Here is a 276,865-nt window from a genome sequence, read left to right on the forward strand (position 1 = left end):
CTCGCTCGCCCGCCCACTCACTCACCCACCCACTCGCCCGCCCACTCGCTCACCCACTCGCCCGCCCACTCGCCCGCCCACTCGCCCGCCCACCCACTCACTCACTCACCCACTCGCTCACCCGTCCACTCGCTCGCCCGCCCACTCACTCACCCACTCGCTCACCCACTCGCCCGCCCGCCCACTCACTCACTCACCCACTCGCTCGCCCGCCCACTCGCCCGCCCGCCCACTCACTCACCCACTCGCCCGCCCGCCCGCTCGCTCACTCACCATGCCCACTCACTCACTCACCCACTCGCCCACTCACTCACTCACTCGCCCACTCACCCACTCACTCGCCCACTCGCTCACCCACTCACCATGCCCACGATGCGCTTGACTGCGTGCGCGGTGAGCTCCTCTCCCTTGGGCGCGTCCACGAGGGTGGAGCCCAGCTCCTTGAGGTGGAAGGACATCCCCTCCAGCAGCGTCTCCTTCGTGTCCGTCCAGTTCTCCGGCAGCTCTAACGGAGCGCGCAAAGACAAAGAACCCCCGCGTAGCCTGTAACAGACTGTCGGGGCAAGTGCTGTTAGCGAGCAGCGCCTGTGATGGACGGCACCGTGGCACGCGAGGGGGTGGGTGGCCAGAGCCGCGCCCGGCCGCCTTTGTCTCCCCGGCGGCGATGTTTACTGCACATCCGCACCGGGTACTCGTTTGAGACCGAGTCGACCTAGGGAAGGCCCGGGACCGGTTGGGATATTCATCGCCGGTGTTTGGTGGCCGTGGGCGGGAATCGAACTCGGGCCGCCGGGTCCATAGCGCTAACCGTTGCACCACCGCTCCGCCCTCAGTTCTCACGGAGACAAAAATCCCCTTGTGGAGCCTCAACGGGCCGTCAACGTCTTCCACCTCGTCCACGCTGGCGATGTTGACTCCCTCGCCAGGTACACAGGAGGACGTGGGTTCAATCCCGACCCCAACGCCTGCTGCTGTATGTTTGGAGTTTGCGTGCAGTCGCTAAAGTCGTAGTCGTTATAGTCGCTATAGTCGCTATAGTCGCTATAGTCGCTATAGTCGCTATAGTCGCTATAGTCGCTATAGTAGTAGTCGCTATAGTCGCTATAGTAGTAGTCGCTATAGTCGCTAAAGTCGTAGTCGTCATAGTAGTAGTCGCTATAGTAGTAGTCGCTATAGTCGCTATAGTAGTAGTCGCTATAGTCGCTAAAGTCGTAGTCGTCATAGTAGTAGTCGCTATAGTAGTAGTCGTTATAGTCGCTATAGTCGCAGACGCTAAAGTCGCTAAAGTCGTAGTCGCTATAGTCGCTGTAGTCGCTATAGTCGCTATAGTCACTGTAGTCGTTATAGTCGCTATAGTCGTTATAGTCGCTATAGTCGCTATAGTAGTCGCTATAGTCGCTATAGTCGTTATAGTTATTATAGTCGCTATAGTCGCTATAGTAGTCGCTATAGTCGCTATAGTCGTTATAGTTATTATAGTCGCTATAGTCACTATAGTCGTTATAGTCGCTATAGTCGCTATAGTAGTAGTCGCTATAGTCGCTAAAGTCGCTAAAGTCGTAGTCGTCATAGTAGTAGTCGCTATAGTCGCTAAAGTCGTTATGGTCGTTATAGTCGTCATAGTAGTAGTCGTTATAGTCGATATAGTCGCTATAGTCGCTATAGTCGCAGTCGTTGTAGTCGCTAAAGTCGCAGTCGTTGTAGTCGCTGTAGTCGTTATAGTCGCTGTAGTCGTTATAGTCGTTGTAGTCGCTATAGTCGCTATAGTCGTTATAGTCGTTATAGTCGTTATAGTCGCTAAAGTCGTTATAGTCGCTATAGTCGTTATAGTCGCAGTCGCTATAGTTGTTATAGTCGTTGTAGTCATTATAGTCGCTATAGTCGTTATAGTCATTATAGTCGCAGTCGCTATAGTTGTTATAGTCGTTGTAGTCGTTATAGTTATTATAGTCGTTATAGTTATTATAGTTATTATAGTCGTTATAGTTATTATAGTTATTATAGTCGTTATAGTTATTATAGTTATTATAGTCGTTATAGTTATTATAGTTATTATAGTCGTTATAGTCGCTATATTTATATCCACACGCAGCAGCCGCCCCCCCCACCCCAACTTCGATCCTTGACAAACAAACCGCGCTCAAAAAACCTCAAGCCGACGACCGGCGCTTTATCTTGCAAACAAACACGCGCCGCGCGCGGTAGCCGCAGCAAAGTTACAATTCCGGCTGTAACCACACACACGCACGCAACAGACAAAGATCCCCCGTGTAGCCTGTAACAGACTTGTTTGGGGGGCAAGTGCTGTTGTCGAGTGGCACCGGGAAGGTCGCCCCCCCCCCCCCGTGGCACACGAAGCGGGCGGGTGGGTCGGCACCAGTGGCCAAGTTTGTACGCACCGCACCAGGTAAGCCGCTCGAGGCGGAGTCGACCTAGGGGAGGCCCGGAACCAGATCGGGTAATCGTCGCTGGCATGGGTGGAGGAGGGCCGACCCCGAGACCCGGTCTCGACTCTAGACACCGAGCCTCAACTTAAAGCACTAAAAAGCCAACAAAACCCGTTAACCGTGAGGCCCCATTTTGCACTGCCATTCAAGCGTGGATAACGATCGCACGCCAACAGAGGCTCGAAGTTTTCTTCGTGCTTCGCGAGACTTACTACCCGGCTTCGCCCGAGACTTGGATTCGCGTCTTGGATTAATGCACGGCCCACTCGGAGGGTGGGGGGGGATGCGTGACGTCAGCGGGCACACTGCGTGACGCTGCCGCATGAGCGGTGACATCACAGACGTGACGTCACCGCTCGCTTGCCGTGCAAAATATATCCATTATTGCGCCCCCCCCCGCCCCACCCCCAAAATACAAAAGTCTATTTGTATACTTTTTGCATTGTGTACAGTCTGGAAGCTACCCACGTGCCAAATTTCAACTTTGTTGCATGTTGTGAAGTATGCTAAACATTTCGAACAGACGCACATTCACACATTTCCCTTTTATCGGAAGGATCACGACGAAGATGGCGATGATGGCTGCACAGCGACCCCGCACGTCGACGCTGCGATGTGGACAGAGGCAGGCGACCGGCACGGAACGACGATTTCCTCGCACCCCCCCCCCACAACCCCCCAGCAAAACAAGGGCTCCCTCCGACTGCCCCTCCCCTCCTCATCACCGCGGTGGTAGAACACACCGCCGCAGCTAGCGCCAAGGTCGTGACTTCGACCGCAACTGCAAGCAATGCAACTAAAAGGCGATGCTGACGACGTCGCCGAAAACGGAAGAATTAAACTGGGCCTGAAACGCAAAAAAAAAATTGTTCCTCGTACGACGCGAATGTAAAGAAAATGATCAGATATATAATAATCCGTGATCCGCAAGTTCGACGTCACAGGAAGTGATGTCACAGACACCATCAAGACTCATGAACCCGAACTCGAGACCCAATTTTTTTGCGTATATATATCGCGAATTAAAAATAAGCAATAACATTTCAGTGATCCGAAAGTTTGATGTCACAGGAACGTGACGGGTGTCACAGGAAGCGATGTCAGACACCACCGAGACTCCCGATTTTATGGAAGCATTCAACCGAACCAAGGAGGAACGATTCATATTTTGAAAGATGCAAATATAAAAATTCCACGATTCGAAAGTTAGATGTCACAGACACCATCTAGACTCCTGATTTCTAAGGAATCATAAACCGAGCGCGAGACCCAACATTTTTTGTTCAGATATTGCGAATTAAAAAAGTAATAACATTCCGCGATCCGGTCACGGGAAGTCACGGATGTCACAGGAAGTGATGTCACAGACACTACCGAGACTCTTGATTTAACGGAATCATTCAACCGAACCCGCGATGCAATTAATATTTTGAACGGTTGCAAATAACAAAATATAAAAATTCCGCGATCCGAAAGTTTGATGTCACAGGAAGTGATGTCACAGACGCGACACGAAAGGCTCACGTGCGGCTCTGCTGTGGAGAATGACAAAATATATAACCAGATAATCCATCTCCTTCGCGTACAACACAATGCGTCTCAACATGTAAAAAAAAAGAACCCCATGAAAGTTATTACACAACCCTTACGGTACAGAGGGCATTTTGCGTCTCATTATCTTGTTTACATTCTACGCAGCCCCGCGCATTTATTATCGAGTTATGCATCGCCGTATCATTTTGCGTCCAACTAGGACCCGCGTAGCGTAAAGTGCGGGAGGTGACATGAAACCAGTCCCTGCCGATAAGCATCTGCCAGCTCACCAGCATTGCTTCAAGCGACAAGACCCCGACTCTGCTGCTGATGATGACGACGACGAGACACCAAATGTTAAAACCGGTCGCGGAGTTGTGCTCACACGTGGAGCCCATTGCTGCCAACGCTGTTCACTCCCCGGAGAGCGCCGTGTGACCGATGGGAAATTTTATTTTTATTTTCTTCAGGCGGAGGGGTCGAGGCGTGAAGGACACGGCACCTAAGTCCTGCAGATGTATTTCACTACATAGAGACTTCTAGATCTTCCCCCCCCACCCCCCGCACCTCCGAAAGGCACAGTTGGCTACGAATGGTGCGAAAGTTGTTCAACACACACGTACGTACGCGTACAAAGACGGACACTGCATCGCGCGGCGCTATCTGATGCGCTTCTGCGGCCATCAGGAACGCTCTTCCTCACCGATATTAGGAAGTCACTGGGAGCTACGGACTTTTAAATTAATCATCATCTAGATTGACAAACTCATTTCTTTACAACTGTTTGTTGTTGTATTCTTGGTTCTTTCGGTAAAGTCACGTAGAACGGAAACAATAAAATTATGAAACAATAAAAATACTCACGACGTTTCGACTGCAACACAAGCAATCATCATCAAGTGTGAAAACCACACGTAAAAGGGAAACAATAAAATAATAAAATTATAAAACAATAAACGTGAAGAACCAGTGGCATCTACATCTGCAGAACGTGAAGAACCAGTGGCATCTACATATGCAGAACGTGAAGGACCAGCGGCATCTACATCTGCAGAACATGAAGAACCAGCGGCATCTACATCTGCAGAACGTGAAGAACCAGTGGCATCTACATCTGCAAAACGTGAAGAACCAGTGACATCTACATCTGCAGAACGTGAAGAACCAGTGGCATCTACATCTACAGAACGTGAAAAACCAGTGACATCTACATCTGCAGAACGTGAAGAACCAGTGGCATCTACATCTACAGAACGTGAAGAACCAGTGGCATCTACATCTACAGAACGTGAAGAACCAGTGGCATCCACATCTGCAGAACGTGAAGAACCAGTGGCATCTACATCTGCAGAATGTGAAGCACCAGTGGCATCTACATCTACAGAATGTGAAGAACCAGTGGCATCTACATCTGCAGAACGTGAAGAACCAGTGGCATCTACATCTACAGAACGTGAACAACCAGTGGCATTTACATCTGCAGAACGTGAGCAACCAGTGGCATCTACATCTGCAGAACGTGAGTAACCAGTGGCATCTACATCTACAGAACGTGAGTAACCAGTGGCATCTACATCTACAGAACGTGAAGAACCAGTGGCATCTACATCTGCAGAACGTGAAGAACCAGTGGCATTTACATCTGCAGAACGTGAGTAACCAGTGGCATCTACAGAACGTGAAGAACCAGTGGCATCTACATCTGCAGAACGTGAAGAACCAGTGGCATCTACATCTGCAGAACGTGAAGAACCAGTGGCATCTACATCTGCAGAACGTGAAGAACCAGTGGAATCTACATCTGCAAAACGTGAAGAACCAGTGGAATCTACATCTGCAGAACGTGAAGAACCAGTGGGATCTACATCTGCAGAATATGAAGAACCAGTGGCACCTACATCTACAGAATGTGAAGAACCAGTGGCATCTACATCTATAGAACCTGAAGAACCAGTGGCATCTACATCTACAGAACGTGAAGAACCAGTAGCATCTACATCTACAGAACGTGAAGAACCAGTGACATCTACAACTGCAGAACGTGAAGAACCAGTGGCATCTACATCTGCAGAACATGAAGCACCAGTGGCATCTACATCTACAGAACGTGAAGAACCAGTGGCATCTACATCTGCAGAACGTGAAGAACCAGTGGCATCCACATCTGCAGAACGTGAAGAACCAGTGGCATTTACATCTGCAGAACGTGAGTAACCAGTGGCATCTACATCTACAGAACGTGAGTAACCAGTGGCATCTACATCTGCAGAAAGTGAAGAACCAGTGGCATCGACATCTGCAGAACGTGAAGAACCAGTGGCATCGACATCTGCAGAACGTGAAGAACCAGTGGCATTTACATCTACAGAACGTGAGTAACCAGTGGCATCTACATCTACAGAACATGAAGAACCAGTGGCATCTACATCTGCAGAACGTGAAGAACCAGTGGCATCTACATCTGCAGAACGTGAAGAACCAGTGGAATCTACATCTGCAGAACGTGAAGAACCAGTGGCATCTACATCTGCAGCACATGAAAAACCAGTGGCACCTACATCTACAGAATGTGAAGAACCAGTGGCATCTACATCTATAGAACGTGAAGAACCAGTGGCATCTACATCTACAGAACGTGAAGAACCAGTGGCATCTACATCTACAGAACCTGAAGAACCAGTGACATCTACAACTGCAGAACGTGAAGAACCAGTGGAATCTACATCTGCAGAAGGTGAAGAACCAGTGGAATCTACATCTGCAGAACGTGAAGAACCAGTGGGATCTACATCTGCAGAATATGAAGAACCAGTGGCACCTACATCTACAGAATGTGAAGAACCAGTGGCATCTACATCTATAGAACGTGAGTAACCAGTGGCATCTACATCTACAGAACGTGAAGAACCAGTGGCATCTACATCTGCAGAACGTGAAGAACCAGTGGCATTTACATCTGCAGAACGTGAGTAACCAGTGGCATCTACATTTGCAGAACGTGAGTAACCAGTGGCATCTACATCTACAGAACGTGAGTAACCAGTGGCATCTACATCTGCAGAACGTGAAGAACCAGTGGCATCGACATCTGCAGAACGTGAAGAACCAGTGGCATCGACATCTGCAGAACGTGAAGAACCAGTGGCATTTACATCTACAGAACATGAGTAACCAGTGGCATCTACATCTACAGAACATGAAGAACCAGTGGCATCTACATCTGCAGAACGTGAAGAACCAGTGGCATCTACATCTGTAGAACGTGAAGAACCAGTGGAATCTACATCTGCAGAACGTGAAGAAACAGTGGCATCTACATCTGCAGCACATGAAAAACCAGTGGCACCTACATCTACAGAATGTAAAGAACCAGTGGCATCTACATCTATAGAACGTGAAGAACCAGTGGCATCTACATCTACAGAACGTGAAGAACCAGTGGCATCTACATCTACAGAACGTGAAGAACCAGTGACATCTACAACTGCAGAACGTGAAGAACCAGTGGAATCTACATCTGCAGAACGTGAAGAACCAGTGGAATCTACATCTGCAGAACGTGAAGAACCAGTGGGATCTACATCTGCAGAATATGAGAACCAGTGGCACCTACATTTACAGAATGTGAAGAACCAGTGGCATCTACATCTATAGAACATGAAGAACCAGTGGCATCTACATCTACAGAACGTGAAGAACCAGTAGCATCTACATCTACAGAACGTGAAGAACCAGTAACATCTACAACTGCAGAACGTGAAGAACCAGTGGCATCTACATCTGCAGAACATGAAGCACCAGTGGCATCTACATCTACAGAACGTGAAGAACCAGTGGCATCTACATCTGCAGAACGTGAAGCACCAGTGGCATCTACATCTACAGAACGTGAAGAACCAGTGGCATCTACATCTGCAGAACGTGAAGAACCAGTGGCATCCACATCTGCAGAACGTGAAGAACCAGTGGCATTTACATCTGCAGAACGTGAGTAACCAGTGGCATCTACATCTACAGAACGTGAGTAACCAGTGGCATCTAAATCTGCAGAACGTGAAGAACCAGTGGCATCGACATCTGCAGAACGTGAAGAACCAGTGGCATCGACATCTGCAGAACGTGAAGAACCAGTGGCATTTACATCTACAGAACGTGAGTAACCAGTGGCATCTACATCTACAGAACATGAAGAACCAGTGGCATCTACATCTGCAGAACGTGAAGAACCAGTGGCATCTACATCTGCAGAACGTGAAGAACCAGTGGAATCTACATCTGCAGAACGTGAAGAACCAGTGGCATCTACATCTGCAGCACATGAAGAACCAGTGGCACCTACATCTACAGAATGTGAAGAACCAGTGGCATCTACATCTATAGAACGTGAAGAACCAGTGGCATCTACATCTACAGAACGTGAAGAACCAGTGGCATCTACATCTACAGAACCTGAAGAACCAGTGACATCTACAACTGCAGAACGTGAAGAACCAGTGGAATCTACATCTGCAGAAGGTGAAGAACCAGTGGAATCTACATCTGCAGAACGTGAAGAACCAGTGGGATCTACATCTGCAGAATATGAAGAACCAGTGGAATTTACATCTACATCTGCAGAACGTGAAGAACCAGTGGCATCGACATCTGCAGAACGTGAAGAACCAGTGGCATCGACATCTGCAGAACGTGAAGAACCAGTGGCATTTACATCTACAGAACATGAGTAACCAGTGGCATCTACATCTACAGAACATGAAGAACCAGTGGCATCTACATCTGCAGAACGTGAAGAACCAGTGGCATCTACATCTGCAGAACGTGAAGAACCAGTGGAATCTACATCTGCAGAACGTGAAGAACCAGTGGCATCTACATCTGCAGCACATGAAGAACCAGTGGCACCTACATCTACAGAATGTAAAGAACCAGTGGCATCTACATCTATAGAACGTGAAGAACCAGTGGCATCTACATCTACAGAACGTGAAGAACCAGTGGCATCTACATCTACAGAACGTGAAGAACCAGTGACATCTACAACTGCAGAACGTGAAGAACCAGTGGAATCTACATCTGCAGAACGTGAAGAACCAGTGGAATCTACATCTGCAGAACGTGAAGAACCAGTGGGATCTACATCTGCAGAATATGAAGAACCAGTGGCACCTACATCTACAGAATGTGAAGAACCAGTGGCATCTACATCTATAGAACCTGAAGAACCAGTGGCATCTACATCTACAGAACGTGAAGAACCAGTAGCATCTACATCTACAGAACGTGAAGAACCAGTGACATCTACAACTGCAGAACGTGAAGAACCAGTGGCATCTACATCTGCAGAACATGAAGCACCAGTGGCATCTACATCTACAGAACGTGAAGAACCAGTGGCATCTACATCTGCAGAACGTGAAGAACCAGTGGCATCCACATCTGCAGAACGTGAAGAACCAGTGGCATTTACATCTGCAGAACGTGAGTAACCAGTGGCATCTACATCTACAGAACGTGAGTAACCAGTGGCATCTACATCTGCAGAACGTGAAGAACCAGTGGCATCGACATCTGCAGAACGTGAAGAACCAGTGGCATTTACATCTACAGAACGTGAGTAACCAGTGGCATCTACATCTACAGAACATGAAGAACCAGTGGCATCTACATCTGCAGAACGTGAAGAACCAGTGGCATCTACATCTGCAGAACGTGAAGAACCAGTGGAATCTACATCTGCAGAACGTGAAGAACCAGTGGCATCTACATCTGCAGCACATGAAGAACCAGTGGCACCTACATCTACAGAATGTGAAGAACCAGTGGCATCTACATCTATAGAACGTGAAGAACCAGTGGCATCTACATCTACAGAACGTGAAGAACCAGTGGCATCTACATCTACAGAACGTGAGTAACCAGTGGCATCTACATCTGCAGAACGTGAAGAACCAGTGGCATCGACATCTGCAGAACGTGAAGAACCAGTGGCATTTACATCTACAGAACGTGAGTAACCAGTGGCATCTACATCTACAGAACATGAAGAACCAGTGGCATCTACATCTGCAGAACGTGAAGAACCAGTGGCATCTACATCTGCAGAACGTGAAGAACCAGTGGAATCTACATCTGCAGAACGTGAAGAACCAGTGGCATCTACATCTGCAGCACATGAAGAACCAGTGGCACCTACATCTACAGAATGTGAAGAACCAGTGGCATCTACATCTATAGAACGTGAAGAACCAGTGGCATCTACATCTACAGAACGTGAAGAACCAGTGGCATCTACATCTACAGAACCTGAAGAACCAGTGACATCTACAACTGCAGAACGTGAAGAACCAGTGGAATCTACATCTGCAGAAGGTGAAGGACCAGTGGAATCTACATCTGCAGAACGTGAAGAACCAGTGGGATCTACATCTGCAGAATATGAAGAACCAGTGGCACCTACATCTACAGAATGTGAAGAACCAGTGGCATCTACATCTATAGAACGTGAGTAACCAGTGGCATCTACATCTACAGAACGTGAAGAACCAGTGGCATCTACATCTGCAGAACGTGAAGAACCAGTGGCATTTACATCTGCAGAACGTGAGTAACCAGTGGCATCTACATTTGCAGAACGTGAGTAACCAGTGGCATCTACATCTACAGAACGTGAGTAACCAGTGGCATCTACATCTGCAGAACGTGAAGAACCAGTGGCATCGACATCTGCAGAACGTGAAGAACCAGTGGCATCAACATCTGCAGAACGTGAAGAACCAGTGGCATTTACATCTACAGAACATGAGTAACCAGTGGCATCTACATCTACAGAACATGAAGAACCAGTGGCATCTACATCTGCAGAACGTGAAGAACCAGTGGCATCTACATCTGCAGAACGTGAAGAACCAGTGGAATCTACATCTGCAGAACGTGAAGAACCAGTGGCATCTACATCTGCAGCACATGAAGAACCGGTGGCACCTACATCTACAGAATGTAAAGAACCAGTGGCATCTACATCTATAGAACGTGAAGAACCAGTGGCATCTACATCTACAGAACGTGAAGAACCAGTGGCATCTACATCTACAGAACGTGAAGAACCAGTGACATCTACAACTGCAGAACGTGAAGAACCAGTGGAATCTACATCTGCAGAACGTGAAGAACCAGTGGAATCTACATCTGCAGAACGTGAAGAACCAGTGGGATCTACATCTGCAGAATATGAAGAACCAGTGGCACCTACATCTACAGAATGTGAAGAACCAGTGGCATCTACATCTATAGAACGTGAAGAACCAGTGGCATCTACATCTACAGAACGTGAAGAACCAGTAGCATCTACATCTACAGAACGTGAAGAACCAGTAGCATCTACATCTACAGAACGTGAAGAACCAGTAACATCTACAACTGCAGAACGTGAAGAACCAGTGGCATCTACATCTGCAGAACATGAAGCACCAGTGGCATCTACATCTACAGAACGTGAAGAACCAGTGGCATCTACATCTGCAGAACGTGAAGAACCAGTGGCATCCACATCTGCAGAACGTGAAGAACCAGTGGCATTTACATCTGCAGAACGTGAGTAACCAGTGGCATCTACATCTACAGAACGTGAAGAACCAGTGGCATCTACATCTGCAGAACGTGAAGAACCAGTGGCATCCACATCTGCAGAACGTGAAGAACCAGTGGCATTTACATCTACAGAACGTGAGTAACCAGTGGCATCTACATCTACAGAACATGAAGAACCAGTGGCATCTACATCTGCAGAACGTGAAGAACCAGTGGCATCTACATCTGCAGAACGTGAAGAACCAGTGGAATCTACATCTGCAGAACGTGAAGAACCAGTGGCATCTACATCTGCAGAACGTGAAGAACCAGTGGCACCTACATCTACAGAATGTGAAGAACCAGTGGCATCTACATCTATAGAACGTGAAGAACCAGTGGCATCTACATCTACAGAACGTGAAGAACCAGTGGCATCTACATCTACAGAACGTGAAGAACCAGTGACATCTACAACTGCAGAACGTGAAGAACCAGTGGTATCTACATCTGCAGAACGTGAAGAACCAGTGGCATCTAAATCTGCAGAACATGAAGAACCAGTGGCATCTACATCTGCAGAACGTGAAGAACCAGTGGCATCTACATCTGCAGAACGTGAAGAACCAGTGGCATCTACAACTGCAGAACAACTTTAAAGCCATTCCCCGTGTATAGTGTACACGTCGTACAACACATTTGGAATCTACACTCTTTGGTTCTTTCGGTAGTCACGTAGGTAGACAAATAATATATCACGACGTTTCGATCGCAACACAAGCAATCGTCATCAGGTGGGACAACCACAGCAATATAAAAATACTGCTTCAGCAGTTTCTACCTACTACGTGACTTTACCGAAAGAACCAAAGAGTTTGGATTCCTGCAGTCACGAAAGCTTCAAATCAAGATTACGTTTGGAATCGACAGGCGTAAAGTTGGACTCGTGAACAAATCGACTTACGAACACAAAACCTCAGGAACCTCACTCGCTTAAAAGCCGAGGAGGTCCCTGTATTTGGCTGACGCCATGCATATTCCACGCGATGATTATGACGATGGTGGCAAGCCCCCTTTCTTTGGGCTATCATTTGCGATCAAACAAAGACATGTAGCAGCTCAGTGGGGCCTCACCTGGCAAGATATTTTAAAAAAAATACCAACACGTTTTTAGTTCATTGGCGGCGCTATGCTACCCATTACCGCCAGACGACAGCGCTAAAGGATTGGCGGTCGGCATCGGTCAACAGTGGTGGGCTCTTGAGGAGGGGGGGGGGAGGAGTGGAGGCGCAGCGGTTAGCGCGCCCCCGCTACAAACCTCCCCCCCCCCCTCCGATCACGGCTATGTACGGCGCGAAAGAAGTTCCACTTTCAAGAACCCGGCGACCAGAGTTCGAATCCCGCCTCGCGGCCAAACAGCGGTAACGATTGTAATCCAACCCGCTTATCGGATTATTATCCGATAAGCTGTTCGGAGCCTCCCCTAGGTCGACTCGGCCTCAAGCGAGTACCCGGTGCGGTGCGTCGTAAACATCGTCAATGGGGGAGACAAAGGCGGCCGGGCGTGGTGCTGGCCTCCCACCCCCGCGTGTGCCGTGCCGACCTTCATCAGGCGCTGCTCGCGAGCAGCACTTGCCCCGACAGTCTGTTGAAGGCTACACGGGGGATCTTTGTCTCGAGCTAACAATGCAACTCTCTCCGCAACTTCCCCATCTGGACATGGCGTAGTATCTATAAATGGATCGCCAAGAAAACTATTCAAATTCTGTGGGCCACACGGAACCCCCCACCACATCGATTCGACATCTGTGACAAAGCGCTTCACAATTCATCGCATCCCTCCAGACTAAATACATATTCTGATTCTGGCGAGATGTTAACTACCTCGCCTGGTGTACAGGAGGTCGTGGGTTCGATCCGGACCCCGACCCCTGCTGTATATTTGGAGTTTGCGTGTCTCTCTCTCTCTCTAATCATCATCACGGTGGCTAGGAGATGTTAACTACCTCGCCTGGTGTACAGAAGGTCGTGGGTTCGATCCGGACCCCGACCCCTGCTGTATATTTGGTAGTTTGCGTGTCTCTCTCTGCCCGTCGTCGCGATGATGACGACGACGAGCCACTCCGTTGAGCCAGAAAGTCGCTTCTGATCAAAAGGGCTACAACATAGCTCAGCGGGCCTTACCTGGTAAGATAAAAATTGTTCAATAGCTTAAATATTGTACACTTATCTTCTTTGGTTCTTTCGGTAAAGTCACGTAGAATGAGAATAAAATAATAAATTGATAAAATAAAATAACACAATAATATTCTCACGACGTTTCGGCCACAACACAAGCGGCCTTCATCAGGTGAAGGGACGAGACTGTCTGGTAGGACAGCGCTGGAGTGAAAAAAAGCCACGTTCAGATCACGATCTTTAAGCTGTGTGAGAAGAAACAAAGCACCTTGACAAAGGAATTAGCATATAATTTAGCATTGAAATGGCCGAGTGATTAGCTTGTGACTGGTCACAGAAATGGCTATGTTAAAGTTAAAGCATACACATCCGCAGAGGCACCCCTTGATAAAGGAATTAGCACAGAATTTAGCATTGAAATAGCTGAGTGATTAGCTTGTAACTAGTCACAGAAATAGCTATGTTAAAGTCAGAGCATACACATTCACCGAGGCACCTAGTACAAATCAAACAGGAGAATTTAGCATTGAAATAACTAGGCGAATTTAGCATTGAAATAACTGAGTGATTAGCTAGTGACTGGTCACAGAAATGGCTATGTTGAAGTCAAGGCCTACACATCTGAGCTATTCACAGTAACTGGGTATACAATACAATATATAATGAATACTATATAGTGAACCAATAAAAAACTAAAATATAAATTACCATAATGTTATCAATAAACTCTATATTCTCCAATCAGCTAAGCTACCAACAATAAGTCGTTATATATCACAATGCTATATGGCGAAAAAATGGGTGGATTCTTACCCTGAACTTTAGCAACACGGATAGCTACGAGCCCCGTTCAGACGGACGAGTTCATCCATGGTCGGAACAGAGGAGGGGGAGAGAGACAGCTGCGAGGCGCTATTATACTCCATGTTGTAAACCATACCATTAACCGTGGTGTACACTTAATTATAATTATTACTCCATGGGGGGTTGCGACTACCAACAGGGGCTAGCGCACGAGTTAAACCTGCGAGCGAATCCGAACATTGATACCGGAAGAAATCCGATGAGCCGCAAAGCTCTTTCCCCCCCCCCCACAGATTTATGGCGAGCGCAAGAAACGGGCGAGGGCGACCCCCCCCCCCACTTCCCCGGGCCAAGTCAGCCGCAGGAGCCGGAGGAAGGAGCGGAGGAAGGAGCCGGGGGAAGGAGCGGGGGGAAGGAGCCGGAGGAAGGAGCCGGGGGAAGGAGCGGAGGAAGGAGCGGAGGAAGGAGCCGGGGGAAGGAGCCGGGGGAAGGAGCGGAGGAAGGAGCCGGGGGAAGGAGCGGAGGAAGGAGCCGGGGGAAGGAGCGGAGGAAGGAGCCGGGGGAAGGAGCCGGGGGAAGGAACGGAGGAAGGAGCCGGGGGAAGGAGCGGGGAGAAGGAGCGGGGGGAAGGAGCCGGAGGAATGAGTGAAGGAAGGAGCCGGAGGAAGGAGCCAGGGGAAGGAGCGGAGGAAGGAGCGGAGGAATGAGTGAAGGAAGGAGCCGGAGGAAGGAGCCGGGGGAAGGAGCGGAGGAAGGAGCGGAGGAAGGAGCCGGGGGAAGGAGCCGGGGCAGAATGTCCAAGGGACCGAAACGGAGTCGCTTACACCTGCCCACGGCCTATGGACCGGCATCGTGGCGACGGGCCTGGGGGAGAGTCTCCATCCAGCAGTGGATAGACCGCGGCTTACGACGGCGGCAGCGGCATGCCCGCTGCGAGCGGTGGGCACGCGGGTTCAGAGTCGTGAAGGGGGCACAAACGACGTGTGGTGTGGGCAGAGAAGGGGGAGACGCTCCTGGGATGGTCTGCGGGCATCTATAAGTCTACGTGTATCTCTGTCTCTACGGGTCTATGTATCTCTATGGGTCTCTATGGGTCTATGTCTATGGGTCTCTATAAGTCTATGTATGTCTATGGGTCTCTATAAGTCTATGTGTATCTCTGTCTCTACGGGTCTATGTATCTCTATGGGTCTCTATGGGTCTATGTCTATGGGTCTCTATAAGTCTATGGGTCTCTATAAGTCTACGTGTATCTCTGTCTCTACGGGTCTATGTATCTCTCAGAGTCTCTATGGGTCCATGTATCTCTATGTATCTCTGTCTCTATGGGTCTATGTATCTCTCAGAGTCTCTATGGGTCTATGTCTATGGGTCTCTATAAGTCTATGTATGTCCATGGGTTTCTAGAAGTCTATGTATCGCGGAGTCTCGATGGGTCTATGTATCTCTATGGGTGCCTATGGGTCTATGTATCTCTATGGGTCTATGTATCTCTATGGGTACCTATGGGTCTATGTATCTCTCTGGGTCTATGCATCTCTCTGGGTCTATGTATCTCTATGGGTGCCTATGGGTCTATGTATCTCTATGGGTCTATGTATCTCTATGGGTACCTATGGGTCTATGTATCTCTATGGGTCTATATATCAATATGGGTCTATGTATCTCTATGTATCTCTGGGTCTATGTATCTCTATGGGTACCTATGGGTCTATGTATCTCTCTGGGTCTATGTATCTCTCTGGGTACCTATGGGTCTATGTATCTCTATGGGTCTATGTATCTCTATGGGTACCTATGGGTCTATGTATCTCTCTGGGTCTATGTATCTCTCTGGGTCTATGTATCTCTATGGGTACCTATGGATCTATGTATCTCTATGGGTCTATGTATCAATATGGGTGCCTATGGGTCTATGTATCGCTATGGGTGCCTATGGGTCTATGTATCTCTATGTATCTCTCTGGGTCTATGTATCTCTATGGGTCTATGCATCTTTATGGGTGTCTATGTATCTCTATGGGTGCCTATGGGTCTATGCATCTCTATGGGTGTCTATGTATCTCTATGGGTGCCTATGGGTCTATGTATCTCTATGGGTGCCTATGTATATCTATAGGTCTATGTATCTCTATGGGTGCCTATAGGTCTATGTATCTCTCTGGGTCTATGTATCTCTATGGGTGTATGTATCTCTCTGGGTGCCTATGGGTCTACATTATCTCTATGAGATACATAGTGGGAGGGGCCGGGGCAAGCAGGCGTCATGGTAGAGACCAACAATGGAGTGGCAGTCCAAGGAGGGAGTGAGGGATCACTCGCCCCCCGCTAGCGGCTCGCCCCCCGCTAGCGGCTCGCCCCCCGCTAGCGGCTCGCCCCCCGCTAGCGGCTCGCCCCCCGCTAGCGGCTCGCCCCCCGCTAGCGGCTCGCCCCCCGCTAGCGGCTCGCCCCCCGCTAGCGGCTCGCCCCCCGCTAGCGGCTCGCCCCCCGCTAGCGGCTCGCCCCCCGCTAGCGGCTCGCCCCCCGCTAGCGGCTCGCCCCCCGCTAGCGGCTCGCCCCCCGCTAGCGGCTCGCCCCCCGCTAGCGGCTCGCCCCCAGTGGAGACGGAGCGACGAAATGGGATTGTTGCGTGGCAGCCGGGGCGGATCGCTCCGTCGGAGGCTCCACGGAGGGGAGCGGTGGCGCAACGGTTGGCACAGCGCTACCAAACGCGGCCACCCCAGGGGTTCGATCCCCGCCCACGGCCAACACCGACACCACAACGACGATTATCCAAAACCGGTCCCGGGCCCTCCCCTAGGTCGACTCGGCCTCAAATGAGTAACTGCACGCGTGCGTGTGTGCGCGCACGTGTGTATCTGTGTGTGTGTCCGTGTGTGTCCGTGTGTGTGTGTGTGCGCGCGTGTGTATGTGTGTGTGTCCGTGTGCGCGCGTGTGTATCTGTGTGTGTGTGTCCGTGTGTGTGTGCGCGCGCGTGTGTATCTGTGTGTGTGTGTCCGTGTGTGCGTGTGTGCGTGTGAGCACGTGTGTATCTGTGTGTGTGTGTGTCCGTGTGTGTGTCCGTGTGTGTGTGTGCACGTGTGTATCTGTGTATCTGTGTGTGTGTCCGTGTGTGTGGGTGAGCGGTGGTGTGTAGCGGTTAGCGCTACGCCGAGCTGCGAACCTGGCGACCCAAGTTCGATTCCCGTCTCACGGCCAACAAAACCGGTGGCGATTATCTGAACCGGTCTTGGGCCTTCCCCTAGGTCGACTCGGCCTCAAACGAGTAACCCCGGTGCGGTGTGTAGTAAACATCGCCACCGGGGAGACAAAGGCGGCCCCCGGCCGTGGTGCTGGCCACCCAATCCCATCGCAGGTGCCGCGGCTCGCCAACAGCACTTGCCCCAACAGTCTGTTGAGGCTACACGGGGGATCTTTGTCTTTGGTGTGGTAGTGACAGAATCGTGGGGGTGTGGTTGGATCTTCATCCAGCAGTGGATCGCTCATAGCGGCGGGGGTGGTGGGAGCAAGCCGCTTGAGTGGTAACGTCAAAATAAACCTTCCCCTATCGCGGGTGGCCTACGTAGGGTGCGAAAGAATTTCGAGGTAGGGGACACGAAGTCATCAACACTGAAGGTTCCCACTTCTCTCTTTACGGACCAGAGGGCCCACAAAACGCCAGAGGGCCAGCGAGAAACAGCACTGACTGACGGAGTAACCGATAAGCCGAAATTTTTTTTTTTACGTAATAAAATATCCGTTATTTGACTTGAGCAAGGTATGTTATTTTTTATTCTCTATAACTTTATTATATTTTTCATTAAGAGTTTAAGAACTTGCGGTGGTGGGGAGGTGGGACAACATGGGACGATGTTGGGGTGGGAACGGCGTGGATTGAACAGCTTTAGCTGAATTCCTGAAAATATTTTTTTATTTTATTTTAATTATAATGATTTTTTAAATGATGATAATGATGATGATGCGTCATCGCTGATATATCTGAAGTCACAAAATCAAACAGCCGGTAAAAATAGTAAACACACAACAGACAACCGTGAACACAAAGACACAGTGATGAACACAAAGATAGTAGTGAACACAATCGTGAACACACAGTGATGAACACAATCGTAAACACAACATACACAATCGTGAACACAGCAAACAGCGATGAACACAATCGTGAACACTGATGAACACAGCAGCCACAGTGATGAACACAAATACAGTGAACACAATAGTGAACACAGCAGACACAGTGATGAACACAAATACAGTGGTGAACACAATAGTGAACACACAGCAGCCACAGTGACGAACACAAATACAGTGGTGAACACAACAGTGAACACAGCAAACAGCGATGAACACAATCGTGAACAGTGGTGAACACAGCAGCCAGTGACGAACACAAATACACAGCGGTGAACACAATAGTGAACACAGCAGCCACAGTGATGAACACAAATACACAGTGAACACAATAGTGAACACAGCAGCCACAGTGATGAACACAAATACACAGTGAACACAATAGTGAACACAGCAGACAGTGATGAACACAAATACACAGTGATGAACACAAATACACAATCGTGAACACAATCGTGAACACAATAGTGAACACACAGGAGACACAGACACGAGAGAGGGAGAGGAGTTTGAACCCGGTGGGGGGTCGTGGCAGAAGTCAATGAAAGTAAAACCACGAATCCGCCCTCAGGCACTCCCCAGGCTCATGGTGAATACGGGATGATTAGTGATTATTGATCATCGTCATCATCATCCTCGTCTCGATTTACAGAATTACTGTGTAGTCGACACGAGGCGGCCAATGGCACCACCACCATCTCCAAAACCACCATAATATCTACCACACCATCACCAACATCACCACCACCATCTCCAAAACCACCATAACATCTACCACACCATCACCAACATCACCATCTCCAAAACCACCATAATATCTACCACACCATCACCAACATCACCACCATCATCTCCATAATATCTACCACACCATCACCAACATCACCATCACCTTCATCTCCAAAACCACCATAATATCTACCACACCATCACCACCACAGTCACTTAGTCACTTTAAGATGTTTTTCTTGTTCATGTGTTATGTTTGTTGCGGTTGCACCCGATTCAAGAGCCGAATGGCTCACAGGGCTATACCAAATGGAACGATGAAACTATGAACCACCACCATCACCAAAACCCCAATAATCTCTGCCACACCACCATAACCACCAACATCACCACCACAACACTACCACCATACTACGCCACCACCACACACCACATCACAACACCATAACACTACCACCACCATACCACACCACACACACTACAACTCCACCACACAACACACCACCACCACAACACTACCACCACCACACAACACCACCCCACCACAACACCACCACCCCACCACAACACCACCACACCACCACACAACCACACATCACACCACCACACCACAACACCACCACACCACCACCACTTACTCTTATGCCCACAACTTTTGCCCGCGTTGGGGCTTCTGACGATGGCTCGCCCCGCCACCCTGAAGACTTCCATGGCGCAACGGGGAGCCGCTGTTGCTGCTGCTCCGACGTTGGTGGTAGTGGTGGTCGCTGTGGTCGACCTGGTTGTTGTTGTTGTATTACAAGCTGCTGCTGCTGCTGCTGTAGTTGTAGTTGTTGTTATCAATCGGCTGTGCATGAGAAGTCGCCGCCTCCACAGCCGCCTCCAGACTCCAAACTTTTTGTAATGAAACTCTGGGGCCACGCCCACCGACCGCCCGCCCCCTGGGCGTGGCCGGAGAGGCAAACCCGCGATTAACATAAATTAACATAACTATTAAAAAAATCATGAATTCGGGCTGCCGTTTGGAATAACTGCGCGCGGGCGTGGCCTGTTATGTTAATATCTAACAAAGGCGGGGTTTACTAGATTAGTAAGGGGGTGTGGGGCGGGGCTTATTGGATTAGGGCGTGGCGGGCCTCGCCGTGTAGCCCAATGGAAAGCGAGAACATTTTGAGTTATTCGCGAAGGGCGGGACGGCGGAAGACCCCCTCCCCCCGCCCCTCCTATTATGCTAATTAGTCAAACAACCGCTGGCGCGCGCGCCCCTTTGGCCAAAGCCACGCTGGCGTGACGTGGATGACGTCAGCCCACGAACGTCGATGACGCGCGGTGGTGGGGGGGGGCATGTTGGTCAGGGGTGACGAAGCGAGCGCGGGGCTAAATGGGCGGACATGTTTGTAAGGGGGGGGTGGAGCCGCCACGGTCGCGCGTGGAGCGACGTCACAAAGCAGCAACACGTGCGTCGTTATTTACCCATGCCCAAATATGGCAGCCGGCCGGTGACGTCACCAATCAAGTTAACGCCACAGTTTAAATTCAAACTTAATTGATAACAACAAACTTGATTTTATACTCAGGGGACGAATAATCAATAGGTGTGTGTTTACCCTGTATGGCAATAATAACACAGGTGTTAAGATATTCTTAGTTTTTTCGGTAAAGTCACGTTGAAGGGAAACAACAAAATAATAAAATATATATAAAACAATAAAAAATTCTCACGACGTTTCGACCATAACTCAAACGGTCATCTTCAGGTGTGTTGGTTTGCATAAATTTATTTTTAAACGGCGCATTTATTTATTTATAAAAAAACGTTAGCGCCACACGCAACGATTTGGCAGTTTATTTAGGACTAGTCCATCTATATTCTGAAAAGAGGAGGGGGGAGACGATTTTTTTTATATAATGTATGCTGTCTGAAAGCCACTGTAAGCGTGAACAATCAATTAAGACCTGAAATGGTTTATCAAATCTTTCCAATGATTGCTAAGATAGAATCCATCTTCTCGGTTGAAATTGTCTCTGTGCTTGTATATGTGGATAGCCTCATGAACGAATCTCTCATGGAAGCCAGATGGCTTACAAAGAACCTCTGTCTTGGAAAAGTCAATGGCATGTGAGCCTACTGAATTAGAACAATGATCTGCCACGGCCGAGGTGTTGGTCCTACCGTGTTTAAGGTCTGCTTTGTGTTCACGAATGCGGTCCGAGACATGGCGTTTGGTTTCTCCAATGTAACTACTACCACAGAGGCAACTTAGTTTGTAGACACCAGGGTATTGTATGTCCGGAATCACATCTTTTACAGACGGAACCAGATCACGGATTTTATGTAATGTGTTGAAACGGACCTGGATCTTGTGTTTATTCAAGATTTTGGAGATCTTTTTTGTGATCCCCGCAATGTAGGTAAAGTGATGGTTTTAAAAGGCTCCTCAAGAGGGTTCTTCTTCATGGTTTGAGTGATAGCTTTGCGGATTGTATAGTCGGAGTAACCATTAGCCCTAAGAGCTTGGTGTACGTGCTTGAGTTCACTGCTTATGTGTTCCTGGTCGGATATGCATTGGGCTCTATGATACAGAGTCTTGATGAGAGAATTCTTCTGTGATGGATGGTGGTGGGAATCCGGTTTCAGATAAGCATCCGTATGGGTAGCTTTCCTGTAGACAGAGTGGCTCATTGAACCATCAGGTCTCTTTTTAATTAGGACATCCAAAAAAGGTATCTTGCCATCTATTTCGACTTCCATGGTAAATCTGATGGCTGGGTGTATGGAATTGATGTGGTCGAAGAATTGGTCTAGAGTAGGCCGGCCATGTGGCCAGATGACAAAAGTGTCATCCACGTACCTCTTCCATAAGGTTGGGCGCAGAGTGGCAGTCTGGATGGCGTCAGTCTCAAATTTCTCCATGAAAATTTTAGCTATAACTGGAGAAAGGGGGGAGCCCATTGGGGTGCCCTCAGTTTGTTTGTAGAAAGTTCCATTCGATTTTTTTTATATAACGTATGCTGTCTGAAAGCCACTGTAAGCGTGAACAATCAATTAAGACCTGAAATGGTATATCAAATCTTTCCAATGGTTGCTAAGCCAGAATCCATCTTCTCGGTTGAAATTGTCTCTGTGCTTGTATATGTGGAGAGCCTCATGAACGAATTTCTCATGGTAGCCAGATGGCTTATATATTGTATTATTTTATTGTTTCCCTTCAACGTGACTTTACCGAAAGAGCTAAGAATATAACTTTATCTATCTCTCTATGATGAATACGAGGTTGTTGCGGGGGGGGGGGGGGGCGATGCAGGCGTCCCCCCAATAACCTAGTTATTAATAATGAACTCGACACGCGTTCGTCCGCTGCGGTTTCCGTGGCGAGATGTTGACTACCTCGCCTGGTGTACAGAAGGTCGTGGGTTTGATCTTGACCCCGACGCCTGCTGCTGTATAATTGGAGTTTGCGTGTCTCTCTCTCTCTCATAATCACGGTGACGATATGTTAACTACCTCGCCTGGTATACAGGAGGTCGGGGGTTTGATCTTCACCCCGACTCCTGCTGCTGTATAGTTGATGTTTGCGTGTCTCTCTCTCCCCGTGGCCTCGAGGATTTGTCTCTCGGCCCTCCGGGGTTTCCCCTCCACATTCAGAATCATTTCCACGTGATAAGCCACTTCGTTGCTCTATCATTTGTGAGAGCCATGGCGCTTCTGAAAAACAAATAGCTCAATAAAGCCTCCCTTACCTGGTCAAATGAATTAGTTTATTTTCTAAAGTGAAAATACTTTAATATTTTTTGGTTATTTGTTTACCGTTCTTATACCTTGCACTCCCATGGTGTGTGCGTGTTGTGTTTGTGTAACGTTCCGACTCCGTGACCCTGCTGGACATCCGTGAACATGAGATTTATAGCTCATCGGATTCTTCAAGTCTAAATAAAGATTCCAACTTAACGCATTCCAATTGCAATGTAGAGTATATAGCCACGCGATTACAATTGACATCCTTTCATAAACGCATGAAAAAAAGAATATTCTATTGCCAGAAAGGGTAAGACCTATTGTTATATTTGTCATACTTTGATACTGGCAAAAAGGTCCCATTATGTACAGTGCTGGAGTAAACTAGTGCAGGGCCTGGAGCACATGTTATGAAGGGGCCCTAAATAAACAAAAACAAAACAATTAAAACTAGAGGCCGACCGAAATTCGGTTTTGGCGCCGAAAGTTGGCAAATGGCCTCTTTCAGCATAGATTCGGTTTCGGCCGAAAGTAAATTTTTTGTCCCGAAAGTAAATTTTTAACTTTCCGCCTGGTTTCGGTTTCGGCCGAAAGTAAATTTTTAACTTTCGGCCCGGTTTCGGTTTCGTCCGAAAGTAAATTTTTAACTTTCGGCCTGGTTTCGTTTCGGCCGAAAGTAAATTTTTAACTTTCGGCCCGGTTTCGGTTTCGTCCGAAAGTAAATTTTTAACTTTCGGCCTGGTTTCGTTTCGGCCGAAACTGATATTGACTTTTGGTCGTCATTCATCAACCAAAGCTCTATTGTTCGAATATAACGCCAGTGGCTACTTCTATCGCTCTGCCTATCGGCCGGTCAGTCGGCGCTAGGCAATCCTATACGATAGGCTGCGCACACACACACACACGCGTCAGCAGCAGCACTAGCTTGGGAGCGAGGTTACAGCCGCAACGATGGTCTGCTAATGTACACACGGCCGGTCAACAGACGGCAGCCTGCGTCTCCATCCGTGGGTTGAGTCTCTTTGGCGGGACGACAACAAAGTGCCTCTGTTGCTTGTTCCCAGCCGCCTTGCCCGCCTTGGCTTATGTGTTGCGTTCGCTTCAGTCTACACGCGTGTTGATACCGAGCGAAATTAGTGATACAACGAAATTACGAATCTGAGTGAAGTAGAAAATGTACGTTAATAAAAACGGAGCAGTTAATCACCGTGGAGAATGTCGAAACATGCGGTGCGGGATTACTCCACTAAAGTCGATTATGATGCAAGCAAGGCACAGCAACCTGCTGGGCGAGAATGCGGAAAAACTGTTGTTTCTTAACTACAACATTCGTTTGTTTGGATATAATTACCAAGTAAGTAACGCCTAAAGATTTGATATTTAGCGACTCTTACTGCAGGCTCTGAATGATGAGTTCTAGATTTCTTTTTAATTAAACTAGCATTGCATCATAGACATATTTCATAAATCTTGTGTTCGGTAACTTCGGTTATGTACCTTTTCTGTTTCGGTCTCGGTCGAAAGTAAATTTTTTACTTTCGGTTTTTGGTTTCGGTTTTGGCCGAAACCAGAAATTCAGTTTCGTTCGGCCTCTTATTAAAACACTATTTTTTTTTACTTGCATAGTAAAGTAATTGAATGTTTTCATTTGCTATACAGCCAGATAATACGACAAATCGCTAACGTTAAACACCCAGTCGTTCATAAAAGTTGAAGGCGGTATAGTACTATAGTAGTAGAGCCAGTATAGAATAACTGAACCGGAATTGACAGCTCGAAAGCATTTAGCGCGGGGCCCTTGAAAGTGCGGGGCCCGTACCATATGTCGCTACTTTTAGCTACTAGGATAATCCGGCACCGATGTTGTAGCTGTTCACACCGAGCTGTACGAGCTCTGATAGTGGCATTGTCTTTGTACTGTTCGCATTTTGGCATTCTCTGGTCTGACACTGGTGGTGATACTAGGCCCGAAAGAAGCCCGTCTCTGGTGTAGGCCAATCAGTTTCAAAGACGAAGCGTTTATTAATTGATTTGAAGCTTTCGTGACTGCAGGAATCCATACTCTTTGGTTCTTTCGGTAAAGTCATCACGTAGGTAGAAAATAAAATCACGTTTCGGGCACAATACAAGCGCCCATCATCAGGTGGGAAAGCATGGTCTGCTGCTAAGGCAGACTGTTTCGGATGCAGACCATACTTTCCCACCTGATGATGGACGCTTGTGTTGCGCCCGAAACGTCGTGATTTATTTTATACCTACGTGACTTTACCGAAAGAACCAAAGAGCATATATTAATGATCAGGGCATGTTCGTTTGTTTGTATGTTCACCACAAGTAGTGTGTGGTTACTGCAGACGTGATTCCTTGCAAAAGCTTTTTCTATTTGACGTTTGAAGATCTTAACACGACTCCTGTTTATTGTCGGAAAGGGTAACACATTATTATATTTTTTTCATACTTTGATACTGCCCAAAAAAAAGTCCCAATTCACGAACGCATTCTGCGCGTGCACGTCGTGCCGCGCACGATCCGGCGGCGTGACGTACCACGTAAGATCTGCCTCCATTTTGTCCCCGTCACGTGTGTACGCTGCGATTGTGACGTGTGTGCCACGTGGTGTGCACAAGTCGCTCATGCACGTCTCGTGACGGTGGCACGCCGTTGAAAAGTGTCCACTCTGCGCGACCGATTGCACGCGACCGGTTGCACGAGACCGATTGCACGCGACCGATCGCACGCGACGGATAACGGCTCTCGCATCCGACACAAGAGGCCAGAGCAGAACTCAAGGATTGTGTTTTATTACAACAGAACATGATTACAGATAAAAACTTATCACGTAACTGCCTTTCAAGTCCAACACGTTATGTGTTTTTTTTCAATCTTATTTTCAGTGTTTACCCAAGAAGGAAAAAAAATATATATAAAGTTGCAAAATACAAATAAAACTTTTATTTAAATTTTTAGTGTGAAAGATTAAAAGTGTAGAGACACTCTCTAGCGTGATGTGATTAACTCAAAACTGCAAATGTGATGCGTGGCCGCCGCTGTACGAAAAGTGAAGGCCACTCACTCACCGGTAATATGGAATTATACAATAATAATTAAACCACTGCTGATTGGAGGCCTCCTCCAAGCCGTGTCGGTCATGGGGGTTGACCATACTTCACCACGCTGGTCAAAGCGGCTTGGTCGAATTAAGTGTGCGATGAACCCAAAGACCGGTTCAGACATCGACTCGCTGTGGACGGGAATGAAACTTAACTCCACATGATCAACGCTAAGCTCGTTGGCTAGGAGATGTTAACTACCTCGCCTGGTGTGCAGGAGGTCGTGGGTTCAATCCCGACCCTAACAACGCATGCTGTGTATTTGGAGTCTGCGTGTCTCTCTCTCATCATCATCACGGTGGCTAGGAGATGTTAACTACCTCGCCTGGTATACAGGGGGATTGTGGGTTCAATCCAGACCCCAACTGTATATTTGGAGTTTGCCTGTATCTCTCCCCGTGGTCGCGTGGATAAACCTCCGGCGTTTCCCTCCACATTTAGAATCAATGTCTCGGTGTTTAGAGTATATTTGGCTGCTATAAATTTCCACATGATGATGATGATAAGCCACTCTGTTGAGCTATTATTTGTGCAAGGTCGCTTCTAAAAAAAAAGAGTTATATAGCTCAGTGGGCCTTGTAGTTTTAATTTAACTAGATGGGACTTTAGTTTTAAGAATCGATATCAGCGATGGTCGATCCACTGCCGGATGGAGGCCTCTCCAAGCCGTCGGGATCTCATCTCATCGTCGCTCCATCTCCACCGCGGGCAGTTTGGTATCATCACGAGACCGCCAGAGAGAGGGGGGGGGGTGAAGGTCAACCGCGCCACACCACCGATTCGGGAGCCTGTGGAGTGGCTTCCCCAGTGTTCGGGCGGTCGCAGCGGCGGACGCAGCCGCTTGGCTAACCAGGAGGGGCGAGCGGGAAAAATCCACGTCGAAATCCTTTCGCGCCGTTACGTAGCCGACCGTGCTAGAACGACGTTGGGCAGGGCCCCGTGGGAAATTGGACCAGGGCCCGATCCCTACGTCAAAGTCGCCACAATCCACTGGTCCCGCGGCTTGGTAGCATGGAACTCCCCAACAAACTCGAGTGTGGGCAAGGCAACTGCGGGCATCTTGGATAGAGGGTTGTGCCCAAAATAACGAACAAAAAACGAAAAATCGGCGGCTTTGTAGTGTTTTACGGATATGCCGGTCCTCGGGGGCATAGCAACGTGGAATTTACACGGGCGATAGCTAATCGGCGAGAGAAAGCAACAGCAGCAAAAAACCAAGCGGACCGCCGCTGTCCTCCCCCCCCCCCACCCGGGGGATGAACGACGACACAAGCGGGGCGCACTTCCCGCACTCGTTCATATACATATATACAGTACACAGTGCGGTACAGCGAACCGTCACCACCACCACCACCATCACAACAACCACTGAGGTGGAGACGGCGGAGAAGGGGATATGAAACCAGTTCGCGTAGCAGGCGGCTTGGCCGGGGTGGACCGTCGGTGCGCCGCGGGGATCTCGACGTGTTGCCGTTGCGGCCTAGGACATCATCCGGCAGTGGGTCGACAATGGCTTCCTGCCGCTGCCGCCGCCGCCGATGATGATGATGCACGCGCGTAGAACTTCTTTCGCAGCCATCACGCAGCCAACCCGTGTTCATCGGGAGGTGTTGGTGGGGGTTAGGCGGGTAAGGACAACTTAAACGCGGCGATGATGACGATGACACGGTCGGAGCGCCGCATTCACACCAAAACCACGCGCGGCGTCTCCCCTGCACAATCGTTTTTGTGAACGCAGCTTCCGCGGGAATTGCCGCGCACGCACGCACGCACGCACGCGATATGTCTTTTGTGCTATGTACAGCTCCGTCCGCCGACCACAGAGCCGCCCACACAACCCTCTCCAGCGACCCGTACGACGGACGTGATATAGATATACGTGCATACGCGAATGCCGACCGGCAGAGAAAAGCAACGATATTATTCGTCACTTGGCGAGCGTAATAAATTGGGGGGGGGGGGCGATAGATTCCAGAGTGCCCGATATTGTTGACCCGACCAAAATTCCGCGCGTGATGGCTTGTATTGAGAAATACGATTTCAATGTTAAGGCAAGGGGTCATGGGGGGGGCACCCTAGGGGCTGACTGGGCTGAATGCGAACCCCAACAACATTGCAAACTGATCGTGTGGAGGAGGAGGTGTGCGTCGCTCTCGGTGCCACGGACGAAAATATATTGTTTTACTTTTACACTGGGAGGCGGAGGCAGTGGCGGGCGGGGTGGACACGGAGAGGGACAGAGCCGAAGGTCGATTTGTTTTGAAAGCGGTGCCGAGTCGGCGCGTGGCGTCCTGGGTTAAAACGTTGCCGTGGCTCCGTAACGAGTTGTGGAAAGAGCAACTTGGTGGCACGCAGCTCGACGGGTACGCAACAACTTTGTGGAAACGCAACTTGTCGCTTGGCCCCGGGGCATGGGCAGAGCAAACCGGATAAGACGGAGGAACGTGCGAACCGATTTGAGCCCAAACAGTTATTCGACAGCTCCAGTTAAGTGCGACTCAACCGTAACAACCACGATAGTACAATAACAATTAAACGCAAAATAATGCTACAGGCGGCTCTCGCTTATCTGGAGTAATGGGGGGGCGGGGGCGGTGTGTGCGAGGGTGCGGTGAAAATAAAATATAAGACGTGAATGCAAAACATTTGTACGGCGGGGTTCAGCATTTTTTTTTCTGTTACCTGCGTAGCATGCATGTACGTTCAACCTCGTTCGCACCGTGCGTGGCCGAGCCGTGCTAATCGGAGGTGAGCGGGGGGGGGGGCGGGCCGGGGTGGAAATGAACGATCGCCGGCTGGAGAGGGGAGAATGCGTCGCCCGCTTTTTTTTTGTTGTTTAACCCGCGCTCACGAGCAAAATCGGGCTTTCGTTTGCCGACGCGTTTGCAGTCGAGCTCGCGGTCCAAACCTCTTGGACGAGGGGGCGTGCGCGGGCGTTGAGTTAAGACGTGAGTCGCGGCGCGCGAACATCACGTAGCCATGGGTTCTGGCTTGTTTCTTTTTTTTACTTGGAGAAAGAAGTACGGTCGGTTAAATCCCAAACCGGGACAAAGTCGAGAGCCGACCCGTGTAAGGTCGCGGCGATAGGCATCAAAAACCAGCGTCGCCGGAATGGCACGGTTGACCCGCGCCGTTCCCATGAAGGTCACACGTCCCACTTGCATAATAAAGAGTGCCAACAATCTACGCACACACGGCTCGTGTCACAGTGCTCCCTACCCCACCGCCCCCCCCCCCCCCGGGAGTAGGGTCAGCAGGTACTTGCCTCTCTCCCGAGAGCATGGGGGGGGGGGGGGTTCAACTCCCCCTGGGTCTCACGACCCCCTAAGCCCGCGGGGCGGGCTTAGGGGGTCGGGCGGGGCGCTTTGTTAAACTCCCGTGGCTCTCATTGCACGGGCGGCCCCCATGGACGCGGTACCGGCTGTCCACGCGCCGCGTTGTACGCACGTTGCGTTGTCCGCACTTTCGCACGGTACGTAGCCGGCCGTGCTAAATCGGGAGGTGTCTTACCGGGAGTTCAGCCGTGGCGAGTTTTGGCATCGCAGGAGGCCGCGCGCGAGCCGCGGGGGGGGGAGGGGGGGGGGGTGGGAGCTACGCCGTGGGGTGGCAGGTCCTCATCTGGCAGCGGATAGATCGTGGGCAACGGTGAAGTTTGTGAAGTAGAACCCATTGAAAAGTAAAGCTATTTTGGGGTGGCTCTAGTTGTGGTGATAGTGGTTGTGATGAGTGGTGATGGATAGTGGTTATGGTGATAGCGGTTGTGGTGATGGTGAGAGTGGTGGTTGTGATAGTGGTTGTGGTGATGATGAGAGTGGTGGATGTGGTGATAGCAGTTATGGTGATAGCGGTTATGGTGATGATGAGAGTGGTGGTGGTGGTGGTGGTGATGAGAATGGTGTTGATAGTGGTTGTGGTGATAGCAGTTGTGGTGATAGTGGAAACTGCTGGGCCTGTCCCGCGACCTCCTGCCAGCGGAGCTTTCGACACTTCACGCGGCCTAAACGTGCACCTAGCCTGGCGCAAGCGCCGTGGTAACGTCACCGCCACTTAAGTGTTGTTGGTGGTGATGATAGTGACGATGGTGGTGTTGGTGGTGATAGTGGTCTAGGTCAGTGGTTCTCAATCTTGTTTGGCTCCTGTACCCCCTCCTTTGTTGAGTGGTTCTGAGTAAATAAAAGGACGAATAATGAACATCAAATATTGTAACCAATTGTCCATTTCGTGAGGTCATCCAAACTAGCTGCCAGTAACTGTAAAGCGAATTGAAAACAAATCTTAACCGTCGCTCTGCGCGCTTTGCTCTTGGAAACCACGTTGCTTACGATCGCCGAGTCGAGAAGGGTCTTTTTTTCTCATCGTTCTGGGTTACCGCATGGATTCAAATTGTATCGTTAAGTTATTTTTACACTGGCAGATTCATCGCCGCGTGATTATTTTACCGACGACTCTCGTGCTCTCGTGCATGATACCCCCTTCCTCCCCCCCGGGCCGGGGACATTGCCCAACGTAACCCCCAGGGGGCACCCCCCACACACCCTCTCCCCGCGTGTACCACCCGGTTGAGAACCACCGCTCTAGGGCAGGTGGTAGCGGTGAAGCCTGGCCTCGAACCCCGCTAACTCAGCGGCGCTGGCTCGGCCACGAGGACCACGGCCCCACCCCCTCCCCATTGAGTCCCCGTTAAAGATAAAAAAAACCAAAGTAAATAACCGAGAGACGGTAAGAACCGAGTTCACAACACCGGCGGATCCCCTCCACCGGGCCATGACGAAGCTCAACCGTGGTCGGCGTGGCCGCCCCTTGCGGCAAAACCCAACAGCCGAGGGATAACGTTCCATCGCCTAGTGGAGAATTACCATCGTCTTCATCATCATCATCGCCGTCAACATCATCATCATCATCATTGTTACCGCTACTCCACAACCGACACGGGCCGGGAGTTTGAATGTAACCTCCGGCAAGGATAAGATTTCCCCCAAGACTAACAACCAGGAGAGGTGGCAACGGGGCTCGCGCGCGATGACGTTTCCCCCCAAACGCGGACGTCACTTTCACCCTGGGTCGGTTGACACGAGGAGGAAACAAAGCGGCCGGCAAATTTTCCGTTGTCGCCGTCCTTATCCGCGGATGGTCCCCGCGCGTCCCGCAGCCGACGCAAGCACACGCCGGCGGTTTCCCCCCCCGAGTCCACAGAATGTGGCTTTGTCGCCCCGTGGAATCGCCGATAACGAATTGAACAAAACAAACAAACAAAAAAAAGCTCTCTGCAAGACGGAACCCAGCAGAAGGGAACGGCCGTCGCCCTACCGCCCGTCGCCACGGACGCGCACGCAACGTGACGGACGATCGCGACCCGCACAGCAAGGGGGGGGGGGGGGGGTGAGAGGGGGTTCCAGTGGGTTCCCCAGATCTGCGACGTTCTTTCGACATCAGCTTATTGCTCGGGGGTGGGGTGGGGGCCTGGATAAAAAAAAAAAATTCGACGAAAAACAAACACCACAACGGCGACGACAAAAATCGAGAGATTTGGTTTCTTTTTCCACGATCGACCCGACGACGAATCGGAAGTTTGGGGAAAAATCCGTGCGGTGTCGCGGATATGGGGGGGGGGTAGGGTCTCTCAGCGTTGCCAAAGGTTTTGACGTGTTTAAACCCGCGCGGGAATATTACAGAAGTAGCAGGGGACGAATGTCGTCGTCGTCGTCATCATCAGTGCTGGGCTCGCCACCGCCAACAGCAGCAACAGCCGCCACTCGCCACCGAGTGGCGGCGACGTCACCGCGGCGCTTGTGCCAGGCCAGGTGCAACTTTTGAGGCTCAAAAGTGCTGGCTCGACACGCACGCACGCACGCACGCACGCACCTGCGTATCCCGTCAAGGGCGCGTGGAGGTCTTTTCCGGATCGCTGATACGGTTCCGAGCGATGAAAGACAGCCGAGCGACGTGTACGAGACACCCGGCGGAGGGATACCGCGATCATTCGTGCGCTTTGCTGTCACGCCGCCAGCGTGCGGAGAGAGTCGGCCACATGGACAGAGACGAAGACCACTCCCGGTGTATCCTTAACAGCAGGCTGTAGGGGCAAGTGCTGCTAGCGAGCACCTGACGAAGGCCGGCACGGCACACGAAGGGGGGGTGGGTGGGCCAGCAACCACGCCCGACCGACATCGTATCCTCAGTGGCGATGATTTCACGCACCGGGTACTAACTTGAGGCCGAGTCGACCCCAGGGGAGGGCCTAGGCCTGGGCCAGGTTTAATCGTCACCGGTGTTGGCCGCGAGCGGGAATTGTGAACTCGGGCCGCCGGCTTCGTGGCACAGCGCTGCTAACCGCTCCCCACCGGACAGAGGGACGCGCCGACAAGAGACACAGACATCCTGGGACGTGCTCGCTATCGTGCTGCCCGCCAGCGACGGAAGGACAGCCGGAAGACAGGGACACAGAGAGAGATAGAGACGTCCGGATTCGTTGCTACGCCTCGCCCGCCACTGCCGAAAGATGGCGAGACAGATGGGAGGAGGGGGGCGGGCAGGCACAGCGAGGCCACACGTGGATGCGTCTCTCACGGCGGACCAAAAGCAATCGACCCCATCATCAGCATCGTTGTCGTCATCATCAGCATCGTCGTCGTCGGCGGTGGTGTCGCCTCATCGAGGAGGGAGCGTGGAGAGACCCCCCCCCCTCCCCCCACCGGATAAGATCGTTTGTTGCACTTTTCTCCGTCGGCCAGCGGGCCAGACGGACCGAGCGAGAGGCCGAGACGCAGACAGGCAAAGAGAGACACAGAGGGGCCAGCGAGCGGGCACGCGGGCTATCGACTGACCGATCGACCGATTGATTGACCGACCGACTGATTGTTTGACTGACCGATTGATTGACCGACTGACCGACCGATTGATTGACCGACCGACCGAGTGACCGAGCGAGCGGCAGACTGGGCCACGCCGCACCGCCCACTTTATTTATTCCCCAGCTCCTGCTCGAGCTCCATGAGCTTGCGCGACGTCTTGATCTTGTTGGCGACGTCCTGGCCCTGCGAGAAGAGGCGCTGGCGCTCGCGGAACGGCAGCTTCTCGGGCATCGGGCTCGGGCGCTCGCCCGCCTCTCTGCGAAAGAAACGAAGAAAAACAAAACACACGCGCGGCCGAAAGGTTTATTTAACCAACTGGAGGATTCACACGCGCTCCAGACGCCAACGGCGGTTTCAGTCTCACGCGCAGCCTAGGGGCGGCCGGGGAAGGGTGGCGGAAACCCAGAGCGGAAGCCTCTGTTGCACCGCCTACAGGGACCGGTTGCCCCTCTCCCGCCGGCAGCTCTACCCAGGAGTTGCTCTCGACACCGGGGGGTTGGCGAGGCGCCGCGATCGCCATCGCGGCGTTTCTCCGTTGTCGGCCCCCCTCCCCTCCACTCGCAGCGCTCGACTCTTTGGCCTGCCCTTTGAGAGGCCTTCTCGACAAAATTTTTTAAAATCTTTTTTGATGCCTGACTTTTAACCGAGCGGATTACCGAGCTGGGCTCCCCGGCGCCCGTGAAACGCGTGCGCGTTACAAACGAGCATCACCGCCGTTCTTTTTTTATTTTTTAATCACAGTAACACCTTGGATCGCGAGTAACTTGGTCTGCGAGTGGTTTGCAAGACGAGCAAAACTATTAATTCGATAAACGAGCGAGGGTCTTGCAATACGAGCAGCGTACCGTGAGGCACGCGCTTTGTACTGCCGTTGTGCTTTGACGCGCGAGTGCTTTGGATTACAAACACGTTTCCGGAACGAATTATGCTCGCAACCCAAGGTTTTACTGTACATCATCACCTCGGCGGGGTTCCGTGATTATAAGCGGGGCCTCCGACTTCACTGCCGCCGGGTCGGCATGCCGCCACCCCCCACCCCCCCCCCAAGCTTTGCGCCATCAAGCGAGACGGTATTGCAGACGTCGCTAACCAAACATATTTCTCCTCCTCCTCTGCACGTGACCGCTTCCCCCACACAGGCACAGTTCCGGAGCTAAACTATTTTTTTTTATTTTATTTTAACAGCCTAAGGGCACCCCCAACTGAGCTGCTGTTGTGGCGTTTTTTTTTCTTTCAGAAGAGACCCTCGGGGTTATCACGAACAAGAGCTCAATGAAGGGAAATGCATAGCAGCCAAATACTGTGAACGTGTGACGTCGATTCTCAATGTGGGGGGGAAAAACAGGACCACCCGGCAACACGTGGCCACGGGGGGAGCACATGCGCTCTAAATACACAGGTGTCATGGTCGGGATCGAACCCACGGCCTCCTGAATACCAGGCGAGGTAGTTAACATCTCTCCACTATATATTCTTGGTTCTTTTGGTAAAGCCACGTTGAAGGGAAGCAATACAATAATACAAAAATATATAAAGCAATATATTTTATTGCTTTATTGTTCCCCTTCATTATGAATCACTGCAGTCACGAAAGCTTTAAATCAAAATCTCTCCACTAATTATAATTGTCATCATCAAGCTTGTTAATTTTTATAATAATCATCATCCTCAGCCTTGTTGACCCAGGAAAGCCTCACCTATTGTCAAGACTGTTTCAGGAGGTTCTTACGTACGACTGTGTGTGCCAGTTTCGTACCCTGGGTACCCGAAAATATTGTTGTGTACTGTGTGTACTGCTGTGTGTGCTGAATGTACTGCTGTTTGTCTGTGTAATGTGCACGTATTGTGTTGCATGTGCTGCGCATGTGAGCTGCCTGCGTGAGTGCCTGCTGCATGTGAGCTGCCTGCGTGTGTGCGTGTGTGTGTGTGCGTGCGTGCGTACATGCTACGTGTGTGCGTGCGGGCTATGTGTGTGCGTGCTACGTGTGTGCGTGCTACGTGTGTGCGTGCTACGTGTGTGCGTGCGGGCTACGTGTGTGCGTGCTACGTGTGTGCGTGCTACGTGTGTGCGTGCTACGTGTGTGCGTGCTACGTGTGTGCGTGCGGGCTATGTGTGTGTGTGCTACGTGTGTGCGTGCTACGTGTGTGCGTGCTACGCGTGTGTGTGCGTGCTACGCGAGCACTCACGGTTTGCTCTGGCTGGTGCGGCGCTCGCGGGGGTCACGGTAAACCTCCTGGGAGCCGATGACGCCGGGCGTCCCACCGGGCCGGTAAGTGTTCATGCCTGCAGACGCACACCGCCGGTAACAAAGCCGCGCCACTAACCGCTAACCACACACTACCACTGCCCACACACCACCACTGCTAACCACACACACTGCCAGTGACACAACCATGCCACCAACCACTAACCATACACACAACAGGTAAAAGCCCACACCACTTACCGCATACACAAACACTACACACACCTGTTGACACACCCATACTAAACACATCCACACTACAACACTTACCACACAAACACTATGCACACCTGCTAATACACTCACGCCCACACTACACACACACACCACACAAAGACAAAGATACCCCGTATAACCTTAAAACACTGTTGGGGCAAGTGCTGTTAGCTAGTAGCAGCACCTATAATGGCCGGCTTGGCACACGAGGGGGTGGGTGGCCAGCACCACGCCCGGCCGCCTTTGTCTCCCTAGTAGCGGTGTTTACACGCCGCACCAGGTACTGATTAGAGGCTGAGTCGACCTAGGGGAGGGCCCAGGACGGTTCAGATAATCGTCATTGGTGTTGGCCGTGAGCGGGAATCAACCTCGGGTCGCCGGGTTCATAGCGCAGCGCGCTAACCTGCCACAACACAAACACCTGTCAACACCCACACTTCACACAGCCACAACTTCTGATAGCTCACTTAAGCTCTAAATACAATTCAAGGCGTCACCGAGGCCAAATTCGTCGGTGAAACCACCGCCACCACCACTTTTACTCGCTCGCTCGCCCACTCGCCATTCTATTTTTGCATAGGGCAGCAAAATGTTCAGGAGCTAAATGCCAATGTCGAGGGTTTGCTGGCCAAGAGAGAGAGTGAGTGTAGTGTTCAATGAGCAGTCTACAGTGGGTTTTACTCCATATATAGGCCATTGTTTGGGTTGCTCACTCACCCACCCACTTGCTCGCCCAAACCCACCCACTCGCTCATCCATACCCACCCACCCACTCACCTAATCATCCAGACCCACCCACCCACCCACTCACCTAACCACCCAGACCCACCCACTCACTCATACATGCTCACCCACTCACTCACATACTCATCCATCCACCCACTCACTCATCCAGATCCATCCACTCACTCATCCAGACCCACCCACCCACCCACTCACCCAGACTCACCCACCCACTCAACCAGATCCACTCACTCACCCAGACCCACTCACCAACTCACCCACCCAGACCTACCCACCCACTCACTTACCAAGACCCACTCACCTCGCCCACCCTCTCACCTCACCCACCCAGACCCAATAATTCACTCACCCAGACCCACTCACTCACCCACCCAGACACACTCTCTGACCTCACCCACCCAGACCCAATAATTCACTGACCCAGACCCACACTCATTCACCCACCCAGACCCACTCTCTGACCTCACCCACCCAGACCCACTAATTCACTCACCCAGGCCCACACTCACTCACCTACCCAGACCCACTCTCTGACCTCACCCACCCAGACCCACTAATTCACTCATCCAGACCCACACTCACTCACCCACCCAGACCCACTCTCTGACCTCACCCACCCAGACCCAATAACTCACTGACCCAGACCCACACTCACTCACCCAACCCAGACCCACTCTCTGACCTCACCCACCCAGACCCACTAATTCACTCACCCAGACGCACACTCACTCACCCACCCAGACCCACTCTCTGATCTCACCCACCCAGACCCACTCACCAACACTGCAGGTCACCTCACTTCTCTTTCTGCTTCTTCCCTCGCACTGCTCCACTTTGCAATTCCCTCCTCCCATCATCATCATCATCACCACCGTCACCGTCACCATCATCGTCGTCGTCTCCTCCTCCCCCCCACCCCAATCTCTCGCGATAATAACCTCGCTTTAGTTCACGTCACGCGTTACCACACTCCTACCACCTCTCACGCAACTTTGCTAACGGGTGCTGTGGCGTTGCCGCCCGCCTGGGCGACGCGTGCACCTTCGGCGGTCGTGAATTTCAAAGGGAGCAAAACCATTCCGGGGCGCATAGACGGGACAGGGCTCACGGTGACGGACGGTGACGGACGGACACGGACGGACACGGACACTCGCAACCAGGACGGCACAAAGGCAGCAGCCGCCGCAGAGGGCCTACGACACGCGGGTGGCCGCGGTGTCGGAGGTCACGGCACGCGGTGTCGGAGGTCACGGCACGCGGTGTCGGAGGTCACGGCACGCGGTGTCGGGAGGTCACGGCGCGCGACCGTTTCTCGCGATAGCCGTTGAGGTGCGTGAATTGAATTTTGCAATTAAAAAAAAAAAATTCCCCCCTCCTTCTGTGATTCGCTTTTGCTGTGCGTGTAGCAGGAAGACAGACTGGTTTATTTATAAAGTTAATCCAAGTTCCAATTGTTCGGCGGAAGGCAGTCAAAGCGCCTACCGGCCTTTCCAACCTTTGTAGAATGCCTACAATGCTGGTCAATTAATGTGAACAAAATATCGTAGAGGATTCGCCATTGCGTGAATTAACTCGCAAATAAATTTAGCAAATCGCTAATCTCACGAATAGCAGACATTTATTTACAATAATCCACAAGAGGTTTCTTTTTTTTTTACTCAACTTTAACTATTTGAGTTTTAAAACTCAGGAATATTCCATCGCAGGGAGGGAGGGGGGTTAAAAATATTTCCGGAAGAATAAAACGGGGAGGGGGGGGGGGGGCGACCCGCCGTGCATCTCGCATCGTCGGGGGTCGCGGGGGTCGCGGGGGTCGCAGGGGTCGCGGGTCGTCGTGGCGACCAGAAACCTACAGCGAGCAGTGATTGGCTATTTCCTCACGCACGGTGGGGGTGGGGGAGAGGTTGCACCGATGAGTCCCAGAACAACTAGAATCCCTCACCGCAACACCTACGCGTTTGCCCATTTCAGGAAAACAAACACCGCCCTGCCCCCGTACAGCCTCAACAGACCAAGTGCTGTTAGCGAGTATCACCGACCAAGGCCGGCACGGCACACGAAGGGGTGGGTGGGTGGCCCAGCAACCACGCCCGGCCGCCTTTGTCTCCCCAGTAGCGACGTTTACTACACACCGCACCAGGTACTCGTTTGAGGCCGAGTCGACCTGGGGGGGGGGGGGCCCCGGACCGCTTCAGATAATCGTCACCGGTGTTGGTGGTGGCCGTGAGCGGGATTCGAACCCGGGGGTCGCCGGGTTTCGTAGCGCAGCGTAGCGCTAACCGCTACGCTACCAGTTCACCGCCGTTGCAATCAACTTCACCCGCCGCGGTGGCGAGATCAAATCCTGGCCGACAACCCGGCCCCCCATCGTCCCTCCGGGGGTTGGGGGGGGAGGGTCACAGTAAAAATTTAACCCGCCCCCCTTGGAGAGACCAGCGCCCGCACCGTCCTCCCCGACGCAAGCGAAATGTGGAATTTTCAACCGCTGGCTCCGTGCTGGGACGTGCACAGGAGTCATGCCCCGATGAATCAGAATCTTTGTTTAGACTGCAGGAGGAATCCGATGAGCTACGAAGCTCTTTTTTTTTTTGCACGGATGTCCGCTATGGGCATGGCGGGGCGATAAATCTGAGCGACCCCTTTCGATGCGTGGAGTTATTCCCGCATTTTGCCAACGCCACACGCAGGCCTGCCGGTAAACCATCCTATATCGGGCTAATTCTCCGGGGACCCGTCGGTGCACAACTTATTAGGATCGGCTTAGTGACATTTGACAATCTGGAACCGTCGCAGCGAGCGCGCACACGTTCATACACACACACACAGGGCGGAACAAAATCAAGGGCAGATTTAAAAAAAAAAAACTTGAAATCAAACACGGACGCGTAAATAAATTGAGCGAATTCGTCCACGTCGATCTTGCCGGCTCGACCCAACGTCGGTTGACCAGGTCGTAACGTCGGATTGGGGGAAGAGGCGACGGCAGATTTGGCAGGGAGGGAGGAAGCGAGGCAGGGAGGGAGGGAGGGAGGCGAGTCGGGAAAGCCGGGTCCCCCCCGCTCACGAGCCCCTGGTCGGTCGCGCGACCAAAATTTTGCTCTGGAAATCGTCGCGCGAATTAAAAAAAAAAACCGTGTCGCCCCGCTCGCCCCGCTCGACCCGCGACACACTTGTCCACGTCTGGGCGAGCAGCCGCGCGACAAGGAGCTTAGGGATCCCGAAGGGCCAAATCGGAGTCGCGCAAATCTGCCGCGCGGTCGAGCGTCTCGGCTGCAAGTTAACCCGGGTCGCGGCAGCCGCCGCTCCCGACTCGATTGCCGAGACGTTGGGAGTTGCCGTACGCATCCCCGGGTTGCGCAACCGATTGCGAAGAGGCGTGGACTCCGGCTTCAGGGAAACGCCCCCGAGGGACGGGGGGGAGGAGGGGGAGGGGGGACACGCGACGTTTGTGATGGCATGCGGTCACAACGCGCATGCACGAGGCGGCTGGGTGCGTCCATCGGTAATAATAATAACAATTTAGAACATTTGGATCGGTGTCTTTTTGTAGCGCGAGGCACTCTCTTCTCAGCATGCAGCACTTCATTTCAGAGAAGGGGGGCAAGATGCTGTGATGTGGCTTAACCCAATCGACCAGTTTGCGGGTATTTTTCAAACGGAGAAAATGTGAACGTGGCCGGGCACACAATGGCTCCTTCGACTACGCTCTTTCGAATAACGTCACTGGATCTTTGACGTCCGCTAGGAAGCAGAGGTGGCGTAGTAATCCGTGGGTTAACGCGCGCCAAAAAGAATAAACTGTTCATGCTACTAAATTTTTATTTTACCAGGAAAGGTCCCACTGAGCTACATATTGCTCTATTTCAGAAGCGACCTGGCTATCAGAAATGATAACTCATCATCATCGCGTGGAAATTTATAGCAGCCAAATACTCTAAAACGCGTGACGTTGATTCTAAACGTGGAGGGCAAAACCGGAGGACCCGGAGAAAAATCCATGCTAACGCGGGGAGAGTTGACAGGCAAACTCCAAATATACAGCAGGCGTCAGGGTGGAAATACAACCCACGACCTCCTGTATACCAGGCGAGGCAGTTAACATCTCCTAGCCACCGTGATGATGATGAGAGAGAGAGAGACACGCAAATTCCAAATATACAGCAGCAGGCGTCAGTGTCGGGATAGAACCCACGACCTTCTGTGTGCCAGGCGAGGGAGTTAACATCTCCGAGCCACCGAAATATTCACCAGGCCGGGGCCGCTGGTCTCGAAGCATGAACCGCGAACAGCGAGCGGCTTGAACGTCCGAGCGGAGTCGTCCAGAACCGGTTTAAACGCGGGGGGTGGGGGTGGCTCCAATTGTTCCGAGCCACAATCTCATCCGCGAAAAAGCAGGGGTGCTGTTCAGACACGGGAAAGTTGCGAACAACGGCCGAGACACCCAGCTGCCTCACGTAGGGAGAGTGAAAGCAGATGAGTTGAGGAAAGGTGATGAGTTAATCGGTCGCAGACACGGGGGGGGGGGGGGAGCGGGGGGTGCGGATGATCCGACAAAGCAATTTTAATCCATCAAGCAAGCCACAAGCAAGCCGCAAGCAAGCCGCAAGCAAGCCACAAGCAAGCGAGACAGACAGACAGACAGCCAATCACAGACAAGCAAGGCTTGTACTTGCATAGAACACACACAGAAGCGGGGTACAGACACGGACACACAGACTAGAGTCACACGTACAGACAGGCTCGCACACAGACACACGTACAAGCCACTAGCACACACAAGACACTCGCACACAGTGCCTCACTGCTCACACACACACACAAAGAATATCCCCCGTATTGCCTGAAAAGACTGTTGGGGCAAGTGCTGTTAACGAGTACCTATGAAGGCCGGCACGGCACACGAGGGGGTGGGTGGCCAGCACCACGCCCGGCCGCCTTTGTCTCCCTAATGGCGATGTTTATACACCGCACCAGGTACTCATTTGAGGCCGACTCGACCTAGGGAAGGTTCAGGACCAGTTCAAATAATCGTCACTGGTGCTGGCCGTGAGCAGGAATTGAACTCGGGTTGCTGGGTTGGTAGCGCAGCGCGCTGACCTGCTACACCACCGCTCCCCACCCACACGCACGCACACACACCGACTCACACTCACACACACCGACTCACACTCACACACACCGACTCGCACTCTGACGAGCCAGACTCACAAACACAAGCCAAGTCACACCCCACCAACAGACGACAACAACTGCCGTTGACAGACGGCAACCCCCAGGGGGCCACGCACGCACGCTCTCGTTCAAGACGCTCGCACGCACGCAGAGAGGAGCCACGCGCACAGCCAAGGTGCGGCCTTTCACCTTGCGAGTTTCCAGGCGAAGCATAGGTGAGCAGCAGCGAGGACGGCGCGCCGCGGTGCTGCTGGGCCGCCGCGGCGCCGACAGCGCCGCCGCCGCCGCCGCCGCCGCCGCCCACGCGCGCCAGGTCGGCCATGCTGCTGGAAGCCGCCACCGACGGCGCCCGCCTGCCCAGGCCGCCGGCCGCCCCCCCCGCGGCCGACGACAGCGCAAAGCCGTCCGACAGCGGGCGCTGCGGCCGGGCAAGCGGCGGTCGGCGCGCCGTCACGGCGCCGCCGCCGCCGCCGCCGCCGCCTGGCTGCTGCTGCCAGCGCAGGGGGGCGGTCGCCGCCGCCGTCGCCGCGGGGTTAGCGCGAGCGTCTCTCGTCTTCGCAGAGTCCTCCTCCTCCACCTCGTCGCCGTCACCGCACCGCACCAGCATGGCTCTGTGCAAGTCGCCGCCGCCGCCGCCGCCCGACCCGCCTCCGCCGCGAGGCTTACTCTGCTGGGACGGCGCCGGCGGAGATGCGGCGGCCGCCGTGGATGCCCCGTCGTCGCCGTCGCCGTCGCCGTCGTTGTCGTTGTTGTTGTTGTTGCCGCCGGGACCCAGTAGGCGGCGCTCCTCCTCGTCCAGCGCGCGCCGCCGCTCCGACTCCAGGTGAGCGTAGTAGTCGTCTTCGCGGCGCCGCTGGTGAATGTCGCCGCCGTCGCCACCGCCGCACCCCATACCGGCGGAGGGAGAAACGCGACCGCGTCAGGGAGCGTTGCCGTGCCAACGGCCGATAGCGGCCGATAGCGGCGAAACTGGCGTTTTGCTTCCGACGGCGGCCGGAAAGGGCGCGAGGCCGTCGCTGAAGAGAGTGCATACGGGGGGGGGTAAAACGCCGATGAGCGACAATTCTGGGCGAAGCCGGCACCATCCTTCTGATGAATGCCAACGGGGGCACGAGGCCGGGGGTTAGCGGGGCAGGCGCACGCGCTGCACCGACGATCCCGCCGACGATCAACGAACAGGGCAGGGCCGGCGTTAATGAGAGCTCCGCCTTGCTGGCGACGTTGCTCATGATGACGATTGGTGGCGAGCGTTGAGGGTAAAATACGCACACGCTACACGTGCGCCGCCTGCATTTTTACTTGGGGTCATTTCGTCGTCAAACTCTCGGCCGGTTTCAACGTTCGGTCTGGCGGCTTTGCTTAAACCCATGCTGGCGAGCAGCCTCACGTTATTTCTGTATCGGAGACGGATCCCAGTGTCGGTGCCAACAACAAACAGCGCCGTCATCGAGCGCGCCGGGAAAACAATGCCGCCGAAGCTGGGCGCACCTTCCCCAGAAGGCCGTGTGGCCGATGCAGACGCAATGTCGTCACTCGCATATTTATCCTCACCGGCTTTCAACAGTATCGTTGCTGTATGAACGGTGAACTTCTTTCGCGCCGTACGTATTCAACCGTGCGAATCGGAGGATGGGTGAGCGAGCGGGTGAGTGTCTATGCGAGCGGGTGAGTGACTATGTGAGTGGGTGAATGACTGTGCGAGTCTGTGTGTTCATAATAGAGGTTTTTTTTGGGTTACTGATCGCGAAAGCCTACGTGTTAAACTGAGCCTGTGTGTGTGTATGTTGAACTTCTCTCGCAAAGTATGTGGCCGAACGTGCGGTGTGGGGAAGGACAACAAGCTAAGCACAAAAAGCGGTTCCTTTAAGAAATACTTTTTCAAGAAAGATGGTGATTTTAAAGTGCATCGCTCCTTTGTCTTTCTAATATCGGAAGGAAGAGCTTTCCAGACGGCCGCAGAAGCGCACCCGAAAGCGCCGCGCGGTGATGCGTTGACCGTCTTTGTTCGATGGCCATGCCAAAAGCCGAGGATGACCAGATTTCGCGTGACGGTTGTAATGAGGCTTTCGCCTGATGAAACTGGTTGTGATCACGAGAGAACCATCGCACTACAATTTGCAAACGTTGTGGGGTTTTTTTCCCTCCAACACACAACCGGTTTAGTGCTGGAGCAGTCGCTAAATGGGCGTGCTTTGTGCACGTGACAAACCTCACCAAATTGGCCGTTGTCGGGTGGTGGCGGGTCTAACGACACTTATTAGGCGGCCGGCCCGTACCACGCCGGGTTCACCCCGGCAAGGGGAGCCCCTCTCCTCCAGCCTCCTCACCTGCTCATCCACTTTGCGCGTCCGCTCCTCCGCTTCCCGCTGCTGCCGCGCCCGCTCCTCCGCTTCCCGCTGCTGCCGCGCCCGCTCCTCCGCTTCCCGCTGCTGCCTCGCACGCTCCTCCGCTTCCCTCTGTCGAGCTCGCTCCTCCGCTTCCCGCTGCTGCCTCGCCCGCTCCTCCGCTTCCCTCTGTCGAGCTCGCTCCTCCGCTTCCCGCTGCTGCCTCGCCCGCTCCTCCGCTTCCCTCTGTTGCCGGGCTCGCTCCTCCGCTTCCCGCTGAAGGCGTAACCGCTCCTCCGCTTCCCTCTGCTGCCGCGCGCGCTCCTCCGCCTGCTGCTGATGCTTCCGGCGCTCCTCGTCCTGTAGCTAACGTGCAAGCGGGGAGCGCGAGGGCAGGAGAGATCAGCGGCCATTCAACGCGAGCGCACGCACGTAAATACACGCACGCGCACGCACGCACCCGCACGCACGCACGTACGTAAACGTACACACACGTTCACACGCACGTTCACGCGCATACACGCACCCAGGCAGCCGCACCGTCCATATACATATTATTTTTAGTAATCCGCTCACCTTGACTGTACTTTGAACTCCTATCGTGTTCGTGTGTTGTGCGTGACCCCGCCCGCCCGCCCGCCCCCCCCCCGTGCCCCTACTGGACATCTGTGACAAAACCCGAGCCTCACGGGTTCATTGGATTCCCCCCGGGCCTAGATGGACGTTCTGATTCAACAAAAAACAAACAAAAAAGATCCAAACACGAATGAAATTTCGGCGCAGAGCTGCGTTGCTGTTGGGGGGTACTCTGCCGGGTTTCGATTTGCTGCCGGCTACGCCCCAAAGTGCCTTGCGCGTTGCACGTCACGCGGCGATCGCGTACGCAAAAAGCTCTGGGACGTGCGTTGAAAATATTTCCCACCGTACGTAGCCAACCGCGCTAATCGGAGGTGTGCGGGCAGATGGTGGGGGGGGGGGGTGGGAAGGACAACACAACTAAAGCACAACGAGTAGCTCGAAAGAAATCAGCTTGCAATCTAGGTGACGATACCAAAATGCACAGCTCCCACGGTGGCTTCCTAAATATCGGAAGGGCGTTCCAGACGGCCGCAGAAGCGCTAAGGGCTCCCCCTCACAGCCTGTTCCGGACCAGCAGCTCAAGAGCGAAACGTTTGTGTGTGTGTGCACGATGGTGCGTGGTGGTGGTGTCGTCGCACCAGTCGGGTGCATGGATGGAAGATGGCGCGGGGCGGGGGCGGGGGGGGGGCGGCGGTGTGGGGGAAGGGGGGGGGGGTATAAAGGATGCCGCATTCACAAATTAAAACCCGCCGATGGATTCGAACGGCAAACCGGTTGAAAGCAAACGCCAAACAAAACAAAACCAAATGGCAAAACGAGAAGAGCGAGAGCGAGGAGGCGGGGGAGCGGTGGCGGCGGCCAGGACGTGGCTCACGGTGGCTCCGCTCGCGACAGGCGGCACGGGCGGAACAGAAGGCGTGACCAGCCTCCTGAGCCGGGGGGACGCCACCGGACAAAGGTGAACCGCACCGCAAATAAATATGAAGCGCGCACACACGCACGCACTAGGGCATACACACACACGTGAGGGCATACACACACACACACACGCGTGAGGGCATACACAGACAGACACGAGGGCATACACACACACACACACGAGGGGATACACACACGCACGAGGGCATACACACACACGTGAGGGCATACACACACACACGCGTGAGGGCATACACACACACACGCGTGAGGGCATACACAGACAGACACGAGGGCATACACACACACACACACACGAGGGGATACACACACGCACGAGGGCATACACACGCACGAGGGCATACACACACACACACGAGGGGATACACACACAACCAGGAGGGTATACTCACAAGCACGAGGGCATACACACACACACACACACGGGCATACACACGTAAGCACATGCAGGCACTCACACGCATGAGGGCATACACTTACACACACGCACGAGGACACGTAAACACAGACATGCAGGAGGGTATACTCACATGCAAGAGAGCATACACACACACACACACGTGTGTGCGCACACACAACCACGAGCGCATACGCACGCACACGCACGCAGAGCGGCTTCTCCCGGGACTAAGGCAACAAGCGTCCGTCTCACCCCGACACGCACGGGGGGCAGCGTGGAAATCTCCCACGGCTATTCGTTACACTTCTGTTCACTGACCACCACGCCCCCCCCGTTTATCTGTTGTGGAGCGACACGTGTGATTGTGTCCTCCGCCGCCGCTGCCGCCGCCGCCACCTGGTGGCCAAATCAGCAAACTACATTTATTGCGCGAGGGATAACAAAGGGCCCAATTCAGATTTTTACAAAAAAATACATGTTGCGTACCGACCCTCGAATTAATGTGACGACGACGACAATAAGTAGCTGGCTGCAGGCTGATGTGACTTTACCGAAATAACTAAAGAGTATAGGCTGATGCACGTTTGAAATAAATATATAAACCCCAAGAGAAATCGTTACCGATTTCGAGGGCCTTAGGATTACATCCTAGGCAGGGGCAATTCATCATCCCCATTTATCAGCAGCACCACCACCACCACCCGGGGAGATTGGTGGAATGGGTGCCCTGATCTGTGCTGGGGCCACACTTCATGGTAGTGGAGTCCAAGAGGTGGCGGCTGCTGCTCCCGATTGCTGCTTCTGTCAGGTGGAAGCGAGTTGACTGGCGACAGGATGGAGCCAAAGTGTAGAATTGTGGGGAATTTCCATCGCCCAACCACGCGACCACGGCGAGAGAAAAACGCAAAATCCAATGTGTACGGGCGTCGTCAGGGTCCGAATCAAACCCTCAACCCCCTGTATACTGGGCGAGGTAGTTAACATCTCACAACCGTGGCGAGACCACCTAAACGTCGACAGGTCTCCTCCAGACCTGCGGGAGGATGAGGCGACCACCAGAACTCCTGGAGTTTGCGTTCCTACACCTTCCGCAGCCGAGGGTCACTGGGCCTCCTCAAGACGAGGTGGCGGAGGAACATCCAAGATCTCCCCGGTTCAAAAGGCCGGAGTGGAACGCTGCCAACGTCGCAGCGGACCGGAGTGAATTTGAAGGATCGCGACGTGGTCCCACGCTACTGCCGATTGCTGCCGCCGCCGCCGCCGCCGCCGCCCTCGTGAGTGTGAGAGGAGCGTCGGAGAGACAAGCAAATAAAGAGCAAAACGACCGGGGCCGCGACGATGGGTGAACATCGTTGGAGGCGGCCGATGGGGGATGGGGATGGTGGCCGCGTTGGTGACGGTGGCTGGAAACGAAGGATGGGGGGGGGGGGAGAGGCATGCGGAGAGACAGAGACGGAGAGAGGGGTGGGAGAGCGGCGGCGGCGGCGGCGGCGTCGCACATACCAAGTGCAAGACCGAGAGAGTCGGGAAGGCCTGCGCAGGGGGAGGGGTCAAGGATGCTCCCGGCCAGGAGAGAGAAACAGACCCCGACGGTCAAAGCGCTCGGTTAGGTGGAGGAGACACAACAACGACAACAACGACAACAACAACAACGCGATGGCAACACGACGGCCGATCCACGCTCGTGCCGATGGACTACAATACCCCCCCACCCCACCCCCGATTCCACCGGCACAACCGAGCCGAGCCAGCGCGGGGCCGGCACGGGTCAGGGTGGTTTTTCCACTGCCTGTTTGCCGAGCCAAGCCAGAACCAAGCGGCGCAAGGCTGATGGACTCACAAGAAGGCCCCTGGAGCTATGCCACTTTGAAATTCTAGGATCGAAAACTCATCTTCTTTAGAACTGCCTCATGCGTCTAGTTTGTTGTCCATCCCGCGCACCTCCGCTTAGCGCGGTTGGCGACGTGCGGCGCGAAAGAAGTTCAACGTCCACGTACGTACAAAGGGGGGCGGCTGAATCTGGCTCAGGGGGGCCAAGCAAGCGCAAGGAGTTTCGGGGGGGCCGACGACGCCGTGAGGAGGCGGCGGGGGGGGGGAGGGGAGGGGGGGGGAGGGTGTAAAGAAAAGCAGCCTGGGGCCCGTCCTGACTCGCGGCGGCCCCTGGTTTGGCACGGCCCCGGCACGGCTCAGATGTGCCAGTGGAAAAAAAGCAAGAGCTTTGCCGTTACAACCTGCGTCGAGGTTTGGACGTTTGGACGGCGATTCACTTTCCTTTCCCGTTCTGAGGGCTCCGGGGTGGCTAGAAGACGGTAACTACCTCGTCTGATATGCAGAAGGCCGTGGGGGTTCGATCCCGACCCTGACGATGCCTGCTGTATATTTGGAGTCTGCGTGTGTCTCTCTCTCATCATCATCACGGTGGCTAGGAGGTGTTAACTTCCTCACCTGGTATGCAGGGAGTTGTGGGTCCGATCCCAAACCTAACGATGCCTGGAGTGTATTTGGAGTGTGTGCGTGTCTCTCTCTCTCCACGTGGACGTGTGGATATTTCTCCGGCTCCTCCGGTTTTTCCCTCCATTTGTAGAATCAACAACACGCGTTCAGGCTATTTGGCTGCTATAATTTCCATATGATGGCGGTAAGCCACTTTCGTTGAGCTATCACTTGTGGCCAGGTCGCTTCTGAAAAAAGCTACGCACCACAGTGAGCCTTCCCTGGTAAAATAAAAAAATGGCTTCGTCTTTAAACTTTTAAATAGCACGCGCGCCACCGTGCCACGCAACATCACCTCCCGTCCAGTGGCACACTGTGGGGGGAGACTTACCCCCACCGCCCCCCACCCCCCCCGCTCCCAAACTATTTCCACGTTTTCCGACGAGTCGCACGACCCGAGCGAGATTGCCGAATCGGGAGAGCGGAGCGACAGACGGGGCAAGGGAACTACCTGCAGCACACGCGTCTCCTCCTCATGCCTTTGCTGCTGCTGCTGCTGCTGGTGGTGGTGGAAGTCTCCTGTCTGCTGGTGCTGCCACGGCAGAGGCTTTTCCTGCGTTCCCGCGAGAGAGGGCCGGACCCCAATGGCGTTGACACACCCCGGGCGGAGAAAATAATAAAAAGTAAATAAGACGCGCGTTCGTAACGTTGGCGAGCGATCAAGCGCTGCCGCGCAAACCTCCCTCGCTCATACGACGGGCGTCTCCTCTCGCTCGCATTGCACCATGTAACGCGATTTTTGTCCCCGGGAAGTAAGTGTTATTTCTTAATTGCTTATGCCTGAAAAGAATAGAAAATGGCTATTGTTATTCCCCACAAACTTTGCTTGTGTGACCAGGACTTTATGTTGTAGGAATGACACAAATGCGCACCGCGTTTTCTCATTTGACAATAGGTAAATTTCAAAATATCACTGTTCTGGTCACAATCAGGAAATAACACTACCCAGGAACAAAACAAAGTTTTTGTTACACAGTTAATTATTTAAGGGGCGCCACTGTGGTGAGATGTTAACTCCCTCGCCCGGTATGCAGGTCACGTGGATCTTTTCCGACCCTGACGCCTGCTATCTATTTGGAGTTTGCCCGTCTCTCTCTCTCTCTCTCGCAGTGGTCGCGTTGATTTTTCTCCGGGACCTCCGGTTATTCCCCCTCCACGTTTAGAACCCGACGTCACGGGTCTAGAGTGTTTGGCTGCCACAAATTTTCACGCGACGGCAAGCCCCCTTCCTTGAGCAACCATTTGCGATCTGAAAGAAAGCTGCACAGCTCAATGGGGCCTTACACCATGCTAATTTTTTATGCTAATTCCTTTGTCAAGGCACCTTGTTTCCTCGCACAGACAGCTTAAAGGTCCGCGGTCTGAGCGTTGGCTGCGTTTCGCTCCAGCGCCGTCCTCGAGACGGCCCGATCCCTTCACCTGACGAAGGCCGCTTGTGTTGTGGCCGAAACGTCGTGCTTTTTGTCGTTTTATTTTTTTTACCCACGTGGTGACTTTTTACCGAATAGAACCGAAGAGTATGGATCCTTGCAGGAAAACTCTACAAAATGGAAATCGTTTCATTCGCTTAAACAGCATCAGTTTCCGTGCACGGCTCCGTCTCCGCGTCCCCGCGTCCGCGTCCGCGTGCGCGACGTTCACCCGCACCGTCTGCTTCTGCCCGGCCGCCGGCGCCCCGACCCCAGTGCCTCCTCCGTCTCCGTCTCCGTCGTCCCTCTCTTCGTAGTCGTCGTCGTCGTCGTCGTCGTCGTCCCCGCGCCGGCGCAGCGACACCTCCTGCACGCGCCGCTGGAACTCGCGCTCCAGCAGCAGCTTGCGCAGCCGGTCGCTCTCCTCGGGCAGCAGCTGGTGCTGCGGGCGCGACTGCAGCGCCGCTATCTCCCGCTCGAGCATCTCCAGCTGCTGCTGCTGCCGCTGCTTCTCCTGGCGCTCGCGGGCGTCGCGCGCCCACGGCGACGGCGACAGCTGCGGCGAGCCGCTCGCGCCCTCCTCCTCGCCGGTGCCCGCGGGGGGGGGCACGAGGAAGTGCAGGTCGTGGCGCTCGATGGTGCGCGGCTGCGACTGGGGGCGCAGCTCCCTGAAGGAGAGGGAAGAGGAAGGCGGGTGGGGCGGGGCGGGGCGGGGGGGGCGAGTTGGCATTTGACCACGCGTGACGCTGGGCAGCAACGTTGACAGAACCGGCAGCACGGAGCACCAGCACCACCGATAGTTGCGCTAACAGCACGGACGGCGGCGGCAGCAGCAGCAGCAGCAGCAGCGATAGAACCAGCAGGATGGGGCAGCAATGAGCGTGACGCCAGGGGCAGCATTCCGCCACGTGCAAACAAAACATCGAAAAAATCCCCAAGGAGCCGAGCGCTGTGGTGGGGGTGAGACATCACCTGATGATCGTCTCTCCCTGCGGCGGCAGCGCCGGCCTTTCGTGTGGCCTCACCGCCGCCCCCGTGCTTGCGCCGCCGCCGCCGCTCCCGGCGCCGCCGCCGCCGGGAGCGGCGGCCCCCGCCGCTTTCCTGCGCCGCTGGCGCTCGCGCTCCTCCTCCAGCCGAGCCTTCTCCGCCTCGTACCAGCGCAGCTGCTCCTCGCGCTTGCGCTCCGCGTCGGGCCCCGCGTCGCCGCCGTAGCCGGGCGACGGCAGCGACGGCGACGAAAGCGACGACAGCGACGAGGACGTGCCGCCGCCGCCGCCGCCGCCGCCGCCGCCCATCCCGCCCATCCCGTGCAGGGCGGACGCCGGCGGCGGAGGCGGCGGCGGCGGCGGGAGGTCGCGCGACTCGGGGCCGTACCCCGGCGGGTACCGCGTCGGCGGGGGCGGCGGCGGGAGGCCTCCCTGCTGGCCGCCGCCGCCGCCGTGCTTTGCCGGCGGCGCGCCGACGACGACGGGCGTCTTCCAGCGGCCCGGCCCCGTCTTGGCGGAGGCGGCGCCGCCCACGGCGATGCCGTACTGCGGCGCGCGGGCCGGCGGCGCCAGCTGCTCGTGGCTGGACGAGGAGGCGGAGGAGGAGAGGAGCGAGGAGGGCGGCTGCTGGCGCCGCGCTTGCTGCGGCCCGTGGTGGTGCGGCGGCAAAGGCGCCCCCGCACGGTAGGGGCGGTCTCGCCGAAGCTCCTCCTCGGAGTGCGCCGCTCTCTGCATGACGGAGGGCGGGAGGAGGAGAGGTTGCGGTGGACACGTGTGGTGGTTGGGGTGGTGGTGATGATGATGGTGGTGGTGGTGGTTGTGGTGATGATGGTGGTCGTTGTGGTGATGGTGGTGGTGGTGGTGGTTGTTGGAGGTGCTGCTGCTGAACCTGGAGCGTGCCACAAAATACCCAGCACCTGCCTGGGTATTTTGTGCTACCAAACACTCCGCCCCCTCTGCTCCCCATTGGTGATAGAGCAGTTGCTGTCCGGAAGCTACATGGTCTGTCGCTCCGCACGAAGCTTCGAGTCTTTTTGGTCACAGCCATGCCCTCCCTACTCTATGCTTGTGAAACGTGGACCCCCTCTAATGGAATATCTGCGCTGGTTAGAAACATTCAGGCTGGAATGCCTACGAACCACCCTGGATTTAACCAGTCTGGATTGTGTGAGGAGCTCGCAAATCCTTGATCTGGACACATTCCCATCAGTGGGCTCCTCCGGCAGGCAAGGCTGCACTGGCTGGGTAATGGAGCCCACATGCCCAGCCACCGCATGCCCAAGCAGTTTCTGTCTGGCTGGGGGGCTAAACGGGCATGACATGGGCTGAGTGGACTTCCGGAGACTGGTACCAGCGGTGTCAAGATCGGCCTCTGTGGAGGAGGCTCGTGAAGGACGCTGCTGGGCAGTTGGAGGCAGTCGCCCTCCAGCAACAACGGAGGGCAGAGGGGTGACGCTCACAACGAGCGGAGCGCCGGACGGCTAAAATGCAGCAAGTTGGCACAGTAGTGGGTACAGCTGGTGTGCATCTACCGGTCATCTCAGTCAGCCAACCCATGGCACCGGGGTTTGTCCCGACACTTCACGTGGCCTCAAAGTGCACCTGGCCTGGCACAGGCGCTGTGGTCACGTCACTATCACTTAGTGGCGAATGGAGGGTGTTGGTATTGGTGGTGGTTGTGGTAATGATGGCAGGTGGTATTCGTGGTGCTGCTGGTGGTTGTGGTGCTGGTGGTTCCCGCTCACGGCCAACACCAGTGACAATAATCTGAAAAGAGTCCTGGGCCTCTCCAAGGTCGACTCAGCCTCAAATGAGTACCCGGTGTGGTGTGTAGTAAACATCGCCACCGGGGAGGACAAAGGCAGCCAGCAGTGGTGCTGGCCACCCACCCCCTCGTGTGCCATGCCGGCCCTTCAGAGGTGCCACTCGCGAACAGCACTTGCCCCAACAGGCTGAGATCAGTGATCTCAGCCTAACAAGCTCCGTGCCAACCAGGCCTGGCCACACGAGCTGTGGTTACGTCACCGTGGCGGTGTTGGTACGCTGCTGTTGTTGTTGCTGCTGCTGTATTTATGCTTGCTGAACTTCTTTCGCACCATACATAGCCAACTGTGGTAACTGAAGGTGCGTGGGGGGAAGGACAACAAAACTAAACACAAAAAGCAATTATAAAGAAATCCGTTTTCAATTTTAGAGCCGAGTGGCTAACACCAGTGGCAATGTTTACACACCCTACGCACCAGGCACTCATTTGAGGCAGAGTTGACCTAGGGCAGGCCCAGGACCGGTTCAGATAATCGTCACCTGCTGCTGCTGCTGCGGTGGTGTCTCACCTGCATGCTGGAGGCCGCCCAGGCGGGGGAGCTGTCCGCGGGCGGGGGTGGCAGCGTGCTGTACTCGCGGGCGTAAGTGGCTGTGGGCACCGGGTAGGCCTCGAGCGACGGCGGAGATGGACTCTCCTGCACATGGCACGCACGCAACGGCACACACGCACGGCACACGCAATGGCACACAGACACGGAACACACGCACGGAACACGCACGACACAAAAAAAGACAAAGATCCCCCGTATAGCCTTAACAGACTGTAGGGGCAAGTGCTGTTAGCGAGCACCTATGAAGGCCGGAACGGTACACGAGGGGGTGGGTGGCCAGCACCACGCCCGACCGCCTTTGTCTCCCTAGTGGCAATGTTTACACACCGCACCAGGTACTCATTTGAGGCTGAGTCGACCTAGGGGAGGCCCGGGACCGGTTCAGATAATCGTCACTGGTGTTGGCCGTGAGCGGGAATCGAACCCGGGTCGCCAGGTACATAGCGCTGCGCGCTAACCGCTACACTATCGTGTGTGTCGTTGCACGACACGCACGCAACGACACACACGCACGACACACACGCAACAGCACACACGCACGGAACACGCGCACGGAACACGCGCACGGAACACGCGCACGGAACACGCGCACGGAACACGCGCACGGAACACGCGCACGGAACACGCGCACGGCACGGACGTCAGGTAGGCGCGAGGTGCAGTCTCGACAAGGTTACTGTAGCCAGGTGAGAACTCGTGGAACCGGGGTAGGGGTGTCAGAGTCAGTGCATGAGTGGATAGGCGGGTGAGCGGAGCGGTCGGTGGATGGGTGGGTAGGTGGGTAAGCAAAGTGAGCGGGGACGAGTGAGTGCGTGACATCAAGGGTGAGATGACGAGGAGGACTTTGTGGTAAAGAAATGCGAGCAGGTGCTGGACGACGAGGTGATGGGTGACGAGGTGACGGGTGACGAGGTGACGGGTGACGAGGTGATGAGGTGATGGGTGACGAGGTGATGGGTGACGAGGTGATGGGTGACGAGGTGATGGGTGACGAGGTGACGGGTGACGAGGTGCAGGGTGACGAGGTGCAGGGTGACGAGGTGCTGGGTGACGAGGTGATGAGTGACGAGGTGATGGGTGACGTGGTGATGGGTGACGAGGTGCAGGGTGACGAGGTGACGGGTGACGGGTGACGAGGTGCAGGGTGACGAGGTGCAGGGTGACGAGGTGCAGGGTGACGTGGTGATGGGTGACGAGGTGCTGGGTGACGAGGTGATGGGTGACGTGGTGATGGGTGACGTGGTGATGGGTGACGAGGTGCAGGGTGGCGAGGTGCTGGGTGACGTGGTGATGGGTGACGAGGTGCTGGGTGACGAGGTGCAGGGTGACGAGGTGCTGGGTGACGAGGTGCTGGGTGACGAGGTGCTGGGTGACGAGGTGCAGGGTGACGAGGTGCTGGGTGACGAGGTGCTGGGTGACGAGGTGCAGGGTGACGAGGTGATGGGTGACGAGGTGCTGGGTGACGAGGTGCTGGGTGACGAGGTGCTGGGTGACGAGGTGCAGGGTGACGAGGTGCAGGGTGACGAGGTGCTGGGTGACGAGGTGCTGGATGACGAGGTGATGAGTGACGAGGTGCAGGGTGACGAGGTGATGGTTGACGAGGTGATGGGTGACGAGGTGATGGGTCATGTGGTGATGAGTGACGAGGTGCAGGGTGACGAGGTGCAGGGTGACGAGGTGCAGGGTGACGAGGTGCTGGGTGACGAGGTGCTGGGTGACGAGGTGCTGGGTGACGTGGTGATGGGTGACGAGGTGCAGGGTGACGAGGTGCTGGGTGACGTGGTGATGAGTGACGAGGTGCAGGGTGACATGGTGATGAGTGACGAGGTGCTGGATGACGAGGTGCTGGCTGACGAGGTGCAGGGTGACGAGGTGCTCACCTCTGCTTTGAGGTTGCCAGTCGACACCGACTGGACCCTGCAGGCCGGGGCGCCGGGGTACACGGGGCGGAGACTGCCGCTGTCGGGCGAGTCTGTGGGGGAAGACAAACGACGGACGAGTTCGAAGGAGGATGGAACCCCAACGAGGTGGCTCAGCAACACGTGGCAATGGACAGCAGTCGCCAAGCACTCTAAACGCACCACGTTGATTCTAAACGTGGAGATAAAAACCGGAGGACCCGGAGAAAAATCCACGCGACCACCGTGGCAAGATCTCACTGCCGCAGACAGACAGGCAACACGAGACCAACGGTGCAAAAGCACCGTAACCTCTTGAGCGCTACGGCGTGGTCTCTGACGGCGACGGCGTGGTCTCTGACGGCGTGGTCTCTGACGGCGTGGTCTCTGATCGCTACGGCATGGTCTCTGATCGCTACGACGTGGTCTCTGACGGCGTGGTCTCTGATCGCTACAGCGTGGTCTCTGACGGCGTGGTCTCTGATCGCTACAGCGTGGTCTCTGACAGCGTGGTCTCTGATCGCGATGGCGTGGTCTCTGATCGTGACGGCGTGGTCTCTGACGGCGTGGTCTCTGATCACGACGGCGTGGTCTCTGATCGCGACGGCGTGGTCTCTGATCGTGACGGCGTGGTCTCTGACGGCGTGGTCTCTGATCGCGACAGCGTGGTCTCTGATCGCGACGGCGTGGTCTCTGATCGCGACGGCGTGGTCTCTGATCGCGACGGCGTGGTCTCTGATCGCGACGGCGTGGTCTCTGATCGTGACGGCGTGGTCTCTGACGGCGTGGTCTCTGATCACGACGGCGTGGTCTCTGATCGCGACGGCGTGGTCTCTGATCGCGACGGCGTGGTCTCTGATCGTGACGGCGTGGTCTCTGATCGTGACGGCGTGGTCTCTGATCGCGACGGCGTGGTCTCTGATCGTGACGGCGTGGTCTCTGATCGCGACGGCGTGGTCTCTGATCGCGACGGCGTGGTCTCTGATCGCGACGGCGTGGTCTCTGATCGCGACGGCGTGGTCTCTGATCGTGACGGCGTGGTCTCTGATCGTGACGACGTGGTCATTGATCGCGACGGCGTGGTCTCTGATGGCGTGGTCTCTGACCGCGACAGCGTGGACGCGCCCACTCACGCGCGACGTTGGGGGTAGAGCGGTGGTCTGCGCGGTTCTTCACGAGCCGATCGTCGCCGTGAGTGGCTGCGCCCTGCTGTTCCTGCAGCTGCTGGGCGTCGGTGTGGGTCTCCGCCGGCTCTTCTGGACTGTCGGGACGCGCCGAGCCGCGGTACAACTCCAGCCCCTCGCTCTTGGGCCTAGCCTTGCCACCGGTGCGATGGTCAGATCCTGCGACGCATGCACACGCGCGCGCACACACACGCACACAACGATCCCCCCGTGTAGCCTAAACAGACTGTAGGGGCAAGTGCTGTTAAGCGAGCACCTATGAAGGCCATGCACGCACACACACACACACGCACACAGACGCGCATACACGCGCACACGCACACAAAGATCCCCCGTATAGTCTTTAACAGACTGTTGGGGCAAGTCCTGTTAGCGAGCACCTATGAAGGCCGGCACGGCACACGAAGGGGTGGCTGGCCAGCACCACGCCCGGCCTCCATTGTCTCCCTAGTGGCGATGTTTTACACACCGCACCAGGTACTAATTTGAGGCCGAGTCGACCTAGGGGAGGCCCGGCACCGGTTAAAATAACCGTCACCGGTGGTGTTGGCCGTGAGCAGGAATCGAACTCGGGTCGCCGGGTTCGTAGAGCAGCGTGCGTTAACCCGCTACCACTACGTCATCAATTAAAAAAAAATATATTATCCGTACCGAGGATCCCACAAGGCCATGCGGGAGGGGGCGTGGCACAGTTTGGCGCCAGCTATCGTAGAGCGTGGTCGTGTTGCTACGGTTCACTGCGGTTGAGTGAAATGTCTTTAAAAACCAGCGGCGCTACGCCCCTCGAAATAAATTGAACACCGAGCCGCTCGGGGCGTTCCGAGATTCGGGATCTTTGTCCTCTTTGTGAGCTCCCTGCGCGCGCACCCACTGCACTCTCTGTGTGTACCCACCACCTCTGTGTGCTCTCTGTGTGTGTGCTCTGTGTGTGTGTGCTCTCTGTGTGTGTGCTCTATGTGTGTGTGTGTGTGTGCGCGCCCACCTCTGTGCTGTGTGGTGGGCGAGGGCTCGTTGAGCAGGGTGGCCAGGCCGTGGTAGATGGCTCCCTGCTTGGCGATCTCCAGCGTCACCACCGAGCCGGTGCGTGTCATCAGCTCGGCCGCCCTGCGCGCGATGCGTTGATGTTATCGTCACATCATCCGTCGTAGTCATCAACTCGTCATCGACAGAAATAATCACGAGCATCACGAGCATCGCAATCATCATTGCCACATTACCAACGTGACCATCATCTCGTCATAAAAATCGTCATTATCATCATCGTCGTCATTGTTGTCATCAACGAAATAATCACGAGCATCACGATCATCACGATCATCATTGCCACATTATTAACACAATCATCACGTTGTCACGAAGATCGTCGTCGTCAGCGTCCCATACGAACTGTGACCACGTTACGTCCAGTTTTAATTGGCGTTGTGTTGACACAAGACGGTCCATTCGGAAGTCTCGCAGAGCAGTGCAGCCCATCTCGTTAGAGTGTCTGAGCGAGTGTGTGTGGGTGTGTGGGTGCACCTAGCCTGGCACAGGCACCGTGGGTAACGTCGCCGCTACTTAGTGGCGAACGGCAGTTGCTGTTGTCTGGGCAAGTGGGTGAGAGAATCGGTGACAGTGAGCATTTGAGCGAGTGAGTGTGTGAGCGAGTGTGTGCGCGCGCGAGTGAGTGTGTGTGCACGAGTGAGTGTGTGTGCACGAGTGAGTGTGTGCACGAGTGAGTGCGAGTGTGTGCGATTGTGAACGAGTGAGTGAGACGGCACCTCTCTTGAGAAAGGCCGACCAGGCTGTTCCCATCAACGCTGAGCAGCTGATCCCCAGCTGCCAATCGCCCGTCCTACACAAGCACAAAGACAAAGATCACCGGCAAAGCCTCTACTGAACGTTGGGGCAAGTGCCGTTAGCGAGCAGCACCTATGAAGGCCGGCACGGCGCAACGAGTGGGTGGGTGGCCAGCACCACTCCCGACCGCCTTTGTCTCCCCAGTGGTGACGTTCACACACCGCGCACCAGGCACTCATTTGAGTCCGAGTCGACCTAGGGGTGAGGGGCCCGGGACCGGTTCAGATAATCGTCTGGGGATCGAACCTGAACTGACCTGGTCAGCAGCGCCGCCTTTGACCACCGACTTGATGTAGATTCCCAGCTTGTCCAAACCGGCACCCTGCGAGCAGGAGAGAGGGCGACATCGCGAGCGGGTTGAGTGCTGTTAGCGAGCACCCTACTAATAAGGCTGACACTACAGCAGGGTAATTGGAGAATGCAGCACAACGCCGAAGGTCCCCCCCCGTGTAGCCCTCAGAGGCTGTCGGGGGCAAGTGCTCGTTAGCAAACAGCACCGATTAAGGCGGATACTACAGCTGGGAAACTGGGAATTGCAGCGCAAAGACAAAAATGCCCCGTGCAGCCTACAAAGGCTGTCGAATCCACGCCTCCTGTATACCAGGCGGAGTAGTCAACATCTCGCCCGCGACACCGCCGGCAGGAAAAGGGCCATCCACTAGAGCGAACTGTATTTGGCCTTCTCTTCCACGTCGACCGGGTTCTGTTGCCGCAAGGGGGATGGGAGTGCCCACACTTTAGCGCACCGCCGCAACGTGGCCTGCCGATCCGTAGAGCAAAACTGCCCAGGGCGGGACCCTTTAACGCGCTGCCACCGGGAGTGTGATAGAGGTGGCGGCGGCGGTGGGTGGGTGGGTGGTGCGAGGGGATCTTCTTTTACATTCATTTTTATTGGAGGCAGCGTGCGAGGCCCCGTTACATCACCACATTGTGACGCACGTACGCACGCACACACACACGTATGCGCGCACACACACACATGTACACAAAGATCCCCCTTATAGCCTGAACAGACTGTTGGGGCAAGTGCTGTTAGCGAGCACCTATGAAGGCCAGCACGGCACACGAGGTAGTGGGTGGCCAGCACCACGCCCGGCCGCCTTTGTCTCCCCAGTAGCAATGCTTACACTCCCCGCACCAGGTACTCATTTGAGGCCGTGTCGACCTAGGGGAGGCCCAGGACCGGTTCAGATAATCGTCACTGGTGTTGACCGTGAGCGGGAATCGAACCCGTGTCGCCGGGTTCGTAGCGCGGCGCGCTAACAGCTACACCACCGCTTCCCCGCGTAAACGCACACACGTAGAACACACACCGTCAATATAGGCCAAGCCATGAAAATTAAGAATGGGTGTTTATCCTTCCTGCGATGAAATAGGGGGGTGTTAAGATGTTCAAACATCAAATAGATTCCTTTTGCAAGGAATCAAGTCTGCACAGACCACACACAAGGCACTCGCGTTTTTGCATGCACACAAAACATTATCTGATAATGTGTGCGTTGTCTTTTGAGCAGGGGGGAGATGTAGAAAGATGGGGAAACAGGCTCACTGCCCCCCCAAACCATATTGGGTGAGGGGGGGGGGGGTGCCGAGGGGGTCCCCACTGAAAAGAGAAAGGGTGACTTTTGTTTTTAAAGTAAGGAAGAAGGGGTGACAACAAGGGGCAGCGCGAGAGGGGTGTAACCCGAAACACGGCTGGCACAAAGAAAATAAAAAGTAATGTTAATTTTTTTATCAACACGCTTTCATGAAATGTACCGTACTAGTAATGGAAGAACTCCACGACTCCAGGAAGTGGCCCCGAAGTTTGCCACAACGTAAGGGGACCGTGGGCAATTACAGCCAACGTCGGTTGAGCGTGGACAATTAGACCCAAGCCGAAACATAACATAAAAAAGTTTGTTTAAAAATGTTTTTCTTTTATTTTTTGTATGATAGAATATCGTATTGTCATCGGTATGACATAAGTATATCAAGTTTGCAGTCGATACCACATTGGGAAGTGGGTTAAAATTGAGTTACAAGATTTGAGGATACAACAACGACAACAACAACAACAGACAGAGCGAGTTAAATAAAAGCGTGTAAAAAACATAAGAGGTGACATTAAACGGGAATTTTTTGGTATTTCCACCCCTCCGGCTCCAGTCTAATCTGCAGCGGCTGTGCCCTCTTAAGTCCTTGTTTCACGGTGAGGGGATTAAAAAAAAAACACACACACACAGCTGCTCGATAAAATCTTGACTTAAAAGCTTTCGTGACTGCAAGGAATTCATAAATCTTTGGCTCTTTCGGTAAAGTCACGGAGAACAAAAAAAAAATTAACAAAAAAATTTGTCCTACGTTGTTTCAACTGCCAGTGGCCCGGAGATGGGGGTCTAACCGGTAAACCCTCTCGCGGTTGCGAGGTCAGTGCGTTACCAAGAAAAAAAAACCCCCTTACGGCGCCGCCTTCTATAAACAGATCGCCGCCGTGTGAATTTGTCGCTCGTAAAATAATGCTAGCTGATACACGCGCACACACGCACACACACAATGTTACGAACGTAAATTTAAAAAAATGTTTTGGGGCTCCGAATTAAAGACGGCTTCTGCCCTCTATAAAACGGTAAAAGGTCAAAGCTACAAAATGTCAGGATCACGTCGCCGTAAATACGCCACGCTACGCTTGAGCTGGTGACCGGCGGAGGAGGGGTTGGGGCGTGATTTAAGGGCGTTGGTCTCGGGTGTGGGCAAGCGGAGGGGCTGACCATACTTCACCACGCTGGTCAGCGTGGGTTGGTGTCGGAAGCACATGTGATCTCGCCAGTCGCCAATTACTCGACTGGCGATGGGTGCCCCCCGATGCAGCACATCTACTCGGGTCTACAGCATGAAAATAATAATTATTACCGCAATTATCATAATTGTTTATAATTATTCTAATAGTACCGGAGTGGCAGCCCAACAATGGAGTGTTCCAGGGGACATCCACCGAGGCGACGGAGCGATGAAATCAGCTGTGGTGCAGGTGACGGATCGATTGTTGCGTCGCAGGATCGTTGGGGGGTGGCGGTGGCCTGGGAGGCCCTCATCCAGCAGTGGACTGACCAACAATGAACGAATGTACACGCGGTAGATCAACAACAACAACCGCCATTCGCCACTAAGTGGCGGTGACGTCACCACGACGCTTGTGCCAGGCCACGTGCACCTTGAGGCCACGTGAAGTGTCGAACGCCCGCTAGCAGGAGGTCACGGGGCAGACCCAGCAGGTGCCACGGGTCGACTGACTGAGATGACCGAGCGGTAGATCACCCCCCCCCACCAACCCTCCCACCCATCCATCCATTTCTCTACCCATCCACGTCTCCACCACCCATCCATGCCCCCACCACCCACCGTTAAACATGACAAATGTACGTACTGTAGCAATGGTGATCGCACTGTGCTATGAAACCAGTGACCCCACACTTTGCTTCCCGGCCACCTCTAACAGCGGCAGTGAGTGATGTCTCAGCCACCGGTCCCCCCCACTCCCCTACCCTTCACCAACTACACACTGACCAGCGTGGTGAAGTATGCCCCCCCCCCCCCCTGCCCCGTGACCGCCGGGGCATCGTGCGACCTTCACGCAAGCTTGACACAAAGCACTGTAACTGCACTTGCAAGTCCCTCGTTCAACGCGCTAGCAGTAGGCGACATACCTATCAACCCCTATGTGTTGACAAGCATGCTACAACACTACACATTACACTACGACATACCTGTCAACCCCCTATCAGAGCCTCCCTTATTACAGACCAATGCAGACTTTATTGGTCACCCCGTGGCCCTTATACAAAAATCTCAACGTTCATCCAATAAAGTCCCATCACGACGGGGGAAAACACACAAACGAATGAGACAAAAACATTTTGTTGCCCGTATCGCAACGGCTTCCACGCCACATGGACCCGCTGAGGGTAACGCCACCACCGTGTTACCGTTTCACTACGCGTACCGTATCCCCGTACCGTTTCAGCGGCGCAGCTCAAAGAGGTAGGTCGCCGTTATGTGACGGCGCGCGCTCTCCCGCGCGATAACGGCGTCCGTTGCCACGTTATATTAGAGGCGCCGCGTTGCCGAGATGTTAACTACCTCGCCTGGTGTACGGGAGCTCGCGGATTCAATCCCGACCGTGACGCGTGTACAGTTGGCGTTTGCGTGCGTCTCTCTCTCTCTCTCTCCCCGTGGTCGAGCGGATTTTTCTCCGGGTCCTCCGGTCTTTCCCTCCACGTTCAGAATCGACGTCACGCGTTTAAGGGCATTTCGGCTTCCGCCAAGAATTTCCACACGACGGCGATGAGCCACTACTACTACTACGCCGAGCCATCATTAGCGATAGCCGGTTGGTCGCTTCTGCAATAAGAGCTACGCGAGTGAGTGGACCTCTTTACACACCTGGCAAAATTAAAATAATAGTTAAGTTATTTTTGGAGGTTTTTTTTTTTTGACCGCGAGCGCCGAAAGTCAACGTTGGCCACGATGTTTTTGTTCGGGCGGGCGAGGGCGGGGCGGCGGGGTGCAACTCCGGTGGGCGGTGTGAAACGGGGCGAGGGTGGGGCAGTGATGGCGCTCTGCTGCACGGCGCAAAAAGATCTTCCTTCGAGAAGATATATCGGAATCAGAATTTACCGTCTCCGGTAAATTGTGTTAAGATGTTCAAACACCAAATACTGCACTAACCCGCACGTACGTGCGGCCAAAACATGACCCTGTGAAAGGTATCTTATTTGGCGTTTGAACGTCTTAACGCAGCTCCTGTTTGTGTTGCCAGAAGGGGGTAAAAACCCTATTCTTATTTTTAATCATTTTAGATGCTGGGGAAAATGACCCCACAGAATCATCGGAATCTTTGTTTAGACTACAGGAGGAGGAATCTGATGAGCTGCTAAGCTCTTTATCACAGATGTCCGGTATGGGGAGGGGGGCATGGGGATCAACGACTTTACAACACCAAACGACAACAAATAGATAGTTGTGCAAATTTAGATAAGATGGTAAAAGCAAGTCAATAAATGTTAATAAACAATAAATACGTTAAATTGGTTAGTCCGATTTATCAAGATTGGGTAAGCCAGCAGAAACAACAACAACAGTGTCCCAGACCACAGCAAGATAATGCCACAGAGTAGCAGTCCCTCAAAACGACATCACATTAACATTGAAGCATTGATAATACACAGAGTAATGATCAAACTTACACATCACGTGACCTCAAGCAGTGGATTGGTGTCGGACAGCCGCACATTTGCAAACGTAATTTTTAAACCCTGATCATTACCACCCGTGCAAAGTATGGATAGTTAAATTTTAAATGCGCAGTGTAACTGAGGGACTGCTGTGTGCTGTCTTGGTGCGGAGTGCTGCTGCTGTTGTTGTTGTTACTCCGCTGCCTTGCTCCAAGCTTGCATTTGGTGTTGAAAAATGGGCAGAAATTTCTGCACAATTCTGTCTGTCGCCCGATGACCCTGGTTGTGCACCACCAGCGAAACGTCACGGCTACTCGAATTGTAAACGTCGTTGTGGGTTTACTCTCCAGCACGCAACCGGGTTAGCGCTGAAGGACGTTTGGTTTCCTTGACGAACCTTACTGCTAATTGGCTGTGTCTGGGCAGTGGCGAGTTTAACGACACATTTAACGTCGTGAGAATATTATCGCGTTATTTTTAATTCATCAATTTATTATTTTATTCTCATTCTACGTGGTGGTGACTTCACCGAAAGAACCAAATAAGATGAATCCTTGCAGTCACGAAAGCTTTAAATCGAAATTTTAGACGCATTTATATTCACGCCATCCAACCCAGAAAACCTCTATTGTGGATATCGGTCACGAAAGCCTACGTGTTAAACAGGAATGTGCGCGCTGACGCAATTTGAAGTTGTGGCCTTTATTTAATTTCATTCATTTATTTTGAGCTACTTGCTTTCTTACCTTACCCACACTTCGCACTCCTATCATGCGTGTTTTATTGTTTGCTGCTGTAACGTTCTTACCCCGTGCCCCCGACTGGACGTCGGTGGGAAAAAAAAAAATGAGCTTAACAGCTCGGCTTTCCTCCTGCAGTATAAATAACAGATTCTGATTCTGACGTTCGTATTGTGGGTCACAATGGACGCCAAGGGAGGGGGGCTGAGGGAGACGCAGTGGGGCTTGGCCTCCACAGTGTGTGGCTCTCTTTTTTTTTCTCGCCAAACAATAATTTTTTTGTGTCGTCCCCGATGAAAAATGCCACTGGACGAGTCGACCAACACCCCCCACCCCCACCGCCGCAAAGTCGCTGTGACCACACCCCGGCCATGTGAAAATAAAACGAACGCAACAGGAAGAATTCCGCAGCTCCTGTGCACCGATGACACACACACACATCACAAGCGAGCGTTATTCGTCACATTTCACGTTTTGCTTTCATTCGTCAACACGATTAGGCACGCACGTTATCTGGGGCGTTTTGTCACTCTGCTCGTTCAAATGTCCTGGGCGCGAGACTGAGAGCTCAGAGGTGGGCGTTGGTGTGGAGGAGACGTCCACGTATCGAAAAATAAGTTAACATCTCGGTGGGCTTTGGGGCCTGGTTAGGATGGGGATGGTTTTGCTTTATCCGTACCGTCTTTGGGCGATCCTGTTTGCCGTTCCCGCACCTCGCGCTGCCTATCGCGTTTTTGCATTGTTTGGTTGTCGCGAACGTTCTCACCCCGTGCCCCTTACTGGTCATCTGTGAAAAAGAGCTTCACAGCTCATCGGATTCCCACTCCAGTATAAATAAATATTCCGATTCTGACCGCCGAGGAAAGCTAAAGACCGGGGGGGGGGGGGGGTGAATGCGCGCCGGCGAGGGCGGACGTCCACAGCGAAGATGGAGCGATGAAATCTGCCGCGTCGCGGATGCACGCAACGCGAGCCCACGAGGGATCGTGGCGGCTTGGAGGGGGGGGGGGGGAATCTTCCACTCGTCAGCAGCAGCGGATAGATCCTGGCTCACGATGGTAACGCCCAGGGCCTCCCAATGCTTTGCCCGTCGCAAGCGACGCTCCCTTCGCTGCATTGAAATATACTTCAGGAGGGTTACGACACACACATTGGAAAGCATCGCAGAATTACAAGGGGGCGCGCGCCACGGTGGCTAGGAGATGTTAACTGCCTCGCCTGGTGTACAGGAGGTCGCGGGTTCGATCCCGACCCTGACACCTGTTGTATATTTGGAGTTTGCGTGTCTCTCACTCTCATCATTGTCACGGTGGCGAGATGTTAACTACCTCGCCTGGTATACAGGACGTCGTGGTTTCGATCCCGACCGACACCCGCTGTATATTTGGTGTTTGCAGTGTCTCTCACTCTCATCATCGTCACGGTGGCTAGGAGATGTTAACTACCTCGCCTGGGATACAGGAGGTCGTTAATGTATCTCTCTCCCCGTAGTCACGTGGACTGTTCTTGGGGTTCTCCGTTTTCCCCCCACCACATTTAGAATCAACATAACGCAATTAAGAGTATTTGGCTGCTGTTAACGTCTACACAATGATGATGATGATGATAAGCCACTTAGTTGAGCTATCATTTGTGATAGCTCAGTGGGCCCTACCTGGTAAAATTAAATAAATAGTTCGGTATAGTTTAGTTTAGCATTGAGCGTGATCTTTCTTCATCCGAGGAGCAAACATTTAATAGCAATATCACAGCGGAGACAGGCAGACAACGTTCCCACACCTCCGATTAGCACGGTGTTGGCTACATGCGGTGCGACAGAAGTTCAACATACTTCCATGCTCATCGGAGGTGCGGGGGAAGGACAACACACATACAACGTCTAGGTGAGGGGAGGAGGGGTGGCGCCAGTGGTTGGCTCGCTGCTGCGCTACGAACCTCGACAACCTGAACCTGATTCCTGCCCGCATCCAACAACAACGTGAGTGGCAAGCACGACACCTGAACTTCTCCTCCACCCCTCCGCTCCCCCTTTATAGAACAGCCACTGAATTGTGTTTGTTCTCCCTCGGATCCACGTATTCCTCTCTCTCTCTCTCGCTCCATCTCTCTGTCCAGCATGAATGGGTTTTTATTGAGAATTAATGCTTTTTTTTTGCTCATCATTGATGGCAGTTTGTTGTAATGTTGAACTTCTTTCATACCGCATGCAGCCAACCGTTCGTAGCTGTTATTCAACAGCTAATGACGGTGTTACTATTCTACGTGTTTCCTCTCTCTCCGTCTAAGATGAATGAGTGTTTTTTTTTCTTTCGATCATCGATGGGGGGTTTTGCCTGTTGTATGCATGTTGCACTTCTCTTGCGCCCTACGTCATCTTCACCATCATCATCATGGGCAGATAGCCCAAAGGTGCCCACCGCACATCCCGCTGCTTCCACTTTCCCCTCTGCCTTGCCGTGCCGAAACGCTGGCGAAGCGTCCGCATTTTTCCGCCACCAATCTGTTACGTCGTCCTGCCCGTACGCAGCCAACCGTTTAAGTCGCGCTGTTACCCGACAGCTAACCCACCGTGTAACTATTCACATGCCAATTAAAAAAAAACTGGCCATCCGAAAACATTTAATGGGTGCTGTTCTCATCAGGTCCCATGGTTTAAACAAATGCAGCCTCCCAACTCTTAGCATCCACTCATTCCCTCTATACTTGGCCTATTATTTATCCTATGAAGGCCACTCGCACACAAAGAATCCCCCGAATAGTACAGCCTGAGCAGACTTTGGTAGCAAGTGCTGTTATTGAGTAGCACCTAGAGGTAGGTCACCAGCACCACGCCCGACCGCCTTTGTCTCCCCGTTGGCAATGTTTATGACACACCGCAACAGGTACTCATTTTCAGGCAGAGTCGACCTAGGGGAGGCCCAGGATCGGTTCAGATAATCGTCACCGATGTAGATGGCCGTGAGCGGGACTCAAACTCAGGTCTCCGCTGGGTTCGTAGCGCAGCGCGCTAACCGCTACACCATCGCTCCCCACACACACACACACAGAGAGGTATTGATACGGAATGTGTTGAGGGAGTTTTATGTCTCTCCGTGCAAATCCACCTCCGCAGGCCTCCCCCCGCCCGCCACGCTTCTCCGTGCACTTTTCATCTTTTCTTGTTCCGTTGAGTACACGCGCGCACACACACGCACACGGACACACACACGCGCGCACGCACGCACACACGCACACACACGCGCGCACACACACGCGCGCACACACACGCGCACACACACACACGCACACACACACGCGCGCACACACACATGCGCGCACACGCAGGCAAGACGATGGCAGAGGTCTACGACAGCAGAGCGGAAAGAGTGCTTCAGGAATGATGACCTGAGTAACGAAGAGCAACACTGACTGCTGCCCATGTGCCGCTCGACAGGAGACATTTTGCCATCTGCACGCGTTACTAGCTCTGAATGCGAGTTCAAGAGAACTCAGACAGATCCCCCCCCCCTAGGGGTTGATCTTCCACGAAGCTTATGGTCCACCACTAAACGGCATCCACTGCACAAACCGTGGCCGCAGATGCAGATACGCAAACCCCGATGGCACTTTGAGGGCTGAGCGGAGTTCGAAAGAACTCGCCAACAAACACCACCTTGTGAAAGACCCAACGCAGAAGATCCACTGGGTTTAATGTTCCACGGAGGTGCTCATGGATCTACCCCTAAACCACCATCCACCGCACAAACCGTGGCAGCAGCAGATGCGGACACCTGATGCACAAACTTACAGAAACTCTCCCAGCGGTGTGGCGACTGTGGGTCAATCCAGACTAGCACTATCGGCCACGGTACGGTGCGAAAGAAGTTCAACAAACATACGCACAGAACAGATTGTGCAACGTATAACGACGCCGTGCCTCCCAGATTCACAAACACCAAGGAGACACATCACGGCGACACAACTGCTCCACTTACTCCTGACGCGGTTAATCTGGGCTTGACCACCTGAATGTGAAATTGTAGCCGTTGCTCTGAAATCGATATGAGCAGCCGTACGGAAGAAGAGGAAGAAGCAGACTCGCTGAGAGACGTGGATCGTACACGGCCACAGCGGTATGGCACCAACCGTGAGCCGCACGGCATGGGGAGGCTCTCTCATCCAGCAGTGGATCCACGGAGAGACGAGAGTTCAAACTGAAGGGGGAATCCACTAGCGCCGTGGAGGCTAGGAGATGTTAACTACCTTGCTGGGTACACAGGAGGTCGTGGGTTCCATCCCGATCATGACGCCTGCTGTATATTTGAAGTTTGCATGTCTCTCTCTCATCATCATCATCAAGGTGGCTAGGAGATGTTAACTACCTCGCCGGGTATACAGGAGGTCGTGGGTTCCATCCCGATCATGACGCCTGCTGCTGTATATTTGGAGTTTGCGTGTCTCTCTCTCTCATCATCATCACGGTGGCTAGGAGATGTTAACTACCTCGCAGGGTACACAGGAGGTCGTGGGTTCCATCCCGATCATAACACCTGCTGCTGTATATTTGGAGTTTGCGTGTCTCTCTCCCCGTGAGCGCGTGGATTTTCCTCCCGGTCCTCCGGGTTTTCCCTCAACTTTTAGAATCAACGTCACGCGTTTTAGAGTATTTGGCTGCTGCTATAAATTTCCAACACGATGATGATCCCAATTTGTCGAGCTATACGTTCTTTCTAGGGCGCTTCTGACAAAAGAGCTACGTAGCCCAGCGGGCCCTTGGCCAGTAAAAATAAAAAAAAGTTTGATAATGGGGGAAAGTCACCAGCACAGCGGTTGTACTATGGTAAGACCTGCCACCTGCCAAAGGAATGTGGAATGTCCACCCACTTGGGCTCGTGGCTATAAACAGCAGATGAGCACCCTGCAATTAATTGAGAATAAAAACCGCCTACTTTTTTGTCTCGCTACATTACAGAACTAACAATATTTTTATCATATTTCTATTATAAATACCGATCGTACAAAAATACATACTAGGCTGCTGTATTAGTTATACATAACACAGATGAAACACGACAAGATATACCTCGACAAAGATCCCCCCCACCGTGTAGCCTTCACAGACTGTAGGGGCAAGTGCTGTTAGCGAGCACCTATGAAGGCCGGCACGGCACACGATGGGGTGGGTGGCCAGCACCACGCCCGGCCGCCTTTGTCTCCCCAGTGGCGATGTTTTTACACACCGCACCAGGTACTCATTTACGGCTGAGTCGACCTAGGGGGAGGCCGAGGACCGGTTCAGATAACTGCCACTGGTGTTGGCCGTGAGCAGGAATCGAACCCAAGTGCTGTTAGCGAGTAGCGGCACCTATGAAGGCTGGCACAGCACACCCGGCCACCTTTGTCTCCCCAGTGCTGATGCTTTACACACTGCACCAGGTACACAGTATTCATTTAAGTCCACGTCAACCAAGACAAGATCCACTACAACAACAACAACAACCGCCATTCGTCAGTAAGTGGCGGTGACGTCACCGCGGCGCTCGTGCCAGGCTACGTGCACTTTAAGGCCACGTGCGAATTGTCAAACGCCCGCTGGCAGGAGATCACGGGACAGACCCAGGTGCCATGGGTTGACTGACTTGTCAACACACACACACGCTTCGGTAACTACGCAAACACAGTTTGATACATTTAATGCAAACATCTACAGTAAAAACACACGCACATAATTGCACGCGTTACTATAGTAAATTCGAAACAAAAAACAAAGATTCCCCCTATAGCCTTTAACAGACTGGTGAGGCAAGTGCTGTCGGTGAGTAGCACCTATTATAATGCCGGCCATGGAGACACCAGGGGGTGGGTGGCCAGCACCACGCCCAGACAAACTTATCTGAACACAGTGGCAATTTGAGATTGAGTCGGCCTAAAGGAGGCCCAGGACCGATTGAAATAATCATCACTGTGTTGGTGGCCATGAGTGGGAAGTTAACTCAGGAACGTCGGGTTCGTACAGTAGCGTGCTAACCGCTACGCTACCACTACAAATGATAAACACGCACACACACACACAACTGTCGCATTAACTCACTTATGAATCTTAGCCACCTACATCGAACAGACAGAAACGCACACGCCAACCGTACAGACACATAACAAAGACAAAGATCCCCCGTGTAGCCTGTAACACACAGTTGAGGCAAGTGTTAGCGAGCACCGATAAAGGCCGGCACGGCACCACGAGGGGGGTGTGTGGCCAGCACCCAACGCCAGGCCGCCTTTGTCTCCTGGTGCCAATGTTTACACACCGCACCAGGCACTCACTTGAGGCATAATCGACCTAGGGGAGGCCCAGGAGCGGTTTAGACAATCGTCACTGGTGTTGAACCATGAGCGGGAATCAAACTCGGGTCGCCGGGCTTGGAGCGGAGCGCGCTAACCCCTGCACTACCGCTCCCCGCACAGAGACACAACAACCTCAATCGCCATTCGGCACTAGGTGGCGGTGACATCACCAAGGTCCTTGGGCCAGGCCATGCGCACGATAAAGCCACGTCAAGTGTCGAACGCCCGCTGGCAGGTCACGGGACACACGCACACAGTAAGATCAGGTAAAAAAAATACAAGTGTACACAGAACAGACCCGATGATGACATCATCTAAACTGCTAAGAAAAATTCGGTGGGGCAGGGAGCAGCACATGTGACACCATGGCCAGAAGGGACGGGTCTAGTTGATGGTCAAGAATAATACCAGGTAAGAGGCCCACTGAGCTACGTAGCTCTTTTTCATAAGCGACCTGGTTACCACAAATGACAGCTCAACAAAGTGGGCTTAACATCATCAACATGTGGAAATGTATAGCAGGCAAATAACTTTAAACGCGTGACATTGAGGGAAAATTGTGCAGGGGGAATAACCGGAGGATCCGGAGAGAAAAATTCCACGCAACCACGGGGAGAGAGAGAGAGACACGCAAACTCCAAATATACAGCAGGCGGGATCAAACCCGAGAGACCTCCTCTACGTCAGGCGAGGGAGTTAACATCTCGACACCGTGGCGACCCAATAATGGAGCGGCAGCCAAGGAGAATTGAACGCATGCCCACGGCAGGAACGTCCACGCAGGAGGCGGAGGAATGAAATAATCCGTGAGAGCTTTTTGGGTTAGATCACGCAATATATATAAATGTGTCGTTAAACCCGCGAGCATCGCAACGCGGCCAATCGTTAAGGTTCGTCACGTAAACAAAAAACGTGCCAAATCGTGACTGGTTCGGCACACCGATGTGTTGGCGAGCAAACCCACTACGACATTTACAATTCGAGTACCGTGACGTTCCGCCGGTAATTACATCAACAACAACAACAACCAGCCTCATTAGGCGGACAGCCAGATTTGTGGAGAAACCCTGCCTCCCCGCTTGGGTCTCGTGTGCACACGGTGCCGGGTGGATTGTGACATCGCAGGTCTCGTGAGGAACAGATTCTGCCCGGGGTGGCCTTCAACCAGCAGTGGATTGATCACGGCCGACGATAACGAGAGAGATACAAACACGGCTACCTCTCGCAGAAATTGCGCACGCACGCACGCTACGCGCGGTAATCCCACGGGTCCCTACACTTACACAATTACAACAACAAACAACCACAAGGGCACCTACGATTAGCACGGTTGGCCTACGTACGGCGAGAAAGAAGTTCAACGTTCAGGTACATTAGTGGCGATTACGTCACCGGCGGCGCTTGTGCCATGCGAGGTGAACACGAAGCGCGCACACACACCCACAACCGCATTGCTAACCCACACTTAAATCGAGGTTGTTTACAAGGTGCAACAAAGACAAAGACCCCCCCCCCGTATAGCCCTTAACAGGCTGTTTGGGTCTAGATTTGAAGTTTTCGTGAGTGCGGGGATCCATACTCTTTGGTTCTTTCCGTAAAGTCACGGAGGTGGTGACGACTGCTTGTGTTGCAATCGAAACGTCGCGATTTAATTGATTTCATTTTATACCTACGCGACTTTACCGAAAGAACCAAAGAGTATTGTGGGCTAAATTTTGATTTAAAGCTTTCGTGACTGCAGTAATTCATATTCTTAGTTTTTTCGGTAAAGTCACGTTGAAGAGAAACAACAAAATAATAAAATATATATAAAACAATAAAAAATTCTCACGACGTTTCGACCATAACTCAAACGGTCGTCTTCAGGTGTGTTGGTCCGCATACATTTTTTTAAATAAATAAATGCGCCGTTTAAAAATAAATTTATGCGAACCAACACACCTGAAGACGACCGTTTGAGTTATGGTCGAAACGTCGTGAGAATTTTTTATTGTTTTATATATATTTTATTATTTTGTTGTTTCTCTTCAACGTGACTTTACCGAAAAAACTAAGAATATAGTATGTGGGCTGTTTGGGGGCAAGTGCCGTCAGCGAGCAGCACCTATGAAGGCCGGCACTGTGGCGCACCAGGGGGTGGCCAGCGCCTCGCCCGGCCGCCTTTGTCTCCCCAGTGGCGATGTTAACACACCGCATCGCGTACTCGTCTGAGGCCGAGTCGACCTAGGGGAAGGGCCCAGGACCGGTTCGGATAATCGTCACTGGTGTTGGTGGCCACGAGCGGGAATTGAACTGGGGTCGCCGGGTTCGTAGCGCAGTGGCGCTAAACCCGCTACACCACTGCCGCTCCCCGCACACAGAAACAAACAAGCACACACACACAAATGCATTGATAACACACACTAAAGACACTAAAGTGGAGGTTTGTTTTTAGAGTACAGGGAGTTCACAACACATACAGCAGGCATTTAAAAACACGCGCATACCTGCCCCTATCGCTAGAGCAAACACTGACGACACTCAACTGTACTGTTAACACACACACACACCACAGCACCCTTAAGCGCCCAGCTGTTAACACAGTATATTCCCAACAACGCTTACATGCATCATCACGAAGGACGCGAGTCTACATATGTGTACGTTGAACTTCTTTCGCACCGTACGTGCTAATCGGAGGTGCGGGGGAGGAATGAATAACAAACTAAGCACAACAACAAGCAGTTCACGACGAAGTGGTGATGGCCAGAGTAATAACGATAATTAAATGTAACACGCAGGCCTGGTGCTGGTGGAGGTTGGGTGCCGGACAACATTGACATTTTATGCGACGTAACTTTGTCATGGTGGCTAGCCCAGGTCACTCTTGCAAGTGAGACTCCGTTCTCTCGAGTTACACAAAATCATCTTAAAAGCTTTAACTCATCACCCAACTCATATTTACCCACTCACCCACCATGTCACCCGCTCATTCGCTCACCCACAGACTCAGTCACTCACTCTTGCAAATGAGACTCACGCTGGTCTCCGAGTTCTTAACCTGGTTACACAAAATCATCTTCAAAACCTGAACAAATCACCTCACTCATATTTACCCACTCACCCACCTTGTCAACCACTGTATCGCCCACCCACTGACTCGCTCGCCAACCCACTCATTTACTCACTCTTGCAAATGAGACTCATTTGCTGGTCTCTGGACTTCTCACATGGTTAAACAATACACAATTCAAACTTGAAATGCATAAAGTCGAATGGTGTTTGCATTTTTTTTACATAATCCCACAAATACATGATGATTCTCGCACGCACGCATTATGTCACGAGCCTTCACAATAAATATTGATCGATGCCACATCACACAGGCCTACCCGTACACACGACCACAGCTGTAGCCAAAGTAAACACAAACCTGCACACGCGTAGTGGACACACCTATCAATAATGTATTAAATATACACACGCACAGCTCTCGCTAATGTATACACACACACAAACCTGTAAGCATCTGACATAGTAGGCACTCACCTGTCATCGTAAAGGCACAGACAACCACACAGTTGTTGACAACTCACAGGACACACACCCACCCACCTTACAATACCACACACACACACTCCCACAGCTGTTGATACATTACACACATTTGGCAAGCGTTCACACACACACACATCACTTTCAATACTGTAAACACTCACACACATTAACATTATACCTTAACATATCAGTACATACTACCCATAGCTAAGGGCCGATACGACACACGAGGGGGTGGGTGGCCAGCACCACGCCCGGCCGCCTTTGTCTTCCCAGTGGCGATGTTTACACACCGCACCAGGTACTCACTCATTTGAGGCCGAGTCGACCTATGGGAGGCCCAGGACCGGTTCAGACAATAGTTGCTGGTGTTGGCTGGGGTCTGCCGGGTTTGTAGCGCTGCGCATCAACCGCTACGCCACCGCTCCCCCACATACACAGTACACACACACACACCAATACCACAAACACAAAGATCCCCAGTATAGTCTTGACAGACTGTTGGGGCAAAGACGGTCGGCGAGTAGCACCTATTTCAATACCATACACACGCGCGCACACTCCCAACAACTGTTGATACACTGCACACACTTGTGAAAACGTTCACACATACACGCAACTTTAAATCGTCACACAGACACGCACACACACACGCACGCCGCAGCTATTGACATTACCAACACTTTACACACATCGGCACACATTACCCACAGCGCGCAAACACACACCGTTCAGTACTGTAAACAGAGTACACCATCCACTCACACCTGTACCACACCTGTACAACACCTTTAAAAACACAAGCATCTCCCCCGTATGGCCTGAACAGACTGTTGGGGCAATTGCTGTTAGCGAGCACCTACGAAGGCCGGCACGGCACAGAGAGGGGGTGGGTGGCCAGCACCACGCCAGGCCGCCTTTGCATCCCCAGTGGCGATGTTTACACACCGCAACCGGGTACTCGTTTGAGGCCGAGCCAACCCAACGGAGGCCCAGGACCGGTTCAGACAAATCGTCGGACGTGTTGGCCGTGAGCGGGAATCGAACCCGAGTCGCCAGGTTCGTAAGCGCAGGGTGCTAACCGCTACCGCTCCCCCAAAACGCGCGCGCGCGCACACACACACACACTTTCAATACTGTAAACCGAGTACACATTCACTCACTCACACCTGTACACACCTGTACACACCTGTGCACACCCACGTGTCCGTCAGCAGTGACAGTTGGCGACCAAGGTTCACCTGCTACAGCGCGCGCTCTGGGTGGATGGGGGGGGAGGCACGGGGCGACGAGGGTGGGGGGGGGGAATGGTCCCGCTGCTGATGCTGCGGAGCTGAACCAGGTCGGGCTGTACCACCGCAACCCGAAGGTGGTGGTGGTGGGGAAGAACCAAGTGGACTCTACCACTCTGCCTGACAGCTGTAGGGGTTTGGGCAGGGTGTGTGTGTGCGTGTGGAGTGGTTGTGGGGAGCGGTGGTGTAGTGGTTAGCGCTACGCTGCGCTACGACCCTGGCGACCCGGGTTCGATTCCCGCTCACGGCCAACACCAGTGACGATTATCTGAACCGGTTTTTGGGTTAGCTCGCGCAAAATATAAATGTGTCGTTAAACCGGCCAGCACCGTGACGCGGCCGATTATTAGGTCGACTCAGCCTCAAATGAGTACCTGGTGCGATGCGTAAAAAACATCGCCACTGGGGAGACAAAGGCGGCCAGGCGTGGTGCTGGCAACCCACCCCCTCGTGTGCCGTTCTGGCCTTCATAGGTGCTCGCTAACAGCACTTGCCCCGACAGTCTGTTAAGGCTATACGGGGGATCTTTGTCTTTTTTGTATTAAAAGGCTATTTGTGGTAGGTAGATCATCGATTATCAGGCGGATTTCCAAAAACGCCGGATAATGTCATCATGATTTAAAATAGCTTATTCCTGTACAACATTGTTTGTGGGTGTTGTGTATATTATTTATTTTTCCAGTGTTTGAAATTTGCTTATGATACGAAATTGGCATGAACATACAAAATTGTAAAAAAATTCTAAATATCCTACTGTTAAATGTTACCGTATTCACTGTGCCGCGCTTATACCGCGACAATGTTGAAGACTGCATCACGGGGTGATGTGCATGTACTTACGTAGTACGTACTGCAACAACGCACTACGTAACAGTTTAACACGTAGGCTTTGGCGACGAATATCATCCACAATAGAGGTTTTTGGGTTAGATCGCGTAAATATATAAATGTGTCGTTAAAACCCGCCACCACCCGACACAGCCAACTAGTAAGGGTTTGTCACGTAAACAGAACGTGGCCAATTCGTCACGAGTACAGCACTAGTGTGTAGTGTAGTGTATAGTAGTGTTTAGTGTAGTAGTGTATAGTGCAGTGTATAGTAATGTATAGTGTAGTAGTGTATAGTGTAGTGTATAGTGTAGTGTATAGTAGTGTATAGTGGAGTAGTATAAAGTGTAGTATATAGTAGTGTATAGTGTAGTAGTGTTAAGTGCAGTAGTGTAAAGTGTAGTGTATAGTGGAGTGTATAGTAGTGTATAGTGTAGTGTATAGTAGTGTATAGTGTAGTAGTATAAAGTGTAGTATATAGTAGTGTATAGTAGTGTATAGTGTAGTAGTGTTAAGTGCAGTAGTGTAAAGTGTAGTGTATAGTGTAGTGTATAGTAGTGCATAGTGTAGTATACTAGTACAACACACCGGTGTGTTGGAGAGCCAAGCCACAACATTTACAATCTGAGTACGACGTTTCGCCATGTAATTTACAACCAGCTTCATCAGGCAACAGCCACATTTGTGAAGTCCACCTGTTTTGTTCCTTATATATAGGCGGAGATGCGTTGACCACGCAGCAGCAGCTACTACGTAACACTACGTAGTACATTTTAATTTGAAGCTTTCGTGACTGCAGGGATTCATATTCTTGGTTCCTTCGGTAAAGTCACGTAGAAGGGAAACAATAAAATAATATAAAACAATAAAATTCTCACGACGTTTCGACTGCAACACAAGCAATCATCATCAGGTGTGAAAACCACACGTAGAAGGGAAACAATAAAATAATAATAAAATATATATATAAATATAAAACAATACAATTCTCACGACGTTTCGACTGCAACACAAGCAATCATCATCAGGTGTGAAAACCACACGTAGAAGGGAAACAATAAAATAATAATAATAATAATAAAAAAAATATAAATATGAAACAATAAAATTCTCACGACGTTTCGACTGCAACACAAGCAATCATCATCAGGTGTGAAAACCACACGTAGAAGGGAAACAATAAAAGAATAATAATAAAAATATATAAATATAAAACAATAAAATTCTCACGACGTTTCGACTGTAGTACGTTTCCGTTTCAACACAAGCACGTGTTTCACGATCGCCGGACTGATGCGGCCAACCTCTCGTGCGGTGCTCCGGTGAACACCCAAGTAAACGGACGCACTGTTTGGCCGGATCGCACCGTGCATATTTCCTGTTTTTACTCCATGCTGTGTCAACGCGTACGGTTTACTCCGTATATTCTCGTACAGGGGAAAATTGCGTTTTCAAGGTCCATACGGCGTGGGTACCAGCCGTTTCGGGCAACGACAAAAACAAACCCCCAACAGCTTTTGTTTAGTAGCTTCACCTTTTGCCCGTTTGTGTTGTTCTCTTGCGATGGGACTTTGCGGTATGAACGTTGAGATTTCTAAGGGGCACGGGGTGACCCAAGACGGTCTGAATTGGTCTGTAATAAGGTAGGGCACTGACAGGGCGTTGACAGGTATATGCTATTCATTATTCGTCGTGAAAAATGTTGACACGTGCAGCATGTATGCATGTAGTGTATAAGGTACGGTATATGTACTATTTTACGCTGAAATCAAGCGTAGCTGCTTGCATTTGTCACGCCACACGGTGCCGATCGCTGGACTGGGTTACAATCTTTGCAGTCGTTTTTGCCGGATCGGCCTGGGACCACCGGATAATCAATAATCGACTCTCGTTATCCGTTACAGGTTTTTGGATTAGATGGCGGAAATATAAATGTGTCGTTCAACCTGCCACAGCCAATGAGTGAGGTCTGTCACGTAAACAAAACGTGCCAGTGTTAGTTACGAATTCAGCACGCCGGTGTGTCGGGGAGCAAAACCCACAAGAATGTACAATTCGAGTAATTGCAACGAGCATCAACATTGATTTGAAAGCTTTCGTGACTGCAGGAAGCCATACTCTTTGGTCCTTTCGGTAAAGTCACGTGGGTAGAAAAAGAATCGATCACGAAGCTTCGATCGCAACACGAGCAATCGTCATCAGGCGGGACAAGCGATCGAAACGTTACGATCTGTTATTTTTCTACCTACGCGACTTTACCGAAAGAACCAAAGAGGACGACTAGCATCCTCAGGCGACCCCGACACCTGCGGTGTATTTTGAGTTTGCGTGTCTCTCTCTCTCTCTCCCCCTGTGGTCGCGTGGATTTTTCTCCGGGGCCTCCGGTTTTTCTCTCAACATTGAGTATCAACATCACGCGCTTAGAGTATTTGGCTGCTATGAATTTCCACGTGATGATGATAAGCCACTTGGTTGAGCTATCAATTGTGATAGGAAGGTCATTTCTGAAAAAACAACTACATAGCTCAGTGGGCCTTACGTATTAAAATAAGAATAGTTTAGTTTAGAGTTGTGGGTGAGTGAGTAGTGGTGAGGAGAGGGTGAGTGAGGAGAGTAAGGTGATTGACGAGGGTGCAAGTGGAGCTGTGGGCGAGCGAGTGAGTGCATAGCGGTGAGGTGTGGGTGAGCGTAGCAGTGAGCGGGTGAGCGAGGGAGTGCGTAGCGGTGAGCTGTGGGTGAGCATAGTGGTGAGGAGCGGGTGAGCGAGATGTGGGTGAGCGAGTGAGTGCGTAGTGGTGAGCAGTGGGTGAGCGCCCGAGCGTAGTGGTGAGCGGGTGAGCGAGGAGCGGGCGAGCGAGTGAGTGCGTAGCGGTGAGCTGTGGGTGAGCGTAGCATGGAGCGGGTGAGCGAGGTGTAGGTGAGCGAGTGAGTGCGTAGCGGTGAGCGGTGGGCGAGCATAATGGTGAGGAGCGGGTGAGCGAGGTGTGGGAGCGAGTGAGTGCGTAGTGGTGAGCAGTGGGTGAGCGCGTGAGCGAGCGTAGAGGTGAGGAGCGGGCGAGCGTGTCGTGGCGAGCTGTGGGTGAGCGTCGCATTGAGCGGGTGAGCGAGGTGTAGGTGAGCGAGTGAGTGCGTAGCGGTGATGAACGGGCGAGCGAGGAGCGGGTGAGCGCGTAGCGGTGAGCAGTGGGTGAGCGAGCGCAGTGGTGAGGAGCGGGGTGAGCGAGGAGCGGGCGAGTGCGTAGTGGTGAGCTGTGGGTGAGCGTAGTGGCGAGCTGCGGGTGAGCGAGGCGTGGCTCCAACTATAGGGCAGGCTGGGGCGTGTGCTGGCGCGGCATGACCACAAGAATGCCACGTAGATTAGGAGCCGAGCGAGCACTTTGTTCACCTCCCCTGCCACCGTCGCACCGCGCGAACGTTCGGGCGACGTCGGCGCGACGCAACAAGCGCGCCTCTCCGCCGCCACCGGCATTGACAAATATAATTTAACGACGATTCGTCATTGAAATTCCTCCACGCCACCCTCCCCCCACACACACCCGCCTCTCATCTCCGCTCCGCACGTTCTATTGTCTCTGGGATTAAGCCGCGATTCATTCCATTAACGGACGGGCTTGTCAACAATTACATAACATGTGAAACAACTGCGACATAGACGTATTATTATTGTTGTTGTTGGTGGTACGACTACTACCGTCGTTAACGTTTTAATGCATTCGGTGAGACCCAGGGTAGCCTCGCACCGAGTCTCAAGATTCACTTTCAGGAGGGTCCTGCCACGTTTTCGCATTGGGCGGGCGATGATTCCGCTGCCGTGTGTTGATCCTCGCTCACGGTCACCAACACCGGAGGATGTTTGTCTTTGTGGTATTGAAGTGTGCGCTGTGAGTTGTTGTGGGGAGCGGTAGCGCCGCGCTACGAACGCCGCGCTACGAACCCGGCAAAACCGGGTTCGATTCCCGCTCACGGCCAACACCGGTGACGATTATCTGAACCGGCTATGGGCCTCCCCTAGTGTGTGAGAGAGTGTGTGAGGGAGTGTCGACTCAGCCTCAAATGAGTACCTGGTGCGGTGTGTAAACATCGCCACTAGGGAGACAAAGGCGGCCGGGCGTAGTGCTGGCCACCCACCCCCCCACGTGTACCGTTCCGGCGTTCATAGGTGCTCGCTAACAGCACTTACCCCTACAGTCTGTTGAGGCTATACGGGGAATCTTTGTCTTTGCTGTGAGTTGTATGTGGGGGGACGGTGGCTTAGCAACGGCTGGTGCTGCGCTGCGAAACTCGCCAGACCCGAGTTCGATTCCCTGCTCACGGCCACCAACACCGGTGACGATTATCGGAATCGGTCCTGGGGGCCTCCCCCTAGGTCGACTCGGCCTCAAATGAGTTACCTGGTGTGCGGTGTGTGTGTGTAAAACATCGCCACTGGAGAGGCAAAGGCGGCCGGGCGTGATGCTGGCAACCCACCCCATCGTGTGCCGTGCCGGCCTTCATAGGTGCTATGAAGGCCACCTTCATAGGTGCTCGCTGACAGCACTTGCCCCTACAGTGTGTGAAGGCTACACGGTGGGAGATCTCTGTCGAGGTATATCTTGTCGTGTTTCATCTGTGTTACGTATAACTAATACAGCAGCCTAGTATGTCTTCTTTGTATGATCGGTATTTAGAATAGAAAAAAATATGATAAAATATCTCAATTAATTGCAGGGTGCTCATCTGCTGTTTATAGCCACGAGCCCAAGTGGGTGGACATTCCACATTCCTTTGGCAGGTGGCAGGTCTTACCATAGAGTACAGCCGCTGTGCTGGTGACTTTCCCCCAAATGCCATGCCGGCCTTCATAGGTGCTGCTCACTAACAGCAGATGTCCCAACAGTCTGTTAAAGACTATATGGGGAATCTTTGTCTACTCATGCCAACAGAGTGATTTGCAGGGCATCTTTCCACATTCGAGTTATTTTTTTTGGCCAATACCAGTTCCACTGTACGTGTGGTGTTTTTTTTGTCAGTTCTAAGAGCAAAACGGAAAACCCACGCAGAACACGGGGGGGGGGGGGGGTGGGGAGGGTGGGGAGGAGAGCGAGAGAGAGAGATAACATAACAGAGACTCCACAAACAGAGGAGGCCTCCAGGTCGGGAATCGAACCCGCTGCGTGCCACCCTGGGCCGTTCACAATTCAAACTGGTTTCCTCGTGATGCACTTGTCTTAGCGGAGAGGGGAAGTCAGCGTTAGGGTGGCTCGGAGATGTTAACTACCTCGCCTGGTATGCAGGAGGTCGGGGGTTCGATCCCGACCCTGATGCCTGCTGCTGTATATTTGGAGTTTGAGTGTCTCTCTCTCGCTTATCATCATCATCATCATCAATGTGGCTAGGCGATGTTAACTACCTCACCTGATATACAGGAGGTTGGGGGTTCGATACCGACCCTGACGCCTGATGGATATTGCACGATCTCTCTCCCCGTTGTGGCTTGGATTTTTCTCAGGGTCATCCGCTTATTCCCTCCACATTCAGAATCAACGTCACGTGTTTAGAGTATTTGACTGCTCCTATCAATGTCGAGGTGATGATGATGATAAGCCACTTCGTTGAGCTATCAATTGTGATAGCCATGTCGCTTCTGAAAAAGAGCTACATAGCTTCGTGGGGGCAATACCTCGTAAAATAAAATAAAAAAAAGTTAAGTTTAGAGCTGTGGGTGAGCGAGTGAGTGCGTAGTGGTGAGGAGAGGGTGAGTGAGCTATGGGTGAGCGGGTGAAAGCATAGTCGTGAGGAAAGGGCGAGTGACAGCGGAGTGGTGAGGAGCGGGTGAGCAAGGTGCAGGCATTACCTGGCAAAATAAACAATTGTTTGAGTTTAGAATTTGGATCCTGGCAGGTGGCGGAGGAGAAGGGATCCTGCAAGAAGGGCCATTTCCTAAAGTGTCCTTGTTTAAATTATGTTTTTTTTATTTTATCTGTTTAGGGGGCGGTGTTTCTAAAACTTGTTATTGGCCCTGTGGACCACTCTGCCGATGCAAACATTTCCAATGGACCACCCAGCCAGCACCCCGTTCCTCCCTTTATGACAGACCAATTCAGACCTTATTGGTCACCCTGTGCCCCTTATAAATGTCAACGTTAATCCAAAATGTGTGTTTTTTTTACCCGTATTAAAACGGCTGTGCGACGGATGGATCTGAAAACGCAATTACCGCGTACAAGAATACGGGTAAACCGTATGGGTTGACAGGTATTCTACTACGCACGACACTACTATACGCAACATGACACGACAATACTACATACCTGTCAACCCCTCATCAGTGCCTCCCTTATTACAGACCAATTCAGACCTTAATGGTCACCTCGTGTCCCTTATAAATCTCAACGTTCATCCTACAAAGTCCCATCGCAAGGGAGAAACACAAACAAATTCAATTTCCCTGTACAAGAAGACAGATAAACCGTACGGGTTGACACGGTATGTCCCCAGGCCCTCCATGGTGACAACACGCATCCACTACTCTCTCTAGATACCACACATACTAAATTATCCATATGACCGGAACGTGAAGATTATTTTGTTAACGTAGCTAGAAGGTTTTTTTTAGGGGGGGGGGGGCATTTAGATGTTAGGGTCAGCATATAATCACAATAACAAACATTACAACTAATTACTAATCTACAACTCATTACTAATCATAACCATTGACTGATTACCAATCGATTATATAATTACAATAACCCCCCCCCCTCTCCGCCTCAAATCACTGCACCTGATATGAGTTAAATGATGACGTCACCCTGCTGCTCTATTTAAGACCGGGAGCAAGTGAGGGCTTTACCATTCTGGCGAATTGCCCGATGATGCTGGATGTAATTGCCAGCAAAACGTCACTCAAATTTTAAATGACGTTGATTCACTCTTCAACACACCCGTGGGCTAAAGTAGTGAACTATTTGTCCTTTGTAAACGTGACACATTTTTTACTGTTTGGCCGTGTCGGGTGGTGGAGGGTTACGACACATTTATAAATAACGCGATCTAACCCAAAAACCTTTATGAGGGTCAGGGTAGTTTTAACCAGGGTAAAATGGAATATTTTTGCCAGTATCAAAGTATGAAAACTAATAAGAATAGATGTTTTGATTTAAAGCTTTCGTGACTGCAGTAATTCATATTCTTAGCTCTTTCAGTAAAGTCACGTTGAAGGGAAACAATAAAATATATATCAATAAAAAAAGAAAACATTTTTAAATTATTTTATTGTTTCCCTTCAACGTGACTGTACCGAAAGAGCTAAGAATATAATAAGAATAGGTTTTACGCTTTCTGGCAATAAAACAGGAGGTTGTTCAGATGCTCAAACACTGAATAGAAATCTTTTGCTAGGAATCAAGCACTGCATTAACCACTCACAGTACTTGTGGTGGACATGCAAACAAACATGGCTCTGGTAATTATATGCGCATCGTCTTTGAAGCGGATTTGTCTACATCAGAGACATCGGCCTTCTCTTTAGGGCCTCGTCTCACCACCAATGTCAGCCCGAAGAACGCCAAAAAGCGACCAGCACAAAGACAATGCATTTTTAACCAGAGCAAGCTTTGTTTGCATGTTCACCACAAGTACGTGCGGTTAACTGCTGAACGGTTCAGCAGTTCACCACAAGTACGTGTGGTTAACTGCTGAACGGTTCAGCAGTGGAACTGCTGAACCGTTCAACAGTTCCACTGCTGGATTATTATTATTATTTTTCCGCCTGAGGACGCCCGCCTGTGTTGCGATCGAAACGTGTAGTGTATAGCAGTGTAATATAGAGTAGTGTAGTGCATAGTGTAGTGTATAGTAGTGTAATATAGAGTAGTGTAGTGCATAGTGTAGTGTATAGTTGCGTAATATAGAGTAGTGTAGTGCATAGTGTAGTGTATAGTAGTGTAGTATAGAGTAGTGTAGTGTATAGTAGTGTAGTATAGAGTAGTGTAGTGCATAGCGTAGTGTATAGTAGTGTAATATAGAGTAGTGTAGTGCATAGTGTAGTGTATAGTAGTGTAGTATAGAGTAGTGTAGTGCATAGTCTGGTGTATAGTTGTGTAATATAGTGTAGTCTAGTGTAGTGCATAGTGTAGTGTACAGTAGTGTAGTATAGAGTAGTGTAGTGCATAGTGTAGTGTATAGTTGTGTAATATAGAGTAGTGTAGTGCATAGTGTAGTGTATAGTTGTGTAATATAGAGTAGTGTAGTGTATAGTGTAGTGTATAGTAGTGTAGTGCATAGTGTAGTGTATAGTAGTGTAGTATAGAGTAGTGTAGTGCATAGTGTAGTGTATAGTTGTGTAATATAGAGTAATGTAGTGCATAGTGTAGTGTATAGTAGTGTAATATAGAGTAGTGTAGTGCATAGTGTAGTGTATAGTAGTGTAGTGTATAGTTGTGTAATATAGAGTAGTGTAGTGCATAGTGTAGTGTATAGTTGTGTAATATAGAGTAGTGTAGTGCATAGTGTAGTGTATAGTAGTGTAAAATAGAGTAGTGTAGTGCATAGTGTAGTGTATAGTAGTGTAGTATAGTATAGAGTAGTGTAGTATAGTATAGAGTAGTGCATAGTGTAGTGTATAGTAGTGTAATATAGAGTAGAGTAGTGCATAGTGTAGTATAGAGTAGTGTAGTGCATAGTGTAGTGTATAGTAGTGTAATATATAGTGTATAAAAGTGTAGTATAGAGTAATGTAGTGCATAGTATAGTGTATAGGAGTGTAATATAGAGTAGTGTAGTGCATAGTGTAGTGTATAAAAGTGTAGTATAGAGTAATGTAGTGCATAGTGCAGTGTATAGTGTAGTGTATAGTTTACTGTATAGCAGTGTAGCGTTTAGTAAACCAAACACAAAGCGACACCCACGATAACCCGTGCCTCTTTTCAGCGCCTCTTATAAACGCACGCAGTGGCGTTCAAAGGGGCGGGGGCCTCCCTAGCTCCCCTTTACTTGCGCTTGAAAGAGATACGATAGATCGTGGACACTGTCACCGCCCTCACCGTCATCCACAAGCCAACACCGAATGACAACAGTACACAGGAACGCCGTGTTACTGTTAAGACGTTCACACGTAGTCCACGGTGTGAGCACGTGCGGTGGTGAAGGGAAAGTGAACTTTCACAATCAATTTAAGTGTTTGTTATTTACAAATTTTGGCGTAAATCCACCGCCAAAACGCACTGGAAGACGTCTGCCAACCATGACGCCTGCTCTAGATTTGTAATTTGCGTGTCTCTCTCCCCGTGGTCGCGTTGATTTTCCTCTGGGTCCTCCAGAATCAACATCACGGCGCGTGGATTATTTTGCTGCTATAAATTTCCAGACGATAAGCCACTTCGCTGAGCTATCATTTGTGATAGCCGTGTCACTTCTGAAAAAGAGCTACATATTTCAGTGAGCATCACCTTGCAAAAAAAAAACAAAGTTAAGTTTGAATTTAACTAGACGGACTTTAGTTTTAAGAATCGATACTGACCACGGTCTATCCACTGCTAGATGGAGGCCTCTCCAAGCCGCCATCGCTCGGGATCTTGCAATGTGACAAGACCCCATCCTCGCTGGCGACGCGCGATCCGATCTCATCGCCGCTCCATCTCCACCGTTGGGGGGGGGGGTGTTTGTATCGTATCACCACGAGACCGCTAAATAAAAATAGTTGTCAAGTAACTACATTCTATCGAGAGGGGCTCTCTCCTCCCGCAGAGAACATTCCCTGGCAGCAGTGGAACGAGTGAGCGATTGCAGGGGCTGCGCCTTGACCTCTTCTCCCTCCTCTTCCTCCTCCTCTTCCACTTCTCCCTCTTCCACTTCTTCCTCTCCCTCTTCCACTTCTTCCTCTCCCTCTTCCACTTCTTCCTCTTCCACTTCTTCCTCTTCCTCTTCCACTTCTTCCTCTTCCACTTCTTCCTCTTCCACTTCTTCCTCTTCCTCTTCCACTTCTTCCTCTTCCACTTCTTCCTCTTCCTCTTCCACTTCTTCCTCCTCTTCCACTTCTTCCTCCTCTTCCACTTCTTCCTCCTCTTCCACTTCTTCCTCCTCTTCCACTTCTTCCTCCTCTTCCACTTCTTCCTCCTCTTCCACTTCTTCCTCCTCTTCCACTTCTTCCTCCTCTTCCACTTCTTCCTCCTCTTCCACTTCTACTTCCTCTTCCACTTCTTCTTCCTCTTCCACTTCTTCCTCTTCCACTTCTCCCTCTTCCACTTCTCCCTCTTCCACTTCTTCCTCTTCCACTTCTCCCTCTTCCACTTCTCCCTCTTCCACTTCTCCCTCCTCTTCCACCTCTTCTTATTCTTCCTCTTCTTATTCTTCCTCTTCTTAATCTTCCTCTTCTTAATCTTCCTCTTCCACTTCTTCCTCTTCTTATTCTTCCTCTTCTTAATCTTCCTCTTCTTATTCTTCCACTTCTTCCTCTTCTTAATCTTCCTCTTATTAATCTTCCTCTTCTTAATGTTCCTCTTCTTAGTCTTCCTCTTCTTAGTCTTGCTCTTCTTATTCTTACTCTTCTTATTCTTCCTCTTCTTCCTCTCCTCCTTCCTTCTATTCCTCCTCTCCTCCTTCCTCACCTTCTTCTTCCTCTTCCTTCTATTCCTCCTCTCCTCCGACTCTCCTCCTTCCTCTTCTTCTTCCTCTTCTTCCGTACGGCTGGTGATGCAGATTGCAGAGCATAGAATACAATTTCACATTCAGGTGGTCAGCAGAGCAGTTGTATCGCCGTGATGTCTCCTTCGTATTCGTGGATGTGGGGGCGCTGCATCGTTATAAGTCGTCGTACTACGGCCCTGTTCTGGATGACCCACGGTCGCACGCCGCTTCTTGAGAGTTTTTTTTGTTAGTGCCCATTTGTGACACCAGGCAACTGCATCATCTGCTGCTGCCATGGTTTGTGCAGTCGACTATGAGCGGCTTCGTGGAAGATCAAACCCCAGGGGATCTTCTGCGTCGAGCCTTTCACAACCGGTGTTTCCTTGCGAGTTCTTACGAACTCCGTTCAGCTCTCCAAGCGTCATCGGGGGTTTGCGGTTTGGGGTCAGTGGATGGCGGTTTAGGGGTGGATCTGTGAGGCTATCGCCGATGGACTGTGGGGGGGTTGATACTCTGGCACAAAGTGGGGTAAGAGCGAGCGAGCGTGCACGCACTGTGCTATGAAACCGGAGAAGTGAATTTCATTCCAGGCCGTGTGGGCTGGCGTCAATGGCGACCGACACCCGAAACCGGTCACGGGCCGGAGCTTTGTTAAAAAAAGAAAACACAGCACAAAGAAGAATCGCGTCGCTTTTTACGTTTTCATTTGGGCCCTCTTCCATTAGTATAATCATGAAGTGGGTTTTCAATCCCCCTGGGCTTAGTAGGTTAAACCAAATTAGGACTGTAATTCAGAGATAAATCATTCGGAGGTCCGCCTTTCTTGATGATCCGGAGAAGTGCTGATGAAATACCAAGGCGCCTAAACTAAACCATTTAAACTATCTAGATTTGAAGTTTTCGTGACTGCAGGGATCCATACTCTTTGGTTCTTTCGGTAAAGTCACGTGGGTAGAAAAGAAAATAAATTAAATCACGACGTTTGCGATTGCAACGTCGTGATCTGATGATTGCTTGTGTTGCAATCGAAACGTCGTGATTTAATTCATATTATCTTAAAGCTACGTGACTTTTTCCGAAGGAACCAAATAGTATTTAAACTATTTTTCATTTGACGAGGTAAGGCCCTCCTGAGCTGTGTAACTGTTTTCAGAAGCGACCTGGCTATCACAAATGATAGCTCAACGAAGTTGCTTATCATCACGTGGACATTTATAGCAGCCAAAGATTCTAAACACGTGATGTTGATTCTAAATGTGGAGGGAAAAACCGGAGGGATTGGGGAAAAAAAAATATCAACGCAACCACGGAGAGAGAGAGAGAGACACACAAAAACTAAAAAATATACAGCAGGTGTCAGGGTCGGGATCGAACCAATGACCTCCTGTATACCAGGCGAGGTAGTTAACATCTCCTAGCCACCGCAGCACCTAGACACATATCACCGCCAAATACCAACAACCCCGCCACCGCCGCCGCCGCCGCCCCTGCCGTCAACACCACCACACCCAGTCAAACAGCGCTAATCACACTCTCGTAATGCAGCAATTTATAGCAATCGTCCATCGCAGAGTGAAGTGGTGGCTCGTTTTGAAATTGGTCGATGATTACAAAGAGCCGGCGCGTCACTCATTGCGTCACTCATTGCGTCACTCATTGCGTCACCAGTTGAGTCACCAGTTCGGTGTTTTTCGGTGAAATATGGCCACCGGTGGCTTCGGATCGTGACGTTTCCTACGCCGCCCATCCGCAAGTTCAGTCATTTCAGAGGCACACTTTTCATCACCGGGATATTTTGGGCCAATGGCTGTCATGGTTGTATGTTTTTTTTTTGTTGCATATGGAGGGGTGGAGGAGGAAACCGGAGAACCCGGAGGAAACCCGTGCAGAACAGGCGGGAGAGAAACAGAGAGAAGATGCAGTCTCTGCTCTCCCACCACGCGAATTGAATACATAACGCGACGAATGTACGAGGGAAACACACTTTCAATAACGCGGCCGCGATTTGGATCGAGCAAAAACGGAACTACGTCCCGCGGGTAGGAATAAGCGGCCGTACGGCTGCCTCGGCATGGCATCTCACAAGGCGGCATTGCTGCTGGATTCTTCTAGATGGTACACACGCGCCCTCAGCCTTTGTCCGGCCTGCGTGCGCGTCTCACGCGTGTTACCGTGCTTCACCCAACATGACACATTACTTACGACAACGCGATTTTTCCAAAATGCGGTGTTCTTCAGGAACGAGTCGGGAATCGAAACCCAGCAGCTTCTTGCTGTGAGGCGCGAGAGAGTTACCACCGCGCTTCCAACCAATAACTCTCCCAACAATCGCGGCTAACGCAGAGATACCCGGGCAGGTAAGTAGGTACACGTTGAACTTCCTTCGCGCCGTACGTAAGCCGTGGGCTCGCCAGGAAGTGCACTTGCATGGAGTCTACGTCATCCGGTTACCAGGTCGCCGTGGTAACCAGGGCGAGGTGTTTACCTTGGCGGCGACGATGCTGAGGCCCAGGCCGTGCTGCTTCTTGAGCGTGACAGTGAGCACCTTGGGCACCTGGTGGTGCAGCGAGCCCTGCGTCACCACCACCGCACAACCGCACAAACGCGGCAGAAAAAGCGCCGCCAATCACACACCGCCGTCGTCACCGTGTGTCAGCGTATGTCAGCATGTGTGTGGTGGAGCGGTAGTGTAGCGGTTAGTTGCACTGCACTATGGCCAGCACCACGCCCGGCCGCCTTTGTCTCACCTGGCGGCGACGTTTTTATACGTCGCACCAGGTACGCACCGGTGTTGACCGTGAGAGGGAATCGAACCCGGTTCTTATTGTGTGTGTACGTGCCTGTGTGTGTGTGTACGTGCCTGTGCGTGCGTGCCTGTGTGCAATTGTGGGGAGCGGTAGTGTAGCGGTTAGCGCGCTGCGCTATGAACCTGGCGACCCAGGTTCGATTCCCGCTCACGGCCAACACCGGTGACGATTATTTGAACAGGCACTGGGCCTCCTCCAGGTCGACTCAGCCTCAAATGAGTACCTGGTGCGGTGTGCAAACATCGCCGCTGGGGAGACAAAGGCGGTCGGGCGTGGTGCTGGCCACCCACCCCCTAGTGTACCGTTCCGGCCTTCATAGGTGCTTGCTAACAGCACTTGCCCCAACAGTCTGCGTAGGCTATACGGGGGATCTTTGTCTTTGTGTGTGTCAGTGAGTTGGCACAGTGTAGGGGGGGGGGGCATCTGCCAGTCATCTCATACAGCAAACCCACGGCACCTGCGGGGTCTGCCCCGTGACCTCCTTGCGAGCAGCGACGACACTTCACCCACGTGACTTTACCGAATAGAACCATAGAGTATGGATCCTTGCAGTCACGAAAGCTTCAAATCTAGAATCAAATCTAGAACTTCACGTGGCCTCAAAAAACATGCACCTGGCCTGGCACAGGCGCCGTGGTTGACGGCACCGTCACTCAGTGGCGAATGGCGGGTATTGGTGTAACCGGTCCTGGGCCTCCCTTAGGTCGACTCAGCCTCAAATGAGTACCTGGTGCTGTTTGTAAAAACACTGCCACTCGGGGAGACAATGGCGGCCGGGCGTGGTGTTGGCCAACGACTCTTCGTTTACCATGCCGGCCTTCACAGGTGCTACTCGCTAACAGGACTTGCCCCAACAGTCTGTTGAGGCTATACGGGTGATCTTTGTCTTTGTGCTCGTGTAGGACGGGCTGGGGATCAGCTGCTCAGCGCTGATGAGAACAGCCTGGTCCGGCCTTTCTCAAGAGGGGCAGTCTCATTCACACATACATGCACTCACTCACACACTCGTTCACTCCACCGCTCACTCGCAGCACTTGCCCCAATAGTCTGTTAAGGCTACACAGGTTATCACTGCCTCTGCGTATCAGCGTGCGTGCGTCAGCGTGCAAGCACCGTGTCAGCGGGAGGGAGGGGGCCACTGTCGTTGTCGTGACCCTCAAAGAACACGGTCCACACTCCCGGGGAGCGTGGAAGGGGCACCAGACGACACAAACCTGCACACACACACACAAATGTAAAGATCGCCCATGAATGTATGTACGTTGAACGTCTTTCGCACCGTACGTAGCCAACCATGCTAATCGGGAGGTTCCGGGGCCTCCCCTAGGCCGACTCGGCCTTAAACGAGCACCTGGTGCGTGGGTGTAAACATCGACACTGGGGAGACAAACAGTCGTGTGTGTAGCCACACAAGGCTGTTGGGGAAACACTGTCCTCTTTATAGTCTTGGTTCTTTCGGTAAAGTCACCACGTAGAAGGGAAACAATAAAGTAATAAAAATATAAAACAATAAAATTCTCACGACGTCTCGACTGCAACACAAGCAATCATCATCAGGTGTGAAAACCACACGTAGAAGGGAAATAATAAAAATATAAAACAATAAAATTCTCACGACGTTTCGACTGCAACACAAGCAATCATCATCAGGTGTGAAAACCACATCAGGTGTGAAAACCACACCTGATGATGATTGCTTGTGTTGCAGTCGAAACTTCGTGAGAATTTTATTGTTTTATATTTGTATTACTTTATTGTTTCCCTTCTACGTGACTTCTCCGAAAGAACCAAGAATATGAATCCCTGCAGTCACAAAAGCTTTAAATCAAAATTGCCCTCTTCATTGAACTTTTTTTTATTTTACCAGGTATGGGCCCCTCTGAGCTATGTAGCTCTCTTTCATAAGCGACCTGGGTCAACCACAAATGATGGCTCAAAGAAGTGGCTCATCATCGTCGCGTGTAAATGTATCGCAGCAACCAAATACTCTCCGTCTCTCTCATTTGCTGTTTCTCTCATTCACTGTCTCTCCCTCTCTAGCCCGCATAGCTCCCTAACACATGTGTCTCCGTGTCTGTGTGTTGTCTCTCTCTCAAATTTAGCAATCTTTGGAAGAACGTTAATCAACCAGGTAGGGTGTTGACTGTTATTATTAGCCGACTCTCTGCGTTGTATTGCATTGTATTTCTAAGTTTACTAGGTTTGTTTTCTCTTTCATTTGTACCTGATGATGAATGATTGTGTTGCGATCGAAACGTCGTATGCTATTATTGAATTTATTTTCGTTCTACGTGACTTTACCGAAAGAACCAAAGAGTATGTAAGTCGGTGTCGCGCTTCCCTCGATCTCCTCTCCATCTCGCTCTCCCCGGCAGAGCGGAGCGAGAAATGCCCCAATTCCATGTGGAACCGGGGCATTCACTCCGTCTCTTTCTCTCTTATACACACAAACATTATCTCTGTATCTCTCCCCTTACTTTAGCTCTCCCTCGCTCTCCCCCGTACTTCCGGGCCAGAGCGAATCGAGGAAGGCGGCGGAGTCCGTCTGGTACCCCTCTTACTCCCTCACTCCGTCTCTCTCTCTCTCTCACACACTCGCTCTGCATCTCTCCACTGCTCACCCCATCTCTCTCCCTCCCTCCCACTCTCCCCCGTACCTCTCTGGCAGAGCGGAGCGAGGAACTCGGCGAGTCCGTGCGGCACTCCCTTGACGATGTCGCACGAGTAGCCGTCCTCGGGGAGCAGGAAGGGCAGCTGCAGATCCGGGTCCTCCTCCAGACGCACCTCGCGCAAATCGCTGTGCGCCAGCTCGTCAGCAGTGCTGGTGGCCACGGCAACCACGCTGTCGATCAGTTCCTGCAAAGACGAACACCCACCGTGTAGCTTTAACAGACTGTCCGGGGGGCAAGCGCTGTTTGCGAGTAGCGACTATGAACGCTGGCACCGGGGCACACGAGGTTGGTGGATAGCCAGCACCGCTCCCGACTACCGTTGTGTCTCCCCGCGTCACCCGGCCAATCCCAGCGTCACCCGGCCTATCCCCGCCTCACCCGGCCTATCACCTACGACAGCCAGCGTATCCGCCACTGCCACCCCCCCCTCTGCCGTGCATGCCCCCCGTGCGCGTGCCCCCCCGTACGCGTGCCCCCCCCGTACGCGAGGGATGCTGGGCTCCCCCGTGGCGCCCTGGTATCCCTCGAGCAGCGCGCGCAGCTGCAGCGAGTTGAGCTTGAAGCAGGTGCTGCTGATCTCCGGCACGTCCTTGGGCGCGTACTTGTCCATCGTGAGCAGGGTCGTGGCCTGGGGATGCAAACCACACGGCGAGAAGTGCAACAACAACAACAACAGGATTAACGGCGGACGGCCACGAGCCCGGCCGCCTTTGTCTCCCCCGGGTGGCGATGTTTTACACTCCGCCCCCCCCCACAGCTACTCATTTGAGGCCGAGTCGACTGTCACCAGCGCTGGTGGCCGTGAGCGGGAATCGAACTAAGGATCATCGGCTTTCGTAGCGCGGCGCGCTAACCGCCGCTCCCCCACACGTGCACACGCGCACAAACACACACAGACGCGCACACGGACACACGCAAGCACAAAGACAAAGATCCCATGTGTAGCTTTTAGCAAACTGTTGGGGCAAGCGCTGTTAGCGAGAAGCACCTATGAAGGCCGGCACTGTGGCACGCAAAGGGGTGGGGGGTGGCCAGCACGACGCCTTTGTCTCCCCAGTGGCGATGTTTACACACCACACCAGGTACTCATTTGAGGCTGTGTCGACCTAGGGGAGGCCCATGACCGGTTCAGACAATCGTCACTGGTGTTGGCCGTGAGCGGGAATCGAACTCGGGTCGCCAGGTTCATAGCGCAGCGCGCTAACTGCTACACTACCGCTCCCGACACTCCACCACGGCCCACACACAGCCTGCACCACATGCACACAGTCCGCACCGCAATGTATACACCGTAGTACACCACACACTAAGCTATACATTCCGCAGTACACCATACTCTACAGTAAACCACACTCTACAGTACACCACACATGCTGCAGTTTACCCACTTCCATGCAAGGAAAAAGATCCCCCCCCTGAAGGCCTTAATAGGACTGTTGGGGCAAGTGCTGTTAGCAAGCAAGTATACACACCACACCCAACACACATCACAACACACCACATACACAACACACACCACAGACGCAACACACACCACACACGCAACACAGCTACACCACACACACACCACACACACACCATACACACCACACACACACACCACACACACACACCACACACCACACACACACACCACACACACACCACACACACACCACACACACACCACACACACACACCTGCATGATCCTGCTGAGGTGGCAGTCGGCGGCGAGCTCGAGGCCCTGGCGCTCGGCCCAGCCCTCGACGGCGTGCAGGCGCTCGTGCAGCGCCACCCCCCAGTAGTAGGAGCAGAGGGGCTGGCGAGCTGCCGCGCCCCGCGCCAGCTCGTTGAAGAGCCACATGTTGACGAAGTGGAAGAGCTGCGAGAAGAGCTGGATGGTGAGCGCCGCGTTCACGCGGCACCGGCGCAGCAGCGACATGGCGCCGCTCAGCGTCTGCAGCACGTCGTCTGGGAGGGGGAGGATGAGGGCGAGGGCGAGGGAGCATGAGGAGGAATAAGAGAATGAGGAGGATGAGGAGGGAAAGGGGAGGAAGAGGATGAGGGCGAGGGAGCATGAGGAGGAATAAGGGAATGAGGAGGATGAAGAGGGAATGGGGAGGAAGAGGATGAGGGAGGATGAGGAGGAATAAGAGAATGAGGAGGATGAGGAGGGAATGGGGAGGAAGAGGATGAGGGTGAGGGAGGATGAGGAGGAATAAGAGAATGAGGAGGATGAGGAGGGAAGGGGAGGAAGAGGATGAGGGCGAGGGAGCATGAGGAGGAATAAGAGAATGAGGAGGATGAGGAGGGAAGGGGAGGAAGAGGATGAGGGCGAGGGAGGAAGAGGGAGGGAGGGTGATGGAGGGTGAGGGAGGGCGAGGGAGCATGAGGAGGAATAAGGGAATGAGGAGGATGAGGAGGGAATGGGGAGGAAGAGGATGAGGGCGAGGGAGGAAGAGGGAGGGAGGGTGATGGAGGGTGAGGGAGGATGAGGAGGAATAAGAGAATGAGGAGGATGAGGGAAGAGGAGGATGAGGAGGGAAGGGGAGGAAGAGGATGAGGGCGAGGGAGAAAGAGGGAGGGTGATGGAGGGTGAGGGAGGATGAGGAGGAATAGGAGGATGAGGAGGGTGAGGGAGGAAGAGGGGGAAGAGGATGAGGGCGAGGGAGCATGAGGAGAAATAAGAGAATGAGGAGGATGAGGAGGGAAGGGGAGGAAGAGGATGAGGGCGAGGGAGAAAGAGGGAGGGAGGGTGATGGAGGGTGAGGGAGGATGAGGAGGAATAGGAGGATGAGGAGGGTGAGGGAGGAAGAGGGGGAAGAGGATGAGGGCGAGGGAGCATGAGGAGAAATAAGAGAATGAGGAGGATGAGGAGGGAAGGGGAGGAAGAAGGCGAGGGAGGAAGAGGGAGGGAGGATGAGAAGGGCGAGGGAGGAAGAGGAGGAAGAGGAGGAAGAGGATGAGAATGATGACCACGCAGAGCTGACGGACAAGCGGAATTTGCCGCCGGCTTGCTGCCTGGCCACTGCCTTCCCCTCCGTGTCCTTGGGTCCTCCTCACACCTCGAAGTCATTCCCTCTTGCTCTCTCTCTCTCGTGCTCACCGTCTCTCCACGAGGGAGAGGGATCAAGTACGGCGTGCATTACAAGTTGAACTTATTGAGATTATTATTAAGAAGGAAATTCACCGGTTTCACAGCCGGCCGCGTCTATTCTCGGAAAGCAATCATGACCCCACCCCCCCGCGCGGCCTTCTGCGGCCGGTCCAGGTATAAGTTCAGGTCAGGGCAGGTTTTGTTTGCTGGCCAACAAGACAAAGATCCCGCCGTATAACCTTAACCGACTGTTGGGGCAAGTGCTGTTAGCGAGTAACACCTACGAGGGCTGGCACGGCACACGAAGGGGTGGTTGGCCAGCACCACATCCGACCGCCTTTGTCTCCCCTAGTGGCGATGTTTTTGCACACCGCACCAGGTACTCATTTGAGGCTGAGTCGATTTCGGGGAGGGCCGAGGGCCGGTTCAGATAATCGTCACTGGCGGTGGTGCAGCGGTTAGCTGTACCAACACACACACACAGGACATGCTGTCTGCTGCTACTCCCATCTGGTGGCCACAGATGGGAAAAGAAAATATGGCACAGCAGGTCAACCGGAGCCTCGATACCTCCATTTATTTACTCTGACAACTTCTACCGAAAATCAATATTAGGAGGGGTAACAGACAAATTTGAAAACTAAAGGACACGTGGATGTCTAGTGGACATCTGCGAGTAGCAGGGGGAAGGGGGGGAGGGGCAAGAACGCGTCACGTGGGGGGGCAGCAGCAGCAGGGGAAAAAAACGCGGGGAAGCTTAGATCAGAGGGAGGGCAGCGCAATAGGGGAGCACATAGCAGCAGAGTGAAGTTGGAGGGGGGGGGGGGGGATGGGCAGCACTGAGAGCAAGGGAAGCAAAAGGGGCAGCAGCTATACCGATCTTGGGGCCCTGGGCGCTGGGCTCCTCCGGATCCTCCAGGAAGGCCGGCATGCACTTGTTGAGATCCGACTGCAGGCAGTGAACCAGGTGCCTGCAATCACACGCACAATCACACGCACAATCACACACACACAAACACACACAGACAAAGACCCCCATATAGCCTTTAACAGGCTTTCTGGGCAAGTGCTGTTAGCAAGCACCTTTGAAGGCTGGAACGGTACATGAGGGTGTGGGTGGCCAACACCACGCCACCTTCACCTCCCCAGTGGTGATGTATACACATCGCACAAGGTACTATTTTAAGGCTGAGTCGACCTAGGGGAGGCCCAGGCGAGGTTCAGATAATCGTCACTGGTGTTGGCCGTGAGCGGGAATCGAACCCGGGTCACCAGGTTCTTAACCTCCCCAGTGGTGATGTATACACATCGCAAAAGGTACTATTTTAAGGCTGAGTCGACCTAGGGGAGGCCCATGACTGGTTCAGATAATCGTCACTGCTGTTGGCCGTGAGCAGGAATCGAACCCGAGTGGGGGGCGGGTTCATAGCGCGGCGCAATGAACCGCTGCACTACCGCTGCACTACCGCTGCACTACCGCTGCACTACCGCTGCACTACCGCTCCCCACACGCACAACCCGCACACCTCCAATTAGCACGGTTGGCTACGCTCGGTGCGAAAGAAGTTCAAGATACATACGTACACACAAAGATAAACTATAATAGCGCTTTTTTTTTGGGGGGGGGGGGGTTAGATCGTGTAAATATATAAATGTTGTGTCGTTAAAACCCGCCACCACCCGACACAGCCAACTCGTAAGGGTTGTCACGTAAACAGAACGGGGCCGATTCGTCACCGGTACAGTGTTGGCGAGCCACATTTAATATATACTTACGGGATCTAACCCCAAAAAACCCCTCTATTATGGATGATATTGGTCGCGAAAGCCTACGTGCTAAAGACAAACTAAAGTAAGTTCAGTATTTTTGTTTATTTTACGAGGAAAGGCGCCCCCCGCCCACAAATGGATAGTTCAACGAAGTGGCTTATACTCTTTGGTTCTATTCGGTAAAGTCACGGAGGTAAAAATAAAATTTTAAAAATCACGACGTTTCGGCCACAACACAAGTGGCCTTCATCAGGTGAAGGGACCGGACTGTCCAGAGGACAGCGTTGGAGTGAAGACAGCCAAGCCCAAAGGAGAAGTGGCTCATCATCATCACGTGTGGAGATTTCTCGTCAGGGCAGTCCTCGAGTCACGAACGCGTTCGTTCTCGAGAGCCGTTTGCAAGTCGAACGGTTCGTCAATTCGGAACACAACAAACGCAGCACCTTATTTAAATGCCCACACGGACAGTGTTATGAAATGCGTCACGGTTCAAGGGAATCATTGTTACACTCATAATTCCGAAGAAATATTGTACATTTGCTTGGAACACTGTCAAAATTGGTGGATACTAAATAACACATTCACCTCGAGTCCTGATGCTAGCTTGTAGTCGGAAGGGGGGCAGAGTCACCACAATTGCACACAAAGACAAAGATCCCCCGTATAGCCTAAGCAGACTGTAGGGGCAAGTGCTGTTAGCGAGCAGCACCTATGAAGGCCGGAACGGTACACGAGGGGGTGGGTGGCCAGCACCACGCCCGGGCCGCCTTTGTCTCTCTAGTGGCAATGTTTACACACCGCAACAGGTACTCATTTGAGGCTGAGTCGACCTAGGGGAGGCCCAGGACCGGTTCAGATAATCGTCACTGGTGTTGGCCGTGAGCGGGAATCGAATTCGGGTCGCCAGGTTCATAGCGCAGCGTAGCGCTAACCGCTACACTACCGCTCCCCACAATTGCACACACACACAGACACGCACGCACGCACAGGCACGCACGTACACACACAGGCACGTACACACACACTAAGAACCGGGTTCGATTCCCTCTCACGGTCAACACCAGTGCGTACCTGGTGCGACGTATAAAAACGCCGCCACCAGGTGAGACAAAGGCGGCCGGGCGTGGTGCTGGCCACCCAGCGTTGTTTTTACTGCCGCGCCAGTGGGCACCGCTCACCACCACAGCGCGAGGAGAAGCATCCCCCCCCCTCCCCCCCCCCTTTCTCTCCAACCGATAGGACGACAGAACTCCTGCCGAGAACTGTCGGCCCGGTGCGGCGCCGGCTACCACCCCCCACCCACCCCTCCCTCGCCTGCGTGCCAGTGCCGGCCTTCACAGGTGCCGCTGCCCGCCGACAGCACTCGCCCCGACAGTCTGCCGAGGCCTCCCCTAGGTCGACGCAGCCTCAAATGAGTACACCTGCTGCGTACTAAACATCGCCACTTGGGGAGACCAAAGCGGCCGGGGGGCGTGGTGCTGGCCACTCCACCCCCTCCTGTTGAGGCTACACCGGCGGGCGGGGTGGACGGCGACCTTCGTGTTTGTGCCGGCCGGCGTGTGTCTCACCGGAAGGCCGTGTGCACGCCGCTGGCCAGCACGTCCTGGCCCTCGGCGGTGACGCGGCCCAGCTCGACGTCCTGCTTCAGGAAGTTGAGCAGCTCTGAGGCGTTGGCCATCCAGAACGCGAGCGCGCTCGCCATGCCGCTCTGCTCCTGCACCACCACAGCAGCAGCAGCAGCAACCACCCGGCGACGATCAGCACCGCAATCACCACCACCACGGCAACAACCACCATGGCAACCATCAGCACCGCAATCACCACAGCACCACCACCACAGCAACAACCACCACGGCAACGATCAGCACCGTAATCAACACAACACCACCACAGCAACAACCACCATGGCAACAATCAGCACCGCAATCACCACAACAACACCGCCACCACTCTCACAACCAGCATTACCACCATTCCAGAATGAAAGCGCGCTCACCATCCTACTCGGCTCCTGCTCCACCAACACCACCACCACCACCACCCCGGCAACAATCATCAACCACAATCATCACCGCAGATCCTGAGCATTCAACACAATCAGACCAACACGCCACGGCGTGAGTGCGCGTCAGTTAGTCCGCACGGCAGGCGCAGATGAGGCACGGGTGAACGAGCAGACAGAGCACTGACGTGACGGTGTTAGCGGGGAGAGGTGGGCGGTTGAGTGGGGAAGGGAGGGTGGGTAGGAGATGTTATCTCCCTCGCCTGGTACACAGGGGGTCGTGGGTTCGATCCTGTCCCTGACGATCCCGTCCCTGACGCCTGCTGCTGAGGTCGTGGGTTCGATCCCGTCCCTGACGCCTGCTGCTGTATATTTGGAGTTGGCGTGTCTCTCTCTCTCTCATCATCATCACGGTGGCTAGGTGATGTTAACTACCTCACCTGGTACACAGGAGGTCGTGGGTTCGATCCCGTCCCTGACGACTGCTGCTGCTGTATATTTGGAGCCAGCGCGTGTCTCTCTCTCTCATCATCATCACGGTGGCTAGGAGATGTTATCTCCCTCGCCTGGTATACAGGAGGTCGTGGGTTTGATCCTGTCCCTGACGCCTGCTGCTGTATATTTGGAGTCTGCGCGTCTCTCTCTCTCTCTCTCTTTCCCCCCCCGTGGTCGTGCGGATTTTTCTGCGGCTCCTCCGGTTTTTGCCCTCCACATTTAGAATCGACGGCACGCATTTATTTGGCTGTTACAAATTCCCACGCGACGGGGGGGGAAAAAAAAAAAAAGAGCTGGACAGCTCAAGTGGGCCATTACGCGGCACAAAATAAAAAGGAGCTCGTCGTTTTGGCAATTCTAGTCGTTTCACGTTGACGCTCCGGTCTCCGTGCGCACGCGGGCGGGGGGAGGGGGGGAGATGCGTCCGGGTGTCGTTGGTGGATGGGCACAGCGAGATGCATGGAAAGCGGCGGGGGGGGGCGGGGAAAGGAGGTTACAGGGAGGGGGGGGCGGGGGCAGGGTTACACTCAAAGCCAAGGGGGCGGGGCTTTGACGCTCGCTACCCCGGCCGCGACGTCGTCAGAAGATTTTGCGACCGAAAGTGCGCCGTAGTCGCAAACAACGTTAGCGACGTAGGCGAGTTGGTACGCGTCGCCACGCTCGTCCCCCCCCCCCCCCCTCCTCGCTCTGTCAATAAGCTGCTGGACTGAGGGGGGCTGCACCCCCCCCCCCCCCCCACGGCCGTGCGGGTTGACCGGCGCTGAGGGCGGGCGAGTGTCGATGTTGGAACGTACGATCATCGAGATTGTTTTGCTGCTCTAAATTTCCACGCGTCGATGAGCCGCTGAGCCGAGCCCTCATTTGTGCCCCGGGTCGCTTCTGACAAAAGAAGCTAATAAGCTCATTAGGCATTAGCTGTTAAGATAATTTTTATTGTTATTTATATATATAATTTATATATATACCTGCTAAGATAAAAAAAAAGTTTAGTTGTGTATTGTGAATTTTTAGTGATTCGTTCGCCTTTCCTATACTTTGCACTCCTATCGTGTTTGGACATCGGTGAAAGAGCCTTATAGCTCATCGGATTCCTCCTGCAGCATCAATACAGGTTCTGATTCCGATGAGTGTAGTGCACAAACAAACGAACCTTGCTGCACTGGCCTCTGCTGCCAGCAATGTAGCCCCCCCCCTACCCCTAGCGGCTAGTGTGAACCTATAGCACCCTGCTATGCACGACTGGTGGTGGTCCCCCAACGAAAACAACTATCCAGGCTCAACCTCCGCTTGGAGTCCTAGATCTGACGAGATCGGCAGTGCTCCCGTTAAGTGCTCAACCGTTAGGGTCGCTGTCAACGTCATTCACCCAACGGGGAACCACAGGCACACAGCAGCAACAGCAGCCATCGTCATCCGCCCCCCCCTACCCCCCCTTGGGTGGGCGGGGGGGGGGGTTAAACGAGCAGGGAACTAATAGTAATAATAATAATCGTGAATAAACATGCCATAGCAAAGTGAGAGAGATAACGCGGTGTGTTAACGCAGCGTTCTTCACCGATTTCCAGAGCGGAGGCCCACGTTCGCCGATAAGACATCAGCAGCGTGAAGCTCACCGCACCATTTGATACCATTTGGGGGTTTGACAGCAGCACGATGATGATGATGGGTGTTGGGAGGGATTTCACTCTTTGTGTATTGCCGTTGATGAACTAAGAACCAGAGTCACTGCCATCACACATCACTGACCCAGCTCTCACGTTGAAGAACTAAGAACCAGAGTCACTGCCATCTCAAATCACTGACCCAGCTGTCACGTTGAAGAACTAAGAACCAGAGTCACTGCCATCACACATCACTGACCCAGCTCTCACGTTGAAGAACTAAGAACGAGAGTCACTGCCATCTCAAATCACTGACCCAGCTGTCATGTTGAAGAACTAAGAACCAGAGTCACTGCCATCACACATCACTGACCCAGCTGTCACGTTGAAAAACTAAGAACCAGAGTCACTGCCATCACAAATCACTGACCCAGCTCTCACGTTGATGAACTAAGAACCAGTCACTGTCATCACAAATCACTGACCCAGCTGTCACGTTGAAGAACTAAGAACCAGTCACTGCCATCACACATCACTGACCCAGCTCTCACGTTGAAGAACTAAGAACCACAGTCACTGCCATCACACATCACTGACCCAGCTGTCACGTTGAAGAACTAAGAACGAGAGTCACTGCCATCACAAATCACTGACCCAGCTCTCACGTTGAAGAACTAAGAACCAGAGTCACTGCCATCACACATCACTGACCCAGCTGTCACGTTGAAGAACTAAGAACCAGAGTCACTGCCATCACAATTCACTGACCCAGCTGTCACGTTGAAGAACTAAGAACCAGAGTCACTGCCATCACAAATCACTCACCCAGCTCTCACGTTGAAGAACTAAGAACCAGAGTCACTGCCATCACAAATCACTGACCCAGCTCTCACGTTGGAGAACTAAGAACCAGAGTCACTGCGATCACACATCACTGACCCAGCTCTCACGTTGAAGAACTAAGAACCAGAGTCACTGCCATCACACATCACTGACCCAGCTGTCACGTTGAAGAACTAAGAACCAGAGTCACTGCCATCACAAATCACTGACCCAGCTCTCACGTTGAAGAACTAAGAACCAGAGTCACTGCCATCACAAATCACTGACCCAGCTGTCACGTTGAAGAACTAAGAACCAGAGTCACTGCCATCACAAATCACTGACCCAGCTGTCACGTTGAAGAACTAAGAACCAGTCACTGCCATCACACAACACTGACCCAGCTGTCACGTTGAAGAACTAAGAACCAGAGTCACTGCCATCACAAATCACTGACCCAGCTCTCACGTTGAAGAACTAAGAACCAGAGTCACTGCCATCACACATCACTGACCCAGCTGTCACGTTGAAGAACTAAGAACCAGAGTCACTGCCATCACACAACACTGACCGAGCTCTCACGTTGAAGAACTAAGAACCAGAGTCACTGCCATCACAAATCACTGACCCAGCTGTCACGTTGAAGAACTAAGAACCAGAGTCACTGCCATCACACATCACTGACCCAGCTCTCACGTTGAAGAACTAAGAACCAGAGTCACTGCCATCACAAATCACTAACCCAGCTGTCACGTTGAAGAACTAAGAACCAGAGTCACTGCCATCACAAATCACTGACCCAGCTGTCACGTTGAAGAACTAAGAACCAGTCACTGCCATCACACAACACTGACCCAGCTGTCACGTTGAAGAACTAAGAACCAGAGTCATGCCATCACAAATCACTGACCGAGCTCGCACGTTGAAGAACTAAGAACCAGAGTCACTGCCATCACACATCACTGACCCAGCTGTCACGTTGAAGAACTAAGAACCAGAGTCACTGCCATCACACATCACTGACCCAGCTCTCACGTTGAAGAACTAAGAACCAGAGTCACTGCCATCACAAATCACTGACCCAGCTGTCACGTTGAAGAACTAAGAACCAGTCACTGCCATCACACAACACTGACCCAGCTGTCACGTTGAAGAACTAAGAACCAGAGTCACTGCCATCACAAATCACTGACCCAGCTCTCACGTTGAAGAACTAAGAACCAGAGTCACTGCCATCACACATCACTGACCCAGCTGTCACGTTGAAGAACTAAGAACCAGAGTCACTGCCATCACAAATCACTGACCCAGCTCTCACGTTGAAGAACTAAGAACCAGAGTCACTGCCATCACACAACACTGACCCAGCTGTCACGTTGAAGAACTAAGAACCAGAGTCACTGCCATCACAAATCACTGACCCAGCTGTCACGTTGAAGAACTAAGAACCAGTCACTGCCATCACACAACACTGACCCAGCTGTCACGTTGAAGAACTAAGAACCAGAGTCACTGCCATCACAAATCACTGACCCAGCTCTCACGTTGAAGAACTAAGAACCAGAGTCACTGCCATCACACATCACTGACCCAGCTGTCACGTTGAAGAACTAAGAACCAGAGTCACTGCCATCACAAATCACTGACCCAGCTCTCACGTTGAAGAACTAAGAACCAGAGTCACTGCCATCACAAATCACTGACCCAGCTGTCACGTTGAAGAACTAAGAACCAGTCACTGCCATCACACAACACTGACCCAGCTGTCACGTTGAAGAACTAAGAACCAGTCACTGCCATCACACATCACTGACCCAGCTCTCACGTTGATGAACTAAGAACCAGAGTCACTGTCATCACAAATCACTGACCCAGCTGTCACGTTGAAGAACTAAGAACCAGAGTCACTGCCATCACACAACACTGACCCAGCTGTCACGTTGAAGAACTAAGAACCAGAGTCACTGCCATCACACAACACTGACCCAGCTGTCACGTTGAAGAACTAAGAACCAGTCACTGCCATCACACAACACTGACCCAGCTGTCACGTTGAAGAACTAAGAACCAGAGTCACTGCCATCACAATTCACTGACCCAGCTCTCACGTTGAAGAACTAAGAACCAGAGTCACTGCCATCACACATCACTGACCCAGCTCTCACGTTGAAGAACTAAGAACCAGAGTCACTGCCATCACAAATCACTGACCCAGCTCTCACGTTGAAGAACTAAGAACCAGAGTCACTGCCATCACACATCACTGACCCAGCTGTCACGTTGAAGAACTAAGAACCAGAGTCACTGCCATCACAAATCACTGACCCAGCTCTCACGTTGAAGAACTAAGAACCAGAGTCACTGCCATCACACATCACTGACCCAGCTCTCACGTTGAAGAACTAAGAACCAGTCACTGCCATCACACATCACTGACCCAGCTGTCACGTTGAAGAACTAAGAACCAGAGTCACTGCCATCACAAATCACTGACCCAGCTGTCACGTTGAAGAACTAAGAACCAGAGTCACTGCCATCACAAATCACTGACCCAGCTGTCACGTTGAAGAACTAAGAACCAGAGTCACTGCCATTAACAAACACTGACCTAGCTCTCACGTTGAAGAACTAAGAACCAGAGTCACTGCCATTAACGTAAAACACTGATCCGCTCTCACGTTAACGAACTAAGAACCAGAGTCACGCGCCCGCGGTCGCGGCAGCTGGAGTACCAAAACTAAACCAGCAACGGCCACTGCGGAATATTCTGGAGAACCCCCGGTGAAAACCCCACCACAACGCGTGGCACTCAAAAAGGCTGCGCGCAGCAGATGAGCTTCGATAATCCACCGCCGAACTGCCCATATCCCGGCCGCCCCACGGGGCGAGACCCTCCTGGTGGCTCCACGAGGCCACGAGAGACTGGGCGCGCGCCGAGGGCAACGTTTTCGCGCGGGTTAGGGTGGTTACGGTGTTACGGTGGTACGGTGGTTAGGGTGGTTAGGGGCGGCACGCGCGTGCATGCGCGCGTACGGCGGAGGAAAGCACGTGGCCGTGACGGGGGAAGCGGCGAGGGTGGGTGAGCGACACATCGGCGTCAATGGCTACGGCTGCCCCGGGGTGGATGGGCCGAGAGGCGGGTGGGTGGTGGGCCCAAAGTGCGGGGATGCGTCCGACTCGTCCATTAGCGTCGATTGTCAAGCCCACAGACACGGACGCGCCCGAGGATCGACGCGGTTCTAAATGCGAATGCTGTACGCAATGGGTTCACGGGCCGTACGCATTTGCGTACGCATGTTGAACTTCTTTCGCACCGTACGTAGCCAATCGGAGGCGCGGGTGGGGGCGGAAGGACAACGAACCTTCGGTAAACCACTGCAGCCTGCGCTCCTTCCAACGGAGGAGGAAGAGTAAAAGCACAAGCATTAACGACCTCTCTGTCTCTCTGCGGAAGACCCCTCATGGCAGCCAGCAGGCCTCGACGTTGGCAGTCAGGCTCCTGAAGACATGGCTGCTGCCATCATGCGCAAGGCTGGAACTGAATCGAAATACGTTGACGAGAAAAACGCCATCCCGTTTTGCGTGCGAGCGCGTTGGAAAGTACCGCTGGAGGCCTGCCTCTTGAGTGTTTACAATGACGATGGGCGCTGTGGTCGCCTGGTGTACAGGAGGTCGTGGGTTCGGTCCCGACCCTGACGCCTGCTGCTGTATATTTGGAGTGTGCGTGTCTTTCTCTCTCATCATCATCATCACGGTGTCTAGATGTTAACTACCTCGCCTGGTACACAGGAGGTCGTGGGTTCGATCCCGACCCTGACGCCTGCTGCTGTATATTTGGAGTTTGCGTGTCTCTCTCTCTCTCTCCCCATTGGTGCCGTGGATTTTTCTCCGGGTCCTCCGGTTTACCCCTCCACGTTTAGAATCAACCAACGTCATGCGATCACAGTATTTGGCTGCTGCTATAAATTTCCACGTGACGATGATAAGCCACTTCGTTGAGCTATCATTTGTGATGGCCAGGTCGCTTCTGAAAACAGATTATCAGCTCAGTGGGGCATTACTTAGTAAAATAAAAAAAAACAATAGTTTCGTTGAGACTGCCATCCATCAATCACAGTGGAATGCTCTGCACCTGCCCATCGGAACGATCGCCACGACCGACGCTCAACCGGATAACGCTTAAGACCGAAACAGGATTTCTCCACAATTGTGGCTGTCACCTGATGATGCTCGTTGTAATTAATGGCGAAACGTCACGGTACTCGAATTGTAAATGTTGTGGGTTTACTCTCCAACACACAATTGGCGTGTGCTGCACTGGTAACGAATTGGCATATTCTGTGAAATGTGCAAACCTTACGAATTGGTAAGAGGTTTTTTTTTGGGTTAGATCTAACCCAAAAAATAACCTCTATTATGGTTGATATTGGTCGCGAAAGACTACGCGTTAAACTGACTAATTGGCTGTGTCGGGCGCTGGCTGGTTGAACGACACATTTTTACGCGATCAGACCCAGAAACACTCTAATATGGATATTTGCGGCGAAAGCCTTCGTGTTAAACGGATAAAGCTGCCCGTCATGTGATGGTTGTAAATCGATAAGGGATTCGATAATAATAATAATGCCGTTGCGATAACTGGTTTACGACCGCAAGCTCATGGGCATGGTGGCTGTGACTGGCTACGCACGCAAAGACACTTAGACACACACAGACACGGCACAGGAGGGGAGTGGGTGGCCAGCACCACGCTCGACCGCCTTTGTCTCCCCAGTGGCGATGTTCACACACCGCACCAGGTACTCATTTTTAGGCCGAGTCGACTGGCGTTAGCCGTGAGCGGGAATCGAACCCGGGTTACTGGGTTCGTCGCGCAGTGCGCTAACCATGTCGCCACTGCTCCCCACACAAAGACCCCCCCCCCCCCCCCCGTATAGCCTTAACAAACACACAAACGCAAGTGTGTAGATATGTTATGCTCATTGATTAGATTGTACTAAAGGGTAGATGTACGCCCCCTGCACCGTCCCCGTTCGGCCGTAACGTGCACCGACGCCTACTCTATTTGAGGGCGACACTGGCACGCAAAATGAAGGATCGATCGATCGGCATGATTCGCGGCAAGCGTTGCATTGACACTGATGCGAGGCCATGGGCTTTGCGGTGTTACTTGGGCAAGCAACGCATGGAAGGTGAGGAGGGGCGGGTAAGAGGGGGGGGGGAGGGCGGTGGTGGTAGCGCTCACACACCGTACCTGCTCGCGGTGCTTCAGGTCCTGAAAAGAGAGATCGGGGACCGAGAGAGAGGGGCGGGGGACGCGGTTGAAGGGTCGGGCGAGTCAAACCGCGGACACAGCGACGACACCACCACCAACGACAAAGATCCCCCGTGTAGCCCTAACAGAACGTTGGGGCAAGTGCTGTTAGCGAGCAAGCTATGAATGCCGGCACGGTACACGAGGGGGTGGGTGTCCAGCACCACGCCCGACCGCCTTTGTCTCCCCAGTGGCGATGTTTGTTACACACCGCACCAGGTACGCATTTGAGGCCGAGTCGACCTACGGAAGGCCCGGCAACGATTCAGATATTCGTCACTGGTGTTGGTCGTGAGCGGGAATCGAACTCGGGTCACCAGGTTCGTAGCGCAGCACTAGCCGCTGCACTATCGCTCCCTACAGCGACACCACCACCACCACCAGCATCAACAGCACCAACACTGCCTGCGTGGAGGAAGTATGGTGGCCTGGGGAAGAGGCATTCATCCAGCAGTGAATTGATCATGGGTGATGAAAGGTGAGTGACTCAACACTGCCCATCTACTCAGCACTGTCCATATACGCAGCACAGACTTAACACTGCCCATAGACCCAACACTGCCCATAGACCCAACACTGCCCACAGACTCCTTAACCTTCCATTCCTCTACTACATCCTCACTTCTTCTCCATCTCGCATTCTCTTCCTCTTCCCTCGCCCCTCCACTGCATCCCGTCACTCCCCTGTCACCCTTTCATGACCCCCATGTGCCCTCTGTTACGGTCACTCGCTCCTCAGCCCTTGTAGCACTATCCTTGCCATCTAACAAACTCTCCGTGTTGTTTCTGCTTTTAAACTCATTTATTGAGCGCCATTAGCTAAGGCGCTCTGCCCTATGAATATAATAAGATAAGAATCTGCGAGTGCTGGATGGACCAATCGCCCCGACTATGTTAAGATTCTGTCAAGCGCGGCGAGGTTGGAACTGCGCGCTCCACCCCCACATACGACGGCGATCACCGGTGGTCAAAATGGAAATGTGGGAAGTCTCCGTATGGAACCCATTGGTCTCCTGCGGCCCATTTTTTGCGAACACGCTAACGGCTCTCCACACACACGACACAACAGCAGCAGCAGCCAGCGCCATCCACCACTGAAGTGGCGGTGACGTCACCACGGCGCCTGTGCCAGGCGACGTGCACTCCCGAGGCCGCTTGAAGCGTCGAAGGCTCTCCTGCTGCCAGGAGGTCATGGGACAGACCCAGCGTGCCATGGGTTGACCGAGACAACTGGCAGACGCACCACCTGTTTCCCCCCCCCCCCCCCCCCCCGTACTGTGCCAACTTGCTGGACATCTGTGAGAAAGAGCTTCATAGCTCATCGGATACCTCCAGTATGATCACATTCCAATTCAGATTCTGTTGCATTGTAGCCATATGGCGCTCCCGCTCGTTGTTGTGAGCGTCGCTCCTCTGACCTCCGCCCTCTGAAAACCCGTACGCACACTTCCCCCTCTCTCTACACCGGATCACACTCACTGCCGTTTAACCTCTGTGGAATCATCACAGCTTAGGAATCGGGAAGCTGTCTGTTGTTAAGCGTTTGGTATTCTGAGTAGGGCCGTCGTCATATACCGGCACATTCCCACCGCTGGATACAACACAAAGCCGCCTCCTCTCTCGCACAGGTGACGCCAGTGGGTGGAAAATTACACATTTCGATGGCAGAGGGGCTCGGGACTTAAAAATGATCTCATTAACATTTCCACCAGTGACGAGGGAGACGTTTAAAATTTTAGGTCCACGCCGTAAAGAAAAGAAACGGCAAAATAAACGGAAATAAAACCCTTTACCTGTGCTCCTCTCCTCCGTCCAATTGCAAATAGCAACAAGTCCTATTGCAAACAACGTAGTAGGCTTTCGCAACCAATATTATCCATAATAAAGTTTTTTTGGGGGGTTTTAGCGAGTAAATATAAATGTGTCGTGAAACCCGCCACCACCCGACACAGCCAATTGGTAAGAAACGTCACGGCTACTCGAGTTGTAAACGATGTTGTGGGTTTACTCTCCAACACACAACAACCGGTTAGTTCTGAACTAGTTACCTAATTTGGCACGATTTTGATTTAAAGCTTTCGTGACTGCAGGGATTCATATTCTTGGTTCTTTCGGTAAAGTCACGTAGAAGGGAAACAATAAAATAATAAAAATATAAAAAATACAATTATCACGACGTTTCGACTGCACCTGATGATGATTGCTTGTGTTGCAGTCGAAACGTCGTGAGAATTTTATTGTTTTATATTTGTATTATTTCCCTTATACGTGACTTTACCGAAAGAACCAAGAATATAATTTGGCACGTTTTGTTTACGTGACAAAGCTTACCGATTGGCTGCGTCTGGTGGTGGCGGTTTTAACGACCGCACATTTACATTTTACGTGACCTAACCCAAAAACCAAACGTTGTCACGGATATTTATTGGACCTTAATCTCGAGTGGCTTTAGCGCACGCTTGCACGCGCTCAGTCGCGCAGAGACGAACAAAGAAAAGTGAGGAATTGAGGGTCGAGGGGTAGAAATCAAATTGGCAAGGGCCAAGCAACTTAAAAGTGCCAGCCTCCAAGAGCCACCTTCTCCTGCGCACGCTCCGTGACCCTGCGGGAATCCGCTATTCCACTCTCGTACACGATGGTGGTGGCAGCAGCTCTGATTGTGTGTACGTTGAACTTCTTTCACACTGTGCGCAGCCGACCGCGCCAATCGAAGGTGCGGGGGAAAGGACAACAAACTAAAAAACAAAGAGCAGTTCTAAAGAAATGAGTTTTCCCCAATCGAGATAATTAAAAAGTGCAACACAGCTCCCAGAGGCTTCCTAATATCGGCATGAAGAGCGCCTTCCAGACGGCCGCTGGAGCGCATCTGAAAGCGCCGGGCGAAGCGGTCAACCGTCTCTGTTCGATGGGTCGACAAAAGCTGTTGCTGCTGCTGCTGCTGCCGCGAGGATGACCGGAGTTTGAGTGATGATGGTTCCCTGGCTCCAACGTCGAGGCCCTGCTGCTTGCCGCTGCCGCTGCTGCTGCTGCTGCAGCTGCCACGGCCAGGGGGCTTCAGCAGAGAGAGAATGTGGTGCTGCTGTAATTAGGGGTAAATCGTAATCATATATTTTATTTACTTATTTTTAGTGACTTGCTTACCTTTGCTCTGCTATCAGTTTTGGCATGGTTTGTTGTAACTTTCTGACTCGCCACCACTGCACAAGAGCTCGATACATCTTCTTTGGTTCTTTCGGTAAAGTCACGTAGAATGAGAATAAAATAATAAATTGATAAAATAACACAATAATATTCTCACGACGTTTCGGCCACAACACAAGCGGCCTTCATCAGGTGAAGGGGGCGAGACTGTCTGGTAGGACAGCGCTGGATAGTTCACCAGTTCACCAGATTCCTCCAGTCTAAATAAAGACTGATTGTGATGGCAACCGTCGAGATCCAACTGCTGCTCCTGCTGGCCATGACAAGCGGGCTTCAACAGTGAGAGGTTTGTGTCGTTTTCCTATTTCTCCTCCACTACGGGTGTCCTGGTGGAAATGGATGTTAACTCCCTCGCCCGGTACGCAGGAGGTCGTGGGCTCGATCCCCACCCTGACGCCCGCTGCTGTATATTTGGAGTCGGCGCGTCTCTCTCTCACCCCCGTGGTCGCGTGGATATTTCTCCGGGTCCTCCAGCTCATCCCTCCACATTTAGAATTGACACCGCGCGTCCAGCGAGCATGCGGCCGCTCTACCTTGAGCTACCACTTGCGGCCACCAGCTCGCTTCTGAAAAAGAGCTACAGAGCCTTACCCGGCACAATAAAAGTTCGCGGAAGGAGCGGGGGGGGGGGCGCGCCACGCCAGCGCTTAAACGTCAAGAACGAGAACAAGAGGAGGCCCCACGCCCCCCCACGCCCTCCCCAACTTCCCGGCGGCCCGTCGCCGCGGGCTGACCTGGATGACGGCCTCCATCATGGCGACCGTGCGGTTGACGAGCGCCACGGTGCGCCGGAGACGCTCGTCCTCGCCGGCGGCGTTGGGGCTGCCGAGGGTGCGGCGTGCCGCCAGGTAGAGCGCGTAGGTGGGCGAGAGCTTGAAGTGCGCCGTGGTGCTGTTGGTGTAGTTCACCACGCCCGCCAGGAAGGCCTCCTCCGCTGTCGTCCGTCGTGGGGGTGGGCGTTGTGGGGTAGGGGAAGGGTGGGGGGTGGGGGAGCAACGACGACACGACGGGGGGGGGGGGGGGAGGGGGGGGTGCGTCGATTAACATGTGTGGCGCAGGCGGTGGCAGCGGTGGTGGCAGCAGTGGTGGTGGTTGTGGAGGCAGCGGTGGTGGAGGTTGTGGCAGTGGTGGTGGTGGCAGCGGTGGTGGTGGCAGCAGTGGTGGTGGTTCTGGCAGTGGAGGCAGCGGTGGTGGTGGCAGCGTCGTGATGGTGGAGACAGCGGTGGTGGTGGCATCAACAGTGGTGGTGGCAGCAGCAGTGGTGGTGGTTGTGGCAGCGGTGGTGGTGGTGGCAGCGGTGGTGGTGGTGGCAGCGGTGTGGTGGTGGTGGCAGCGGTGGTGGTGGCAGCTGTGTGGCGGTGGTGGTGGCAGTGATGGTGGTGGCAGCGGTGGTGGTGGCAGCGGTGGTGGTGGTGGTGAAGCTCTCGCAGCAAGAAGAGCCCGGGTTCGAATCCTGGCTCAGGATGCCTCTAAGTAACCAGCTGCATGCAACTACACACCCTGGCAACCTTACCAGGCAATCTCACGTTTAGCCGCGATGAGGGAGTTAGGATCTAAAAAGTGCATAGCCCCAGTGGCTTATAATATAAGAGCGTTCCAGACGGCCGCAGTTTGCGTGCGATGCGGTGACACGGCCACCGTAGTTGACTCGCTCACCTCCTTCTCTCAGCTCCAGCGTGGCCGGCAGATCAATGATTTGAGACGGCTTTTCGTGTCCGCTGCACGCACCAGAACACACGCCAACCACAGTCACACCAGCGACACAAACTTACAACACAATTAACTCGGACACCATCCTCACCGCCGAACTCGGCACCCGGGAGGTCGCTGGTTCGACTCCCATCTCCCGGTGCAAGTGTCAATGTGGGCGCGTTCGTGCCTGGCCTTCGTTGGGTGCGCTACTCGCCAATGGCACTTTTCACCCCCAACAATTTGTGAATGGTCATATGTGGGATCTGTGTCTTGATGGTGTATGCGCGAATGCGTTCGTGTGCGCGGATGCCTGTTTTTTTACGTACATTTGAGTGTGTGAGTGAGCAACGGTTAGCGCGCTGCGCTACAGAACCCTGCAAACCGAGTTCGATTCCTGCTTACGGCCACCAACACCGGTGACAATTATCGGAACCGGTCCTGGGCCTCCCCGAGGTTGACTCGGCCTCAAATGAGAAACATCGACACGAGGGAGACAAAGGCGGCCGTGCGTGGTGCTTGCCACCCACACCCTTCCTTGTGTCGTGCCGGCCTTCATAGGTGCTGCTCGCTAACAGCACTTGCCCCAACAGTCTGTTAAGGCTACACGGGGGACCTTTGTCCGTGTGCTTCTCCAAAGGGCTCTTACCGTAACTCTGACTTGGTAAATTCCACTCTGTCCGGTCGCATCACAGACCTCCCATCAGCCTGACGCTGCAACAAAGACATGCACACACACGCACACAATTAATTGTGCAGATGTTATATTAATAAAAGGGTTTTTCCCCTTTTTTCTGCCAACAAAACTGAAACCTTTTACAAGGAAACACGTGTGCATTAACCACAATACTTGTGGTCAAAATGCAAACAAAAAACACACTATGATAATATCTGTGGCATTGTCCTTGAAACTGATTGGTCCACACCAGGGACGCCTTTCTTTTGAGCCTCGACCCAATTGGTGCAGGACCAGATGGCGCCAAAAGACGTACAGCTCAAAGACAATGCCACTATCAAAGTAATGAGGGCTCGGGCTAAGCATCTACATCATTAGACCTCCTTTGCCAGTACCAAAATATAATAGATATCAGTTTTGTTGCCAAAAAAAAGGGGAAAAACCCTATTATTATATTTTGGTACTGGCAAAGGAGGTCTAATGATGTGCACATGTTGTTATCATTATCATTTTAACTTCGAAAATTCCGACAGTTTACCCAAGGAAAGCCTCACCGAGTCCGAATATTTTTTTACGTTTTACCAGAAGGGTCTTGCCACGTCCTGGAGGCAGCGCGGGGCCAAGTCACGACTTTGTGCAATCCACATTTGGCGGTAACTTTCCAGCAGAGGGATATTTGGCCCACCAGCAGTCGCACCGTATTTAAACTTTTTTGTTTGTTTGTTAATCAATACAAGTAATCCGGTTGAACACCCTGGGAGGGGGAGCCGGTGCAGAACCGGCGGAGAGAATAGAAACTCCACCGGGCAAGTGGCGCTCGAGTCGGGCATCAAACCCAGGGGGGGGGGGGGGGCCTTCTCGCCTGCGAGGCGCGAGTATCGCCACAGCTCCACCACGCTGCGCGTACGAACCCGGCAACCCAACTCCGGTTCCCGCATTCGGCCACCAACGCCGGTGACGATTAGTTGATCCTGCGATCCCGTCCTGGGCCTCCCCTATGTCGACACAGTACCCCGGTGCGGTGCGTAAAACATCGCCACTGGGGGAGACAAAGGCGGCCGGGCTCGGTGCTGGCCACCCGCCCCCTCGTGTGCCGTGCCGGCCTTCACAGCTGCTCGCTAACGGCACTTGCCCCCACAGTCTGTTACAGGCTACACGGGGGACCTTCGTCTGTGTGCGCGCGCGCGCACGTGCACCCACCTTGGCGTGAGCGTCCGAGTTGCTGTGGACGTCTCCGTCGAGCTCAAACGTTGTCTCGTGGGGCACGGGCACGGAGCCACCACTGGCGCCCACAGTGGGGGAGACACACACACACAGACACACAAAGTCATTCACATGAACACAAAGACAAATATACCCCGCGTAGCCTTTAACACACTGTAGGGGCAAGTGCTGTTAAGCGAGCGCCGATGGAGGCCGGAATGGTACACGAGGCGGTGGGTGGCCAGGACCACGCCCGGATGCTTTGTTTCCCTAGTGGCTACATCACACCAGGTACTCATTTGGCACCGAGTCGACCGAGGGTAGGCCTAGGACAGGTTCAAACATTCATCAATGGTGCTAGCCATGAGCAGGAATCGAACTCAGGTGGCTGGGTTCATACCGCAGCACGTTTACCTCGACACGACCGCTCCCCACATATTTCCACATAGACAACGATCCCCCATGTAGCCTTAACAGACTGTAGGGGCAAGTGCTGTTAGCGAGCACCTATGAAGGCCGGCACGGCACACGAGGGGGTGGGTGGACAACACCACGCCCGGCCGCCTTTGTCTCCCCAGTGACGATGTTTTTACACATCGCACCAGGTACTCATTTGAAGCTGAGTTGACCTAGGGGAGGCCCGGGACCGGTTCAGATAATCGTCACTGGTGTTGGCCGTGAGCGGGAATCGAAATCGGGTCGTTGGGTTCCTAGCGCAGCGTAGCGCTAACCACTACACTACCGCTCCCCACTACACATAGACACACACACACACAGTCAGACACCACACAGTCATTCATACACACAGACACGATTTTTTTCTGCAGTCACCAATGCACTGCACCTATGAACCTGGTTTAAATCACAGGCAGTGACTGAAACAAATACAGTAAAACCTTGGATTGCGAGTAACTTGGTCTGCGGGAGTGAGGTCTTGCAATACGAGCAGTACGTACAAGTATACGCTTTGTCTGCCGAGCGTCACGTGATCACAACTGAGCCGATGGTTCTTCTCCCTCTCTCGCTGCGGGATTGTGGGTAATCGTCTCCCATGCTCGGTCTCAGTCGGCATGCCTCACTCGTATAGTCAACATCCGTGCAAGCGTATACTGTTTACTATAGTACTTTAGTGTTGTGACCACGTGTATACTGTTTACTATAGTACTATAGTGTTGTGACCACGTGTGCACTGTTTACTACAGTACTGTAGTGTTGTGACCACGTGTATACTGTTTACTACAGTACTATAGTGTTGTGACCACGTGTATACTGTTTACTACAGTACTATAGTGTTGTGACCACGTGTATACTGTTTACTATAGTACTATAGTGTTGTGACCACGTGTATACTGTTTACTATAGTGTTGTGACCACGTGTGTGTGCGTAAAGCATTTTTTTTATTTTGTGTCCAAGACGAAGTGAGTGCTCTTTAGTAACTGTACTGCAACAATGGCCCCTCCTCCTCTCCTCTGTCTCGTCTCCCTCACACCAGCCACGATTAAATTTAATTAATTAATTTGATTACTTTATATCAAATAATAAAAATATAAAAAGGTATTTTGTATTAATCAATTTTACATTAATATTTTTGGGTTGTGTAACGAATCATCCGAGTTTCCATTATTCATTATGGGGAAATTCGCTTTGATATACGAGTGCTTTGGATTACAAACACGTTTCCGGAACGAATTATGCTCGCAATCCAAGGTGTTACTGTACTCTCACCCAAAACCTCAGGCAAAGGCGGGCGGCCGGGGTAATGGCCACATCACCCCCTCATGTGCTGTGCCGGCCTTCATAAGTTGGCTCCTAATAGCCACCGTTTTTTTTTTACTTACCAGGCAAGGCCTACAGAGAGCTGGCTTTCACAAATGATAGCTCTAAGAAGCGGCTTATCATCGTGTGGACATTATAGCAGTAGCCAAATACTCTAAACGCATGTTGGTTGATTAATGGTCAAGGGAAAAACCGGAGGGCCCCGAGTGAAATCCACGCAACTGCGGAGAGAGAGACACGCAAACTCCAAATATACAGCAGGCGTCAGGGTCGGGATTGAACCCAAGCTGCGTGAGCCAACGATCGAAGGCCGACCACGACAAATAAAATTAACTATTTTTTTTATTTAAAGCTTTCGTGACTGCAGGGATTCATATTCTTGGTTTTTTCGGTAAAGTCACGTAGGAGTGAAACAATAAAATAATAAAAATATAAAACAATAAAATTCCCACGACGTTTCGACTGCAACACAAGCAATCATCATCAGGTGTGAAAACCACAGCAAGAAAATTTGAAAAAAGTGGCGGTTTTTTTAACGTTAGCACCACGGAGAGCGATTTGGCAGTTATTCAGATGGACGAGTCCATCTATGTTCGGAAAAGAGGAGGGGGGAAGCGGTCTGAAAGCCACCGTAAGCGTGAACAATCAATTAAGACCCGAACTGGTTAATCAAATCCTTCCAATGATTGCTAAGCCAGAATCCATCTTCTCGGTTGAAATTGTCTCTGTTTGTATATGTGGATAGCCTCATGAACGAATCTCTCATGGTAGCCAGATGGCTTGCAAAGAACCTCTGTCTTGGAAAAGTCAATGTCATGTGAGCCTACTGAATTATGTTTTATTGTTTCCCTTCTACGTGACTTTACCAAAAGAACCAAGAATATAAACTATTTATTATCTTCCCAGGTAAAGAGGGGCCCCCCGACTGACCTACCATGTAGCTCTTTTCCACAAGCGACCCAGGCCACCACATACTGCAGCGGCTCAACCAAGTGACGGCTCATCACGGCGACACGGTGGGGGGGTTATCACGGAGGGCCTCACCCCACAGCGGCGGCGCGCGCCGGCTCCGTCTCCCCCTCGGCCGCCCGGCGGACACCGCCGGCGGAGGAGACCCCGGGCGGCTCGTGCCCGGGGTCCACGAACTTGAAGACGCTGGCGCGGCCGAAGCGCAGGGTGCTGCCGCTGCGCAACATGGTGGTCTCCGAGATGCGGCGTCCCTGCACGAAGGTGTCGGCCTCCACGCTGCTCGGCGTCACCGTCACCACGCCCTCCATGTTGGTGACCACGCAGTGCTGCGGCTGGATGCCGGCGCCAAACAGCTGCGCGGCGGGCGGGCGGGCGGGCGGGCGGGCGTGAGGGTGGGCGTGAAGGTTGGTTGGCGAGCGGGTGGCGCGCGTGGTGGGTTGGAATCAAAACGCCGCGCGGCGCGGTCACGGTAGCGGCAATCGGGGCCACGCCTCACGCGCCCGCCAGCCACAGCCCCATTCACGACGGCGTACGGACGTGTGTACGAACTTTCCTTCGACACCGTGTGTGGCCAACCGCGCTAATCGCAAGCCGCGAATGCATTTTTTAAAACGGTGTTTTAAAAATTTAGGAAGCCACTGGGAGCTATGCACTTTTCAATCATCTAGAATGAAAACTCATTTATTTAGAACTACTTTTCGTGTTTAGTTTGCTGTCCTTCTCCCCTAACCGCCAACTAGCACGGCTGTCTACGTACAGTGTGAAAGAAGTTCAACATAGACGCACGTCTGTGTGAACCACCCTGTTACTCCACGTGTGCGCGCGTTATCGGGAGTGGAAGTGTAGCGGTCAGCGCCGCTGCGCTAGGAAACCAGCGGCCCGAGTTTGATTCCCACTCACTGCCAACACCACTGACGATTATCTGAACCGGTCGTGGGCCTCCCTTAGGTCGACAAAGCCTCCAATGGGTACCTGGTGCGATGTGTAAAGGCATCGCCACGACAAAGGCGGACGTGCGCGGTGTTGGCCACTCCACCCCCTCGTGTGCCGTGCCGGCCTTCATAGGTGCTCGCTAACACAGCACTTGCCCCTACAGTCTGTTAAAGCTACACGGGGGGAATCTTTGTTCTTGTTCAACACTAAACGGGCGTGAACACGGCCCTACACAAGAGATGGGCTGACGTGGTCCAGAAGGATGTGGAGCCGAGCGGACTGCGCCGCTGACCGGCAGCGGGCTGCGTGTGTGCGACGATCGGCCTCAACAAACGCACAAGCACGCAGAGAACGGCGGCAGTAGAGGGGGGCGGGCGGGTGGGTTGGTTGGTTGGTTGGTGGGCGGGTGGCGCGGTGGGGCAAGTGCTAACAGAACTTACGTACAGGCAGCGGTACGGATGGGGTTGGGGGGGGGTGCCCAGAGCAAACAACGAACGGGGGGGGAAAAAATAAACCCGTGACGACCTCGGAAGGGACCCCCTTCCCCCGCACGTGCGTCGCGAGCCCCTCTCACCTGGATGAACTGCGGCGACGACGTGTCGCTCCCCACCTCCGTCACGTTGAGCTGCAGCCGGTACATCTTGGGCTTGTCCCGCGAGTCCGAGCCGTCTGCACGCGGCACACGGTGGCGAGATGCTTAACGCCTCGCCTGGCACGCAGGAGGTCGTGGGTTCAGGATCAGAATCTCTTATTTATACTGGAGGGAATCCGATGAGATGCAAAGCTCTTTTTTTTTCCACAGATGTCCAGCAAAGGGGCACGGGGTAAGAACGTTACAACAACATAGAGTAGAAAAACACGACAGTAATGCAAAGTACTAAAAAGGTTAACAAATCACCCAAACACATACAAATAAAACTAAACAATTCCCATCCCACCAGGCAAAGCCCAATGAGACATTCACTTATTTTTCAAAAGCGACCTGTGCCACAAATGACGTGCCTCTCTCACCCTCTCTCTCTGCGGTCGTGTGGATTTTTCTCAGGGTCCGAAGTATAGGCAAGGTAAGAAAAAGATATCGACGTTAAAGCCCATGGAGCTAAAAGGGCTTGGGTTCGATCCCGACCCTTTTTATGCCTGTATGTTTGGAGTTTGCATGTTCTCTCCGTGGTCGCATGGAATTTTCCCTGGGTCTTCCGGTTTTCTCCACCCACATTTAGAATCAACATCGCACGTTCAACAGCATTTGACTGCTGCTATAGATTTCCACGCGATGGTGAGCCCATTTCGTTAAGCTATCTCATTTGTGGTAGCCAGGTCAGCTTCTGAAAAAGAGCGACATAGCTCAGTGGGCTTTACCTGGTGGGGGGATGGGGGGGTAGGTGGGGCAAGCACCGAGCGTCATACCACACGGAACGTCAATGCCCCGCGCATCAACGTACCCGGCCCCACGCTGACCGTGAGAGGCTGTGTGAGATGCAAGGTTTGTTTATTATTTCGATGGCTGACTTCCCGGGAACACCCTGAACAAATGAGACGTTCCACCTCAAGGGATCACGTCGGGGTTTAAAAAAAAAGAAGAGCACGCAAACGCCGACGGCGAGCGTGCGGGAAGCGAAACGGACGGCAGAGTCACGGGAGCGATCGGGTGGTGAAATGTGGTGGTGGGGCTCATTTCAGCATCGGAGAGAGCATGGCTGACGAGGGCAATGTCTGGACATAGGGGGGCTGCCCCGCAGGCGCCTTTACCTGGAGTCCTGTAAGAGCGGTGGCTGTGGCGACCGCCTGCCGTGTCCAGCAGCAGCGGCAGCAGAAAGATTAATGAGAGGACACGAAGAGGACAGCAGGCGACACGAGAGACGAGAGATACGAAAGAGCCGCGGGGGGGACGTCACGCGCAGCGCGGAGGTGGAGTGCGCGAAGCGGGGAACGGACACCCGTCGTGATCGGCATGCGCGCAAGACGCGCACACACACGCGCAACGTGCAAGACGCACACACTACAGACAAGGCACACATACATAATTGTGCACGATGTACACGACGCACACACGGACAAGACGCACACACACACACACAACGGACAAGACGCACACCACCGACACGACGCACACACACGTCGCATCGCACAACTCGCACACCCGATACCAAACACACGCTTCACACGTCAAAACACGCAGTCAAGAGACGTGGCTTTCAAGCGGGCGACAGTTGCCATTAAAATCGAGAAACTGAAATTATCAGACGAGCCACAGGGTGGCGGTGAAGGCCAATCCCCTACCACATCACGAGCCTCTTCATCCGCACGGCGGCTGATGTAGATGCACCCCTGACTAGCACGGTCGGCTACGTACGGTGCGAAGGAAGTTAAACATTTGTGGATCTGGGGGAATTGCGTTGTTATCCGTCGTACTGTGGTCCTGTTCTTGATGATCCACGGTCTCGCGCTACTACTGGAGAGTTTTTAATTTTCCATTTGTGCATCAGGTAGCCGCATCTGCAGCCATGGTGTGTGCAGTGGATCGCAGTTTAGGGTGGGCCATGATCTTCGTGGAAGTCACAACTATTTAAACTATAAACTATTTTGTAATTAAACATTTTTTAAATTATTTTACCAATTAAGGCCCCACTGAGCTATATAGCTCTTTTTTTTTTTACAGGAGTGAACCGGCCACAAATGATAGCTCAACGAAGTAGCTTGTCGCGTGGAATTTATAGCAGCCAAATTTTCATGAACAGATGTTGATTCTAAATGTGAAGGGAAAAACCCAGAGGACCCACAGAAAAATCCACGCGACCACGGGGAGAACATACAAACTCCAAATATACAGCAGCAGGCGTCAAGGGTCGGGGTTGAACCCACGATCTCCTGTATACCAGGCGAGGTAGTTAACATCTTGCCACCACACACGCCAACACAGAAGTCGCAAGACAAGACGCGGTACAAATGTCAGTTCGCAACAAAGCACATCACGTACAATACAAATGTCATGAAACTGCACGATACACACACGCCGTGCACAACACCGCATTACAAATATCACACGATAAGACCGCGGAACATTACACAAACCAACGTAACGCTCGCACACACAGAGACAAGCACACAACGAACATTTTGCAGGCTCGTTACGTCCCGACGCGCGGGCTCGCGAACGCACATGCAACGCACATGCAACGCACATGCAACGCACATGCAACGTACACCGTGCACAGGGACATCGGGAGGCGCGCGGACGCTCACAACGATTGCGCACGCCACAAGTCGTCGCGCGAAGGGGGCAGCTCCCATTAAGGCGTCGTTAGGCTACTAACGGCGCATCCCATCGAGGCAAACCCCCCCCCCCCCCCCCCCCCCGAGACGCAAGCAAACAAAGCGGAGAGACAAACGAGCGGCGTGCGTCCCTCTCCTGTTACACAGGAAAGGGGCGCACGGATTGACAGCGAGTCCTCGTTCCAACGCGCTGGCAGGTACGTGAATGCGGTCCTGAACGGTGTCGCGTGAAGCGAAAACGTTTTCCCCCAATTAATCATGTGACGATAAAGTTTGGCGAGATAGGATGCACTGCCACGCTACACGCAGGGTAAAATGCAAATACACTTAGCGGGCGGCAGGGTCGGGACCAAACCCACGACCCTCCTGCATACCAGGCGAAGGAGATAACATCTCCTTTGCCACCGGTCGAGACTAACGAGGGAGAGATCGTACACGACAGAGAGACGAAGCGATGACATTAGCTCGTGTGAAGCAGTTGATGTTGTTGCTTTGGTGGCGAACCTAACCGAGTCATTCGCGGTGGGTAGTTTGTCGAATTTGGACAGTGACGCTCGCACGGAAACGCCCCACTTTGTCTGTCTGGTGTTTATCAGGGTGGCCCCCCCCCGTGGTAACGTATAAACATCGCCACGAGGGAGACAAAGGCGGACCGGGCGTGCTGCTGACCACCCGCCCCCTCGTGAGCCGCGCCGGTCTTCACAGAGGCTATACACGGGGGAACTTTTGTCTCCGTCTGTTATTTACCAGGGTGCATTAAGCAGGGTGCCACCCTGCTTAATGCCGCTCGGTGAGGGCAAGGGGGGGGGTGAGACAAAAAGAGGGCTGCCATTTGTTGTGTGCCGAGGTCCGTGAAGGTTCGGCGGGGGGGAGGGGTGGGGGGGCACGTGATCTCAGCGCCCAAATCCCCCTCCACCTCCAGTGGGAGCTGCCAGGAAACGGGTGAATTGTAGGAAACAGATTTTCTTTGCTGGGAAAACGGCGAGCGCCCGGGCCCCCGGCGTCTCACGGCGGCGCCGGCTCCTGTCGAGCTCCTCCCAGCAAGCGCAAACACAAGAGTGCTGGCGTGCGTGCGTACGTGTGTACGTGTGTACGTGCGTGCGTACGTGCGTACGTGTGTACGTGTGTACGTGCGTACGTGCGTACGTGCGTACGTGCGTACGTGTGTACGTGTGTACGTGCGTACGTGCGTACGTGCGTACGTGCGTACGTGCGTACGTGCGTACGTGCGTACGTGTGTACGTGCGTACGTGTGTACGTGCGTACGTGTGTACGTGCGTGCACCCGGTGTGCTGCGTTTAAAAACATCGCCGCTGGGGAGACAAAGGCGGTCGGGCGTGCTGTTGGCTACCCACCCCCCACCCCACCCTCGTGTGCAGTGCCGTGCCGGCCTTCATAGGTGCTCGCCATCAGAACTTGCCTCAACAGTCTGTTAAGGCTATATGGGGGATTTTTGTCTTTGTGTGTGAGTGTACATGGCGGTGGAGCGGTCAGTGCGCTGCGTTACGAACCCAAAGTTCGATTCGCGCCCACGGCCAACACCAGTGACGGTTATATTTGAACCAGTCCCGGGCCTCCCCTAGGTCGACTCAGCCTCAAACGAGTACCTGGTACCGATGCGTAAATATCGCTAGGGGAGAGACAAAAGCAGGCTGGGCGTGGAGCTGGCCGCCCACCCCCCTCGCGTGCCGTGCCGGCCCTCATAGGTGCTTATAGACGCTACCCAGGCGCGTCGCGTCTGACGTGTTATCGTGGACCGTGCTTCACCCTACATTATACATTATTTATTACAAAGCGACTGTTCTTCCGGAACGCAACTACCGCCGCGTTGTAGGAGAACAGGCCGTACTGCCTATCCACCCCCACGCCACCAGTCCCCCACCCACCCCCCCCGTCGCCCGAGCCCTTCCCACCGCCACCCCACCCGGCCGTACCTGGGCCAAGCTCCACAAGTTAGGGGAGCCCCGGAAGGGACCTGGCTATCACAAACGGCGGCAGCCCGACGAAGTGGCGTTTCATCATCTTCATCGTCGGCGTCGTCGCGTGCAAATTTATAGCGGCGGCCAAATAGACTCTAAACACGCACGTCGATATCGAAAACGCGGAGGGGGGGGGGGGGGGGGAGGGGAGAAATCATCGACGATGATTCCAAGACAGCTGGCCCAGCCCTCGTCCTGCCTCTCCAAACCCCCACCCCACCAGTCCACCCGCCCCCCCCCCCCCGTTACACCCCCCATACACTCCGGCCTGCTTCGGCCGGCCGTACCTGGGCTGAGCTCCACGAGGTAGGGGAGCCTGTCGGGTGGCGGTGCCGCTCCGTACGCGTCGTGCCCAGAGCCGGCGTCGGCCCCGGGGGCTGCGTCGCCGCCGCCGCCGCGCCGGCGCTCCTCCTGCCCCTCCCCGGCACCCTTGCCCACCGCCTTGTGCTGCTGCTGCTGCTGCTTCTTCCGCCGCGCCGCCACGTCCTCCTTCTTGCGCAGCTGGAAGACCAGCACGCCTGCTCTCGCCGCACGAGCACCCACGCAAGCACACGCCGGTTATTGAGGAGGTGGAGGTGGTGGTGCTGCTGCTGTTGAAGGTGGTCGTGATGGTGGTGTTGAAGGTGGTCCTGGTCGGGGTGGTGGTGTTGAAGGTGGTTGTGGCAGTCGTGGTGGTGGTGTTGAAAATGGTCGTGGTGGAGGTGGTCGAGGTGGTGGTGTTGAAGGTGGGAAGGTGGTGGTGGTGTTGAAGGTGGTCGAGGTGGTGGTGGTGTTGAAGGTGGTCGTGGTCGAGGTGGTGGTGGTGGTGTTGAAGGTGGTCGTGGTCGAGGTGGTGGTGGTGGTGTTGAAGGTGGTCATGGTCGAGGTGGTGTTGAAGGTGGTCGTGGTGGTGGTGGTGGTGTTGAAGGTGGTCGAGGTGGTGGTGGTGTTGAAGGTGGTCGTGGTCGAGGTGGTGCTGGTGTTGAAGGTGGTCGTGGTGGTGTTGAAGGTGGGAAGGTGGTCGTGGTCGAGGTGGTGGTGGTGGTGGTGTTGAAGGTGGTCGTGGTCGAGGTGGTGGTGGTGGTGTTGAAGGTGGTCGTGGTCGAGGTGGTGGTGGTGGTGTTGAAGGTGGTCATGGTCGAGGTGGTGTTGAAGGTGGTCGTGGTGGTGGTGGTGGTGTTGAAGGTGGTCGAGGTGGTGGTGGTGTTGAAGGTGGTCGTGGTCGAGGTGGTGCTGGTGTTGAAGGTGGTCGTGGTGGTGTTGAAGGTGGGAAGGTGGTCGTGGTCGAGGTGGTGGTGGTGGTGGTGTTGAAGGTGGTCGTGGTCGAGGTGGTGGTGATGGTGGTGTTGAAGGTGGTCCTGGTCGGGGTGGTGTTGTTGAAGGTGGTTGTGGCAGTCGTGGTGGTGGTGTTGAAAATGGTCGTGGTGGAGGTGGTGGTGCTCGTGGCCGAGGTGGTGGTGGTGGTGTTGAAGGTGGGAAGGTGGTGATGGTGTTGAAGGTGGTCGTGGTCGAAGTGGTGGTGGTGTTGAAGGTGGTCGTGGTCAAGGTGGTGGTGGTGTTGAAGGTGATCGTGGTGGTGGTGGTGTTGAAGGTGGTCGTAGTGGTGGTGGTGTTAAAGGTGGTTGTGTTGAAGGTGGGAAGGTGGTCGTGGTCGAGGTGGTCGTGGTGTTGAAGGTGGTCATGGTCGAGGTGGTGGTGGTGTTGAAGGTGGTCGTGGTGGTGGTGGTATTGAAGGTGGTCGTGGTGGTGGTGTTGAAGGTGGGAAGGTGGTCATGGTCGAGGTGGTGTTGAAGGTGGTTGTGGTGGCGGAGCTCGTGGTCGAGGTGGTGTTGAAGGTGGTTGCGGTCAAGGTAGTGATGGTGGTAATTGTGGTGTTAGCGATGATGAACACCATGAAAAGGAGGTGATGGCGGCAAGGTGTTAACTCCCTTGCCTGGGTTACCAGAAGGCCGTGGGTTCGATCCCTTCCCCAATGCCTGCTGTATATTTGGAGTTTGCGTGTCTCTCTCTCTCTTTCCCCCGAGGTCACGTAGAACTTTTCTCCAGGTCCTCCGGTGTTTCCCTCCAACATTTATAATCAACATCACGCGCTCATAGCATTTGTCTACCGCTTTAAATTTCCACGTGGCGATAACGACGAGCCACATCTTTGGCTCATCGTCGTCGGCGCGTCAATAATAATAATAATAATTAAAAAAAGAGCTGTGAATGGGCTTCACTCGGGGGGGGGGAAACAAAACTTCTGAAACCACTGAACCCGAGCACGCCGTTCCTCGCGGCCTCACCGTCCTCCGCAGGCCACTCCACCAGGATGTTGAGGGGGCAGTCCTGGTCGTCGAGCGCCGTTTCCAGGCCCTCACGTCGCACCGCCTCCTCCATCATGTCGCTATCGGGCGGCAGCACCAGCTGCAGCAGCGGTGGACCAACGGGGAAAAGGAAAAAAAATTAATACAAACGACAACAACAAAGTTCGGGCGGTCCCGTACCCAACGGGCTCTCGCCGACGCCGGCAACAAACGGGCGACACAAAAGCACCGGCGAGCGAACGTGGGCAAGCACCTGTTGCGCGTCAGAATCGCAACGTTCTGTTTGGACTGGAGGAGGAAGCCGATGGAGCTATGAAGCTCTTTTTTTGCATGGGGGGGTGGAGGGGGGGGGAGTGGGGGGGGGAGGGTGTCAGAACGTTACGACAACAAAAAAATACAAAAACACGGTACGGGTGCAAAGTATAGGAAAGGTAAAGGAATCGCTTACAATAATATATATAGATAAAACTACACAGGTAAAACTTTTTTCGCACCGTATGTAGCCAACCGCGCTAAATCAGAGACGCGGGGGGGGGGGGGGGAGGTGGAAGGACATTTTGGCGCGCAACGTGGGCCGCTGAGGCTGCTGGGGCCCGCCGGGGGCTGCTGAAAATTACTGGGGGCCGCTGAGGGCCGCTGAGAACCACTCACCCTGGCCAGGCAGTAGTTGGCGGGGTCTTCCCGCTCCAGGCCGTACTTATCCAGCACCTCGCGCACCACAAACTCGGCGGGGTCCGACAGAGACACGAGCAGCGTCTTGTAGGGGATTGTCGGCCTGAGGCTGTCGGCAAACACCCGCAGCATCCCGCCTGCGCACGCGCAAAGACAAAGATCCCCGCCGTATAACCTGAACAGACTGTTGGGGCAAGTGCTGTTAGTGAGTAGCAGCACCGATGAAGGCCAGCACTGGGTGTGGTCAGTACAACGCCCGGGCCCGCCTTTGTTTCCCGAGTGGCAATGTTTATATACCACACCAGGTACTCATTTGAGGCCGAGTCGACCTAGGAGGCCCACGGCCAGTTCAAATCATCATCATCACTGGTGTTAGCCGTGAGCGGAAATCGAACTCGGGCCGCCGGGTTCGTAGCGCAGCGTGCTAACAGCTACACTCCTGCTCCCGTATCCACACACACACGCAGACAACATTAACAAACAGACACACAAACACGCATATAGCTAGACAAAGAAGCGTTGCTCATGTGCTCATGCATTTCTATGTTGCAGCGTTGCTACTATGTTGATGTTTATCAAACGCTATTGCCCATGCGTTGAATTGTTGCCGCTGTGTTGCAGCCTTGCTAATGTGTTGCAGTGTTCCCAATGTCTTTGCGCATGCGTTTCTGTGTTGCAGCATTGCTATTGTGTTGCTAACACTATTGCCCGCGCTTCTAATTGTTACTACCGTGTTGCAGTGTTGCTCATGTGTAGAAGCGTTGATATTGCGTATGCATGTTGAACTTCTTCTTTGGTTCTTTCGGTAAAGTCACGTAGAATGAGAATAAAATAATAAATTGATAAAATAAAATAACACAATAATATTCTCACGACGTTTCGGCCACAACATCTGTAGTGACCTGATGAAGGCCGCTTGTGTTGTGGCCGAAACGTCGTGAGAATATTATTGTGTTATTTTATTTTATCAATTTATTATTTTATTCTCATTCTACGTGACTTTACCGAAAGAACCAAAGAAGATGAATCATTGCAGCACCGAAAGCTTTAAATCGAAATCATGTTGAACTTCTTTTCCACCGCACGTAGCCGACCGAGCTAACTGGAGGTGCGGGGGAAGGACAACAAACAACGCGACACGGCGACGTGTAGTGACGTGTACGGACGTGTCGCTGTTCGTCACTACAGACGTGTCACTACTCGTCACTAGACGTGTCACTACTCGTCACTACAGAAGTGTCACTACAGACGTGTCACTACTCGTCACTACGGACGTGTCACTACTCGTCACTACAGACGTGTCACTACTCGTCACTACAGACGTGTCACTACTCGTCACTACAGACGTGTCACTACTCGTCACTACGGACGTGTCACTACTCGTCACTACGGACGGACGTGTCACTACTCGTCACTACAGACGTGTCACTACTCGTCACTACAGACGTGTCACTACTCGTCACCACAGACGTGTCACTACTCGTCACTACAGACGTGTCACTACTCGTCACTACAGACGTGTCACTACTCGTCACCACAGACGTGTCACTACTCGTCACTACAGATGTGTCACTACTCGTCACTACAGACGTGTCACTACTCGTCACTACAGACGTGTCACTACTCGTCACTACAGACGTGTCACTACTCGTCACTACAGACGTGTCACTACTCGTCACTACAGACGTGTCACTACTCGTCACTACAGACGTGTCACTACAGACGTGTCACTACAGACGTGTCACTACTCGTCACTACAGACGTGTCACTACAGACGTGTCACTACAGACGTGTCACTACTCGTCACTACAGACGTGTCGCTACTCGTCACTACAGACGTGTCGCTACTCGTCACTACAGACGTGTCACTACTCGTCACTACAGACGTGTCGCTACTCGTCACTACAGACGTGTCGCTACTCGTCACTACAGATGTGTCACTACTCGTCACTACAGACGTGTCACTACTCGTCACTATAGACGTGTCACTACTCGTCACTACAGACGTGTCACTACTCGTCACTACAGACGTGTCACTACTCGTCACTACAGACGTGTCACTACAGACGTGTCACTACTCGTCACTACAGACGTGTCACTACTCGTCACTACAGACGTGTCACTACTCGTCACTACAGACGTGTCACTACTCGTCACTACAGACGTGTCACTACTCGTCACTACAGAAGTGTCGCTACTCGTCACTAGATGTGTCACTACTCGTCACTAGATGTGTCACTACTCGTCACTACAGACGTGTCGCTACTCGTCACTACAGACGTGTCACTACTCGTCACTAGATGTGTCACTACTCGTCACTACAGACGTGTCACTACTCGTCACCACAGACGTGTCACTACTCGTCACTACAGTGTCACTACTCGTCACTACAGACGTGTCACTACTCGTCACTACAGACGTGTCGCTACTCGTCACTACAGACGTGTCACTACAGACGTGTCACTACACGTCACTACAGACGTGTCGCTGTTCGTCATTACAGACGTGTCACTACTCGTCACTACAGACGTGTCACTACTCGTCACTAGACGTGTCACTACTCGTCACTACAGACGTGTCACTACTCGTCACTACAGAAGTGTCACTACTCGTCACTACAGACGTGTCACTACTCGTCACTACAGACGTGTCACTACTCGTCACTAGACGTGTCACTACTCGTCACTAGACGTGTCACTACTCGTCACTACAGCTGTGTCACTACTCGTCACTAGGGATGTGTCACTACTCGTCACTACAGACGTGTCACTACTCGTCACTACAGACGTGTCACTACTCGTCACTACAGACGTGTCACTACTCGTCACTACAGATGTCACTACTCGTCACTACAGACGTGTCACTACTCGTCACTACAGACATGTCACTACAGACGTGTCACTACTCGTCACTACAGACGTGTCACTACTCGTCACTACAGACGTGTCACTACTCGTTACTACAGACGTGTCACTACTCGTCACCACAGACGTGTCACTACTCGTCACTACAGACGTGTCACTACTCGTCACTACAGACGTGTCACTACTCGTCACCACAGACGTGTCACTACTCGTCACTACAGACGTGTCGCTACTCGTCACCACAGACGTGTCACTACTCGTCACTACAGACGTGTCACTACTCGTCACTACAGACGTGTCACTACTCGTCACCACAGACGTGTCACTACTCGTCACTACAGACGTGTCACTACTCGTCACTACTCGTCACTACTCGTCACTACAGACGTGTCACTACTCGTCACTAGATGTGTCACTACTCGTCACTACAGACGTGTCACTACTCGTCACTACAGACGTGTCACTACTCGTCACTACAGACGTGTCACTACTCGTCACTACAGACGTGTCACTACAGACGTGTCACTACTCGTCACTACAGATGTGTCACTACTCGTCACTACAGATGTGTCACTACTCGTCACTACAGACGTGTCACTACAGACGTGTCACTACTCGTCACTACAGATGTGTCACTACTCGTCACTAGACGTGTCACTACTCGTCACTACAGACGTGTCACTACTCGTCACTACAGACGTGTCACTACTCGTCACTAGACGTGTCACTACTCGTCACTAGATGTGTCACTACTCGTCACTACAGACGTGTCACTACTCGTCACCACAGACGTGTCACTACTCGTCACTACAGATGTGTCACTACTCGTCACCACAGACGTGTCACTACTCGTCACCACAGACGTGTCACTACTCGTCACTACAGATGTGTCACTACTCGTCACTACAGATGTGTCACTACTCGTCACCACAGACGTGTCACTACTCGTCACTACAGACGTGTCACTACAGACGTGTCACTACAGACGTGTCACTACTCGTCACTACAGACGTGTCACTACTCGTCACTACAGACGTGTCACTACTCGTCACTACAGACGTGTCACTACTCGTCACCACAGACGTGTCACTACTCGTCACTACAGACGTGTCGCTACTCGTCACTACAGACGTGTCACTACTCGTCACCACAGACGTGTCACTACTCGTCACCACAGACGTGTCGCTACTCGTCACTACAGACGTGTCACTACTCGTCACTAGACGTGTCACTACTCGTCACTACAGACGTGTCACTACTCGTCACTACAGACGTGTCACTACTCGTCACTACAGACGTGTCGCTACTCGTCACTACAGACGTGTCACTACTCGTCACTACAGAAGTGTCACTACTCGTCACTACAGACGTGTCACTACTCGTCACTACAGACGTGTCACTACTCGTCACTAGATGTGTCACTACTCGTCACTACAGACGTGTCACTACAGACGTGTCACTACAGACGTGTCACTACTCGTCACTACAGACGTGTCACTACTCGTCACTACAGACGTGTCACTACAGACGTGTCACTACTCGTCACTAGACGTGTCACTACTCGTCACTACAGTGTCACTACTCGTCACTACAGACGTGTCACTACTCGTCACTAGACGTGTCACTACTCGTCACTGGATGTGTCACTACTCGTCACTACAGACGTGTCACTACTCGTCACTACAGACGTGTCACTACTCGTCACTACAGACGTGTCACTACTCGTCACTACTCGTCACTACAGACGTGTCACTACTCGTCACTACAGACGTGTCACTACTCGTCACTACAGTGTCACTACTCGTCACTACAGACGTGTCACTACTCGTCACTACAGACGTGTCACTACTCGTCACTACAGACGTGTCACTACTCGTCACCACAGACGTGTCACTACTCGTCACTACAGACGTGTCACTACTCGTCACTACTCGTCACTACTCGTCACTACAGACGTGTCACTACTCGTCACTAGATGTGTCACTACTCGTCACTACAGACGTGTCACTACTCGTCACTACAGACGTGTCACTACTCGTCACTACAGACGTGTCACTACTCGTCACTACAGACGTGTCACTACAGACGTGTCACTACTCGTCACTACAGATGTGTCACTACTCGTCACTACAGATGTGTCACTACTCGTCACTACAGACGTGTCACTACAGACGTGTCACTACTCGTCACTACAGATGTGTCACTACTCGTCACTAGACGTGTCACTACTCGTCACTACAGACGTGTCACTACTCGTCACTACAGACGTGTCACTACTCGTCACTAGACGTGTCACTACTCGTCACTAGATGTGTCACTACTCGTCACTACAGACGTGTCACTACTCGTCACCACAGACGTGTCACTACTCGTCACTACAGACGTGTCACTACTCGTCACCACAGACGTGTCACTACTCGTCACCACAGACGTGTCACTACTCGTCACTACAGATGTGTCACTACTCGTCACTACAGATGTGTCACTACTCGTCACCACAGACGTGTCACTACTCGTCACTACAGACGTGTCACTACAGACGTGTCACTACAGACGTGTCACTACAGACGTGTCACTACAGACGTGTCACTACAGACGTGTCACTACTCGTCACTACAGACGTGTCACTACTCGTCACTACAGACGTGTCACTACTCGTCACTACAGACGTGTCACTACTCATCACCACAGACGTGTCACTACTCGTCACTACAGACGTGTCGCTACTCGTCACTACAGACGTGTCACTACTCGTCACCACAGACGTGTCACTACTCGTCACCACAGACGTGTCGCTACTCGTCACTACAGACGTGTCACTACTCGTCACTAGACGTGTCACTACTCGTCACTACAGACGTGTCACTACTCGTCACTACAGACGTGTCACTACTCGTCACTACAGACGTGTCGCTACTTGTCACTACAGACGTGTCACTACTCGTCACTACAGAAGTGTCACTACTCGTCACTACAGAAGTGTCACTACTCGTCACCACAGACGTGTCGCTACTCGTCGACCGTGCCACGCACCGGAGCGGGGCCGCCCGTCGTCCCCGTGGAACTCCTGCAGGCGGCGCTCCAGCTTTTGCTGGCGCCGCCTCTTCATGACAACCTCCGGGTTGGAGATGGTGCGCGTGAAGCTCGTCTCGGGCATCTCCTTGTAGACCTCCTCCGCCACGCCCGCACTGAGCACGCGACAAAGACAAAGATCCCCCGCCACCCCCCCCCACACCCGTATAGCCTTTAATAGACTGTTGAGGCAAGCGCTGTTAGCGAGTGGCAGCTATGAAGGCCGGCGGGGCGCACGAGGCGGTGGGTGGCCAAGCACCATGCCCGGCCGGCCGCCCTTGTCTCCCGAGTGGCGACGTTTGCGCACCGTACCAGGTGCTCATTTGAGTCGACCTCGGGGAGGCCCAGGTCCCGTTCGCATAATTGCCACTGGTGTTGGCCGTGAGCGGGAATCGAACCCGGGTCGCCGGTTTCGTAGCGCAGCGTAGCGCTAACCGCTACACAACCGCTCCCCACACAGACTCCTACTCCCTTTTCCACTGGCACAGTATCAGAATATTTTTTTTACACGATGGTGGAATCCGATGAGCTACAAAGCTCTTTTTCACAGATATCCATTGGCACATCTGAGCCAAACTAGCGCGGGGGCCTGGCTCATTGTCACCAGTACAACGAAATTTAAAATGCTCACCAGTCAGTGCATTATTCATTAATTTAAATAATTAAAACAAGAAATAAAAATAAATGTTATTATAATCAATTAATTATATATATACAAACTGCCCAAGTATGCCCACATAAAGGTACATTTTGTCATTGCACATCCCTATTTTACAGTCAATTGTAAACAGTATTACTTAATAATTAATCAGCAGTATTGAGTGTGGTAATTGCTGTAGGATACAAGCTGTGTTTGAATCTGTTTGTCCTTGTTTTGACTGATCTGAATCGCCTGCCTGATGGCAACAGCTCAAACAGAGAGTGTCCAGGGTGAGAAGAGTCCTTTATAATGTGCTGCGCTTATAAAGGAGCTAGATGGACTGTCGCATCACGAGACAGTGAGAGAAATGGCACAGGCTTGGGGAGGCCTTCATCCAGCAGTGGGATTTGCGATGGCTGAAGATGATGATGATGACAGCGATTGTAGTTGAGCTGCATTACACGCACGAATAGCGTTGTGTCAATGCAGAAAATGGCTTGAGATTACAAAAGTAGGGCGAGGGTGGGGGTTGCAAAGCTTAGGCAGGATTAAATAGACAATAACGGGCGTTAAAACCTCACAACCGGACACGTTTGGCAGTTGGATAGAATTCAACTGTGGGCACTGTATGCAATGTAAACACAATGCCCCTTTTTTTTGAGTGTGGTGAGGAATGGTGGCGCCTAGGTGGTGAGATGTTAGCTGCCTCGCCTGGTATACAGGAGGTCGTGGGTTCGATCCTGACCCTGAAGCCTGCTGCTGTATATTTGGAGTTTGTGTGTCTCTCTGTCTCTCTCTCCCCGTGTGGTCGTGGGGATTGATCTCCGGGTCCTCCGGTTATTCCCTCCACATTTAGAATCAACATCACGCGTCTAGAGTATTTCTCCGCTATAAATTTCGACACGACCACAAGCCACTTCGCTGAGCTATCACTTGCGATAGCAAGGTCTTTTCTGAAAAACAGCTGCCTAGCTCAGTGGGCCTTAGCTGGTGAAATAAAAAACAGTAGTTAGAAGAATGTGATGGGAAACAGACATGATTAACAATAATTTAAATTTTGATTTAAAGGTTTCGTGACTGCAGTGATTCATATTCTTGGTTCTTTTGGTAAAGTCACGTTGAAGGGAAACAATCAAATAATAAAAAATATATAAAACAATAAAATTATCACGACGTTTCGACTGCAACACAAGCAGTCATCATCAGGTGTGAAAACCAACGGCAAGAACATTTGAAAGAAGTGGCGTTTTGTATTTATTTATTTTTAAACGTTAGCACCACAGATAGCGATTTGACAGTTTGTTTAGATGGACGAGTCCATCTATGTTCGGAAAAGAGGAGGGGGGAGACGAAAAATTAATGTATGCTGTCTGAAAGCCACCGTAAGCGTGAACAACCAATTAAGGTGGCGCATTTCATCATTAAATCCCAATCCTCTGTTTACGGAAAACAGGAAATAAACACAACCTGTAAGGTACACGTCCAGAACTAGCTGGGGTGGGGGGGGGGGGGTAAAGGCCGGTTTACAGAGGTGAGTTTTCAAGACGGGACTTTAAATATAGCTCTAACAACTCGGATTGTCTAATTAGCACAGGGTGAAGTGTTGTTCCAAAGCTTGGAGAGCAGCTGCAAGCAGTGGCAACGTCCCGCTCAGCCGTGGCAGGACACGTGGCTTGACCTCGGGGTACTCAGAAGGCGATCCGAACATCTCAGGCGACCTATCGTTGGTGTATAAAGACGGACCCCGGTTCGTGGAAATATCGACTGCCTCACACTCAGCATCCCTACCCGAGGTTGCCCGGAACGGCAAAAATTAGTTGTCAGAACCCTACAAAAATAAAATGTGACGCTAAACCAATGTTCACTTCCATTGGGATTCATCACAAACAAGTGGGGGGTGGGCAGTGGCACAATGGTTAGCGCACCGAGAGTTACGAACCCGGCTCCTAACCTCGATTGCCCGGCCACGGCTGACATCAGTGGCGAGCGATACGCGGAGTCCTCTGTGTTCCGCCCCCTCCACTCTTCACCAACCCGCATTGGACCGAAGTATGGTCGTGCAACATGCATGACCAGTGGGGTGGGGGGGGGGCAGTGGGGAGTCGGCAATCAATATAACAAGAGGAGCCATTTTTGATTTTCGAATTCGGTCCACTCAATATTTCAAGAGCCACAATGCAATGGTGGTGAATGTACGAGGCTGCTGGTCCTTGATGAATAACGCCACGAAGGAGTCCTTATTTTTACGGACAGCGCTTTGAGATACGACAATATGAAAGGCGCTTTATAAAATGGAGGTTATTATCATGATTATTAACTCTGCAACTATTACCGTTCGCTTATATCACAGTCATTCATTTTATTGGCATTTCGAGAGTAGTCGTTGACACCGTTATTATCGGCTTTCAATTTCGCTTAGATTTTATCTTTATTTGCGAGTGCAGTTTTAGTTCTACGCACAACGCTTTTGAGACCTTTCAATTGTAAAGGCGCTTTTATAAAAGAGGTTGTTACTGTTATTATCCAAGAGCCGCCACGCGCCTCCAGAGCCACAGGTTGCAGACCCCCGACCCATGACCGATTTACGGTTATAGTGTGGGGGGGAGAAGAGGCCTTCATCCAGCAGTGGATTAACAAGAGGGCTGCACGTGTTACACGTGCGCGACCGACCCAAGTGAATAACGGAGCGTGAATATCGACATGGCCAAACTCGGCGCCCGCAGAACCTGACGGCTGCGGAGGCCCAACTTGAACCCCACAATCCCTCCCCACCCCCCCCCGGGGAGCAGCACGTGCTCAATTTTAAATCCTTCTTCTTGTACAAGCAACCCAACAATGCCGACATTAATTAGCGTTACCATCTGCTTTGGCTTATTAACCCTCTCCAGTTCTGATGCACGTGGGCGTACGTCGCCAAAGCGAAACCAGAATGAAAACTGAAGTAAAAAATAACTTAATCGGCACACCGAGGCTACCGCCGGGCCACGCGGGAGGGGGCTGCGCATGGCACAGTTTGGCGCCGGCTACCGTAGCGTGCCGCTACGGTTCTCCGCGGTGAGTAACGACGTCTTTAAAAACGACGGGGCCGCTGCTGCTACTGCTGCTGCGCCTCTCTCGCGTACCGAGATTCGGCGGTGAACAGGGACACCCACCCACCCCGCGCAACTTGCAGACGTCTCGGAACGGGAAAAGGGTTAAATAAAGCGGAAATGAACCGTGCCATCGACAGGCGGGACACCCCGCGCGCACGGGCGCTTGCACGTACGCCGAGAGAGAGAGAAAGCTTCGCAAATTAAAATCACGCTCGGTGATTCCGCGCTAAATTGGAACATGCGGTGGCCGCCACGGTGCAGCACGAATGCCACGCTCCGCCACTGATGCCGTGTTCATTACGAACAACTGCGCCCGGGCAAGGGAGGTCGGGGATTATCTACGCGGCGAAAGTGATTGTTGCCACTGCCGGTGCCTTGCGTGGAATCTTTTGTCCATCGCAAGGTTCGGACATTAGGAGTAGAATTTATGATTTATAACATTTTTCGGGGCTAGGCCGCGCAATGATTTCGCCAATTGCTAAAACAGAATCACATAAATTATTATTTGAAAAATTTGGTTGTGAGACTCGTTCTTCAACTCACCGGTGAGCGCGAGTTAAAACAATAATAATGTGTGCATTGTTAAAAGCTTGTAATGCCACGTGACAAATTAATTTGTTTGGCCGTGTCGGTTTGGTGGGGTTTTAAAACACAAATTGACTCAGGTCATAACGTAGCTTAACCCAAAATTAAACTACGAAAAACTGGCAGCGTAAACCTACAACGTGTTAGGCAAGAGTTCATATTATACGCCTGCGGAAACCTTACGTTGCGAGTGGACATGTGTGTATGAACCCATGGCACCTGGGTCTGTCCCATGACCTCCTTTCAGCGAGCCTTCGACACTTCCCGTGGCCTCGGAGTGCACCTGGCCTGGGCCAAGTGCCGTGGAGACTTCGTGACGAACGCCGGCTATTGCTGCTGTTGTTGTTGTTGTTGATTAACAAAATCACGTAAATTATGACATGCCGAGTGGATGCCTGGATTCCAACCTGGATTTGTATTAGTGCGGGGGCTAAGCGTCGCTCAGTCACCTCAGTAATCCCAAATGCAATTTGTTTTCCTGGCCCCCGTTTTACAAAAAATAAAATATATAAATTGAGAAAACAATTTTGCCGCAACAAGGAGCGGCGATTGTCCCATGTGATTGCCCTGTGTTTTGTTGGCAATCGAAAGCAAAGATTCACTCCCAAAGGATACACGCGTTTAGCCGTGTGAGCACCCGATAAGGGAAGGGCAGTTATCGACCATCAACTGAGGATGGTATAAACCCATAAGGCATGTGGTGTGGGTAATGTGGGGAGGGGGGGGGGGGTAGAGAGACAAAGGTGGTGTGGCACACGTGTTGCCTGACACACCACCATGAAATATGTGACCATCGCAAAGAAGCGTGGACAGAGGAACGGGTAAAATGCGTTTGTATATTAGGCGTTTGCGCGTCTCTCGCACATTTAGAATCAACATCACACGTTTATAGTATTTGGCTGCTATACATTTCCCCATGATGAGCCACCATTTTTTGATGGCAACGTAACATGTGAAAAAGAGCTACGTAAGCTCAGTGGGCCTTAACCAGGTAAAATAAATAACAGTTTATAGTTTAAAAGGTAAAGGTGCAGTCTTGGAACTGCTATGAGGGCTCGATCAGAGCGAGTTTCTTAAAACCCTCCTCTCCCACCCACCTGCCTGTCCACCGCCGACTACAACCGCACAGTTACGTCTCTAACGGTGCTGTCGCCTGCATGGAAGAGTAGGCCAAAATAACCTCGCTCTCTGCATGCACGTACGACAGAACGTCTTCCGCACCGTACATAGCCAACCAACCTAGCGGATGCCCTTCCACCCCCTACAACGGGCGCTTGCCCGACCCGCGCGTTATTAGACCCAGCGCCGGGCAGGAAACGCTCGGTAAAATTCACGACTCGCGCCGTTTGCCGGGACAAAAGGCCGCACGGCGTGACGCTTTGGCGCTCATTTATTTACACAGCTCCCACTCCCCCCCCGCCGCCGCTCTCCTTGAAGAGCCTCGCTTTATCAAATAATTTTATTTCAAAGGTTTCTCCCCCCCCCCCTTCAATATTTCCACTCTCTCACCGCCGTTACCCAACTGCCCCCACCCCCCCCCCCCAACGCGCCGGTAACCAAACGCGTTTTTAAAATTAATTTCGTTCTCCATAAGAGGATTTTTTTAGGGTCAGATCGCGTAAATATAAATGTGTGTCGCTAAACCCGCCGCCACCTCGACACGGCCAATCCGTAAGGTTTGTCACGTAAATAGAGCATGCCAATTTGTTACTAGTCTAATGACCGAGGACTTGTCAGGATGTCAACCAAGGCCTCCGATTGGTGCAGAGAGGGCTTCCAGAACGATTGGTCGGGAGACGACGGTTCAAAGGGATTGGAGGAGAGATTTTGAACGTAAAAGGCGGGAAAAGCGAGGGCGGACAGTAGGGGTGACGGTTGACAACCGTTGGTGGAGGAGGAGGAGGATGAGGATTGGATGAAGGAAGTGGGGCGAGCGAGCTTCCAGAAAGGGGGGCTCGGGGAGTATAAAAGGGGAGGGGCACAAGGAGAAGGCGACGTTCGGGGAGAGCTACGAGCTTCAAGCATCGAAAACGAAGCCCGGGCTTTGTGTTGGTGCTGTGCCTAAATAAAAGGCTCCGAGTAGCAATGTGCGTCGGTGTCATTACACCAGTTCAGCACACCGGTGTGTTGGAGAGTAAACCGCCCAGTAAATTGTGGGTTTACTCTCCAACACACCCACAATAGATTGTGTGGGTTTACTCTTCAACACACCCATACCTGTCAACCCATACGGTTTTACCCATATTATTGTACAGGGAAATTGAGTCTTCAGGTCCATACGGAGTATAGCCGTTTCAATACGTGCCACAACAAAAAAAACGTGTCTATTTGTTTGTGCTTCTCTCTTGTGATGGGACTTTGTAGGATGAACGTTGAGATTTATAAGGGGCACGGGGTAACCAATAAGGTCTAAATTGGTCTGTCAACCTCTTATTAGCACTGCTAATAAGGGGTTGACAGGCATGCACACCTGCATGGCCGTGTGGATTTTTCTCCGGGTCCTCCGTTTTTTCCCTCCACATTTAGGAATCAACGTCACGTGTTTAAGCGTATTTTGCTGCTCTACGTAAGCCACTTTGTTGAGCTATCCTATGTTGCCAGGTCGCGTCTGAAAAACAGCTACATAGCTCAGTGGGCCTTACCTGGTAAAATAAATAAACTTTAAATAGCTCCGACTCCAAGCTCACGACCAACAGTCGTGGTGAATATTTGAACCTCTCTCCCCTGCGCCTCCTCCAGCTCAAATCGGCCCCCAGCGAGTACCTGATGTTCATCCATTAGAGGGATTTTTTGATGTCGGGTTAAATCGCGTGATTATAACTGTGCCGTCGAAGCCGCCACCACCCGCCACGGCCAATTGCTAAGGGTGTGTCACGTAAACGAAACGTGACGATGAGTCACTCGTTCAGCACACCAGTGCGCCTTGTGTTGCGATCGAAACGTCGTGGTGACATGTTATTTTTCGCTTCATTTTATTTTTCTACCTACGTGAAAGAACCAAAAGGCATGGATTCCTGCAGTCACGAAAGCTTCAAATCAAGATTAATTACTTGCTTATCTATTCTTCGCACCGGCAAGAAGGGGGGGGGGGGGGGGGATCTTCACGACCTGGTGTTCCCCGTGCGCGCGTACGTGTGCACGTGCGTGTGTGCGCACGTGTGCACATGCATGTGCGCACGTGTGTACGTGCATGTGTGCGCACGTGTGCACGTGCATGTGTGCGCGTGCCGTGCCGTGCGCGCGAGTGAGCTGCCACCTGTCCGCCTGCGGGGCTGCGCCAACGTCGGGGGCGTTCTCCTCGTCCTCCTCGCAACGCGACGCCTCCCTCTCCCGCCTCTTCTTCTCCTTGCGCTCTTTCTTGGACAGCGTGCGCTTGAAGTTCTGCATCACGCCCTCCTTCTCCGCCTTGCCGGCACCGTTGCGGTCCACCTTCTGCACCACGCGACGCCAGGTTCACACTACGCGGAGACGACGTCCCGCCATAACCGTGCGCCCCGCCAGTAGGCTCAGCTGGCCGCCACCGCGCATCGAACGTGACGGGGCGAGAGGAGGGAGTCCGAGCAAATTCCGGCATGGACACGGCCAAGTCTACACGTAGAGACGAACCCGTGTGTGGTGTGTGTCTATGGGACCTTCCTGCCAGCATCCAAAAATGATGAAAGATGAGAATAGCCGTTTAACACTTTCAGAAAGGGTGCAAAAACATCATCTCAATTTTCTAGATGTAGAGTGGAAAGGTGTGTTATCTATGGGACACCTTCTCACGAGTATCCAATAATGATGAAAAATAAGAATAGGTTTTATCCCTTTAGAAAAAGTAAAATCTATTCCTAGGGTATGACCTATTTTTCATCATTTTGGAACATGTATGTATTGCGGCATATGCAATACACAGACGATTCCTGACTCGGGCGCCTGTATAGTGTGCGGAGTTAGTATGTTCTCGCTCTCTCTTCCCTGTTCTGCAGTGTCTGTGAGTGCAATTTCTGTGTTCTACAAATAGTGAGTGTGTGTGAATGCGAGTGTGTGGGGAGCGGTGGCGTAGCGGGTCAGCACGACAATGGGGAGACAAAGGCGGCCGGGAGTGGTGCTGGCCACCCACCCCCTCGTGTGTCGTGCCGGCCTTCATAGGTGCTCGCTAACAGCACTTGCCCCAACAGTCTGTTACAGGCTATATGAGGAATTTTTGTTTTTGTGTGAGCTAGTGTGGTGGATCTGCCAGTTGTCTCAGTCAACCCATGGCACCTGGGTCTGTCCCGTGACCTCCTCTGTCAGCGAGACTCCGAAACGTCTCGTTGCCTCGGAGTGCACCTGGCCTGGCACAAGCGCCGTCGTGACGTCACCGCGGCTGTTGTATGCGCGTATGTTTAACGTATTACGCACCGCACAAAGCCAACCATGCTAATTGGAGGCGCTGTTGTGTTGGGCGAGTGTAAGTGTGTTTGAGTATCAGTGAGGATGAGTGAGTATGAGTGTGTGGAGTTTGGATGCGCTCCTCCTGTTCCCTCCCTAGTTCTCCGGTTTCCTCCTCCCGTCGCTAAACATCCTCTCATACTACATAACCGGTATTGGCCAAAAATTTTACAATGATGAAAAAATGTACCTGACAACTACTCTATTGGCAAGAAACACAGCAGCAGCAGCAACAACATCACCATCCCCCCTCTACTGTGAAAAACCTGCGTATCAGTAGTAGTTATGAAGAGTGGGTGTGTGCGTGGGTGGGTGCATGGGTGCATGCATGCATGGGTGGGTGGGTGGTTAGTTGGTTAGTTGGCTAGGTGGCTGGGTGGCTGGGTGGCTGGGTGGCTGGGCGGCTGGGCGGCTGGGCGGCTGGGCGGCTGGGCGGCTGGGCGGCTGGGCGGCTGGGCGGCTGGGCGGCTGGGTAGCTGGGTGGCTGGGTGGCTAGTTGGCTAGGTGGCTGGGTGGCTGGGTGGCTGGGTGGCTAGGTGGCTGGGTGGCTGGGTGGCTAGTTGGCTAGGTGGCTGGGTGGCTGGGTGGCTGGGTGGCTAGGTGGCTGGGTAGCTGGGTGGCTGGGTGGCTAGTTGGCTAGTTGGCTAGGTGGCTGGGTGGCTGGGTGGCTAGGTGGCTGGGTGGCTGGGTGGCTGGATGGTTAGTTGGCTAGGTGGCTGGGTGGCTGGGTGGCTGGGCGGCTGGGTGGCTGGGTAGCTGGGTGGCTGGGTGGCTAGGTGGCTGGGTGGCTGGGTGGCTGGGTGGCTGGGTGGCTGGGTGGTTAGTTGGCTGGGTGGCTGGGTGCCTGGGTGGCTGGGCGGCTGGGCGGCTGGGTGGCTGGGTAGCTGGGTGGCTGGGTGGCTAGTTGGCTAGGTGGCTGGGTGGCTGGGTGGCTAGGTGGCTGGGTGGCTGGGTGGCTGGGTGGTTAGTTGGCTAGGTGGCTAGGTGGCTGGGTGGCTGGGTGGGCACCTTGACGGGAGCGATGTCGTTCTCGTTCTTGAGCACAAAGCGCCCCTCGCGGTCGTCCTTGTTCCAGTTGAGCTGCACAACGAGCGGCTTCTCGTGCTCCCCCAGGCGCCGCTCCTCTGCACGGGCGGCACGGGGATAAGGCGGTTGGGCGACAGCACGTGGCATTGGCAACAATACCAGCAGGCCACAAGCGGCAATGGTACCAGCATTGGCACCAGCATTGGTAGAAGCATTGGCACCAGTGTAGCATTAATGCCCACAGCAATGGCAATGCTGTAACAGCACAGCACTCGTCCCAACACCGCGACGAACCAGATTAACAAATAACACCGAACAGCAACTACTTATACAACAGCATTATCACTGGAGCGCATTACAAATTAGTATTATTATCGACATAATTATTAATCACATCCTAACCCTGAATCTCCTCCAATGATGCTCTCATCCCTCCCTCCCTCTCTCCCTCTCATCTCTCCCCGTCCCTTCCCCCTTCCTCTCACCTCCGCTTGAGTGAACCTCGTAGAGGGAGTACCGTGGCGCCGTCAGCATGCGGATGTCCGGGCGAAACTTCTCACTCAGCGTCTCCACCACGTCCGACGTGGTGGCCGTGCTGGACACGCGGATGCACTTGGTGGCGAAGTTGCCCGACATCTTGTCTTGGAAGTAGAAGCGCATCACGCCGTGGAACTCCAGGTCCTGGCGACGACAGAGAGAGGCCGGACGCGTCAAGCCGGAAGAAGAAGCCGGACGCCACGTCTCCCCCCCCCTCCACTCAACCCCCCCCCCCCCCCCCCACCTTCTCTCTCCTAACCGCCCTGCAGCTGGGAAGCCAAGGTGGCTAGGAGATGTTAACTACCTCACCTGGTATGCAAGAGGTCGTGGGTTCGATTCCGACCATGAAGCCTGCTGCTGTATATTTGGAGTTTGCGTGTTTATCTCTCATCACCATCACGGTGGTTAGGAGATGTTAACTACCTCGCCTGGTATGCAGGAGGACGTGGGTTCGATTCCGACCCTGAAGCCTGCTGTATATTTGGAGTTTGCGTGTTTCTCTCTCATCACCATCACGGTAGTTAGGAGATGTTAACTACCTTGCCTGGTATGCAGGAGGACGTGGGTTCGATTCCGACCATGAAGCCTGCTGCTGTATATTTGGAGTTTGCGTGTCTCCCTCTCCCCCAGTGGTCGTGTGGATTTTTTTCCGGGGTGCTACGGTTTTTCCGTCTACAGTTGGAAACATGCGACAGCATTCTGCGTGATAAGCCACTTCGTTGAGCTATCAATTCCAAGTCGCTTCTGAAAAAGAGCTGTACAGCTCTGTGGGCCTTACCTGGTAAAATTCAAATTGTTCAGTTTAAAATCGGACAAATAAAATATACAGGAAAACCCCGGTTTACGTCGGTGGGATGGGGAGGGGGGGATGCGTTCCTGCTGAAAGGTGCCACAACGAATATCGAAACGACGTCAATCAAAGCAATTTACAGGGGAGTAGGTGGAGGGAAAGGCCCGAGGAGACGTGACGGATACGAGAAAGGACGGATGATGCCGTCAGCGACGTGAACGTGTGTGGCGGATGAGGCGATGCTAATCGGGTAGCGGACGTATTTGCGAAACGTCGTAAAAGGGGGAAGAGACTTAAATCAGGGTATTACATACCTACCTCATTACAGACCAATCAGTGCCTACTTCATTACAGACCAATTCAGACCTCATTGGTCACCCCGTGCCCCTTATAAATCTCAACGGTCACCCTACAAATTCCCATCACAAGAGAGAAACACAAACCAATAGACAAACTTTTTTTTCTTCCCCGTATTGAAACAGCTGTACGCCGTATGAACTTGAAAACTCAATCTTCCTGTACAAAAAAACGGGGTAAACCGTATGGGGTTGACAGGTATGGTATTACTACACGTTCTCCCCCTGTTCTGCAGAGTGTGAGTGAGTGTGTGGGTGAATCTGTGTGAGTGTGTAGGGTGTGTTATACCCCTGCTCTGCAGTGCGATTGAGTGTGTGACAAGTGCGGAAGAGTGAGCGAGTGTCAAGGAATTGTATGTTCTCCCACTGTTCTGCACAGTGTTGGGTAAGTGCGTGAGAATGGGTGAATGCGAGCCAGTGGAGTCTGTACTTCCCCTGGTCTGCATTGGTTTCATCCGGGTTCTCCGGTTTCCTCCCATAGCTAAAACAAATCACACAATGTAACCGCTATTGAGGCCAAAACATCCCAAAGCTGGAAAATTACCTGCAAATTTCTCAACTCGGATTATAAAGCAGCAACACTGTAAAAAACATGGCTGGACCATCCTACACAAAGACTATTATAACCAGGTAAGGCCCATTGAGCAACATATAGCTCTATTTCAGAAGCGACCTGGCTATCACAAACGATGGCTCAACGGTGTGGAAATGTATAGCAGCTAAATACTCTAAAACGTGTGATGTTGATTCTAAATGTGGAGGGAAAAATCGGAGAACCCAGCAAAAAAATCAACGTTATTTTTTTATACCCCCTGTATACCAGGCGAGGTAATTAACATCTCACCACCGTGGAGTCACCATGGCAATGAAGTAACAATCTGCTTTGTACGCAAGTACGTTGAAATTCTTTCGCGCCGTACGTGCTAATCGGAGATACTTTAAATTAACTTCAGTGCATAAGCCTCCGGTGATATGGGGAGAACATTCCATAAAAAAGTAAACACCTAATCCAGTAAACGAAGCCCCCCCACCACGGCCACGTGACCCTCGCACGGACGCCCGCTCAACGAATAACGGCAGCCGATAAAAATAGGCAACATTTTTATTGCCAATTAGTGTACTCCATAAACTAATGAAACCATTAGCGGGAGGCAGCAGCAAGAGCTGAGAGCAAGCGCGTTGGCAAATTGGCGAGAGCGCAGGATCACGCAGAGCTGAATACCATGAGCAAAAGACAAAGATCGCCTGTATAGCCTTAACAGACTGTTGTGAAAAGTGCTGTTGGCAAGCACCTATGATGGCCGACACTGTGGCACAAGAGGGGGCGGGGGTGGCCTGCGCCACGCCCAGCCGCCTTTGTCTCCCCAGTGGCGACCGTTTACCACACACCACACCACACACTCATTTCAGGCTACGTCGACCTAAGGGAGGCCCGGGACCGGTCCAGATAATCGTCACTGGCGTTGGCCGTGAGCGGGAATCGAAGTCGGGTCCGCTGGGTTCGTAACTCAGGCGCGCTAACCGCTACCCTTACCGCTCCCCATACCGCGAGCGATCGCGACAACAACGCGTGTGCGTTGGTAACAATCCGCGTAACGGGGGCATCGCTCGCCTCCCGTAAATCGGCCGCGTTAATAAGAACGCCTCCGCAGATTTCAAAACGAGCGCAATCATAAGGCGCAGCCGGGGAATAATGGCCAATGTGAAATTTAACGAGCATTGTAGGCACAAAAAAAAACGGCAGTCTCAAAAGTTAATTGGGGAAATCACCGAGGGCCACGTCAGGCGTGATTTTAACAAAGTCTGATGCTTATACTCCTGCCCGGTAGCTAGAAAAAGACCACACGCAATGTAAATGGTATTGGCCAAACATCCCTATAATTTCTTACTTTTACTTTTTAGTTTACCAAGAAAGGCCCACTGAGCTTCTAGAAAACTATTTTTCAGAAGCGACCTGGCCATTACAAATGGTAGCTCAACGCAGAGGCTTATAATCACGTGGAAATAAAGAGCAGCCAAATGCTCCTTTAAACTCGTGACGTAGATTCCAGATGTGAAGGGAAAAACCGGAAGACCCGGAGAAGAATCCACGCGACCAAGGGGAAAGAGAGACAAATACGGGCGTCAGGTTCGCGATGGAACCCACAGCCTCTTGTATACCAGGCGAGGGAGTCAACATCTCCTATCCACCGTGATGATGATGATGATGAGAGAGATATGTATATGCAACTCCAAATAAACAGCTTGAGTCAGGATTGGGATCGAATCCACGACCTCCTCTATACCAGGCGAGGGAGTTCACATCTCGCCAGTATGGCGACTGGAGAATTTCTTGAAAATCTTACAAATTACTCAATTATGGAATCGCACACAGCAGTAGCAACAGCAACGATGCCCCCCTCCCTGACTGCCTTGACAGGAATCTCCTTCAAGGAGAGGGCTTGAGACTCAAACGAGGCTCTCTCTCTGCTGGGGGTAAAAGCGAGCGTGAGAATAAAAAAACGAACGCAAATTCGTCAACAAAATTTGAACGCGGGTCACCGATATCGTAGCTAAAAGCTTGACACCACTGCCAACCACGCTGAACCCCCTCCTCCCTCCTCTACACCGAATCCTCGAACCCATGACTAATGAATGACAGCCGCAGTCCGTAAGGGTACACCTCGTGTCAATGAAACACGACCTCAAATAAATTATTGAGCCGCGCACTTGGCAAAAGGGCCGAGAGCGGGTCGAGATTACGGCACAAACGCCGAACCGGACGGGATGACCTCCAATTCTCCACAGCGGCAGAGTTGGGATGGTTTGTTGCGTAAAATTACAAAGGTGCAGCCCTGCAATTGCTTACTCGCGTCACTGCTGACGGATGAGAACCACACCCCCGCCCCCCCCAACGTCTAGAGGATATTTTTTTCTATTTTTTCCACACCGGCGGAATATCCTGGAAGTACCCACACTACCCCACCACCAATACCATTACCCACCGTTCGTCACTAAGTGACGGCGACGTCACCACGGCGCCTGTGCCAGGCAAGGTGCACTTTGAGGCCGCGTTAAGTGTCAAAGGCTCGCCGACAGATCACGGGACAGGCCCAGGTGCCATGGGTGGGCCCAGGGGTCGGCAACCTATGGCTCGCGAGCCAGATGTGGCTCTTTTGATGACTGCATCTGGCTCGCAAATAAATCTTAGCTGACATTTCTTAACATGATAAGTCTTATAAGTCATCAAAAGAGCCACATCTGGCTCGCGAGCCATAGGTTGCCGACCCCTGGGTTGGCCGACTGAGATGACCAGTAGATGCACACCAGCTGTATGCCCTACTGAGCCCCACCACCACCACACGCGACCTGCCGATCATAGACCCTCTTTTTTATTTTTACTTATTTGTCCTGGAGGAATCCGATGAGCTATGTGAATGGCAGCATCGTCCAGTGGGTGGCAGCATCGTCCAGTGAATGGCAGCATCGTCCAGTGGGTGGGTGGAAACATCGTCCAGTGGGTAGCAACACCGTCCAGTGGGTAGCAACACCGTCCAGTGGGTGGGTGGAAACATCGTCCAGTGGGTGGGTGGAAACATCGTCCAGTGGGTGGGTGGAAACATCGTCCAGTGGGTGGGTGGAAACATCGTCCAGTGGGTGGGTGGAAACATCGTCCAGTGGGTGGCAACACTGTCCAGTGGGTGGGTGGAAACATCGTCCAGTGGGTGGCAACACCGTCCAGTGGGTGGCAACACTGTCGAGTGGGTAGCAACACCGTCCAGTGGGTGGCAACACTGTCCAGTGGGTAGCAACACCGTCCAGTGGGTGTGTGGAAACATCGTCCAGTGGGTAGCAACACTGTCCAGTGGGTAGCAACACTGTCCAGTGGGTACCAACACTGTCCAGTGGGTGGCAACACCGTCCAGTGGGTAGCAACACTGTCCAGTGGGTGGCAACACTGTCCAGTGGGTGGGTGGCAACACTGTCGAGTGGGTGGCAATACTGTCCAGTGGGTAGCAACACTGTCCAGTGGGTGGCAACACTGTCCAGTGGGTGGGTGGCAACACTGTCGAGTGGGTGGCAACACTGTCCAGTGGGTAGCAACACTGTCCAGTGGGTGGCAACACTGTCCAGTGGGTGGCAACATCGTCCAGTGGGTGGGTGGCAACACTGTCCAGTGGGTAGCAACACTGTCGAGTGGGTGGCAACATCGTCCAGTGGGTGGCAACATCGTCCAGTGGGTGGGTGGCAACACTGTCCAGTGGGTAGCAACACTGTCGAGTGGGTGGCAACACTGTCGAGTGGGTGGCAACACTGTCCAGTGGGTGGCAACACTGTCGAGTGGGTAGCAACACCGTCCAGCGGGTGGGTGGCAACACTGTCCACTGGGTAGCAACACCGTCCAGTGGGTGGCAACACTGTCGAGTGGGTGGCAATATCGTCCAGTGGGTGGGTGGCAACATCGAGTGGGTGGCAATATCGTCCAGTGGGTGGCAACATCGTTCGGTGGATGGCAGCATCTTCTAGTGGGTGGTAACAGTCCAATGAGGGGGTGGCAACACCGTCCATCGAGTTTGTGGAAACACCGTTCAGTGGGTGGTGCCACTGCCCATCAAGACAGGAAATGAGCCCCAACTCAATGCTCAATTTGAGTAGGAAATCACTCCCTGCATTAAAACCCAGCGACGCGACCTTAAATGTCAGCAGCACATTCGAGAACACACATAACCGCACACAAAGGTGTGCACGGCATTGCGTATTAAAGGACTTCGCCAAGTCTATATTGTAGACTATAATACAGGCGCGGCCTCAGCTTTCATGACGTGATGCAATGCGTTCACTGAAAACCCCATGGTCGTACATCAGATTGATGCAAACCGGATCGTTATTTTCCCACAAACGGTAGAAACATCACTCGCCCAATGTGTTTTTCCTTTTTAAATTGGCCATATTTAAGGGGGTGGTAAGGGGGTGGGGGGGGGTTTAATCGGTAAACATCCACACACACACACACAAACACTCGAGAATAAACAAAAGCTCCACGCAAAGTCACGTCAGAAACCTTTGTTATTTCGCACTCTTAACGAGCCCAGTCCATCGCGAATTCGCATTGATCACACGTCGAAAGTTGGCTCTCTGAAACAACACTGTGTTGAGTCTGTTTGCGGAAACTGGCTCATTCTCAGGGGTGGCTACCGACCATGAGCTAAGTAGCGTGTTCCAGGTCTTTGGGCCGGAGACCCCGAAACTGCCGTGGCCGCATCGCACGAGGTTTAAACGCGGGTACGGCAGCAGGTCGCCGGGAGCCCGCGGATCGTAGTCGGGGTCGACCTGGGTCTGTTGCAGCTGGTGCGCGCTGATCGGCGAGACGGGACGGAGCAGATTGACGGAGGCGACCTCTTGAAGACGAGTAGGCATAACTTGTACGCGATCCTGTATTTAATAGGTAGCCAGTGCTGCTCACCACGTGTCAAAGCCGTGATCGGATCATATTTCTGTTTCCTGTCAGACGAGCTGCCGTATTTTAACACCGCCTGGAGTCGTAAATCAAGTTTCTGCGTCGTTAATCGATCCACGGAGGCGTCACAGTAACGTCGCAAATCGGACCGTCGCAAACCGCAGACCGCCTGTATTTTTTATTTTCATAATAATAAACGTTTTTTTGGGTTGGATCGCGTTATTTATAAATGTGTCGTAACCCTCCATCACCCGACACAGCCAATCAGCAAAAAAAAGTGTCACGTTGACAAAAGACAAAATAGTTCACTACTTTAGCCCACCGGTGTGTTGAAGAGTGAATTCCACAGCATTTACAGTTTGAGTAGTACGACGTTTCGCTGGTAATTACATCCAGCATCATCGGGCAATTTGCCAGAATGGTGAAGCACTCACTTGCTCCCGGTCTTAAATAGAGCAGCAGCAGGGTGACGTCATCATTTTAACCGCCGTAACATTACCGCCACAGCAGCTACCGCCCCAGTTTCAGAAGACCTCCTTAGCCGTGCCCTGCTGCGTCCTTACATAGCCACGAGCAGTTCCACCGTCCTCGTTAATTCCCGATCATCCAATCCACTCAACTACCTGCAACACCTGTTGCCGATTATGTTAAACTAAACATGTTTTTTTTGTTTACCAGGTTTACCCACTGAGCTATACAGCTCTTTTTCAGAAGCGACCTGGCCATCACAAGTGATAGCCCAACGGGAGTGGGCTTATCGTCACGTGGAAATTTATAGCAGCGGTCAAATACTGTACGCGGGTGCAGACTACCACCCCAACCCGATCATTTCCCACCCATCCCATCTCAGCCTTTTGTACAGATGTGCACTCCGGGAACTTATCCAGACCACCAGCTCAATTTAGGAAGTGAACACGCAGTAGTTTCCCGGTTCCCCCCCACCCCCCCAATCGAACCTTCGGTTGCCACGGGAGAGGGGGGGGGGGGTTCTCTCCACGGTTCAGGGGAGGGGCGTAATTAATTAGGGGGCGATGACGTGACGTCCGATGTGAAAAGGGGGAAAGACAGAGAGAGTGCCAGAACCCCTCGTGATGCGACGTGCCACCCCCCCCCTCCCCCCCTTACCCACTCGATTCATTCCCCGGAAGGGGCCGATGTAGCGACGCGCAGGATTTCGCCTGGATTAGGTGGCCGCGCCGATTCCGCGCTCAGCCGCGGCCCGCGCAGTTCGGCTCACTCGGTGCCAACAGAAGTCACTGGGGACCCCGTCCCGATTATTTTCGTAGTTAAAGGTTAAGAAAAAAAAAGATCGCGTACAACAAATGTCGAATGAAGGTGCGGCCCTGCAATTGCTTGGCAGACGGGGCCCTCTACCACAGGGCAGCTTCGTACGCCGGCTGTCCGGACGTCCTGGAAGTGGCGACAGTACCCACGTTTTACCTCACCACATGTGGACCCACCACCCCCCCCTGCACCCCCCTCCCCCCCCCAAGCTTGTGCCTGTCGAACAAACCACGGTGCATCCACGTTGTAACAAAAAATTCTGGCCACATGGAGGCAAGATAGATCTGCTACTCCAGCAGGGGATGTAAAGAGCGAGCGTGGTTTACAGCGGCATTCCCGGGGAGTCTGGTTACCGGCGTATCTCGTGGCCGCGTGTCCACAGCACGGGGGGGGGGGGGGGGAGGGGATGCGTAGTCACGCACCACGGTGGCTTGGGTTACAAGAGAGCAAAATCATTTATATTTTAAACCTGCCGCTGCAATGGGCTCAGCTGGCCGCCGCGCTTCAAAGAGGGCGCGCGGGAGAGGAGACCATCTGTGTAAATTCCGGCTTTGGACATGGCCAGCGTGCTGCAGCTTTTCAAAGTCTACACGTAGAGTGGAACACGTGCATAGAAACTAAACTCTAAACATTTGTTTTATTATTATTTTACCAGGTAAGGCCACGCTGAGCTGCTATATAGCTCTTTTTTTTTAGAAGCGACCTGGCTATCACAATTGATAGCTCATCACGAAGTGGGCTTGTCGTCGTGTGGAAATTTAAAGCAGCCGAATGCTCTCAACGTGTGACGTTGGATTCGAAATGTGGAGGGAAAAAGCGGAGGAGAAAAATCCACGCGACCATGGGGACAGACACGCAAACTCCAAATGTACAGGCGTCAGGGTCGGGATTGAACTCACGACCTCCTGTATACCTTGCGAGGTAGTTGACATCTTGCCACCGCGGTGCCCTATTGTGGCATACGCAACGCCTGTCTCTTCTCAGATTGGTAATAAAGGTTTTACAATTGTGTAAGGGCTAATTAGGGTGGTGTGGTGGTAACACGCTCGCCCCTTGCAGCAAGAAGAGCCTTGGTTCGGTTCCCGACTCAGGCACCTCTCGTGCGGAGTTTGGACGTTCTCTCTCCCCCCCCCCCTCTCTGGGTGGATTTCCTCCGGGTTTTCCAGTTTCTTCCCATAGGCCAACAAAAAAACCCCAGTGTAAAGTGGCATTGGCCAAACATCCAAATGATACAACAACAAAATGCACCTGCAAATGACTCAATTGGGATCGCACGCAACAGCAAAAACATCGCCCCCTATTGCGAAAACTTGGCCAGACTAAACCGAAAATAATCTTGACTCAGTGAAGCCTTGCTGGGTAAACAAGCGTAATAATAACAATAATTAACTTTCACAGGAAAGCATTTTTCTCAGAAGCGGGCAAATTGCTTTAAACATTTTTTTTATATTTTATCGCCAGACAAAAAAAGAAACTCGGGTCTCGCCTCCACCAGCGGTTTTTCAACCAATGGGTCGTCGGCTGCGGCATGGATCCCATGCAGGGAATATTACTAATAAGGGCCAGGTAAACTAAAACGAAATTCATATTCTTAGTTCTTTCGGTAAAGTCACGTTGAAGGGAAACAACAAAATAATAAAATATATATAAAACATTAAAAATTCTCACGACGTTTCGACCATAACACAAACGGTCGTTTTCAGATGTGTTGGTTTGCATACATTTATTTTTAAACGGTGTATTATTTAAAACAGTGTATTATTTATTTTTAAACGGTGTATTTATTGGATAAAATATTTGATAAAATAAATACACAGTTTAAAAATAAATGTATGCAAACCAACACACCTGACGACGACCGTTTGTGTTATGGTCGAAACGTCGTGAGAATTTTTATTGTTTTATATATATTTTATTATTTTGTTGTTTCCCTTCAACGTGACTTTACCGAAAGAACTAAGAATATGAATTACTGCAGTCACGAAAGCTTTAAATAAAAATTGAAAACGAATTATTTGTATTTCACCAGGTAAGGCCCCACTGAGCTACACAGTGATTTTTCAGAAGCGACCTGGCTATCACGAATGATTGTTTAACGAAGTGGCGCACCGCGTGGAAATTTTCAGCAGCGAAAAACTCGAAACGCGCGACGTTGATCCAAATGATGAGGAAAAAAACGGAAGACCCGGAGAAAAATCCACGTGACCACGGGGAGAACATTTAAACTCCAAACATACAGGCATCAAGGGTTGGGCTCAAACCCACAAAAACTCCTGTATACCAGGAGAGGTAGTTAACATCTCGCTACCGTGAAGCCCTCCTGAAGGTTGTCCCTAGGTCCAACACGCTCAACATACGGGTCAGAATCATCAAAATGTTTACTTATACTGGAGGAATTCGATTATCTACAAGCTATTTTTCACAGATGTCCAGAGCATAGACGTCCAGAGTCTTTGAGTAATGTACAATCCAATTCTGACTTTATACGAGTAAAATGTGTGTGTTTTTTAGGGGTAATATGCAATTATAGAGCTTCAGGTCACGAGTAATTCTGATGCCAAACAAAATTCCAAGTGATTTACTCGTACATCGAGCAGTGAGGCATTGGTGCCCAACTCCTGTTTACAGCACCTCAGCCAGTGGTGGAAATTCCACAGTCCGATGACAGGGGCGAGTCTCTCCATAGGACATGCACTGATGACGTTGCTCACAAAGCCGTACCTATTTTAAAGATCCCCAGAAGGCTGATGGGCCGAGTCAAACCTCCCAAACCGGGCTTAGAATCCACAACCTTCCGATAGAGAGCCGCTCGATCGCTCTCCCATTGAGCCACCGGCAGATATTTACTGTACAAAATACTGTAAAGCGCCTTATGCAATTTATATTTTTTATTCGCAAAAATAAACTAAACTATTTTTTTTATTTACCAGGTAATGCCCACCGAGCTATATAGCTCTTTTTCAGAAGCCACCTGGCTATTACAAATGATAGCCCAACGAAGTGGCTTATCATCACGTGGGAATTTACAGCAGCTAAATATTCTAAACACACGGTTCTAAACGGAGGGATAAACCGAGAGGTCCGGGTGAAAAAACTACTCAACCGCAGAGAGAGATAATGCAAACTCAAAATATACAGCAGCAGGCGTCAGGATCGGGATCGAACCCACGACCTCCTGTACACCAGGCGAGATCGTTAACATCTCCTAGCCACCTTGGCGCCCGCGCAAGTGGGCAGCTTGTATGGAAGCGCTGGTGGTCTGGTACCACATCGACCCCTATCAGGTGCCAGAGCGACTTTCCAGCCCTCTTCCTGGCATCGCCAATGTTTTGACCGTGATAAAAGCTGACCATGCTTGATAGGGAAGAGCTTTTCTTTAGCATGCTTCTTACGAGGAAAAAACCAAAGACACACTACACAACGTACGGCTCGCTAACATGCCGAAGGCACAACCCCCCTTTGTGTGTGCGTCCATGTCTTTGTGTTTGCACTGGAAGGACAGGCGGGGGGGAGGGGGGGAAGTGTGGTTGCATAGTAGATAGCGCGCTGTGCTACGGACCCAACGACTCGAGTTTGATTCCAGCTCACGGCCAGCGTCAGCGGAAAATCTGGTTATGTGGGTTGCAGTGGGTTGTGGCTATGAAGATGGGGACCTGCTGGGGTATGCACGTGTCTTTGTCTTTTGTTGGGTCATAGTGTAGCGGTTAGCGTGCTGCTCTACGAACCCAATTCCTGCTCACGCCCAACACGATTATTTGAACTGGTCCTGGGGGCCTCCCCTAGGTCGACTCGACCTCAAATGACTACCTGGTGCGGTGTGTAAACATCGCAGCTAGGGAGACAAAGGCGGCCGGGCATGGTGCTGGCAACCCACCCCCTCGTGCACAGTCCCGGCCTTCACAGGTGCTACTCGCTAACAGAACTTGCCCCAACAGTCTGTTATGGCTACACGGGGGGGCGGGGGGGGGGTCTTGGTTACTGTGTGTGAAAGACATCAGCGCTGGAAAGGCATCAGTACGTGGTGCTGGTCACACCAACCCCCTCGTGCACCAAAGCCGGCCTTCACAGGCGCTCGCTCACTGCACTTGGCCCAACAAGCTGTACAGGCTACACAAGGGAGAGAGATCTTTGTCCTTGTTGCGTTTGCGCTGTCACACTCTACCTCATTGCCTTGCCCGACTCAGGGCAACAATGGGAGTAGAGTCTGGATGCGGCAGACAGAGCCTAGGGCAAGGTCAGTTCACAAAGCCCCCACCTCCCAATCCCACCCCCCATCCCCGCCCCCCCCCCCCAAAAAAAGCGACCGCTTCCCAAGGGACTCGAAAACAGCAAAATGCACGCAGTAATACATTCACTTTAACACGTAGTAATCGGTCGGTTTTCGTGGACAATATTGTTCTGAACAATGAAAGGTTTTTTTTTATGAGTTCGATCGCGTAAATGTACGCACACGGCTGTACACGCCAGTGCAGCAGAACACACCGGGGTCCTCGTAAAAAAAAGTCTTGAATCAAAACCGCTTCGGTGTCATTTTGACGCACCACCACCACCACCACCCCACACAACATTTTCTGGCCGAAGTCGCGGATCGGGGGAATTTTTTTTTTATTATCGGCAAAATTTTGCTTTTTTGAAATATATACACCGCGCACCAGCTGTGAAATACTGCCCAATACGTGAAAATACAAATGTGTCGTTAACCCACCGCCACCCGACACAGCCAATTAGTAAAGGTTTGTCACGTAAACAAAACGTGGTAGTTAGTCACTAGCTCAGCACACCCGGTTGTGTGTTGCAGAGTAAACGCACGACGTTGACAATTTGGGTAGAGAGGTGACGTTTTGCAGGGTGCCCAGGGTTGCCCCCAGTGGTGACGCTCGTGCCTTACAGCAACAAGGGCCTGGGTTCGATTGCGTGTCAGATTTGCACAATCTCCCACCCCACTCTTCTATCATGGGATCCTCCGGGCCCTCTGGTTTTCCCTCCTCCTGTAGGGCTAAACAAGAAACGTAAGCGGCATTGCTCACCAAAACATCCCAATGTTGAAAAATGCCTGCAAATTACTCAACTGGGATCACACACACACACAGCAACAACACTGCACCCCCCCCCCCCCCCCCCCCCGCTGACTGGGAAAACCTGGCAGGACCTTCCTGAACTAGAGGTCTTGAGACTCGCCGAGGCTTTAAATCGGGTGTCGCGGTGGCGGGATGTTAACTCCGTTGCCTGGTATACAGGAGGTCGTGGGTTCGATCCCGAGCCTCACACCTGCTGCTGTATATTTGGAGTTTGCGTGTCTCTCTCACCGTGGTCACGTTGATTTTCCCCCGGTTCCTCCGGTGTTTCTCTCCACATTTACAAGCAACGTATGTTGTTCAGTGTATTTGGCTGCTGCTATACATTTCCACGTGATAAGCCGCTTCCTTGAGCTATCATTTGTGATATCCAGGTTGCTTCTGAAAAATAACTCTATAGCTCAGTGAGCCTTACACGGTAAAATAAAATGTTTTTAGTTTAGGGGAAACAAGCGGCACGAATTACAACATTTAATATAAATTACCCCGAGGGTGGGAAAAATAAAACAAACGGGCTCCAGTGTTTATAGCAACAGGTGGAGGAGGAAGCCCCTACTAGAAAGGAGTATTATTAACTGGCGTTGAATAGGTTTTCACTGTGAGCAATGCATTGTAATGCACAACAGGCCTCTCTATCTGTGTTTGCTCACCCAGTCGCGTGGCGGTATAGCGCTACGCTGCCCCACAAACCCGGCAACGCGAGTTCGGATTCCCGCTCATGGCCACCAACACCAGTGACGATTATCTGAACCGGTGCTGGGCCTCCTCTAGGTCGACTGAGCCTCAATTGAGTACCCAATGCAGTGTGTATAGATCACCACTGGGGAGACAAAGGCGTGGTTGTTGGCCACCCACCCCCTCGTGTTTCCGTGCCGGCCTTCACAGGTGCTGTTCGCAAACAGCACTTGCCCCAAGAGTCTGTTCAGGCAATACGGGGGATCTTTGTCTTTGCTCACCCATTCCAGCTCGTCATTCATTTACAACGGTACTGGACCATTACATGGGGAAACCAAAACAATGTCCCTTTCACGACCCGCCCCTACTGGGCATCTGTGAAAAAGAGCTTTATAGCTCATCGTATTCCTTCAGTCTAAATACGGATTTAGAATTCTGAAGTATGTTGGGTTGGCCAGCAACGTATAGGGATATAAAGGGGTTGACGGTTCATGTAAGCAGTACAGCAAGAAGGTTTACGCATAATGGGATTCAACTGGTATCTTGCCATGTGTTTGCGTGTATTCTCTGGCGAATCTGGTTTAGACCCACGTAAAATACGTTTTTTAAAGGGAATTGGCCAACATTTGTCAAGCTTGGCACACGCTACTTTCTGTATCCTCCGGATTATAATCACTTACTTGGGTTTCCACACAGCAACAATCATCGCCGCCGCCGCCGCCCCCCGTACGCAAGCCAGGTAACTCCATGACCTTGTGCCACACAGGGACAGCTGCCGCTGTGGGGGGTTGCCCATTACAATGTGCCGAGGTTTCATGTAAATATGCGTGTAAATCGCTCCGAGATACCCCCGGCACAAAGAAAACACCCCATCAAAAAACAAATCACTATCGTTCTTATTATTACGATCGTGTTTTTGTACTGTTTGTTGTTGTAACGTTCACATCCACCCCTACTGGACATCTGTGATAAAGAGCTTTACAGTTCATTGGATTCCTCCAGTAAAAATAAATATTCTGATTCTGAAAAATATTATTATTGCAAAACAACTTTTTGTTTGCCCAAATATTTTAAGGCAAACACTCTGTGCTATTCATATAAAATAATACAGATAATTCCCAAGTCCTCCAGTGAGCCAGATCTCTTGGTCTTGCAAAAGCGACTCAAATCCTGGACTCGACAGCTCTACCAGGCGACACAAAATTAAGTCGTCACCCCACGTGAGCCTTAAACTAGTTGCTCACAATCAACTTCTGGCAGGCCGGTTTCTCATGAGCCGAGTGAGGCATACAACACTTAACAAACCTTAGCGGGACAGCGATAAACGGGGAAGACCGTCACAAAAATAAGAGGTACATATGGGGGCTTATGGTCCCACCTAACCTGGCAACAAGGCTGGATTAAACATTGTTTACAGTAAACTTTTTTTGTACAATTGCAGTCGCTGCCCGCCAAGGTTAGGGAGGAGAAAACCGGAGGAAATGAAGCGAATGTTCAAGCCAAGTCGTGGTTACAGCAGATGCTAAAGTAAAAACAAAAAAAAATCCGTTCGTCAAGTCACACCCAAAGTGATTTCCTGCTCAAATGAGCACCGAGGCAGTGCTCACACCCACCACCCGTTTAAAGTTCCGAGCCAGTGGTGGAAATTCCAAATTCCTATGGACAGCCCACTGTTGACTTCCCCCACAGAGCGGTACCTATTTTATCGACCCCCTGGAGGGTTTACGGGAACACCCCCCAACCAGGAGTTGAACTCGTAACCTTCTGACTGCTGAGACACCCGCTCTACCGCTGAGCCAGCCACCTGCCCGGATATTTGTCACAAACACTAAAAACACGTTTAACACGTAGTAGGCTTTCGCGACCACGATTATCCATTAGAGGTATTTTTGGGTCAGATGGCGTAAACACTACAAATATGGCGTAATTAATCAAAATATGGCGTAATTAATCAAAATATGCCGCGCTTGAGTCACGGCGAAGGGTGCAAAAAAATTCGGGAACAAGAGGGCTTTATTCGTCGTCACGTTAAAACCCGGTTTTCTCCGCCGGTCACCGACACGTGCTTGTGATTAGATACCTATTGAACTCCTCAGTCCAGAACGCTACACAAGGGGGGTGGGGGTGGCCAAAACCACGCCCGAACGCCTTTGTCTCCCCAGTGGCGATGTTTACACATCGCACCAGGTACTCATTTGAGGCCGAGTCGACCTAGGGGAGGCCAATGACTGGTTCAGATGATCGTCACTGCTGTTGGAATTGAGCGGGAATCGAACTCGGATCGACGGATCTGTAGCGCGGCGTGCGAAGCGCTGCACTGCCGCTCCCACACACACAACCCGCACACCTCCGATTAGCACGGTTGGCTAAGTACAGAGCAAAATAAGTACAACGCACACACACACAAAGATAAACTAAACTACGTACAGTAAACTTTTTGTATTTTACGAGGTAAGGCCCACTGAGCTATGCAGCTCTTTTTTCAAAAGCCCTCTGGCCACAAATTATAGCCTAAAAGAAGCGTCTTATCGCCACGTGGAAATTCACAGCGGCCAAATACTCTAAACGCTTGATGTCGATTCTAAGTGTGGAGGGAAATACCGGAGGACCCATAGAAAAATCCACACGACCACAGGGAGAGAGACATGCAAACTCCAAATATACAGCCGTCAGGATCGAGACCGAACCTACGCCCCTCCTGTGTGGCAGGCATAGTAGTTAACATCTCTCCGCCACCGTGGCAAAACCATGTCCTGGATGCCATAAGGTCTTGGACAAAACACCCAGCCCTGCTGTTCCAACAGACAGTGGGCAAAATTAGGCCTGCAATTATTATTTTAAAAGGTAGCCCTGCAGTGTTGTCAGAACATTCAATAATTAACCGGCCGCATTGTGTGGAGCAACCTAGTTCCTTGAAAGCACACAGCGCTCTCCCCCCTCCCCTCCTTGGTTATATGTTTGACGACTTCAGTTTCATTGTGACACCAGACTCCACCCAAAAAAGGTCAAGCGGGGATCTTCTAAAACAAAAGTAGGCCATGTGTTGTTCCCGGTCCTTGTGGTCAAAAATTTTTTTGCCCAATGTAAAAAAAAATGGCACGCAAGTAACTTAATCGAGTACATTTACATAGCAACAACACCCGCCCGCCCCCCCTACTGGAAGACTAAAATGGATGCTCTTAGATCGGTGTTGCGTACGCTTTGTGGCACACAGTGGCAGCTGCCAACCGGGGATGTGGTGGTGGGGGGGGTCCCCTCGGCTTCCTGCCATGAGGCACCAAGAGTTACCGCTGTGGTCAACCGGACGATTGCAATGACGCCACCTCCAGTCCAGTGGCTCAAGGGAAAACACCGTTTTTTGCTTTCAATTGTGTTTTCACTATTGCGTGCACGTTGAGCGATGGAACCGATGAGCGGCAGCCTATAAACCATCCACCCCATAAGCCCAGTGGCCAGATGCACAAAACAGTGACGCGACTGGGATTTATACCGTGCAGCAATCATAGCCTCTGAATGGCTGACTGTCCGACTAATGTCAGCCATTCCAATCGTCAGCTAATGTCAACCTCCGATAAGCACGGTTGGCGAAGTATGATGCAAAAAAAAACGTCAACAATACAGACTCAGAATATTTATTTTAATTGGAGGAATCTGATGGGCTATAAAGCTCTTTTTCACAGATGTCCAGTAGGGGGCCCAGGGTCAGAACGTTACAACAACAAACAATACAAAAACACGATAGGCCGTGCAAAGTATAGGAATGGTAAACAAATCACTTAAAAGAAACACACAAATACAACTAAACTATTGTTTTTCACTTACCAGGTAAAACCCAGTGAACTATTAACTTATATTTCAGAAGCGACCTGCCCACAAATGCCAGCTCAACAGAGCGGCTTATCACATGGAAATTTCTAGCAGTAAAAAAATCTAAATAATCTCAAAGGCATACATAGAATGTCTCAGGCTCACTCTTGGAAATGAGACCATCCTGGTCTGTCCGAGTTCTCACCTGGTGAAACAAAATAAACTTGAACCCTCAAGCGCTCAATTCGCTTCGCTCCTATTCAAATTGGCGTAAATTATGGGAGACGTTAAGTCAAGGGGTGTTTCATGTAACAGGCCACAGACCCCACAAATCAACACCCAATCCCCCTGTAGCCTACAAACCAAACGTCCACCCCCCCACCCCTCCCCTACTTCGGCCCAAAGAGTGTTAACTAAATTGACAAATGTGACACTAAAACCAAGAGAGAGTAAGCAGGAAAAGCTCCTTGATCAGTTATTCGCACAATATATAAATCAGAGTTGTTCACTAATATTCAGAGGAGGGGGGGGGGGGGCGGGGCACTTTCGCCAACGAGACATCATACAGGACCCGACCATCGAACCTACGCCCGCGGCATCAACCTTCGATGTCGCCAAGGGTCGACCATCAACCGAATCAGTACCGGCGTGGGGGGGGGAGGGCATGCGGCCGGCGCTGCCACCCGCGATGCCATGAATGGCGTCGTCAAAGATTCGGCAGGCCTGCGAGTGGCGCGGCTGCGAATCTCAAACCGTCGACCCGCATCGTGAGCACTCCCGCCGCTGGCGCTTCCGCTTCCGCTGCTGCTGCTGCTGCCTTCACTCCTTCAAGAGGAGGAATGGGGACGAGATCCACTCGCGCTTCTCAACAGACAATTGGGTGGACAACAAATCCATAATTGCATCTTTAATCTGCTGCCATTAATCCATGCGAAAGAAGAGAAGACGTGCGAGGGCCACCGCACATTGCAAACCATTGGGGGTTTGATAGCACGATGATGATTGGTGGGGGGGCGGGGGGGTGTTGTCACATTTCTGTATCGTCCGTGGCCGAACGTTAGGGGCCGCACTAAAGGCCACCAGAGGGCCGCCAGTGGCCCACGGTGGCCTTGCTATGAACAACACCGACATAAACCATCGCGGGACCACGAGAGATGGCAATGGCTTGGGGAGGCCTTCATCCACCTGTAGATAGATCACGGCCAACGAATGACGACGAGCTATGACACAGAGCAACCCCGCAATGCTATTCACGACACTTTGCACTACGCCCTATTGAGTCACAGGCTGAACCAAAGAAAAACCGCACCAAATTCCTCCACACTTGTCTCGAATGGGTTTAAAAAAAACAGGCAAGCATGCGAAGGAATTACAGTCGCTTCTCCTAAAACGCCGCGTGTTCATTTCGCAACACGAATTGGATGTGACGTGACGAATGTATTGAGGAAAATGCTTTTTATAACGTGTGACTTTACCGAAAGAACCAAAGAGTATACGGATATATATAAAACGCTATCGAGCCAACGGAACCAGGTCGCGCGAGTGGAAATCAGCGGTTGTACGGTTGCCTCGGCGAAAGCATCGCGCAAGACGGGATGCTGCTGGATGCTTCTGGACGCTACCCACCACGTGCGTCAATCTTTGTTCGGCCTGTGTACGCATCTCACGTGTTATCGCGGATTGCGCTTTACCCGATATTATAACGCGATCTCTCCTTAATGCGGTGTTCTTCACCACCATTATGAAACATTTCAACGGCGATTTCTTGCTCACTTACCCATCGAATCGGCGCTCCATCTCGCGCGTACGAGCCCTGAGCCAGTGGTGGATATTCCACATTCCATTTGTTAACATTCACTGTTGACATTACCCACAAAGTGGTATGTATTTTATCGACCCTCCCCCCCCCCCACCAGAAGGATTATGGGCCGAGTCATCCCGCCACCAAAAATCCGGTTGTGGACTCCCAACCCTGATCAAATTGCTGGCCCCACCGCACTGCCACTGAGCCAACACCACATCAACGCAAAAAGAACACCAATACCCGCCATTTGCCACGAAGTGATGGTGAAGTCACCACAGCACCTGTGCCAGGCCACGCCTATGGAGGAGGCTGGTGAAGGACGCTACTGAGCAGTTCGAGGCAGTTGCTCTCCAACAACTGAGGGCAGAGGAGCGACCCTCACGAGTGGAGCGCCGGGAGGCTAAAATGAAGCAAGTTGGCACAGTAGTGGGTGTACAGCTGGTGTGCATCTACCGGTCATCTCAGTCAGCCAACCCATGGCACCTGGGTCTGTCCCTGTGACCTCCTGTCAGTGAGCCTTCGACACTACACGTGGCCTCAGTGCAAAAGAACAGCACGCACAAATTGCCTATCCATAAGATGTTTTTTTGGGTTAGATCACGTAAATATGCCGTTAAACCCGCCACCACCCGACAGCCAATTGGTAGGGTTTGTTACGTAAACAAAACGTGCCAATTAGTTTCTAGTTCAGCACACCGGTTGTCTTGGAGAATATTTACAATTCGAGTTCCGTGACATTTTGCCAGCAATTACAAGCAGCCTCATCATGCATGCACACTATGTATGTACATTTTGACATTTTAGGAAAACAAAACTTAATCGTCAATGGGACGGATGATGCCACCAACGCTACCCTCTACACCACACCAGACATGAGAGGAGACACACTCACTACCAGAACCCCCAGCTACTAACACACTCACTACCAGAACCCCCAGCTACTAACACACTAACAACCAGAACCCCCAGCTACTAACACACTCACTACCAGAACCCCCAGCTATTAACACACTAACTACCAGAACCCCCAGCTACTAACACACTCACTACCAGAACCCCCAGCTACTAAAACACTCACTACCAGAACCCCCAGCTACTAACAACTCACTACCAGAACCCCCAGCTACTAACACTCACTACCAGAACCCCCACCTACTAACACACTAACTACCAGAACCCCCTCCTACTAACACACTCACTACCAGAACCCCCTCCTACTAACACACTCACTACCAGAACCCCCAGCTACTAACACTCACTACCAGAACCCCAAGCTACTAACACACTCACTACCAGAACCCCCAGCTACTAACACACACACTACCAGAACCCCCACCTACTAACACACTCACTACCAGAACCCCCAGCTACTAACACACTCACTACCAGAACCCCCAGCTACTAACACACTCACTACCAGAACCCCCGCCTATTAACATGTATGTACATTTTGCCATTTTAGGAAAACAAAACTTCATCGTCAATGGGACGGATGATGCCACCAACGCTACCCTCTGCACCACACCAGACATGAGACGAGACACAATCACTACCAGAACCCCCAGCTACTAACACACTCACTACCAGAACCCCCAGCTACTAACACACTCACTACCAGAACCCCCAGCTACTAACACACTCACTACCAGAACCCCCAGCTACTAACACACTCACAACCAGAACCCCCAGCTACTAACACACTCACTACCAGAACCCCCAGCTACTAACACACTCACTACCAGAACCCCCAGCTACTAACACACTCACTACCAGAACCCCCAGCTACTAACACACTCACAACCAGAACCCCCAGCTACTAACACACTCACTACCAGAACCCCCTCCTACTAACACACTCACTACCAGAACCCCCGCCTATTAACACACTCACTACCAGAACCCCCAGCTACTAACACACTCACTACCAGAACCCCCGCCTATTAACACACTCACTACCATAAGCCCCATCGCAAGTTTTAGTCAGGGATTAACCCACAGCTCTCTTTTGTTCTCGAGCAACAACCAAAAAAAACAGCAAGTAGCTCTAGTTTGGCGGAGGGGGGGGGCGCGGTACTAGGAATGCTGCCCACTGTAAGGGGCAATAGGAATGTGAAGTCATGCTCCAAACACGAAGCACACAGGGCAAGCACATTCCTCTAATAACCGCCTTTTGTTGGAAGGTAACTGGGTAAACCCGTCGCTCGCTTCCAGGCAGTAGGTCGGGTTCAACGGTGACAACTCGTTTACATTCATACGGAGTGCGAGTCCGCGGAAGTGGCTCTCAACCCGGTGCTCTAAAGCAAAGCCGTAGCCATGGAGTCAACATTGGAGGGGGGGGGCAAATTTTCCAGGGGGTCTGGGAGTCCCCGTCCCCCCCAGAAAAAAAAATCTAAATTTGAAAACGAATTCCTGCTTAAAATATAAAAAAAAAATTCACTAACACATAGGATGGACTTTTTAGTTATTTTTAACAATAATGTCTAATAGTGTTATTGTATTATATTGCCCTGTTGTGTTATTTTTTTACATTTTCTTGTTTCATTGTATGTAAAGGCAGAGATTAGGGATTAATAAAGTACAACCATAACCACAATCATATACACAGAAATCTATTTTATAGCAATATATTGGGGGGGGACATTTTGAGCATATCTGAATATTGATTGGGTGGGGGGGATGTGTCCCCCCCTCAATATATATTATAATTACGGCTTTGCTCTACCAGAACCCCCTCCTACTAACACACTCACTCAGCAGCAAGCCTCCGCAAATCGCCTGCTCACCCGGACTGTCTGGTCACGCGTGGCGGGGTAAAGTGTGGGTACACCGGCCGAGCGTGGAAGAGTAGGCCAAAAAATACCCTCGAGAGGGGCTTCTCTAGCATCTGGTGGGGGGCCCTTCCAGAAGTGAGAAGAGAGCATCTCGTCTGCTTATTGAATGTGTTGCTTATATTCTCAATACGCAACAACAATGCTAATGATTACTTTGTGTTATATACCATGAGGGGGGGGAATGGTCACAATCAGACCCGCCAGCAGTAACACCCAACATTATATAAACTTATTTTCGGGGGAGGGGAGGACACTGTCTGCACATTGTGGGCTTCTCAAAAGAAAGGAAGGGGGGGGGGGGGCGGAAATACACGGACACACACGTTCAGGGAGAAAATTCCAGACACTCTCACACAAGTCCCGAGGGAAACAGAATGAGGACTAGGAGGAAGAGGAGGATGGGAGGAGGAGGAGGGAGGTGAAAGGAATGTTTGGCAAGAGCAGTGGGAGTGGAATCAGGTCAAAGAGGTGAGCGCAGAAGATCCACCAGGCACCAACTTCACAGCGCCGACATAACTCACACACGTGCGGGGGGGGGGGGCGGGAGACATTTCGCTCGAGGAAGGGAGGGCACTTCAGAGAATAAACGCGGCCGAGAAAAAATCTCGAGGGTGCACCAAAAGGGACCAAAAGGAACGGACTTGAGAGCTTTGTCTTCTTCTGGCTCTTATTACATTTTGGGACTGAGAAAGAGGAATCCACGGATCGGCAAACATACAAAAAAAAGTCAAAGATCCCCCGTATAGGCTTTACAGACTGTAGGGGCAAGTGCTGTTAGCGAGCACCTATGAAGGCCGGCACGGCACACGAGGGGGTGGGTGGCCAACACCACGCCCGGTCGCCTTTGTCTCCCTAGTGGCGATGATTTTACACAAAGCACCAGGTACTCATTTGAGGCTGAGTCGACCTAGGGGAGGCCCAGGATCGGTTCAGAAAATCGTCACTGGGTGTTGGCCGTGAGCGGGAATCGAACCCTGGTCGCCAGGTTCGTAGCGCAGCACGCTAACCGCTACACCACCGCTCCCCATTATACATACACACATGCACACGCAAAAGATTCATGACATAATTCGTAAATCCTGGGTTCCAGGATCACGTGGTCGTTAAAAGCTGAGCTTTTCTAGCATTGGCAACATTCCACCTTCGAGAACAGGTTTTTAGTTCGTCACTCGCTATTTTTGTTCACGAATTCGTCAACTGCCGTGTGGCTCCGAGGGGCCTCTGCAAGGGAGGGCGGTGAGGTTGGGGGGGTGGGGATTGCAAACCCAGGTGACGTCACTTGCCGTGGGCACCACAAGGCCGGCACACAGGCCAATCACCACCCACGGGGCTTAGCAAATAAACTAAACTAAAAACTATTTGGTAAAGTCACGTAGGTTGAAAAAATAATAATAGATCAGGCCGTTTCGATCGCCACGCAAGCAATCGTCTTCAACGGCAAGAACATTTGAAAGAAGTGGCGGTTTGTAACCAACGGCAAGAACATTTGAAAGAAGTGGCGGTTTGTATTTATTTATTGCCGTTGGTTTTCACACCTGATGATGACTGCTTGTGTTGCAGTCGAAACGTCGTGAGAATTTTTTGTTTTATATATTTTAATATTTTATTGTTTCCCTTCAATGTGACTTCACCGAAAGAACCAAGAATATAAGTCCGTATATATAACAAGTCGCTATTATTTTTGTTCACAAATTAGTCAACAAGTCCTTAGATATAAGGACTTAGATATAAGGACTTGTTTCAGCAGCCAGTTTCTCTCTCACACCTGAAGACGATTGCTTGAGTGGCGATCGAAATGTCGCGATCTTATTTTTTCTACCTACGTGACTTTACCAAAAGAACCAAAGAGTATAGATTCCTGCAGTCGTGAAAGCTTCAAATCAACATTAAAAACTATTTTTTTACTTGGTCAGGTAAAGGCCCCACTGACCTATATACGGCTCTTTTTTTCCAGAAGCAACCTGGCAATCACAAATAATAGTTCAACGAAGTGGGGGCACATCATCGGCAGCCAAACACTCTTCAACGTGCAATGTTAATTCTAAACAAGGGGAAAACCGGAGGACCTGGAGAAAAATCCACACGACCACAGGGAAAGAGACGCACGCAAAATCCAAGTATACAGCAGGCGTCAGGGTCGGGATCAAATCCATTACCTCCTGCATACCAGGCGAGGCAGTTAACATCTCGTTACTACGGCGCCAACACAAGGCGCACTATGTACATGAATGTTGAACTTATTTCATACCGTACATAGCCAACTGTGCTAATCGGAGGTGCTGGTGCATTGAGTCCTCACTTGCTCAACCATTACCCAGTGAAAAAGAGAAAGACAAAGATCTACCCCTCCCCCCCCCCCCCGGTATAGCTTTAACAGACTGTTGGGACAAGTGCTGTTAGTTTTCAGCTATGAAGGCCGGCACGGCACACAAGACGGGGGTGGGTGGCCATCACCACGCCCGGCCGCCTTTACCGGCCCTAGTGGTGATATTTACACACCGTACCAGGTACTCATTTGAAGCAAAGTCGACCTAGGGGAGGCCCAGGATCGGTTCAGAATATCGTTGAATGGTTTTGGCCCCGCACCTCCAATTAGCACGGTTGGCTACATACAGTGCGAAAGAAGTTCAGCGGACACACGGATCCCGTTCTGATGGACGCGCGTGTGCACGTCATCGGAATGGGAAAGGGTTAACCCCCATTTCGTGCATTCTCACAATTTGCACGCTTTTCCAACTCACCCGGATGCGCAATGCCAGGCTTGCGCATCGGCGCGGGCTCTTTGTCACTTTTCGCAAGGGCGATGGTGCACGGGCATGCGAACGCTTAGAAGAAAATCAATTCCCTGTAACGAAAGGTTGGGCCCCCGATAATTTACTTTTTTTTCTTAAACCGTTCAGAGCGCGATGTGAGGCTGAAGAAACGTGACGCGGATTTTGGGCGATTATTGCACCGCTATGTAAAAACGGACGATGTCGTGCCAAACGACCGAGAGCGGTCAATTTGACCCAAAAAATATAGAGGTTAAACGCGATCTTTATTATGAACCCAAAAAAAAAGAAATTGGACCAAAAAAATTATCCTCTGAAAAATTAAGAGCCGATTACGTCTTATCCTCCGAATTATCCCATGACGTCGTTGTGATATGACGAGCCCCCACTAATAACACGCGGTGCATCGCACAGCATTCCGACAATTGCCTGCATCCCCCATTGCACAATTTACTTTGTGAAATTGCCTCATTAATTTTCCCTCTGGGAGGAGGGAGAGAGGGGGGCAACGCAAGAATTTTAGTTCGCTCACTAACCGCCGTGAATTTCATTTAACGCCAAGAAAAAATTAAAACGACCGTTGACGCGCGGTCCCTTAACTGCGCCGATAAACGCCCAGATGCGCGATATTCCAATAGTCAGCCGACGTCTCTCATCACCGCTGAGGGCTTGTGGCATCGAATAAGACGGCACGACATGGCGGTTTCAGTCAATTATCCCTCTGCTCTTAACCATTGCTTGAGTGGTTGCTTTTTTTAAATATCTCGAATGCGCTATTATTCCACGTCACATCACGGGACGAAGAATCCATTCAGAACTCTTGTAGAGCAGCGCGACCCTTGCCGTCCCAGAGAACTTCCCGTGGAAGTGGATCACAGAACCACCTCCGAGATCTCTTCAATATAATCTCTAGGGCAGAGTATGTAGGTATATATGTTGAATTTTTTTTCACACTGTGCGTAGCCAACCGTGCTCATCACGGTTGGAAGTTCAAGAAATACGTTTTCAATCTTGATTGAAAAGTGCACAGCTCCAGTGGCTGCCTAATATCGGAAGAGCATTCGAGACAACCGCAGAAGCGCATCCCAAAGCGCTGATACGGTGACCACCGTCTTTGTTCGATGGCTTAGCCAAAAGCCGCCGCCGCTGCTGCGAGGATGACCGGAGTTCGGGTGATGATCGTTTATGTGCCTCGACGAGGTGCATGTCCGTACGTTGAACTTCTTTCGCACCGTACGTAGCCAAACGTGCTCATCGGAGGTGCGAGATCAGCCCCAGTGTGCGAAGGGAACCGGTGACTCGTGTATCGTTGACAGTGACGTTTAAAAGGCGGCCGCGGTAGTTAGAGCGCCCCGCCGTTAACCTGGCAACCTAGGTTCGATTCGCGGCCACAGCTGACAACAATTAGCCAAGGACAACTGAATTCGTCCAGGGCCAATTCCCTTCACAAAAACAGAATGCTCAGTGTGTGGTCAAGTACGTTCAAACAATTAACATTCATTGGCAAAACGCTGTGGGGGAGTGCTTTACCCGGGCCAGTGGATTGACAAAGGGCCGTAATTTATGATGAATCTGGACAAGAGGTATTCTAATTTATGATTGGCGCATTCCTAAGTGTTAGACAAATGACTTTACATACACTGCACTCAGAGTAGTTATTGATTATTTAGTGCTTGCTCAACCCCCTGTTTATTGCACGTGACATTTTCCACAAAGCAATTTGTAGGCACGCCGTGGCTGTTTGTCTTGGGCCAAAATCCGTGCAGTTTCTTCAGAGCGATCGCAAGGGGCTTAAGGGCCTTGACCTTGTGTGACAACACAAACGTGCGGCCGATTCAAATTGGCTACATTTTTCAAAGCGTGAAAACAAATTCGTCATGTGATCATACACTCGAGAACTCGGGTGTAATCACAACCCGGTCTACGTGAGTGGGGCGCCAACGGTGACGAGATGTTAACTACCTTGCCTGGTATGCGGGAGGTCGTTGGGTTTGATACCGACCCTGAGGCCTGTATATTTGGAGTTTGAGTATCTCTATCTCCTCGTGGTCGCATGGTATTTTTCTCTGGGTCCTCAGGCGTTTTCCCTACACATTTAGAATCAACGTGCATTTAGAATACTTGGCTGATCTAAATTTCCACGTGGTCATAGGCCACTTCGTTGAGCTGACATTTGTGTTAGCCAGGTCGGTTTTGAAAACAGCTATATAGCTCAGTGGGCATTACCTACTAAAATAAAAATTTAGTTTACTTTATAGTTTAGGTCTCCACGTAGGTCTATGGATGTCTGTGTGAGTCTACAAGTCATTGGTGACCTGAGACCATCAACTCAAAAACACCCGAGGCCTTGGCTTAATAGCAGGCAGCTGCCTGGATTCAAACCTAGGACCCTGAGCAGTGCAGGGCTCAGCGATCTTGGCATCTGAGCCACCCAGCTTACCTGTTAAATTCTAACCCGTGCGGCTCAAGAATGGCCAAAATTAAAATTTGTATTGCTTTTCAGTGTAAAGAAAATGAAGTGCTGGCATGAAACATCAACTCTGACCTCTCAGCCACACAGCCACCTCCATCCAAAACTCCCATCTTTATCGGGACTTCTTCCTAGCAGCAGTAGGGGACGCGGCAACCCGAGCCACCCTGCCTGGCTGCCTATTGAACAGGGGGAGGGGGATATGAGACGTTGGAAGGCATGGGAAGCACCCAGCCACGTTGATCGCACAAGTGAGGTCACCTTTGTTGCTCCTGTGTGTGCTTATGAACTCATGGGGAGTCGTAGCGCAGCGGTTAGCGCGCCGAGCTATGAACCCGGCCGCCCGGGGTTCGATTCCCGCTCACGGTCGACAACCGGTGGCAATTATCTAAACCGGTCCTGGGCCTCCCCCGAGAGCGAGCTCGGCCTCAACTGAGCACCTAGTGCCGTGCCGTAAACGTTGCCACACTGGGGAGACAAAGGCGGCCAGGCGTGCGTGGCGTTCGCCACCCACGCCCTCGTGTGCTGTGCCAGCCTTCATGGGTGCTACTCGCTAACAGCACTTGCCCCAACGGTATGTTAAGGCGCCACGGGGGAACTTTGTCTTTGTGAATGTGGGAGGGCCGCCACTGCCTACGGTGAAGTGTCGTTGTTCCCGCGCGGCGGCGTACACACATCCGCAGCGCCCGACGCTATTATTACACACGGCCCTGGGGAGGGCAGGGAGGGAGGATTTGTACAGTCCGTAATTTGATGGCTGGTAAAAAAAAAATATTGCTGTTTTTACCACTGTCCGGAGGTGACAACGCGGCAAGTGGTTTTGTCGTCGTACGCGGACGCTGCCGCGGCGCGGTGGTTAGCGCGCAACGGCCTTACAAATCCAGCAGTCGCCAGTTCGATTCCATCTCCCAGAGCGGCAGTTGCGTTCATTCAACAAATACGACAACGAGCTGTGTGCAAGCTTTTACTCCGTTTGCGCCGAGCGTTTTTTTTTTGGAGGGACGTATGCACATATCCGTCATTTCTTTTTTCCCCCCAACCGATTTTACTGCAATAGAAAGCAATCATTTTTTTTTAAATAATTAGTCAAAAACCTGATTTGGGTCGACTGTGCCATACATGAGCGAGATGTTAACTACCTCGCATGGTATAGAGGAGGTCGTGGGTTCGATGCCATACCTGACACCTGCATATTTGAAAGTTTGCGTGTTTCTCTCCCCGTGGTGGTGTGGATTTTCTCCGGGTCCTCTAGGTTTTTCCCTCCACATTTAGAATCAACATGCACTTTTGAGTATTTAGCTGCTAGACATTTTTACACATGATGATAAGCCACTTCGTTGAGCTATCATTTGTGATAACCATGTTGCGTCTCAAAAAGAGCTATATAGGCTTACTAAGCCTTACCTGGTAAAATAAAAAGTTTAGTTCTACTTTAGTTGATGTACACCCTTTACCACCTTACACGGCAGGATGCTACCGGTGGTGTAATGGTAAGCGGCTCAACTCCCCATCTCCCAGCGTGGCAGCTGAAACAACAGAGTAAGTTTCTTAAACCCCGCCCTCCCACCACCACCACCACCGTGTTCTCCGTCAGCCCAGCAGCATGAATGGATTCACTAACATCTCATAAATCGGGAGGTGGCGTGTGTGGTGGGGTAAGGTGGGGGTACTGTCCCACTCACTTCTAGGACATCTGGCCTGCGGGAGTAGTCTGTTCTCCTGAAGCGCGCGGCAGTTGCGTTTTGTATTCCTAAAGAATGCCGCGTGATGGAAAAATCGCGTTGTAGTAAATATACAAGACGAGGTAAAGCACGGTCCGCGATAACACGAGATGTGGACACAGGCCGAACAAAGAGTGAGGCGCGTGGGTAGCACCTAGCATCCAGCAGCATCCTAATGCGCCGTGCGATGCTACGCCGAGGCAGCCGCACAACCGCTAACAATCTTACTCGCGCGACGTAGTCCCGTTTGCTCGATTGCGTTATTTTTCCAATTCGCGTTATAAAAAAAATGTGTTCCCCAATACATCCATCGCGTTATATCCAATTTCGCGTGATGAAAACACACGCTATTGGGCAGAACAGACTGCATATTTCGTCTGCGGTGGTGCGAGCGAGAAATTGCGGGGCTGTGCCTTTAGCAGCCTGACAGAGCACACATTATTTTAGATGCCCGAGCAAGCGACAAGGTCACAAAAAGTAATTGGCCACTCTGTTTGCCTGTGGTTTGGGCTCCACAAACATACGCTTCATGTGCCGTGTGCCCCCTAAGCTCATGCACATTTATGCATTACGATCCGGGTGCTGTTGTGGTTATTGTTGTACATGACGCTGTGTGACACAATTGTGTGTGTGTGTGTGTAGCTGCAATGGGGAACGGTAGTGTAACGGTTAGCACGCGCTGCCGCTACAACCCGCCATAGACCCGAGTGAAATTCCCGCTCGGGGGCAAACACCGGTCAGGATTATCTGAATCGGTTCTGGGCCTCCCCGAGCGTCAACTCGGCCTCAAATGAGTATCTGGTGTTGGTGTGTAATACGTCGCCACTGGGGAGACTAAGGCGGCCGGGCATGGTTCTGACCACCCATCCCCTATGTATACGACAGTGCCAGCCCTTCACAGGTGCTGCTGCTCGCTAACAGCACTTGCCCCAACAGTCTGTTAAGGCTATATGGGGGGAGGGATCTTTGTTTAGCCGCAAGAGTGGATTGGAATGCATCTGCAATTCGCGAAATGACCCACTTGCCTTTTAAAAACAAAATAAGTAACGTCCGCCCCCCGCCCATATTTGCCTCTCCACGTAAAAAATATGAACTTACATTTTTTTTTTATATTTAACCCACTGCCCACACGCCTTCTTGTGGCGCATCTTATCCGCAAGCATCGGTTAAGACACACGGCAAACTCTGGAACGGTTTCAACATTCAGCGTCTTGTCAGCAGTCAGGCTTATTTGAAACATCGCTGGCGAACTGCCCCGTTTGTCTCCTGGCCCCTCCTCAAATTGCCCTTTCAAATAAACGCCGCGCTTTGTATATTCAAGTCCCAACGTTTTTGTAATAACAAATACTTGAACCACGTTAAGTGTCTTTGCCAAAAATGGACGGGGAGGCTTTTTTTTTCTCTTTATCTGAGCTTGCCGGCTACAGGCACCGACCGGTACGGGCATTTCTGCGAGCGCACGCACGCTCCCTAGCATATTTTGCCGGGCAAGACGCTAACTACGTCGCCTGGTATGCAGGAGATCCATGGGTTCAGTCACGATCCAGATGCCTGTTGTACATTTGGATTTTGCATGTCTCTTTCTCTGTCATCATCACGGTGGCAAGGAGATGTTAACTACCTCGCCTGGTATACAGGAGGTTGTGGGTTCGATCCAGACCCTGGCGCATGTCCATTTGGAGTTCTCCGCGTGGTCGTGTGCATTTTTCTCCATGTCCTCTCTTTTTTTTACCCTCCACATAAAGAAACGTGCGTTTAGACTTTTAGAGTATTTGGCTGCTAGAAATCTCCAAGTGATAATGAGATATCATTGTATAGCCAGGTCGCTTCGCAGTGGGTGTTACCTGGCAAATCATTAACATAATTTAAGTTTAAAAAAGATAAATCGTTCGTTTAAATGTGGCAGCCTCTTCCAGTTGAGGTGAATTTTGCAACAACAAAAAAACAGATTGTGGTTTGTCTGTACCTTCCATCATCAGAATCATCGCCATCGTCCACCACCAGTGCTGTAACATGGCCATTTGGAGCCCTCCCTGCCTACTCACAATCGTCATCACCTCCGATTTGCACGGTTGGCTATGTTACTTAAGGCGTTTAACATACATACATACACACCAGCCATGGTCATTCCACTGCTGGATAAAAGCCTCCCCTCCGCCCCCAAGCCAGCGCCACCCTGCAACGTAGCAGTCCACCCAGCACCTGAGCACAAACCGATTTCATCGCTCCATCTCCCCTCTGTGGGCGCCCTCTCCGAAGCGTGCCACTTCTATACACACCGTTATTATTCCCGACACCAACTTTTTTTTTAATAGTTCAAATTACGTCGTTAAAGCAAAGCTAAGCACGGCATGATCGTTATCCAATCACAGGCAATTAAACGCGTGGCTTTGCACGTACCGGGGTGCATGCTTAACTCCAAGTGCCCTGGCATCACATCTCGTGTCACCCGTTCAATTGCCCCTGCTGGCAAGATGGCGAGCCACAACCACCAAGCCATGCAAGTGGGGACGAGTCTACCGGTTGGTTGGGCCGGGGGGGGGGGGGGCAGGCTTCAAAACGTCGTTACGCGGCTTCGCCCAACCAGGTAATGCGCGTGAAATTGAACAAATTTGCCAGATTTAGACTGGCGCCAGCGTGTATGGCACTACTCCCCCAATTATAAATAACGTCATTGGGGGGGGGGGGGAGGGGGCTGGATTTTAACGTCCGGTGGTGCTATCAAAGCGTTAATTTTAACAAACAACAAAATTCCAAACATTTTGGAGAGCGCACTTCATAATCATTTGGGCGTAAACCGGTGGTGGTGTACACCGGTGGTGGTGGTGTACACAGCCAGACTTTGGAACAGCAAACAGCCACAGCGGTTTAACCTCACGCGGGCACTTGCTGATGTTAGCAGCAGCAAAAGAAGTAGGTCACCTTTTATGATTATGCATATTGACGCATTTAGCAGAAACGTCCGCATTAATGTATTCCACACGTGTATGCCTGGTACTCTCCCCGCGCCTCTGATTAACGCCGTTTGCTAGGTACGGCGCGAAAGAAGTTCAACATGTACGCACATTAATGAATACAACGGATGCCCACCACCCTCCCCCCTGTCTATGCAGACAGTGGGAGCGCCACGGTGGCGAGATGTTAATTACCTCGTCTGGTATACAGGAGGTCCTGAGTTAGATCCCGACCGTGACGCCTGCTTTATATTTGGAGTTTGCGTGTCTCTCTCTCTCATAATCATCACGGTGGCTAGGTGTTAACTACCTTGCCTGGTATACAGGAGGTCATGGGTTCAATCCCGACCCTGAAGCCTGCTGCTGTATATTTGGAGTTTGCGTGCCTCTCTCTCTCATCATCACGGTGTCTAGGAGATGTTAACTACCTCGCCTGGTGTACAGGAGGTCGTAGGTTCGATCCCGACCCTGACGCTTGCTGCTGTATATTTGGAGTCTGCGTGTCTCTCTCTCTCATCATCATCACGGTGACTAGGAGATGTTAACTACCTCGCCTGGTATACAGGAGGTCGTGAGTTAGATCTCGACCGTGACACCTGCTGTATATTTGGAGTTTGCGTGTCTCTCTCTCTCATCATGATCACGGTGGCTAGGAGATGTTAACTACCTCGCCTGGTATACAGGAGGTCGTGAGTTAGATCCCCTCCACATTTAGAATCAACATGCATTGTAGAGTATTTGGCTACTGCTATAAATCTCCACGTGGTGATCAGCCACTTCACTGAGCCATCATTTATGACAGCCAGGTCGTTTCTGAAAGACAGCTACATTGCTCAGTGGGCCCCTATCTGGTAAAATAAAAAGTTTCGTAAATATTCAAAATGAGCATTTCCACCAAGGTCGTAGCCATGCAGTCAACATTGGGGGGGACCAAATCTGGCAGAGGGTCTGGGGGTCCCCCCCCCCCCCAGAAAAAAAAATCTAAATTTGAAAACGATTTTTCTGCCTAAAATATTAAAAAATTCACTAACACATAGGATGGACTTTTTATTTATTGTTTACAACAATGTCTAATAGTGTATTTATTACATTGCTCTGTTTTTACTTTTTTACCTTTTCTTGTTTCATTGTATGTAATGGCAGAGATTAGGGATGAATAAAGTACAACCAGAACCACAATCATATACACAGAAATCTATTTTATAGCAATATATTAGGGGGTACATTTTGAGCATTTTGAATAATATTCTAATTACGGCCTTGCTCTAAAGGGAGCAGCAAACCTTCACAAATCGCCTGCTCACCCGGACTGTCTGGTCACGCGTGGCGGGGTAAAGTGTGGGTACACCGACCGAGCGTGGAAGAGTAGGCCAAAAAGCGACCTCCGCTTTATCTGTGTCCAGTAACCTATTTGTGCAAGACTGTGTAACAGTCATTCCCTACTGATGTTCACGTATCTGACCGTCTCTGTATGTGCTTGGGTGATTTGTTCACCTCTCTTGTACTTTGCACTACGATCGTGTTTTTCTGTTGTTTGTTGTTGTTGTAAGGATCTTACCCGCCCCGACAGGACATCTGTGAAAAGGCGCTTTATAGCTAGCTCATCAAGATTCTTCCAGTGTAATTACATATTTTCCGATTCTGTTTCACAGAAATTCGCCTGTATTCCTCGGGTCCCCTCTGCGAGTCGGTCACGTGACATTGCGCGGTACAAGCTCGGAGGGGGAGGGGTCCACGCGCAACATCACAATGTGGGAAATTCTAGATTTCCTGGCTCACAATTTAGCAGGGCCATTCCCATGACAAATGGCATAATACGTCTCTCGTGAGTAACGCTTCCAACTGGCTGTGCCAGGCAGGGTTGAGGGAATGCGTGCCCTCAAACGCTCGTGTTAAAAGCTCAGCTGTTAACGTACTGACGACGTGGGGTGGTGGCGCAGTAGTTGGCGCACTGCATGATGAACCCGATCCAACCGACCCGTGTTCGATTCCTGGCGACGGTTAACATCAGGAGGCAATGACAGATGCTTTCCATCTTCAGCATCTGCCATGGAGGGTGGCACAAGCTTCCTGTTCTTCAAAAATGCCCGAAGCACATCCGAGCGATGGGGAGCGTCACCAAATTGCCATCTAGTCGCGCAACTCAATCACTGCTCCACCAAATTCTCTGTTCACCGTGTGAGCGGGTAGTTGCACGACCAAGGCTGTTCAGGATTGTACTCAACAATCGGAGCGTGCAAATGTCCACGTTGTTGAAATGTCACTTACAAGTCGCTGAGCAGATCTATTCTCGAAAGCGGTCAGCCTCCATGTAAAAACGGTTGTGGAATTGCTCGCGACCAATTGCAGAGGCGTCCAGGTATACAAGCGATTCAGTTGCACGTGACCAGGTTGTACAAGCCAAATTTACACCACATCTCTTATTCTTGGTTCTTTCGGTAAAGTCACGTAGAAGGGAAACAATAAAATAATAAAAATATAAAACAATTGTTTCCCTTCTACGTGACTTTACCGAAAGAACCAAGAATATGAATCCCTGCAGTCACGAAAGCTTTAAATCAAAATTTAACCACATCTCTTCTCATCCTTCTGCAGCGTTCTGCCCAGATGGCGAAAATTAAGCTACCGTGCCGCATGTTAAATGTAACGGCGTGATGTTAAATGTTTCACTTGACTGAAAAACGCTTCAAAAATGTTTCATAAATAGAGCTGACAAATATGTTCTGACAATTAAAAAAAGTTAATCATCTCAAGTTTGCAACACACACAGTTTTCCAGGTGGCTAAACTAAAAGCGAAACTTTTTATTTGTATTTTACCAGGTAAGGCCCACTGAGCTATGCAGCTCTTTTTCAGAAGCGACCTGGCCATCACAAATGATAGCCCAACGAAGTGGTGGATCATCATCACGTGGAAATTTACAGCAGCCAAATACTCGAAACGCAAGTTTTTTTTTTAAATGTGTATGGAAAAACCGGAGGACCCGGAGAAATATCCACACGACCATGGGGAGAACATGCAAACTCCAAATATACCGGTGTCAGGGTTGGGATGGAACACACGACCTGCTATATACCAGGCGAGGTAATTAACATCTCGCCAACTACCAGATGGAGAGAGAGCGAACGATTCAGCGGTGCGGGATGCCAGACAAGAGAGAGGGGCAAGCCAGAACTTTCAACAATTGCCCAAGGTCTGGGGGTCCTATAATTGCGTACGTTTGAGTAGCTCCATGAGTGAGTGGTTATAAACGTGGGGGATAACCCGTGTGTGTACTCGGAGAGTGCCCAGACGCACGAGGGGGGTACCCAACTCCATCCCCGCTTGCTGGACTGCCACTGTACCCTGGCAAGCCAGATGGCAACCAATGCCCACAGGGAGGGAAAGAGTTTCACAAAAGGGGACCCGCAGTGGCGAGATGTTAACTCCCTCACCTGGTACACAGGAGGTCGTAGGTCCCATCCCCACCCTGACGCCTGCTGCTGTATATTTGGAGTTTGCGTGTCTCTCTCTCTCTCTCATCATCATCACGCTGGCTAGATGTTAACTCCCTCGCCTGGTATACAGGAGGTCGTAGGTCCCATCCCCACCCTGACGCCTGCTGCTGTATATTTGGAGTTTGCGTGTCTCTCTCGTTCCCCGTCGATGTGTGGATTTTTCTCCGGGTCCTCTGGTTTTTCCCTCCACGGTTAGAATCACAACGTGCATTCCGAGCGTTTGGCTGCTATAAATTTCCACACGATGACAAGCGAACTTCGTTGAGATATCATTTGTGATGGCCAGCTCACTTCTGAAAAAAATAGAGCCACTTCATAGCTCAGCGGAGCCTTACCTGGTAAAATAGAATACAAAGAGATCACATCACTGCCACCGCGGCTCTCCACGTGTCACTCTCGCTTTGTTTACATTTGCACATTTAAAGAAGGGCGTGACATTTTATTGCCTGTTACACTGCGTCTAGTGCTATTTAACAAATAGGTAAACTGGCCACTTTATTGCAGTGCAGCGCGTATGCGACCGGAACATATATTTTTGGAAATGCTCGTAAAGTTACACCGTTTCTGTCCTTGTCAATTCATGGCTGGATCGGAGGGGCCTCCCCTTGCATCCACGTTGGTCGTGCGGGTTGTTTGACCATACCTCGCCACGATAGGCATCGCTGCTGGTGAAGGCGGTTTTGGGTGCCAAAACCGCCTTTGGTGGTGAGTAATGTGTCTGGTATACAGGAGGTCGTGCATTCGATCCCGACCTTGACACCTGTATATTGGAGTTTGCATGGCTCTCTCCTCATGGTCAGGTGGATTTTTCTCCGGGTCCTCCAGTTTTTCCCTCCACATTTAGAAACATGCGTTTAGGATATTTGGCTACCGCTATAAATTTTCACGTGACAAGCCACTTTGTTGAGCTATCATTTGTGGCCAGATCGCTTCTGAAAAAGAGCTATATAGCTCAGTGGGCCCTTAACTGGTAAAATAAAAGTTGTTTTCAGTTGAGGGTGCCAGCATCTGTGTCAAGATATCACTTCGCCGGTGATGTTAGCCGTGGTCGAAAATCAAACTGACGTTATCGGGTTTGTGATGCAGTGTGCTAAAACTACCGAGCTCCACCCCTGCCTGTGCATAATTTGTACACTTACTTTGCTGTGGAATTTTGAAAGGGGGCACGCGATGCCACGGCCATACCACCCTCCGAATTATAAACGCTGTTATTGGGTACAGCGCCGGTGACTTTTGCTGCACATTTAGTGATGCGGCGCTGTGGAGGCAAGCGTTGGTGGATTACAAATTCCTTTTACCCTCCCCTCCCCCCCCCGCTAACCATGGGCATCGAGATGGCCACCATGTGGCTTATGGCCACGGTTATGGTGACAGCACAGCAAGCGGGATTAATTGCACCTCTGTGGCGAGAATCAGAAACTTTTTTTATCATGTTGAAATCTGATAAGCTACGAAGCTCTCTTTCACGGCTTTTCGGCAGTTACCTCCCTCGCCTGGTGTACAGGAGGTCGTGGGTTCGATCCTGACCCCGACACCTGCCGTATATTTGGGGTTTGCGTCTCTCGCTCTTCCCGTGGTGGCGTGGATTTTTCTCCGGGGCCTCCGGTTTTTACCTCCACATTTAGAATTAACATCACGCGTTTCGAGTATCTGGCTGCTGCTATCAAATTTCCACACGATAAGCCACGTCGCTGAGCTCTATCGTTGGTGATAGGCAGGACCCTTCTGAAAGAGAACCACATAGCTTAGTGGGCTTTACCTGGTAAAAAAAATTGTATACAGGGGGATTGAGTCGTACCCCTCACCCGCCTTCTCACACACTTGGTTTTCTCCAGGCACTCCGGTTTCCTCCCTCGTATATAATTAATGGAGTTGGCCAAACATCCCATTACAGGACCACGAAGCTTGGGCAATATCTCAGCTTGCCACTGGTTCTGGCCGCCTCTCACCTCAATCTGCGGTTTTGCCCGCACCTCCGTGAAAACAGAAATGAGAAAAAGGAATGCCGCGCGTTACAAACTCCACGGAGATTTAAGATGCGATTTGCACGGAAGATGCTTTACAAGAATAAAGCGTTACCGTTTTTACGACTCTGAATAATGATGCCAGTGAATATTTGGCAACCTCACCCAATGGGGGATGTACCACAGCATACGGATTTAATGAGCAGACGATTATTACGCTGTAATGCTCTTCGTGTGCCCCTGCCAACATTCGAGCCACTTTACGAGTGAACTGCCACGCTATAAAGGGACGGCAAAGAGCCAATTATGTTCCAGAGCACTTTAAAATAAAAAGGTAACTGACGTACGTACGCTGAACTTCTGTCGCGACGTACGTAGCCAACTGCCCTAATCAGAGGTGAGGGGGAAGTACAAACTAAACACAGCAACAAGCAATTCTAACGAAATGAGTTTTAAATCTAGATGATGATTTCAAAGCACATAGATCGAGTGGCTTCCTAATATCGGAAGGAAGAGCGTTCCAGATGGCCGCAGAGGCGCGTCTTAAAGCACGAGATGCAGTGAAACGGTCTTCGTTCGATGGCTTGACCAAAAGCCGCCGCTGCTGCGAGGATGACCGGGAAAAAAAGGACAAGGGTGCATCCCCTGCAATTGCTTCCTCATTCCACTGCTGGAGGTAGAGCCTCCACACAAGGAAGCGCTCGACAGCATTTTGGCCTACTCTTCCACAATGGCCAAACATCTTGGAAGAAGTGGCAGTAGCCCACACTCTTTACCCCAACAACGACAACAACCGTCATTCGCCACGAAGTGGCGGTGATGTCACCACGACGCTTGTGCCAGGCTATGTGCACCTTGAGGCCACGTGAAGTGTCGAACGCCCGCTGGCAGGAGGTCACGGGGCACACCCAGCAGGTGCCACGGGTCGACTGACTGAGATGACTGAGATGACTGGCTGATGCACCACCTGTGCCCCCTACTGTGCCACCGCCACCACCACCACACGCGACCTGCCGTTCGACTCCACCGTGGTGAAGCCGGTTACGCTGTTGGGTGAACAAAGGGCCGCAAGGTGGAGCAGGATGGACTTCTCCTTTACCGCACCTCCGATTAGCACGGTTGACTATGCACCAGAATTCGATCCCAACCTTGACGCCTGTACATTTTTGAGTTTGCATGTTCTCCCTGTGGTAGTGTGGATTTTTTTTCTCCGAGTCCTCCGGTTTTCCCCTCCATATTTTCAAGTATGCATCATTTGCGGCCAGGTCGCTTCTGAAAATTAAGTTTATACCTCAGTGGGCTTTTCTGATAGGATGGGGATGGTTTAGTTTCATTTGTATGCGTTTAGGTGATTTTTTTATCTTTCTTGGATTTTGCACTACTATCATGTTTTTGTATTGTTTGTTGTTGTAACGTTCTTACCCTGTGGATATCTGTGAGAAAGAGCTTTATAGCTCATCGGATTCCACCAGTATAAATAAATATTATGATTCTGTTTGGAATTGCAATCCCAGAGGTCGTTCACCGGGTAATATCATCCACTCTTTAAAATGTATTTGCAGTGGGCAAATACACAGTGCATGTCTAGAAGCCACGTGTAATAACACCGGCCAAAGGTTAATAACACATTAATATAAATATCAAACAAGGTTTTTCAAACACACACACACAGTCAAATAACAATAAAGGGTTTGAGAATTTATACACAAACTCATTGCCCCATTTGCCTGCAACACAGCCTCAAAAGTTCAATGGAGTGCCCTTGCTAATAACATCTGGTAATCCAGCGGCAATTGTTCAATAAGCCTGCCTCTACTGAGGAGGCCCACAGGGGTCGAATCCGGTCCAGAGTTGTCAAACAAATGCTCATTGATAATAAAGGCTTTTGGGTTAGATCGTGTAAGTATAAATGTGTCGCAACCCTCCACCACCCGACACGGCCAATCAGTAAAAAATGTGTCACGTTAACAAAACGCCAATTAGTCACTTCTTCAGCCCACCGGTGTGATTTAAGAGTACATCCACAACATTTAGAATTTGAGTCCGACGTTTCGCTGGTAATTACATCCAGCATCTTCGGGCGATTTACCGATTGGCCGAGTCGGGTGGTGGAGGGTTGCAACACATTTATACCGACGCGATTTAACCCAAAAGCCTTTATCATGAATAATACTGGTCGCGAAAGCCGACGTGTTCAAATGCTCAATGATAATATGGATCTGGAAAGCAAATTGTTAATATTAAGAATATGTTTTGTCCTTTCTGGCAATGAAACAGGAGTTGTGTTAAGTTGTTCAAACACAGATGCCTTTTGCAAGGCATCAAGTCTGCATTAACCACACAAACAAACATGCCTTGATAATGTTTGCATGTTTCGCCACGAAGTACTTGTGGTTAATGCGGATGGCCTTGAAAAACGTCTCTGGCGGTCACATTAACTACCATTTTATTTGTCTTCTTTTATTTTTTATTTTACCTACGTGACTCTACCGACAAAAAAACCAAAGAGTATGAATCCTTGCAGTCACGAAAGCTTCAAATCTAGATACCATTTCATTTGTTTGTCATGTGCAAATACCCATTGTATATTTTAGACAATACGTGTGACTCAAGCCATGAACACACCAGAGGTGATGCCGTTTTTTTTATTATTGCAGGTTAAGGGCTCACTGAGCTATACAGCTCTTTTTCAGAAGCGACCTGGCCATAACAAATGATAGCTCAACGAAGTGGCTTATCAAATTAAATTTTAAAACGGCCAAATACTCCACTCAAAAACGCACCTTGATTTCTAAACGTGGAGGGAAAAATCAGGAGGACCCGGAGAAAAATCCACGCAATAATGGTGAGAACGTGCAAACTACCAATGTACAGGCATCATGGTCGTGATAGAACCCACGACCTCCTGTATGCCAGGCAAGGGAGATAGCATCTCGTCACCGTGGTACCCCTTCAAGTGTGGAGACTGAGCAGAGTTCAGTTCCACTTGTAGCCAAATACTCTATTCAGATTTCTCAGGTACAAGGATTTACCTAGGTGTAATTCCTTACATTCTTTATTCGGCTTAACCAGGCTTATCACAAGACTTACATCAACACATGAGTAATAAAAAAAACTGAGCAACAATGAACGTTGATCAGACGATAGGATTAAACCCCCAGCTGCGAGGCACTGTAACAATGCATTGCATCAAGTGTATCACCACACCCAAATAATACAATCATATTCACCATTATTATTAAAATTTAGCAGCAGTGCAGCGCAGGGCGCCCTCCACATCAATAAGGGCCTGGGTTCGATTCTCAACTCGGGCACCTTTCTGTGGTGGAGTTTGTATGTTGTCTCTCTCTCTCTCGGCCCCAGTTTTGCATGGGGTTTTTTCCGAGTTCTCAGGTCTCCTCCCATAGCCATTGTTTTTAAACCACCACACAATGAAACTGGCATTGGCCCAAAACATCCCAAAGGGCGAAAAATTACTTGTGAATTACTCAATTGGGACTACACAGCAAGCAGCAGCAGCTAAATCTCACACCGTTACTGCGAAAAACTAAGCAGGACCCTCCTGCAAAAGTCTCGAGACTCAGCGAGGCTTTCCTGGGTAAACGTGCATTATCAATAATAGCGTAAATATAAATGTGTGTCGTTAAACACATCACCACCACCACCCAGACACAGCCAATTAGTAAGGTTTAGTCACCTAAGCAAAACGTGCGCAATTAGTTACTAGTTCAGCACACCCGGTAAGAGTAAATCCACTAAAACATCATTTATCATTCGAGTACCAAGACATTTTGGTGGTAATTACAACCAGCTTCGTTAGACAATAACCATTGATGATAATTTCTTTAATTAGCAACACATTTATATTTACGCAATCGAACCCAAAAAAAACCTCTATTATGGATGATATTGGTTGCGAAAGCCTACGTGTTACGTGTAATCAAAATAATAACAATACCGTCACTTTTGATTTAAAGCTTTCCTGACTGCAGGGATTCATATTCTTGGTTCTTTCGGTAAAGTCACGTAGAAGGGAAACAACAAAATAATAAAAATATAAAACAATTGTTTTATTATTTTAATGTTTCCCTTCTACGTGCCTTTACCGAAAGAACCAAGAATATGAATACCGTCACTCCTGGTTCAATGCGATAGATACGTTCCTGACAAGCTCCACGTGAAGAGAAAACCGCATTAGGTGGGGAATGACCGAGTTACCGAGTCACGTCTGCACCGTAAACTCGGCCTGCAGTCATTCCCACGGCGGGACAGAGAACTTTGATAAGAGTACGCCGCTACGTTTCTCTCCTGTATCACTCCGTGTGCTCCCATTCCGTTCAGCCGCGCGGCTCAAGAAAGTAGTTCGCCGTCGACGGCTCAGAAACCGCGTGAGAACGCTGTGCGCGTTTCCTTGTCGTGTGAAAAGTATTCCCGAATGGACGAACCCACGTTGCAGCAAAAAGGGGTTCGGGTGAACGCCACGCGTTAAGCGAGGAGTTGCCGTAGAGTCTGTTCTCCTATAAGGCTGCGTGTTTTCAAAACGCCAATCGACTATAACGTGACGGATGTATTTGGGAACACGTTCACTTTGAAATAGCGCGCGATCGAGTGAGCAAAGCCACATCGCGCGAGGAGGAAGAAGCGGTCGTACGGCCGCCTTGGCGTAGCGTCGTCGCACAAGGCGGGATGCTGCTGGATGCTTTTAAGCGCTACCCACGCGCCCCGGTCTTTGTTCGGCCTGCGTACGCATCTCACGCATTATCGCGGGCGGACGGACCGTGCATTCACCCCCTACGTTATATATTATTTATCATAACGCGATTTTTCCAAAACGCGGCATTCTTGAGGAATGCAACTAGCGCCGCGTTATAGAACAGACTGTAGGCCGAGACGCTCTACAAATCCACCGTGCGATGTCTCCACAGTGTGGAGGGCAACCGCGTTTACATTGTCCCCACGTACACCTCTGCCGGTCGGGAGGTAATTAAGCGGGGGGGGGGGGGGGGCGCACATGCTTTCATTTGCATAAACACTCCCAAGAGCGCCCGAGGGAGAATTTGCACACCAGATGAGGGACGCATTTGCGAGGCAAAGCATTTTGCAGGGCGGGCGCTGGCATTGCAGCCTGCATCGAGAACCACCGGCACCAGCAAAAGCTTGTACAGCTTTAATGCCACCGTCGATATTTATCGAACCGTTCTGTCGAATTTGTTGCAGAGGCGGTTCTTAAAAAAAACATAAAGCGCCACCCGCAGATGCGGAATTCGCCGAGGCAAAAAGAGCAGCACCTGCAATTTGCGCGGTCACGCTACTGGTGGCGGAAGGCGCTAGACTGGCGGGAGCTCTACAGCAGGTGGCGCCAAGGTGGTTAGGAGATGTCCACTACCTCGTCTGGTATACAGGATGTCATGGGTTCGATCCCGACCCGAACGCCTGCTCTATACAGTATTTGAAGTTTGCGCGCCCCTCTCTCTCCCCGTTATCGTGTGGATTTTTTTCAGGGCCTATGGTTTTTTCCTCCAAATTTAGAATCAACATCATGCTGCTACGCTTTAAGTGGATTTGGATGCTATAAATTTGCATATAAGCCAATTCGATGAGCTATCATTTGTGGCCAGGCCACTTCTGAAAAAGAGCTATATAGCTCAGTCGGCCTTACCTGGTAAAATACAAAAAGTTTACAATATAGTTTTCAGAGAGCCCCTCAAGACGGTGTTTTGGCCTACTCTTCCACGCTGACCAGATGTCTCACAAGAGGCAAGAGTAGCCACACGTTATCGCCCACGCATGCAACGTGCCGATCGACTAACCAAGAGGCGGTGGGTGGGGAATTTAAAAAACTGGCTCCATCATTTCCACGGCTGCAATGGTTAGAACACTGGGACATGCAATCCAGAGGTCGCTGGCCAATCACATTAACTACCGTTTAATTTGCTTCTCATGTGCATATAAACAATGCATCTCTAGACAATGTGCGTGTGACTCGAGCCATAACACCAGAAGTGATATCGTAAGGCACACTGAGCTATATATAGATATTTTCCATAAGCGACCTGGCCGTCACAAATGATAGCTCAACTTATTAGCTCATCATCATGTGGAATTGTATTGCAGCCAATTACTCTAAACTCATGATGCTGATTATAAACATGGAGGGAAAAACCTGAGGACCTCGAGAAAAATCCACGCGACCACGAGGAGAGGGACACGCAAACTCCAAATATACAGCAGGCGTTAGGTACGGGTCAGGATCGAAACCACACCCTCCTGCATACCAGGCGAGGGAGATAACTACCGAGCATCTGTGAAAACTACTGGACATCTGAGAAAAAGAGCTTCATAGCTCATCGGATTTCTCCAAGATATATATAGATTCTGATCAAAAGAATCAGACTCCCGCCACCGAGGTGAAATTAAACCCGCTTTCTGTACTGCCACCAAACCCATGGCCATACGCCACCAGGTGGTCATCTCAATGCCCATGGTTAAGGGAGCGGGCGGGGGTAAAGGAATTTGTGATCTACCGATGCTTGCCTCCACCAGATGTGCAGCAAAAGTCACCAGCGCCCGACTTAATAACGGCATGATAATTCAGAGCGTGCATGGACGTGGGCTTTGCTCGCCCCTTTCAAAATTCCACAGCAAAGCGAGTGTGAAAATTACGCACAAACGGGGGACGGGAGGAGGGGAGGGGAGGGAACGTTAACTGATGTGACGACCTCCGGATCGCAAGTGCGATTGGCTAACCATTACATCGCGGTCGTCACCGCACACACGCGCATGGCGTAATCAGAACGTCGGCACATCGGAAACCGCGTTCAAACCACAATGCGGAAGTTTTACGAGGTATGTGGGCCGGGGCGAAAGGCAATACGGAAGCCCACGCGAGGCCCCTTTAAAAAGCAGGCAGGGCCGGTCTGGTCTTATCGAAGCGCCACCACCACCACCACAGTCTGTCGCCCGTCGCATCAATACGAGTTCAGGGCAGGCTTTGTGGTTGCGGGCCGGCTTCGGCGGGCGAATGACATTGTACTGGCACGCAGGCAAGGGCCCTCTCTTGCGTACGCTACCCTGGAGAAGGCTACTTCTGCCCATCGTCACGAACGCGTGTATGCCGTACCGATCGGTTCACGTCCGACCGACTTTTTACGAGTTACGATAATTAATGGTAATTCAGCGAATTCGCGACTCGTGGCATTCTCATGGCGCGAGGCTGGCGTTGAAGAAAGGCGCCGTGTTTCACATGGTCCCTGCAGGATTTTCACGACAGCGGGTGAACGTAGCTACACGAGATCCCACATGGGCACCATGGTGGCGCGAGGTGTTTGAATACCTCGCCTGGTATCAAAATATTTACTCATACTGGAGGAATCTGATGAGCTATAAAGCTCTTTTTCCCAGATGTCCAGTCGGGGCAGGTACGAACGTTACAAGCACAAACAATAGAAAAAAAAACGACCGTAGTGCAAAGTACATGAAAGGTAAACAAATCACCCAAACACATACAAATCAAACTAAACCATTCCCATCCTATATTCTTGGTTCTTTCGGTAAAGTCACGTTGAAGGGAAACAATAACTATATATAAAACAACGTGACTTTACCGAAAGAACCAAGAATATGAATCACTGCAGTCACGAAAGCTTTAAATCATTCACATCCTACCAGGCAAAGCACACTAAGAAATGTACTTATTGTTCAGAAGCAACCTGTCCACAAATGATAGCTCAACAAAGCGGCTTATACAACAGGAGGTCGTGCGTTCGATCCTGACCCTTACGCCTGCTGTACATTTATAGTTTGCGTGTCTCTATCTCTCGGCCCTTGGTCGCGTGGAATTTTTCCTCCGGGTCCTCCGGTTTTTTTCATCCACGTTTAGAATCAACAGGCGTTTTAGAGTATTTGGCTGCTATAAATTTCCACAAGCCACTTCGTTGAGCCATCATTTGTGATAGCCAGGTCGCGTCTCTGTAGGCCTTACCGGGCAAAATAAACATAGCAGTAATTGAGTAATTTTCTGTGTAATTTTTTTTCAATTTGGAAAATTCGGACGGGTGACGCCGGCACGCAACAGCCCTACCCCGTTTCGAAACGAGATGACGGGATTTTTTTAAAGTCCACCGTGAAGCAGTTTGCGCGTAATATTTCACGGTGATGGTGGTTGAACAACAGTGTGGACAAGACGAAAACGTCACAGGAAGTGCAACACTGTGGGACGTGGTGATGGATGGGCGACATGGCGACTGACCGCCAGCGAGCGAGCGAGAGAATCCAGAGCGGGCATTCGCTCATCAATCAACCCCCAACCATCATCATCATTAGACCTCCTTTGCCAGTACCAAAATGTAATAATAGGGTTTTTTCCCCTTTTTTTCGGGTAACAAAACTGAAACCTTTTTACAAGGATTAAGTTCATGCATTAACCACAATACCTGCAGTCAAAATGCAAACAAAAAACATACTATAATATATGCATTGTCCTTGAAACTGATTTGGTCCACACCAAGGGACAATGCATATATTATCATAGTATGTTTTTTGTTTGCATTTTGACTGCAGGTATTGTGGTTAACGCAGACATGAATCCTTGTAAAAAGGTTTCAACCCCCAACCGCTTTACGTTTCTACGGGAAGAAAATAAATGAGTGGAAGCCGGTTTGTTTTTACCAAGTGACTCCGGCACCTCACGGTTGTTGTTAAGCACGTGGCCCTGGGGAGCCACACGTACCACGTGACCTATCAGACAAAGATCCCCCGTATAGCCTTAATAGACTTCTGAGGAAGGGGCCGTTTGCGAGCACCTGCGAAGGCCGTACAGTACTAGGGTACGCCCAGGACCAGTTCAGATAATCTAAGAAATATATAAATATTAAAATATATTTTCATTCATATATGTTACATCTATACATATTCGTGATATATTTATTTACATGTAACAACATTTATAGATGGTAATACCCCAATTTATGTCTGTCCCTTTTATGCCGTTTCGAAAATACGTCTTCACTTTATTACGAACACCGCTGCCCGATTTGCGTCGCCTCATCCTCCACACACTCACGTCGCTGACGGCACTGTCCGTCCTCTCTCATTATCCGTCGCCTCTCAGCCTTCCAGTACTACTAATACCCACTACTACCACCAACCCACTGCTACCCTATAAATTGCTGTCATTGACGTCGTTTCGATATTCGTCGCACCTTTTATGAACGCATCCCCCCCCCCCCAGGTTCATAATGCAATGTGCAAACCGTTGCGCCACCACTCCACCCTACATTCCCATATCTACTCAACTCCCTTATCAGTTCGGGCATTATCTACATTTGTTTCAGTACAATTCGCTGAAAAGACACTAAAACTTATTTTAAGATCTTATTCGCAACTAGTGCAACTACCTTCCCACGTGAAATCACGAGTGGCTGCTCTTGCTACATGGCTCGTAACATGAGGGTTACCAAATGGTGTTGCTCTGAGCCAATAACGCTGCTGATGAGATCAAATAAAGTAAAAATCAGTCCAAGGTTGCATATATAAATATAAACGACTGGACGGTTGACCATCCACGCACTGCACGGGCTCAAGACAACTGGTCAAGATTCTGATCTGTATGCTGAACTTCTTTCGCACCATACGCAAGCCAACAACGCTAATCGGAGGTGTTTAGACGCACTCTGGGTGATTTAGTCATGAGCATATCCACCTTATTTGTAAAGAATTACACAAGCACATCCTACCTCCCCTTGCCTCCCTCCTAAGAGACGACGAATCTTGATGGATTCTGACCCAGTAGAACAAAGGTAAGGGTACAGCGCCCCCCGCCCCCCTCCAAGAGGGTATTTTGCCGTGCTCTTCCACGCTGACCAGACGTCTTGGAAGGGGTGGGCGAACCCACACTTTAACCCACCACCACATACAACCTGCCCATCAACTGCGGTGCAATCAATTAATACCGCAGGGGGGACAACAGAGGCAAGGAGGGGAAAACTCAAGAAAAAGTTTGAGTCACCTGCTGTGCCTGGAGATTGAATCGAAACGATGACACCTGGAATTGCAGTTCCGATATGCTAACCATCACTCCGCAGTGGCGAGATGTTAACTACTTCGCCTGGTCTGCAGGAAGTCGTGGGTTCGATCCAGACCCCGACGTCTGTACATTTGGAGTTTGCGCGTCTCTCTCTCCCTGTTGTGGAGTGGATCTTTCTCCGGGGTCCTCCGGTTTTTCCCCTCCACATTTAGAATTGACGTTCGTTTAGAGTATTGGGCCGCTTCCAATTGACGCGTGATAAGTCACTTAATTTGCAATGGCCAGGTCGCTTCTGAAAAAGACCTCAGTGGGGCCTTACCGGTCAAATAAAAATACAGTAGTTCATAATTTCACTCCACGGAAGCAACAAAAGGACACGGCTTTTACCGTGACCTGCCATCGCTAAGCCCACAATTGCTAATGCAGCTTATTCGTCGTGTATGCACCCCAGGGGGGCCCTCAACGTCCACGTGATCTGCCGGAGCCCAATTATCCTGGGAAAACGTTCGCTCGCTGGCTGGCTCACCGGCTGGCTCGGTCGCGTCAAGTTCAAGCGTCGTCACACGGGTCGCCGGTTCGCTGGGGCGCTCCCTCTGCAATTCGCGGACTTTGGGACAAATCGTAAACGGCGAGCAAAGTACTGCGCAGCAAAACTGGGCGCCGCGATTTATCACCCCCCCGCCCCGTACCCTGCACAACAATTGCGATCCAATAAATTCTTGCCATTCAAGGTTTTGCAGGTCGGTTAAATAATCGGTTACTTTGTCGGCGATGCGATTTCCCTCCCAAATTTGAAACCGGCCGAGCCATCGGCTGTCACGTCGCGAAACGAAGAATCCATTCTTCAGACGCGAAAAAAGTTGGATGCATGTACGTATACTCGGAACTCTCGCAGAGTAGCGTCAGCTCTTCGCGTTGAACAACAGCCCGCGGAAGAGGATATGCCGGAGCTACCTCCGACATCTCTCCCTGTTACCTCTGGACCACACACCGAACACTTTCCCACTCAATCTGCATCCGAGAATTTCTCTTTTGTTTTAAACATTGTCGGGAATATAGCAGTTTGCAGTGGCGGGACAGGTCAAAAACACCCGATTATGTAAACATAACGATTGTAAAACAGCAATTGCGCATGCGCGAATCGATGTGTGAATAGCAAACCAGAAGAATCCGTGGTGCTGGCCGTATTATTTATTATTCATGTCAACTGGGTAGAGGAGAGCAGGTTGCAGCGGACGTGACATGGCTAGAAGGCTTGATGATGGACGGTCAAGACTACTGACAAGGTGGTAGCCAAGAGGGATGACACATCTGAGAGGACGTCTACCAGAGGAGATGGAGCGATTTGAATCAGCTGGGTGGAAATGTTACATCAAAGAATCATCAGAATCTTTATTTATACTCGAGGAACCTGATGAGCTATGAGGCTCTTTTCACAAGATGTCCAGTATAGCGAGCGGTAGAAGTGGCTTGGGGGAGGCCTTCATCCAGCAGCGAATTGACCGTGGCCGATGAGAATGACGAGTTGGCAGGAAGGGCTCCAAGTTGCCATTGCTACAGTGCTTAGTCAGCAAAGGCACTGGAATCTTTGCGTTTGAATATGGGCAGCCACCCGTGACTAAACCAGGTTGTCATGTTCAGCAAGTTCTATGGTCACAGACCCTCGTCAGAAATGGCTGCACACCCAAAAAAAAACCGCATTATTTTGGTTTTTGCATTGAATTTGTACCAGTCCGCCGCCTAGAGGGTGGCATGGCCACACACATAATGGTGATTATTTACCCCCAAGGAAAGCCTCAAAGAGTCTCAAGATTTATTTCAAGAGGGCACTGCTAGATTGAAATCGTTTGGCCAAATCCATAAGCGTTTTTAGCTTTTGTGTGCACGAGGAAAGCGGAGGACCCTCACCTCGTAAAGGACACTCAAAGTTCCACACAGATGGATTAAATAATCCACTGTCCTTCATAGAGGTTTTTTGGGTTAGATCGCGCAAATATAAGTGTCGTTAAACCCGCCACCACCCGACACAGCCAATTAGTAAGGTTTGTCACTAAACATGCAAATTCGTTACTAGTTCCGCAAACTGGTGTGTTGGAAAGTAAACCCACAAAATGATGATGCTGGTTGTAATTCCAACCAGCATCATAAGGCGACAGCCAGAGTTGTGGAGAAATCCTCCTCTTTCGGTCTTAGATAGAGGAATAAATGTCCCACTTTAGTATCCGGACAATCTCGCTGCCCACATCCACACGACACAAGCTGGGATTGCCAAGCGATTCACCCATGCAAGCACTGACCGGGCTCAAAAAAAAATCTGCCGAGCTTGCCCGAGGTCCGACAGTCTGGACACATTCAGGGCAACTTGGTTGTAAAGCCTCTAAACAGTGAACGGATGAATAATGCACTCCGAAGTAGACTTCGCAAGCAGGCTGTATGTGCGGTAGGAACGATGGTTACGCTACTGCTATGAATATTTCAGGATGGGCCGCCCGTGTGTTGTTCAAAGTGGTTGCGCCGATGTTTCACTTTAGATGCCGGTAGCTTTTTCAGGAACCGAGCTTTTGGGACGAAACGTCAGACAACCGTAGTGGTACGCACGCAATAACAACCCCAAGACACAGAGAGCTGGTGACAGCCTTTGATTGAGATTGCACCAGGGGGGATATTTTTTCCACGAAAACAACCAACACCTCCTCCCTCCACCGACTGGACTTTCAGGAAATCAAAAAGACAAATCGCCGCAAATCCTTGACGTCTGGGACATATTTGACATTATGGGAGACGACAAATAATCATAATTATCATCATGTGCTGTACAGAGAGACACCTTTGTCAAAAACACTTGAAATCGATTCCAACTTTAACAGCGCTGTTTGTTTCTGGCCGGTCTGTCGTTTCGGGGACATGCTCGGCAACTGTGCAGCAACAACGCTGCAAATAATGAAGATAGTGGTCAGTTGCCGAGGGTAGTTTGACCATACTTCACCACGCCTGTTCCACGTTAGGGGAAAAAAAACCAAGGTGCTGTTAGAAACCAGTCAATGTGACTGCAGACACGGTGTGTTTGTGAGGTCGTTTTAACGAGTGTTTCATTCATGTCCGCATACCTGCATACCTTTCAACCCGTACGGTTTACCCGTATTGTTGCACATGGAAATTGAGTTTTCAGGTCCACATGGCGTACATCCGTTTCAATACGGGCAAACACATTTGTGTCCATTTGTTTGTGTTTCTCCCTTGCGACGGGACTTTGTAAGATGAACGTTGACATATGTATAAGGTGATGGTGTGACTAAAAGGGGTGTGAATTAGTCCGAAATAAGTTAGAACTTCTTTCGCACTGTACCAGGCGCTGCACAATCGATGTCAATACCGTTTAACAATCCACTGATGGACGAAGGCCTCAGATGCTGTGGAGTCGTTTCTCTGTCAATCCACTGCTGGATGTAGGCCATCAGATGCTACACTGTGTAAGTGGTTACTGTCAATCCACTGCTGGATGAGGCCCTCAGATGCTACACTGTGTGTAAGTGGTTACTGTCAATCCACTGCTGGATGAGGCCCTCAGATGCTACACTGTGTGTAAGTGCTTCCTGTCAATCCACTGCTGAATGTAGGCCCTCAGATGCTTAATTGTATGGAGTGGTTACTCTTGTCAATCCACTGCTGGATGTAGGCCTCAGGTGCTACACTTTGTGGAGTGGTTCATCTGTCAATGCACTGCTGGATGAATGCCTTTGTACCATACTTCACTCAAGACTACAACAACTCACAACAACGACCGGTAGGGCCTTTTTTTTAAATCATCACCATCATCATCATTCGTCCATACCTTCACCGCAAGTTCATAACTCACCCCCAACACCCCAAACTCGAGCGGCGGTCGCCTGAGAAGTCTCTCCACACACTCCGCTCCACTAAAGCCAGTCGAGTCGGAACCACGGATTTCACTTTCCATCGAAGTGACGAGCGAGCCCACCGATAACCAACACCACCAACACCAGCAGCAGCATCCACCACACTCACACCACACACACACACCACCACCCCCACCGTCCCCAGCCGCCAAAGCAAACTCACCTCGTTGGGCAGACTGATCTCGAACAGGTCGAGTCTGTTTTCGTTCCAGTGGTTGATGATTTCCCTCAGCTTGCGTCTCTCCTCCTCCATTGCCATCCTTACACGCGAGGCCCCCCCTCTCCTCTCGCCTCAACTGCGTGGGCCTGGGGCTACTGCCCCCCCACCACGCCGCCGCCTCGCGATGATGCCGAGAAGCAATGGGTTCTGGGTGTGTTGGGGGACGGGAGGGAGCAGCCTTCGGCCGATCCCAAGCCGCACAAGACAATCGACTTCAAACTCCCTCCTGATTCCTTCCCTTCGCCTCCTTCCTCAGACACCGACCACCACCACCCCCCGCCGCCGCCGCCACCCCGAAACGATTCACGGGCTAATGTTTACACCGACCGAACAACGATATGGCAACGTGATATATATGTATTTAAAAAAAAAATTATATATAATTTTGACCGCGACCTTTATTATTTTCCCCTCAGCCTGCTTTGCTTTGCCCTACCCCCCGCCCGCCACCACACACAGCACGCGGGCCCAAAATGTCCGCGCGCGCGCGAGGCGCCCCCCCCCCCCCGCCGCCGCTGCCGCCACCCCCCGCCCGTCCGACGCCCGCCCGCCGCCAACCCCCGCCCGCCCGCCCGCCGCTGCCGCCGCCGCCACCGACGACGCCGCAAACCGCCCGAGCGCGCGCGCGGCTCCGAACGAGCGAACGACGACGACGACGCCGCCAACCAAACCGCCGACGCCGCCGGAAGGAACCCCCGGGACCTTCCTAACACCCCCCACCCCACCTATCACCACCACCACCCTCAACCACTCGGCCCTCACCCCTCCCAACGGACTCCAAATATGGGCATGTGGGTGGGGATTCGGACGTTAAAGGCGGGGGGAAATCGGCGCTGGGGGGAGGGGTGGGGGAATGAACGATTTAATTTCGCCCCCTTAGCACGCCCATCCCCGTCAACGGGCCAATCGGAGAAGGTGTTTTGTTTAAGTTAAGCCCCCCCATCCAATGGGGGTGGGGCTTTGTTAAGCTCCTCCCTCAAAATGGGGCGGGTGGATATTTTATAAAGCTCCTCCCTCAAGAGAGTAGGAAGGGCTTCAATGGAAGCTTTGGGATCAGGGTGGAGTTTAAACTAAACGATGTACATATAAGTTAAAACTAAACAACGTACATGTAAGTTTAAACTAAAGAATGTACATATACGGTTAAACTAAACAATGTACATATAAATTTCGATTTAAAGCTTTCGTGACTGCAAGGATTCTTCTTCTTTGGTTCTTTCGGTAAAGTCACGTAGAATGAGAATAAAATAATAAAATAAAACAATAAAATTCTCACGACGTTTCGGCCACAACACAAGTGGCCTTCTTCAGGTGAAAGGCACATTCTACGTGACTTTACCGAAATAAAATGTACATATACGTTTAAACTAAACAACGTATATATAAGTTTAAACTAAACAATGTACATATACGTTTAAACTAAACAATGTACGTATCATACTCTTTGATTTTATTCGGTAAAGTCACGTAGATAAAATGAAACGAAATAAAAGAAACGAAAATAGTTAAATCACGACGTTTCGGAGGCAACACAAGCTTCCGTCTTCAGGTGGAATAGTCACAGCAAAAGATCTGTGTAGAGTACAGAGCTCTGAGACGATCGGGTTTATATATAGGTTAAGGGGGGGGGAGGAGTCAGAAAGGGGGCGTGGGTGGGTGGGAGGGCTCAGTCAAGAGTGGAAGGCTGTGGTGGACTACCAACAACTGCGGAGGTTAAGGGGTGGGGGAGGAGTCAGAAAGGGGGCGTGGGTGGGTGGGCTGAGACAAAAGTGACTCCTCCCCTCTCCCTTAACCTCTCTTAACCTGCACAGTTGTTGGTAGTCCACCACAGCCTTCCACTTTTGACTCAGCCCTCACACCCACCCACGCCCCCTTTCTGACTCCTCCCCCCGTTAACCTCCGCAGTTGTTGGTAGTCCACCACAGCCTTCCACTCTTGACTCAACCCTCCCACCCACGCCCCCTTTCTGACTCCTCCCCCCGTTAACCTCCGCAGTTGTTGGTAGTCCACCACAGCCTTCCACTCTTGACTCAGCCCTCCCACCCACTCACGCCCCCTTTCTGACTCCTCCCCCCGTTAACCTCCGCAGTTGTTGGTAGTCCACCACAGCCTTCCACTCTTGACTCAGCCCTCCCACCCACGCCCCCTTTCTGACTCCTCCCCCCCCTTAACCAACATATAAACCCGATTGTCTCAGAGCTGTGTACTCTACACAGATCTTTAGCTGTGACTATTCCACCTGAAGACGGAAGCTTGTGTTGCCTCCGAAACGTCGTTATTTAATTATTTTCGTTTCTTTTATTTTGTTTTATTTTATCTACGTGACTTTACCGAATAAAACCAAAGAGTATGAATCCTTGCAGTCACGAAAGCTTCAAATCTAGAATGTACATATCAGTTTAAACTAAACTATGTACATATAAGAATAGGTTTTACCCTTTCTAGAAAAAAAAACAGGTGTTAAGATGTTAAAACACTAAACAGAAACCTTTGCAAGGAATCATATCTGCATTAACCACAGAAACTTGTGATGAACATGCAAACAAAAAACGTGGTCTGGTCGTATTTGACTTGTTCACCACAAGTGTTGTGACGATATATCCACCACTAGGGGGATAGAGCGCTGAACATGGTGAAGGAATGGCGCGGAGATGATCGAGGGTCGAGTGTAATGACGGCATATCCGCCACTAGGGGGATAGAGCGCGCAACAGGATAAAAGGGGAACGCGGAAATGATTGAGGGTCGATTGAGTGAGTAACGTTCGGTGGGTCAGGTCACGTCGTCGGGTCGTGGAGCTGCAATAGCCTCGTGTATCGGGGGGTTACGTGGTGACAAGGACGTCTACACCAATTATAGAACCAGCTCCGAATAGGTCCTGATTAAAGGAAGTGTTAATAAACGGATTGCCTCCAACCACGTAGTGTGTGTCTTCATTTAAGAGTACTACAACTGATGTCAGGAGTTATAACAGTTGGTGATAGCGTAGTTCATGTTAAGAAGGAGGAAGCAACTTCCAAGGTCGTCCTCGGAGGAGTACGACCACGACAATGGGGCTCCCCCACAATCGACCCCAGGTGCTCAGGACCCTGAGATGGAGCAGGACGCTGTTATGCCGCCCACGCAGGGAGAAGGTCGAAATCTCACCACATCGCCACCTCCAAGGAGTGAGCGCCGGACCAAGAAAGACATTGTGGGAGACCTCCTGGCCGCCGTCACTACCTTAGCCACCGTTATACAGCAGGAGGACGATGAGAGGACGCCCATCCAATGACCCGGGGATCTTCCACCGCTGCCATTTCCCGCGCGCGGGAAACCCAAGGGACGCAAGCAGCGCAAGCGCCTGACAATTTGGACAGCGGGCAGGAAACGCTTCCCGCCCAATTTCAAATTTCGCCAAAAGTGCTACCCCAGGACTGTGGACTCAAGAAGAGGCTACCATTTGTCAATGGTAATTGAACGACGAAGCTCTGTCAGCGTTCGACGCTATTCCCGAAGAGGACAAGCCCTCTCTGTCCCAAACTCTGCCTCAGATGGCGCTAATCTACGCTCCCGAGTCGCACAAGCACCAGAAGTTCGCCACACGGAGGCGGGGGGAGGCCGAGACGCCTTTCGCAGCGCGCTTCTGGCGCTAGCGAAGTCAGCCTACCCCGGGATGGACCGGGTCGGCAGGGACTCACTGGTCCTGGAAAAGATGCTCCAGCTTGCCCGGGAACTTACGGGTTGTGCTGCGCGGTGCCTGGAGGCACATTTCAGCATTCAGCGATGATCCGACGTGGCTGCAGGCGTCCTAACCACTCCGGAGGGTAGAGCGGCTGAAGATGGAGCATCGCCAAGAGCCTGCGCTTCCTTCTCCGGGGGTAGGGGAAGGAGGGCAGATGCGAGACCACACAGCAACCGAGGACGCCCAATGGAGCCTTCCTCCAGACAGAGGAACGAGCCGGTAGTGTGCTTTAAATGCAGCCTGCCGGGACACCTCTCCATCGGCTGCCGCACTCCACGGGCAAGACCTCCCACGTCGCCGCCGTACTACAATCGCCCGTTCTTCTCTCATTGGGGCCCTCAGGCAAGTCGCGGTGCACCTCACACACAGCCCACACATCTACCTCATGCATCGAGTTCGAAATCGCGAGTCGCCGGTGCGAGTCCGGGTGCGTCGTGGGTGAGACGCATTGAAGGTTGGCCGCGGCGTCCCACGCAATTGCACGCCTTGGGTCGCCATGTTATTGCTGCTGCAGCAGCAGGGTCGTCTGCTGTCGTTGGGACTATCGATGGGATTGAGGTACGGGTACTTGTGGATACCGGTACATTGGCGACAATCATTTCCGAGATTATTTATGGCAGTTTGCCGCCAAAATCTCGTGCCATTTTGCCTGTTGATATCCCGTGTTTTGCCGCAAACGATCAATCATCGGGGATTATTGGCCAGTTAATAGCGACAGTATGCATCGGCGACATTAGCTTGACGGGCCCAGTGGCTGTACCTTGCCTATTGGGAACGGATTTTCTAGCCAAAATGCCCCTGAAGATCCTTATCGATCAAGGCTGCATAGAATTACCTTCGGGTCGCCGAATGGCATTTTTGACATTGCCAAATTTCTTCCGCACGGCAAATACATCAGTTCTGGCGATGACCACCCGTACTGTTAAAATTCCCCCCCGGCGCACAGATGCTAATTCCCTTGCGCTTAAAGAAACAACTTGATAGGTAACATTCCAAGGAAGCGATGTTGTTGGTTCCCTCCAACAAGGCTGCTCAGGGTGAAGCCTTACTCTTTGTGCAGACCTTGGTGGCAAATAATCAAGAACCGTTTATCCAAGTTTAAAACACGAGTTTTGTCACGTCAGTCATTCAAGAGGGCGCTGTCCTGGCTCATGCGTCGCCTGCTTGTTGCGATAGTGAAATTGGCGGGAATGTGGCCATCGCATCGGCTGCGGGGCAGACTAAGCAAGGTGATGTGGTAAGGCTTGATGCGCTCTGCGCGGAGAGCAACGATTTATCAACAGAACAGAGGCTTGAATTGCGTGTGCTTCTGGAGGAGTTTGTCGAAGCTTTCAGTAAAACTAAATTTGATATTAGCCGCAAGCCCCTGTTACACCAGCATATAAACCCGTACAGATTAAGCCCAAAAGAGAAGCACCATGTGCGCTGTGCAGCTGACGAGATGTTGGCCGCCGATATTGTTTCCCCGTCCAACAGCCTGTGGGGGGCCCCCATTGTGCTCGTCAAAAAGCAGGATGGGAGTGTGCGCTTTTGTGTTGATTTTCGGAAGCTTAACAGAGTTTCTGTAGCAGATGCGTACCCGCTCCCGCGGATGGATGACTCGTTAGACACTTTGTCGGGGGTGAAGTTTTTCTCCACCCTTGATTTACTATCGGGGTTTTGGCAGTTGCCTCTCGACGACAGCTCCAAACCTAAGACCGTGTTCTGCACACCACAAGGCTTTTTCAAATTCAACCGGCTTCCGATGGGTCTTAACTCGGCCCCGGCTACTTTCCAAAGATTGATGGAATTGGTGTTGGCGGCACTTCAATGGGACACGTGTCTGATTTACCTGGATGACGTCATTGTCTTTTAGCCGTACTTTAAAAGAACACCTAGGAAGGTTGCGGGCAGTTTTTCTCAAAAGGCGGGTCGTAAAATTAAAATTTAAACCTCAGAAATAGCACCTATTGCAAAGATCTGTCCGGTACCTCGGTCACATTGTCAGCGAATCTGTAATCTCGACGGATCCCGACAAAACTGCGGGCGTGCGGAGATGGCCAACCCACACGTCGGTGGGTGAGGTACAGAGTTACGTTGGATTCACATCGTACTATAGACGTTTTTTCCCCAGATTCGCTACAATCGCCAAGCCACTCCATGTCCTCACATCCAAGGGACAGAAATTTTGGTGGGGGGAGGCTGTGTTTTCTGCGCTGCGTGACAGCCTGGCCAATGTGCCTCCCCTTCTGTACCCGATTTTTCTCTTCCCTTCATCCTCGACACAGACGCCAGTAACACCGGCATAGGCACTGTATTATCGCAGGTTGTGGACGGCGTCGAGCGGGTGGTTGCTTACGGCAGTAATGTGCTGTCTCCTGCGGAGCAGCGCTACTGTGTTACAAGCCAAGAATTGCTGGCCATAGTATTTTTCATCCAGAAGTACCATCTGTACCTTTATGGATGGCAATTAACTGTGCGCTTGGACCACGCGGCCTTGCAGTAAGCGTTGCGTGTCGATCAGCGATCGGGTCAACTCTCCCGCTGGCTGGAAGTCCCTCAGGACTCTCCTTCGTTCTATCCTACAGAAAGGGTGTCCTGTTGATGAAATGGGACGCTGAGTTGCAACAGTACAACATAGTGGTTCCAACCATCTTGCGGGGTAAACTGACATGGGCGACGCATGAACGCGTAATGCATCTCGGTGTCCAAAAAACCTTGTTTACGCTCCACCTGCATTTTTTTTCTGGCCGGGCATGGTGGGAGACGTACAAAATGTCTTGAGGGGATGCATGGAATGTGCTCACCGGAAACCACCGCCCAAAACGGCTTGTCCCCCCTTGAAATCAATCAACGTGTCCCGTGTCAATGAGCTCGTGGTGCTCGACATACTCGGTCCGTTTCCCACCACCCCGTGGGGTAATAAATATATATGAGTGGGTGTCGAGTATCTTTCGTGGTGGCCGATGGCCTGGCCAGTGCCTGACTAGTCGGCTGCCACCATTACTGATGCGTTTTGGATAAAGGAGCACCGGAACGTCTCCTCACAGACCAGGGCAAAAATGTATCTTCTAAATTACTCAAGGAAGTGTGCGGCCTGTTGGGCACAAAAAAGGTCCGCACCTCACCCTATCACCCACAGACTGATGGCATGATGGAACGCCCAGACAGGAATCTAACATCCATGCTGCGTCACCAGGTCACTGAGGATCAGTCTGACTGGGACCTGCACATTCCTGGTGTTCTCGCAGCATACAGATTGGCCCCGCACGCATCCACCGGCTCCTCGACATATTTTCTCATGTATGGGAGGGAATATGATCCACCCATCCAAGTTCAATTGAACCCGGAGCTGGGGAAAAGCAAACTGGCCGACCCCATGCGCCTTACCCTCAAGCACTTGTCAGAGGCTAGGGAAGCTTCTCAGGGGAAATTCAGGCCTGAGGCAGGCCGCGAATGAATGGCTGGTTGCTCTCCGGGAATCAAGGACTAAATGGGAGCTGGGTGATGAGGCTTTTCCTCCACTGCCCCCAAGTTCCGGTGGGTACATCCCCAAAACTGTACAAGCCCTGGCGGGGTCCCGTCACAATCATTGAGGTAGCAAGCCCGCAGAATGTACGCATTCGGATCGGTCGCAGGCACTGGTTCGTGCATGCGTCGCGATTGAAACCTTTCTATCCGCCCGACGGTGCCGCTTCATCTCCACTAACCGAGGGCTGTGTGTCAGGCGTACCCGGCAAGCCAGGCCAAGGACTAGGGGACGTTGTCCCTCAGGCGTCTACTGACTCTCTGCCCAAAGGATCGCAGCGCTTTAGGACCACGGAGCAATCCGCTTCGAGTGGTCGATTTCACTCGGGCAACGTTTGTCTTTCTTCTAACACCACTTTATTTACAGTTCTCCACATGTCCTCAATGCTCCACAGTTCCCTTGTTGCCACGGCTCGCTCGCCGTGCTTCAATCGACTCGCTCGCCGCCTTTGCCTCTCCAATCTCCACTTCTCCGTCAGCTCCGATGTCTCTGTGCTTCCCCCACTGCTGGCTGCTTCGTCCCTGCTCCCCGCTCTCCGCTATCACCGTGCTCTCTCTACTGCTAACTGCTTCGTCTCTGCTCTCCGCTATCACTGTGCTGTCTCCACTGCTAACTGTTTCGTCTCTGCTCTCCGTTATCACTGTGCTCTCTCTACTGCTGGCTGCTTCGTCTCTGCTCCCCGCTCTCCGCTATCACTGTGCTCTCTCCACTGATAACTGCTTCGTCTCTGTCTTCCGCTCTTCGCTATCACTATGCTCTCTCCACTGCTAAGTGCTTCGTCTCTGTCTTCCGCTCTTCGCTATCACTATGCTCTCTCCACTGCTGACTGCTTCGTCTCTGTCTTCCGCTCTTCGCTATCACTATGCTCTCTCCACTGCTAGCTGCTTCTCTCTTCAGCTGTTCCACGTCTTGCCTTGTCCAGCCCCCGACTCCAACTCCCCGTTTCTCCTCACGTCCCCCAATTTATCCCCGCTATCATTACACCCCAATTAATTAACTCGCGTCCCAACGGCGCTCCGCGTGCCCGTGCACCTGTTACCTCGCCAGACTTCAAGACGCCACCTCAGCCCTTACAACAACACCAGCCAATCACAGCCGTCCTTGGCTCCCTCAGCTTAATTGGCACAATCGTTACCTCATCGTCCCAATATGACCCCCTACTGTCCTGCTCCCGCGCAAATTCACCAATTACCCCCATGCGCCTATTTATTCCACTACATCACCCACCCCCCCCGTGATGAAAAAATCTAGCCGTTCCGGCTACGACCACACCTCGACTTCCGGGTAGTGGAGCACAACAAGGACATAACAATAACAACAATGCATCACAGAACTTTGTACAACAACCGTAAGAGACGTAGAGTTAACGGAAGGTTCTTCCTTAGGAGCGAGTTCCAGCCGCCGGCCCATTTCCCCTGAACGGGACACTGTGGGGCAAGCGTGGGGAATGCTCCCCTGTTAATTCAGGGCTGCGTCCGGACCTCGACGCACGCCCGTCCCTGTCACAGCGATCATCCGCCGGCGGGACCGCCCATCGCCCCTGTGCGTTCTGGACAGTATCCCGAGGTTGCGGCCGTCAGCCGGCTTCTGGCCAGTAAATCTGCCAGAACCCTCTCTCCGAGTCAATAGGGATGGTCCTGCAGGCACACGGGAGGCAGACTTCTGAGACGCGTTCACATGCGACCGCATCACAGGTTCGTCGGACACATCCAATACAGGCCGCTCTGCAATGGGAGATGACGCGTCGTAGGGCGATACAAATTTCTTAAGGCGCGACGAATGAACATACCATATTCGACGACCAAACCGAATCCGTACACTCTGGTCCCGGAGAACCTCAACAATCTCGACGGGGCAGTGCAACCAAGCCCTGTCCCCCACACACCACGGCTCTCGAGGAGGGCTGCGTACCATGCAATCGTTCGTTGGCGGCTTGCCGTCGTGCTGTGTTACCCAACGAGGCCTCCCGAGCCTCCCTCAGACGGTCCAATGCCACCTGCACAGGAGCAGGTACCGTCGACGACTTCCCTTGTGTTCGCACACCCAATTTGACCAATGCCGGCGCCTCTGGTTCGCGACCATACATTAAATAGAAAGGCGAGTACCCCGTCGAGGCATGCGGGGCCAGTCTATAAACTGCCAGGGTCGTCGGAACGTGCAGGTCCCAATCATCCTGCGAGGAGTTAACCTGGTGGCAAAGCATAGACGCCAGCGTCCTATGCAGCCATTCAACCATCCCGTCGGTTTGCGGGTGGTACGGGGACGTTCGAATCTTTTTAGTCCCCAACGAATCACACACTTCTTTAAGCAATCGGGATGAGAAATTCCTGCCTTGATCGGTGAGCAAGTGCTCTGGGGCGCCCGTATCGAGAACATATCCTTGTAGGAAAGCTTCTGCGATCGATCCCGCAGATTGGTCCACTAGCGGCCATGCCATAGGCCAGCGAGTAAGGTACTCTCCACCCACGAGTAGATACTTGTGCCCCCGGGGGGGTGACGGGAAACGGACCCAATATATTCAGGGCGACAATTTCGTTGACGCGCGAAACCCGTATCGATTGCAGCGGTACGCGATAGGGTTGCGCCGCTGCCTTCCACCGTGCGCATTCGTGGCATGCCTTAACATCTTGTTGTACATCGTTATACATTCCCGGCCAGTAAAATTCTTTCTCCAAGGTAAGCGCGGTCTTTTTCTCCCCTAAGTGCATCAGTTTGTCATGGGTATCACGAATGAGCTTCCCGCTCAACACCATCGGAACAACAATACAGAATCTTTGCGCTTCGACATCCCAGCGAATGAGGAGACCATCAACGAGTCGCAGAAAGGGGCGATCTTCCGATCCCCTTGAACGAGAGGCCCGAAGCCTCATTCTGTCCAGGGAGGAGTCATCCGCCTCTAAGCGTTTCTACTGGGACAGCGTTAATCCCAGTAAACCCGATCCCACAGCCGGAATCGCTTCCGGGCCGAATTGAATCCGCTGCAGCGACCATAGCCGGATCGCCCTGCAGCGGCGGACCGCAACGCAGCGAGCCCTCCGCACACGGACACGAGCCCGTCGGTTGCGGCAATCACGACAAAGCGTCAGCGTTGACATGACGCGTCCCCTTCCTATGCTGGATTGTGAAGGAATACCCCTGCAGGATCTCGAGCCAACGGGCCATTTGGCCCGACGGCTGGTCAACCCGCAACAAGTATTGTAGCACCGCGTGATCAGTTGCGGATCAGAAATTCCCTGCCATACAAGTACGGTCGGTACAATCGAACAAAGTGCACGATGGCCAGCAGCTCTGTGCTTCCCCCACTGCTGGCTGCTCCGCCTCTGCTCTTCGCTCTCCGCTATCACTGTGCTCTCTCCAATGCTAACTGCTTCGTCTCTGCTCTCCGCTCTCCGCTATCACTGTGCTCTCTCCACTGCTAACTGCTTCGTCTCTGCTCTCCGCTCTCCGCTATCACTGTGCTCTCTCCACTGCTAACTGCCTCGTCTCTGTTCTCCGCTCTCCGCCATCACTGTGCTCTCTCCACTGCTAACTGCTTCATCTCTGTCTTCCGCTCTTCGCTATCACTGTGCTCTCTCCACTGCTAACTGCTTCATTTCTGTCTTCCGCTCTTCGCTATCACTGTGCTCTCTCCACTGCTAACTGCTTCATTTCTGTCTTCCACTCTTCGCTATCACTGTGCTCTCTCCACTGCTAACTGCTTCGTCTCTGTCTTCCGCTCTTCGCTATCACTATGCTCTCTCCACTGCTGACTGCTTCGTCTCTGTCTTCTACTCTTCGCTATCACTATGCTCTCTCCACTGATAGCTGCTTTGTCTCTGTCTTCCGCTCTTCGCTATCACTGTGCTCTCTCCACTGCTAACTGCTTCGTCTCTGTCTTCCGCTCTTCGCTATCACTATGCTCTCTCCACTGCTGACTGATTCGTCTCTGTCTTCCGCTCTTCGCTATCACTATGCTCTCTCCACTGCTGACTGCTTTGTCTCTGTCTTCTACTCTTCGCTATCACTATGCTCTCTCCACTGCTGGCTGCTTCTCTCTTCACCTGCTCCACGTCTTGCCTCGTCCAGCCCCCGACTCCAACTCCCCGTTTCTCCTCACGTCCCCCAATTTATCTCCGCTATCATTACACCCCAATTAATTAACCCGCGTCCCAACGGCGCTCCGCGTGCCCGTGCGCCTGTTACCTCGCCAGACTTCAAGACGCCACCTCAGCCCTTACAACAACACCAGCCAATCACAGCCGTCCTTGGCTCCCCCAGCTAAATTGGCCCAATCGTTACCTCATCGTCCCAATATGACCCCCTACTGTCCTGCTCCCGCGCAAACTCACCATTTACCCCCATGCGCCTATTTATTCCACTACACGCTTCACCCGCATGGAGCGGACTTCCTCCGACATCTTCTCATTGTCCTTCTCCGATGGAGAGGAAAACCCCGTCAGGACCACTTCCACCGGTCCCCGGAGGCCCAGCGACGAGGAGCCGCTCTAAAACGAGCCGCTTAAAGTGACTTTTATGCCACTCGAGTACTAATACCGCTGGCTTACGTTCGATCACTCTCATGTTGTGTTGGACGCTGGTTACAGCCGTGGTCGGCTGTGTTTTATAAGGGGAGGGGGGGGTAGTGTAGTGAAGGTATATCCGCCACGAGGGGGATAGAGCGCTGAACAGGGTGAAGGAAAGGCGCGGAGATGATCGAGGGTCGAGTGTAATGACGGTATATCCGCCACTAGGGGGATAGAGCGTGCAAAAGGATTAAAGGAGAGCGCGGAGATGATCGAGGGTCGATTGAGTGAGTAACGTTCGGTGGGTCGGGTCACGTCGTCGGGTCGTGGAGCTGCAATAGCCTCGTGTATCGGGGGGTTACGTGGTGACAAGGACGTCTACACCAATTATAGAACCAGCTCCGAAAAGGTCCTGATTAAAGGAAGTGTTAATAAACGGATTGCCTCCAAACACGTAGTGTGTGTCTTCATTTAAGAGCACTACACAAGTACTGTGTGTGGTTAATGCAGACATGATTCCCTGCAAAATGTTTCTGTTCGGTGTTTTAACATCTTAAAACCTATTCTTTGGTTATTACGGTAAAGTCACGTAGAAAATTAAGTGAATACAAATAAAATAATAATACAAATTTGAAAAATCAAATAATATAAAACAAAAAAAACACACTAATACAGACTGTAGCCTGGTTCTTAATCGGAGTGAGTGTGCTGGCAGTCTCTAATGTAAACTGTAGCCTGGTTATTAAGTTTGGTGAGTGTACTGACAGTCTATAATGTAGATTGTAGCCTGGTTCTTAACCTGAGTGAGCATACTGGAAGTCTATAATGTAGACTGTAGCCTGGTTCTTAACCTTGGTGTGTGTACTGGCAGTCTATAATGTAGACTGTAGCCTGGTTCTTAACCTTGGTGAGCGTACTGGAAGTCTATAATGTAGACTGTAGCCTGGTTCTTAACCTGAGTGAGCATACTTGTAGTCTATAATGTAGACTTATTCTTGGTTCTTTCAGTAGTAAAAATAAAATGTAGGAGAAAACAACGACACCGGCAGTGGGTCTACACCAATCAAAGGGCCGCCAGGCAATCATTGCACCTCGCTCCACACACCCACACTGCTGACGGTGGAGGTTGACAAGAAAACACAAATCAAGTCATGACCCAAAGTGGTTGATGACATGTTTCCAATGATTGCTGAGTTTATAACAATCCTCTTGGTTGAAATTGTGTCTGTGTCTGTATATATGGATGGCTTCCTGATCAAATCCTTGTTGATAGCTAGTAGGCTTGCAAAGTACCATCGTCTTAGAGAAATCAATTTCGCGTGAGCCAGCCGCATTAAAATAATGATCAGCCACGGCAGAAGTATTGGTCTTACCGTGTTTCAAATCTGCCTTATGCTCACGAACACGGTCCGAGACATGTCGCTTAGTTTCCCCAATGTAACTGGTGCCGCAGATACAGCTTAGTTTGTAGACACCGGGATATTGCATGTCAAAGAATATGAATTCCTGCAGTCACGAAAGTTTTAAGTCAAAATCTTAACACCTGTTGCTTTTTTTTTGCCAGGAAGGGTATACACTTATTCTTATATTTGTTTTAATACTGGCAAGGGAGGTCCCATGATGTTAACAATGTAAGTTCAGTATTTTTGCTTTATTATGTAAAGGCCCACTGAGCTGCTATGTAGCTCTTTTTCAGAAGCGACCTGGCCATCACAAATGATAGCTCACACGAAGTGGTGGATCATCATAGTGTGGACATTTATAGCATCAGACAAATACTCTAAACGCGTGATGTCGATTGTAAATGTGGAGGGGAAAAAAAATCCACACTACCAACAGGCGTCAGGGTCGGGATCGAACCCACGAAACCTCTTGTATACCTGGCGAGGTAGTTAACATCTCGCAACACCGTAGGATGGGCATGACTAAACTCCTCCCCAAAGTAGGCGTGGCTTGATTAAACCCCTCCCCAAAGTAGGCGGGGCTTATGAATCGAGGGCGTGGAGACTTTGACGATAGGGTCCATAAATATTGAATGTTGAAGTTATTATTCAAACTAGAGCCTGGGTAATCCGCGTGGTCTGTTGGTTATCAGTTTGATAATACTTGCACAGTGCTCGACTTATCAAATTCCTCGGATGTGCCGCTGAATGGGAGGTGATGGGCAGGGCTACGACGAGCCGCAACGCAGAGAACAAGTTATCGGAAAGCACAGGGAGGAAGCGTTGCAGAAGAAAAAAATGAGATGATAATAAAAGCAAATGAAGAAAAATGTCTGGGAGGCCTCTCAACCAGGGACACATGGACAGCTTGAAGCACCGCCCATTTTCACAACGTCACGCCCACTCAATCACTTAGTCCCGCCCACTCATATACAGCCACACCCAAAACTCCGCAGCTAGCCCCACTCACAGGGATTGGCTTGGCTCCCGTCCTGTGGCTCAGGTCGCCCGACCCACTGCTCAGGTAGCCCCACCCACGACTTGGGTAGACCCACCCACTGCTTAGGGAGCCCCACCCACTGCTCAGGTAGCCCCACCCACTGCTCAGGTAGCCCCACCCACGACTTGGGTAGACCCACCCACTGCTCAGGTTACCCCACCCACTACTCACGTAGCTCCACCCACTGCTCAGCTAGCCCCACCCATTGCTCAGGTAGTCCCACCCACTACTCAGGTAGCTCCACCCACTGCCCAGGTAGCCCCACCCACTGCTCAGGTAGCTCCACCCACGACTCGGGTAGACCCACCCACTACTCAGGTAGCTCCACCCATTTCTCAGGTGGCCCCACCCACTGCTCAGGTAGCCTCACCCACTGCTCAGGTAGCCCCACCCACTGCTCAGGTAGCCCCTCCCACTGCTCAGAAAGCCCAACCCACTGCTCAGGTAGCTCCACCCACTGCTCAGGTAGCCCCACCCACTGCTCAGGTAGCCCCACCCTCTACTCAGGTAGCTCCACCCACTGCTCAGGTAGCTCCACCCACTGCTCAGGTAGCCCCATCCACTGCTAGATCGCCCCACCCACTGCTCAGATAGCCCCACCCACTGCTCATGTAGCCCCACCCACTGCTCAGGTAGCTCCACCCACTGCTCAGGTAGCTCCATCCACTGCTCTTGTAGCTCCACCCACTGTTAGATCGCCCCACCCACTGCTCAGGTAGCCCCACCCACTGCTCAGGTAGCCCCTCCCACTGCTCAGAAAGCCCAACCCACTGCTCAGGTAGCTCCACCCACTGCTCAGGTAGCCCCACGCACTGCTCAGGTTGCCCCACCCACTGCTCAGGTAGCCCCACCCACTGCTCAGGTAGCTCCACCCACTACTCAGATAGCCCCACCCACTACTCAGATAGCCCCACCCACTGCTCATGTAGCCCCACCCACTACTCAGGTTGCCCCACCCACTGCTCTTGTAGCCCAACCCACTGCTCAGGTAGCTCCACCCACTGCTCAGGTAGCTCCACCCACTGCTCAGATAGCCCCACCCACTGCTCATGTAGCCCCACCCACTACTCAGATTGCCCCACCCACTGCTCATGTAGCCCCACCGACTACTCAGATAGCCCCACCCACTACTCAGATAGCCCCACCCACTGCTCAGGTTGCCCCACCCACTGCTCTTGTAGCCCAATCCACTGCTCAGGTAGCTCCACCCACTGCTCAGGTAGCTCCACCCACTGCTCAGATAGCCCCACCCACTACTCAGATAGCCCCACCCACTGTTCCTGTCAACTTGTTCGCAGTAGGGGGCGCTGGGGGGCGATGTTGCTGCCGTGCGGAATCCCAACTGAGTAACTTGCAGGCAACGTTTTTTTTTGCAGCAGTGGCCTCGGGCAAGCACTTTCAGGGCTGTGCCTTTAGCCCCTGCGCCACGTGGGACGAAGTGCGGTGAGCGCGTGGTGTGTGCGTGTGATGATATGTTGCGGGGCTCCCCTAGGTCGACTCAGCCTCAATTGAGAAATCATCGTCACTGGAGAGACAAAGACGGTAGGGCGTGGTGCTGACCACCCAACCCCCTCCTGTGCCAATTCCGGCCTCAATAGGTGCAACTCGCCAGCAGCACTTCCCCCAAAAGTCTGTTGCGGCTATACGGGGCATCTTTGCCTTCGAGCTGCCGTGCTGCGATGGGAAATATTGCCCCCTATTGGTCACTGCGTGAGAGACCCGGTCGAACACGAAGAGCCACACGCAGACAGGGCGACAAAGATCCGCCGCGTAGCCTTTTCACGTAACCTTTTTTTGGGGGCAAAGTGTCGTTAGCGAAAACTTCTGAAGGCCGGCACGGCACGCGTGGGGGTAGGGTAGCCAGCACCGCACCCGGCCGGCCTTTGTCTCCACAGCGGCGACGTTCGCTGCGCACCGCACCAGGGTACTTGCTTGAGGCTGAGTGGAGCTAGGGGAGGGGACCCACGACCGATTCAGGCGATCGTCGCAGGTTAACGGAGGAATGGAACCCTGGTCGCCGGGCTCGTTGCGTTTTCTGCTGCTGGGGTCCGGTGTTGAACCCCCACCCCCCCCCCCCTCTCGCTGTCTCGTCACGGCCCGCGCTGCCGGTGGAAACCCTCGAGAATCTCACCTAGGTTCGATTCCCGACTCGGGCGCCTCTCTATGCGTGCGTGTGTGGAGCGTAACACGCAGGTCGGAGGCTTCTGCGACCAATATCACCCATCATATAAATGTGTGCCGTTAAACACGCGACCACCCGACACAGCCAATTAGTAAGGTTGGGCACGTCGACATAACGTGCCAATTTGTCACTAGTACAGCACACCGGTTCGGTGCTGGAGAGCAAGCATAAATGTTGTGGCTTGGCTCTCCAACACACCGGTGTACTGGACTAGTGTAATAACGAGGCGACACACTCCTCTTGAGATGGCACTTTATTGAAGACACGTTCACTTTGACATCAGGCGGAGACCTCCACCGCAACAGCCCCGAGTCTCCCGCGCATCTCCCCCTTTATATGCCGACCGAGGCCACGCCCCCCCTTCCCGAACTTTCTCGCCGACTCTGGACGCTCGCTCCACCGGCAGACTCCGCCGCCCTCTTCTGTCATGTCACCACGCTCCCTTCTCGATCATTCCCGTAGCCACCAGTCCCTTCGCACTCACAACTGACACCGCTGGCATTACCTCCCGTAGCCACCAGTCCCTTCACACTCACAACTGACTCCCCTGTTATTATCTCCCGTAGCCACCAGTCCGCTCACACTCACAACTGACACCCCTGTCATTACCTCCCGTAGCCACCAGTCCCCTCACACTCACAACTGATACCCCTGTCAATACCTCCCGTGGCCACCAGTCTCCTCACACTCACAACTGACTCCCCTGTCATTACCTCCCGCGGCTACCAGTCCCGTCGCACCAGGGGCGGAGCCACAGGGGGGGCTGGGGGGGGGGCTCAGCTCCCCCTGAAATTTTGGAAAAGTCGGTAATCGGGATAACTGGATATCCGGCTGCTGCAAAATGCTGCAGGCTGCCACCTCGTGCTGCCCTGCAGGCTGCCACCTCGTGCTGCCCTGCAGGCTGCCACCTCGTGCTGCCCTGCAGGCTGCCACCTTGTGTGCTGCCCTGCAGGCTGCCACCTTGTGTGCTGCCCTGCAGGCTGCCACTTTGTGTGCTGCCCTGCAGGCAGCCACCTCGTGCTGCCCTGCAGGCTGCCACCTTGTGTGCTGCCCTGCAGGCTGCCACCTTGTGTGCTGCCCTGCAGGCTGCCACCTTGTGTGCTGCCCTGCAGGCTGCCACCTCGTGCTGCCCTGCAGGCTGCTTGAGCGGCAGCCTTTCGAACTTATCGAACTTATTAGCCACATCATCGGCACCGACCTATTAATAAACTCCGCGTTCAAATCCAACAAAATTTGTTTTATACATTTGTGGCGCCCATTGGAAAATATAAACACTGGATATCTCACAATATTGAAGTCAGCCCCCCCCCAAAGTCAAAATCCTGGCTCCGCCCCTGCTTCACACTCAAAACTGATACCCCTGTCATTACCTCCCGTGGCCACCAGTCCCTTCACACTCACAGCTGACACCCGTCATTACCTCCCATAGCCAGCAGTCACTTCGCACTCACAACTTACTCCACTGTCATTACCTCCCGTAGCCACCAGTCCCTTCGCACTCACAACTGACACCCCTGTCATTACCTCCCGTGGCCACCAGTCCCTTCACACTCACAGCTGACTCCCCTGTCATTACTTCCTGTAGCCACCAGTCCCTTCACACTCACAGCTGACTCCCCTGTCATTACCTCCCGTAGCCACCAGTCCCTTCACGCTCACAACTGACTCCCCTGTCATTACCTCCCATAGCCACCAGTCTCTTCGTACTCACAGCTGACTCCCCTGTCATTACCTCCCGTAGCCACCAGTCCCTTCCTACTCACAGCTGACTCCCCTGTCATTACCTCCTGTAGCCACCAGTCCCTTCGCACTCACAGCTGATTCCCCTGTCATTACCTCCCGTGGCCACCAGTCCACTCACACCGCATGCACGCTCTATTTTCATTACACTAGTAACGAATTTGTCACGTTCTGCCGACGTGACAAACCTTACTGATCGACTGTGTCTGGTGGTGGCGGGTGTGACGACACATTTTAATATTTAAGCGATCTAACCCAACGAAAACAAACTGCACAAAATAATTAAAAAAATGAAACAATACAATTCTCACGACGTTTCGATTGCAACACAAGCAATCATCATCATCATCGTCGTCAGGTGTGAAAAGCACAGCAAGAAAATGTTCTTGCTGTGAGAATTGTATTGTTTTATATTTTTTATTATTTTAGTATTTCCCTTCTACGTGGTGACTTTACCGAAAGAACCAAGAATATGAATCACTGCAGTCAGGAAAGCTTCTAAACGAAATAAATGCCTCTTCTTGTCATTTTCGGTTCCTGCTACACAGAGACAAACACAGGCAAACCTTGACGCAAACGCCAACAACATTAACAACAACAACAGCCACCGCCATTCGCCACTAAGTGGCGGTGACGTCCCCACGGCGCTGGTGCCAGGCTATGTGCACGTTGAGGCCACGCGAAGTGTCGAACGCCCGCTGGCAGGAGGTCACGGCGGGGGCCGACCCAGCAGGTGCCCAGGGTCGACTGAGATGACCACCACCACCACCACCAACAACATCATCGTCGTCATCGTCAGCCATGATCGATCCACTGCTGAATAGAGATGCCCCCCCCCTCCCATCGCCATCCCCCGCGCACGGAGACAATTCTCCACGTTGATGATGGTGACGATGGTGATGGTGACGATGGTGATGGTGACGATGTTGATGGTGACGATGACGGTGATGATGATAGTGATGGTGACGATGGTGGTGACGACGATAGTGATGGTGACGATGGTGATGGTGACGATGTTGATGGTGACGATGTTGATGGTGACGATGTTGATGGTGACGATGTTGATGGTGACGATGTTGATGGTGACGATGATGATGGTGACGATAGTGATGGTGACGATGTTGATGGTGCTCGATGTTGATGGTGACGATGGTGATGGTGACGATGATGATGGTGACGATGATGGTGATGGTGACGATGGTGATGGTGACGATGACGGTGACAATGATGGTGATGATGGCGATGTTGATGGTGATGATGATGATGGTGACGATGATGATGGTGACGATGACGGTGACGATGACGACGATTTTGACAATGATGGTGATGGTGACGATGGTGGTGATGACGACGATGGTGACGGCGCCGACGATGATGGTGACGGTGACGATGGCGAGGATGATTTCGTCGCTCCATCATTAATTGTCACATCGACAAGGGAAGGAAGTAAAATCTCTCTATATCGTAATGATTAAAAAAAATAACTCACCAAGAGAAATCCGGGCGCGGTTATAAATTCGACGTGGCACTTAATTTGGGGGGGGGGGGGTGGTGGTGGGGGTGCGATCCGTCTGCGAGGGGGGAACGCGCTGCGGATAAGCGATGAGTGGGAGAGCTCACTCCGTCTCGTGGGCGATACCGGGGCGATTGGTACCCCCTATCACCCCACCACCGCTATCCCCCCACTACCCTCCCCCCCACCACCGCTATCCTCCCACTACCTTCCCCCCCACCACCGCTATCCCCCCCGCCCCGTCACTCTCCCCTCCTCCCCCTCCCCCTACCTCTACCCCCCCCAACTCCTTTCCCTCCTCCCCCCACCCCTCCCCCCCACCCCCCACCCCCACCCCCCACCCCTCCCCCCCGCCCCGCCCCCCGCTGGACACAGCAGGAGATTAGACCTATCCACTCTGCTGGCCGGCGATGACTCGCGCTGCCATTGTACACACAATTTATAAATATAATAAAACACATATATAAAAAGAGCAATGTTATATTTATATACCATTATATATTTATATATAACGTTATATATTTATATACAATGGCACCACGAGTGTATATATATATACACACACACAGAGTAATGTCTCGTATATTCGATATTCGGAATTAACGAACTTTGGAGGGAAATAACAAATTGGTCACCATCATTTTACACAGAAAGCTAAAAATAAAATAAAATGAAAATATAAAGAGGCTGAATTTTAAAATGTAATGATAAATTCAACGATCTACAGTGCAATATGAATAAGAATTAAATTACGTTTCTTGACTATGTTTCTTAAATTTATGTCCGCTTTAATTTTATTTTAACACTCTACGGTATTAAACGTGATATTATTTTCAACGTAAATTGTCTTTGTTGACAATACGAATGGTAAGTTATGAAGTCCGTATCGCCAGTGTTCAATACACGACGTTTCAATAGACCAGGGGCGGGAAACATTTTTTCTGCCAATATGCCATTTGGATATTTATATAACATCATTCGCGGGCCATGCAAAATGATCAACTTCAAAATTAGCCCGTTATATTTGGTCAAACATTTTAATTAACTCTCCCCTAATGCGATGGCTGGAACTGCTTCTCTTTAGCGAGGCGTGTGATGATGTTAGCCGGTACTGACGATGCTGTTGCTACTCGCAAAAACTGCTTTTCCACGTTTGCTCTACCTAGATTTGTTGAATTTCGAGTCCCGCCTGCGGTTGCCTTGACAGGGCCAGAGACCCAAATTATTTTGCGGGCCTCATACGGCCCCTGCAATAGACGAACGAAGTTCCGGGAATGCATCTGCTTTGTGTATCGAGGAATTCCTGTATATCCATGCAATTGCACGTGCATGTGTGTTGAACGTATATCCATGCAATTGCACGTGCATGTGTGTTGAACGTCTGTCGCACCGCACGTAACCAACCGCGCTAATCGGAGGTGCGGGGCGGGACAACAAACCAAAGACCAACAAAAAGCAGCGGTAAAGAAATTAGTTTGTCAACATAAATTATGATTTAAAAGTGCGCCACAGCTCCCATTGGCTTCCCCAATATCGGTCAGGAAGGAGCGTTCCAGACGGCCGCAGAAGCGCGTCTGGAAGCGCCGCGCGACGATGCGGTGGCCGCCGCTTACGTTGCGATTGGGAGCACACGGCACAATTTGGATCACGTTATCATCAGAGCATCACCATCACCAACCAGGACCTCCGATTGCCACGGTTGCCTATACGTACGGGGCGAAAGAAGTTCAACGTACGTACAGGACGATGCTGCTGCTGCAGCACACCTCCTTCATGACGGGGGGGGGGTGGGGGGCTGTAGGATAAAAGCCACAGGACTGTGACTGTGGCCATGCAACCCAAACTGTGGACCGTATCGGGAACCCATCGAGATCCATCGAGACCCGTAGAGACACGCATTGCAACATATAAACACACAGTGACCCATAGAGACGCGTAGAGATCCATAGAGACACAGAGATATAGAGACTCATAGAGACACACTGCTTTAACCGAGAAGATGGGTACAAACTGAGCAATCATTGGAAGGGCGTTATTAACCAGGTAAAGTCTTAACTGACTGTGATGTTTCCATCCTACCTGCCTATGTCAGCTGTTATTTCCGACTCTCTGTCCCTCTCTATGCATCTCTCTTAGATCTCTCACATGTCCTTTGGATTGCACTTTTCATGCTCACATGCCCTTTGGATTGCACTCTCATGCTCACATGTCCTTTGGATTGCACTGCCATGCTCACATGCCCTTTGGATTGCACTCTCATGCTCACATGCCCTTTGGATTGCACTCTCATGTTCACATGTCCTTTGGATTGCACTCCCATGCTCACATGTCCTTTGGATTGCACTCCCATGCTCACATTTCCTTTGGATTGCACTCCCATGCTCACATGTCCTTTGGATTGCACTCCCATGCTCACATGTCCTTTGGATTGCACTGCCATGCTCACATGTCCTTTGGATTGAACCTCTCATGCTCACATATCCTTTGGATTGCACTCCCATGCTCACATGTCCTTTGGATTGAACCTCTCATGCTCACATATCCTTTGGATTGCACCTCTCATGCTAACGTGTCTTTTGGGTTACACTCTCATGGTGCTAATCTCTCATTAACACTGCTGTTGTGCGCATATGCGGGCATGATACTCTTATGCGGCGACGGAAGCTCATTCATGCTAATCTCCCTCCCTAATCCCTCTCTCCCTAATCTTCCTATTCACACAACTGACATTCTTGGGGCCGTAGATGGAATTCCTTTCCAGCTCAAACCCCGTTTGCTTGCCCATCACCACATATATAACTTCTTGTTGTAACAGCTATCTCGCTGGTTCAGCAGTTCCACGGCTGGATTATATTTCCTTCTGCGATCGAAACGTCGTGATTTATTTTATTTTATACCTACGTCACTTTACCGAAAGAACCAAAGAGTATGGATTCGTGCAGTCACGAAAACTTCAAATCAAGAGAGACACATGTGTAGTGAGTTCACTGAGAGACACACCCTAACTCAGGAGGCAACATGTTTGTTCTATGGCCCACAAAGGGATAACAATATCAACCGGGTCAGGACAGTCGGCACACTGCCTGACCCACTATGCCGAGCACGAAGCCCGAAGACCCAGGGGAAGACGCAGCACGGAGGATTCCATTCCAGCAGATAGCCCCGACCCAGCCTCGGGACCTCCCTTTTATGCCACCCAGCGTGGCCTGGCTCCGCCCTCGGCCACGCCCCCTTCTGGAACCTACCAGAAGGTTCTGGGCCATACCACACGTGTGCCTTCTGTCACCTTTGGCCCACATTCTTACCCTGGCCTCTCACGTGCGCTTGCCAGCCAAACGGGCTGCTACATCCTCAGACGCCCCCTCTCTGCTAGCCACCAGCACTATGCCCCCTAGGGACCCGTTCCATGACATTGCACGCCCTACTGGCAGAGAGGGCAACTACACTCCCAGTTCCCCTCTCTATCAGTAACTGGCGCTAGGCGCTGCAGTGACCCATTTTATGTCACTAAATCACCCCCCCCCCCCTTATAAAACTCAGTCATCCCGGCTGGCCTCCATACCTCAAATGACAGGACGATCTACCTCCAACAACACATTTAAATAAGAACGATAAAAACAAGAACAACCGTCGACAATAACAATATGAACACCTACAGAAGATTTGATTTGTATTTTATTTCCGCTGATCTTCACCCCCCCCCCCCCCCCCACAGATGGAGTGGCTAGCGCTCTACTCTCCACCCCCCCCCCACACACGGAGTGGCTAGCGCGCAGCACCACCAACACTAGTGATCAATTATAATCTTAACCAGTACCGGGCCTCCCCTAGGTCGGCTCAGCTTCAAGCAAGTACCTTAGTGTGGTGTGTTAACATCGCCACTGGGCATCGCAATTAAAGACTCGCCTCGACTCCAATGCCTCTTCTCGACAGGCACTTGTGCCAGACTACATGCACTTTGAGGCCACGTGAAGTGTTGAACACCCGCTGGCAGGAGGTCACGGGGCAGACCCAGGTGCCACGGGTCGACTGACTGAGATGACTGGCTGATGCACCACCTGTGCCCCCTACTGTGGCAACCTGCTGTGCTTTAGCCACCCGGCGCTCCGCTCGTTGTTGTGAGCGTCGCTCCTCCGCCCTCCGTTGTTGTTAGAGGGCGACTACTTCCAACTGCCCAGTAGCGTCCTTCACGAGCCTCCTCCAGAGAGGCCGATCTTGACACCGCTGGTACCAGTCATCGGCAAGTCCAATCAGCTCCACGTCCTCCTGTACCACATCACTCCATCTCTTCTCTAGTCCGTGCCGCGCCCGTTTAGCCCCCTCGATCCGGCCTAAGAAAAGCTCTTTCGGCATGCGGTGGCTGAGCATACGGGCTACATGACCCAGCCAACGCAGCCTTGCCTGCCGGAGGAGCTCACCGATGGGACCTTTCCCAGATAATTCAAGGATTTGTGAGGTCCTCACACAATCCAGCCTAGTTAAACCCAGGATGGATCGTAGGCAGTCCAGCCAAAATGTTTCTAACCAGTGAATGTTCCATTAGGTGAATCCACGTTTCGCAAGCCTAGAGAAGGGAGGGAATGACTGCGGCTGAGAAGACCTGAAGCTTCGTGCGCAGTGACAGACTAGGTAGCTTCCACACAGCATTACGCAACCGATGAAAAGATAATGCCACTCGACTGATTTGGAGTGAGACCTCTGCTGTTAAACCGGAGCCGGTCATAAGCACACTGCCCAGATATGGGAAACTCTCCACTCTCTCCACAACTGCCCCATCTCCAATTGGGAGTTGTTGGGGTGGAGTGTCCGATAGTACAAAATACCCTGGCAGGTGCTGAGTTTTGGTGGGGCTGATGGTAAGGCCCCACCTCTTAGTGGCAAGCTCCAGGTTCAGCAGCAGCGCCTCCAACTCCTCCTCTGAGTGAGCAACGATTACCAGAACATTGGCATACATAACGTGTTGAGCAATAGGGAGCCATGCCTTGACCGCACCCGGGCATCGATTAGCCTCCCATTGTATCTGTACCAGATAGAAATTCCTACGGTACAGCTATTGAAGGCCTCAGGAACTACGAGGTCAAAAAATATGTTAAATAATGTGGGAGCCTGAGGACATCCCTGTCGCACCCCAAGGTGTACAACAAATGGCTCTGACTCCCGGCCACGTAGGGCTTTAATGATTGTGAGCAGAGGGTCAGGGACTCCAAAAGCACGAAGAACAACCCAGAGCTAATGCCTACTGATGGTATCATAGGCCTTGACCAGGTCAATAAAGCAGAGATGTAGGTCTTGTTGGAATTCCCTACACCTCTGCTGTAGCAGACGGACAGAAAATATGGCATCTGTGCAGGACCGCCCTTTCCTGAAACCGCATTGGGGCTCCGCAAGCCTCTCCTCAGCGTGTCTGGCAAGGCGATGTTGAATAATCCTTGCCAGGATCTTTCCCGGCACACTGAGGAGTGAGATGCCCCTGTAGTTGTTACAGTCTGTGCGGTCCCCCTTCTTAAAAAGGGGGACCACCAGGGCATCCTTCCAATCCTGCGGAACACGTCCAGTGGTCCAGACTGTTGTTATGATGTCATGTAGGGCAGTCTGTGCACAAACGCCACCCTCCCTCAGCATTTCGCATGGGAGATCATCTCTGCCCGCTGCTTTCCTGGTCTCAGACTCCGGATTGCCCTCAGTACTTCCTCAACAGATGGCACCTCAGCCAGCCACTCACAGGAGGTGACTTCTTCCAATAATTGAGGCACTGCAGCCTCAGCAGGGTCATCCCCACTTTGTGCCACGTGTTTTCCTGGCTGAGGGAATTTCCCTCCACCATGACCTCACGAAAATGCTCAGCAAATCTGCAAACCTGTTCCTGGTTCCTGGGGGTCGGAGATTGGATCACCGTTTTTTCCCCTAATGATGGTAATAGGTGTGGCGCTGCAGTTTACTTTTTTGATGGAGTTAAATAGAGATTTGTGATCGCGGGCCACTGAGGCAGACTTCATATCCTCAGCAACCCACGACCACCACCGATCCATGCAGCGCCTCACAGCTCTCCGAACCTCCGAGCGAAGGCTGCGGTAAGCCTTCTCATTCTCTGACGTGGGATTCTGTAGCCGATGACAGTGGGCCTGTCGCTTTTTCTCAACTATCCTGAACACCTCCTCTTTCAGCCAGGGTCCCTGAGTCTGGACCGCGTACCCAAAGCAGCCAATGCAGCTGCATGAGTCACAGTCCTAAACCTCGTCCATTTACCCTCGACATCAGGAGGAGTGGGGGATGATGCCAACCCCAGCTGCAAGCGATGATGAAATTCTCGCTTGCAACTTTCATCAGATAACTGAGACCAGGTCACTTTAGGTTGGAATGGGGTCCTGGGTGTACACCCACCACCGGAGTGGAAGAATGGCAGGCGCATCTTACAGATGACAAGTCGATGGTCAGAGGGCAGATCATCTCCACGGTAGGTCCTGATGTCAAGGACATGGGCTCGCATCCGCTGATCCGTCACTATATAGTCCAGCAGATGTTGTTGCTTGGACCCGGAATGCAGCCATGATGTTGTGTGGATGCGCCGATGCCGGAACAGCGTGTTGGTAATTACAAGCCCATGGGCTGCACAAAAATCTAGCAGCCTCCTACCGTTGTTATTGAGCTGATCTGGCCCATGCCCTCCAATAACTCCAGACCAGGTACCAGCATCATGAGCAACTCGGGCATTGAAGTCACCCAACAAGATGACTCTATCCCGAGGGGCCACTTTAGCCAGCACCTGTGACAGGAGGTCATAGAAGGTATCTGACTCATCGGCTTTGCCTGCATCCCTCCATGGATGTTCGTCTTTGGTGGGGGCATAGGTAACCACGATCACTGCTCCTCGCCTCCGCTTGATGGAAAGGCGAGCCCAAAGTAGTAGGCTTACAGCTTCCCACACCTCACCGCCACGCTCCCATGCCCCCTTCATTCTTTTGTTCAAAGAGCCACACCCTGTTGTTTGGCAGTCTGCTGCCCCGAGTAGAGGACTGTCCACCCCTCATGGTGGCAGGAGCCAGAACCGGTCCTCCGGACCTCCTGAATGCCACAGAGATCCAGGCAGTACCGGTCCAGCTCCCGACAGAGAAAAGGCAGCCTCTCCTCCGCAGTGAGCGTTCGAACATTCCACATGGTGACACGAAGTGGCTTTTCGTTGTTTCTGGAGGAGCCCCAAGGGTAGAGATTCAATCTGCTGGCTCCGCCAATTGGGGTTTGGCCAGGAGACATCATAGACGCCTGTCCCCCCGGGGCCTCCGGCACAAGCTTATTAGTTTGATATTTTAGACGTGGTTTAGTGGTAAATTTTTGAAGGTGGAGGGGTTACCAGCCCCTTGCACCCGTCCAGAGCCCCCGTTTAGCCCCTATGGTGATCACAGACGCCATGAGGGGAGGAGCCAATCGGAATTGGCCCTCCCCCCACAGTACTGTCCACGACAGAGTTGCCCGTCCGGCACCGCGAGGAGGTAGGGGGTTGTTTTGCCGGACACATACATACCCACATACATATATACACACCTACATACACACATACACAAACATACATATACACATACATACACAAATACATACACAAACATACCACAACAACAACCGCCATTCACCACTAAGTGGCGGTGACGTCACCACGACGCTTGTGCCAGGCCATGGGCACCTTGAGGCCACGTGAAGTGTCGAACGCCCGCTGGCAGGAGGTCACGGGGCAGACCCAGGTGCCACGGGTCGACTGACTGAGATGACCGAGATGACTGGCTGATGCACCACCTGTGCCCCCTACTGTGCCAACCTGCTGTGCTTTAGCCACCCGGCACTCCGCTCGTTGTTGTGAGCGTCGCTCCTCCGCCCTCCGTTGTTGTTGGAGGGCGACTGCCTCCAACTGCCCAGTAGCGTCCTTCACGAGCCTCCTCCACAGAGGCCGATCTTGACACCGCTGGTACCAGTCATCGGCAAGTCCACTCAGCTCCACGTCCTCCTGTACCACATCACTCCATCTCTTCTCTAGCCCGTGCCGCGCCCGTTTAGCCCCCTCGATCCGGCCGAACAAAAGCTGTTTCGGCATGCGGTGGCTGGGCATGCGGGCTACATGACCCAGCCAACGCAGCCTTGCCTGCCGGAGGAGCTCACCGATGGGATCTTGCCCAGATATTTCAAGGATTTGTGAGCTCCTCACACAATCCAGCCTGGTTAAACCCAGGATGGATCGTAGGCAGGCCAGCCTAAATGTTTCACAAACATACATACACACAAACATACATATACACATACATACACACGTACATACACGTGCGTCAACCACATTGTACCGCCTTGTAAGCTTTGTCGTCAAGCGCCTGTGAGTGAAGGCTCTCGACATGAATATAAATTAGACTATTAGGCAGCAGCAGCATCATCATCATCCTCATAATTCAACAGCTGTGGAGAGGCACATCTGGCCACGCGGGTCTGGACAGGCGCTGCTCATGGGGTTCTTACACAGTAATCACATTCGACCGAGTTAGCCGCCGAGATGAATAATCTCACGTAGATATTCAGTTCCTCGTTTGTTCCCGTTCACCCCCCCCACTACCTCCCCCCCACCACCCCCCCCCCCTCACGACCTTCCCCCCACCACCTACCCACCTGCCCGCCCGCATCCTTCATAGCCATGCATCGTGTTCTTATTTAAACCACGTAAGTAAATAAATCGCTCAAGCCATAAATAACCCAAGGAGACTCCAGCAGCTGCTGCTGCTGCTGCTGGGCTTGAAGAAAGCGGCGTCGTTGCGTTACCAACCCGAGATCCGTCTACTGACATCGTTTCGGATGATGATGATGTATTGCTCCTCCTATTCTTCTTCATGATCGCCATCATTCTCATCAGCGTCGTTTTATTTTGCCGGCAAAGGCTTCTCACTGAGTCTCGAGACTCCTGTTTTGTGTTGTGTTGTTTTCTTTTCTTTCCCCCCCTAGGAGAATCCTAACGGGTTTGTTGTTGTTGTTGTGAGCATCAGCAGGAGGCGATGTTGTTGTTGTTCCTGCCCGATTGAGTTATTCGCATGTGATTTGTTCCAGCATTGGGATGGTTTTGGGTCTATACCGGTTACGTTTTACGTGGGGAGTTTTATTTTTGTCCAGCTATGGGATCCCCAGCTATGTGATCCTCCATACAGAATAAGGAGATACAGTGAGGGAAAACAAATATTTGATCCCCTGCTGATTTTGTACGTTTGCCCACTGACAAAGAAATGATCAGTCTATAATTTTATTGTTAGGTTTATTTGAACAGTGAGAGACAGAATAACAACAAAAAAATCCAGAAAAACGCATGTCAAAAATGTTATAAATTGATTTGCAATTTAATGAGGGAAATAAGTATTTGACCCCTCTGCAAAACATGACTTAGTACTTGGTGGCAAAACCCTTGTTGGCAATCACAGAGGTCAGACGTTTCTTGTAGTTGGCCACCAGGTTTGCACACATCTCAGGAGAGATTTTGTCCCACTCCTCTTTGCAGATCTTCTCCAAGTCATTAAGGTTTCGAGGCTGACGTTTGGCAACTCGAACCTTCAGCTCCCTCCACAGATTTTATATGGGATTAAGGTCTGGAGACTGGCTAGGCCACTCCAGGACCTGAATGTGCTTCTTCTTGAGCCACTCCTTTGTTGCCTTGGCCGTGTGTTTTGGGTCATTGTCATGCTGGAATACCCATCTACGACCCATTTTCAATGCCCTGGCTGAGGGAAGGAGGTTCTCACCCAAGATTTGACGGTACATGGCTCCGTCCATCGTCCCTTGATGCGGTGAATTTGTCCTGTCTCCTTAGCATAAAAACACCCCCAAAGCATAATGTTTCCACCTCCATGTTTGACCGTGGGGATGGTGTTCTTGGGGTCATAGGCAGCATTCCTCCTCCTCCTCCAAACACGGTGAGTTGAGTTGATGCCAAAGAGCTCCATTTTGGTCTCATCTGACCACAACACTTTCACCCAGTTGTCCTCTCAATCATTCAGATGATCATTGGCAAACTTCAGATGGGCATGTATATGTGCTTTCTTGAGCAGGGGGACATTGCGGGCGCTGCAGGATTTTCAGTCCTTCACGGCGTAGTGTGTTACCAATTGTTTTCTTGGTGACTATGGTCCCAGCTGCCTTGAGATCATTGACAAGATCCTCCCGTGTAGTTCTGGGCTGATTCCTCACCGTTCTCATGATCATTGCAACTCCATGAGGTGAGATCTTTGATGGAGCCCCAGGCCGAGGGAGATTGACAGTTCTTTTGTGTTTCTTCCATTTGCGAATAATCGCACCAACTGTTGTCACCTTCTCACCAAGCTGCTTGGCAATGGGCTTGTAGCCAATTCCAGCCTTGTGTAGGTCTACAATCTTGTCCCTGACATCCTTGGAGAGCTCTTTGATCTTGGCCATGGTGGAGAGTTTGGAATCTGATTGATTGATTGCTTCTGTGGACAGGTATCTTTTATACAGGTAACAAGCTGAGATTAGGAGCACTCCCTTTAAGAGTGTGCTCCCAATCTCAGCTCGTTACCTGTATAAAAGACACCTGGGAGCCAGACATCTTTCTGATTGAGAGGGGGTCAAATACTTATTTCCCTCATTAAAATGCAAATCAATTTATAGCATTTTTGACATGCGTTTTTCTGGATTTTTGTTGTTATTATTCTGTCTCTCACTGTTCAAATAAACCTACCATTAAAATTATAGACCGATCATTTATTTGTCAGTGGGCCAACGTACAAAATCAGCAGGGGATCAAATACTTTTTTTCCGTCACTGTAGCCCTGGAGGGGCAACGTCCGGCCAGCAGCCTGGGCATCTTCCGCGCTCTGGTCGGAGCCAGGGTGTGTGGGCCGGAGTTCCGCCGTGCGCAGCTGACCCACGCCGTGCCGGCCTTCAAGGAGCAGTGGGCGCTGGAGGAGGCCGTGTGCTCGGTGGCAGATGACGGTAGAGAGCTCTGCATGCAGATCTAAGCTACCTGTCGGAGGCCGTTTGACTGTGGGAAGGGCTGCGTGCAGATGCAGCACTTGTCGTAGTTATAAAAAAGAGGGAGAGAGAGAGCGAGAGAGTGAGCGAGAGAAAGTGAAATGGAGTAGGAAGAGAGGGGGCAGAGAGAGAGGGGGGGCAGAGAGAGGGGGGGGGGGGCAGAGAGGGGGGTAGAGAGAGAGGAAAGGGGTAAGGAGAGCAGAAAAAAAAAGAAAATAATATTTTGTTGGGTCTTTCATTTAAAAGGGGGGGTTACATAAAGCAAAGCATAAAAAAACGAAATGATGAACGGTTGAAAAGTGCCGACAACACCGAGCATCTTCTTGTTTCCTCTGATCGTAAAAAAGAGAGGGAACACGCAAACTTCACAACAGAGAGAGAACACAAAAACTTCACAACAGAGAGAGAGAGAACACACAAACGTCACAACACAGAGAGAGAGAGAACACGCAAACTTCACAACAGAGAGAGAGATAACACAAACTTCACAACAGAGAGAGAACACACAAACTTCATAACAGAGAGAGCGAACACGCAAACTTCACAACAGAGAGAGAGAGAACACACAAACTTCACAACAGAGAGAGAGAACACGCAAACTTCATAACAGAGAGAGCGAACACACAAACTTCACAACAGAGAGAGAGAGAACACGCAAACTTCACAACAGAGAGAGAGAGAGAGAGAACACACAAACTTCACAACAGAGAGAGAGAACACACAAACTTCACAACAGAGAGAGAACACACAAACTTCACAACAGAGAGAGAGAACACGCAAACTTCACAACAGAGAGAGAGAGAGATAACACGCAAACTTCACAACAGAGAGAGAGAGAACACACAAACTTCACAACAGAGAGAGAGAACACACAAACTTCACAACAGAGAGAGAGAACACAAACCTCACAACAGAGAGAGAGAGAACACACAAACTCCACATCAGAGAGAGAGAGAACACACAAACTTCACAACAGAGAGAGAACACACAAACGTCACAACAGAGAGAGAGAGAGAGAACACACAAACTTCACAAGAGAGAGAGAGAGAACACACAAACTTCACAACAGAGAGAGAGAACACACAAACTTCACAACAGAGAGAGAGAGAGAACACACAAACTTCACAACAGAGAGAGAGAGAACAGAGAGAGAGAACACACAAACTTCACAACAGAGAGAGAACATGCAAACTTCACAACAGAGAGAGAACACACAAACTTCACAACAGAGAGAGAGAACACACAAACTTCACAGGAGAGAGAGAACACACAAACTTCATAACATAGAGAGAGAACACACAAATTTCACAACAGAGAGAGAGAGAACACACAAACTTCACAACAGAGAGAGAGAGAACACACAAACTTCACAACAGAGAGAGAGAACACACAAACTTCACAACAGAGAGAGAACACACAAACTTCACAACAGAGAGAGAACACACAAACTTCACAACAGAGAGAGAGAACACACAAACTTCACAACAGAGAGAGAGAACACACAAACTTCACAACAGAGAGAGAGAGAACACACAAACTTCACGACAGAGAGAGAACACACAAACTTCACAACAGAGAGAGAGAACACGCAAACTTCACAACAGAGAGAGAGAACACGCAAACTTCACAACAGAGAGAGAGAGAGCACACAAACTTCACAACAGAGAGAGATAACACACAAACTTCACAACAGAGAGAGAGAGAGCACACAAACTTCACAAAAGAGAGAGAGAACACACAAACTTCACAACAGAGAGAGAGAACACACAAACTTCACAACAGAGAGAGAGAACACACAAACTTCACAACAGAGAGAGAACACACAAACTTCACAACAGAGAGAAAACACACAAACTTCATAACAGAGAGAGAGAGAGACGATTGGGGGGGGGGGGGTGAAAGAGATCACATTTTTTAAAATTAAATGTTGCGGTAAAACATGAATTATTTGAAAAAGTGGTGATGTTTACTGCCTTCAAATCGGGAACTTGGACCGGTTGAATCCCATGCGATGTAATCCCACTCGTAATCGTTTTGCAAGCTCGGCGTGTGTGTTGTTTTAAAGAGGTTACATATTGCCAAGATTTTCAGCAGTGCTACGTAAAATGGTGTTAATATAAGCAAGTATTTTCAGCATGAAAAAAAACCCTTTAATTTAAATACACCCAACGCTAAAACAAACAAAACCAGAACACACAAACTTCACAACAGAGCGGGGCCGAGTCGTGAATCAAACCCAGGCGGGAATCGAGGTGGGGTTTGGGTCGGACCCTGTTGTATATATAGGGCCTTTTTCCAAAAAAATATATTAAACAATAATTCTGCCATTTACACTATGAGACCTCCTTTGCCAGTAGCAAGATATAGTAATAGGTTTTCACCTTTTTATCTGGCACAAAAACTGACACCTTTATACAAGGGATCATGTTTGCAATAACCACAACACAAGCAGTCAAAATGCAAACAAAAAGAGACAACTCTGATAATGATATTGGCACTGTCCTTGACATTGATTGGTCCACACCAGAAACTGTGGCCGCCCGTGTGAACGAGGGAGTGCCAAGCTGTCCGTATGATACACACACCCTCACAACCCTCACCGCTCCGCAGGGAACGAACACATTTTTGATACAAGGGATGCCCAACCCCGGCGTCTGCTTTACGCAAAGAATTGAACAAGTGGCGAAGAAGGCACACGGCACGCATATCGGAGCAAAAAAAATCGTTCCAAAAAGGTTATCTTTGTGTTTCAGGAACGGTTGCCATCCCAAGGTGGCGCGTTAAACATCAGCTGATCGTGAAGAACATTGCTGCCCGTCGAGTTACATGAATACGATTGTAGAAGTATTTCAGTCATTCGTTTTTGTTAATTGCATAATCTTGCCAATGAATTAATTGATAACTACTCTTGCCTTCGGGTCATGTTTCTTTATTGCCCTTCGTATGAATATCGTTGCATGAATTTTTAAGGATTTTTTTTCCTATCGCCGTATATGCTCGCGTTACTCTAAGGAATTAATCAATTGTTCTGTTACCCAGTTTAAACAACGTGACCATTGAGGATTAAATGTATGGATCGATGAGGGTAACATCTCCAGGAGTACCGTGTTGACAGTTCCAAGCATAAGTGTTCGCATATTAGAGTGTTAAGGTTTTGTTTAGGAATTAAAATTGCTTAACGCAGAAGTGTCTGAGTGGTGACTTCCTAAGTTCATGCGTAATAATCTTAATCATAAGAACTGTATCCTGCGGTGAGATTTGAATTTGGAGACCTGAAATAAACACACTTAGACATAATCAGTAAATGTTAAAGCGAGAATAATTGTATTATACCGATTGATAATACAACCCTAGACAACGAAGCCGAGCTTAATCTAGCATACTTACAGCACACCTGCATAACTTCATAAAACCCGTTGTATGATCCCGATTGATAATACTGCCCTCGTCAGCGAGGCAGGGCTTAATTATCATAACGGCTTGCATTAGCCTATTCGCACACATTTACTTAACTTAATAAGACTACACATCATTAATTAACATAAATTACGCGCACAATTACACCAATTAACATAATTTCGGCTAATTACGTAATTACCTAAAATTTCATTTAATTTGCATTATTTTCATTACATTTCCAAGTCCCAATATATACAACAACCCACATTAAGAGTTACAAACGACCGAGGGGAGTTTTTTTTGGACTCGGAACAAATATTCAGAGAGAGAGATAGCCGTCAGAGGCCGTAGATCTACGAGAAGGGCTGGGTACAGATGCAGAGAGAGAAGACAAACTCGACACACAGACAGCGAGAGAGAGAGAGAAGAAAATTACATAGAAAACAGGGGGAACATAGACATAGAGGAGGGAGAAAGGGGGTAGAGAGAGAGGGGGGGGGGTAGATAGAGGTCATGGCGCTTGTTAGCCAGGTAAGGGCACCACCACCCCATGTACGAAGCTGCTGTTGTAGAAGGGCACCCCCAGTTTGCTGAAGATGTCCCCCCAAAAGGCGGAACATTGGTTTGAGGCTATGGCAGTGTAAGTACTGGTGGGTCAGATCCTCCCTGGCACCGCAGGAAGAGAGAGGGGGGGGAGGGGGGTAGAGAGAGGGAAGGGGTAAGGAGAGCAGAGCGTGAAATCTTTCGTTAAATATTTCATTTAAAAAGGGAGGAGGGGGCACATGAAGCAAAGCATTGAAAAAAAAACCGAAATGATGAACGAAGCAAAGCGCCGACTACACCGAGCATCTTCTTGTTTCCTCTGATCGTAAACAAAGAGCGAGAGAGAGATGGAGAGAGAGAGAGATCAGTGGCCCCGCTCTGCGACACGGCCATTACGAACTCCCAGGGTAGTCGCTGGAAAGGTGGTGGTGGTGGTGATGGTGGTGGTGGTGGGGGTCTCGGAGTAATAACGCCGTGGGTTGTTGAGACATCGCTTGGCCAAGACGATTTGTTGAACGATAATAATAATAACAACAACACAATGAATAATGAACCTCTACTTTCGGAAGCGCTCTTCGTGTTGAATGCCGAAAAGAACGCTCGCAACACAGCGATGAAATAATCTCAGCGGCATAGAAAGCCGATGACAACGCTCTCGAAATCCTACGTAAAAACTACGAACCATGATGAAAGCGAATAATAATAATATTGATGATGATGATGACGACGATAGAATAATGGCAGGGCAATCCCGATGAGACGTCGCTTGGCAGGACGAGTCGCGCTCCGCCCGATCATGAAGTGTCTGGGCACGAAGCGATGCAGAGGGCCTCTCTCTCTCTCTGTCTCTCTCTGTCTCGCTCTCAGATGTGGGCCACCCGGAATCATAATAGTTATTCATGCTGGAGGAATCCGATGAGCTGTAAAGCTCTTTGCCTCCCGCCCACTCCCCTCCCCCGCAGATGTCCAGCAGGGGTATGGGAGTAAGAACGTCACAACAACAAACGCAATACAAAAACACGATAGAGTATGGAAAAGGTAAACACATCACTTAAAATGTATACAAATCAAACTTTACTATATATTTTTTATTTTACAAGGTAAAAGCCGACTGGGCTTAATAGTTTATTTTTCAGAAACCACCTCGCCATCACAAATGATAGCTCAACGAAGTGGCTTATCATCATCATCATCACGTGGAAATTTACAGCAGAAGCCAAATAATCTGAACAACAGAGACTCATGTTTCTACGCGACCCAGCGGCAATGTCCCCGTCTCTCGGCACACACCACCAGCACCACCACCACCACCACCAGCACCACCACCACCACCACCAGCACCACCACCACAACCACCAGCACCACCACCAGCACCACCACCACCAGCACCACCACCAGCACCACCACCAGCACCACCACCACCAGCACCACCACAACCACCACCACCGCCACGTGTGCCGTCGTCGGGAAGACGCGAAGCGACCACCGAAGCTCCACGGAGATGGAGCGATTAAATTAGATCGTGTGGGGGGATGGTGTGGGGGGGGGTTGTGGGGGGGTTGTGGGGGGGGTGTGGGGGGGTTGTGGGGGGGTGGTGTGGCTGGGGGTGAGTGTGGGTGGGTCGTGTGGGGGGTGGGTGTGGGTGGTGTGGGGGGGGTGGGAGTGGGTGGTGGGGGGTGGTGTGGTGGGGGGTGGAGTGGGTGGGGGTGTGAGTGGGTGTGGCTGAGAGAGGGGCGAGAGAGAGGCGGCTTCGCACGTGCGGAGGATTGTATCCAGCAGCGGCTTGAGATCACGGCTGTCTCTCCCCCAACCCCACCCGACGCCTTCCAGACAAAGCGGACACATTACATCGGACACCGTGGCGTCAAAGGCGCCCCCCTCCCTCATTTAAGCGCGGGGCCCGGGGCAGTCGCCCTGATTCGCCCCAAACCCTTGGGACAGCTCTTTGGCTGACGACGACGACGATGATGACGATGATAACGATGATGATGACGATGATGACGATGAGGACGATGATGAGGACGATGAGGACGATGATGAGGACGATGATGACAATGATAACGATGATGATGACGATGATGATGACGATGATGACGACGATGATTTCGATTTAAAGCTTTCGTGACTGCAAGGATTCATCTTCTTTGGTTTCTTTCGGTAAAGTCACCACGTAGAATGAGAATAAAATAATAAATTGATAAAATAAAATAACACAATCATATTCTCACGACGTTTCGGCCACAACACAAGCGGCCTTCATCAGGTGAAGGGACGAGACTGTCGTGAGAATATTATTGTGTTATTTTATTTTATCAATTTATTATTTTATTCTCATTCTACGTGACTTTACCGAAAGAACCAAAGAAGATGATGATGATGACGATGATGATGGCGATGATGATGACGATGATGATGAGGACGATGATGATATCGATGATGATGATGACGACGATGATGACGATGATGACGACGATGATGACGATGATGATGATGACGATGATGATGACGATGATGCCGATAATGATAACGACGATGATGATGATGACGATGATGACGATGATGATGATGATGACGATGATGATGACGATGATGACGATAATGATAACGACGATGATGATGATGATGACGATGATGACGATGATGGTGATGATGACGATGATGATGATGATGATGTCGATGATGATGCGGGTTTACTCGGCAAGACTCATTGCAGAACGAGCAACAATCGGCAGCAGTGGCGGCGAGCCTCACATCAACACGTGCCTGGGTTCGATTCCGACGTATAGCCTGTAACAGACTGTTGGGGCAAGTGCTGTTAGCGAGCACCTATGAAGGCCTGCACGGTACACGATGGGGTGGGTGGCCAGCAACACGCCCGGCCGACTTTGTCTCCCCAGTGGCGATGTTTACACACCGCACCGGGTACTCATTTGAGGCTGAGTCGACCTTGTCGGAGGCCCAGGACCGGTTCGGGTAAACGTCACCGGTGTTGGTCGTGAGCGGGAATCGAATTCCGAATCGTGTCGCCGGGTTCGTAGCGCAGCACGCTAACCGCTACACCACCGCTCCCCAGGGGGAGAATACACAAAACAACCACCGCCATTCGCCACTTGGCGGCGGTGACGTCACCACGTCGCTTGTGCCAGGCTACGTGCACTTTGGGGCCGTCCATAAATTGACGTCACGCGATTTTGACCCCGCCCCCCCTCGTCACACGGCGTCACAAAAAGTCAGACCCGCCCGCAAATATGACGTCACAAAGCTCTGCCCCCCCCCCCCAAATATAAAACATGCTTCAAATGGCTTTAAACTATTGTCATTGTAGTGCGTATTAATGTGGCGCTGCACTCTGATGTTGTAGGAGAAATCATTTATTCAAAAGTCAATTTAAATAAGTAGAACGTGTTGTCTATATTTATTTAAAGTTGCGCATTTTGATGTGACGTCACATTTCTCAATCCTCCCCCCCCACCTCGTCACACATCGTCACAAATGTCTGACCCTCACCCCCCCCCCCCCCCCACTAGGTGCGTGACGTCATTTATGGACGGCCCTTTTGAGGCCATGAAGTATCGAAGGCTCGCTGGCAGGAGGAGGTCACGGGACAGACCCAGCAGGTGCCATGGGTTGACTGACTGAGATGACCGGTTGATGCACACCACCTGTACCCCTCTACTGTGCCAACTCGCTTTGTTTTACCCGCCCGGCGCTCCGCTCGATGTTGTGAGCGTCGCTCCTCCGCCCTCCGTTGTTGCTGGAGGGCGACTGCCTCCAACTGCCCAGCAGCAGCGTCCTTCACGAGCCTCCTCCACACCTCATTTGGGATCACACACCGCAGTAGTAGCATCAGAAGTAGCAGCAGTAGGAGCATCAGTAGTAGCATCAGTAGGAGCAGCAGTAGGAGCATCAGTAGTAGCATCAGTAGTAGCAGCAGTAGTAGCATCAGTAGTAGCATCAGAAGTAGCATCAGTAGTAGCAGCAGTAGGAGCATCAGTAGTAGCATCAGTAGTAGGAGCATCAGTAGTAGCATCAGTAGTAGCATCAGTAGTAGCAGCAGTAGGAGCATCAGAAGTAGCATCAGTAGTAGCATCAGTAGTAGCAGCAGTAAGAGCATCAGTAGTAGCATCAGTAGTAGCATCAGTAGTAGCAGCAGTAGGATCATCAGAAGTAGCATCAGTAGTAGCATCAGTAGGAGCATCAGTAGTAGCAGCAGTAGTAGCATCAGTAGTAGCAGCAATAGGAGCATCAGTAGTAGCAGCAGTAAGAGCATCAGTTGTAGCATCAGTAGTAGCATCAGTAGTAGCAGCAGTAGGAGCATCAGTAGTAGCAGCAGTAGTAGCATCAGTAGTAGCATCAGTAGTAGCAGCAGTAGGAGCATCAGTAGTAGCATCAGTAGTAGCACCAGTAGTAGCAGCAGTAGTAGCATCAGTAGTAGCAGCAGTAGTAGCAGCAGTAGTAGCAGCGTAGTAGCATCAGTAGTAGCAGCGGCAGTAGCATCAGTAGTAGCATCAGTAGGAGCATCAGTAGTAGCAGCAGTAGGAGCATCAGTAGTAGGAGCAGCAGCATCAGTAGTAGCAGCAGTAGGAGCATCAGTAGTAGCAGCAGTAGTAGCATCAGTAGTAGCATCAGTAGTAGCACCAGTAGCAGCAGCAGTAGGAGCATCAGTAGTAGCAGCAGTAGGAGCATCAGTAGTAGCAGCAGTAGGAGCATCAGTAGTAGCATCAGTAGTAGCAGCAGTAGGAGCATCAGTAGTAGCATCAGTAGTAGCAGCAGTAGGATCATCAGTAGTAGCATCAGTAGTAGCAGCAGTAGGAGCATCAGTAGTAGCATCAGTAGTAGTAGCAGTAGTAGCAGCAGTAGTAGCACCAGTAGTAGCAGCAGTAGTAGCATCAGTAGTAGCAGCAGTAGTATCATCAGTAGTAGCATCAGTAGTGGCAGCAGTAGGAGCATCAGTAGGAGCATCAGTAGGAGCATCAGTAGTAGCAGCAGGAGGAGCATCAGTAGTAGCAGCAGTAGGAGCATCAGTAGTACCAGCAGTAGTAGCATAAGTAGTAGCATCAGTAGTAGCAGCAATAGGAGCAGCAGTAGGAGCATCAGTAGTAGCAGCAGTAGGAGCATCAGTAGTAGCATCAGTAGTAGGAGCAGTAGTAGCATCAGCAGTAGCATCAGTAGTAGCAGCACTAGGAGCATCAGTAGTATCAGCAGAATGAGCATCAGTAGTAGCATCAGTAGTAGCATCAGTAGTAGCAGCAGTAGGAGCATCAGTAGGAGCATCAGTAGTAGCATCAGTAGTAGCATCAGTAGTAGCAGCAGTAGGAGCATCATTTGCAGCATCAGTAGTAGCAGCAGTAGGAGCATCAGTAGTAGCAGCAGTAGGAGCATCAGTAGTAGCATCAGTAGTAGCATCAGTAGTAGCAGCAGTAGGAGCATCATTTGCAGCATCAGTAGTAGCAGCAGTAGTAGCAGCAGAAGTAGCAGCAGCATCAGTAGTAGCAGCAGTAGTAGTAGCAGCAGCAGCAACATTTCCCGATCTACTGCCAAACAAACGTGGCTGGACCCTCGTGAAAAGAGTCTTGAGATTCAGCGAGGCATTCCTGGGTGACGAAGCAGAGTAATTGTAATGAATGGATTAATTATAGTAATTATAATTAAATATAGGAATTATAATTAAATATAGTAATTTTAATTACTTATAGTAATTATAACGAATTATAGTAATTATAATGAATTATTAATAGTAATTATAATGGATTAATTATAGTATGTATAATGAATTGTTCATAGTAATCATAATGGATGAATTATAGTAAGTATAATTAAATAATTACATTTATTATAATGTATTATTTATAATAAATATAATGAATTAGTTAGAATATTTAAATGTATGAATTATAGTAATTATAATGAATTATTCATAGTAATAATAGATTAATTATAGTAATAATTATTAATTATTAATAGTAATTATAATGGATGAATTCTAGTAAGTACAATTAAATAATTGAAGTTATTATAATGTATGAATTATAGTAATTATAATGAATTATTCATAGTCATTATAATGGATTAATTATAGTAAGGATAATGAATTATTCATAGAAATTATAATGGATACATTATAGTAAGTATAATTAAATAATTAAATGTTATATAATGTCTTAATTACAGTAATTATAATGAATTAGTTATAATAATTAAATTGCTTAATTATAGTAAGTAATTATAATTAATTATAGTAAGCATAATGGATATTATAATGCATGAATAATGGTAACAATTAATTATTACGATTATTACTAATTCATTAGATATAATTATAATGGATTAATTATAGTAAAATTAATTATAGTAAGCACAATGCATAATTTAATGTATGAATAATCAATTATAGCAATTATAATGCCTTAATTACGGTAATAATAACGAATAAAATTAGTAATTACAATTTAATAATTTGAGGTAATTATAATTTTTAATTATGGTAATTATAATGCATCATAGCGGTTGAACACGTGCAGTTTCAATTCCATTTCGTCGGTTAAGGCACAGACCACGTGCAGTCACCAAACCCCATCGGGCACCTCGTGAAGAACTTCGTTCGCGATGTCTCCCCCCACCCCCCTCTCTCTCGCTTCGTTCGCCCGAGGTCACCATGGAAACACACCCCGTGACCACAAGGACGTCACAATGGGGCCCTTCAGGAACCCGCGAATGGGGTTTGTTGTTGTTGTTGTTGTTGTCGTCGCTTCAAAATGCACAAAGGCCGAGTGCTTTGTTTGTGCAAGTGTGTGGCGTGTTGTGTTTTTTTTTCCTTCTAGTTTTAAACGTTAAGTGTGTTTAACGTGTTGTTGTTGTTGTTGTCGTCGTATTGGGAAATATTTACGACCGGTGCACAATGGCCATTACTTGTTATCGAATTACGTCGAGGGGCATTTAACGTCCAACTTGTCTCATCTCTCCGTAATGGAGGTGTCGCTTCGGGTTAGATCGCTTAAAGCTGCCACCATCCGACACAACTAAATCAGTGAGGGTGTGTCACGTGAACAAAAGGTGTCCAATTAGTGACTGGTTCAGCCACACACAAGGGTTGTTGTGTGTTGCAGAGTAAACCCACAACATTTATAAATTCGAGTACCGTGAAGTTTCGGTGATGATTATAACAACAACAACAACAACCAGCATCATCAGGAGGAGAGCCAGGTTATAACCACAACAACAACAACCAGCATCATTAGGCAGACAAGTTGTGACCACAACAACAACAACAACCAGCATCATCAGACGATTAGCCAGGTTGTAACCACAACAACAACAACAACCAGCATCATCACGTGGACAGCGAGGTTGTGACCACAACAACAACAACCAGCATCATCACGTGGACAGCGAGGTTGTGACCACAACAACAACCAGTATCACCAGGCAGAGACCCAGGTTGTGACCACAACAACAACAACAACCAGCATCGTCAGGCGATTAGCCATGATCGTGTAGAAGTACCTCCTGCGTCGGGTGGTGGCGGGTGTGACGACACATCTATAATCACGCGATCTAACTCGGGAAATACCCCCCCCCCTGTATTATGGATGGTATTGTGTCGCGAAAGGCTCCGTGTTTAACTCATCTAATCTCATTTATATAGTTTTTTACATCGGGCGCTTTAACTCTGAGGCCCAGCATATAGCTTACAAAACGGCGACACAGAATAGAATGGTCTAGGTCAGCGGTCCCCAACCTTTTTGGCGCCAGGGACCGGTTTCGGGGAAGGGGGGGGGTTCATCATTGGGTCTTTCCCCCTTTTCAAAGAAGTTCTCCAGCAACGTTTATTTTTTACTCATTGTGGCTACTAGGGGGTTAGTTTGTGGGCTTACTCATTGTGGCTACTAGGGGTTAGTTTGTGGGCTTACTCATTGTGGCTACTAGGGGGTTAGCTTGTGGGCTTACTCATTGTGGCTACTAGGGGGTTAGCTTGTGGGCTTACTCATTGTGGCTACTAGGGTCAGCCTGTGGACTTACTCATTGTGGCTACTAGGGGTTAGTTTGTGGGCTTACTCATTGTGGCTACTAGGGGTTAGTTTGTGGGCTTACTCATTGTGGCTACTAGGGGGTTAGCTTGTGGGCTTACTCATTGTGGCTACTAGGGGGTTAGAGCTTGTGGGCTTACTCCTTGTGGCTACTAGGGGTTAGCTTGTGGGCTTACTCCTTGTGGCTACTAGGGGTTAGCTTGTGGGCTTACTCATTGTGGCTACTAGGGGGTTAGCTTGTGGGCTTACTCATTGTGGCTACTAGGGGGTTAGCTTGTGGGCTTACTCATTGTGGCTACTAGGGGGTTAGCTTGTGGGCTTACCAACACCACGTGACTGAGACTGAGTGCGCAGTGCGGGAAAGAGGCGCTGATGGAAGTGGTGAATGATAAAATAATGGGGGCGGGCCACGTGCGGACTCACCACTCTCACCTCCTGCTGCTGTGCGGCCCGGTTTCTAACAGGCCACGGACCAGTACAGGTACCGGTCCGCGGCCCGGGGGATGGGGACCCCTTGTCTAGATGGTAGGGGCAACGTGCTACAAGGACTGTAAGGAGTGGAGGGGCGAGGGGAGAGGAGGGGGAAGTTGATGGGCGATGGAGAAGTGGCGAGGCTTTTGGAGAGGAATGGAAGGAGGTTGAGGAGCGGGACTGCTTTAATGTACAGGGGCAGTGTTGAGTCTATGGGCAGTGCTGAGTCTATGGGCAGTGTTGAGTCTATGGGTAGTGTTGAGTCTATGGGCAGTGCTGGGGTAGTGTTGAGTCTGGGTAGTGTTGAGTCTATGGGCAGTGCTGAGTCTATGAGCAGTGTTGAGTCTATGGGCAGTGCTGAGTCTATGGGCAGTGTTGAGTCTATGGGCAGTGTTAGTCTATGGGCAGTGTTGAGTCTATGGGCAGTGCTGAGTCTATGGGTAGTGTTGAGTCTATGAGCAGTGTTGAGTCTATGGGCAGTGCTGAGTCTATGGGCAGTGTTGAGTCTATGGGCAGTGTTAGTCTATGGGCATTGTTGAGTCTATGGGCAGTGCTGAGTCTATGGGTAGTGTTGAGTCTATGGTCAATGTTGAGTCTATGGGCAGTGTTGAGTCTATGGGTAGTGTCGAGTCTGTGGGCAGTGTTGAGTCTATGGGCAGTGTTAGTCTATGGGCAGTGTTGAGTCTATGGGCAGTGTTGAGTCTATGGTGCAGTGTTGAGTCTACGAGCAGTGTCGAGTCTATGGGTAGTGTCGAGTCTGTGGGCAGTGTTGAGTCTATGGTGCAGTGTTGAGTCTATGGGGCGGTGTTGAGTCTATGGGGCAGTGTTGAGTCTATGGTGCAGTATTGAGTTTATGGTGCAGTGTTGAGTCTATGGTGCAGTGTTGAGTCTATAGGGCGGTGTTGTGTCTATGGTGCAGTGCTGAGTCTATGGTGCAGTGTTAAGTCTATGGGCAGTGTTGAGTCTATGGGCAGTGTCGAGTCTATGGGCAGTGCTGAGACTATGGGCAGTGCTGAGTCTATGGGCAATGGTGAGTCAATGGGCAGTGTTGAGTCTATGGTGCAGTGTTGAGTCTATGGGCAGTGCTGAGTCTATGGGCAGTGCTGAGTCTATGGACAGTGTTGAGTCTATGGTGCAGTGTCGAGTCTATGGTGCAGTGTTGAGTCTATGGGCAGTGTTGAGTCTATGGGCAGTGTTGAGTGTTGGCATTGTTGAGTCTATGGGCAGTGTTAGTCTATGGGCAGTGTTGAGTCTATGGACAATGCTGAGTCTATTATTCAGTGTTGAGTCTATTGGCAGTGTTGAGTCTATGGGCATTGTTGAGTCTATGGGCAGTGTTGATTCTATGGGCAGTGTTGACAATGCTGAGTCTATGGACAATGCTGAGTCTATGGACAATGCTGAGTCTATGGACAATGCTGAGTCTACGGGCAGTGCTGAGTCTATGGGCAGTGTTGAGTCTATGGGCAGTGTTGAGTCTATGGCCAGTGTTGAGTCTATGGTGCAGTGTTGAGTCTATGGGCAGTGTTGAGTCTATGGTGCAGTGTTGAGTCTATGGAGCAGTGTTAAGTCTATGGTGCAGTGTTGAGTCTATGGGCAGTGTTGAGTCTATGGGCAGTGTTGAGTCTATGGACAGTGTTAAGTCTATGGGCAGTGCTGAGTCTATGGGCAGTGTTGAGTCTATGGTCAGTGTTGAGTCTATGGTGCAGTGTTGAGTCTATGGGAAGTGTTGAGTCTATGGGCAGTGTTGAGTCTATGGACAATGTTGAGTCTATGGGCAGTGTTGAGTCTATGGTGCAGTGTTGAGTCTATGGGCAGTGCTGAGTCCATGGGCAGTGTTGAGTCTATGGTCAGTGTTGAGTCTATGGTGCAGTGTTGAGTCTATGGGTAGTGTTGAGTCTATTGCAGTGTTGAGTCTATGGGCAGTGTTGAGTCTATGCGCAGTGTTGAGTCTATGGGTAGTGTTAGTCTATGGGTAGTGCTGAGTCTATGGGTAGTGTTGGGTCTATGGACAATGCTGAGTCTATGGGCAGCATTGAGTCTATGTGGTGCAGTGTTGAGTCTATGGTGCAGTGTTGAGTCTATGGTGCAGTGTTGAGTCTATGGTGCAGGGTTGAGTCTATGGTGCAGTGTTGAGTCTATGGTGCAGTGCTGAGTCTATGGGTAGTGTTGAGTCTATGGTGCAGTGTTGAGTCTATGGGTAGTGTTGAGTCTATGTGGTGCAGTGTTGAGTCTATGGCCAATGCTGAGTCTATGGACAATGCTGAGTCTATGGACAATGCTGAGTCAATGGGTAGTGTTGAGTCTATGGACAATGTTGAGTCTATGGGCAGCGTTGCTCAATCTACGGAGGAAGTTGATTCCAGTGGAGCGAAGCAGACGACGCGGAGTAGGAATTAAACATTTAAAATGTATATGTTGATGTTTTCCTGATACACACCACCACCACCACGACCACTGGGGCAGTATTAACCAGGGCGGCCCGCCGGGGTTGTAACCGCGAACCTCTCGCCCCCCCCCCCAACCGCCCCCACCGGGATGACGATGCGCTCCCAGCCACTACCGCGCATTCATCACGTGTCCTCGTTAGCGAACAGAGGCCGTGATGAACAATCGATGGATGATGGTTGGGGGGCTAGGGGGGGGGGGGGTGGGCTGGGGGGAGGGGCTAGGGGGGGGCTAGGGGGGCGGAGGCTGTGGGGGTTGGGAGACGAACTGAGCTTGGTCAGGGATGCCGCAATAACCCGGGCAGGCCGGGATTCTCGACGCAGCTGTTATTCTTACTCGGGCGCGTATTGATCTCTGTCTCGCTCGCTCTCTCGCTCTCTCTCTCTCGCTCTCTCTCTCGCGCTCTCTCTCTCTCTCTTTATTTCTCTCTCTCTCTCGCTCTCTCTGGACCCCGTTGTTTATCTGCTGGCTCACTCACTGCGCCAACGCAATGCCGACGCGACGTCGGTGGAGCAGTTTCGGTGCCCGGAGTCCGAACACTGGGAGCGCGGCGGTGGTCGCGATGGGGTGGAGGCGGCTTGGGTCGGAGGGAATGCACAGGATGATGGGAGCCTGGGTTCGATTCCCGACTAGGGAATGTGTATCGTCTACCCACCATGACCACCACCACCTCCACCACTACCACCACCACCACCACCACCTGCATCACCACCACCTCCTCCACCACCACCACCACCACCTCCACCACCACCACCTCCTCCACCACCACCTCCTCCACCACCACCACCACCACCTCCTCCACCACCACCACCACCTGCATCACCACCACTTCGTGTTACTGCAGTGTGAGAGTGGGGGAGCCGTCAGCGAGCCGGGCTGAAAACCCGGCACCAACCACAGTTCGAATGCCCGCTCACGGCCAACAACCGGTGACGATTATTCTGCATCGGGCCTGGGCATCGCCTAGGTCGACTCAGCCTCAAATGAGTACCCCGTGCGATGCGTGAACATCGCTGCGGGGAGAGACAAAGGCGGCCGGGCGTGGTGCTGGCCAACCAGCCCTTCGTGTGCCGTGTTGGTCTTCGTAGGTGCTGCTCGCTTAACAGCACTTGCCCCAAAAAGTATGTTAAGGCTATACGGGGGATCTTTGTCTTTGGTGGTGTTGGGTCCACCTGTCTAGAACGGCCCTGGCCATCCAGCCGATAACTCACCACTCACTCACCAACCACTCACTCACCACTCACCAACCACTCAATCACCAACCACTCACTCACCACTCACTCACCACTAACTCACCACTCACTCACCACACACACACTCACTCACCACTCACTCACCAACCACTCAATCACCAACCACTCACTCACCACTCACTCACTCACTCACCACTCACTCACCACTCACCAACCAGTCACTCACCAACCACTCACCACTCACTCACCACTCACTCACCACCCACTCACTCACTCACCACTCACTCACCACACACACACTCACTCACCACTCACTCACCAACCACTCAATCACCAACCACTCACTCACCACTCACTCACTCACTCACCACTCACTCACCACTCACCAACCACTCACTCACCAACCACTCACTCACCACTCACTCACTCACCACACACTCACCACACACTCACTCACTCACCAACCACTCACTCACCACTCACTCACCACTCGCCACTCACTCACCACTCACTCACTCACCAACCACTCACTCACCACTCACTCACTCACCAACCACTCACTCGCCACTCACCAACCACTCACTCACCACTCACTCACCAACCACTCACTCACCACACACTCACCAACCACTCACCACACACTCACCAACCACTCACCAACCACTCACTCGCCACTCACCAACCACTCACCACTGCAGGTGTTCACGAGGAGGCGTCGTGCGAGTCGGTGCCGGCGAGCAGAGTCTTTGGTTATACGCCGTGACACGCGCTAATTGCTAATTAGCATTTAACGCGCCGCGTTTCCTGTGCTAATGAGCTCCAGTAATTGCGTTAAATATGCAAGCCTCTGTCTCCCTCTCTCGCGTCTGTGATTGATGTGGCCCCCACGACACCGCACGGCCCCGCCCTCCGGGTTGGGGGGGGGGGTCCGCCCCCCCCCCTCCCACCCGCGACTTACCCCCAAACAGGTCTGGCAGTGGTGGCCTGGGTTCGATCCCCAACTCGGGCGCTTTTCTTCTCTCTATTTATTTAACGTTCAGAGGAAACAAGAAGATGCTCGGTGTAGTCGGCGCTTTGCTTCGTTCATCATTTCGGTTTGTTTTTTTCAATGTTTTGCTTTATGTAACCCCCCCCCCCCCCTTTTTAAATGAAATATTTCACGAAAGAGTTCACGCTCTCCTCCTTCTTAGCCCTTCCCTCTCTCTCTCTACCCCCTCTCTCTCTCTCTACCCCCTCTCTCTACCCCCCCCCTCTCTCTTCCTGCGGTGCCAGGGAGGATCTGGCCCCACCGGTACTTACACTGCCAGCGACTCAAACCAATGCTCCGCCTTTTGGGGGACATCTTCAGGAAACTGGGGGTGCCCTTCTACAACAGCAGCTTCGTATATGGGGGTGGTGCCTTACCTGGCTAACAAGCGCCATGACCTCGCCAACTTCGCCTGTGCTCAGGCGAAGTTGGCGGTGTTACAGAACGAGGAAAAAGACGCTGCAAGGTGACACTGACGGCTGATCTGTGCTGCTTGCAGTGTTCAGGGGCCTGCTCAAGGCGCGGCTCCGGCTGGAGCACGCCACGTACCACACACACGTGTCGGTGATGTGCAGCGCGTCTTGTTCGAACGCTGGGGAGCCGGACAAGCCCCTCTCTGTACCAGCGTGGACGGCACCCCCCACGTGTTCACCTTCTGAAGCGCTCGCTCGTCACCGTGGCGTGCGCGATGACCACCACCACCAGCACCACCACGTGACTTGTCTTTCGTGTTGTGCGCGGCGCATTTAGCGCCACAGCGCGTGGATTTATAGCGTTTATTTTTATTTGTGTTGCTGGTGACTTTGTGTGTTTCATATCGGAATCACCTCCAGTGCTTTTGCTGCTGGCGGCAATAAAAGTTGTTTAAAAGTCAAAAAGCCTCTCTACCCCGTCTCTCCCTCCTCTATGTCTATGTTCCCCCTGTTTTCTATGTAATTTTCTTCTCTCTCTCTCTGTGTAGAGTTTGTCTTCTCTCTCTTTCTCGTCCTGTTTTGCAGAGTGTGAGTAAATGTGTGTGTGAGTGTGTGTGTGAGAGTGTGTGTGTGAGAGTGTGCGTGTGAGAGTGTGTGTGAGAGTGTGTGAGTGTGTGTGTGTGAGAGTGTGTGAGTGTATGTGAGTGTGTGCGTGAGAGAGTGTGTGAGTGTGTGTGAGTGTGTGTGTGAGAGAGTGTGTGAGTGTGTGTGTGTGAGAGTGTGTGTGAGAGTGTGTGTGTGAGAGTGTGTGTGTGTGAGAGAGTGTGTATGTCAGAGTGTGTGTGTGAGAGTGTGTGAGAGAGTGTGTGTGTGAGTGTGAGAGTGTGTGTGTGAGAGAGTGTGTGTGTGTGAGAGTGTGTGTTTGACCTGGTCAAGGCCTATGATACCATCAGTAGGCCTGGGCTCTGGGTTATTCTTCGTGCTTTCGGAGTCCCTGACCCTCTGCTCACGATCATTAAGGACCTTCATGATGGTGAGCAGGCCCGGGTAAAACTACGTGGCCGGGAGTCGGAGCCATTCCCTGTTCACTTTGGGGTGCGACAGGGATGTCCTCTGGCTCCCACATTATTTAACATCTATTTTGACCACGTAGTTCGTGAAACCTTCAATAGCTGTATCGGGGGAATCTCCATTTGGTACAGATATAATGGGAGGCTGATCGATGCCCGGGTGTGGTCAAGGGATGGCTCCCTATTGCTCAACCACGTTATGTATGCCGATGATTTGGTAATAGCTGCTCATTAAGAGGAGTTGGAGATGCTGCTGCTGAGACTGGAGCGTGCCACTAAGAGATGGGGCTTTACTATCAGCCCCACCAAAACTAAGCACCTGCCAGGGTATTTTGTACATTCAGACACTCTACCCCAATCGGTGATGGGGCAATTGTGGAGAGAGTGGAGAGTTTCCCATACCTGGGCAGTGTGCTTATGACTGGCTCCAGTTTAACAGCACTCCGAATCAGTCGAGCGGCAAAATCTTTTCATCGGTTGCGTAACGCTGTGTGGAAGCTACCTGGTCTGTCGCTCCGCACTAAGCTTCAGGTCTTCTCGGCCATGATCATTCCCTCCTTTTTCTACGCTTGCGAAACGTGGATCCCCCTAATGGAACATCTTCGCCAGTTAGAAACATTAAGGCTAGCCTGCCTACGATCCATCCTGGCTTTAACCAGGCTGGATTGTGTGAGGAGCTCACAAATCCTTGAAAGATCTGGACAAGGTCCCATCGGTGAGCTCCTCCGGCAGGCAAGGCTGCGTTGGCTGGGTCATGTAGCCCGCATGCCCAGCCACCGCATTCATAAACAACTTTTGTTCGGCCGGATCGAGGGGGCTAAACGGGCACGGCACGGGCTAGAGAAGAGATGGAGTGATGTGGTACAGGACGTGGAGCTGAGTGGACTTGCCGATGCCTGGTACCAGCGGTGTTAAGATCAGCCTCTGTGGATGAGGCTCGTGAAAGACACTACTGGGCAGTTGGAGGCAGTCGCCCTCCAACAACAACGGAGGGCGGAGGAGCGACGCTCACAACAACGAGCGGAGCGCCGGGTGGCTAAAGTACAGCAGGTTGGCACAGTAGGGGGCACAGGTGGTGCGTCAGCCAGTCATCTCAGTCATCTTAGTCAGCCGCCCGTGCACTTGGGTCTGCCCCGTGACCTCCTGCCAGCGGGCCTTCGACACTTCCCGTGGCCTCAAGGTGCACATGGCCTGGCACAGGCATCGTGGTGACGTCACCACCACTTAGTGGCGAATGTCCGGTTGTTGTTGTTGAGTGAGTGTGTGAATGAGTTTGTGAGTGTGCTGTGCCGGCCTTCATAGGTGCTCGTTAACAACACTTACTCTGTAAAGGGTATCCGGGGGATATTTGTATTTATCTTTGAAAAGGGTACGGGTATTGATAGGCGTAGTGATAGGGGGTGGAGTAGTGATAGTGGTAGTAGTGATAGTAGTGGTAGTGATAGTAGTGGTAGTGATAGTAGTGGTAGTTATAGTAGTAGTAGTGATAGTAGTAGTGAAAGTAGTAGTAGTGATAGTAGTGGTAGGGATAGTAGTGGTAGAGGTAGTAGTGATAGTGGTAATGATAGTAGTAGTGATAGTAGTAGTGGTAGTGATAGTAGTAGTGGTAGTAGTAGTAGTGATAGTAGTAGTAGTGACAGTAGTAGTAGTAGTGATAGTGGTAGTGATTGTAGTTGTAGTGATTGTAGTGGTAGTAGTGATAGTAGTGGTAGTAGTGATAGTAGTAGTAGTGATAGTAGTGGTAGTAGTGGTAGTAGCGATGGTAGTAGTGATAGTGGTATTAGTGGTAGTAGTGATAGTAGTGGTAGTGATAGTGGTAGTAGTGATAGTAGTGGTAGTGACAGTAGTAGTCGTGATAGTAGTGGTAGTGATAGTGGTAGCAGTGATAGTAGTGGTAGTGATAGTGGTAGTAGTGATAGTGGTAGTAGTAGTGGTAGTAATAGCGGTAGTAGTGATAGTAGTGGTAGTGATAGTAGTAGTGGTAGTAGTGATAGTAGTGGTAGTAGTAGTGGTAGTGATAGTAGTAGTAATGATAGTGGTAGTAGTGATAGTAGCAGTAGTGATAGTAGTAGTGGTAGTGATAGTAGTAGTGATAGTAGTAGTAGTGATAGTAGTGGTAGTGATAGTAGTAGTGATAGTATTGATAGTAGTGGTAGTGGTAATGGTAGTAGTGATAGCGGTAGTAGTGATAGTAGTACTAGTGATAGTGGTAGTAGTGATAGTAGTGGTAGTGATAGTAGTAGTAGTGGTGATAGTGTTAGTGATAGTGGTAGTCGTAGTGGTAGTAGTAGTAGTGATAGTAGTGATAGTAGTAGTAGTGATAGTGGTAGTAGTAGTAGTAGTGGTGGTAGTAGTAGTGATAGTGGTAGTAGTGGTAGTGATAGTGGTAGTAGTAGTAGTGATAGTCGTGGTAGTGATAGTGGTAGTAGTAGTGATAGTAGTGGTAGTAGTGATAGTAGTAGTGGTAGTACTAGTAGTGATAGTGGTAGTACTAGTAGTGATAGTGATAGTAGTGATAGTGGTAGTGATAGTGGTAGTAGTAGTGATAGTGGTAGTTGTAGTAGTGATAGTAGTAGTGATAGTAGTAGTAGTGATAGTATTAGTGGTAGTAGCGGTAGTAGTAGTGATAGTGGTAGTAGTAGTAGTGGTAGTAGTAGTGATAGTGGTAGTGATAGTGGTAGTAGTAGTGGTAGTAGTAGTGGTAGTATTATTGATAGTAGTAGTGGTAGTAGTAGTAGTGGTAGTAGTGATAGTAGTGGTAGTAGTGGTAGTAGTGATAGTAGTGATAGTGATAGTAGTGTGGTAGCAGTGGTAGTGGTAGTAGTAGTGGTAGTAGTGGTAGTGATAGTAGTAGTGGTAGTAGTAGTGATAGTGGTAGTAGTAGTGATAGTGGTAGTAGTAGTGATAGTGGTAGTAGTAGTAGTTGTAGTGATAGTGGTAGTAGTAGTAGTGATAGTGGTGGTAGTGGTAGTCGTAGTGGTAGTGATAGTAGTAGTAGTGATAGTGATAGTAGTGGTAGTGATAGTGGTAGTAGTAATGGTAGTAGTGATAGTGATAGTAGCAGTGGTAGTAGCAGTAGTGGTAGTAGTAGTGGTAGTAGTAGTGATAGTGGTAGTAGTAGTGATAGTGATAGTAGTAGTGATAGTGATAGTAGTGGTAGTGATAGTAGTGGTGTGATAGTGGTAGTAGTAGTGGTAGTGATAGTGGTAGTAGTAGTAGTGATATTGGTAGTAGTAGTGATAGTGGTAGTAGTAGTAGTAGTGATAGTGGTGGTAGTGATAGTGATAGTAGTAGTGATAGTAGTGATAGTAGTAGTGATAGTAGTAGTCGTAGTGGTAGTAGTTATTGTTGTCGTTGTTGTCGTTGTTGTCGTTGTCGTTGTTGTTGTCGTTGTTGTCGTTGTTGTTGTCGTTGTTGTCGTTGTTGTCGCTGTTGTTGTCGTTGTTGTCGTTGTTGTCGTTGTTGTTGTCGCTGTTGTTGTCGTTGTTGTTGTCGTTGTTGTCGTTTTAGTTGTTGTCGCTGTTGTTGTTGTCGATGTTGTTTTGTCGTTGTTGTTGTCGTTGTCGTCGTTGATGTTGTCGTTGTTGTCGTTGTCGTCGTTGATGTTGTCGTTGTTGTCGTCGTTGTTGTTGGCGTTGTTGTTGTCATTGTTGTCGTAGTTGTCGTTGTCGCTGTTGTTGTTGTTGTTGTCGTTGTCGTCGTTGTTGTTGTCATTGTTGTCGTAGTTGTCGTTGTCGCTGTTGTTGTTGTTGTTGTTGTTGTCGTTGTTGTCGTTGTTGTTGTCGTTGTTGTCGTTGTTGTTGTCGTTGTTGTCGTTGTTGTTGTCGTTGTTGTCGTTGTTGCTGTTGTTGTTGTTGTCGCTGTTGTCGTTGTTGTCGTTGTTGTTGTTGTTGTTGTTGTCGTTGACGTTGTTGTTGTTGTTGTTGTTTTTTTTGTCGTTGTTGTTTTCGTTGTTGTTGTTGTTATCGTTTTCGTAGTTGTCGCTGTTGTTGTCGTTGTTGTCGTTGTTGTTGTCATTGTTGTCGTTGTTGTCGTTGTCATTGTTGTTGTCGTTGTTGTTGTCATTGTTGTCGTTGTTGTTGTCGTTGTTGTTGTCGTTGTTGTCGTTGTCGTTGTTGTCGCTGTTGTTCTTGTTGTTGTCGTAGTTGTTGTTGTCGCTGTTGTTGTCGTTGTTGTTGTCATTGTTGTTGTCGTTCTCGTTGTTGTCGTTGTTGTTGTCGTTGTTGTTGTCGTCGTTGTTGTCGTTGTTGTTGTCGTTGTTGTTGTCATTGTTGTTGTCGTTGTCGTTCTCGTTGTTGTTGTTGTCGTTGTTGTTGTTGTTGTTGTTGTCGTTGTTGTTGTCGTTGTTGTCGTTGTTGTTGTCGTTGTTGTCGTTGTTGTCATTGTTGTTGTTGTTGTCGTTGTTGTCGTTGTTGTTGTCGTTCTCGTCGCTGTCGTTGTTGTCGTTGTTGTTGTTGTTGTCGTTGTTGTCGTTGTTGTCGTTGTTGTTGTCGTTGTTGTCGTTGTTGTCATTGTTGTTGTCGTTGTTGTTGTCGTTGTTGTCGTTGTCGTTGTTGTTGTTGTCGTTGTTGTTGTCGTTGTTGTTGTTGTTGTGGAAGGCCCCACTTAGTTGCTACGTAGCTCTTCTTCAGAAGCGCCCTTCTGGTAGGGGGATGGTGGGGGGTGGTAGGGTGGGGTAGAGTGTAGTGGTGGGGGGTGATGGGGGGGGTGGTGGAGGGTGATGGGGGATGGTGGGGGGCTGGTGGGGGGGTGATGGGGGGGATGGGGGGGGGAGGTGGGGGGTGGTAGGGGGTGGTAGTGGGGGTAGGGGATGGTTGTGGGGGTTGATGGGGGGTTGGTGGGGGGTGATGGGGGGTGGTGGGAGGTGGTGGTGGGGGGGGGTTGGTAGGGGGGGTAGGCGGGGGTAGGGGGTGGTAGGGGTTGGTGGTAGGGGATGGTTGTGGGGGGTGATGGTGGTTGGTGGGGGGTGATGGGGGGGGGTGGGGGGTGGTGGGGGTGGTAGGGGGTGGTGGTGGGGGGGTGGTAGGGGGTGGTGGTGGGGCTGGTGGTGGGGGGGTAGGAGACCGTCAATGCGGTGATGCCGATGATAATGGGATGAGCGGAAACCGTGATGATTAATTGGCTCATTAATATTAAACCACTCCCGCTGTTGACTCTCACGCAGGGATAACACGTGGTACTGTCACGTGGTACTCTCACGTGTACTCTATCTCACGTGGTGCTCTCACGTGTACTCTATCTCACGTGTACTCTCACGTGGTACTGTCACGTGGTAGTCTCACGTGTACTCTCACGTGGTACTGTCACGTGGTAGTCTCACGTGTACTCTCTCTCACGTGGTACTGTCACGTGGTAGTCTCACGTGGTATTGTCACGTGGTAGTCTCACGTGTACTCTCTCTCTCACGTGGTATTGTCACGTGGTAGTCTCACGTGCACTCTCTCTCACGTGGTATTGTCACGTGGTAGTCTTACGTGGTATTGTCACATGGTAGTCTCACGTGTACTCTCTCTCACGTGGTATTGTCACGTGGTAGTCTCACGTGGTATTGTCACGTGGTAGTCTCACGTGTACTCTCTCTCACGTGGTATTGTCACGTGGTAGTCTCACGTGGTATTGTCACGTGGTAGTCTCACGTGTACTCTCTCTCACGTGGTATTGTCACGTGGTAGTCTCACGCGGTATTGTCACATGGTAGTCTCACGTGTACTCTCTCTCACGTGGTATTGTCACGTGGTAGTCTCACGTGTACTCTCTCTCACGTGGTACTGTCACTCGCCCCGCGTGATTAACGGGACAAGGGCATGCTCTTGCTGTTGTTGCTGCTGTTGTTGCTGTTGTTGTTGTTGCTGTTGTTGTTGCTGTTGTTGTTGTTGCTGTTGTTGTTGCTGTTGCTGCTGTTGCTGTTGTTGTTGCTGTTGTTGCTGCTGCTGTTGCTGCTGTTGCTGCTGTTGTTGCTGTTGCTGCTGTTGTTGCTGCTGCTGTTGCTGCTGTTGCTGTTGTTGCTGTTGTTGCTGTTGTTGCTGCTGTTGCTGCTGTTGTTGCTGCTGCTGTTGCTGCTGTTGCTGCTGCTGCTGTTGCTGCTGTTGCTGCTGTTGCTGCTGCTGTTGTTGCTGTTGCTGTCATGCAACTTCGAGGCGGCGCGCGCGATCCCGACCTAGTGACATTGCAGGGCAAATCGTTCTCGCATTAAGGACGACGTTTCGGCCCAATAGCGGTTCCATTGAGGTCCGCGCGTTTGTTTAGCGAATGGGGCAGGGGAGGTCGGTACGAGGGCCCGGGCCATACCGCGTGGTGTGTGTAGCCGATCGAACCCCGGGCCCCCCTTGCACACCAGGCGAATAAATAAAACATCGCAATCACCCCCCAAATTGTGGGGGCCGGGGCGATCGCCCCGGATTCTGCGTGTGTCCTCGAGACGGCCCTGGCCGCGTGAGGAAGACACCAATGCGGAACGCGGGGACAGCATGCAAGGCTTCCCGCAGCGCTTGTGCCAGGCTGGGGGAACTTTGAGGCCATCACGTGAAGAAGTGTCGAAGGCTCGCTTGCTGGCAAGGAGGTCACGTGGGACAGGCCCAGCCAGGTGCCGTGGATTTGACCGACTGAGACGACCGGCAGATGCACCACCACCACCACCACCTGGTGCCCACCCCCTGCTGTGTCAACTCCGAATGTGTTTTAGCCGCTCCGCTCGTGTTGGGGGGCGACTGCCTCCCACACAGACACACAGAGACACCACGTGCTCCCATCGCCCGCCCCCCCCTGCAGAGTCGGGGGGCGATCACGTGCAAGCTCTCTACTCGCTCAACCTCCAAAACAAACACAAAGATTCCCCGTGTAGCCTTCGCAGGCTGTTGCGGCAAGCGCTGTTAGTAAGCACTTATGAAGGCCGTGACGGTACACGGCAGGGTGGGGGGGGCACCGCGCCCGGCCGCCTTTGTCTCTCCAGTGGCGATGTTTACACACCGCACCAAGTACTCATTTAAGACTGAGTCGACCTAGGGGAGGTCCAGGACCGGTTCAATTATTTGTCACTGGTGTTGGTGGCCGTGAGCGGGGAATTGAACTTGGGTCGCCGGGTTCATAGCGCAGCGTAGCGCTAACCGCTACACTACCGCCCCCCACTCACGTTAGACTCACTCACACTCACCACAGACTCACTCAATCACACTCACAGACTCACTCAATCACACTCACAGACTCACTCATACTCACAGACTTACTCACACCACAGACTCAATCACACTCACAGACTCACTCATACTCACACACTCACTCACACTCACCACAGACTCACTCATACTCACACACTCACTCACACTCACCACAGACTCAATCACACTCACAGACTCACTCATACTCACAGGCTCACTCACCACAGACTCACTCAATCACACTCACAGACTCACTCATACTCACACACTCACACTCACCACAGACTCAATCACACTCACAGACTCACTCATACTCACAGACTCACTCACACTCACAGACTCACTCACACTCACCACAGACTCACTCAATCACACTCACCACAGACTCACTCATATTCACAGACTCACACTCACCACAGACTCACTCATACTCACAGACTCACTCACACTCACCACAGACTCACTCAATCACACTCACAGACTCACTCATACCCACACACTCACTCACACTCACCACAGACTCACTCAATCACACTCACAGACTCACTCATACTCACAGACTCTCTCATACTCACAGACTCTCTCACACTCACCACAGACTCAATCACACTCACAGACTCACTCATACTCACACACTCACACTCACCACAGACTCAATCACACTCACAGACTCACTCATACTCACAGACTCACTCACACTCACCACAGACTCACTCAATCACACTCACAGACTCACTCATACACACTCACTCACACTCACCATAGACTCACTCAATAAAACCCACTCATCCACCCACCCAACCACCCACTCACCCAGCTCCTCACTCACCCGCTCACTCACTCACCCACTCACCCACCCACCCACTCACCCAGCTACTCACCCGCTCACTCACCCACCAACCCACTCATCCACCCACCCACTCACCCAGCTCCTCACTCACCCGCTCACTCACTCACTCACCCACTCACCCACTCACCACCCACCCACCCACTCACCCAGCTAGCCACTCACCCGCTCACTCACTCACCCACCCACCCGCTCACTCACTCACTCACCCACTCAACCACCTACTCACCCAGCTCCTTACTCACCCGCTCACTAAACTCACCCACCCACCCACTCACCCACCCACCAACTCACCCACCCACCCACCCACTCACCCACCCACTCATCCACCTACTCACCTAGCTCTTCACTCACCCGCTCACTAAACTCACCCACCCACCCACTCACCCACCCACTCACTCACCCACCCACCCACTCACCCACCCACTCATCCACCCGCCCGTCACCATCTCCATTATAATGCCACGTCCCCACGTGGCCGTGCATTAGGGGAATGGACATTTATTTATTTTAATATATTTTTGTTCCTGACCATATTTTATTAATGCGCCAGAGCCATTAGGATCACAACATGGGGGGCGGGGGGTGGTGCCTCTAACCCACTTGCTCCGCTGTCTGAGACACGGACGCCACAATGCTTCACCACCACCACCATCATCATCGATCATCAGCACCATCATCACCAGCACCATCATCACCATCATTATGAGCACCATCATAACCACCATCATCATATCACCACCGCCATCATCATCATCACCATCATCGACCATCACCACCATCATCACCATTATCATCATCATCATGAACACCATCATAACCACCACCATCATGTCATCACCAACGCCATCATCATCACCATCATCAATCATCACCAACATCATCGATCATCACCACCATCATCATCATGAGCACCATCATCATCAGTACCATCATCATCACCATCATTATCATGAGCACCATCATAACCACCACCATCATGTCATCACCACCGCCATCATCATCATCACCATCATCGATCATCACCACCATCATCACCACCACCATCATCATCAGCACCGTCATCAGCAGCATCATCATCATGAGCACCATCATCACCATCATAATTATCATCAGCAGCACCATCAGCACCACCACCATCATCATCACCACCACCACCACCACCATTACCATCATCACCATCATCATCATCACCACCACCATCATCATCACCACCACCACCACCATCATCATCACCACCACCACCATCATCACCACCACCACCACCACCATCATCATCACTACCACCACCACCACCATCATCATCATCACCACCACCATCATCATCATCGCCACCATTACCGCCACCATCACCACCAGCACACGATGCCACTGCTGTCACAACGGCCGTGTCAACGTCACGTGGCTCGCGACCCACGTGACGCCGGGTGACATCTCCCAGCCACCTCGCGGCGGGCAGTGGAAACAAACTCCGCTGCAAGTCTCCTCCACCTCCTCCTCCACCTCCTCCACCACCTCCACCTCCTCCTCCACCTCCTCCACCACCTCCACCTCCTCCACCTCTTCCACCACCTTCTCCTCCACCACCTCCACCTCCTCCTCCACCTCCTCCTCCACCACCTCCACCTTCTCCTCCACCACCACCTCCACCTCCTCCTCCACCACCTCCACCTCTTCCTCCTCCTTCTCCTCATTTACCTCCACCTCCTCCAACTCCTCCACCTCCTCCCCCACCTCCTCCACCTCCTCCACCTCCTCCACCACCTCCTCCACCACCTCCTCCTCCACCACCTCCTCCTCCTCCTCCTCCTCCTCCTCCTCCAACTCATCCACCACCTCCTCCTTCTCCACCTCCTCCACCTCCTCCACCACCTCCTCCTCCAACTCCTCCACCTCCTCCTCCTCCCCCCTCCTCCACCTCCTCCTCCTTCTCCCCCTCCTCCTCCCCACTCCCCCTCCACCTCCCCCCTCCCTCCTCCTCCTCCTTCCCCCTCCTCCTCCCCACTCCCCCTCCTCCACCTGCACCTCCTCCTCCCCACTCCCCCTCCTCCACCACCTCCACCACCACCACCACCGCTTCTGTCTCCACCCAGCAGCAGCTCCACGGCATTCCCACGGCAGTCGGTCCAAGCGCGGGCGAGGGTTTGGGTGTGGGGGTCACTCCCCCACCGAGCGTGGACAGGTGGCCATCAAAAAGCGAGCATTTGTTAACCCCAATCGGTGTTTGTGTTTGTTTTTAAACCGGTGTCAAAATAAACTACCTCGTTGAAAACGAAACTAGTTTTATTTTATTTTGTTTTGTCAGGTAAGGGCCCACTGAGCTACGTAACTCTTGTTCAGAAGCGACCTGGACATCGCAAATGAGAGCTGCTCAACGATGTGGGCTTATCATCATCATCATCATCATCTTCATCATCCTCGTCGTGTGGACATTTATAGCAGCAGCCAAAGACCATGAACGCGTGGCGTCGATTCAAATAAGCAGCAGCAGGCGTCAGGGTCAGGATCGAACCCACGACCTCCCGCAAAACTAGGAGAGGCAGTTAACATCTCCTAAGCCACCGAGGCGCCCCTGGAAATAACCGAAGCCGAGCGCCTGTATCTCAGTGGGGAGGAGGAGGCACCACAGACCCTCCCTCCGCTGTGAGCGACGGGCGCGGTGTCTGGGGTTGTCCTCTGCCTCGCGGCTGGAGGTCTCTTCACGTCAGCAGCGAGCTATTGCAGGGCAGTGCTGAACGATTTGGGGGGACAGATCTCATTGCGATTTTTCCGACAGACATCGCGATGGCTATTTGATTTGCGATTATATTTCAAGCTTCAGTTCAATATTCACTGTGTTCAATATATTTAAAACATGTGATGGAGCATTACCACGTGATGCTATCAATATATGAACTGCTCTCTATATATATATTAATGCAAGGATGAGAACTTGAAATATATGAATTTCTTCAAACATGTATTTATTACAATATGTTAATTGAAATAGAACAATCAAACATGGAACAATTAAGTTAAATAAATAAAGTAATAATGATAATTTAAAAAATAAAAACATTTTGAAATCGCAAAAAAAATCTCAGCTATTGCGATGTGCTAATAGCAGGGGCTGCGCCTTTGGCGACGTTGCAGGGTTGAGATGGTGGTGCGGGCGGTGGTGGTGCATGCGGTGGTGGTGCATGCGATGGTGGTGCGGGCGGTGGTGGTGCGGGCGGTGGTGGTGCTGGCGGTGGTGGTGCGGGCGGTGGTGGAGCGGGTGAGGGTGGTGCGGGCGGTGGTGGTGCGGACGGTGGTGGTGCGGGCGAGGCAGGCACTGCGACGGACGGTCGCTGGGCGCTCCCCGCTCGCTGTGACACCGTCATTCATTATTCACTCAGTCGTGTGTGCAGTGTGTGTAGTGTGTGTGTGTAGTGTGTGTGTAGTGTGTGTAGTGTGTCTGGCAAAACAACCCCCTACCTCCTCGTGGTGCTGGACGGGCAACGTTGTCGTGGACAGTGCCGTAGGGGCAGGGCCAATGTCGATTGGCCTTTCCCCGCGGGGCGATTGTAGCCACCACAGCGGCTAAATGGGGGCTCTGGGCGGGTGCGAGGGGCTGGTAACCCCTCCACCTTCAATAAATGACTACTAAACCACGTCTAAAATATATAATTAATAAGCTTGTGCCGGAGGTCCCGGGGGGACAGGCGTCTATGACGTCTCCTGTTCAAACCCCAATTGGCAGAGCCAGGAGATTGAATCTTTACCCTCGGGGCTCCTCCAGAAACAACGAAAAGCCACTCCGTTTGGCCACGTGGAATGTTCGAACGCTCACTGCGGAGGAGAGGCTGCCACTCCTCTGTCGGGAGCTGAACCGGTACCGCCTGGATCTCTGTGGTATTCAGGAGGTCCGGTGGACCGGTTCTGGCACCTGCCATCATGAAGGGTGGACAGTCCTCTACTCGGGGCAGGAGACTGCCAAACAACAGGGTGTGGCTCTTCTTCTGAACAAAAGAATGAAGGGGGCGTGGGAGCGTGGCGGTGAGGTGTGGGAAGCTGTAAGCCCCAAGCTACATTGGGCTCGCCTTCCCATCAACCAGAGGCGAGGAGTGGTGGTCGTGGTTACTTATGCCACCACCGAAGACGAATATCCGTGGAGGGATGCAGGCAAGACCAATGAGTCAGATGCCTTCTATGACCTCCTGTCACAGGTGCTGGCTAAAGTGACCCCTCGGGATAGAGTAATCTTGTTGGGTGACTTCAATGCCTGAGTTGGTCATGATGCTGGCACCTGGTCTGGAGTGATTGGAAGGCACAGGCCAGATCAGCTGAATAACAACGGTAGGAGGCTGCTAGATTATTGTGCAGCCCATGGGCTTGTAATTACCAACACGCTGTTCCGGCATCAGCACATCCACACAACATCATGGATGCATGCCGGGTCCAAGCAAGAACATCTGCTGGACTACATAGTGACGGACCAGCGGATGCGAGCCTATGTCCTTGACACCAGGACCTACCGTGGAGCTGATCTGCCCTCTGACCATCGACTTGTTATCTGTAAGATGCGCCTGCTATTCTTCCACTCCGGTAGTAGGTGTACACCCAGGACCCCATTCCAACCTAAGGTGGCCTGGTCTCAACTAGCTGATGGAAGTTGCATCGCTTGCGGCTGGGATTGGCATCGTCCCCCATTCATCCCGTTGTCGAGGGTAAATGGGCGAGGATTAGGACTGTGACTCATGCAGCTGCAATGGTTGCTTTGGGTACGCGGTCCAGATCTCCCCAGAGACCCTGACTGACAGAGGAGGTGTTCAGGATGGTTGAGAAAAAGCGACAGGCCCACTCTAATCGTCTACAGCATCCCACGTCGGAGAATGAGGAGGCTGACCGCAGCCTTCGCTCAGAGGTTCGGAGAGCCGTGAGGCGCTGCAAGGATGGGTGGTGCTTGCGGGTTGCTGAGGAGATGGAGTCTGCATCAATGGCCCACCATCACAAATCCCTATTTAACTCCATCACTGCCGTGCCACACCTATTACCATCATTAGGGGAAAGAACGGTCATCCAATCTCCAACCCCCAGGAACAGGTTTGCAGATTTGCTGAGCATTCCTGTGAGGTCCTGGGGGAGGGGAAATCCCTTAGCCTGGAAAACATCGTGGCACAAAGTGGAGATGACCCTGCTGAGGCTGCGGTGCCTCAAATATTGGAGGAGGAAGTCCCCCCTGTGAGTGGCTGGCTGAAGTGCCATCTGTTGAGGAAGTACTGAAGGCGATCCAGAATCTGAGACCAGGAAAGACACCAGGCAGAGATTATCTCCCAAGGGAAATGCTGAGGGAGGGTGGCGTTGGTGCACAGACTGCCTGACATGACATCATAACAACAGTCTGGACCACTGGACGGGTTCTGCAGGGCTGGAAGGATGCCCTGGTGGTCCCCCTTTTTAAGAAGGGGGACTGCACAGACTGTATCAACTACAGGGGCATCTCACTCCTCAGTGTGCCGGGAAAGGTCCTGGCAAGGATTATTCAACATCGCCTTGCTCGGCATGCTGAGGAGAGGCTTGTGGAGCCCCAATTCGGTTTCAGGAAAGGGCGGTCCTGCACAGATGCCATATTTTCTGTCTGTCTGCTACAGCAGAAGTGAAGGGAATTCCAACAAGACCTGCATCTCTGCTTTATTGACCTGGTCAAGGACTATTATACCATCAGTCGGCCTACGCTCTGGGTTGTTCTTCGTGCTTTCGGAGTCCCTGACCCTCTGCTTACGATCATTAAGGACCTTCATGATGGTGAGCGGGCCCGGGTAAAACTACGTGGCCAGGAGTCAGAGCCATTCCCTGTACACCTTGGGGCGCGACAGGGATGTCCTCTGGCTCCCACATTATTTAACATCTATTTCGACCACGTAGTTCGTGAAGCCTTCAATAGATGTACCGGAGGAATTTCAATCTGGTACAGATACAATGGGAGGCTGATCGATGCCCGGGTGTGGTCAAGGGATGGCTCCATATTGCTCAACCATGTTACGTATGCCGATGATCTGGTAATTGCTGCTCACTCAGAGGAGGAGTTTGAGGCGCTGCTGCTGAACCTGGAGCTTGCCACTAAGACGTGGGGCCTTACCACCAGCCCCACCAAAACTCAGCACCTGCCTGGGTATTTTGTACCATTGGATACTCCACCCCACATATCCCAATTGGTGATAGGGCAGTTGTGGAGAGAGTGGAGAGTTTCCCATACCTGGGCAGTGTGCTCATGACCGGCTCCGTTTTCACAGCAGAGGTCTCACTCCGAATCAGTCGAGCGGCATTATCTTTTAATCGGTTGTGTAATGCTGTGTGGAAGCTACCTGGTCTGTCGCTCCGCATGAAGCTTCTGGTCTTCTCGGCCAGTCATTCCCTCCCTTCTCTGTGCTTGGGAAACGTGGACCCCCCTAATGGAACATCTTCGCCGATTTGAAACATTTTGGCTGGCCTGCCTACGATCCATCCTGGGTTTAACCAGGCTGGATTGTGTGAGGAGCTTACAAATCTTTGAAAGATCTGGACAAAGTCCCATCGGTGAGCTCCTCCGGCAGGTAAGGCTGCGTTGGCTGGGCCATGTAGCCCGCATGCCCAGCGACCGCATGCCTATACAGCTTTTGTTCGGCCGGATCGAGGGGGCGAAACGGGCTCGCCAAGAGCTAAATGACAGATGGAGTGATGTGGTACTAGAGGATGTGGAGCAGAGTGGACTTGCCGATGACTGGTACCAGCGGTGTCAAGATTGGCCTCTGTGGAGGAGGCTCGTGAAGGACGCTATTCGGCAGTTGGAGGCAGTCGCCCTCCAACAACAACGGAGGGCGGAGGAGCGACGCTCACAACAACGAGCGGAGCGCCGGGTGCTAAAGCACAGCAAGTTGGCACAGTAGGGGCCACAAGTGGTGCATCAGCCATCTCAGTCAGTCGACCCGTGGCACCTGGGTCTGCCCGTGACCTCCTGCCAGCGGGCGTTCGACACTTCACGTGGCCTCAAGGTGCACATAGCCTGGTACAAGCGTCGTGATGACGTCACCGCCACTTGATGGTTGTTGTTGGTAGTGGTGGTGATGCCGGTGGTGGTGGTGATGATCTCGATGCGAGGTTGTCGGGATGAAGACCTCTGGTGATGGTGGTGGTGATGACGGTGGCGGTAACGAATGGATCGGTCTTAGCTGTCAGTCGGGATTATTAGGAAATCAATGAGATCGCTCGGGGCTTATAGAACAAAATGAAAGCTCAGAAGCGAAAGCTTTCAATTTATTTCACCGCTCGTTAAATCACCGCCGTGTTTACGGCAAAGTAAAAGCAGCCGCGTTCATATGCATTAAATAACCGCGTGACACCGCCCTTGTGATGATATACAGCGGCGGGGCATTAATTATCAGCGTCAATATTTGACGCGTTGTTTTTTTCAACTTTTACCACCATGCTCGTTAGGCAGTAAAACCTCGCAGAGTATCAGCACGCTCTTGTCAAGAGGGGCCCTGCTAGTGTCTGTTGTGCTATGTGTGTACCATACGTTGCTATGTGTGGACCGCACGTTGCTATGTGTGTACCGCACGTTGCTATGTGTGTACCGCACGTTGCTATGTGTGGACCGCACGTTGCTATGTGTGTACCATACGTTGCTATGTGTGGACCGCACGTTGCTATGTGTGTACCGCACGTTGCTATGTGTGTACCGCACGTTGCTATGTGTGTACCGCACGTTGCTATGTGTGTACCGCACGTTGCTATGTGTGTACCGCACGTTGCTATGTGTGTACCGCACGTTGCTATGTTTGTACCGCACGTTGCTATGTGTGTGCCGCACGTTGCTATGTGTGTACCGCACGTTGCTATGTGTGTACCGCACGTTGCTGTGTGTGTATCGCACGTTGCTATGTGTGTACCGCACGTTGCTATGTGTGTATCGCACGTTGCTGTGTGTGGACCGCACGTTGCTATGTGTGTACCGCACGTTGCTATGTGTGTACCGCACGTTGCTATGTGTGTACTGCACGTTGCTATGTGTGTACCGCACGTTGCTATGTGTGTACCGCACGTTGCTATGTGTGTACCGCACGTTGCTATGTGTGTACCGCACGTTGCTATGTTTGTACCTCACGTTGCTATGTTTGTGCCTCACGTTGCTATGTGTGTACCGCACGTTGCTATGTTTGTACCTCACGTTGCTATGTGTGTATCACACGTTGCTATGTTTTTACCTCACGTTGCTATGTGTGTATCACACGTTGCTATGTGTGTATCGCACGTTGCTGTGTGTGTACCACACGTTGCTATGTGTGTACCACACGTTGCTATGTGTGTACCGCACGTTGCTATGTTTGTACCTCACGTTGCTATGTTTGTGCCTCACGTTGCTATGTGTGTACCGCACGTTGCTATGTTTGTACCTCACGTTGCTATGTGTGTATCACACGTTGCTATGTTTTTACCTCACGTTGCTATGTGTGTATCACACGTTGCTATGTGTGTATCGCACGTTGCTGTGTGTGTACCACACGTTGCTATGTGTGTACCACACGTTGCTATGTGTGTATCGCACGTTGCTATGTGTGTACCACACGTTGCTATGTGTGTACCACACGTTGCTATGTGTGTAACGCCCGTTGAAATCCTTTCGCACCGTATGCAGCCAACCGTGCTCATCGGACGTGCGGGGGAGGACAACAAACTTAAAAAATAAGTTTTTAGGAAATGAGTTTTCAATTCAGATGGATGCGTCCTCTCTGTGAGTCCATGGGTTTCTGTGTGGGTCTATGGGTCTCTGTGTGGGTCTATGGGTGTCTGTGTGGGTCTATGGGTCTCTGTGTGAGTCTATGGGTTTCTGTGTGGGTCTATGGGTCTCTGTGTGAGTCTATGGGTTTCTGTGTGGGTCTATGGGTCTCTGTGTGAGTCTATGAGTCTCTGTGTGGGTCTATGGGTTTCTGTGTGGGTCTATGGGTCTCTGTGTGGGTCTATAGGTCTCTGTGTGAGTCTATGGGTCTCTGTGTGGGTCTATGGGTTTCTGTGTGGGTCTATGGGTCTCTGTGTGAGTCTATGGGTTTCTGTGTGGGTCTATGGGTCTCTGTGTGGGTCTATGGGTTTCTGTGTGGGTCTATGGGTCTCTGTGTGAGTCTATAGGTCTCTGTGTGGGTCTATGGGTTTCTGTGTGGGTCTATTGGTCTCTGTGTGAGTCTATGGGTCTCTGTGTGAGTCTATAGGTCTCTATGTGAGTGTATGGGTATTTGTGTGAGTCTATGGGTCCCTGTGTGAAATTATGGGTCTCTCTGTGAGTCTATGGGGCTCTGCATCAGTCTATGGGGCCCTGTGTGAGTCTATGGGTCTCTGTGTGCGTCTATAGGTCTCTGTGTGAGTGTATGGTGACTCTGTATGAGTCTATGGGTCTTTGTGTGAGTTTATGGGTCCGTCTATGAGTCTATGGGTCTCTGTGCGAGTCTATGGGTCCTTGTGTATGTTGAACTTCTTACGCATCGTACGTAGCCAACAGTTCTAATCGGAGGTGCGGGCGGGCGGGGGGGGGGATAAACTGCAACACAGCAACAAGCAGTTCTAAAGAAATTAGTTTTTTTTTCCTTACAATCTGGATGATTTAAAGGCGCCACAGTCCCCAGTGACTAATATCGAGTTTTAATAGACGCCGACTGCTGCTTAACCCCGCTACAATTGGTGCTGTGATGGCCAGCAAGCCAGGAGCGCCACTCTGGCGACAAACGTTAGTCTACGAAAGTGTAGCCTACTGCAGATCTGTCTCTGTCTAAGTTTACATCGTAGTTTTAAACCGAAACCCCCTCCACTTTGTCAATGGTTTGTACGATGCCATTGAGCTTTTCTCGGCGCTTTCATCCGGCGTTCGATGTCCAGGACATCGACGCGAATGGCTCAGCGTGGATTTACCTGGTAAGATACAAATAAAGTAGAGTTTAGTTTTTTTTTCGTGCATGTATTTTTGTAAGCGATTTTTTGCCTTTCCTTTGCACTCCCGTCGTGCTTTATTTTGTATCGTCAGCTTGACACGTGGTAGTAGCAGCTTGACACGTGGTGGTAGCAGCTTGACACGTGGTAGTAGCAGCTTGACACGTGGTAGTAGCAGCTTGACACGTGGTAGCAGCAGCTTGAGACGTGGTAGTAGCAGCTTGACACGTGGTGGTAGCAGCTTGACACGTGGTAGAGCAGCTTGACACGTAGTAGTAGCAGCTTGACACGTGGTGGTAGCAACTTGACACGTGGTAGTAGCAGCTTGACACGTGGTAGTAGCAGCTTGACACGTGGTAGTAGCAGCTAGACACGTGGTGGTAGCAGCTTGACACGTGGTAGTAGCAGCTTGACACGTGGTAGTAGCAGCTTGACACGTGGTAGCAGCAGCTTGACACGTGGTAGTAGCAGCTAGACACGTGGTGGTAGCAGCTTGACACGTGGTAGTAGCAGCTTGACACGTGGTAGTAGCAGCTTGACACGTGGTGGTAGCAGCTTGACACGTGGTAGTAGCAGCTTGACACGTGGTAGTAGCAGCTTGACACATGGTAGTAGCAGCTTGACACGTGGTGGTAGCAGCTTGACACGTGGTAGTAGCAGCTAGACACGTGGTGGTAGCAGCTTGACACGTGGTAGCAGCAGCTTGACACGTGGTAGTAGCAGCTTGACACGTGGTGGTAGCAGCTTGACACGTGGTAGAGCAGCTTGACACGTGGTAGTAGCATCTTGACACGTGGTGGTAGCAGCTTGACACGTGGTGGTAGTAGCAGCTTGACACGTGGTGGTAGCAGCTTGACACGTGGTAGTAGCAGCTTGACACGTGGTGGTAGCAGCTTGACACGTGGTAGTAGCAGCTTGACACGTGGTGGTAGCAGCTTGACACGTGGTGGTAGCAGCTTGACACGTGGTGGTAGCAGCTTGACACGTGGTAGTAGCATCTTGACACGTGGTGGTAGCAGCTTGACACGTGGTGGTAGCAGCTTGACACGTGGTAGTAGCAGCTTGACACGTGGTAGTAGCAGCTTGACACGTGGTAGTAGCAGCTTGACACGTGGTGGTAGCAGCTTGACACGTGGTAGTAGCAGCTTAACACGTGGTAGTAGCAGCTTGACACGTGGTGGTAGCAGCTTGACACGTGGTAGTAGCAGCTTGACATGTGGTAGTAGCAGCTTGACACGTGGAAGTAGCAGCAGTAGGAGGAGGCTTTGGCGACCAATAATCGCCATGAAATGGAATATTTTTGCCAGTATCAAACTATGAGCAAATAAGAAAAGGGTTTTACCATTTCTGGAAATTAAACAGCAGTTGTGTTAAGATGTTAAACCACCAAATAGAATAATGTCGCATGGAATCAAGTCTGCATCAACCACACACGGTACTTGCCGTGAACATGCCAACAAACACGCTCTGATAATTTTTGATTCATAGCTTTCGTGACTGCAGGGATTCATATTCTTGGTTCTTTCGGTAAAGTCACGTAGAAGGGAAACAATAAAATAATAAAAATATCAAACAATACCTGATGATGATTGCTTGTGTTGCAGTCGAAACGTCGTGAGAATTTTATTGTTTTATATATATGTTTTTATTATTTTATTGTTTCCCTTCTACGTGACTTTACCGAAAGAACCAAGAATAGGCCCTGATAATGTTTATTTTCATGTTCACCACAAGCATTGCGTGTGGTTGATGCAGATTTGATTCCTTGCAAAAGGTAGAACATCTTAACACAACTCCTGTTCTATTTCCAAAGTTCACAATAGAAGGTGTGCATCGGATTCATTGCTTGTGTAGGCAAATGCTACGTTGGACAGACTGGACGTAACATTAGCGTAAGACTAAAATAACAGAAAATAAATATTAAATACTCTCAACCACAACTGTCGGCAGTTGCAGAACGTGCTTGCCAACAAGGACATTCAATCGATTTTGATAACGTTGCAGTGTCGTGTAAAACGAATTATTACTGGCCGAGGCTAATTCGAGAATCCATTGAAACTGAGAGACATACTAATAACTTTAACCGATCTGACAGCTGAGTGCGGCCTGGAAGCGTATTATTAAGTAATGCTTCTTATATTTCGATTTAAAGCTTTCGTGACTGCAGGGATTCATCTTCTGGGTTCTTTCGGTAAAGTCACCACGTAGAATGGGAATAAAATAATAAAAATAATAATAACAGAATAAAATTCTCACGACGTTTCGGCCACAACACAAGTAGCCTTCCTCAGGTGAAGAAACAGGACTGTCCGGAAGACAGCGCTTGAGTGTTGTTTTCCGGACAGTCCTGTTTCTTTACCTGAGGAAGGCTGCTTGTGTTGTGGCCGAAACGTCGTGAGAATTTTATTCTGTTATTATTATAATATTTCCATTCTACGTGACTTTACCGAAAGAACCCAGAAGACAATGCTTCTTACACATGTATTTCTTATAAAGCCAACACATGTTAAACACATTCCTGCGGAGTGAGGAGCTGGTAGGAACGTTGGGTTGCTCGGTCAATGGCCAGGGTCAACGGCGGCACCATCACGTGGTGTGTTCCGCAACAATATGCCCGACTGTGAGGGCGGGCACAAGCCGGCGTGAGTAGGTTAAACGTTGAGTTTTATAAGGGCACCACGGGGTGACCAGCCCCTCCCCACCCAGCCCCACCCCTCCCACCCCCCGCCTAGCCCCTCCCCACCCTCCCCACCCAGCCCCTCCCCACCCTCCCCTCCCAGTCCCTCCCCACCATCCTCTCTCCACCCAGCCCCACCCTTCCCATTTTTGGATGCACGACGGACGGACACAATAATCCCCTGTGGGCTGGTGTAACCAGGAGGTTCCTACCAGTATCAACTGTGAGTAGCAATCTATTATATTCTTAGCTCTTTGGGTAAAGTAACGTTGAAGGGAAAAAATTAAATAATAAAATACATATAAAACAATAAAGAAATTCTCACAACGTTTCGACCATAACACAAACGTTGTGAGAATTATTTATTGTTTTATGTATATTTTATTATTTTATTGTTTCCCTTCAACGTGACTTTACCGAAAGAGCTAAGAATATGAATAACTGCAGTCACGAAAGCTTTAAAGCAAAATTTAGCAATCTATTGTTATAGAATTACAATAACTCCGCCTCCTCCCCCTCTGCTCTCCGCACCTGATTGGCTCAGTGGTGACGTCAACTTTCTATATTTAAGACCGGAAGCAGGCGGATTGCTTCGCTATTCTGGCAAACCGCCCGATGATTCTGGCCGATGTCATTACCAGCGAAACGTCGTACTACAAAAATTGTAAATTGTTGTGGATTTACTCTGCGACACACCGGTGGGCTGAAGTAGTAAACTAATTGGCGCGTTTTGTTTACGTGACAACTCCTCCCTGGCTGTGTCGGGTGGTGGAGGGTTACGACGCATTTATTCTTACGCGATGCAACCCAAAAACCTTTATTATGAATAATATTGGTGTTGAAAGCCTAGGCGTTGAACAAACACGCTCTGATAATACCCGCATTAATGCATCACTTGCTTCCTTGCATGAAAAGGTAATCTATTTGGCGTGTGAACATCTTAGCAAACCCCCTGTTTTATTGCCAGAAAGGGTAAGACCTCTTCTTATTTTTCACACTTTGATACTGGCAGAAAAAAAAGGTCCCATGATATTTACGTGAAGCTATTTCGTGTTCAGCAAGCACGCTCATAATATATATGGTACATGTTCCATACATCCTACCACCACCAACACCACCACCGCCAGTACCGCGCCCACCACCACTGCCACCACCACCACTACCCCCACCACCGCCAACACCGCTACCACCACCACAGCTACCACCGCCAGTACTGCTCCCACCACCACAACCACTACTGCCACCACCACCGCCACCACCGCCCCCACCAGCACCGCCACCACCGCCACCCCCACTGCCCCCACCACCACTGCAACCACCACTACCCCCACCACCACCACCGCCAACACTGCTACCACCACCACCACAGCTAACAACCGCCAGTACTGCCACTACCGTCACTACCGCCACCGCCGCCAGTACCACCACCACCACCACCACGGCCATCACCGCCACCGCCACCACCACCACTACCCCTGCCACAACCACCACCACCCCAACCGCCACCTTCACCATCCCACAACCACCACCACCGCCACCACCGCTACCACTGCCACAGGTACCACCGCCAGTACCGCCTCCACCACCACCCCACCACCACCACTACCGCCACCACCGCCAATACCGCCCCGACCACCGCCACCACCTCCACCACCACCCCCACCACCACCGCCCCCACCACCACCACCATCATTGCCCCACCATCATCACCACCTCAATCACCGCGACCACCACCGTCCCATCCACCACTGCCACCACGACCACCACCCCCACCACCACCGCCACCACGACCACCACCACCAGCCGCACCACCCCCACCACCCCCGCGGGAAATAAATAAATAATGCGGAAGTTCTAGAATCTAGCTATTTTATTACTTTATTATTATTATATACCAGGCACCGCTGGTGTAGTACCGCCCAATACAATCGCTTGTTGGAATGTGAAGCCTCTAAATAAGACCCCTATGGGTGGCGCTCACATCTCTCTCCCTTTGAGGGTTAGTGGATGACATCTACACCTGCAGCAGGGGTTAGTGGATCACATCTACACCTGCAGCAGGGGTTGGTGGATCACATCTACACCTGCAGCAGGGGTTGGTGGATCACATCTACACCTGCAGCAGGGGTTAGTGGATGACATCTACACCTGCAGCAGGGGTTAGTGGATGGCATCTACACCTGCAGCAGGGGTTAGTGGATGACATCTACACCTGCAGCAGGGGTTGGTGGATCACATCTACACCTGCAGCAGAGGTTGGTGGATCGCATCTACACCTGCAGCAGGGGTTAGTGGATGACATCTACACCTGCAGCAGGGGTTAGTGGATCACATCTACACCTGCAGCAGGGGTTGGTGGATCACATCTACAGCTGCAGCAGGGGTTGGTGGATCACATCTACACCTGCAGCAGGGGTTAGTGGATGACATCTACACCTGCAGCAGGGGTTAGTGGATGACATCTACACCTGCAGCAGGGGTTAGTGGATGACATCTACACCTGCAGCAGGGGTTAGTGGATGACATCTACACCTGCAGCAGAGGTTGGTGGATCGCATCTACACCTGCAGCAGGGGTTAGTGGATGACATCTACACCTGCAGCAGGGGTTGGTGGATCGCATCTACACCTGCAGCAGGGGTTAGTGGATGACATTTACACCTGTAGCAGGGGTTAGTGGATGACATCTACACCTGCAGCAGAGGTTGGTGGATCGCATCTACACCTGTAGCAGGGGTTAGTGGATTACATCTACACCTGCAGCAGGGGTTGGTGGATCACATCTACACCTGTAGCAGGGGTTGGTGGATCACATCTACACCTGCAGTAGGGGTTAGTGGATGACATCTACACCTGTAGCAGGGGTTGGTGGATCACATCTACACCTGCTGCTGGTGTAATGATGCACAGATAAAATTATTCAGATGGAGATTGATTCAGAGAGATAATTTTTCAGAGACAGCATAGCAAGTTGGCACAGTAGGGGGCACAGGTGGTGCATCAGCCAGTCATATCAGTCATCTCAGTCAGTGGACCTGCAGCATCTGGGTCTGCCCCGTGACCTCCTGCCAGCGGGCGTTCGACACTTCACGTGGCCTCAAGGTGCACATAGCCTGGCACAAGCATCGTGGTGACGTCACCGCCACTTAGTGGCGAATGGCGGTTGTTGTTGTTGGTAGTGGTGGTAATGACGGTGGCGGTAACGAATGGATCAGCCTTAGCTGTCAGTCGGGACGATGCACGGATAAAATTAATTCAGATAGAGATTGATTCAGAGAGATAATTTTTCAGAGACAGCGAGAGATTCGGAGAGAGGGAGACAATGATTCAGAGAGAATGATTGAGAGAGAGAGCACGCATGAATTATTCCACAGTCGCACGAAAAGACATTCGAGCGAGGACGGTAGCCAGAAGCGAACACTATTGCCCAAGTTCTGTGGTCCTATATGGGGATGTTTGACCAACTCAAATAGCAGCCACCCATGCGTACCAGTTGCTATAGGCTCTGCGAGGCTATGTGGGAGTTAGAGTCTTAAATCTCCCACAAAAGACAAAGATACCCCGTATAGCCTTCAACAGACTGTTGGGGCAAGTGCTGTTAGCGAGCAGCACCTGTGAAGGCCGGTTAAAGCACACGAGGGGGTGGGTGGCCAGCACCACGCCCGGCCGCCTTTGTCTCCCCCAGTGGCGATGTTTACACACTGCACCAGGTCCTCATTTGAGGCTGAGTCGACCTAGGGGAGGCTCAGGACCGGTTCAAATAATCGTCACTGGGTGTTAGCTTTGAGCGGGAATCGAACTCGGGCAGCCGGGTTCGTAGCGTAGGGCGGTAACTCTCTACACTCAGACACTCTCTCACTCACTCAGACACTCTCTCACTCACTCAGACACTCTCTCACTCACTCAGACACTCTCTCACTCACTCAGACACTCTCTCACTCACTCAGACACTCTCTCACTCACTCAGACACTCTCTCACTCACTCAGACACTCTCTCACTCACTCAGACACTCTCTCACTCACTCAGACACTCTCTCACTCACTCAGACACTCTCTCACTCACTCAGACACTCTCTCACTCACTCAGACACTCTCTCACTCACTCAGACACTCTCTCACTCACTCAGACACTCTCTCACTCACTCAGACACTCTCTCACTCACTCAGACACTCTCTCACTCACTCAGACACTCTCTCACTCACTCAGACACTCTCTCACTCACTCAGACACTCTCTCACTCACTCAGACACTCTCTCACTCACTCAGACACTCTCTCACTCACTCAGACACTCTCTCACTCACTCAGACACTCTCTCACTCACTCAGACACTCTCTCACTCACTCAGACACTCTCTCACTCACTCAGACACTCTCTCACTCACTCAGACACTCTCTCACTCACTCAGACACTCTCTCACTCACTCAGACACTCTCTCACTCACTCAGACACTCTCTCACTCACTCAGACACTCTCTCACTCACTCAGACACTCACTTAGAGAGACACTCATTCACACTCACTCACACTCACTCAGACACTCTCTCACTCACTCAGACACTCTCTCACTCACTCAGACACTCACTCAGACACTCACTTAGAGAGACACTCACTCACACTCACTAAGACACTCACTCACAGAGACACTCACACTCACTAAGACACTCACTCACAGAGACACTCACTCAGACACTCACTTATAGAGACACTCACTCTCCTCACTCAGACACTCTCTCACTCACTCAGACACTCACTTAGAGAGACACTTACTCACACTCACTCACTCAGACACTCACTCAGACACTCACTCACACTCAATTACAGAGACACTCACTCACACTCACTCAGACACTCACTCAGACACTCACTCAGACACTCACTTAGAGAGACACTCACTCACGCTCACTCAGACACTCTCTCACTCACTCAGACACTCACTTAGAGAGACACTTACTCACACTCACTCACACTCACTAAGACACTCACTCACAGAGACACTCACTCACACTCACTCAGACACTCTCTCACTCATTCAGACACTCACTTCGAGAGACACTCACACTCACTCACACTCACAGAGACACTCACTCAGACACTCACTTACCGAGACACTCACTCACACTCATTCAGACACTCACTTACAGAGACACTCACTCACACTCACTCAGACACTCACTTATAGAGACACTCACTCAGACACTCACTTACAGAGACACTAACTTACAGAGACACTCACTCACACTCACTCAGACACTCACTCACAGAGGCACTCACTCAGACACTCACAGAGACACTCATTCACACTCACTAAGACATTCACTCACAGAGGCACTCACTCCGACACTCACTTACAGAGACACTCACTCACACTTACAGAGACACTCACTCAGACACTCACACTCACTCACAGAGACACTCACTCAGACACTCACAGAGACACTCTCTCGCTCAGACACTCACAGAGACATCCAAAAGGTTTCAGTTTGGTGTTTTAACATCCTAACACAGCTGTTTTGTTGACAGATAAAAGGGGAAAACCTATTATCACATTTTGGTACCGGCAAATTAGGTCCCATGATTTAGATGCTCACCCCGAGCCCTCATTACTCTGATAGTGGCATTGCTTTTGTCCTGTGTGACGCCTTTTTTGCGTCCTCTGGTCTAACACCGTTTGAGACGAGGCTCAAAAGAAAGCTGTCTCTGGTGTGGACCAATCAGTTCCAAGGACAATGCCACAGATATTATCTGACTGTGTTTTTTTTTTGCGTTCTGACCACAAGTAATTTGGTTAATGCAGACAAGGATTCCTTGTAAAAAGGATTCAGTTTTGGTGTTTTAACGTCTTAACACAGCTGTTCTGTTGCCAGAAAAAGAGGGAAAAAACCTGGCATCATATTTCGGCACCGGCAAAGGAGGTACCGTTATGTAGACACCCATACTCACTCACAGTCACTCAGACACTAACTCATTCACTCATAGCAACCACACGTAACCCGGCCCTGCTCAGCATTTGATGAGCTCCATAATGCTCCTCGCTCTCCATCTCTCTGTCTCTCCCTCTCTCTGTCTCTCCCACTCTCTGTCTCTCCCTCTCTCTGTCTCCATCTCTCTGTCTCTCCCTCTCTCTGTCTCTCCCTCTCTCTGTCTCTCCCACTCTCTGTCTCTCCCACTCTCTGTCTCTCCCACTCTCTCTGTCTCTCCCACTCTCTGTCTCTCCCTCTCTCTGTCTCTCTCTCTGTCTCTCCCTCTCTCTGTCTCTCCCTCTCTCTGTCTCTCCCTCTCTCTGTCTCTCCCTCTCTCTGTCTCTCCCTCTCTCTGTCTCCCTCTCTCTGTCTCTCCCTCTCTCTGTCTCTCCCTCTCTCTGTCTCTCCCTCTCTCTGTCTCTCTCTCTGTCTCTCCCTCTCTCTGTCTCTCCCTCTCTCTGTCTCTCCCTCTCTCTGTCTCTCCCTCTCTCTGTCTCTCTCTCTGTCTCTCCCTCTCTCTGTCTCTCCCTCTCTCTGTCTCCCTCTCTCTGTCTCTCCCTCTCTCTGTCTCTCCCTCTCTCTGTCTCCCTCTCTCTGTCTCCCTCTCTCTCTGTCTCTCCCTCTCTCTGTCTCTCCCTCTCTCTGTCTCTCCCTCTCTCTGTCTCTCCCTCTCTCTGTCTCTCCCTCTCTGTCTCTCCCTCTCTCTGTCTCCCCCTCTCTCTGTCTCTCCCTCTCTCTGTCTCTCCCTCTCTCTGTCTCTCCCTCTCTCTGTCTCTCCCACTCTCTGTCTCCACCTCTCTCTCCGTGTCTCTCTCTGTCTCTTCCACTCTCTCTCTCTCTCGCTATATGTCTCCCCCTCTCTCTTTTTTTTACGATCAGAGGAAACAAGAAGATGCTCCGTGTAGTCGGCACTTTGCTTCGCTCATCATTTCGTTTTTTTGTAATGCTTTGCTTTATGTAACCCCCCCCCCCCCATTTTTAAATGAAATATTTAACAAAATATTTCTCGCTCTGCTCTCTTTTTACCCCTTCCCTCTCTCTCTCTACCCCCCTCTCTGCCCCCCCCCTCTTTCTCTACCCCCTCTCTTCCTACTCCATGTCACTCTCGCTCTCTCTCGCTTTTTTTTAAACTACGACAAGTGCTGCACCTGCACGCAGCCCTTCCCGCAAGTCCTACGGCCTCCGACGGGTAGCTCACAAATCTGCACACGCACAGAGCTCTCTACCGTCATCTGCCACCGAGCACGCGGCCTCCTCCAGCTGCCCACTGCTCCTTGAAGGCCGGCACGGCGTGGGTCAGCCGCGCACGGCGGAACTCCGGCCCACTCACCCTGGCTCCGACCAGAGCGCGGAAGACGCCCAAGCTGCTGGCCGGACGTTGCCCCTCCAGGGCCACCTTCCTCGCCCTGTACACGGCGAGCTTGGCGTAGCCGACGAGCACGTTGACCGGCCCCTGAAGATATATATTTAATTGCTTTATATATATTTTGTTGTTTCCCTTCAACGTGACTTTACCGAAAGAACCAAGAATATTAAAAAAAAAGCCCCTGAAGATGTTGGGGTCCGTCGCCCTTCGGGTATCCAAAAGATGAGGACCTCTCTGTTTCTCTACCCACTGTCAGTCTCTCATTGTCCTCTCTCGGCGTCTATTGTTCTCTGTTTCCGTCTCGGATTTCTGCTCGATTTCGGATTCCACTTCGGATTTTTGTTCTCCCCCCCCGATTTTAAAATTTGTAGAATTTTTTTTTACAACGGCCATTGTTTACGCGCTGAATAAAATCATTAGAAATGTTGATCAGCGAATGATAACAATAAAAAAAACATCTTTCACGAAAAAATATAATTACACAGTCCCACCGAGTAAAACTATCCACGCCATCGGACCACCACCGTTGATCTCACGCAAAAAAAATGGTTACTCATTTCTACCCGTTTTATCGACCACGGAGGGAGGGATGATGATGATGATGGGCTGAGACAATGCCCCTAACCAGAAGACGCTCGCCGCACCGCTGTGCACACACGTGACTCCCCCAGGGAAGTCATTGACCAGTGATAAGTTAATAAACTCGCGGTGTTTGACTTGCTAACACGCAGAAAGCGTCACAGAGCCACCAGACTCGTTGCCAGCAGGTGCAGTGGAATACAAGTACAGTGGAAGAGTAGGCCAAACACCCACTCCGGTGGATGGGTGAGCGGTTGAGTGAGTGGGTGGTCTGAGTGAGTGGGTGAGTGATTGAGTGGGTGAGTGAGTGAGTGGGTGAGTGAGTGAGTGGGTGAGTGAGTGGGTGAGTGATTTGGTGAGTGGGTGAGTGGGTGAGTGAGTGGGTGGGTGGGTGAGTGATTGAGTGGGTGAGTGAGTGAGTGGGTGAGTGAGTGAGTGATTGAGTGGGTGAGTGAGTGGGTGAGTGAGTGGGTGGGTGAGTGATTGAGTGGGTGAGTGATTGAGTGGGTGAGTGAGTGGGTGAGTGAGTGGGTGAGTGAGTGTGTGAGTGAGTGAGTGGGTGAGTGAGTGGGTGGGTGAGTGATTGAGTGGGTGAGTGATTGAGTGGGTGAGTGAGTGGGTGAGTGAGTGGGTGAGTGAGTGGGTGGGTGAGTGGGTGAGTGAGTGGGTGAGTGAGTGGGTGGGTGAGTGAGTGAGTGGGTGAGTGAGTGAGTGAGTTGGTGAGTGAGTGGGTGGGTGAGTGATTGAGTGGGTGAGTGATTGAGTGGGTGAGTGAGTGGGTGAGTGAGTGGGTGGGTGAGTGGGTGGGTGAGTGATTGAGTGATTGAGTGGGTGAGTGGGTGGGTGCTGCAGCAAGGAGCAGCAGTAGAAGCAGCAGGAAGCAGCGAGCAGCAGTAGTAGCAGCAAGCAGCAGTAGCAAGGAGCAGCAGGAAGCAGTAGTAGAAACAGCAAGCAGCAGCAGTAGCAGCAGTAGCAGCAGCAGTAGCAGCAGCAGTAGAAACAGCAGCAGTAGCAGCAGTAGAAACAGCAGCAGTAGCAGCAGCAGGAAGCAGCGAGCAGCAGCAGCAGCCACTGATGTTCAGCCGCGACCGGGGAGTCGAACCCAGGTGGTCAGTGCGTTCACCAGTGGTGGTGGCGACTCACTCGCGAACAGCACTTGCCCCAGAAGCATGTCTAAAGGCTACCCGGGGGATCTTTGTCTTTGTTGTCTGTCTCTGCGGTGGGGAGCGGTGGTGCAGCGGTTAGCGCGCTGCGCTACGAACCCGGCGACCCGGGTTCGATTCAAGCTCACGGGCCACCACCACCACCGGTGACGATTCTCTGAACCGGTCCCGAGCCTCCCACTAGGTCGACTCAGCCTCAAACGAGTGCCTGGTGCGTTGTGGTGTGAACATCGCCGCAGGGGAGAGACAAAGGCGGCCGAGTGCGTGCCGTGCCAGGACCTTGATAGGTGCTCGCTAACAGCGCTTGCCCCAAATAGTCGAGCTTAGGCTCTACGGGGGATCTTTGCCTTCTTTGTGCGTAAGGGGCCGTCCATAAATGACGTCACGCGATTTTTGACGATTTTTGACCTCCTCCCCCCTCGTCACACGGCGTCACAAAGAGTCAGACCCCCCCTCAAATATGACGTCACAAAGCTCTGCCCCCCCCCCAAGAAAAAACATATTTCCATTTTGAAAATAAAGCATGCTTCAAATCGCTTCAAACTATTGTCATTGTTGTGCGTATTTAATGTGGCGCTGCACTCTGATGTTGTAGGATAAAACATTTATTATAAAGTCTATTTAATTAAGTAGAACGTTGATTTAAAGCTTTCGTGACTGCAGTAAGTCATATTCTTAGCTCTTTCGGTAAAGTCACGTTGAAGGGAAACAATAAAATTATAAAATATAAAATTCTCGTTATGGTCGAAACGTCGTGAGAATTTTTATTGTTTTATATATTAATTTATTGTTTCCCTTGAACGTGACTTTACCGAAAGAGCTAAGAATATAAGTAGAACATGTTGTCTATATTTATTTAAAGTTGCGCATTTTGATGTGACGTCAAATTTCTCAACCCCCCCCCCCCTCGTCACACATCGTCACAAATGTCTGACCCCCCCCCCCCCGCCTAGGTGCGTGACGTCATTTATGGACGGCCCCTACAGCGCAGGAACAACTTTGATCATCGCGACCTTAGCCCGGTCGATCTGCCCGCAAAACAAAAAATCTCGCAAATTCATCGAAATTAAATCATCCAGATTGACAAACTCGTTATTTTGAGAAGTGCTTTTTGTGTTACGTTGTGTTGTACCCCCCCACCCATCTCTCTCTCACCCCGCTGCACATCCGATTAGCACGGTTGGCTACGTACGGTGCGAAAAAAGTTCAACGTACACACACACAGAGACCCGTGGACTCATCATACAGAGACCCATAGACTCATCACACACAGACCCATAGACTCATCATACAGAGACCCATAGACTCATCACACAGAGACCCGTGGACTCATCACACGCAGAGCCCCATAGACTCATCATACAGAGACCCGTGGACTCATCACACAGAGACCCATAGACTCACCACACAGAGACCCATAGACTCATCACACAGAGACCCATAGACTCACCACACAGAAACCCATAGACTCATCACACAGAGACCCATAGACTCATCACACAGAGACCCGTGGACTCATCACACGCAGAGACCCATAGACTCATCATACAGAGACCCGTGGACTCATCACACGCAGAGACCCATAGACTCATCATACAGAGACCCATATACTCATCACACAGAGACCCATAGACTCACCACACACAGACCCATAGACTCACCACACAGAGACCCATAGGCTCATCACACAGAGACCCATAGACTCATCACACACAGACCCATAGACTCATCACACAGAGACCCATAGACTCACCACACAGAGACCCATGGACTCATCCACAGACACCCATCGACTCATCACACAGAGACCCATAGATTCATCACACAGAGACCCATAGACTCATCACACAGAGACCCATAGACTCACCACACAGAGACCCATAGACTCATCACACAGAGACCCATAGACTCATCACACAGAGACCCATAGACTCATCACACAGAGACCCATAGACTCATCACACAGAGACCCATAGACTCACCACACAGAGACCCATAGACTCACCACACAGAGACCCATGGACTCATCACACAGAGACCCATAGACTCATCACACAGAGACCCATAGACTCACCACACAGAGACCCATAGACTCATCACACAGAGACCCATAGACTCATCACACAGAGACCCGTGGACTCATCACACGCAGAGACCCATAGACTCATCATACAGAGACCCGTGGACTCATCACACGCAGAGACCCATAGACTCATCATACAGAGACCCATAGACTCATCACACAGAGACCCATAGACTCACCACACAGAGACCCATAGACTCATCACACAGATACCCATGGACTCATCACACAGAGACCCGTGGACACATCACACACAGACCCATAGACTCATCACACACAGACCCATAGACTCACCACACAGAGACCCATAGACTCATCACACAGAGACCCATAGACTCATCACACACAGACCCATAGACTCATCACACAGATACCCATAGACTCATCACACAGATACCCATAGACTCATCACACAGATAACTCCATAGACTCATCACACAGAGACCCATGGACTCATCCACAGATACCCATGGACTCATCACACAGATAACTCCATAGACTCATCACACAGACACCCATAGACTCATCACACAGAGACCCATGGACTCATCACACAGATACCCATAGACTCATCACACAGATACCCATAGACTTATCACACAGAGACCCGTAGACTCATCACACAGAGACGCATAGACTCATCACACAGAGACCCATAGACTCATCACACACATACCCATGGACTCATCACACAGAGACCCATAGACTCATCACACAGATACCCATAGACTCATCACACAGATAACTCCATAGACTCATCACACAGATACCCATAGACTCATCACACAGATAACTCCATAGACTCATCACACAGATACCCATGGACTCATCACACAGATACCCATAGACTCACCACACAGACACCCATAGACTCACCACACAGAGACCCATAGACTCATCACACAGAGACCCATGGACTCACAACACAGAGACCCATGGACTCACGTTTTATATCGCGTGCTTTCGTTTGTGCTCCTGCAGCCGTCTGGAGCCTTCTTCCTTCCGAAGCCACCGGAAGCTATGCACCTTCAAATCATCATCTGGATTGACAAACGCCTTTCTTGAGAACTGCTTTTGGCTGTCGCTGTCCACCTCCGCACCTCCGATTAGCACGGGTTGGCTACGTACGGTGCGAAAAAAGTTCAACATACTTATACGTACAGCGTGGGATCACAGACAGCAGCAGCAGTAGCAGTCACCATCGGCCCTACCTACCCCCCCCCCCACCCAATCCTCCCCTACTGCTGCCAAAAGGCGGCAGGCACCTCCTGAAAAGGAGTCTCAAGGAGACTCAGCGAGGCTTTGCTGGCGGTAGCCACGCGTCATTGTAGAATATCAGAGACACAAAAAGAAGCATCAACACGTGAAGCCGTCAAGAACAATCTCTGTGTGTGTGTGTGTGCGCGTGTGGCCTTTAAGTGAATTGTTGTTGTCATTCACAACACAGGTTATTCGGGCTAGATCGCGCAAACGTACAAATGTGTCGTTAAACCCGCCACCACCCGACACAGCCAATTAGTAAGTTTTGTCACGTAAACAGAACGTGGCCAATTCGTCACTAGTACAGCACTAGTGTATAGTGTAGTGTATAGTGTAGTGTACTAGTACAGCACTAGTGTATAGTGTATAGTGTAGTGTATAGTGTAGTGTATAGTGTAAAATACTAGTACAGCACTAGTGTATAGTGTTGTGTATAGTGTAGTGTATAGTGTAGTGTATAGTGTAAAATACTAGTACAGCACTAGTGTATAGTGTTGTGTATAGTGTAGTGTACTAGTACAGCACTAGTGTATAGTGTAGTGTATAGTGTAGTGTACTAGTACAGCACTAGTGTATAGTGTAGTGTATAGTGTAGTGTATAGTGTAAAATACTAGTACAGCACTAGTGTATAGTGTTGTGTATAGTGTAGTGTACTAGTACAGCACTAGTGTATAGTGTAGTGTATAGTGTAGTGTACTATTACAGCACTAGTGCATAGTGTAGTGTATAGTGTAGAATACTAGTACAGCACTAGTGTATAGTGTTGTGTATAGTGTAGAATACTAGTACAGCACTAGTGTATAGTGTAGTGTATAGTGTAGTGTATAGTGTAGTGTATAGTGTAGTGTATAGTGTAGTGTATAGTGTAGTGTATAGTGTAGTGTACTAGTACAGCACACCGGTTGTATGTTGCAGAGCCAAGCCACAACATTTACAATTCGAGTACGACGTTTCGCCAGCAATTACAACTAGCTTCATCAGGCGACAGCCAGATCAATAATCATTTATTCATAATACGTAAGAATTATTATAAATAATAATGACGTGCCCTTCTTTTTCATCGAAGCACATATCTAGATTGAAACTTATTTTGATTTGAAGCTTTCGTGACTGCAGGGATTCATATTCTTGGTTCTTTCGGTAAAGTCACGTAGAAGGGAAACAATAAAATAATAAAAATATAAAACAATA

General features: G+C 51.4%; 4 protein-coding genes across 10 annotated transcripts in view; all 4 read right to left on the bottom strand.

The window, feature by feature from the left end:
* The window catches only part of LDLRAP1 (low density lipoprotein receptor adaptor protein 1), a 39,252-nt gene extending 18,929 nt beyond the window's left edge, over positions 1 to 20,323 (bottom strand). The window contains exons 1-2 of one of the 2 annotated variants that reach the window (XM_032976732.2): positions 20,027 to 20,323; positions 363 to 553 (exon numbers count right to left, since the gene is read on the bottom strand). In XM_032976732.2, coding sequence (XP_032832623.1) covers positions 363 to 553; positions 20,027 to 20,243 — 408 coding nt within the window. In that variant the 5' untranslated portion in view covers positions 20,244 to 20,323. The remainder of the gene's footprint in view (positions 1 to 362; positions 554 to 20,026) is intronic. The other variant, XM_032976733.2, reaches the window with a different exon arrangement.
* Positions 20,324 to 25,909: 5,586 nt separating this feature from the next.
* Positions 25,910 to 193,939, bottom strand: AFDN (afadin, adherens junction formation factor). Of its 6 annotated transcripts, none has more exons than XM_032976654.2 (37): positions 193,411 to 193,939; positions 141,820 to 142,015; positions 141,317 to 141,432; positions 139,152 to 139,327; positions 131,540 to 131,694; positions 125,622 to 125,779; positions 124,950 to 125,070; positions 122,973 to 123,203; positions 119,183 to 119,218; positions 118,008 to 118,102; positions 116,576 to 116,853; positions 113,752 to 113,833; positions 112,525 to 112,589; positions 111,843 to 111,904; positions 110,921 to 111,120; positions 106,926 to 106,946; positions 98,320 to 98,465; positions 95,858 to 95,952; positions 93,584 to 93,855; positions 92,389 to 92,532; positions 91,890 to 92,088; positions 90,346 to 90,446; positions 88,911 to 88,997; positions 58,146 to 58,211; positions 57,811 to 57,884; positions 57,033 to 57,154; positions 56,000 to 56,209; positions 54,849 to 54,940; positions 52,927 to 53,052; positions 50,580 to 51,322; positions 49,846 to 50,275; positions 48,650 to 48,751; positions 47,209 to 47,238; positions 43,791 to 44,153; positions 41,653 to 42,316; positions 35,273 to 35,369; positions 25,910 to 33,341 (listed from the first exon to the last, which is right to left on the bottom strand). In XM_032976654.2, the coding sequence occupies exons 1-37, from the start codon at positions 193,504 to 193,506 to the stop codon at positions 33,194 to 33,196; spliced, it is 6,399 nt and encodes a 2,132-aa protein (XP_032832545.1). In that variant the 5' UTR covers positions 193,507 to 193,939; the 3' UTR covers positions 25,910 to 33,193. The 6 variants fall into 6 exon arrangements, with proteins under 6 accessions (XP_032832545.1, XP_075909376.1, XP_075909375.1 ...); XM_076053261.1 differs by having other exon boundaries at positions 42,130 to 42,316; positions 193,411 to 193,937; XM_076053260.1 differs by lacking the exon at positions 119,183 to 119,218.
* Positions 53,608 to 54,760, bottom strand: LOC142905959 (uncharacterized; the record flags this gene model as incomplete). The annotated part of the gene is made up of 1 exon (XM_076053203.1): positions 53,608 to 54,760. A coding segment is annotated over one exon (1,119 nt), but the record flags the coding sequence as incomplete, so codon positions are not given.
* On the bottom strand, positions 84,891 to 86,128 carry LOC142905960 (uncharacterized; the record flags this gene model as incomplete). Its single annotated transcript, XM_076053204.1, has 1 exon — positions 84,891 to 86,128. A coding segment is annotated over one exon (618 nt), but the record flags the coding sequence as incomplete, so codon positions are not given.
* Positions 193,940 to 276,865: the final 82,926 nt, after the last annotated feature.

Source organism: Petromyzon marinus, chromosome 60 (assembly GCF_048934315.1).
Source record: "Petromyzon marinus isolate PM22_M1 ecotype Great Lakes invasive population chromosome 60, UKy_Petmar_22M1.pri1.0, whole genome shotgun sequence".
Lineage (NCBI taxonomy): Eukaryota > Metazoa > Chordata > Hyperoartia > Petromyzontiformes > Petromyzontidae > Petromyzon > Petromyzon marinus.

Excerpts from the sequence above, each read along its gene's own strand:
- AFDN (XM_032976654.2), bottom strand. The coding sequence starts at position 193,506 with ATGGCAATGGAGGAGGAGAGACGCAAGCTGAGGGAAATCATCAACCAC. Across the intron at positions 95,953-98,319 it reads GGCGTGCACACGGCCTTCCG|GCACCTGGTTCACTGCCTGC; the intron begins GTGAGACACACG and ends GTGTGATTGCAG. Across the intron at positions 50,276-50,579 it reads CAGGGAGAGACGATCATCAG|GGAGCTGCGCCCCCAGTCGC; the intron begins GTGATGTCTCAC and ends CCTCTCCTTCAG.